Below are 243,793 nucleotides of genomic sequence, written 5' to 3'. Positions count from 1 at the left end.
GAGTTGGAGGGTGCCTGAGGGGCTCAGTCAGTTGAGCGTAAGAGACTTGATTTTAACTCCAGTCATGATCTTGGGGTGCTGGGATTGAACCCTACATTCAGCTCCACACTCAATGGGGAGTCTGCTTGTCTCTCTCCCTCTGCTCCTCCCCCTGATCGCTCTCTGTCTCATATTAATCAATCAATCAAGAAAACCTTAAAAAAATAAAATTGAGTTAAAATACATTTCATGGTGCAAAGGTAAAAGCATTTTAAGATCAGAAGTAAGAATGCTTTTTATTGGGGCACCTGGGGGCTCAGTGAAGCGTCTGCCTTCAGCTCAGGTCATGATCCCGGAGTCTTGGGATCGAGTCCCGCATCCGGCTCCCTGCTCAGTGGGAAGCCTTCTTCTCCCTTTCCTCCTTGCGTGTGCTTTCTCTCTCTCACTCTCTCTCTCAAATAAGTAAATAAAATATTGAAAAAAATGCTTTTCATTACCACCTCCATTCAGCTTTGTATTGGAGATATTAAAGAAGAGAAAAAAAAATTACAATCTATAAAGATTATAAAGGAAGGAGCTCTTACCCTTTTGAGTTTATTCATTGTCTATGTAGAAAACCTCAGACCTTGAAGTGGCGGGGTGGTGGGAGGTTGGGGAACCAGGTGGTGGGTATTATAGAGGGCACAGATTGCATGGAGCACTGGATGTGGTGAAAAAACAATGAATACTGTTCTTCTGAAAATAAATAAATTAATTAAAAGAAAAGAAAAGAAAACCTCAGACCTGAAAGTATACTTAGATGAACTGTTCAAACCCATGAGGTTTTATCACCGTTTCTGGATACAACATAAATATTCACAGTCACTGGTGTATTGGTATGTTGACCACAATTAGAACACACATGTTTAGAAAAGACCATTCACAAAGGCACACAAATATAATGAATTAGTAATGAATAGAGCAGAATTGGTGAAAAGACTTTATGAGGAAATTATAAACCTATATTGAAAAATAATAAAGAAGATAAAAATACATGGAGCATTTAACATGGCAGTGATACCTATGTTAGAGCGTGCCTTTTACCTGGAAACCACTGGTCAGGACCAGCCAAAACTCGGGGACCCTTTACTTGGTCCTGGTCTGTCTGTAACTCCTGGTTTGCAGCAGGGACCAGGAAATGCCCTAATCTGTCTCTGAGAAAGGCTACCAAAGCAGCAGACCTGATACTGTGTTTCATCTTTCAATAAAGTAGTTGTTGGAACATACACATTTTGAAACATCTATTAAGGGCACCTGGGTGGCTCAGTCGGTTGGGCAACTGCTTTCAGTTCAGGTCATGATCCTGGAGTCCCAAGATCGAGTCCCACCTTGGGCTCCCTGGTCAGCGGGGAGTCTGCTTCTCCCTCTGACCCTCCCCCATCTCATGCTCTCTCTCAATCTCAAATAAATAAATAAACAATCTTTTAAAAAATTTAAAAAAACGCCACATGTTAAACAATTATATGTAGGCACCACATGTAGAATCATAGTTCCCCAATCAGTTTTTTAAGCCAAAAAGTACCTTACCCATGATTACTTTGGTGACCCTATTTCTTTTTATTACTATTTCCCCCTTTATTCCATTTCTTACATATGCCTTCTGTGCCTATAAAGTGACACCATTAAAAGTGTATGCTTCTTTTTGTCCTAAATGGTAGTAGCTTGGTTTTCCTTTTTATTTTTTATCTCCAGGGATTTGGTGGACCAACCTTACCAAGGATCTAACACCCTTATAATTTGCGATTGCATTCTATTCTCCTCACTAATATGTCTAGGAAAAGCTGAAGAGAGCATCTTTTTTTGCCAAGTGTTATCTAGATGTCTGTATGGGAGGGGTGGTAACCAACTTTGATTAAAGAACGAAGCAAAATAAAAGACGTTACTTCCTAAAGATCCTGCATTGTATTTCTTCTGAAATATTTTAATTATGCCGTGTTAATTCTTCCTATCAAATGCCTGCTGACTTAGCTGCCAGGAGACATAATGTAGAAGATAACATACACATCGTATGCTGTCAGGGTACATGACATACATTTATTGTAACATTATATTTTGTACCTTATAACATTATAAAATTAAAGGACACTAAATTTTCAAGGATGTAATGTGACTCTAGAAGTAAATCACAGCCACGAGTCTTGAGGCTTTATTTCTTGTCTCCTGATGCTTGTCCCCCACCTGTTCCTTGGTATGGGTTCATGGAGGAGGTGTCTGCTTTGAGCTTCTTCAGATCTTTAACAAGCCATTCTATTTAGCAGTTGTTCTGAGGTCCAAGCTTGGACATCTGAAGTTCAGAGGTCATGAGGTCGGTGAATGGACTTGGTAAGGGAAAATGCACTCAGCTTTATCAAGATAAAGGAAAGCTAAGTTGTGGAATACAATTCACATTTTCGGCTATATCAGAAGTCCTAGATTTTTGCTCATGGTGACTTCTTAGCTTGGTCATGACTGATCATTCCAACCTGTAAAAATATTCCTTGGCTAAGATGGCCCAGGACTGAGTCTTGAAAGGTTTTTTACTTTCTTTTGTTTTGTTATATCTTCTTTGCTTTCCTTTTATTGTCACTGTTGCTTTTAATCTGAGAAGATCATTACCCATTCATTTCTTGGTTACGTAATCTTTGTTTAGACATCATTACCAACATCTGACCTAAATTGAGCCAATTATTGCTACCTTCTCATTCCTTAGTGGTGACTTAAATCTGGGCAGTACTACAAGTTTATTAAAAATTAATGAAGAGTAAAATTAAACCACTGGCTCCCTTTTTTTGTTCCCAACTGGTAATGACACAGAAAAAAAAAAAAAAAATCCATGTTTCCATTGTTGACTCATGATTCTTCTCTCTTTTCTTTTATAAAGAACTCTACATGATATTGCCAGCCAAACATGGAATTCAACATAGAAACTATCTTGGGCTCCAACAAAGAGATCACTGAAGTGCCAAAGGCCTCCAGCGTGAGCATCTCATGATATACAGGGGACTACAGCATATTCTATAGAATTGGTTTGAACAGTGAAGAAGGTGGATGGTGGTTAGAGTAAATATTTATCCTCCTCAAAGTTTCTTGAACCCATGGCCATCAGCCCACTCATTGAATGCTGCATGTCCTTGAAGCACCATTGACCTGACCCTTGCTGCATGAGGACTCACCAGGGAAATACCCCTCATGACAGCCTGAGACTCTGGCCCCCAAGTTTCAGTGTCTAAGCTTGTGGGACTGGACCACATAGAGAATGCATTTTGCTAGAACCTGAGGTTGCCAGGACCTGGAATCCAAACAAGTTCCCAGAAGTACTTTGATTTCTCCATACCAAATCCATGGTCACCATATTGCAAAATGATGGTGGTCACATTCATATTCTCACTACGGATCCTGCACTTTTTTCATTGTGTTGACTTCCTTTGTCATGGCGGAGCTTTGCATGGTCTGGGACGATAAGGACCTCGGGATTTCAGCATCAATTAGTAGAGACTCTCCCTCCTTGCTTTCAGTTCTCAAATCAGTAACCAACGAGCAGCATCACATGGAGAACCCCAAGCAAAGGTCTCCGGTGGCAGTCCCTGGGATGTTCTAGCTTTGGTGTTCCTCAGAGTTTGTAATTAGGTTTATATCCCTTGCCTTAATAATCAAAGGGTCCAAAATCATAACTTCAAAGTGCAATGGAAGAAAATAATATTTTATCCAACAACTGCAATGAACACAGGCTGATGTCTCAAATTTATTCCATTCATGATTCTTCAAACCAGAAAAGATGTGTCAACATAGATATGGTCTTTATTGCAGGGAACCAATGCCATGACTGTGTGTACTGTTGATTCCCAGTCACTGAAGCCAGTTTCCTATTTGTGGAGCAAGGACATTTTGCACAAAGCTCTTCTGTTAGATAATGGCAAGTAATACCTTATCTATAGCTGAAAGTCTTAATATGAAAGTTTCTACCTCTTACAAGAGAGGCAGCCTTGGTCCCCCACCAGTGGGATCCAGTTGTCTCTGCCCATTTGTGGAGTAACTTGGAGGACAGGAATCTGGTTTGCTGAAAGACCATGGGGTGGAGAGGTAAGAAACTCCTCATTGGTTTAAATGCAAGCTCAACTATGGCAAATGCAGAAAGGCACGTGGGAAGACTCCTTCGACAGAGCACATTTCTGTTGCCTAGGCTATGAATCCTTAAAGTCTTCCTAAGTAGTGACTGGAATTTACACACAGAATCTTTCCTGTTTTGCATGGTTACGTGTGAGCTAGTGTTTGAAATGCTTTTCGAGTCTCTAATTATCTTGTTTGTATTCTGTGCTCAAACGATGAGAGGGAAGGGTTTTCACCTTGATTATGTTGGCTCCTAGATTGGTAGGTACATGAGAAGCTATAATTTCCATCCAAGGGGTGTAAGGTGGGTTGAAATCTCTAAATAAATGGTAGTGAGATGTCTCTTTATTGCTGTATTGTTCTTTTCATGGAACCTTCATTCAGAATTCTCCAAGGAAGTAGCTGAGAGAACGATGTTTAACCTTACTTCAAAAGGGCCCTTCTCCCGTCTCCTTGAGTGAGTGCGTGCCCACAATTACACCAGGAGCTGCTGTACACAGCTGCAGGGGCACCATCGATTGTAGCCCATGTGAATGGATCCACTAACCCGTGCCATTAGCTTGGACCACCATCTTGTCAAGTAGTGTGACTTTGATTGACCCTTGCAGGGGCCAAATCTGGGAATTTCTCTGACATCTATTGCCCCCATGCACCCTCCAAGTTTTTCTCTCTTGTAGGATGTAGGACTATATGAATAGTCTATGGAAGGTTGGCTTGTTAAGTTAATGTCCAAATTAGATCCTGGACGTCTGAGTTTGGAGCCACATGGAGAGCACTGGTTATTCCCTTCTTTGAAAAGATGAATAATTATTCTCTTGGGCAATTTCATTTTAGAAGATAAATTCAAAGAGGCCAAAATGCATAGATGGCCAAATAAATGCATAGATGGCCAAAGAGAAGCCTAGCCTATTCTGCACACCATCATATCTCACCCCAGTTATATTCTTTTTACTCTGAACTTCGCTGGAGCCCAGGGTCCATCTGTGTACTGGCATACTTCCTACCAATAGGAGTGCCCAAAATTATTTTTCCTGCCAAAATGAAATATATACTTCAAGAGGCCATTTGCACATACCTTCAAGGATTCTACAATGTTACATAACACAGTAATTATTGTGTAAACTTTTAGTTTTAAATAATGGCACACCTTCCAAAACCTGATTTTACAAAACAGCTACATGATTCATGAAAGGCAGCTCCCTTTTTATGTAGTGGTAAGTCAAAAATCTATTGATAAGAGCTACAATGAAGGATCTATTGATAGAAGAAAACTTAAAAAAATTTTTTTTAATTAACATATAATGTATTATTTGCCCCAGGGGTACAGGTCTGTGAATCTTCAGGCTTACACATCACAACAATCACCATAGCACATACCCTCCCCAATGTCCATAACCCAACCACCCTCTCGCTTCTCCCCTCCCCCTGGCAACCCTCAGTTTGTTTTGTGAGATTGAGAGTCTCTTATGGTTTGTCTCCCTCCTGATCCAATCTTGTTTCATTTTTTCCATCCCTACCCAATTCCTACCCAATTTTCCATCCCTACTCAAATTCCTTGTATCAGGGAGATCATATGATAATTGTCTTTCTCTGTTGGACTTATTTTGCTCAGTATAATACCCTTTAGTTCCATCCATGTTGTGGTAAATGCCAAGATTTCATTTCTTTTAATGGCTGCATAGTATTCCATTATATGTATATACCACGTCTTCTTTGTCCATTCATCAGTTGATGGACATCTAGGTTCTTTCTGTAGTTTGGCTATTGAGGAATTGCTGCTATAAGCATTCAGGTGTATGTGTCCCTTCAGATCACTGCGTTTGTATCTTTAGGGTAAATACCCAGTAGTGCAATTGATGGGTCATAGTGTAGCTCTATTTTCAACTTTTTGAGGAACTTCCATGCTGTTTTCCAGAGTGGCTGCACCAGCTTGCATTCCCACCAACAGTGTAGGAGGGTTCCCCTTTCTCCGCATCCTCGCCAGCATCTGTCGTTTCCTGACTTGTTAATTTTAGCCATTCTGACTGGCGTGAAGTGGTATCTCACTGTGGTTTTGATTTGTATTTTCCTCATGCTGAGAGATGTGGAGCACTTTTTCATGTGTCTGTTGGCCATCTGGATGTCTTCTTTGCAGAAATGTCTGTTCATGTCCTCTGCCCATTTCTTGATGGATTATTTGTTCTTTGGTTGTTGAGTTAGCTAAGTTCTTTATAGATTTTGGATACCAGCCCTTTTTCTGATATGTTGTTTGCAAATATCTTCTCCCATTCTGTCAGTTGTCTTTTGGTTTAGTTGACTGTTTCCTTTGCTGTGCAAAAGCTTTTGATCTTGAGAAGTCCAGTAGTTCATTGTTGCCCTGGCTTCCCTTACCTTTGGCGATGTTTCTAGGAAGAGGTTGCTGTAGCTGAGGTCAAAGAGGTTGCTGCCTGTGTTCTCCTCAAGGATTTTGATGGATTCCTGTCTCACATTGAGGTCTTTCATCCATTTTTAGTCTATTTTTGTGTGTGGTGTACGGAAATGGTCCTGTTTCATTTTTCTGCACATTACTGTCCAATTTTCCCAACACCATTTGTTGGATAATTACCTGTATGAATGTCTTTTTTCCGTTGGACATTCTTTCCTGCTTTGTCAAAGATTAGTTGACCATAGAGTTGAGGGTCTATTTCTGGGCTCTCTATTCTGTTCCATTGATCTATGTGTCTGTTTTCATGCCAGTACCATACTGTCTTGATGATGACAGCTTTGTAATAGAGCTTGAAGTCTGGAATTGTGATGCCACCAACTTTGGCTTTCCTTTTCAACATTCTTCTTGCTATTCAGGGTCTTTCTGGTTCCACGTACATTTTAGGATTATTTGTTCCATTTCTTTGAAAAAAAATTGATGATATTTTGATAGGGCTTGCATTAAACTTGTAGATTGCTTTAGGTAGCATAGACATTTTCACGATATTTGTTCTTCCAGTCCATGAGCATGGCACTTTTTCCTATTTCTTTGTGCCTTCCTCAATTTCTTTCATGAGTACTTTGTACTTTTCTGAGTATAGATTCTGTGCCTCTTTTAGGTTTATTCCTAGGTATCTTATGGTTTTGGGCGCAATTGTAAATGGGATCGACTCTTTAATTTCTCTTTCTTCTCTCTTGTTGGTGTATAGAAATGCAACTGATTTCTGTGCATTGATTTTATATCCTGACACTTTACTGAATTCCTGTATGAGTTCTAGCAGTTTGGAGTGGAGTCTTGGGTTTTCCACATAAAATATCATATCACTCGCAAAGAGTGATAGTTTGATTCCTTTGCCGATTTGGATGACTTTAATTTCTTTTTGTTGTCTGATTGCCGAGGCTAGGACCTCTAGTACTATGTTGAATAGCGGTGGTGATAGTGGACATCCCTACTGTGTTCCTGATCTTAGGGGAAAAGCTCTCAGTTTTTCCATATTGGGAATGATATTCACTGTGGGTTTTTCATAGATGGTTTTGATGATATTGAGGTATGTGCCCTCTATCCTTACACTTTGAAGAGTTTTGATCAGGAAGGGATACTGTACTTTGTCAAATGCTTTTTCAGCATCTATTGAGAGTATCATATGGTTCTTGTTCTTTCTTTTATTGATGTATTGTATCACATTGATTGATTTACAGATGTTGAACCAACCTTGCAGCCCTGGAATAAATCTCACTGGGTCGTGATGAATAATCTTTTTAATGTACTGTTGGATCCTATTGGTTAGTAGTTCGGTGCGAATTTTCACATCTGTGTTCATCAAGGATATTGGTCTGTAATTCTCTTTTTTGATGGGATCTTTGTCTGGTTTCAGGATCAAGGTAATGCTGGCCTCATAAAATGAGTTCGGAAGTTTTCCTTCCATTTCTATTTTTTGAAACAGTTTCAGGATAATAGGTATTAATTCTTCTTTAAATGTTTGGTAGAAATCCCCTGGGAAGCCATCTGGCCCTGGGTATTTGTTTGTTGGGAGGTTTTTGATGACTGCTTTAATCTCCTGACTAGTTATGGGTCTGTCCAGGTTTTCTATTTCTTTCTGGTTCTTTTTGGTAGCATACGTCTCTAGGAATCCATCCATTTCTTCCAGATTGTCAAATTTGCTGGTGTATAGTTGCTCACAATATGTTCTTAAAATTGTTTGTATTTCTTTGGTGTTGGTTGTGATCTCTCCTCTGTCATTCATTATTTGATTTATTTGGGTCATTTGTGTTTTCTTTTTGTAAGTCTGGCCAGGGGTTTATCAATCTTACTAATTCTTTCAAAGAACTGGCTCCTAGTTTCATTGATCTGTTCTACTTTTCTTTTGGCTTTTATTTCATTGGTTTCTGCTCTGATCTTTATTACTTCTCTGCTCCTGCTGGGTTTTGGGCTTTCTTTGCTGTTTTTTCCCCCAGCTCCTTTAGATATAGGGTTAGGTTGTGTACTTGAGACCTTTCTTGTTTCTTGAGAAAGGCTTCTATCACTGTGTACTTCCCTCTGAGGACCACCTTTGCTGTGTCCCACAGATTTTAAACAGTTGTATTTTCATTTTCATTTATTTCCATGATTATTTTTAATTCTTCTTTAATTTCCTGGTTGACCCATTCATTCTTTAGAAGGATGCTCTTTAGCCTCTATGTATTTGAGTTCTTTCCAACTTTCCTCCTGTGATTGACTTCTAGCTTCAGAGCACTGTGGTCTGAAAATATGCAGGGAATGATCCCACTCTTTTTGTACCGGTTGAGATCTGATTTGTGACCCAGGATGGGATCTATTCTGGAGAATGTTCCATGTGCACTAGAGAAGAATGTGTATTCTGTTGCTTTGGGATGGAATGTTCTAAGTATATCTGTGATGTCCATCTGGTCCAGTGTGTCATTTAAGGCCTTTATTTCCTTGTCGATCTTCTGATTGGATGATCTGCCCATTTCAGTGAGGGGAGTGTTAAAGTCCCCTACTATTATTGTATTATTGTTGATGTGTTTCTTTGATTTTGTTATTAATTGGTTTATATCATTGGCTGCTCCCTTGTCAGGAGCACAGATATTTAAAATTGTTAGATCTTCTTGTTGGCTGGACCCTTTGAGTATGATATAGTGTTCTTCTTCATCTCTTATTATAGTCTTTGGCTTAAAATCGAATTGATCTGCTATAAGGATTGCCACCCCAGTTTTCTTTTGATGTCCCTTAGCATGGTAAATTGTTTTCCACCCCCTCACTTTAAATCTGGAGGTGTCTTTGTGTCTAAAATGAGTTTCTTGTAGATAGCATATTGATGGGTTTTGTTTCTTTATACATTTGGATAACCTATGTCTTTTGATTGGGACATCTACCCCATTTACATTCAGGGTAACTACTGAAAGATATGAATTTAGTGCATTTCATTGTCTGTTACTGTATATTGTCTCTATTCCTTTCTGGTTTACCAGTTTTAGGCTGTCTCTTTACTTGGAGGACCTGTTCCAATATTTCCTGTAGGACTGATTTGGTGTTTACAAATTCTTTTAGTTTTTGTTTGTCCTGAAAGTTTTTTATCTCTCCTTCTATTTTCAATGATAGCCTATAGCTGGACATAGTATTCTTGGCTGCATGTTTTTCTCATTTATTGCTCTGAATATATCATTTCAGTCCTTTCTGGACTGCCAAGTCTCTGTGAATAAGTCTGCTGCCAATCTAATATTTTTACCATTGTATGTAACAGAGTTCTTATCCCGAGCTGCTTTCAGGATTTTCTCTTTGTCACTAAGACAATGTAAGTTTTACTATTAGATGACAAGGTGTGGACCTACTTTTATTGATTTTGAGGGGGGATCTCTGTGCCTCCTGGATTTTGATGCTTGTTCCCTTTGCCATATTAGGATAATTCTTTACTATAATTTGCTCAAATATACCTCCTGCCTCCACTTCTTCTTCTTCTGGAATCCCAATTATTCTAATATTGCTTCATCTTATGGTGTCACTTATCTCTCAAATTCTCGCCTCGTGGTCCAGTAGTTCTTTTTTTTTTTTTTTTTTTTTTCTTCTCTCTCTGTTGCTCAGCTTCTTTATTCTCCATTATTTGGTCTTCTATATCACTAATTTTCTCTTCTGCCTCATTTAACCTAGCAGTAAGAGCCTCCATTTTTGATTGCACCTCATTAGTAGCTTTTTTGATTTCAGCTTGTTGGGATTTTAGTTCTTTTATTTCTCTAGAAAGGGCTTTTATTTCTCCAGATAGTGTTTCTCTAATATCTTCCATGCCTTTTTTGAGCCCAGCTAGCGCCTTGAGAATCATCATTCTGAATTCTAGATCTGACATATTACCAATGTCCATTTTGATTAGGTCCTTAGTCTTGGGTACTGCCTCTTGTTCTTTTTTTTTTTTTTTTTTTTTTGTGATGAGTTTTTCCTCCTTGTCATTTTATACAGATAAGAATATGTGAACAAGAGAATAAAATACTAAAAGGGTTGCAATGACCCCATAAAATGCATGCTAACCAAATCAGAAGTGACCCAAATTGGGGGGAGAAGAAAGGAGGTAAGAAGAAATTTTTAAAAATTAAAAAAATATATATTTATATTATATTGGTGAATAGAACAGAGCTACCCACTTGATTTGGGGTGTATTTTGGTCTCTTAGAAGAAACTACCTTCCAAAATTTTAAAGAAAGAAAGAATATACAAAAATGAGGGTAATCATAGTGATGGGATGGAATATGATTGTAAAGATGAAAATTTAAAAAAAATTCTCAAAAAGGTATTTATAAGATAAGTTGGTTGGAAAAAGAAAGAAAAAGAAAGTGGAGAGGATTTGCTCAGGCTGGAAACTAGAACAAAGCCCTGTGCTAGATATAGGGTACATTTTGATCTATTAGAAGAAATTGTATCCCAAAATTTTTTACAAGAAAAAAACCCTAAATGCATACAAAAAATAAAGTTAGCTACAATGAAGGATAAAACATGACTATAATAATGACGGTTTTAAAAGTTTTTTTTTTTTTTTTTAAGAAATGTATTGTTAAGATAAACTAGTTTAAAATGTTAAAAGAGGAGAGAGGAAAAGTTAAGAAAATTAGAATAAGAAAAAAAAATAAAATTAAAAATATTTAATTCACTTTGCAAGACTAAAGGATTATAGGGGAGAAAACCATGAATTCTGTGCTTTGATTTCCAGTTCTCTGGAATTCCGCTGTTCTCCTTGATCCGTGATCTTGGTCTTGGCCGGATGTTCTTGCTGATCTTCTGCAGGAGGGGCCTGTCGCTGTGATTCTCAAGCGTCTTTGCCTGAGGCGGAACTGCACCGCCCCTGCCGGGGCCGGGCTAAGTCATCCGCTGCGGTTCACTCCGAGCTTTTGTTCCCCGAGCGCTCTCCGTAGAGCTGGGGAGGCCGGGAAGGAAGATGGCGGCCGCCAGTCTCTGCCGGGAGAGCTCAGGGCCCAGCTCCTCCATGCGCCCTCGGGGGAAAAGCGCTCAGTCACTCCCATCTCCCTGGTCTCCGGCTGCGACGAAGCTTTTCTGTCTCCGGCGCACGGCCCCATTGGGAGTCTCCAAACCCCGCAGATCCCTGCCTCAGAGAAGGAAGGTGAGCGTCCCGGATCTGCCGCCTTCCCCGCTCTGATACTTGCGAGCTCTGTGACACTCAGACACCCCTGATCCTTCTGTGACCCTGAGGGACCTGAGACCCCACTGTCCCCGCAAGGGCTGCAGCCCACTTAGCCTCTAGAGCAACGTCCCTCAGTGAGCCGACTTCTAGAAGTTCTAGAAGTTCTAGAAGTTCGGCTAACTCCGCGCACTCTCTTCCCGTGGCTTCCTACCGTCTCCGCGCGTCCTACCTTCCGGAAAGTGGTCGCTTTTCTGTTCCTAGAATTGCTGCTCTTCTTCTCTTCGAACCCCTGTTTCGTCTGTCGGTGTTCAGAACGGTTTGAAAACTATCTCACTGGACTCCCAGGGCATGACGATATTTCGGTCTCGTACTCCTCCGCCATCTGGCTTCCCCCTTCTGTACGTTTGTTTCTTCGTTTTTGGTCACAATATTGTATTTAAACTTCACCCCTGTTTTGGAGGCAGGTCGTTCTGCTTTCTCAGAGGTGGCTGAACTCCAAAAAAAAGCTGGATTTGTAAACCAAAGGGATCTAATCAATGAGACACCAGGCTGGGATTTGAATAGAGGTCTCTGGGCTTCTAACCTTACCCCTCAAATTCTAGCACCTTCCTCTCTTCTCCTTATTTATATCATTATTAGGTTATAATTGTGTGCTAAGATGTAAGGGAAATGTGTCTTTTCTGTGTCTCTTGAACTGTTTCTGTAAATGAGTATTTATGGACAATCTTTCTCCTCCCAAGTGTGTAAAAAAAAATTCCAAGGGTTGCATTAAGCCTGTTATAACCCAGAGCCTCTCTCTTGACCCTCAGCTGCCTCTTGTTTTAAAACAATGCTTGGAAGGAAATAAATTGTTAGCTCTCATGGCAAAGCCTTTATGCCGGGCTTTAGGGGATCATTACCATAATATTATGCGTCAGGAAGCAATTTTCCAAATGACACTTCAGTGACCCCAAAGAGCCTTAAATCAAAGCAGAGAGTCTTGGATTGTGACTATCTAGTGCAAAAATAGTCATCGACTTCTGTGTTTTTTTTTTTTTTTTTTTTTTAATAATCAAGCAGCTATCACACAGAGAACAAAGTTATTCAGCTTCCAATTCTTTGGATTGTTGTCTGAGCCCCAGTGGATATCACAGTGTTGGAGAAGGTGCTAAATTTGGATGGTATTGGGGTGGGTGGGGGATGGACACCAACCCAAACTTAGAAATGGGTCATCCTCTCATACGGTCGTCGGGAATTCTTGACTGGAATATTCATAAACTAGATTATAAATGTCTTGAGAGAAGGGATCATGTCTTATTCAATGTTTTATCCCTGCCTGCTGGATCAGTGCCTCATTCCAAACACAAAGGAGCCCAAGACCCACTTCTGGAACTGAGTTATCAAACCTTCCCAATGTGGAGAATCATGTCTTTCAATAACGACTCAGTTTTCCTCTTTATTCAATAGCTTAGTTCTCCCAAACGCACAGAGAATGGGCTTTTCTCCTGCCGTCCCCAGTACGTTTTCCAGAAAATAAGATGTATGCTAATGCCATTTCAATTGAAAGAGCTTTTGACTAGGAGTATTATGGCCATCTGAGAATAATCACTTGCTATTTGTATTATGCAAAAAACTTTGTCTAAAGCACTCTGTTTGTAAATAAAGGCCAGAAACTGCCTATAATACAGATGTAGGTCCACTATCACTTCCTAGAATATGGATCTTGATAAAGTACCAGAATAGACCCATTAATGTAAGCCACTTATTTCTGTGTGGTTAGAACAGTTGCGGTTTTAGGAGAACGGGGGCAGATGAGAAACCTGGCAAAGAGTTCCCAATCATTCAGTTCCTCTTTCACAGAGTGTCAGATTTTCAGGAGACTGAAGTGATGGCTGTCAAACCTGTTTCTGTCCTTAGATCAGCCCCCAGAATATAGAACAGGAAGGGATTAAAACCAACAACTCAAAGACTACCCTAGAGGAGCTTTCGCGTGTGTAGTGCGGAGGTCTAATGGTCGTCATCCCTGTCTCTAAGTGACAGGAACACCTGGCTAGAAATGCATGGATAAACACTCAGCACTTCAAGAAAATGCCAGATAGAAACTAACCCAGTAAAAAAAAAAAAGAAGCATTCTGGGCACAGATCAGCTGGGGAAGGAGAAGAAAGAACCAAGAGAAAATCCCAGCCACCTCAGATGGGACATGCTTCCCTCTACACCTTGCTCAAGCATTGCTCAGTGGGCACGTGAGAAGATGAGGCATATCCTTTGTAATCCACCGTGTTGCAGAAAGCCCCAGTTACCATTGTAGACCATCAGTGGCATCATCACCAAAAAAGCCCTTTTACTTTCTTCCAAAAGTTCCAAATCAAACAGCTTCTCCAAGGATTGTTGTGTTTTGAGAATCTGATTATCAGTGGTAATTCAACGTGTTACAAGAAAACAGGATGGAGGGAGCCCCACCGATGAAGCAAGGAGATGTATTGACAAATCAATTCCATCAGCATTGAGGAAAGTAGGCCAAGGTAGGAACTAATGATGGTCCTGGGAGGAACCACTTCTCAATCTAATTCTGAGACACCCCCCCCCCCCCATGTGCGTTTGGGTGTCAAAACACAAAACAAATAAAACAAACAGAAACCAAATCCAGACTTAGGAGAGAGTTTTATTCCAAAAGATTTTTGCAAGGGGAGAAAGCCAGGAGGGGCATGAGGTCTATGGAGTTTGGGAGGACACTCTGTCTATAAGGTCAGGAAGAACACTTTGGCAAAAGGGGATTTTCTTTTACAGAGAGGAGCAACCATGGCTGTCATGACCTACGAGTCTGGAAGGAACCAGGCTTGGAGAAGTGGGATGAAAGGCGGCACAATGAGATGGTAGACCAGAGCTTCCTTTCCCCTGAGCCAGCCTGTCCTCAGGAGGGGATGACCTTGTTCATGTTGAGGCTGCCAAAGAGAAACTAGCTCAGCAAAAAGTTCAGGGCCTTGTGGGAAGGAGAACAGCTGAAACAAAGTTCGGCTAACAGGCATTTTCTTCCAGTGGATCAGTGGGGACAAGCTGTCCAGTGAATCATTCACAGGGCCAAGAACGGGAATCTGGAGGGTGGGTGTCTGGCCTTCTAGGTAAACTATCAGGCATCCCTGAACATTATCTAACTCACAGGAGGAAGGGTGTTTCTCTGCAGTCAGTGGCTTCTCTGGACATTTCCTATAGATGGAGTCTACAGTATGTGACCTTTGTGTCTGGCTTCTTTGTGTATAATGTCTTTGAGGTTCATCCACATTGTAGCATGTGTCAGAATTCCATTGTTTTTTTATGGCCAAATAATATTCCATTATATGGATGGAACATATTTTTCTTATCCATTCATCAGTCGGTGAACATTTACGGTTTTTCCACATATTGGCTATTATGAAGAATGCTGCGATGAACATTCATATATGAGTTCTTTTGTGGGGACATGCATTTTTATTTCTCTTAAACAAATGGCTTCATTTCTACAAAATCTTGTGACCTAGAGAGGCCACCTACTCTTAGAGGGTAGGTCCCAGGACTACTTACAAGTACCTACAGAATCCAGGATCCTGGTGCTGCAAACCCTGCGCAGAACCACATAAGCAGTACCTATCCCCAAACCTTACACTCATGACATGGCTTGCTCAATCTACATGTCCTAAAGCTTAGATTTGCACTGAATGTCTTAGCCCTTGGGGATCAGTCATGTTCTCAAGAAATAAGAAGCCAGTTTCCTCCTGGAGGAAAGTGTTGTTGAGTAGAGTGTTGGCCTGAACACAGCGATTTCTGTATCTATGTCAAAAAATGTTTGCAGGTAGGAAGCAGTCCATTTCATCCAAGGATATGTTAATTAAGTACAGGCATTCAGGCAGTGATGGAGAGAGAAAAGATACTGGATTTGGGTTAGAAGACCTTAGTTCAGTCCTTCTTGGGCTCTTTCTTCACTGTGGGAGAGACTGTTTGCCTACACCTTCTTCCACATGCCCAGCCATGTCCATTCCCAGTCTTCCTCATACACATGCCCAGCTGACCAGGTCCTCCCCGAAGTGAGCAGAAGTGAATATGCTAGGCATAAATATGGAACTTGGTCACAAGATGTACCCCTGCTGTGCTTCCTTCCAGCTTACTACAGTGCTGATGCCCAGAGGAATGCTGGGAGGTGGGGGTTGAAGACACAGACATGTGACAGCTTGGGTCCCTGAATGGCGGTGTGGAGCAGAGACTTCCCCTCAGCACAAGCTCTACACTGTGCACGAGAGTGACCCCGTCTGTTTGTAGCTGCAGCTTCCTCTGCCCCTGGTAAGTGATATTTCTCCCTGAAACCCTGTCTGACAGAGATGACAGCACTTCCAGTATCTTCTGTTCTTCTGAGAATAGATTAAGCAACCCATGTAAAAAGCTCCATAGCTATACATTGTACCACAAACATCTATTGTTAGAATTACCACTGAAGTGAGAAGTCATGGTTTATCGCTCACAGCTGAAGCTCTAGGTTTATCCACACAGAGTAGAGCTAGAGATGTAGTTGTTAGAAAATGTGGAAGGAGACCCATGATCACCATATAAAGCTAATTTTCAAAACTCCAAATACTGGCTTGGTACAAAACTGAGAAACATTAAATGCAAAACCAGAACAATTCTTGGCAACAGACATGGGACAGTTGAAAGAAATTTCCCCCCTAGTTGAATTTCATGGCATGAAAGTTTTCATTTTTGAGGGGCTATAATTATTTAGACATTTGCTCAGGGACAAGTTTAACAAAATAAGAACTTTTCAAAGTGACTGTGTTCTGTTGAAGGGGAGCTCGTGTGGCAGAAGTAATACCCTCTAATCTAAACACAGGACCTTCTGGAATTGTCTTTGTCTTCTATTTTATAGCAAAGATTTGATTGAAAACTAGACAGAAGTGTGGGCCATTAATACCTGCATATTGTACGTGCCTGGAATTTATTGTATGTGAATGCTGTGGTCAAGTGATACATAGGGGTATGGTATTGCCATCAACCATATTATATGGAATTAGGGAGAGCGTGTGTGTTATTTTATTGGACTTATAAAAAAATCTCTCCACAAGCATACCCTACCAGATGAAAACAGTGGTCCAATAAAATGTAGACTGATGTCTCTACCGGTGGTTAAAACTATACCTTATAGCACGGGGAATGCATTTTGTGAGCCTGACAGTGGGAGTGTTATGGGTCCTCAATACATGCAAAATTATAATAATTGTTTCTACTTGCTCTCTGATTCAGAATCATTAATTGATTTTCCTTATTGTATTCGAATTAGAGTCCATTTGGAAATGTTTTATTAATTGCCAGCATACTCCAGGCTCCTTGGCAGTAGCTTTCCACTCTGTAGAAGCTGTTGCTTGTTTTTGTATTATTTATGAAGGGTATGTTTATTCTTTCTTAGCATAAAAAAGTACTTCTTCCAAACACTAGATTGCTCTCAGGAATAATGATGATGTGTTGATACAGAGAAGTGGAGTGATGTTTAGGCTCCTGGATCTGTCCTTGGGTCTTCCACATACTAATGGGGTCGGCTTGGAAACTTGGCTTAAATTCTCGGTGTGTCACTTTTCTTGTTTATAAAATGAGGATGGTAACCACAAGGTCTCCTTCCTAGGGGTGCTGTGAGGGTTTAGGAGATTATCAGAACCGTTCTTGGCCCCTTGTCAAGGTTCAATACTTGCGAGTTATTTTTATTGTTGACCTTTGGTTCTTATCTGGTTTATTTATTCATGAAGTGATGATTGAGTGCTTCCCAGGTGCTAGAAACAGTGCTGGTTTCTTGCAAACAGAGAGATAATTACCAGTAAGGTTTGGTGAGCTTCACACGTGACGGGGAGACACCACGACCTCCATTCGATGTTGTCATGCTTATGGCTGAAGTAAATTAGAGACATGCTAGTGTGAAAGTAAGGAGTTATTTTATTTTATTTTTGGACACTTTCTTTTCTAATTGTACCATTTCCTCCCATGGGAGTTTAATACCATGGTTCCATTGTACATTGCATGCATATTTGTCCTTTATACATAAAAACACTAAGATTTCATTCAACCCTGAGATTCAAGCTTGGTCTCTTAGGGGGCTCTGTTGTCTCCATTGACAGGGTATGCTGTAGCATTGAACAGGCAGAGAAGAAATTTGGATAAGACAAATAAGAGTGCATTCCCATGGTCATACTGGCTGAAGCACCTAACACATTCCTGAGTGACACAATCCACGTGTCTCCATATCCATGGCTGCATAGAGTCGTGTTCACATATACGTGTCTGTTGTGTGTGCTAATGCTGTTTAGGTGTGTAAGGCTACTTCATTTTTAAAACATACCTGGTTCTCATTAGCAAGTAGAGTTGACATTCTTCTTAACATATCCTTTTTAGTGACTCTTAGTGATTTTTTAAGTGATTTTCATGCATTGTTCAACAGGGTTAGTCCCATGACGTATGGGAGGAAAAATCGCATACCTCCAAAGTTTATTTTATATCAGTGACTTACTGAGTGGACAAATCTTGTAGTTCAGAGTGAACCAAACTGGATAGGGAATATGTTTTTAAAAAAGACTCATTAAGATCTGTTTCCCCATCCTAATGATCACAACAAAATTTTTATAGGATATCTGAGAAGCAAAACAGTCAAGCATGATCCTAGTGCTGGGGAAACATCATTGTAAATGTCCAAGTATCTGTGTACACACACATGTTCTGGTTGTGGTAAGAAACATTCTCAGAGCTAAGTGTCAGAAAAGAGGACAGAGGTCCCCAAGACAGTAAGAGATACCCAGCAGTGTAGTCTAGAACTTAATCTTGTTCAAAAAGAGGTCTGGCCTTCACCCCTTAGTTTCTGGAAGTGACCTCTAAGCCCTTGGAATGTCTTGCCCGAGTGGGGTATCTTTGTTTGCCCCAGGGACTTTGGGTCACTGGGTTGTGTGACACTATGATTTAGGGTGGGGTGCTGGCCATGCTAGAAAACTGAACAGAGTGACACAAAAGGTCGGGGCTTTGGATCATGCGGTGTCTTCCTGAGTGGCTGGAGACTGAGGTCATCCACTGGTCAGTCTGTCATTCTTCCATGATGGAACCCCCATACAGACTCTAGACACCAAGTCTCAGCTGTGTTGCTCCATGGCAGGACTCCCTGTGTAATGTCACACATCAGTGCTGGGAGTGGAATACTGCCCATGTCTCCACAGAGAGAGGACACCTGGAAGCTCTGCATTGGCAGGTTTCCCACATGCATCTCTGTACACCTTTTCCCTTTGCTGATTTCCATGTGTACCCTTTTGCTGTAGTAAACCATAACTGTAAACCATAAACCATAAACATAAGGAAGACATAAACCATAAGCCATAAACATAGGGAAAACAGCTTTCTGTAAGATCTGTGAATCCTTCTATAGAATTATTAAACCTGAAGGTGGTCTGGAAAAATCCGCCAGATCTTGCAATTAGCATCAAAAGGGTAATAGTCTGGAGCACCTGGGTGGCCCATTCAGTTGAGCGTCTGCCTTCAGCTCAGGTCATAATCTCAGGGTCCTGGGATGGAGCCCCACATCAGGCTCCCTGCTCAGCAGAGGGTTTGCGTCTTCCTCTGCCCCTCCCCCTGCTCATGCTTGCTCTCTCTCTCTTTCTCTAAAATCAATAAATAAAATCTAAAAAAAAAAAAAAAGTGGTGACAATCTTGAGGACTGTTCCCAAGGTAGACTTGGTAGTTGGCTAACGTTTGCATGGGCCTGTAGTCATAAGCAAGGGGAAGCCACAGGAGGGCGTCAGATTCAGGAGGTGGAGTGTGGTAAGAAGGACATCATGTGTGGCTCCAGCCAAGAAGCCAGACACCATTCCTGGGGGGTTCCCAGCATAAGCACTGTTAATCAGGGCTGGAACCGTGTGGGCTCCATGACATCGTGCATGGATGGACCAACCCTGTTGAACAAGCTGGGTGCAGGGGAGTGAAGACCATCATCTAGTGCTGGTGAATGCTAGAAACACCACACTCAGTACAAGGAAGAAGTTATGGTTGTAGACATCATAGTCAGGGGGAGCTTCCTGGAGGAGGTAGGCTTCAGCTTGAGTGATATTTGTGGATACCACTTGAAGAATAGGAGCTACAGGAGTGAATGTTCAAGGCACTGATGTTCAGGGAATTCTTGTAGGCCAGGGCATAGACCTTTCCTTTTTGAAGGGGTGGGTGGGAGTTGACTCATGTATAGAATGACAGAGTCAAATGTGAAAAGTTTGTGGGTGATCTTCAACCTCTGGGTAAAGAATCTGGGTTTTCTCATACCTCTTTTATTACTCACTGTCTTTAACTATGGCCTTGGGAAAATTAGTTTCTTCATTTGAAAAAAAAAATGTATGTTAATATTTAATTTAGAGAGCTCTTGTAAAATGTAAGTAAGAAATGTATATAAAATATTTATTACTTTCCCTCACACCTTGGAGATGTTCAAAATAGGGGTTTCCTTTTATCCCAACTAAGGATAGCCTAAAGGTTTAAACAGGAGAGTTCTATGAAAAATATGGTATTTAAGAATTTTTTTTTTTCTGGAAGAAAGCAACCAAGATGAAATAAAATTAGAAATAAATTGAAAACAGAGAGAAGAACTCAATTAAAAAAGAAATAAATACAACTTTAGGTATTTTGAAAATTGATACTTTTTTTTTTTAAGAATCCCCTTGTCACACAACACAAGAAACGATTAACAGTGGAGAAACTCAACAGATGGTGCCTTTACCAAGTGACCCTGGATAGCATCATTAGTGATGAGTCATATGGAAATCATGGACTCCTAATAGGACATGAAGAGAAGGGCACCTCACCTCTGAGGACTTCTTCCCCAAAACCCATCTCGGCAATTTAATCATTAGAAAGCATCAGACAAATCCAGGTTGAGGGACATTCTAAAAAATATCTAACTGTAAAGGTCAGAAAAAGCAAAGAAATTCTGAGAAATTGTCATGGTGCTGGGGAGACTAGGAGGCATAACAACGAAATGCTACGTAGTATCCTGGATGGGATCTTGGAACAGAAAAAAATCTCATTATTGGAAAAACTGGGAAAATCCTCATAAAGTCTATAAATACAGTTAATAATAATGTCCCAAAGTGGATTGCATAGCTTGGACAAGCAGGCCAGGGTCATGTAAGGTGTTAACACGAAGAGAAACTGGGTAAAGTTTGTATCAGAAATCTCCATACTATCTTTACAACTTTTCTGTAAATCTACAACTTTTCTGTAAATAGAAAACTTTACTAAGAATGCCAAACAAAACCAAAAGTGCTAAGTAAAGAAAAATTGCTCCTGATGTACTAGACAGTCTGTACAAATAAATTTACTGCCAAGTTGACCACTCTAATCAAGAGTTCCAGTATCTGAGGGCAGGAGAAGATGGACATGCCAGCTCAAAGAGAAAGAAACAGAATTTTCCTTCCTTCTGCCTTTTTGTTCCATTCATGCCCCCAGTGCATTGAATGAGACCCACCCATATTGGTGAAGGTGAATTTTCTTTCCTCAGGCTGCTGATTCAGATGTTACTGTCTTGCAGAAACACCCTCACAGACACACCAAGAAGTAACATTTTAATAGCTATCTGGGCATCCCTTAGACTGGTCAAGTCGACACATAGAATTAACCATTGTGTCAACATCGAAAGGAAACAATACATTGTTTCTAAATAGCCACCTTAAGGGAGCAGCACCCTTTGGTTTTGTGGAGCATGGAGTTTGGTAGGGCATATGGGTTTAATGCCATGTGGCCTTGCTTCATTGAGGGGATGATGATCTTCAAAGGAGAAAAAAGACAAGGAGGGAGAATAAGAAATGGACATTTTTAAAAAGCATTCAAGGTAACAGATATTCTGGAGGATTAAAGGCTGTGAAATGTGTGAAGGTTGTCCCCTTTTATCTCACTTAGGATATCTTTAATAAGGTCTACAAAACAAATTCACAAAAAATACTTTGAGTGGCTGATTATCCCATGGAGGTTTGTGAGGGAGAAAAATGGTGCATGCCATTCATATTGCGTGTCGGTTGACTCAGATAAGGGGGTGTGTTCTGGGTTGTTGATATAGTGCGACTGTCTAGAATGAATGCTCCTTGGTTTATACCTACCTGTTATTTCATGGCATCATGAGTGGACTGAACGTGCCACAGTGTATTACTTCTATGCAAGGGAGAGGGTTGACCTAGGAAACACCAATTTTACCCGCTTCCATCACTACCACAAAGTTGGCTAGTGTGCCTCTCTTCTTAAAATGTGTTTTTTGTCCTGCCTCCTAGCGGGGCGTGATGACATGTAGTTGGTTCAGTTTCTGTGAAAGTAGACAGTGCCCTCAGGTTCCAGACTTACTAGATTCTAACACACTGAAACATCTCTTTCTTTACTGTTTGACCCATTTCAGGGACATCTCATTCTATTGTAATTACCCAATCTACATTCTGGGATAAAAAATGAGTGTATACCCAGAACCACTGCACAAGTTGACCATATGATATGCAAACTATGGAAAATTGTCATAGGCAAGAAAATATCCTTTCCTCTGGCACTGTTGAAACTTTCAAATTCAGGAGTGGTTCAGGCAGCACTGGTTCACCTGAGAGCTTGTAGGAAATGTAGAATCTCGGGTCCCTTCCCCACCAAGATCTATGGAATCAGGATTTCTAATTTTAACAAGACCCCTAGTGGATTGGTGTGCACATGAATGTTTGAGAAGCTCTGCTCCACCGTACAAAATGTGAACGCTGAGCCGTCCCCTCAATGCAGGGAGAAGGAAGCACAGGAGACCACAGTTGGTCGTTGAGATTCTGACCCTGGGGTTGAAAAGGCAGATTTCTAACTCCTGGCTTCTTTGTTCTCTGAGAGCCTCAGAGACGTTTCACCCTAAGACCAAGATGTCAGTTTAACACAAGGACCCTTATTCAAACCCTGAGTGAGAACAGCGCTCCTTTCCTCCCCTTTTCTAAAGCCTGCAAAGAGCTGTCAGAACCGAAGGATCATTTTCTTTTTTTTTGCAGTTGAGTTCTCTCCTGAATATATAAAAACACTCCATTTGTATGCTAGGAGAAAGGGCTTTGCTTTATCTGGGACCTCTTCATTGGTTCTATCTGCAGTCTCCAGTCATAGAAGCTTCGAGGGCTACAAATCGTGTTTGGTACTCAATTTTCCTCCTGTTCCTTTTCCTTTTAAAAGGCTGGATGTGAAAACTAGTATCATTGGAAAACCCAGAGGAGAATGCTGTGGAAAGAGGCTTGATCTTCGTAAAGGACAAATAGAATTGTCCACATCTCAGCATTTCTCTGTAACTTTCAACCACGGTCATAGTAAGAATGATATATGGCCCACGATCTTCACATTCAATTTAAATGACCTAATATATTTTTTTAAAGCCCATTATATGTGGTTACTGCTTGAACTGATAGCCTCAGTGATAAGATATGCTAACAGGGGCGCCTGGGTGGCTTGGTCTGGTTAAGTGTCTCCCTTCAGCTCAGGTCATGATCCCAGGGTCCCGGGATTGAGCCTCAAGTTGGGCTCCCTGCTCGTCAGGGGTCTGCTTCTCCCCGGCTTCCTCCTCCTGCCCTCTCTTGCTATCTCTGTCACGTTCTCTGTCTATGTCTCTCAAATAAATAAATAAACACACAAATAAATAAACTTAAAAAAAAAAGATAAAGCAATCCGTGTACATGTCAGTCCCCATCTGGAGCCACAAACTCTTACAGGTACCATCTGTGTTTGCTGACTTTAGATCAAGACTCTACCTGCAACTCAATATATCTCTTCTTTGTCAAATATCAGATTTGTCCCTATTCACTCTAAACCTAGAAAGTGTCTATAAACAAAAAGAATGCAGCGACAGTCTACAGTGGTCCTACCACTGGAATGACTGATGTTTCCATTTTATAGTACAACCTTCCATACTGCCTTCATTATAGCAAGTCTAGGAACATGTTCTTCCACGATATGGGATCCTTAACTAAAACATCTTTGTGAATTAATAAAAAGTTTGTATATTCATATTTTTCTGTATAAATTCATACTATCCTTTTATATCATTATTACCAGCCAGACATGATTTTTTTTGTGAATTTTACACATTTTGTCCCATCTGTCTGACATTATTGGGCACTTAACTTGTCAAGGAATCCTCATAGATTTTAATTTTTTTAATTGTCATCTTTGTTAATATGGTTTTCTTGCATTTTTTATTTTTTTGATCATTCAGATTCCCTCCCTCCATCTTTTTTTCCTACTTTCAAAATTAAAGTTTCATCATTATTATAGCTTGAAAACTGGTAAAATGCAGGTACATTGTATCTTAAAGCCCATAAAGAAAAACACAAAATATTTATGAAGGCCAAAAAAAAAAAGGGAAACATCCAGAAGTGTAAATGTAAATTGGAAAACCCTGTCTCCTTATTCCCAGCTTTTTTGCAAGCTTTTTCAAATTTCTACTTTGCTGGGGTAATGACCCCTTGGGTCTATGTTCTACCAGACTTTTTAGTAAGCACAATATAGTGTCAACACATACAGTGTATTTTTCAAATAATAAGGAATCACCTCCAAACATTCTGCCCCCAAACATTCTACATCTTAGATATCCTTCTTTTCAGTGCACTAAGATGGGGTTACTCTATGGTAATCACAGTTACATGCCCCTGGACACACATGCACACCTGTATGCATCTCAGTCTTGGACATACCCAAACAGCTCTTGGGAAGTACTGGAAGTCCCCCCACGATCCATCACTTTGTGTGCACAAAGGAGAGGACCAGCTGAATAGGAGATGTGTGTCCCTGGGCCATACTTCTCCTCTGAACAACAGAAGCCCTCTTTCTGACCTAGACCCAGAAGGTGAGCACCGCCGTCTGCTTTCCTCTTTCAACAGAGCATGTCTCACGTTTGAGTGGGCACTGTGTGAATCATCTCTTCCTAATTCTAGAGGCAGTGGCTACTTTCCCAAGACTCTTCCGATCGCCTAATGCCACATATTTGGGACGGCAAGAACGGGGCACCAGCAGACCTGGCATGGGGCACTAGTCAATGGTGGTTTAAAAAAAAAAAGAAAGAAACCCAAAAAACCCAATGGAGATGTGTTTCTGAACACTTGCAGAAGGGTCACACCTGTCAGAGAATCCAAACCCAGAATTCTCTGTGACCACTCTTTGCCCAAGATGTGGTAGGTTCTACGACTCTGTTAAATCAACAAAATCAACCGCGAGAAGTAAAACTTTCTGGATAGCACCGGGAGCTCTGGACATCTTTCTTTCTTCTTCTTTTTTCTCACCTGTGTTCCTTTTGAATTGTGCAATCGTGGCCTTAGGTCATAAAACCTTGAATGGCAGAGAATGGATGTGTTTAACTGTTTTATTGAGGGAGAATAAAATATTCATGTTTGCCTCAAGTGTCAGCGTGTTTGATGCTTTGTGAAGTGTTGAAAATGTGGTACCATTTAAGAGAGTTTAAGACCCCTGTGGAAAGGCACTTTATCTTCACTGGTGAAATGCCAACATCCTACATTGCAGTCTTAGATCTTGTGAGTAGAGATAACAAGTTCCCATTGAATATTTCTGGCACTAATAAAAACATGGCTTTCCAGAATGCCAAGGTTTTATTCCCCACGCATCTTTCTGAATGCATAATATTTAGGGTGAACGTTGCCTGCTTTCTCAGCTCCTTACGCTAGAAGAAGTCTTCACCTAAAATTTCCACTGAATCCCAAGTCTGTGAACCACAGCAAGGAAAACCCAAATCACAGAAATCTGAGATAATAAATGGAACATTTTCGCCTCAGGCTGAAGTACATCTTTGACTCACAGCTCCCTGGGTGGAAAGACTTTCTGTTGAGATGAAAGCTACCTTTAAAATATTTTAGATATTCAAGTAATTGCAGATATGATAATTGGTAAAAGAAAAAAATGTTCTTTTATTCTATTAAATATTTTAGAATGCTGGCATTTATGACTCTGGAGATGTGTCGGTAGTAGCACAGTTTGGAAATATATATATGAAAGCCTTGAAATGTATGTGCAGTCAAAAGGCACGCATCGCGCCCAACATATATTAAGAGTTCAATTATTCAATAAAAGTGCATTATAGATAGTGAGTCACTTGTTGGGACTTTCTGGTAGGTGGAGGTAAATCTGAGCCTGTCGTCACTGATCAATGTTGACGAAGTGTCGGTTTATGTGTATTATAGTCAAACTTCGAACGGGGGAGTTTCAGGGAAGCACCCTGCCCCACAGAGTTGAAAATCGACATCTTTGTTTCTCCTAAACTTAACCACCGATAGCCTACCGTTGGCCCGAAGCCTCGCGAACCACATGCACAGTCAATTAACATATTTTTATATTTATCATATCCTATAATCCCACAATAAAGGAAACTCGAGTAAAAAATGTGATTTTTAAGAAAATCTTCAGGAAGGGGAAGAAGGAAAATCACAGGGAAGACAAAATAGATTTGCAGGGCTGTACCGTAATTTTTTTTTTTAATTACATGTAAGGGGACCCGCGACGTTCAAACATGTGTTGTTCCAAGGGCGGCTGTAGTTTTCTTTGGCTGGTGGAACGAAGTGCTACAAACTGGTGGGTTACAATGACAGAAACGTGTTCTCTCCTAAGTCAGGAAGCCAGAAGTCCCAGAGCCAAGGCGTCAGCAGGGACATGTTCCCTCTGGAAACCCTAACACATCCTCGTTACTGGCTTCTTCTAGCTTCTAGAGGCACTGCCCTTTGCTCGTTGGCTCATGAGAGCATCACTCCCTGCTCTGCGTCCCTCTCCACATGGCCTTCTTCCCTGCGAGTCTCTCTGTGTCCTCTCTTATAAGGATTGGGTGCCCACCCTAAATTCAGGACGGTTTCATCTCCAGATCTCTAACTACTTACATCTGCAAAGACCTTTCTTGCAAATAAGGTCGCATTCTGAGATTCTGGGTGGACATCCGTTTTTAGGGAGCACGAATCATCTATACGCTATCTGGAGGGGGGTTGGTGATAAGAATATGCCATCCCCAAATAGGCCCCTTTGGCATAAAGTTATTTTGAGCTGAAGTTAATTAAGAAGCACCAAATGCAGCTCTCCCACTGTCTGCCCCAAAGCAGGGCATAATTTTGCCTTCATGAAAGTATTGTCCTTCCCGTCGCCAGTACCCAGAGAACCTCCTTATCTCTAGAGACAGAAGATCAACAAACAAATCTTACTAAAATAATCCTCATCTTCCATAAGTTCCCCCTCCATATGTACCTTCCCACAATTCCTAGAAGCCCGAACCCCTTTGCCTTTTCCTGTCACTTGTATACAATTCATTGTCCTTTGCTAAAATGTCCTATAAACTCCTTAGTCTAACTCTTTCTTTAGGCTCTTCTTTGGTATGAAAGACTCCGTATGCACAAATAAAACCTTTCTATTATTCTTTTACCAGTTTAATTCACAGGCCTCATGACTATCACTTAAGAGTGTAGAAAGAAACTTTTCCCTCCCCTGCATATCCAAGGGTCTGACCTGTCTCCTCGATTTCTCCCCACAAAATGTAGGCACAGAACACAGTGTCTGGAATGTGAGGGTTTTGTATTACTGTTCATCCCAAACTCCAACAGGGAACTCTAGCAGACCACACCAAAGTCATGCATGCCACTCTTTAGTTCAGCTCACAGCGGACCTTGAAGAGGGACTAAAGCAACTGACAAGGGTTTTCTTTCCTACAATCCCAGCCTTAGACTTGGATAGTTCCCCTTCACGGGAAAAGAAAGATCTTCTTCCACGGAGAGAACTGGCCTCAGATTCTAGGATTGTAAGGCCCACAGCTTCTTCACTGGAGGCTGGTACAGGCAACTTATGGTGGAGTGGGCACAGGCCACAGGGACAAATAAGCTTTCTTTACCAGGGCAGTCAAGTGAGAGAGAAAGAATCCAAAAGAGTAAGACCTCTTGCCGCCCTAGCTTTGTAGAAGGAGAAATTGAGGGAGGCATGCATTTACTGTAAGAAAACTCCCAACAACCAAAGAAAAGATTGTTCTTCTATGATATCACACTGAATGTCAGACACTAGAGAAAAAAAAAATAATAACACAAGGATTGATCATTTCAAATAGACTTCTTCAAGTTTGCTTACTTAAAACTAGCAGACCATTTCTTCCAACCCTCACTTACCCACAAAATCATTCTCTGACGGGTGTTAGACTGTGTAAAAGAGAGTTTGCAATTTTCAGGGTTTAGGAAACTAGAGCCTATGGCTGTCCCCAGCTTCTGGGTGATAAAAAAAATTTCTTCCTTGTGGCCTGTAATTCAGTTATTAGAAATGGGGCACTTTGGCCTGACCTAGCTAATTGTCACCAACACGTATAATTGGCATGAAAACAGCCATAGACAATAAATGCCAATGGGTGTGGCTGTGTGCCCATAAAACTTTATTTACAAAAGGTAAAGATTTGATAGTTACTTAGTTGTGTTCACGGGACGAGAGGTGCGTAGGGGCTTCCTCCTTGTCAGATTGGCCCATGGGCCATTATGTGCCACCCCCCCAGCAATAAATCATAAGTGAACCCTGTGACTTTTATCTTAGAGGGAAGGACAAGCTAAAGGTTAGAGGTCCAAGATTCCAGCTCTGTGTTCTTACGTTATTGCAGAATGGCTTTTAATCCCTTGATTTCGGTGAACACAACCTTACAGAAGGAAGATCCAGTCCAATGTCAATGAGGCGGAATATAGAAATAGTGTTATACACATCTTTGTGTTTCGAAGCGATCCTCCCGTGACTGCTTCTCGAACAGCTATCTAGAATTCTTGAGTTCTTTTTATGGAACGGCGTCTCTAAGTTGGAACAGTGAATATATCTTCGAGTGTTGGGAAATCCAGAGGACAATATAAGGTGATTCTCTGTAACGCTGTGGCTTCCGGGACACCTCTATGGTCACCTCCAACTGTAACGTACTTCCGCCCCACACTTTGGAAGACTGTCCTAAGGATAAATATCTATCTTGGCTCAGCCACAGAAGCAAGATGGCGGCCAAGTAGGAAGACCCTAGGCTCCTCGCGTCCTCTGAGCACAGCCAAGTAACTATCAAATCCTGCTAAATACCCCAGGAGTCGATCTGAGGACTGACAGGACAGACTCCGCAAGGGGAGGAAGTGAAAAGAATACACCAAAGAAGCCATGAGTCTTGAGGGGGAGAAAAAAAAACAATCTCCTTTGGGAATTTTTGCCAGTTCAAAATTTCATAAGGGAGAAAGGCCATAAAATCATACGCGGCGACATCCATGACAAATCCTGTTCAATCCAGATCGGATAAAGATTAGACACAAGCCAGGCACCTTTTGTTCTCACTACCAAACTTGAAAAAGACAGATTCCTAAGAACACTTGAGGAAGACCATTTTTTAATAGATTTAAGGCTATGGAGGCTAAAAAAAAGTTAGTTTCTCAAAATAATTGCCCTATCTGGCTATTTTCCGTCATTTCCAAGTACTGAAGGATTTTTAAAAATCTGCCCAACTTATGACCCCCCGGTGCAAAGTTCCTTGTACAAAACAGGCTCCTGGAAGCCTTTCTCTTGCATTATACTTTGCGATGCACCAGTTAGTGATATGAAAAGACCCTTATTTTATGTATATCTGGACATAGAGAAGCGAATACAAGTTGTCTTCAAGTTCAACACTATAATAAATTAATGATGAATTAAAAAAAAAAAAAAGCCTCTTGTCTTGGGAGAAAAGAAATTGGCTTCTCTCCCTTTCCTTAAGTGCAGAAAATTTCTCCAGATCTCTTAAAATGAGGGATGGAATGTACAGGTAAAAAGTCACGGTTGTCATAAATCAAAAGAGCCAAGAAGCTGAGAGCAAGTTTGCAAAAAGGTAATTTTAAGCTTATGTTACAATTGGTCTGCCACAGTACATACCCATTATCTGCATTATCTGATATTCTTTTCTGTTCTTTCTTTCTTTTCTTTTTTTCTTTTTTTTTAGTTATTACCAATTTTCTGAGACGTAATGAATAATTGTGCTGAGGAATTTGAACGTAAAATATGACATTTGCATAAAGGTTTCCTGTTCACCTTTGCACTTCTTCGTTTGGGTGAGATCGGTATTGCAAAAAAAAAAAAAAAAGAGAGAGAGAGAAGAAGTGGCTTTTGTGAAGGTGGTTCTTAAATTGACATAATTCGTGTGAACTTTGACCTGAAACGGTAGCTTTGCTCCGCTTTGTAAGGTTTTGATCTGTGCTCTGATCCCTCCCTGGGAACCGATGCTGAAGTCTGCCGGGATGAAAGCAGCAGGGTTACCACGGACAACGGATGAGATCCACATCTCCAGGAAGGTGGCAGGAAAGAGAAAAAACGGAGCCTGTCTCCCTGCGCGGTTTGGAACCGCAGAAACGCATGCGTCCCATGTGTAATCACGGGGGAAAGGTCCTCGTGGCAAGCGCCGTCTATCGTCCAACGGCCGCCGGATTGCAAGAGATGAGGGAGCCCAGGTGAGCAGGCCTTGACCCGTCCACGATGAAGTCATCTTCCTGCTTGCAAAGCTCCACTCTGTGACTACAAAACTGAGCGAATAATCAATTTCCAGGCCAAGGAGCAAAGACCGGCATGTTTTTGGAAGGTTGCTCTAACCGGTTCTTGTGTGTGACGTGCCCCCCCCCCCCCACACACACACACACCCACCCCTTCATGGATAAACATCTCTTTAATTAAAGAAGAGGTTGCTCGTGTAAGATATTCATAGAGATAAGTGATGAGCTAATTCTGACTAATTTAAAAGCTTCGGGGCATGAACCTGCGTAAGCATTGAATATCTCGAAACCAGCATTTTAAATGTGAAAGATTTTTTTTTAAAGATTTTATTTATTTGACAGATGGAGATCACAAGTAGACAGAGAGGCAGGCAGAGAGAGAGAGGAGGAAGCAAGCTCCCCATTGAGCAGAGAGTCCGATGCGGGGACTCGATCCCAGGACCCTGGGATCATGACCTGAGCCGAAGGTAGAGGCCTTAACCCACTGAACCCCCCAGGAGCCCTGAAAGATGATTTTGATCGCACAAGCGATGGTTTACCTACTGGCCACGGCAGAGGCTCCGGGAAGGGTAGGAGACAACTGTGGAGGAAAATGATTTATCTTGTTTATGTTGGGGTGAGCCCTCGGAGGACAGGCTGGGTCCCGTCCACTGCCCCAGAGCTCCACGGACAGAATCCTTTGTCTCCAGCAGGGCTTCCTGCCATGTCCAGGTCCCCGCACGGAAGAGCTCCCGCTCTTAAATTTTCCGATTGACACCGATGCGCTCCGTCGCCATTAGGAACAGACACAGAAATAGCAAAGCCGTCCCTTTATGGCTACACACGTCCATGCTGTGGTGTCTCACAAATCTACCTAATTATTCCCTTCGTGTTAGACATTTGTGCTCTTAAATAGAACAGGAGCTCCAACGTTCATGTCCTTAGTCTCTCTCTCCTTTCAGGAGCTTCTCACGACACCCGTCCACACTTCTGCTTCCGTGGGCAAACTCCCATTCCCACCTGGGCGGGTTTCAGCGTGGCTTCTGGCCCTATCATCTCTGGCCCGCAGACAGTTGTCACAAGGACTCCAAAAATTCCCTATTAATCGTTGATTGCCACAGACCTTTTTTTTTTTTTTTTTAAACTCTGTTTTTATGGGACTTCTTACCAACGTGGCCCCTTGGCCACTTCCCCATGCCACGTCACTAGCCTGTCTCATTCTTCCTTTCTTTCCCTGTAACCTTTTCCAGACTCTTCCTCCTCTGCCAGAGGGTTATGTTAGAGGCAAGCAGGTCTCTGTCCTCAGCCCTGTCTTGCTCTACATCTGGAAGTGTCTCCCCAAGCTACCATACTCAATCCAGCAGCTTTGTGGAGAAGTACCTGTCCATGATTCGCATGAGAGAGTAACAAGAAGGAACACTTATGAAGTGTTTGCACCATTATAATCCTCATAATATCCCTACGACATAGGTCTTTATACTCTTACGCCCGTTCAACAGATGAGAAAACAAAGGCATGCCCAAGGCCATTATGGAGGGTGTAGCAGAGACAGCCTGTCATCCAGTCTCTTTGTGCTCTTAAACATTACACTCATGTTACGTTACAGTGTCTCCTGAGCCCCAGATCTCTTTACCCAACTTGTGTGGCTTCAAGCTCACCACGTCAGAAACTACACAAATGAAGTCGGAACCTTGCTCCTTGTCAAGCAATGTCTACGCCTTGCACAGGACCACCATCCATGAGAGATCTCAGAGTCACGGTCATCATTCCACAGGGATTAAAACATCCAGTCCAGGCAGGAGGAGAGGCTGAACCAATCCACAGGTCGTGACTTTCTACAGGAGCATCTGGGGAGCTGCCGTTGAGTTTAGAACACGGCTCCCATCCTGTGGGTCACAAAATGGCGCTAGGGCTGACAATCACAGTGAAGTTCCAGGAGAAAACAGGCCAAGAGAAAAGCAAGGTCAAGCAAGGTATAGACCTGAGAACTTGCCTCAAAGGAAACTTCGAGAGACCAGCCCCCTGTGTCCCAGTTTCCACTTCTCCTGGTGACGTGGACCCACCCTCCTTGCCTCTGTCTCATTTGGAGTTAGAGGTATCCTGTGACCATCTTTGTCCTGCGGTAGACCTGGAAGTTTCTTTTCTCCACCCCATACCTCTCACACCACCTTCATTCACTCCTTTGTACATCCAAACATTGCCAAGTTCTGTTCCTAACAAGGGCCTGGGGCAGAAGGAAATGATCAAGAACCAAGGCGTTCTGGACCACACAACTCCATCATAAGAAACGACATATAGAGACATCCTAGAAAGGAAGATTGGTGTAGGACATAGGACTAGAAGATCTCAAGGAGAAGTGCATTTTGGGAAAGTGTGTGCTTTTTTTTTTTTTTTTTGGTACAGCATTGCTAAAATACAAGACACCCATTTAAATTTGAATTTCACATCAATATGGATGGAACGTACACTGAAGAAAAATGATCTATTGCTCCTCTGACATTCAAATTTAACTGAGTATCCCGTGTTCTTCTTTGCTCAATATGGCAACCTTATTACAACAAAAAATTTTTATTAAAAAAATTATTTCATAATTCCTGTGCAATATATTGGCCTCCAACATCTGGACTGTGTAGTGCATGATTGGTACCAGCAGACAGGAAGAAATATTTAAGTCATGGTAATGTTTCTCTGGGACCATGCTTTTCACACTGGGATCCACATATCTTCAGGCTATCAGAGAGTGCTCTGGAGTTTACGAAGTTACAGGATAGCTCTTGTTCAGTTCCTTGAGGTGTCAAATATGGGAAGTGGCAATTAATTTATAGCGCATATCTGGGGAGGCATAATTTCATTGACTAAGTTGGAAGTAATTTTTAACGCATCATTTGGGATGTGCCCATTTTCTGGTCATTTATAGTTTTAATTTTATATTCCTAATATGGGGATATTCTTATGGGATTTACATGTCGTCATTACACACCCCAAGAATTGCTGGGTGCTATGGTCACGGCAGTTTTAAAGGTTGAAGAGGACGGTTCCCGCCTGGAGAGATCCACAAAGTGAGACCAGTGGAGTTGACTTGGATTAGATCAGTGGTCCCATAAGATTCCAAGCACTGGAACAAACTCACGGTCCCAGGTCCAAGGTTCAGCCCTCACTATGGGAGTTTTATTTGGGAAGGAACATGGGAGCATTCTTTTCTCAAAGGAGACGAAGTGACTTGCCGGCATCATCACTGGCACTTACTCAGCACCACATAAAAAGATAGGGTAGCCCTCGCTGGTCGTATCATCCCACGGACCCCAGGAGAGTAATTTTTAGTTACTTTCAGAGTTAGAGGCTCTATAGAGAACCATTTTCCTCATAGTCATTGGTGATTCTTGCAAAGACCATTGTTGGGGAAGAACAAACCCAACGTGGTACCAGTTACTAAAAGAAATGGAATGGTTTTTAGGGATGTTGGTGAGATTTTATTCCACCTGCCCCAGGCAAGCCAAGCCAATGGGCAGACTTTCCTGCCTTCCTCAAGAACCGGTGGCAAAACGGGGTCATTCTCCTACGAAGTACAGAAGTGCTGTCAGAATAATTGAGAGTTTCATTCTTGGTAGCAACAAATGGGCGATAATATGGTTTTGTTACAACAAAGAAAGCAGTTAAGGAAGGGCAGATATAGCTATCTTGCATTTGCAATAATTGTTTGTAGCCTAAAGAACAGGATGGCATTAATTAAACTAAATTAGTGTTGAGCTGCCTCCTTGTTCCCTTTCAAAGACTCTGTGTTACATGCCGTTTTCTTGGAATTAGAATTTTTTTTTTTTTAATATAAAGGAGAACAGAGTCTTCCAAGAAAAGATTTTGCTTTTCCGACCTGCAATTTAAGTTTTGCTTTTCCCATTTGAGTGTGCCCATAATTCTTGCTTCCTTTCTGTTTTCTATTGTGTGTTTATTCAGCTATATTTTTAGACACTAATTCCATAGCGCACTCCTGTCTGTTAGCAGAAGGCTGAGAGGCAGGCACAGGTGCAGAATCGGTTTGAAGGATTCGTCCGGCCAGGCTCTCCAACGAGCATTTCCTCCATCATCAAACATAACACGGTCTTGGTAAAGATCATGATGTACCAGGACAGGCTCTGCCCAGAAACTTCAGACGTTTCCTTGTCGTCATAGGCAGAAGTGTGTCCCTTAAAAGCAGAACGCAAAGAAACTTAAAATAGTAGGTAGAAGAGAGCCTTTTCTTTGTTTATTCATTTTCATTTTTCAAGACATGTTGTGCTTTCTCTTTTTACGGGGGCATCATAATATTTACCAGTTGTTCCCAAGCCCTGGCATATCACAACTCCTCCTTCCTTGGAACATTCTGTCCCCTAAGAAGTACATAACCAAATCCCGATCCCAGCAACAAATGCTTATAGTGCCCAAATGCTTGCAAGAGGAACAAACTTATGAGGCAACATTTACTAGCTATAGTTTATTTTGATAATGCAATTTTTTTTTTAAAGAAAAATGCAAGTAGCTCCAAAAAGCCAGTAATTCAGACAGTGCCCTCTGGAAATGCCCGTTCTGTTCTGGCCCTCAACACGTCCAGTCCTTTGCGCTGGTAGTCAGCATTCACCCAGCAAATGGTTATCACACAATTCCCCGGCATGAGGATTGACTCCTCCATGAAAGAGAAACCCATGCCATCGTGAGACTTACGGGCTGATGTGGGAGACACATGACACAACGTCATCCATACGTTGATAAGCACATAAGACATGCAGCATGTTGGATGGAGACGCCACTTCCAAGATTGCAAATAAAGAGGGAATAGTAAGCATCCAGGCTCCGGTTGACGTGTTGGCCAAGGCATTGGTGTGGAATTCCTGAGGTGTGGAATTTGCAGGGGTGTGAAGGAAATGAGAGAAGTCACAAGGTTGAGGGGCTGGAGGCAGCAGGATAGATAGAGCGAGTTTCGGGACCTAGAAGGGGGAGCGTGTGGATGGCAGAATGCACATCTAGGAAGCCATGAGGGACAAGAGGGTCCATGGCGTGGGGTGTCACCGTAAAACCTGTGAGCTTGAGTAGAGGTGGAGGTAGGTGATGTGCAGCTTGTTTGCGAGATGGTTGATGATGTGTCCTGACGTCTTAGTAGGTCGATGGGACGGTGGGGGCTGTTCACACAAAGCAGACAGCAGAGAGACCAGATGACGGTACCAGGGCATGGGTGACAAGTCCTGCAATCACGGATGAATCTTGGTGGATTCCTTAGCAGGCCAGATGAGGGCTGCAGGAGAAAGCTAGCGACTGAGGGTAATACGCATGATTGTGGCTGAGCAACCAGAGGTCGTGAACCGTGTGGACATTAGCAGAAGGCTGGGGGCATGGCTGATTGGGAGGTAGCAACAAGATCTTGCTTTTGGGTGTGCATTGACTTAGCTATCCGATGTCTAAGTGAAGAGGTCATATAGGGATGATCATATATTCCTAGAATTCGGGGGAAGCATCTACAGATGTGGGAGCCATCAGTGCACAGGGGGTATTTAAAACCACGAGGCTCAATGAATCACTTAGGTGTATGTGTAGACAGAGAGAGAAAGGATGCACAGGGATTGAGTACTGGGCATTCCCACCAAGAAGGGCAGAGGATGGGGGTTTGGTTCCAAGAAAGCAGACACAGAAGGACCAGGAGGCAAATAGGGAGAGAACAAAACACTGTTTGAAGTGTTAAAGTACAGTCAACAGCATCAATTGCCCTTGAGGGGTCAAGTTAGAGGAAGTGTAGGGGTGCTGAGTACACAGACTCCACCTTGGGCCCCTTTATCTGACTCACGCCCATGCAATGACCCCCCTTGGGGCTTCATGCTCTGGCTCCCGTCCTATTAATGCATCCCAACCTGAGTGCAAGAAGACCTATTCTGATCTTCCCCAAAGTGGCCCACAGAAGGGCCCCACTTTAGGTCGCTGGTAGAGGTGACCAGTGCACAGATGGTGCCACTTTATTTATTTTTTAATTTTTTTAAAGTGGTAAAAACAGATTTTATTCAGGACTATTGCAATAGGGAAACAGGACACTCACAGTAGAATGGGCCTCAGTTCTTTTTAAAAATTTTTATTTAAATTCAATTAACATATTATTGGTTTCAGAGGTAGAGGTCAGTGACCCCCTTAGTCTCACATGATACCCAGTGCTTATTACATCACTAGCCCTCCTTAATGCCCATCACCCCAATAGTCAACCCCCCACACCTCCCTTCTAGGAACCCTCAGTTTGTTTCCTATGATTCACAACCTCTTATGGCTTCTCTCCCTCTCTGGTTTTGCCTTGTTTTGTTTTTTTCCTCTCTTCCCCTATGATCCTCTGTTGTGTTTCTTAAATCCCACAGATCAGTGAGATCGTATGATAATTATCTTTCTCTGACTGGCTTATCTCACACAGCATAACACCCTCCAGTTCCATCCACGCCGTTGCAAATGCAAGATTTCATCTTTTTGATGGCTGAGTAATATTCCCTGGTGTGTATCTATACCACATCTTCTTTTTCTATCCATCAGTGGACATCTGGGCTCCTTCCATTGCTTGGCTATTGTGGACATTGCTGCCATTTTTAGAAAAAGTTTTTATTTATTTGTTTGAGAGACTGAGAACGAGAGAGGGGGGGGAAGCAGACTGCCTGCTGGGCAGAGAGCCTGACACAGGGCTTGATCCCAGGATCCTGAGATCATGACCTGAGCCAAAGGCTACTGAACGTCCTCCATCTTCTAACAAAAGGTGTGACAAATAACCATTGGCTTCATAGCATGGAGATCACTGGTGGTTTTGGATGGTGGTGGCGAAGTGACTAGGAAGGATCCAGGGCAAAATAGTAGAAAAGAAGCTGGAAACATGATTCTGGGCCCTTCTTCCAAGGAATTGGGTGATTAGGAATGCAGAACAATGGGGTGGTAGCCTGAGGTAGAAGGAAGGTCCAGAGTGGGTCTGTTGATTTTGTTTAAGACGAGAGAAGTGATAGCCCATTGGTTTGCTGATGAGAATGGGGTATGGGTCCAGTGGAGAGAACGGGATTCCGAAGTAGGCAGGGGGCACTTTGCGGGAGCAGGGGCCAGGAGAAGTGCTGGGAACCCGTGCATGTTCTCTTTTTGGTCTTTCCACTTGCCTCAGCCAAGGAGGGAGCCATATTGTGAACTCAGAGCACGGCTGGGGAGGGAGATGGAAATTTGAGCAGCCGGGAAGACAGAGTCATGGAGGAGAGCGGTGCATGACCCAGCTGTCTAGACCCATAATGTGCTTACGCGCCTGCGTGGGTAGACTTCTTTGGGATTTCCCATTGCCATTGAAATGAAACATGCTGCATGGTCAGTAGTCATTTTCCTATGCCATATTCAGCTGGGTGTCTTCCAACATGGCGTAGGTCAAGAGTGGGACTTAAGTGTCTGCTTTGATGGAGAAGCTCAAGGGAGTGAGGAGGAGGAGGAGGAGAGGGAATTCAGGGCACATGCAAAGGACATTATAATGTTTGACCACAAAATCAGAGTATAGGACAGGAGAAAAAATAAGTTCAAGAAGGCTATGAGGAATTATGAAAGCTGGTAGGATCGATGGAGGGAAGCTTCTGTTTGGGTTCATAATTGTAAGCTTTGGGTAAGAGGGAGACTAAGGGAATACAGGAGAAAGTGGTCTAGAGTGGGTTGGGTGACATTTAGAAAGCAGAGGCATGATTCATATTTGCAGAATAAACAGGTATGACCACAGAGGGGATGGCTGAGTTGTGTGTAGGACAAGACCACTGGGGGACCTACTGAGAAGCCCAGACTTGGTAGAAGATGAGTTTAAGCCAAAGAGGTTTCAGATTCAACAGACCCAAGGAGCAAGGTCCATTTTTCTGATTCCTGTCTTCTAGATTTCCCCTTGGATCTGAAAGTTCTTCTTTTGTCATTCTAGGCAGCAGAATTCATGAAGGCACCAAGTGAGAGCCAAATGGGTAGCAATGCAAGAGAATTCAGGAAAAGCATGCCTCGGCTTTTAAATTTCGATGAGGAATGTATCCTTGTATCAGGATTTTCTACTTGCGCTGGTAGGAGAGGGTGCAGGGGAAGGAGACCTTATGAAGGTCAGCATGGCATCAGTCGTGTCCGATTTTAAAGAAAAGCTCGAGATAAAAGGTTTGCCCTTCTTTTCGAAGTGCCATGCCTCTCAACCTCCACGCAGTAGGAGCGTCCGCGGACTTGGAGGGAATTAGAATTGGTCTCTGTGACCCTGGCTCATGAACTCCAATGTCACCGGAGGCTCGTCGCTTTTACTGCAGAGGAGGGAATCGCAATATTGCTAGTGCCGTTCGATGTGAGCTGCTGAGATGTCCTGATTCAGTATGCGTTCGCGGCCTGCCCGTCTGCAAGGAGCTGTGGGAGGGAGGCGGGCTCATCAAGGTCAGGAGCAGAGTGATAAGGGCGGGTATCTCGCAATCTCGCATCATGCACAGTTCATGTCATTTTTTTTTTTTTTTTTTTAGATTTGTTAAAAAGCAAGAGAATGTTATGGGGGGAAGGTTTAGCTCTGATGCTGCTTAGAGAGATGCGTGACTGCAGTGTCAGCCAGAGGGCTGCGGTTGTTGTCTTAGGGGACAAGTCCTTCTGAATGCGTGTGCTGACCTGCGTGGTTGGATTTCCATGTGGCTTCTGTCTCTTTCCCCCCACGGCAGCCACACTGCCCAGCGCCGCCCTGTTCTTCGCCTGATGTGGTTTTGGCCATATGTACTCCAGCCACACAGCCAAGGGTCAGGTGACGGTTTATAACCACCACCCTAACACCGTCAAGGTGCCTTGAGCCAGGTCAAGTTCTATTTCCTGGGAATTCAGACTGAAGGACCCCGTTGCATGATAATCACCATGTCTTACACACTGAAGTCTGGAGCAATAGCAGGTTCGTTTCGAATGAATACAGAGATCACGAGTCAGAAATCCGCAGGCTTCTTGCACGGTTTACCGTCCCTACTTTACTTTGTGAGAATTTCTTTTTTCAGTGATTTCCACTGGGTTTTTTATTTTAGTTTTGTTTTGCTTTGGGGTGGCTCTTGGTTTACTAACTTGGTTGTTTTCAAACTTGCTAATATGTCTGGGAGATGTAGGAAGTTTTTAATTTAAAATGAAAGTCAAGGAGCGCCTGGATGGCTCAGTCGGCGAAGGGTCTGTCTCTTGATCTCAGCTCAGGTCTTGACCTTGGGCTCATGAGTTCAAGCCCCGCTTTGGGCTCCATACTGGGTGTGGAACCTACCTTAAAATGAAGAAATAAATAAATAAAAGTGAAATCAAAGTGCTGTGTAGAAGAAAAAGATGAGGAGCCTGTGTGGCTTGGTAGGTTAAGCCTCTTCCTTCGGCTCAGGTCATGGTCCCAGGGTCCTGAGATTGAGCCCCACATAGGGCTCTCTGCCCAGGGGCGAGCCTGCTTCTCCCTCTCCTTCTGCCTTCTGCTCCCCCTGCTTGTGCTCTCTCCCTGTGTCCAATAAATAAATAAAATCTTTTTTAAGAAATAAAGAAGAAAAAACTGTGGCACTTATGTTTGCCCCCTGCATGTTTTTGAAGTATTTTAATGCATGTTTTCCAGAAACATAAAAAGAACAAAACATTAAAAAAAAAAAGTTTTGTGGATCCCGAATACGTTTTCTTTCATTTACCTGACAAAACTCCATACAAACATAGAAATAATACTTTTATCAATTGTAACATTGTTTTTCAAAATTTTTTTGGTGAGCATCAAATGAAAGCAATGCGTATTATGGATGTTAAGCACGGAAGTGCCACCAAACTTTACATTTTCTTCAAGAAGTCATGCTGTTGACTAAAAGATGTCAGAATCAAATGAAAATGCCAGTTGCGTCAGTGAACAAAGTTATGTATTTGCCAGGTTAGTTTGGCAGCCCCCAAATGGTATCAGTAGCCAAAGCTTTGTCCACTTTCCTTTTCTGCCTTCTGTATCATGGGAACATTGGCTTTACGCTCACATAATGGCTGCTGGACTTCCAGGCATCACATCTGCATCCCAGTAGTAGGGAAGGGGCAAAAGAACAAATGGAAAAGAGCTCAGGGAAACCTGCGGAGTCTGACCCTTTTAGTAAAGTTAATGAGCTGAAGAATCAAGCCAGTATTTAATTAAAAAAAAATTTATTATGTTTTTTACATCTTGTTTTATAGACGGATTCTTTTGACTAGTCTTAGTTGCAAAGGAATCTGGGGAGGGGCGAGAAGAAGGAAAGGAGAAAGGAGGAATGAAGCCAGGCATGTGAACGGTCATATTGGTGACCGGCTGGAAAAGTAAATTCATGGGTGTGCTGGTTTATTGCACCATCAACTTAACTGGATCGTGGAGTGTAGCCAGGTACTTGGCTGAACGTTATTTCTGGGTCCACCTGTGAGGGTGTTGTCCGACGAGTTTAGCCTTTGGCAGAGTGCACTGAGTAAAGCACATGGCCTTCTCCAACCTGGGTGGGCCTCACTCAATCTGTTGACGGTCTGAATAGAACAAAAGAGTGGAGGGCAGGAGAACTGACCCTTTTTCGTCAGACTGGTTGGACCGGGACCTGCCCTCAGACGGCAGCTCATACCACTGGTTCTCCCCGTTCTCAGGCCTCCACACTGGTTCTGAAAGAGACCAGTCTTCTCCTGGGTCTTGAGTTTGCAGGGGGCAGGTGGTGGGACTTCTCAGCCTGCATGATGGAGACTGAGTCTTGCTAATAAATCTTTCTTATGTATGTATATCCAGGAGACATGGAAACATAGAGAGTAAATATCCCTACAGGAGACCTGGAAACAGGGAAGGTGAATATGTATGCAGGAGATTTGGAGACAGAGAGAGTGAGTGTCCGTAAAGGATACATCTATGTATATATACCCCAAAGTTACAGATACATGTGACGAACATATATAAAGGATACATAGAAATATGAAGGCTATATATGTATACATAAATAATACATGTAGGAAGGAAACATATCACTATAAATTGTATATATAAAAACAAAGAATGTGTACAAAGGGTATCTATATTGATGTATCCTGATGGTTCTCTTTCCTGGGACAAATATAATGGGGGAGTCTAGCAGGAAGTGTGTTTGTATGAGAACCTGGAGGAAACATCCGTCGGCTGATCCAGAGGCATGAATGTCCTTGAGGGACACAGCAGTGGTTTGGTTTCGAGTCAAGATGGCTTCAAATTCTTGCTCTGACAGCGACCTTGGGCAGGCTCCTAAAAGTCTCCTCAAAGGACCTGCAGTGTCGTTTTCAGTAAAAATGACAATAATCATCCCTGCCCCAGAGACGAAGACTATTAAGAAGAATCCCACGTTAAAAGCTGGGGCAGTCATCATTTCACAAAAGGATGAGATTATGGACAGAGTATCAGAGAGTCAGAATTATCCGCAGGAGAAGATTTTGAATGGTTTCCATTTGAATAGGCCCGTTTAATTAAACAGTTGATTGACTGGGTCTTTTGTTGTCAGGTAGGCCTCTCAAAATATGCAGAAGACAGCCTCTGCTTTCAGGGCTCTTGAGCTGTGTGTATCCAGGAGGCCAGACAGGAAGCATGGGGACAAGAACATGGGGCACAGAATATCATCAGGGGTCAGACGTGTGTCCAGATCTTATTGTCTTAGAGTTCTCCATCCCTCCCGTCCATTTCTCTTTCTGTCCTTTCTCTACAAGTTACACGCATGTCACCAGAGCTCACTGGACCACCTCTTTAAGCAGGTTGAGGGACACAAAGTTGGAGGAAGCCGTGCATTCATTAACCCATTCAAAAGAACTCACCCCTGAATATTTCTGCCAACGGCAAAACAGAATAGAGCTCACGGAGGAGACATACACACTCATGCCTTTAAAATGCAAGAAAAAAAAATAAATGGAAGCAAAATGATTGCAAAAATGTGTAATTGTTATTTTTTTTTTTAAATGAACACGAAAGCATGTATTTACGAGGTGGTCACAGATACGCAGGTTTTAGAAAAACATCTATGGGACAATGAGGAGCCATTCCAAACAGCCCGTTGGACCAGGCTGTCCAGGAATGGCTGATTCTTGGAAACAAACAAACAAACAAACAAACAAAAACAACACTGCTGGGAGCTGACGTTACTGTAGATAGTAACTGAACACTAATGTGACTCATGGCATTTGGTCCCCTGTATTTCTTTCTATGTTTCCCATCCTTGACTATATAATGACATTTTATTCCCGTGAGCAAAAAATTACTGTTAAATTGTGAACAAATTGTGGGCAGGCATTTCCCTTCCCATCCAGATGAGATCCCAGCAGAGGACCAAACCCTATCTGGTTTAGGTGTTTGGACAGCGTGGACCCCGAGAGCATCGTGACGCTGTTGACCTGACATGTTCGTGCTGCACTTAGTCTCTGGAAATCAGGCTTGGACCGGGAAACGAAAGGGGCGCATGTTCCCAGGCTTTTCTGCCCTACTTTTGTCATAACTTGGCAAGCCTTGTGGATCCCACAGGCAGTACATATTAAATATACACTGTAAGCAATTAGGAGACACACAAACAGATAATTGGGTCTAAGCCGGCTCCCGGTCCAGCATCTTCATGGACACGGTGACCACTGTGCCTTCTGGAACGTTCTGGGCACCTTGAATACATTGAAAGATGCACCAAAACACACTTGATGGTGCTAAAAATAAAACATGCAGGACGCTCCACGGGGCTGGAGAGACACAATTGAGAGTCAAAACACAGTATTCCTCCTCCCACTGCATCCCAGAAAGGAAATGCGGTATTCCCCTGAGCGAACCCATTTTGTCACTCTCACAAGGATTTTTATCACTAACACAGGTAGATGAAGACCGCGTGTCCCTTTCTTTTCAGCCAACTTTGCTTTATGTACCTTACCCGTCCTGGGCTCTGTATGGATCAAAATTTACTTTTGTCCCCATTTACAGCTACATGTGACCCTTGAACCAGGTGAGGGTTAGGGGCATGGACCCCCCCCCCCCCAACAGTCAAAGTTCTGCAAAACTTCACTATTAATAGCCTGCTGTTAAGGAGAACCCTTTCTGATACTATGTATTACACACTATAGTCTTACAGTAGAGTGAGTCAGAGGAAACAATGTGATTAAATTGTATCAAAATTGCCTTGGCAGCCCTGCTCTGTATTATGGAAACAGATCTGCATGTCACTGGGACCCCCACGATTCAAACCCAAGTTGGTCAGAGGTCCGTTATGTATATACAACCCTGGAGGAAACATTTTGACAAATATCTTAAAACCCTTCAGTCGTGTAACTTCTTTCTATATATGATTTGATGTCAGTGTTAGGATTTAAAACCAATACCATGAGGAACATTTGTAGACTGCCAGGTGAGGAAATTGGGAGCGAGAGACAGCCATGGCTGTTTGAAAAAAAAGTTTTTTTCCTTATAATTTTATTTATTTATTTTAGAGGGAGAGTATGAGCTGGGGGAGGGGGTGATTGGGCAGGGGGTGCAGAGGAAGAGGGAGACGCCCAAGACCCTGGGATCATGACCCGAGCTGAAGGCAGAGGCTTAACAGACCCAGCCACCCAGGAGCCATGAAATGTTCTTTCTGCCCATATAGAATCTCATCATTTATGAAAAGATTCCAAACTTGACATAATTTTACGATGACGTTGGTACCCAGAGATAGCCAGTTATTTCCTAGACCAGCAATTTGCAAGAAAGTTTTAGACGGGGCTGGGAGGCGGGCATTGGACTCTGTCAGATGGAAAAGAATGCTCTTGCAAATTAGAAAATCAATGTTTTGTGCAAGGGAATTATTATATAATCGTCTCAATAAGTTATGAATCCATCTGTAAAAAGAATACTATTAACTTGCCTAAATTATGGTAAAATTTAGACTGGGAAGGTCTTTTCCTAAAAAAAAAAAAAAAAAAAAAAAAAAGCTCTTGAAAATTTTCAGTACTTTAAACAATGTTTCCTTCATGAAAATTTCCACAATTTTTACCAGTGCTTTTTTTTTTTCTTTTTTTATAACCTGGTAAGCTTTGTAGATGTGAAATGTAGTACACATTAAATGTGTAGTATCTAAAACAAACAAACGCTTGTTTCCTCAATTCGAATCATATGCGTACAGCGTGTGCATTATTCCAGGAGTAAAAGGAGTGAGTAATTCCGTTTCTAGAAATGCAACTTGAAGAAATGATTCAGTCTGTGTAAAACAGAGAGGCCTCCGAATATTGCCTGAAGTCGCTTCCAGAAAACAGACAGAAGAAACCATTTCTATGCCCGACTGTGCCAATTTCTATGCCCAACCGTGCCAGTTTTGCCATTTTAGCAAAATGCAGTTTATAAATCCGTGTCGTCAATGATGATACAGAAACGGTGTATGGACATGGAAAGATACTATGATATTAGGAGGAAGAGAGAGTGTTTGAAACAAAATTGGTAAAGTCTGTTTGCAAATGCATACAGAGGAAATGATTTGGAGGGATTTAAATAAAATCACTGTTTATTTGAATGGTTATTTCACGGTGGTTTTGATTTGAACTCTCCCTGAAGCTCAGTGATGTTGAGCATCTTTTCATGTGTCTGTTGGCCATCTGCATGTCATCTGGGGAAAAATGTCAATTTAGGCCCATTTTTCAATCAGGTCTTTGTTTGTTTCTATTCCGTTGTATAAGCTCTGTGCATATTTTGGATGGTAACCCCCTTACCAGATACAGGATTGGCAGATACTTTCTCCCATTCTGACAGTTCCGTTTTTATTATGGATTGCTTCTTGTGCCGTGCAGTAACTTTTTAGTTGCATGTCGTCCCGCTTACTTATTTTTGCTTGCTGCTTGTGGTTTTGGCGTCCTGTCCCGGAAAATGACTGCTGAGACCCCTGTCAAAGGGATTTCCCCTTGTTTTCAGTCTTTAATGCATTTCGAGTTCATTTTGGTGAGTGCTGAATGGAGTCCGGTGTCATTCACACCCCTCATTTCCCAACAGATTGGTCTTCTGCAACTTGCAACGGGGTTACGTCCCAGCGGAACCCATCATAAGCTGAAAATACCGTTACGTTGAAAATGCATTTAATACGCTTACCGTACGGAACGTCGTAGGCCTGCCTTAAACACGCGGAGAACCCTTGTGTCAGCCCACGGTTGGGCAAAATCATCTCACACGCAGACCATTTCATACGAGAGTGCTGACTATCTCCTGTAATTTCTCGACTAGTGTACAGAAGGAGACTAACACGATCGGGTGGGAACAGACGGGATGTCATTGTGTCTGTCGTTGACTTTCACGATTGCGTGGCTCATGGGGAAGGATTGTACCACTGTTGCCAGGCTGAGGAAAAGATCCAAATCCCCCAAATCCGAGGTGTGGTTTCTGCTGAAAGCACACCGTTTTCGCACTGTGGTAAACGTGAAACGTGGTTAAGTCCAACCACCATAAGTCAGAGGCCATCTGTCTGAAGGTTTCAAATCGAAACATTGTTGTGTTAAATGTACACAATGTTACGTGTCAATTATATACCAATTACATTTCAATAAGCCTGGGAAAAGATACATTTCATGCCCAATACCAAAAAATTCTGGTGGGCTGCGGAGGTGGAGACGCACAAAAGGGTTGGACCACCTGCTGCCTTGCCTTCCTTATTAGAGTTTTGGACTTTCACTGTGATGGAGGCCACCACAAATGTTGGTGTGAGTGGGCACCTGAACTTTGCACCCGTCCTAATAGCAGGGATCTAACTCTTCGGGAACTGGAGGTCTGTTTTTCTCCCATGCGGAATTGGATGGGGACCATCCTAGCCTGCTCTGCCATTGGTTTACGCTGTCAGACCCTCTGCACAGCGGGTCCCCAGCCCTCACCAACTCTTTCTCACCCTTCGTGGCTAGCTTCAGTTTCACGTTTCAGTCCAGTGGGTCCATTTCCTCCGTACATCTGACACTCAGTCCAAATTCTTCTGGGAGCTAGCGCCGACCAGAACCATCCTCCCTGGGGACCTGTGCCGGGAATGCATTTAGAATTCACTGTGTCTCTAAACTCAGAGCGATTTTCAGTGCGTTTGGGGTTGGGAGTGATTCATAATTACGTCTTCATCTCTTTTCTTCGTCTTCCCATAGCATCTGTGTTCCACAACTCACCTTTCCTAGAAGCCGTGTTTCAAGTTTTTCGCTAAGTTATTGGGAAGTCACGCCAGCCAGTGTGAGTTACCTCCTGTCTTACGGGAGGGAGCTGAGCACTGTCCCAATGCGTTCTGTATATGCAGCTGAAATCCTAAACATAGGATTATTGTAACGGTAAACAGCCGGCGTTTGCAAACCCCGGTGGACTTATCTTTACGGAAGAAACCTCTCACCCCCCAGAGCCATTGTCTGGTAAAATGTCTCATCATGGTAAAATGTGTCTTTGAACAGCATCCCGGGGAACGGGGCCAGCAGACGGTAATGGAAAGCTTATGATTAGCCGCCTTCAGGGGTAAAATGCATCAAGTGGAGAGCACGAGGATTGCTTCCTAAGGATTGTTGGGAAGGAAACAGTTCAATATCATCAGCGGAAACAATTGCCCATTCAGTCCAATCAGAGGGAAAAACTGTCAGCTCCGTGTAATCGGAGGGAAGGTTGCCAGGACTATCAGTGAAAATGGTTTCCGATGATGCCATTGAGTCTGAGACGTTGGGTCATGGTCCACTCAAAATAACTATCATGACCGTGCTTTGGTCTTTAAGAAAATTCAAAGACCTCCTTCCCTCGTCCTAACCCTGAACACAGGAATCGGCGTGTGCTGTTTGCAGTTAGTCTCGGAGCCGACAGTAGCACAAAGGTTGCCGCATGATCTTTGCCGTCGGTATTTATTCTCCCGAGTGTACTGCTGAGCAGACGGCAAGAGGGGGCAGCCCCTGCTCCCTGGAGGCTGGACACGGCCGAGATTCTGGTGCCGACAGACGTCAGACCTCAGACTCCCACGCATGCTTTCTCTGTGCAAGCCTGTTTCTCTTTCCAAGAGCGACCTGTTGCTGCTCTGTTGCACATGCGTCTGGAGGTTATCACCTTGAGGACAGACAGATCTGGCTCCTGCCTGGGCGTCAGGCACAGCTTTCAGGAGAACACTGGCCGCTACTAGAAGGAGCACTACACCAAGGAGGCAGGTGAGGAAGGACTGGGGATGGAGTCATGCCAGGAGTCTGGGACATGTGTTGGCCAGGAGGACCCCAAAGGCGTGAGTGCAGTAGGCAGGCATCCAACAGTCCGAAGCAGAGGAGACTCAAGGATTCAGGAGGGGACTGAGTGTCGAGGAATCTCAGTGTCAGGAGGCCTTGCACGTGCCTGTCCCCCTGCGCGTGTCCTGGTCACTGCCGTGCTCTCTGCCCCTGGGGGGCTGATTGGTATCAATGCCATCATCTAGCTGGTGCACCTCTGGCTTCCTCTTGGGTTTGACCAGTGGGGAGCTCCAGCTGCATGGGGAGTCACGGAGAAGAGGAACGTTAGTCTACCTCGTCCCTTGGTTGACTTCCTTCCAGGCATCTCGTGCCGGTGGAGCTCTCCATGAATCACCACTGATCCTTCCTTGATGGCTGAGTCTACACCATCTCTACCATGATGGTGCCAGCCAAGACTCCTTCCTTTTGCCCACCTGTGCTAGGGGCTCAAGCAGTGCAGATGCTCCTAGCCCCAGGTGATGTCAGACTACCTGCCGTTACCCTCGGCCATGGTTTCTCAACCTCAGCCCTACTGAGCAATTAAGGACAGATTGTTCCTTTCACATACATTCAGAGTTGTGCTGTGTGTTGTAGGATGTTTAGCCTGACCTCTGCACACCCCTGCCACCCACATGCCCTTCGATTTGGCAACCAACGACGTCTCCAGACATCTCCAGCGTCCCCCCGGGAGGCACGCTAGCTCCCTGCCGAGAACCCCTGCTCTACACCCACAGTGTTATAAATAAGCCCGTTACAAGGAGCTCCTTCTCTAATTACTGTCTGAGTTGAGCTCCTGACTGATTCAGTGAGGAGAGAGGAAGGAACGTGAGACTGTTTATTCTTGAGGAAGCAAAAGGCCGTTGGGAAAGCTTTATATCCGTACAGAAGGACTGTTTTTTTCAAAAGAAGCTAAAATGGCATTACTCAGCTCTAAGAAGACAAGGCTCCTTTGCTAAAGCCTTTGGTTTCCAGAAGCTGAACAGCATGGAAAGATGTGTCATCTAACGTAGGAATATTTTTAACTATTACAATCAAGGAAAGATGGGTCTATCTTTTTGTGATTCTGAACCACTGACAACATTGCATGTTTGGGGACACGGGCGATGTCCTGAGGAGTTCTTCATTGTCACAACTGGAAGGACAGGGGGAAGCCGCTGGCCTTGGAGAGTAGATCAAGAACAGTGCCCAACATCCAATAGTGTACAGGATCCCCCACCGCAGACTCATGGGGCCCCAGATGTCATCAGTGCCAAGATCAAAGACTCTGGTCTAGGGCACCTGGGTGGCTCAGTTGGTTAAGCAACTGCTTTCGGCTCAGGTCATGATCCCAGAGTCCTGGGATCGAGTCCCATGTCAGGCTCCCTGCTCCATGGGGAGTCTGCTTCTCCCTCTGACCTTCTCCCCTCTCATGCTCTCTCTCACTGTCTCTCTCTCTTAAATAAATACTAAAATCTTAAAAAAAAAAAAAAGAAAAAGAAAAACCAGTCTAAGGAAGGAGAACTGAACTGGGGACACAAAAACCAACATCCAGTATCACTCACCTCACAAAAGCTGTGTCACTTCAGGCGTTGAGATTAGCTCTAGAAATTTTAGCTGACCAACTAGGAAAGCCAATGGATCAGAAGAGACTATTTCCTAGCCTCTGTCTACCTCTCAGTTCCCAACATGCCAGCTCCCTTTTCCTACCAGTGTTTAAAGTTCTATCACCAAGGGTTTGTGCATGGCACACCCTCCCTCCCCACCCAGGGCCGCGTCTCTGTGGCTATCTGGTTACTTATGGTCATGGAGACTTCCTTGGGAAGAGTGACACCTTAGATCCAGTCATGTTGCAGTTTTAATTCTGGTGTGACTCTCTGAGGATGGTCATTGCTGATCTTCAGATGATTGAGTAGAAGATCATTATCACCAAGCACATTGCTCAACATATTGAACCATAAGGGCACCTCATGGGACCTGGAGCATGCAAAGAAGTACAAGGCTTACGATTTTCCTTCAGTTAGCTTTTAATTGAGGGAGAGAGGAAAGACGGGCACATGAAACCTTGGGCAGCAGCCCTGTTTCTAAATACCCACACAAACAAGATGGCGGCATGAGGATGTGACAGAGCCAACATTCATCAACTCAACTGCAAGTGGCCTCCTTGGATGGGGATCTGCTTTTCATCCTGGGCTTCAAGACGTTCCTTTGCTCACAGTAAGGTAACATGGATTTTACTATCTTCATGTTCCCATGGAAGCCTGCAGCAGCAGTCCAGGAGGGAACCGTGTGTTGGGACTCCCAATACTTAATCTGGAAGGGGCGTGTACATTGGACATGAGCACAGTAAGAGTTACCATGGAAGGGTCGGGGTGGTTGATGTTCACAAAGCTCACTAACCCACCTATGTCATTGTGTTTGGTACCACGTGACATGACCATTGTCTTCCTTTCTGTCATAGTCCCACTTTGTGAGTTTCTCTTCTGTGCTAACACTATGCTGAGCATTCTAAATGTATGGTCTGTTTCCCTTGGTCAACAGCGGTCTTACTGGATGTGCACATGTTATGATGACGACTTTACAAACAAGGTCAACGTGCCTGGTTCTCCAACCATGACTGGTTCCCCAACCATGACTGGTCCATCTCTACTTGTCCTTGCAATGGAGCAGCCCATCACTCACTGCATGACTGACGGATGTTCATAAATGTGTTTTGGAGGAGCTGGACAGGCTTTATACACAGGCTTTATTCAGACAGCCCTTGAAAGACAGGGCTTGGCTAAGTGAAGATGAAAGAGCAGGGGACACTTTTTCTTGGGAAGATGTGGTCAGATTCTAGAGGCCTTAGGACCTCAAGTTAGAGGCCTTGGATTCTATCACATAGAAAACCACGACCCCCAAGATCAATCCAGCCTGTCTCCTGTTTTTGACATCTTTGCCCACAAGCTAAGGATGGCTGTTATACATATTTAAATGCTTGGGGAAAAAAATCAAAAGAATATTTCATGACACATAAAAATGATATGAAATGAAAATGTTGGTGTCCATAAATAAAGTTTTATTGGCACTCTGCCACCTGTAGTCCTCTACTCTATATATGGTACAAAAGGAGAACCGGATTGTAGTGACATGGACCATATGGCCCCTACAGCCAAAAATAATCTTTATCTGGCCCCATACAGGAAGCATTTGCCGACCTCACCTTTAGCTACCCAGAAAACAGCCAGTATTGTTTCATGTCATAAGCAAGAAGATGAATCCTTTTTCACATTTGTTAACACAATGTAGCCTTTTGAGCAATAATGGTGGTTGTTTAAGGTGAGGCCAGGAAACCAAGAAGTGGGTTTGGCTCTGACATGTGTGTGGAACCTTCCACTGTTGAAAAAAGTGGGTGAACTTGATCAAACTTGTCATGCCTTTTCGTAGACTCAGAAGACAGGTGTTACTTCTAGATTCATGTAGCTGTTTCCCAAAGGGCACGCTTCCCTGTTGACTACCCAAAGATGCTCAGAACACATGGGATCACTGCACAGTTGTGAACTCATGTGCCCCATGGGTTGCCTTAGGCTCAGTCTTCCCTCTTGGGCTCTTTTGTCTTCTGGATCCAATCCCACAGCATCCAGTCCTATAGGTGGCCATACAGAGGAATGTTTCTCAAAGTCTCCTACCGTACATCCTTGATAATAACATTAAGTAGTGAAGAGCAGACACCTGCTATGTATGGAGGGGTTTTCCAGGGGCACAATTAGCCTATCTCATCTTACACATAAACTGATTTCTATAAAACTTGCAATCCCCAGGTAGATATGTGACTCTGCCTTACAATGAAGGAAACAGAGGCATGGGGTGGTTAAAGGACCCGCTCATGATCATGGGCTCCAGTGAAGTCCATAGTGAACCTCAGATTCTGTCCAAGCAAGACACTCTAAAGGAAAGTCCAAGAGTGCAAGTGGAAGCCATCTGAGATGCATGGTTTCTCCTCCTCCTCCCTTGTCTGCTCTACTGCAGAAGGTCCAAGAGGGCCCTCATCTGAGGTTGAGTGCAAGGTCTGGACCGTTCATTCTGCCTGTGTGGACAGCAGCCACAGTAGATCTATAGCATAAATACAGACTTTGTACACCTGGTGAACGACGGGATTTCAGCCTGGCTTTAGGAACCACCTCATGACCCATCAAGCAGCAATTTCTAAATTAAAGGGACGTTAATTGTACTTTTCAGAATTCCACAAAAAACAGCATCCATTAACCATCCCATGTCCTGCCAAGTCTTCTGTCCCTATAATTCTGTCAAAACACAGGAGCTAGAAAAGTCTACATCTGTATGTACCAGGGTTACATAAAAATTGAACGCCAAGTCCTAGACCCCCGGGGCATCTCCTGTGCAGCACGAACCACAAGACCCGCTTTATTGTACTGCTGGAGGGGGAAGACTGGCATAGAGCGGAGGGAGCCCTCAGCGACATCACACAGGGACAAAGCCAATTAAACACATGGAATCCTGTGGAATTACACACCCATCTTCCATGGTGGCTCGATAACGTGATTCCAGATCCCGGAAAGAAAGCTCAGCCATCAGCGAGTTCTAAGGTTCGGCGTGTAGATGCATTTACGGTGTTTGATCTGCCCTGTGGCTGCATTAAGATGCATGGGTGAAAACATCCAGCGTGCCGGATGAAACATTTGTTTCTCAGACGGCACGATGCTCGACACAGAACTTACCACAACACTGTCTTAGGACATCCCACGTTGGAACCAACCAATCCTGCTTCAAGATGGAAGAGTCTGAGACTCTGAAAAAACACCGGTGTGTCCTCCCTGCTTGACGACTGACTGCTGGAGAGCCGGGGATAGAAGTGTGAACCAGCGATAACAACTCAACACGTAAAAACCTGTGCGAGCATCGACCTCTAAAGAAAACAACCACCACCACAACAAAAACCAAGCCTCGCTCTGTAACACAATCAGGCATGAGCTTCTGACCATGTGCGTTTTTTTGCGGTGGGTAGAGACCATTTCACAAATACAGCCCTGAAAGGGTCCTCCCAGGAAAGAATATTGGATGTCTTATAAGAAGAACCCTACACCAGCATTATTCCTGGCATGGCGAGTTCCATGAGTTGATTAGTTGCGTGATTTTATTCACTCCATGGGGACCCACAGTGGGTGTTGTTCCATGGGAGATGTCCGTGTCAAGGCAGCAGGGAATCTGGAATTTTAAAATGAGTTTTAAACTGGGCATTCGCTGGCTTTACCTCTCTAGAGAAATCCTCTGTACCAGATATATAAAATCTGCCCTGATACGTAATATTGGGTAATTGTAAGGAATAAAGCATCGTATGATTTTGTTTTCTGTAATCTCTGCAAACATGGAATACTTTTTTCCACTACCAACAGAGCTCAAATCCTGAAGACCAACAAACTTCCTATTCTAGAATTCTTGCACTGTTTGGTTTCATCTTGTCAGATGCACTTTTCTGGTGGCCAGTTTTGAAACAATGCCCTCGCAGAATCACCCGTGTCCTTAAAAAAATAAAACAAAAACACCAACAATAACAACAACAACAAAACCACGCACATTCCCTTTGCCACATCGATCTTTGGAACATGAGCTTCTGAAACTCTTTTCGTTTTTTAAGGCTATGTCCACTCTTCTTCCATAAGTACATTTAGAAACAAATACACCATTCAAATCCCAATATAGGGACTATTTTCTATAAAAGCATGTCTGATTTAAAAAAAAAAAAAAAAGAAAGAAACAAATACACCAGCACATTCGTGCTTTGCAGGAAGGAATGACCCATGGTTTCGGTTGGGGAAGATTCAGCTTGGCCAGGCATCTTCAAGAGAGCAAAAAAACCCCACTCCATTCTTGGCTTGACAGTCCTAGTCACGTACCTTTATCAGCCTGGGAACCGGGGGGAGATCGACTTTACACGGATGGTCGCAAGCTGTGCTGGTGAGGAATCGTTTTCATCTGCGTGTTTTCAGAAAATGAAGCTCATCCTAATCTTGTATAAATAAAACTCTGTTGGGGGCGCCTGGGTGGCTCAGTGGGTTAAGCTGCTGCCTTTGGCTCAGGTCATGATCTCAGGGTCCTGGGATCAAGCCCCGCATCGGGCTCTCTGCTCGGCGGGGAGCCTGCTTCCTCCTCTCTCTCTCTGCCTGCCTCTCTGCCTGCTTGTGATCTCTCTCTGTCAAATAAATAAATAAAATCTTTAAAAAAAATAAATAAAACTCTGTTCTCCAAACCCTTGCTCTGAGGAGGAATGAGGTTGGTAAACTTTGCAAGTCTTCACTACAGAAATGTTCCTAAATTGAGTTGTAAGCTTTTGAAGCTCTTGTTGTAGGATACAGCATTAGAACGGTGTCCATGCCCTACTTGGGGCATGGACACCATAATTGTTCTTGTAACTTTACCCAAATCAACCAGTATCCCAAGTATGTGACAATCTATGTTCCTTTTCTGGGGACTGAGATGAATCTTGTGGTTCCAAAGCATTTATGTTTGTGTTCCTGACTTTATACTGATTTCGTAGAATCATTACCAATAGGATTTATCATCAGAACCTACATGAATACTGCCTTCTCCTGATTGAGTACCTCCTTTTCACTTCCCCTGCACTTGGAGAAGGGGTTGTCATAGTTCTTTATGACATACAAGGTCAGGCTTTGTCATTGACAATCCAGGAATAAGATTCTTGTTATTTTGAAAAAAAAAAAATGGTAAAAACAAACACACGAAACCACATTGGGGACGCCAGACTCAAAAAACAAAGATAGAGAAACTCTATGGTCATTCTACAGCATCTGCTTTTCTAGCTGCATTTTCCTGGTGTTATGGTCTGGTTTGTGTCCCCTTCCCTCCAATTCACATATTAAAGCCCTAACCTCCAAGGGGGTTATATTTGCACGTGGGGCCTTATAGAAGTGATTCAGGTAAGATAAGGTCATTGCGATGACCCTAATCCAACACGACTCATGTCTTTCTAAGAAGAGGACATGATGATGTGGACACAAGCAGGGGGATGACCATGCAAGGACATAGGGAGAACACGGCATCTTCATGCCAAGGAGAGAGGCCTCAGGAGGAACCAGCCTCAGCCCCGTCTGGAGCTCAGACTCCCAGCTCCCAGCCTGGAAGAGAATAAATGTCCATTGTTGAAGGAGCTTGGCCTCTGGCATTCTACTTTGACAGCCCTACTTGACTCACCCACTTGGTTTCCCCCATCTGGAGACCCGTGTCTTTTTGTCCTCAGAAATCGACTTTGAGGACTTGTCCTGGAAACCTGAACCAGTTCATCAGCCCTGCCTTGAATCATACTTTGTGCCTCCTGAGCCTGTATCTGAATTGAGTACATCGTCCTCCCTGTGGCTTAAATCTTTTCATGCCTTACGCCCTCTCTTCGCAGCTAGAAGGCAAGGCATCTGCTACTTTTGTATTTCCTTAGAAAGCAGTTCATTCCCATAACGTATCGGGAATACCAAAGCTGCTCGTGGTGGGGCTACCGGATTTGGCGAATAGAAATACAGCGTGAGCCCAGTATAGCCGGAGATTTAAATAAACAGCGTATCTTTTGAAGTCCAAGCCTCTCTCTGAAATCTGCGGGACAGACTTCTAGCAAAAGAGCATCCGTCATTCATCTGAAATTCAAATCGAACCCTACTTGTTGGAAGTCTTGATGTGCCGGAAACAGGAGACGAGTTTAAGCAGCAATGGTACAAAGGGCTATGGACAATCTTGAGAAGCACAAAGAGGTCACCCGTCCTTCTCTTAGGAAGCATTTGGCTGTGTCATCTGTGCACGTTAACAAGGAAGTTTACTGCACTATTTCATCAGCCCACTGCCTCGGGCTACAAGTGCTCTTTGGAGTGTGGGGACAGGGATGTCCCTGCAAAATGTAAGCAACACAGAGGCCTTCTTGGAGGATGTGGTCCTTTAGCTGGACTTTGGAGAAGGAGGTGCTCCTCCCTGGGGGGGGAAATAAAAGGTGAGGCCATAAAGGAAATAGGCAGTAGCTTTTCCAAGCTACAAAGAGGTCATGAGTAATTAGGAATCGGAGAGAACAGCTCACTAATGGTCATGATTATTTGATTATTTGGCCTTGATGGAAGCACCTGGAAGTGTGGCTTGGATGGATGATGGAAAGAGAAGGGAAGGGAGAAACACCATGAAGAGAGGCTGGGGTGCCTACCATGGCATGTGGGTTTTGCCCAAGTCATGGAAGTTGGGAGAGAAAGGACATTGGCCCACGTCAGTTGAGAGAAGGAACTGCGATTGGTTTTTCTTATCCGCTGAAGCCATGTGCACAGTCAAGTCACAGTGGCCGAGTCAGCAAATTCCAAATACTTGCCCCTAGGGGAAAGAGGGTTAGGATCCTGCGAGCCTCTGCTCACAACATTTTCCTCGCCCCATCAATACATGACCTTGTTTTATGTGAATTTCTTTTGAAGGAAAGACGCCTTATGGGATCTATAGTTGACTCATTTGCCTTCAACTTGGGGCCAACAGCACAGGGACTCATCCCCGTACAAGCAAGCCTGTCTAACTCATATATCTTTCTTTGTAAGCCATGGTGAACATCTCTTGAGCTTACTCTTGCCAGACAACACTGTAGCACTACACTCAGTTTAAACAGGGAAACCACCACCAAAAATCACAAAAGTGCAAAAAGCATGGCCCTAAGTCTACTAGAAGGGACGCCGTTCTCATGGTATGAGCACTGAAACAAGACAACGTTGTCTTGTTGGATGCCACTAGGAAGGCGCACGGGAGCTGACGCAAGTTTTTTGTTGCTCTACACATGAGTGTAACTGAGTGTAAAGGTTTCACAAGTCTTGAGGAGAAGGTTTAAATAAATGTTACCAAGGAAGAGAGTATGAAAACGCAGACCCTACAAGCGAGGGGTCAGCTGTGTTTGGTTTTAGACACGAGTTACGGGAGAAAGTGGAAGATGATGGAACACCACATTCCCAGGGTTTTTGAAGGATCGCAACCACGGCATACATGAATAGAATCATGGTCATATATGCATAGTCAGTGTTCCCAGATTTGTCTTCTGTGTTTCTTCATACAGTATGCATCCCTCATCTACACCAGGGGGCTACTAGGTCAACAATCAGGCAGAACAAGCCCTGTGGAATCTGGCACATGGTGACCGTACTCCTGATTCAGACACCATGCTTTGTCTTCTCATCTGTTTCTAGCCTTGGTTGGCCTGACCTCAGTGTTGGTTGTATTTCCAGATGACAATCACTTATGGTTCAAAGCAGCCTTCCTATGCTGCTAAGAAATGACCTCTCAACTCAACAGAATCACGTCTCTGGTCTCCCTGCCCACATTTCTTCAGGATTACCTGTTTGCTCACACCTCCATGCAGATGGTTCCTTCCCTCCTTCTTTCTGCCCTGCCTTTGGTGGGTTTTTGCCACCCACACATTCTGCTGGTACTTACGCCATTGGTCAGGACTAAGGAGGTCTCTACAGATGGGAAAACGGCTGAGCCATGAGCCTTGAGTAAATTCCAGTCATAACGCAAAGGACAAGGTCATTAAATCCATAAACATAACACAAATCGTCCGTCCACCCAACAAATGTCCATGGGCACATAACGAACCAAACACATCCCATGCCTGAGAAAAGAGAAGCTTAGACGTAATGACCAATCACACCCAACCCATTGGAAAATCAAAGGAAAATGTTAATCCAGAAAGTTGGAGAGAGAGAGAGAGCCAGACAACATCCCAAATATACAAGAACGAAGAACACGCTTGTACCCCTCGTCACATTCATGAAGCGCAGAAAAAGCTCACTGTGCTCTATCTTTGCCTCTGAAGAAAACAATAGAGAGAGTTGGACTCACATTTTTATTTGGCAGCATCTTGGTCTTTTTATTCGACCGAGACTCCATCTTGCGTAATGATTCACAGTGTGTGTCCTGGGTAATCAGCTCAGTGAGTCAGACCTAATTTCTTCTTCTAGTTCCAAAGCTCCTTTCAGAGAACGGTGCCCAAAACAGCCTTTTTCCGTGCCAGAATAAAATGTGAACGCCCAGATCCGTCTTTTTGTCCGGGGTCTGTCCCGCGGCATTGCCCCGCTGGAGGTGCGGGCTCTCGTTGGGCTGTACTCTGGCCGGAAAATGGTAGGGCATCTTCACATGGTGTTTGGAAGCCTCCTTTTTGGAAGGTCTTTCTTGCTTCTCATTCAGCCAAATACACGAGACTTCAGTGTCCTTGTCACGTTCAGGCTCTGGCAGCTCTCCCAAAGCCATTAATGAGGACGCCAGATACTGTCGACCATGATACGTCTTGTTGTGGGTTCTGTGCCTGTGAAATGAATTTCCTCTTGATAATAAAATGTTCACCCACATGTGGTAAATTGCCTTTTCTGGGGCCATTTAAATCAGAGTTAATGCAGTCCTCCTTCCCACATGGAACTGAAGAAACACGGTTCCGTGGTTGTCACCCAGCGGTCCGCATTAGCTGGATGGTTGGTTCCCGAAATTATTCCTTCAGAAATGAATTTTTACATTTCGTACCAGCTGACTCCAGGCTCCTGACTTCCAAAGTTTTGTCACATAACCACGATGGATATTTTGAGAATGATGGAGCTCTTTCTCAAAAGGAGTACATGTGGGGTTCCATGTCACCGAAGCTGTGTGTTCTATAGACCTGACTGGAAGAAACATCGTCCACCCCACATGTTCTTAGGATGCAAACAAGACCAAGCGCGGGCTCTGGCCTCCGTGTTTTTGACTCTTGAGAACCTGGGACTATAAAACCCTACAGCCTCTAGCCCCAAAGACAAGCCTATTCCGATTCTACTGTTTTGCGATTCCCAAATTCGACAGCACGTTGCCATGTGGCGGAGTCTGGCTCTTTGTCAAGCCATCCAAAGTCTTTGCCATGGCAGATGTCAAGTAAAGGTGAAGACGGGGATATCGAATAACGCCTTCGGAAGACGTACCTTAGTAAACCTCTCTTGTTTCTCACAGGTCTGTGCATCCTTCCCTGCCTTATTCCTCACTTCACATTGGTTTCATGTGTGGTTTTGCTTTTGAAACATTGTTATTATTGGGACGGCCGGGTGGCTCAGTGGGTTAGGCGTCTGCCTTCGGCTCAGGTCAGGATCTCAGGGTCCTAGGATCGAGTCCCGCATCGGGCTCTCTGCTCAGCGGGGAGCCTCGGTCCCTCTGCTTGCTGCTCCCCCTGCTTGTACTCTTGCTCTACCTCTCTCTCTCTCTGATGAATAAATAAATTAAATTATAAGCTATTGTTATTATTGTAGGATGGATGACATACAATGTTACATTAGATTCAGGTGCATGACATAATGATTGAAACTTTGTATAGATTCCCCAATGCTCGCTACTAAGTATAATCACCGTCTCTCACCATACAACGTTCTTACAGTACGACTGACCATATTCCCTAGGCTGTACTTTTTACTCCGATGACTTATTTTATGACTGGAAGTTTGTACCTCTTCATTTTCTACACTTTTCACCCCATCTTTCCTCCCACCTTCCCTCTGGAAGCCAGAAGTTCACTCTTTATATTTAAGAGTCTGTTTTTGCTTTTTGCTTGTCCGTACGATTTTAGATTTTACATGTACGTGATGTCACCTGGTATTTGTTTTTCTCAGTCTCACTTGTTTTACCAAACGTAATACCCTTTAGGTCCACCCATGTTGCCACAAACGGCAAGCTCTTGTTATTTTTTTTTTAAAGATTTTTATTTATTTATTTGACAGAGATCACAAGCAGGCAGAGAAGCAGGCAGAGAGAGAGGGGAAACAGGCTCCCCACTGAGCAGAGAGCCCGATGCGGGACTCGATCCCAGGACCCTGAGATCATGACCTGAGCCGAAGGCAGAGGCTTTACCCACTGAGCCACCCAGGAACCCTGCTCTCCTTCTTTTTATGGACGAGTAATATTCCAGTGTGTGTGTGTGTGTGTGTGTGTGTGTGTGCACATGTGCGTGTGTAAGTGATGTCTTCCTCATCCATTTGTCTATCATGAACACTTGGGTTGCTTCCCTATCTTGCCTATAATGAATAATACCACAGTAAACATAAGAGTATAATATATCTTTTCAACTTAGTATTTTCATTTGTTTTGGGCCAATATCCACTAGTGCAATTGCTGCATGATACAGTCATTTTATTTGTAACGTCTTGAGGAAACTCCACAGTGTTTTCCAGAATGGCTGCACCACTTTGCATTCCCACTAGCAGTGCACGAGGTTTCCTGTTCCCCCACATCGTTGCCAATGCTGGTCCACGACCTTGAATTTCTATGGTGGGATCAACTCTCCTGTGAACTTGACGGCCCGTTGAAATCACCTGGGTAACTGACAGGGGCAACAGGATTGCACAGACTTCCCAAGAGGTGACTATGTGTGGCCAAGGCCATGAACTCCAATTTTCTTAAGACCTTCTGTCATGTTTCTTGGTTGTCCATAGAGCCACCAAGTCTTCTCTGCTGTTAAAAGAACAACAAGGAATGTTTCTTTCAAGAAAATCCAAATCATCTTTAAAACAGAACAGGGGCTAAAGGCAATTAAAAAAAATTGGAGCTGCTTTGCCTTCTGTCCCTTGTCACTTTGAAGGAGGTAAGGTCCTCCTCAGAGGAGAAGCAACCTTACTGCCGAAACTGTCTGCTGCTAACGCCATCTCCTCCTTCAGTTTCTGCAAGGTAAAGCTGTGTCATCAAACGCTTCCCTTTTCATTAGGCAGTACTTTAGTGAAATGATAGGATTATTGATGCACAGCGTTTTGGTGAGTTTCAGAGAGACCTAGGGATTTGCTGCTCCTTGTTCAACTGTTTGTGTCTTGGATTTATTAATTCTGTTGCCCTTGCATTGCAAATGCTCACACACTAGAAAAAAAAAAAAAAAAAAAAAAAACTTCTCAATGAGCTCAGAAACCAGAATCCCACCCAACCCAAAATAAAAGGAACAGATAAACCTTACTCACAAAAGATGTCTGTGGGATTACAAGAGTGCCTTAGATCATGAGCGCCTATTATAGCCTAGAGGGAAATGGTTTATGTCTGTGCTTTCATCATGCCTTTGAAATTTTCTTTTGAAAGAAAATTAGCATTTTGGGGTAACCATTACTTTCAAAATAAACAGTTCATGTGTTCTCAAGGCAGGGAAACTCCAGTTATCAGCCTCGTGAAAAATTTCGTTATCAATTAATAGAGGACCTGCCTCTTTTATGTTTAGACCTGCTTCTACAACAAGGGCAATTGTGGGGGGTTTAAAGCGAAATACGTTGACATTTATTCTGGGAAATGACTTAGCCTGATGCAGATTGTATCAGAAGAGTGAGTTCCCATGTGCATAGGTGTTTTACAATTAGATGTTGGTTGCCAGAGAGCTGTGAAAACAATATCGTAGGGACCAAAATTCTGTTTCTCTACTTCTTGGGAAGGCCAAGATATGATAGTTATTTTTTTTTCTTTTGTTTAAAGTTATTTTTTTGTTTTTGTTTTTGTGCTCTTCCAATTAAACCAGCCAAGTGCCCCCTGTTTTTTTGTTTTTGTTTTTATTTTTCTACAACAGAAGAACATTTGGAACTTCAAATCCTGAAAAGGTTGTTTTTTAAAAGATTTTATTTGTTATGCTCCACAAATAAGTGAAACCATATGATAATTGACTCTCTCTGCTTGACTTATTTCACTCAGCATCATCTCTTCTAGTCCCGTCCATGTTGATAAAAAGTTGGGTATTCATCCTTTCTGATGGAGGCATCATACTCCATCGTGTATATGGACCACATTTTCCTTATCCATTTGTCTGTTGAAGGGCATCTTGGTTCTTTCCACAGTTTGGTGACCGTGACCATTGCTGCTATGAACATCGGGGTAGAGATGGCCCTTCTTTTCACTACATCTGAATCTTTGGGGTAAATACCCAGGAGTGCAATGGCAGGGTCATAGGGAAGCTCTATTTTTAATTTCTTGAGGAATCTCCACACTGTTCTCCAAAGAGGCTGCACCAACCTGCATGGATTGCATGGAGCACTGGGTGTGGTGAAAAAATAATGAATACTGTTATGCTGAAAAGAAATAAATTTAATTTTTAAAAAGATTTTTATTTATTTATTTGAAAGAGAGATAGATCACCAGTAGGCAGAGAGGCAGGCAGAGAGAGAGGAGGAAGCAGGCTCCCCGCTGAGCAGAGAGCCTGACGCGGGGCTCGATCCCAGAACCCTGGGATCATGACCCGAGCCGAAGGCAGAGGCTTAACCCACTGAGCCACCCAGGCACCCTAAAATCCTGGAAAGGTTTAAATGACCATTAATACATGATCAAAACGAATTCCATACATTTCTAGAAAGAACAGTGACCGCAAACATCAAGATGAGTGTACACTTATCTTTTTTAATTGAATTCCATTTTTTTTTCTATTTCAGAATATTCCCTTTTCCATAGTGTATCTGACACACAGTTATGTGCCTTTTGTGTTTTTCTGCAACGTGTGATGCTCTGATTGAATCTGGAGCCGGCAAACATTGGCTGTCAAGGGCCAAACAGTAGGTATTTTTGGTTTTTACAGCCTTTGAGACCACTCTGTTTTAAGTACTTGCTACTGACGTAGCTTGGAAAAAGACGAGCTGTAAACTGCATGGGATCAGAACATGCCAAACCAAAATATGCCACTTTGGCAAATGGGTTATTTTGAGCTAAAAGCAATTGAAAAACAGCAGACGCAAAGTGTTTGCTGCCCCTACCCACCTTCCATCTGTCAAAAAGCAGAGTACATATTTCTTGTGAGAAAGGTGCCCTCCTTTTTTTTTTTTTTTTCTTTTTACCAGAACAGGGCGAGGGACTGTCATCATCGCAGAGGGGGCATTAATGACTAGATGAGTCCACATAACCCATCCTTACTAAAATGACCCTGATCCCTTTCGTTTTCTTCTTGCATTTCCCAGTCGGTGTGTGTAACCCACCCTTTGTTAAAATGATACAGAAGCCCCTGAGTCGAACAACTTGTTTCAGTTTTCATTCTTTATCTGTGAACCTCTGTTACATCAATAAACATTGTTGCCATTTCTATTAATACATCTTTCGTCAGTGTAATTGCAGACCTCAGGCACTGAACCTAAGAGTATAGAGGAAAGATCATTCTTTTCCTGCTATACAAACTAGTACAGCCATATACCAACAAAACTTAGGTCGTGGGCTGAAACATTGACCACTCGGATGATTCCTTTTGGGTATATATAGGGTAGGAGGAGAGAAATCCTGGTGACTGGACTTAATTTATTGTGATGACACCCCTTTAAAGATATCCTTGAAAGTAGTTCTGTGCTAGCAGGCTTTGAGCGTAAAGTTTGCACCTGCCTCAAACTCTTGTTTGGAAGATCTGAAACTTACTGCCACTACAGTAGACATTTTTGACCTACTTCCTTCTTGTGCATTGTCATAAAATCTTTTATTGTGTATCTTCCTAAGAAGACTTGGGTTCTATAATGAGTGGGGCAGTGAATATGTTGTTAGCCATTGAATGCCCAGCAGTGAGCACAGGAACTAGTATAAAGAAGACCCTCAGATACTCATTGACTGTGGGTTTTGTATTTACCGAGTTCAACCACACAAAATTGTCATGTTTGTTGGCTGAAAATCATTGTGTTGCATCAGTATCTTGAAGTTCAACCTACCATGAAAGACTGCTGTGAAATTCAAAGGTTACCACTCACCATGACAGCTCCTAATAAAGATAATGGGGAGTGTTTATAACCATGTTCTCCACACTCTTATGGTCACCACCCCTGACCATGGATAAAACAATAAAATCCAAATGAATGCATCTATCTTTTCTAAGTGATCCATCCTTCAGACCATTATGTAACATCTCATGGCACAACGTCCGTTCCCAAGAAGAATCCTCATTCCCAAGAGGGGATGCAGATACTCTTTGGTGGCCTTCTTAAAAACGTAGAATTTCATTTGGACTGCAAGGGGACATTGTGTCAGCCTTTGTTAGAGATTCCTTGCCTTTAATCTGAGAATGTGCTGACAAGAGTCAGGTGCTGTTTTCCAAAGTTTGCTTGATTGTAGTCAGCTTTGGTGTCATGGTTGAAGCCTTTCCGTTGCTCATCCATTTCCTGGGAGCTACCTTAGGGAAAACTGGATGACGTCATCACTTGTACACGGTACGTGGTGACAATTGGCTGAAAATAAAAATGAATGGAAACCAGCAAATCAACACCGTTTTCATCATACAAACCCACCTGTAACGTCTTAGAGAAGGACCTTGTGGGGCGGGAAGCATCAATCAAGAGTGGAACTACTACTGAACTCCACCTTGAGCTCATCACTCGATATGAAACCTAAATCTGAACCTTTCCCTTCTCACTCATGGAGGGCTATCTTTGCAATCCGCCCCAGTTGGGTACCTCCAGTATAAGAGCCCCTAGATCATGGAATATTTTTAATGCAGGAGATGGCATTATAGAATTCTGAACAGACTCTTGAGGGAGCAAGGTGTGAAGACTGAACTGAGCACACGCCCATCGACTGAGCAGATGACTCTCCCAGTTTCCTGAGGAGCAGAGCTGAACCTTCGTTAGGGAGTGCTTTGTTCTAGGAAGGTGCTTTGTAGGCTGTCTGGCAGTTTCAAATCCAGACAGAATGTGTAGTGTCAGCCTTCTTTGATAAGTTCTGAGTGGTGAGCTTATTAATGTTCTCCCTTGCTAAGATGTAAGGTTCTGGAGAGGACAGACCGGCCACAGCCACGTGTAGAACAACATAGCCGCGTCCAGGTCCTGGTAGTTAATTTATAGCTGTTCACCGAACAGACACATAAATGAAAACATACAGTAAGTGACAGAAACAAGATTGCAATTCTGGTCTGAGAGTAGATGAAATCCTGTGTGTTTTCCCCCTTCTCTCTGTATGCTCCTTATTTAGAATAGGCTTCCATTTTAAAATTACTTTTTAGGGACCCCTGGGTGGCTCACTTGGTTAAGCATCTGCCTTCAGCTCAGGTCATGATCCCGGGGTCCTGGAATGGAGTCCTGAATGGGGCTCCTTGCTCAGTGAGAAGCCTGCTTCTCCCTCTTCCGTTACCCATGCTAGTGCACGTTCTCTTTGTCTCTGACAAATAAATAAAAAAAAAAATCTTAAAAAAAATAAAATTACTTCTTAAAGTTTCATGTTAATATAAACATCTCTCATTTAAAAAAAGTTACAGACTTGCAGAATGCTCTATCCTGACGTAGGATGAGACACGTGACTTAGTGCACAGCTGGCCGGTCAGTGAAACACAAACAAGAATTCGTCATAAGGTTGGAAGGGAAGCCAATGGGACCATCTGAAATCTGGGGGCTGGATGACATTTTGAGGGATGGAGACATTGATACAAAACCGCTTTGAGGATTGTCTTATTATTTGCATTGAATTCTAATCCATCTCTTTCTCATGGGAAAACAGGGACCCAGAGCTGGTCCCAGTGTGAAGCAGACTTAACCCAAACCCAGGTAGTAGCTCCTGCCCTGAGATGTGACACGCATTTGGACATGTGCAGGTTACATTTTCCAGCCCATAGGCAGCTGCAGAACATGGGCTGAATGCCAGTGAGAGGAACCTCGGTAACACAACTCAGTGCCACCCTGTCAACCCAATGAACAGGCCCATAGGTTCATGCACCATCATCTAGTATTGGCACAGCGAGGGGGCTCACAGGTGTCTTTCCCCAAACACTGCAAATGCGAGTTCCCTTTGAGCTGTATCCTCTCGGGACACCACACAACGGTGACCTCAGGACTTGCATGAGGAATGGATGTAGACCTTCATCTGTCAGAGGTAAACGGGACATGCCCTCCAGTTTTCATGTAGAAAAGCCCTTTTCCACGGAGCAGGATATTCCATAAACACTTTGCATTTTGAAAAGATCTTGAAAAACATTTTCAAGACCTTCATTCTCATTGATCCCACCCCGAAAGACATCCCGACAAGACAGAAGGATGTGAGTAGGCAAACGATGTGATTGCTGAATGATAACTGTGGACATTCGTACATAACCATGAGTGATGATATGCAAGGGGTCTCTTGAACTTTAATAGGAGACATACAGATTTTGTGAAGCCATGCTCCCTTGGATGGAAAATACCTTTCATCTGAACCCAACCAGCTGTTGCCCCAGATCTATGTTGCTACGTGTGATAGCTGATGCCAATTATATCTGATGGAATCTTGACTAAAAACTGGGAAGTCCATCCCACTGAAGGGTTTGCACCATATAGCATCAACAGAACTCAGTGAGGGTTGGGTGAATGTCGTCTATGAGATGGCCCTTGATGGACTTTCTTCTTCACTTAACCGAAGATGGGCAAAATCACAGACAAACCTAATTTGGTCTGTCATTTAAATAACACAACATAATACTTCTCTTTTTTTTAAATTTGTTTTTTATTTTTTTATAAAAATATAATGTATTATTAGCCCCAGGGATACAGGTACCCTCCCCAAAGTCCATAATCCCACCACCTTCTTCCTCCCCCCACAACCCTTAGTTTGTTTTGCGAGATTAAGAGTCACTTATGGTTTGTCTCCCTCCCAATCCCATCTTGTTTCATTGATTCTTCTCCTACCCACTTAACCCTCCATGTTGCATCACCACTTCCTCATATCAGGGAGATCATATGATAGTTGTCTTTCTCCGCTTGACTTATTTCGCTAAGCATGATACGCTCTAGTTCCATCCATGTTGTCGCAAATGGCAAGATTTCATTTCTTTTGATGGCTGCATAGTATTCCATTGTGTATATATACCACATCTTCTTGATCCATTCATCTGTTGATGGACATCTAGGCTCTTTCCATAGTTTGGCTATTGTGGACGTTGCTGCTATAAACATTCGGGTGCACGTGCCCCTTTGGATCACTACGTTCGTATCTTTAGGGTAAATACCCAGTAGTTAACATTTCTCTTTTATTTAAACTTAAACTTTGCAGAGCACACCACCCCCACCCCTGCCGCCATCTTCAGAATAATACCTGAAAGTCACGTGTGCTTACAGCTTATGAGAGAAGACGTTGTAGGTTTTCAAACAGGCCATACCAGTAGCTGAAAGACGATTCTTAGACTCTAAGCCAGTTACTGAAAAGGCCCTTTTCATTGGGGTCGGGTCAGCTCCAAAATTAGAGAAAAGTTGAATTAAAATTAAATTAGAGAAAAAGGACAAACTGAACAGGGTTGTGTTCCATCCTTTTCAATAACCTCAATGACATGCTCCCCACCCCCTGGTCCACCATGAGTTCCCCTTGCTTTTAACCCATTTCCAGCAACGTTCATCAGCATCACTTGGGGAATGGGGGGTGCGTTTCGGAGCCCAAGCCTAGCAATATGGGAGGTGCGGACTTGAGAACCCGTCTTTTAACAAGCTTTATCCATCCAAGAGTTTCAGATGCACCCTGAAGACTTTGCTGAGTAATTACTTAACAAGCTTAGTCACTGCTTTTCAGACATTGGGAAGTGCTGTCTATTCAAGATTTTGTGAGCTCCCTGATAAATGCATGTGGATATTGCTTACTGGATGGGCCAAATCAATGACACACATCTGCTTGCTGCTGTGTTTTCACCCCCCCTACTGTGGGGCGCTTGTAGGGATATGTCACCCTTCCTCACTAACCCCATCGGAAAGCTTTTTTATGCTGTGGGTTCCCTCCTCCAGCCTCGTGCTGTTTAATCCCCTGCCATATTGAAATCCCCTAAGTGTAAGAGGTGTGGTTCAGAAACACTTTTGGGTGCTGTAGACTTTCTAAATTTCTAAAATTGCCTCATATTCTTTCCTATGTTAAGGGTGATCATTTAGACCATTGCCCTATGAAAGAGGACCCAAAGGGACAGGAGTTCAAATAAATACACAGTTTTGTTAGGACTTAAGTTTACAGCTCTGCCTGCCTCATGGAAGTACAGTGTGAAGGGTAAAGAGATTAGAATGATTCCCGATTCCAGAACACATGGCTAAGTTAGGCACCGTTGCCTTTGAGAAGAGGCAAACCTGTTTGTAGCTAAGAAGCTTGCATATAGAGTGACACAGGCTGGAAGGTGAATATGGCATCTCCCAGAAGCCCTTGCAGCTAGAAAAAAAACTACACCTCCCAGGTATCCTTGCAGCCAGGAAAAAACTACATCTCCCAGAGGTCCTTGCAGCTGGGTTTCGCGGTGTGACTTAGGTTCAACCTGTCAGATGCATTGCCTCAATCCTTGCTTCACAAATGGAGTCAGGTGCCCAGAAAAGGGCAGATCCAGCAGGTGAAGTGGGATCCGGGGTTACGTCGTAGAGGCAGCTCCCGTGAGCCCCCAGCTGGGGCAAAACCAGCATCCCCCCTCATTTAGTCCTCTTGATCTAGGGGTCCTTCCGAGAGACCCGGCCAGTGATTTGTAAACACATTTCCCATGTCCGTTCCTTTCTGCAGAAAATACCTAGAGCAGTGCTTGTTCTGTGCAGCTGAATTCCAACAGACAGTTATTAGACCTCAAAATCATATGCCGTCAAATGCTCTACCGCTGAGCTCTACCCCCTAGACCTCAAAATCATAGGAATGTGTGCTCACGGGGGAGGGGATAGAGGTAGAAAGGTACAACGGATGAAAATCATTGCTTGCCACATTTCAGTTTGGAAACAACCATCGGAATTGGCAGTGCTCACACACTAGTTAAATTGAAGGCAATTGCGGGGAAACTTAAGAAAGCTCAACTAGGACACCATGGGTGGTTCATTCAGTGAAGCATCTGCCTTCAGCTCAGATCATAGTCCCAGGGTCCTGGGATCGAGTGCTGCTCAGCGGGGAGTCTGCTTCTCCCTCTGTCCTTCCCAGCGCCACCACCCCCCCGCCGCTTGTGATCACTCTCTCTTTCTCGCAAATAAATAAATAAAATATTTTTTTAAAACCCAAAACTTAACCATATTGGAATAAAAATTAAAAAGAAAAACATTTCCTCCAAGTCATTGTTATAGGTATGAAAAGAGAGGGGATTCCTGGATTTTGAAACATAGTTTCAAACATAGTTTCGAACATAGTTTCAAACATAGTTTCAAACATATTTCAAACATAGTTTCAAAATGTAGTTTTGAAAACTTAGTATTGAAATTCCGTTTCAATATCCACATAAGTGTCATCTCTCAAAGGAAAGGATACTACAGAATCTTCTGGAGACAAACAGGGTTATTGTTTTAGTGTCCCGGAAGGGACTTTAGTTAATGGTCCCGGCACACTTATTGAATCCTCGAGGGAGGAGGCACAGTGGGGAACTCAGCTATGGGAAAGGCAATATACCTGCTCAGAAGAAAGGATGCCCTTCTTTTTTCTAACGGAATATCTGATGGGCATCTAGAAGGGTCTAATTCACCAGAAGGGTACAACTTCACACTTCATTTGGTGCGTGTAAACACAGCCGATGGTTTCCCACTTTGTGTTCACTCCTGAGCTCCTCGATGCTACACCGTACCTTAATTTGACTGACATCTGTACCAATAACCAAACTATCTTCAGACCTCCCCTTATCTTCTGGAAACATTTACATCTCTGTTGGTGGTCTGATTGCTCTGTTCTTGGTCTGAAACGATTTACGGGGGAATTTAACAAACAAAGATCCCGTGAACCCTATTAATAAAATCAGACGGGGTCTTTGATTTCTGTGTGTCGAATGATGTTTACTGCTGGGTGCACATGAGTTAGTTAATAAAAACGCGTGCACACAAAATAGACCAGAGATTTTTGAAACCTGTAACAGAATGAGACCAAAGAAAGGTTGGAGGGGGGTGGAGGCGAGATGGGATGTATGGTCAGCATTTCTGATTCAGTAAATGCTTACTTTAGGGTTGGGGGTGGGCACAGAAATCCTATCCATAGCATTGAGTTGAATCCTGCTGGAGGTGTTTCAGCTTTAGTCTTCCTGATTAGTGTTTTGCTTAATGAAAAAAAAAAATGGCTGCGTATTCTTAGGTCATGTCAGGATATAATGCAATTTGATGTAATGGACCCGTACGAGAATACATCGGTTGCTCCATCAGTCGGAATGACAAGTAGTTTTTGCAGTGGCCAGTTAAAAGCAGGTAATTACCTATTGCCCATGGGTGTTGACAGATATCGAATACATGGTGAAAATAATATATGGTTGAGTTTTCTGCTCCTAGCACACTTTTAACATACATAGGCTATGACCTAATGTAATTGCCGACTCATTATTCAATCTTAGTGCTGATTCCTTTAATAGGTTTTCTTTGTTAAAAAAAAAAAAAAAAAAAAGAAATCTATGAGCTGTTTGAACATTGACATAATCCATGGAGTCCTGTTCATGAATTGGGGGTGAACTCCTCATTGTTTGATGATGGATGTATGGTTTTAGGCTACTAGAATATCAACATAGAATGGGACAAATGTTTATCAGTGGGAATCTACTAAGCCAGAAGTGTTGTTTTTTAAGAAATATCTAGGCATCTCTCTACCCATCCATCCATTTCTCTATCTCTGCCTATCTAGCCATCCTTTATTTATTTATTTATTTTTAGCCATCATATCTCTCTATCCCCACATCTACTTATCATCTCTCTCTTTATGTTTATTTTTACCTGCTATCTATCTATCTATGTATCTATCTATCTATTATTGGCACTCACCTTTATCTCACAGAACCATTAGGGCTACATCAAAATAAAAAGCTTCTAGGCAGTGAAGGAAACAATCCTTGGAACTAAAAGACAACTACTGAAACCGAAGAAGATATTTGCAAATGGAACCGAAGAAGATATTTGCAAATGACCTGATAAAGGGTTAGCATCCAAAATATATAAGGAACTTATCAATCTCAACACCCAAAAACCAAATAATGCAGTGAAAAATGGGCAGGAGACACGAACAGACATTTCTCAGAAGAAGACATCCAGTTTGCCAACAGACGCATGGAAAAAATGCTCATCATCACTTTACCATCATGGAAATACAAATCAAAACCACAATGAGCTATCACACCTGTCAGAATGAGTAAAATAAAATAAAAAAAATGCAAGAAATAACTGATGCTGGTGAGGATGTGGAGAAAAGGGAACCCTCTTGCACTGTTGGTGGGAATGCAAACTGGTCAGCCACCCTGGAGGACAGTATGGAGGTCCCTCAAAAAGTTAAAAATAGAGCTACCCTACAACCCAGTGATTGAATACTAGGTATTTATGGAAAGGATACAAAAATACAGATTTGAAGGGGTATGTGCATCCTCGATAGCACCCTTTATAACGGCATTATCAACAATAGCCAGACTGTGGAGGGAACTCAACTGTCCATCCACTGAGGAATGGATAGAGAAGATGAGGCAAACCAAGAAGCAGACTTTGAACTCTGGAGAACAAATTGATGGTTACCAAAGGGAAGGTGGGTGTGAGGATGGGCAAAATAGTTGATGGGAATGATGGAGCGCACATGGGATGAACGCTGGGTGATTAAAATAAAAGCTTTTTAATTTAAGTTTCTTTAATCTATTTAATGGGGAAAACTCAAGTACAAGGAAGAAGATGAAACAGTTAAAGCTCTTTAATAATACATATCAAAGTCCAGAATGACTCCAAGATCTCCTAGATTATAATTCAGAGTACCTCTACACAAAAAAGCTGATAACCAAAGGGCGACACTGTTGGATGTCTCCCTCTAACTCTATGTGTAGTTTTCTTTGCACTCTGGGGCTCATAAAGATTGCCTTTCCAGCAAACTTAAGATCTCTGTTCCCATCAGATGCAACCAAGCCTGCTTCAATGAAGACACCTCAGGAAGTGCTTCCATTCATTGATGGGGTTGAGTTGACTTTTAACGTAGGCATGTGTCCCAGAGTCCAAGGACTTCCGAGGCGAACTTAGGGCTGCCACGTCTTCCTCTGAATTCTTACAACCCGATTTAGCTGACGTGCTAAGTAGACTGCTCTCTGTGATGTTGGGCAGGCGTTCCCAAATGGAGTTTGCTCCAAGCACTGGTGTAAATGGTGCAGTAGGATGCACTTTTTATCTTCCCGTTTTGTCAGAAGGGATCACTGAAGCTTGTGTGTGTGTGTGTGGGGGGGGGCAAATGTGAGCTTATTGATTTTGTGCATGCTGATTCAAAGCTTTCTGCGTCTTTATGGGTTGAATGATATTCTCATTCCCCCTGCCTTCTACTCTATGTTGAAGTAGAACCTCGGAGTGTCTCCTTATTTGGAGATAGGGTCTTTACAGACATAATCAAGCTAAAATGAGGTCATTAGGGTAGACCGTCACCCAATGTGACTGGCATCCTTATAAAAAAGGGGAATTTGGACACATTCATGGGCAAAGGGCAGACTTGTGAAGGCACAGGGGGAGGAGGAACGTCTACAAGCCAAAGAGAGCTGCGTGGAACAGATCCCTTCCTCACAGCCCTCAGAAGGAAGCAATGTTGCTGACACTGTGATTTCAGACTTCTAGCCCCAGCACAGTGACACAACAGACACGTTTTCTCAAGCCATCACATTATAGTCCGTTGTTATGGCAGCTGGAGGTCACTAACATATGCATGCAGAGTCATGTTAACATGAGGGTTACCAAATCGTAGACATTCAAGACTGATGAAGGCAAGCTCTCTGAGGGTGGCCCAGCCCTTCCCGGTTTGTGTGGGAGTTTCCTGGTGGGGACATTGCAATACCCGTAGCAGGGAGACCTCTTATTCCAGAGCAAAAAAGGATGACTGGTTGCTCTCCGTGGGCGTGTAAACATCCAACTGTACCTCCCTCTGGTGTTCACCAGGCTGTCTCCCTGAGCTAGTTTCCTCATTCTCAAGAATCAGCTGTCAAAATGAAGAGCAGCAGATGTGGCCTTGGGAGGAATATGGCTCAGTGATTAGGACAGGTCTTGTGAGTGCCTGGCATCCTTCAGGGCTTACTCAAAAGTGCTGATGAAAAGACTTCCTGTTTCAAAATAGATTCCCCATAGCCCTGCCATCATCTACCATCCCACAGCCCTTTTGACTTGCGATAGATTTTTCAGTCTCAGAGACTCTTCTGGGTCAGATTTCCTGGAATTGGAGCCTGAGCTGAGAAGTCATGGGCAAGTGATTTATTGATGGAGGGCTCTCAGGGGCAATGCCCCAGGAGGTGTGGGAAGCAGAAGAAGCAGGGAAAGAACACAGAGCGGGGTCTCACTGCAGATGAGTTTGTCTGAACTCAATCCCGTGAGTGGTTCTGGAGTGCCAGTAGCACTGTGGATGTGCTCCACCTAGTTCCAAGGCAGTTGGCCACTTGGACATCGCCGTGGTTGTACAACACAGCAGCAAAGTTGTGATACTTTTATGGAAAGGCAGGTTTGCATCCCCTCCCTTGACTATCAGCAACACCATGATCGCTTCAACTGACAGAGTACGGTGATGCTGACCTTATGTGACTTTTTCAACATTTTGTGGTCAACTACACATAACCTAAATTTAACCACTTTAAAGTGTCCAGTTCAGTGGTATTAAATATCTTCATAGTTTTGTGTGACCGTTGCCACCATGCATGTCCAAAGCACCTTTCTTCTTGCAGACCTGAAACTTTGTCCCCATCAAACAACAACTCCCTATGTCCCCTTTCCCCTGGGTTCCTTCCAACTACTCTTCTACTTTTTGTATCTGTGAGTTTGACCATTCAAGCTCCCTCCTAAAAGTGGAATCATGCACTATTTGTCATTTTGTAACTAGCTGATTTCACTTAGGAGAATGGCCTCAAGTTTCACCCATCTTGTAGCAGGTGTCAGAATGTCCTTCCTTCTCAAAGCGGACTTAGTGCGTTGTAGTGTATACCACATTTTGGTGCATACTGGGCGTGCTTCTACCTTTTGGCCGTAGTGATTAATGCTGCTATAGGAACATGGATGTGCACACAATCATTTGCGATCCTGCCTGTATTTGAGACATACTCAGAAGTGGGATTGCTGGATCACATGGGAGTTCCATTCTTCATTTCTTGAGGAACAGCCATATTGTTTTACAAAGAAGCTGTATCACTGTCCATTGCCCCCAAGAGTACTCAGGGGTCCCTTTTGCCTCTATCTCCTCACCAATATTTGCTATTTTCTGTTTGTTCATTTGTCTTAATGATTGGTTTGCTTATTTGAGAGAGAGGGAGAGAGAGAAGGCAGAGGGAGAAGGAAAGGGAGAGAGGGGAGGTAGAGGGAGAGAAGCAGACTCCCCACTGATCATGGAGCCCGGTGTCGGGCCCCATCCCATGACCCTGAGATCAAGATCGGAGCCAGAATCAACAGGTGGAAGCCCAAAAGACTGAGCCACCCAGGTGTCCCAGTTCCTTTGTTTTTGTCATCTTGATGGTGTGTTAGGTGGTATCTCATTGGGGGTTTGATGTGCATTTGCCCGATGATCAGTGATGCTGAGCTTCTCTTTACATTTTTGTTGGATCTTATGTGAATTTTGAGGTCAGATCATAAAAGGTCAACCTACCCCTGGTTTGCTGATATACTCACTTTTGGAGCCGTAATTCACCATGCATGATTCCAATCACCGTTCTTTAGGTCACTTGAAGCCATTTGAGTCTTCCAACTGAGACTCCAATCATCATGGAACAGGACAAGCTATGCTTACTCTACTGAGTCCAAATTCCTGAACCACACAGGCATTATGACCCTAATAAAATGATTATTGGTTTTTTGTCCCTGAATCTGGTGGGGGAGGGGGCTCCTCTATACATCCACGGATAATGGGACCATGCTCCTATTAGTCAACCACTTCTGGGGAGGAATGTCACCTCCCAGATATTTTCCATTTGGCTGAGAGCAGTTGGGGTAGCTCTGAACTTCTAGTAGCCAGTATTCTTTTTCTCAACAAATGCGTGTGTACCCCAAACGGTAAAGTGTCAGAAATTGAACTGAATGGGCCACCAACAGTATCTGTTATGCACCAACCAGTATCTACTAATATCTTTAGTAATCCCTCTTCCCTGGGCTAGGGATTAATAATTTTGCCAGGCAATTAGCAGTGCCAAGTTAAAAAGAGGTTGGAAACATGGGTGAGGACCAAGACAAAAGCCAAACAGGAAAGATGTGTGATGGGCTAAGCCCATGAGGACCCCTTTTCACAATTCTTCCCAGGACTTGGCTGCAGGTTCCTCATTTAAAGATATACAAGGACAGCTAAATCTGTAGTGAGAAAATCACTAGAAAAAACTTTTTTTTTTTTTTTTTTTTGCAGCTGATACAGACATTTGCAAAGATGTTCTTAGTACTTTAAAAATGGCAGAAGAAATGAAGTAGGTTTCCCATTTAGAGCAAGGTAATAGGAACAGAGACACTTTCTAGCAGCCTAAGAAAAGATACCCGAGTAGAGAAACACAAAGCAAACTTTAAAACAGTTGCTAAATGCTCATCTGAATCTTTCTCCCACCACACAGCTCAGGGGATGTGATGGAAAATTTGTCACAAGAAGTCCTCAAATGCTTGGACAGTCTCAGCATGTGATTATAGGACAGTCAGCCCATTCATATTCCTATCATAAACGTTAGTCTATGCTCTATTGCGAATCTCCTTGAACCTTGAGACCTGGTCAATAGAATCTTAATCATGAATATGGAACACAGGGTGCCCTTCGTGAAGCCACTCAGCTTTGAGATCTCTATAAATAACTCTGCTTCTGAGAGCTCTTTCCTGACCATCCTTCCAAAGGCTCCTCCCAGGGCCATTGCATGAACTTATACATATTCTACTTAATGCTTAGCACTTCATGCTGTCTGTTACTTCTCTTACCCATTAATTTGTTGTCTACCTGTACCTTCTCTACAAATACCACCTCCACCTAAACCAACACCACTTCTCCGTTGGCTTCATGAAAACTAAAGGGCAGCAAGGGCACTCTTTTCCTTTATCACTGCCGAATCTACAATGCGGGTGTCCTACCCCACTCAAACAAGGGAGTAAATATGTGTTTGTGGTTGAACCAGGAGACAGTGGGGATCCTGCAGTGTTGACAATACCTTTGAAGAGTCGGGCAGTGTGTTTTCTGGGCAGATTCTGGTGCACTGGCTTAGATCTCATTTCCAGAGGATTTTTAGGGCTCTCAGCCCTCAGAAAAGGTAGACCCTCGTAGCAACATTCAGTACAGGAGAGATTCTCAGAACATTACCAGGGCCTTCCCCAAAGCAATGAAAAGAATCTGGAAACACTGAGTATGACTTTCCACTCCTTCCCTTGCCTGAAATCAATGGCCATCTTCGGATGGGACCTCAGACCCACCCACTGGGGCCCAGTGAGCTTCTTTTCATTATCCAAGTCAAGTTTCATTTATAGAGCAAGTCTTCGGACGTCTCTCTTTCTCTGCGTTTTATGGCACTTTGTCATCATGTGACTTCCATGTAGCTGAGCCTCTCATGTATATAGATAATTTCTGTGTGCCGCACCCCCCACCCAAGTCCCAGAATGGTGCCTCCTGCAGAGAACGGTGTCACATACACTTGTCAAAAGAATTGAATGGATCTGTGATATGTTCTTCTCCTTGGACTGGGACTTCCTCTTCTTGGTCATGGTCTTTGTGAGATGCCCAAGGAGATACAACTGGCATACGCAGTCCTCTGTGAGAGTAACAGGTAGGCACCATCCTCCAAAGACAAATCACCAAATGGCACCTGTTTCTTGCAACACGGCACGTCACCTTGGACTCTGTTTCCTCTTGCCCTCCACTCCTTGTCAGTCAGCACACATTGGATTGAAAACAACAACTTTTAAGAATATTTGAATGTTGGGGCACCTGGGTGGCTCAGAGGGTTAAGTCTCTGCCTTTGGCTCAGGTCATGATCCCAGGGTCCTTGGATCGAGCCCCGTATCAGGCTCTCTGTTCAGCAGGGAGCCTGCTTCTTCCTCTCTCTTTGCCTACTTGTGATCTCTGCCTGTCAAATAAATAAATAAAATTAAACAAAAATAAAAGAATATTTGAATGTAGTTTCTATTTGTTAATTTGAAATATGTTATTAACCATGAGATATTTCACATTCTGTGGTACAGTGGAGCTCGCACAAAAAAGCAAACACATAAATGCTAATGAAAACAAACTTTTCTTCCCATCACTTTTGGTAGTTCTTTTGAAAGCAGATTTGATTTCGTATTTGACTTCTCATATAATTCTAACTACCCCCCTTCTCCAGTAAGACAAATATATGTGTTTTGGAATCTAAGTCAAGTTAGTGTGCTTGGATGTGTATCTGTTTGTGAAGTTTGTGTAAATTTTTTCCATTTTTAAAAAAGATCATTTATTTATTTATTTGACAGAGAGAGATCACAAGTAGGCAGAGAGGCAGTCAGTGGGGGGAGGGTGGAGTAGGCCCCCTGCTGAGCAGAGAGCCCAATGTGGGACTCCATCCCAGGACCCTGAGATCATGACCTGAGCCAAAGGCAGAGGCTTAACCCACTGAGCCACCCAGGCGCCTCAATTTCTTCCATTTTTGGCATATCTGCCATGGCAGGCATATATGAGCGAATGCCCAATCAAATAACAATTAATTCCTTTGTCTGGGAAAAAAAAATGTCACATTCTTATTTAAAACTCAGTGACCCGTTCACATATTTTTAAAAGGAAATGTGCCTTTCTGAAAGTGGAAACTGTGGAGAATGTTGCTAGCGGTAAGAACATTTAGTGCTGAATACGCCTTCTGCTCCCAAAATTGACCCATTTACCAAGTGACTGAAAGTGTTACAATGTTTCTTGGCTTCTCTTTTCCCACAAGTCTTATGGGAAAAATCATCTTGTGCTTTGTGCACCATTTGCAAGTCTCTGAATGAGACAGCATTTATACACATATGGTAGAAAGTATTTCTTTCTTTTTTTTTAAATTTATTTTTAAAAAATTTTTTCAATTTATTTATTTTCAGAAAAACAGTATTCATTGTTTTTTCACCACACCCAGTGCTCCATGCAATCCGTGCCCTCTATAATACCCACCACCTGGTACCCCAACCTCCCACTCCCCGCCACTTCAACCCCTCAGATTGTTTTTCAGAGTCCATAGTCTCTCGTGATTCACCTCCCCTTCCAATTTACCTCAACTCCCTTCTCCTCTCTAACACCATAACAAATAGCATGGAGGACAAGGGGTGGTAGAAAGTATTTCTAATGCAGAAGTTGAAGATGGTCGCTTGAAGATGCTTGTCTTAGAGCTGTGCTTGGGAAGAAAACATTTGCTTCTTTAGTTGGGTGTCTTTTCCTTAGAACTTAGGGTTTCATCAAACCCAATGACATTAACAGCAAAATAGAATTACAGCCAAAGGAGACAAAATAATGCCCATTCCCCAAACGTCAATGTCTCCATCCCCAGCGCCTGTGACCATGTTGTCTTGCTTTGATGGCAAAGAAGGAAGTAAGGTTGCACACAGAATTAAGGTCTCTAGTCATCTGACGTTAAGACAGGGGGATTGTCTTGGATGATCCATTTGGGCCACATGGAATCAGAAGAGTTCCCACACATGAAGAGAAGAAAAAAAAAATACAGCAGAAGAATCATAGGGATGTGATTCGAGAAAGACTTGACCAATTGTTGATGGCTTTGAAGACAGAAGGGAGCCGTGCCCCCAAGGAATGCGGGAGACTCTAGATGCTGCAAAAGACTAGGAAATAGATTCCCTTAAAGTCTGCAGAATAAACGAATCCTTACCGACCCTTAGATTTGAGCCCAGCAAAACCTCTTTCAAACTTCTGTTCTCCAGAACCGTAAAGTGGTAAATTTGTGTTGTTTTAAGCCACTAGCTCTGTGCTGATTTGTTACAGCAAGCTTCGGAAGTCAATTCAGGCTCCTCCTTCAATTAGAGGAATAAAGGACAAAGACATCATGAGTGGGAAACAGGAGCATTTCCTGGAAAGTAGTGTATTTCGTTGGGGATAGGGGGCTCCAGATAGGCAGGGCTGGACATAGACCAGCTCATCATCTTGCAGGACATGAACTATCATCTACTTCCAAAGTACTTCTTCTCTTATCATTTTGATTTCATCTATGCCCAGTTTTCCGGAATGTTCCTCCGCCACATCAGTGAGAAGTAAGGACACCAGTCGAGAAGATCTGGGGGGTGGGTTTTGAGGACGGGGACAGATGTAGTACACAACAAAAAAAAAGAATTCATGATCTCAGAACCATTGATGGAAGATAATCCCTTCACGGTTGACACATTGAACTGCTTTGGGCATATTGGTTTGCATGGACTCTGCTATTAAATTTTGCTGTTCCCTTTAAATTTTTTTTTTTTAGATGGAGCTACTGAAAAATTAAAATTACGTCCCTGGTGTGTATGGGTGTCTCTCCTTGTACTTCTCTTGAGCGGTGATAGTCTTGAACAAAATTGCAAGTGACCACAACCCCAGCCTATTTCCTCTAGAAATTAATTATCGCTAGACACTGGCAGTGTTGATTATAACTATTTGAAATTTCCAACTGTAAATCTGATGATGGGAAGAACCCTCTGAAAATCATGTCATTGGGTCTAAAATATATACAGGCTGTGAGTCATGCCTATGTGCCATCTACATGGACCCCCAACGCCCCCCATCCAGGGAAATGCAGATGCCTGGTCCTCTTCCTGTAGAGAATGTACAGCCACTCCTTAAAAATGAATTAAGAAGATATCAAAGGAGATACCGTAGGAGATAAGAGTATCTTTCAGTGGTTCTTTTTATAATTTTCAACCAAACGACTCATTTGGTGTGCTGTCTAACCTTAAGATGACGGGGAAAAGATCGTTCTAGAATTCCATTTCTTCTTTCAGATTTTCGAATGAAAAGTCAGTATCTTTTGGGATTTCTGTTCACATGAGCTAAATGTTTAGGAGACTGGTATCTATCTGTATTTACCTTCATCTACATTGCTAAACACAAGTATTTAACAAAATAATGACTGAGTGCCTTCTGCAGATGAGGCATGTTGCCAACAAAGGAAACCTAGAGCTTACCTCTGTGGCCTTCCAGCTCTAGTAGGGGACATGATCAGGAAGAATCATCCAGAAGCACAGACCTGGGCAGCTTTTGCTTCTGCCATTGGGATGGTACTGTGGAAGCCCAAGTAGAGTGGAGAGAAATTTCCTTAGCATTCCAAGCACCTGAAAATAGGAACTCAAAATAAATGTGTCGGGGGGCACGTTCAGTATGGTGTCCTAAGCGTCTCTTGCAGGTTGTACATGCCCATCCTCATCCGATTGGCCTGCCTGAGTTCCCCAGCAGATGTCGTGGACAAGGGCTCTCAGCAGGTGGACAGCTTCTCCGTCAAGTTCTGTCTCCCTACTTCTCAGCAGGGGCCTGGGTCGATGGGTCAAGTGCATTAGCCTCCTGTCCTGGGGCAGGGGTGGTATTTCCAAGACCATGCCTTCCCTCTGAAGGACTTTCCCCAGAATGACTTGGTGCCCCAATCACTGGCCGAATTAGCCTCTTACTAAGACCTTTTTGGCTTATCTCCTTCTGTCACTTTCTCTGCTTCCATATTCATGCTTCCTGTAATCATCTTGTGAATAAACTCTCTGCACCCAACTTCTCGTATCAGGGTCTGCTCCTGGGGAAACTCAAAGACATCCATAAAACATGATGCTACATCAAGACTTCTGAGCCAGTATCCGCAGAATTTCAAAACATGCCTCTGTTCTTGAGATTCTGGGACATGCACACTCCAAAAATCACAATATTTGATGAATAGTAGGTAACAGTAATGGCTATGGAATCATGCCACGTTAAATACTGCTATATAATGTTTCAACTTTATTAAGAAGACATTGGGAGATTGTGTTGACAGACCAAGAGTCTCATACACAGTTAAGAATCCCACTTCAATAAATTAGTTAGAAACTCTTCTCTGGACACCTGGGGGCCTCAGCTGATTAGGTGGCCGACTCTTGGTTTCCACTCAGGTCATGAACGCCGGGTCATGAGATCAAGCCCCTTATCAAGCTCCCCGTTCAGCCAAGAGTCTGCTTGAGACTCTCTCTCTCTCCCTGTCCCTCTGCCCCTCCCCACCGCCATGGCTTACTCTTGCTCTCTCTTTCTAAAATAAATAGATTGAAAAAAAAATAAATTACATCTAGAAGCCCTCTCTATTCTTACAGCATTTCAAAGTTGGGGTCACAGATCTTGCTTTTTATGGTGTGGGATGGTCTGAGGGATGAGCAAAGTCTTGAAAGCCATGGGCAGTGTGGAGGACTTCACCTTGAAATCCCATGGAGGCAGATCAGAGACTTGTCTCCATGCAAACAGAAGTCATGTACCATCTGCGAAAGAAGTCAGAGGTATTACCTGATGAAACTTTCATCAGATCTCTCTATACTTAAGTCAATACAGATGGGATTTTCTAGGCTTTTATCACGTCGGATGATATCTGCATATGCAAATATGGCCCCAGGGTTCAGATCAGCTGTATTTCTCTCTCCATAAAATCCCAGGAAAATTACTCAGATTTAGAGCAATAAAGCTATCTGCATGGTGTTGCCCATTCCTTTTCTCACAGTGTAATGCTACGCTTATCTGCCTGTCTCTCTCTCTCGAGGGTTGAACACTCTGTGGCAGTAGACACTGCTGACATAATAATAGTGTTTTGGGAAGTGCAGTGGTAACCTCACTAATGTATCTTCCAAAAACAGAAGCGTTTATTAAGAGGCAGAGTAACTAGGAGAGTTTCTCGACTTGAAAGCCAACTGCTGGGTTCCATTCCCAGTTCAACCCTGAGCAGATCACTCTGTGCCGTCATCTGTTCAGCTGGAAAATGGGATTCGTGGGACTGTCTACCTCCAAGTGCGCTAATAGGTTTATTCTGTCTCAACGCCAAGTATGTCTACTGCAAGGCAACTCTGGCGCTAAACACCTGCACTTATTAGCACCGACCCCACAAATTAAGACCCTCAAGAAGACTGTCCTAACTTCAGATGCCAGCCTGTAGGTGCCCAGGCCACCCATATTTTGGACCAACTGGCTATGAATTTAAGGGGAGATTCTCACGAACCTCTCAGGTTGTCAAATTCACTAGAATGACTCACAGAACTCAGGAAAGGACCATACTTACAATGGCATTTTTATTATAAAGGACACACGTAGGCTGAGGTCTGGGAAGGAATGCAATGCTTCTGAGCCCTCTTCCCATGGCATCTGCCCTCACCACCCCATAACACCACAGTGTTCACAAGCTAGGAGGCTCCTCTAAGCTTCACTCTCTACCGTTCTTATGAGGGTTCCACTGGGTTGGAAAGACTGAATGATTGCATCGTTGGACACATGTAGGAGGAGTTCAGTGTAAAGCTTCCCCTTCTCCCCAGAAGTTGGGCAGTTGAAAGCCCCAAGACTCTGATCATGTGTTTGGTCTTTCTGGTGACCAGCTTCCCTCCCTGAAGCTATCCAAGGGTCCCACCATGAGTCACCTCATACAAATACCAAAGATACTCCCATTACTCAAGACATTCCAAGGATTTTAGACAGCTGTGCCAAGCACCTTGGCCCTAAGACCCCACAAATGACTTATTATCCCGTATGTGTCAAGGATGTACACTTAAAGCTGGCATATAGTGAGTGGCCAATATATGACAGCCAAAGTTGGAGTAGGAAGGGGACAGGGTATCAAAGGACATATTTCATCTCATCTTAAAATCTTCTTAATTTGAAACATGTTCAGGTGCATTTAAGTTTCTGCATGTCCACTATTCTGTCCACTCAGAAGAAATTCTAGGAGAACAAATTTATCAACTCTTTCTGTGTTCCTCCAAATATTTGCTCCGTTTGGTTCCCCTAGTTTATCACATTATTTTCTGTTTGTTCTATTCCTCATTTCTTTGGGGAACATTTTTATTCTTCATTCTGTCGGCTCAAGAATTTTTCCTGTGCCCCACAGTAAATGCTCAGTGATTTTCTTTTCTGAACAACTGAATCAATATTTGCTGAATATCCTCAGATTTTAACCTTTTGCTTTCATTCTTAGCAGATATGTATGGAATGAACATGGGTCTTCTTTCATTTAATACATCTTTATCCATCATAGCAGCCAGATGAAAAACCATCTCAATTTCCTCTTGACTGGCCATGGTTTCCTAATTAAAACTATTTGATACAAGGTATAAACAAATTTTAATTTAATTTGAATATATGTGTCTGCGCTGAAGCATCTGACTTCTTAATTGGCTCGTTTAAATCAAAATGTCAGGGACCAGGTAGAAAATCAAAACTAAAACACGAAAATGGGGCCCATGGTGGATATAAATCAGTTGTAATCTGTTTCATTAAACTGCTGACCCATCCTGGCTGAGTTATTGCATTTTTCATAATCTGCAGATTCCAGGAGAGTTGCTACGTTCTACATTTAGACATAGTGTGATTTATTCAAAGGGTCCTTCCCACAATCAGATTTGAAGTATGAGATTTCACATATTCTTGGGAGACATTGCCAACACCTACCGATGACTAATTTATGAAGGCAAATGGAGAGGGGGTTGGTCAGTTGCGATATTACTTCAAGGGCAGCCCTGTATAATAGGTCAATGAACAGTCTTGTATGAAGGGCATGTCCACTGAGCATGATTTTTTGGATGTGTGTTTGCTTAGCGTCTCTATTCCAGAGCTGAAAATGGTCAGTAATCATCAGTGATGGCTAGAGAGCCTTCAGGGGAGCCTCCTCAGGGAGATAGAGAAGGAGGTGTCGTAAGAGAAAAGGTGGCATATTTGACAAGGTTCTCTAGAGAAATGGAACCAATAGGAGATATGTAAAAGAGATTTGCTATAAAGAATTGGCTCTTGGGATTGTGGAGGCTGAGAAGTTCCATGATCTGTCATCTGCAAGGTGGAGATCCACGAAAACCAATGGTGTAGTTCTAGTCCAAGTCTTAAGGACTGAGACTCAAGAGGATCGATGAAACAAGTTCCAGTCTGAGCTTGAAGATCTTGAGAACTAGGCGAACCAATGGTCTGCTTTACTCAGTCTACTGATTCAAATATTGCTCTCATCCCGAAAGAGCATCACAGACACACCCAGAATAATGTTTGACCAAATGTCTAGGCACTCCTGGTTCAAATGGTTACATAAAATTAGACGTCACAGTTCTCCAAAGTGTCCAGGTACCCCCAACCCCTCTTTAAACAGAGCGGATTTCTCTTTTCTAGTGCACCTCTTCAGTTCCTACAGAGTCTGAACACACATAAAAGACATCACCCTACAATATTAGGAAGTAGGTCAACTGTGTGCTCTATTATTCTGACCCCAAAACCACAGGGCTCCCCAAGAGCTCTTGTTAATGTCTGTTCTCCCTCTTTTCTGTTAGTCCTTCCCCTCCCTTATTGCGAGCCATACTTGCTCCTAAATTTATTTTTCATTCTGAGGCATAAATATTTGAAAAAAGGTCAAGAGCAACATTTTCCATGACTTGTACTGAGGAGCATGAGCCCTGATTGATAGAGGCTTCTTGAAGGAAGGTTGTGAGATCAAATAAAACTGAGAAATGTTCTGTCTACTCTCATGATGTGGTATTACCATATTAAAGATAAACAAATTGAGAAGTCAGAGATAAGAAACTGATTAAAACGTTAAACTTAATTTTTTTCCCCACCAACCAGATGACAATGCCTTTCTTTCCCTCTTTCCTATCATCTATTAGTATAATTTAGGAGATGCTGGTCAAAAGTGATCTGGCAATCTTGAGTGATATTTGTATGAAATATGGAGCAAGACTTTATTTTTTAAAAGATTTTTAAAATTTATTTGAGAGAGAGAGAGAGAGCGTACAAACAGTCAGAGCAACAGACAGAGGGAAAGGGAGAAGCAGGCTCCCCACCGAGCAGGGAGCCCAGTGTGGAGCTCAATCCCTGGACCCCAGAAGCATGGCCCAGGCCACAGGCAGACACTCAACTGACTGAGCCACCCAGGGACCTAGGAGCAGGACTTTAACTCAAAAGTCAGTGTCTACTGTGGTGGTGTGTAGGACACAGTGTGGCTACACATCTTGGAAAGTGGAGCGAACAATTTCTCCAACTGCACTGGGTGAAATCCAGCTAAAAATAAGGTGAAAGAGGATGAGCAAAGGTTCAACACTGATTCAAATTCAACTCTACCTTATAGTAGTACAATTGGTGCCTTGGTATTATTTCGTAAGAACTAGTCATTGACGTGAATTATTTAGAAACGGCTCCACCCTGTATTGGAAAATGGGATTTCCATTTTCAAAACCTAAAAGAAAAAGAAAACCCACAGAACAACTTTTGACCATCTGAGATGGCTATTGATATGTAGTTCTTTATTTCTGGCAGATTTTTTTTTCTCTTTTTCTCGGATTCTGAATGTTTTGAGATTTGGGAGCCTACTTCCTTTAAATTATATGTATATTCCCGTTGCTCTGGGCTGAAGTCATCAATGAGTCAGAACGTTAAAAAAGAAAAAATGGAACTCGATGTGCATGTAGGATGGTCTTTAATATAAACATGATGGAAGATTAGATACTGAAGGAAGGAAACTATGATTTGCTCATAAAAAGGAATGAAGTCCTGACCTGTGGTATGAGGTGAAGGAACCTTAAAAGCCATATGCTGAGTGAAAGGAGCCAGTCACAAAAGGCGATGTAGCTCATGATTCTATTTATAGGAAATGTCCAGAATGAACAAATGCGTGGAGATAGACAGCAGATCAGTGGTTTCCAGGGGTTGTAGGCAGTGGGGGGAGATGGGGACAGGTTACTCATGAGGTCAGCATTTCCTTTTGTGGGGGTGAGCAGGTCTGCCACGAGACTCCATGATACTTTGCACTATATGCCACGGAGATATATGTATATATTGAAATGCTTTATTTTACACTGTGTAAATTTAACCTTAGTTTGAAAAGAAACTACTAAGGTGCAAAAAATATTAAGACTTGCCAAGAGGGGCGCCTGGGTGGCTCAGTGGGTTAAAGCCTCTGCCTTTGGCTCTGGTCATGATCTCAGGGTCCTGGGATCGAGCCCCACATCGGGCTCTCTGCTTAGCGGGGAGCCTGCTTCCCTCTCTCTCTCTGCCTGCCTCTCTGCCTACTTGTGATTTCTGTCTGTCAAATAAATAAATAAATAACCTTTTTAAAAAAATACTTTTTAAAAAAGAAAAGACTTGCCAAGACCACTTATTTTTTGCTAATACCGATGACTCTGGACATAGGATCTAGGGGAGAAATTTTTACTGTGAGCCAAAGAATCTCCTTCAGTTGCCATAATGAATATGTCACACACACCATGAATTTAAAACATTTATCTCTTTATTTTTTTTTTTTTAAAAGGAATCCTATTTTTGTTTTCTCTCTCTGCATGAGATGGTGTGAGCTTAACCAATGGTTTTTGCAGTTGTGGTTTTGAGAGGGACTTGGGGAGAACAGAGATCGTTGAGCTGGATGGTCTGTCCTATTGCTGGTGGGTCCTATGCCCCCTGGCTGTGCCGTGTCTGCTGGGGAATCCATTCCTCTTCCAGCCTGGAAATCACTTCACAAGCTCCAGCTGCTGTAGCCCAGCAAAGGGACACAGAGAGCCACCAGGCAGCTGGAGCTGTACTCCCTTCCTCTTCCTCATAGGAGTGTGTGACATTCTAATTTGTGGGATGAGCCCGGTGATTTCTGTTCCTCTGCCAGATGCCAGGATGTTCACTGGGACACCTCACAGGACTGCTGCACCCACGACAGACCGTGCCTTATCTCTTACCTCTCCTGCACCCACACAGGGAAGGGCCTCCCACAATTATCCAAGCCCCCTGTTTGGAGGCAGCCTCCTAGCCCACATGGCCAACCTCTTGTACGGGATATCCTCAGCACTGCCTGGGAAAAATCTGCATGTCCCTTAACAGAGGTCTCGACTTTGTTCTTCCACACAAAATGGCGCACAAACACCCACTTTGCCACTGGGAACAGTCAAGATTGCTTAGAATCAGGGCATCATAAAGAGAAGGGATTCCTGAGGGAGGTTGGCTGTTTCTCTGTTGTTTCAGGGAGAAGGGACTGGTGGCTTGGAAACGGAGTTTTGGTGTTTCAGAGGAGGGCAAGTGTAGAAATGATGTCCCTGCCTCCAAGTTTGGGTTTCCCAATGTCTGGGTGAAGGCGATGCCTGGGTCACCTTACAGTCCCCACGGCCAGTGGAACGGCTGGCGTTCTTGTGGTGGTGTTACTTGTGGCCACTCCATAGAAGGTCAACACAGTAGACTTTATCCCTGTGTATTACCTGTCACAGGTTTAAAAAACACTCTGTAATTATAAAGTCTATGAAATAACATTTCCAAACGATATAATTCATGGGGCTTCTTTTATGAGTTTCGCGTTGTCTTCCCGCCCAGCTCCTACGACTCCCTCTCACTCCCCATCTCTCCGTCCCTCTCCGCTGCGAGGAAGCTCATAGTAGAATTCTGTCCACGCTTTATATTTTTCCAACGACAAAGTGCCACCTGCAATACGTACATCATCGTGGCACGTCGGCAATCTTTGGTAATGAGATTCCGAACAGAAGGATAGCGCCTAATTGCTTTCGCTTCTCTGGAGATCCTCCGAGAAATGTTAACATCTGGCATTGTATCATGGCTTGAAAGGTGATTGGGTTTTCTGAGAGGAGCTCTTTCCTGATTTTGCAAATTCTCCTCCCTCTTCAGAGATGCTTCAGAATTCAAGAAAGGAAATGAGCTTCTTCTCATGTGAATATGATTTTGGGGTGGGACGGAGCGGAGCCCAGGTTCTCGGAGGTCTCTTTCCTTAACGAGTGACAGTTCTCGAGGAAGAAAAGATTTTTAAACGATATATACATGTCTGCGTGATTACAATGCCTATATAGAGTGAGATGCCTGGAAGATTTGATTAAAAATTAATTTTTCAAAATACTCCATTGATTTTTTTCAGTTCATCTTTGTCCCTAAAGAGGCTGCACTATTGTCATCAGATGAATAATCATGCAGCTGGATATTTTATTTTTCTGTAGAATACATCGCGGATGCTTTTGGTTGTATGCATTGGTTGTTAGCCTCAGATTATTTTTTTTTTTTAAAAAATACATCTCCTGAGGGTGACTGTGGTGTCAGCTCCTTTTATTTTAATGGGTGTATTTGGTAATAGCAAATATACATGGCAATGCATCTTTGGAGAGACCCTACAGAATGCTCCTAATTTTTCTCTTCTTCAGAGACCATAAGCAAATACATTATGAGGCTCCAAAGTATTAGACTGTAAAATTTAGAATAATGTTGTTTATAAGGTGAATTCCTAGACCAGACTTCCCCTTTATTATTCTTTCTCACGTGGGCGTTCTGCTCAGAGGGGCTGCCCGCCTGGCTTGAGATGCACAGGTAATTCATCATTTAGATTAATTAAATACTCCAATTCTGTGGTTTTCTTTACGATCTGTGACAAATTGGCATTGGCTGGAATCTCAGTTTTCAGCTTAAAGACAGTAATCCTTTTCCCTCCGACAGTGTGTGTTACAAGCACCACCACCGTCTCCAGCCTTGCCCTATCAATCCCGTTTTTAAAAACGGATGGAGTGATAGCAAGGTCCTTTGCCAACCGGGTATTAAGTTCGAAACAGCGGACACGTGCCCCATTTTTCTGTCCAAAGACACCGAGCAGAGCCTCATTCATGTCCATAGAGTGCGTTGAAAATTCTCATTGAAACATGCACAGTCATGTAAATGGAAGTGGCATGTGCTCAATGACATTGGGGGCTTTGAAATACTTGCTTCTCAGAATTGCAGCCTTCACCTATTTTTACCCATGTTTGCCCTCTTCTAGAAATGCACTGAGTGTACCTATAGTATGGAATGTTGTGTTTTGCCCCAAAGCAGGAAGTAGAGAAAGTCATTACGTCGTAAGAAAGGCAAATGAAAAGCTATTCTAAACCTCCCAGAAATTCCCAACTTGATTTGTGATGTTAGTAATATGATGTCCTATGTGTTTCAGAGGTCCAGGAATATAGAATCCTATGTGGTGAATTTTACCAGAGCGCTATTGTTTGGGTTACACAAGAGGAGACAGACAGTTTGAGTGACTTTCCCAAGATCACACAGCTCAAGAGTGAAGAATCCAATGTGTTCCTATAGAGCTCTTCCTACTCCTTGTGCTGGGTGAGATGTTCATGACTTGACATTTTCCTAGGATGGTCCAAGCTGGATCTAAAAACCAACCTGTAGGAAGATAGTAATGAAGGGGTGTGCATTTATTAGAGAACATTCAAGCCAAGACACAGTTGCCAGTAGGTGGTGAATGTTGGGGGACCCTGAGAAACTTTGCATTTGCCAAAGGGAGATCAAGGAGCCAAAAGTTGTTTGCAAGGATGCCCAAGACCATCTGTGCAATTTTCTGACAAAATATATGAGAAATCATGTGGGATCATGGATGACACCCAAGACATATGGTGCTCATCTGAGGCCAGAGTTTAGCAATCTGTGGTTATTAATGCTCTAGTAAGTAAATGGATAAGTGAATTCTAAGGAGAGTGGGGAAAACCCAAGACATGGGAAACTTCAGAGGTACGTTTGATGGGCTTTAAGCAGATCAATATACTATAGATTTATACAGATGTGGAGAAAGGGGAGCTGTCCTTCTTTTCTGTAGAAGAAGTTCAGATAGTTCCATCAAGAGAACACAGGTGGAAAGATTGTTAGGATATTGCTGGGTGAAGGTGTAAAAGATGTGGCAAAAGTTGGTAATGAAGTGTATATCTGGGGCAAGAAAACCCCATGATTGAGTCCAACCATTGGTGACGTGAGTTGATGTCGAGGCAGGAGTAGGGGCAAGCTTGGGTCTAGAGAGAGATACATGGGGAAGATGTAGGAGAATCTCTGCATCTTTGGGTTTCTGTTTCCTCGTGGGTAGAATGGACACAAGGACCACCTCCTAGTGGAACTATGGGATCTCAGCAGATGTTCTATGCAAAACACACAGCACACCCTGACTGTTGCTTCTTTTCCCCTTGCCTCGATTTGTTAAGGAGAGAGATGCGGAATAATCTTCAAGGTGCCAGGAGGGGATGAAAAAGCTTATGTGAGTCATTTATTTGCTTCCAGTTTTCACATTTAGCCCATCAGTTCAACCAGAACAGCAGTTATGATGGAAGCAAATGAAAATTTACGGCTTCCATGTTTCCTCTGTAGCTGTTGTTTAATGGGAAACTATTGCCACTGTGCACCATGCTTTGTGGAAACTCCCAAGTATCAAGTAGATTACAGGTAATTTATGTGAAAAAAAAAATGCAGTTTCGAATTATATATGAGAAGGTCCAGTCCGTTTCAATTTCACTAAAAATGAAGACATCTTCTGTGCCTCTGCAGCTGAGGACTGTGGTAAATAGACTGACTGTCTTTTGGGAAGAGGTAGTGGGTAGACTTCTCCTTCCCCCGTTACTATCTGGATGTTTCAGAACCCACCAGGATCTGCCATGGACGCTGGGAATAGGAAGAAGTTTGAGTAGTTCAGACTTGCTGGGCCACTGAAACGCTCTCTGTGGGTATGAGTTTCCTTTTGCTGCTACCACAGACGTAAGGCAACACAGATTTATTATCTCATAGTTATGGAGGTTATACCTGTAAAGTCAGTCTCGTGGGGCTAAAGCAAGGTGTTTGCAAGGCTACACTGCTTCCAGAGAGTCTACAGGGGAGCCCCATGTTCTTGGATATTAGCCTCCCTATTCCAGTCCCCCGGTTGGTCTTCATATCACCTCCCACCCACTCTGATTTCCTGATTCTCTCTTATAAGGATTCTGTGGCTACACTAGATCATCTCACCGCCTCATAATTCTTGGCTTCATTCCATCTTCGAAGTCCCGGTTGCCTCCCAGGGTAACATATTCACAGGATCTGGGGATAAGGGCATGGACACGGTTGGGAGCATGTGTCATCCTGCCATACCGGCCATAGTATCATGAGGTTAGTGGGCTCCTAGGAGACCCTCTTGAGTGAGTCTCTTGTGCAGCAGCCTGGAGGCACAGACACAGAAGAGTACACACCAGCCATGATACAGTCACCTGCTCCCATACCTCTTCCTCTTCTCTGGTGTGAGTCAGGCACCTGAGGCAGTTCTCAGTGCATCTCACCTCCAGGCAACTACATCAAGCTCTCTCAGGGCTTCTGATGAAACTCATGCTCTTTACTCTCTTGAAAGCTTCCCCCAAGGAAATGTTGCTTCTGCATTCTGATCCACACTTATATGTTTGCTGTGGAGATGGGACCTCAGAGCCGAGGAATAGATCCTTTCTCAATTCTGCATCTTTGTCTCTCACCTCCTTTTGGTATGTTGCATCAATTACCTCCTGATCCCCCACATCCTTCACATGTTTAATGTGTACAGAATTGTCGACAAGTGGACCACATGAGGTCTGTCCTGTTAGGGCCATACAACAGAGGCAAAATGGCTTTATGGAACCAAATACAGATTTTGGAGTTCCACAGGCCTGCTTTCAAATGCCTATTTGCCCAACCACGGACAACCTCTCCCATTTCCCAAGTCTCGCTGTAGTGGATTGAGTGCATAAATTGCCCTATGTAACACCGTCTCCACATTCATGTCCTTTGTAATTATCTACTTACAGCTCAGAGCTTGAAAGTACTTTGCTGAAAGCCTTGCTTTGTTCCCGGAAATGTGTTTTCAGAAAACAGGTCAGCATGGTTGGATGTTAGTTTCCTTGTGACTGTGAACTAGGTAAGGATTAATTATAATGATCTAGTGAAAATGCCCATAATCTCATGGTATGAATTAAGTGTGGCAAAATAAAAGAATATGCACTGGGCTCAGACCTGACCCACAGACCCATTCAGAACTCATGTTGTAGGGTGCCTGGGTGGCTCAGTAGGTTAAGAGTCTGCCTTTGGCTCAGGTCATGATCCCCCCCAGGGTCCTGAGATCAAGTCCCACATCAAGCTCCCTGCTCATCAGGAGTCAGCTTCTCCCTCTGCTCCTCCTCGCACTCATTCTCTCCATCACTCTCTCTGATGAATAAATAAATAAGATCTTGAAGGAGGAGAAGAAGAAAAGAACAAGGAGGGGGAGGAGATGAGGTAGTAGTAGTAGGAGGACTCACCTTGTAGTCCTCTCTTTCTCTGGACTATGGACCTCGTCTTGTGACTTGCTTTGGCCAACGTGACATAAGCCAACATTTGAGAAATCCCTTCTGCTTCCTACCTTTGACCCCAGTCCCTGCCATAAGAACAAGCAGAGAGGCTAGCCCATGAGAGGATCCCAACTGAAGTCATTCTACACTAGCTAGCCCACAGGCTAGACTGCCATCTGACCACAAACCCAGGAAGGAGCCCCCCTCAAGATCAAACAGCTCATTCTAGATCGGAAATACTTCCTTGCTGACTCAGATCTGGGACAAATAATAAATGACCGTTGTTTTCAGCCACCAAGTGATGGGAGTGGTTCGTTATCAGCAACAGCTAACTGGTATACTCAGTTCCCTCGTTTGTGAAATGAGGGTTATAATACCTATTGCACATGCATATTGGGAGAAACACATGTACAAAGAAAGCTTTACGATCTGGGACACTCAAGATATCCAAGTGGCAATGGATTTGAGGATGATAATGTAGGACTGGGATCTTTCTGTGTCATGTAGATGTGAGATTCTGATTAATACAGAACAGATTTTTTAATGTAAGAATTCTTGTTTTCTCCTTGGTCATACTGTATTTGAATTTTAGATATTATGGTAATTCTTTCAAGAGTTTGGATTTAGGCAAAAATATTTTTTTGCCTTTTTTCTTTTTGCAGGGGGTGGGTACAGGGAGCGGCTTTAAAATCACCTGTTTCATACCTTTCCACTATAATTACTTGGTCTTAAAAAATAGATTGGCATCATCAAATGTCCATGTCTGACAATCTGCCTTTGAGAAAGTAAAGGCATATAAGTGACACTGTCACGATTTCTGCAGGAGACATTGCGCTTTTATCAAAATTTATATCCTATTTAAATGATGCCTCTGAAATCATTAATTTTACTATTTAGCCAAGAACCTTTGCAATTAGCTATTTAGAATTCTGATCTTTAAAACCCTTCGTGAAATGTGACCACCGAACTTCCTGCATAGCATTTTTATAGTTTTAGGTCAGCATGACAAGACTCAGATTGTTTATGACCCTGAACTAGGAAAAGATGAAATTAAAATTATTGGGTGAAAGCAGACATGCTCCCTCAGCATAAATTAAGTGTGGCGGAACAGAAAGAATGTACACTGGTCTCCAAACCAGCTCAGGTGGTTCTTCTCACTGGACTCCCATTTCCTCATCTATCAGGTGACTCACTCCCTTGATGGTTTTATTAAAAGTGTAAAAAATAATGCATATAAGGTGCTCAGTAGTGCTTTGGGACGTGGTAGACATTCAATAGGTGGTACCATTTTGTTAATACAAATTAGAATTTTGATTACGTGGTTTTGTTTATATCTGAAGACATCATTGAAGATGCCAAAATGAAGGTCAAGGCATGAAGACAATAGAATTAGAAGGTAGGGTGGCATTTGGTGGAGGGTTAGCTGGAAGGGAGGGAGAGTGAGCACAGATAGTAGAGGGATCTAGGGGCACTTGAGTGGCTCAGTTGGTCAAGTGTCCAACTCTTGATGTCGGCTCAGGCCATGATCCCAGAGGTGTGAGATGGAGGTCCATGTTGAGCCCTATACTGAATGTGGAGCCTGCTTAGAGTTCTCGCTCTCCCTCTCTCTCTGCCCCTCCCTCCCACTCACTCCCACTCAAGGGGAAAAAAAAAGAGAGAGTAGAGAGATTTTACAGCCATCGATCCCAGGCTCAGGAAGTGGAAAAGATCCTTCAACAATAGTTTCAAGAAGAGAATCTCTGATGTTTCATGGACCAGGACTTTTGTAAACCAAAATGAAGAGTGAGAAAGATGAAGTAAAAAGTCCTACAAAATACAAGCTCACGGTCTCATGATTAGAGTCCACAGACAGACATCAACTGTATCAAATCAATACATACATTTCAACATGCTGACTCTCCATTTCTGTACGTAGCTGGCTGGGAATGGCAGCCATCCATAGGCCACATGTCAGGTTGCACTGTCCTAATGCCATCTGACTGAACTCTCTTCACGATGCAGTGCTTCCTTGTATAGTAGCTTTCACGGGTCTTTGAGCCACCATTATTCTTTCCAGGGAGAGATCACCTGTGGTTTCATGAGCTGGTTTCTTCTATTTTCAGAAAGCTTCAATTTTTTGTTCCAAGACCTCAATGAGTGCTTGGAAAATGATAGGAGCCACTGGCTAGGTAGAGAGAATACAATCCTGTCTTCCTGCGGGGATGCTCAAAAGCATTTTGCTTAGGCAAATCTGAGTAGGTGGATCATGATGGTTTTGCCAGATACCAATGGAACATTGGTTTGCAAATTAGAGCATGCGGTTAGGGAGAGAAAGGGCCCCAGTTTTGGACTGTAAATGTAAGAAAGGCTGTCACCAGAAAACAAAGTTAGAACTTTTTGTGGAAGTCAGGGTGCAGAGTAACCAGTGTCCTTGCCTCCAAACGTTTCTTCCTGTGGTCCATTCTCCAGGCTGTTGTTAGAGCGATTGTCCCAGTGTGCAAGTCTGATCAGATCAATCCTCAGCTTCACACTTTTTGATATCGCTGCTCATTTATATATGAGTATTCTGTCAAACTCTGCTTGTATATCTAATGTTCCATACACTTTTCACTCGTGAAGGAGTAGGGATGCTTGATGGGGTGAAAATCTGCCTTATTATTACTATCACTCTTCCATTTCTCTGCCCAGACAGAGACTTTATTATATTTAAAGGTTCCCCATTAGACCATGCTTAGAAGAAATAGATTCCCTTGCTAACTTAATCTTATAGGACAAAACCTAGAGGTTTTAGCATGGCAAATCCTTAATTTTACCCATTTTTCAGGAGGAATACACCAATAAAACCCATTTGTATGTTAGCTCATCATCATTTCTGGCCTTCATGCCTTGTCCACGCTATTCACTTTACTTGGAGTTCAATATAGCATCCCATCAATATCCCAATATCATTTGGTCTTTAAGACTACTTGTTCTTTTAGACTTAGCTCAAAAGTTACCCACTTGAGGGGTCTATTCTGGCCCCGCAATAACATACCTCCTCTTCTGTGTTCTTATAGGATCATGTGTTTGAACTGCTTTTCCCCATGTCTTCTTCTCTCTTTAGACCGGGAAACCTTAGATGGCAGGGTCTGTGGTGTAACTCTGGGAAAAGTAAGGTATCTGTAGTAGTATGATAGTTATCCAAAGATATCCACACCCTGATTTCCAAAACCCTGTGACTATCTCCTACTATATCTAAGGAGGGATTAAGGTAGAAGATGAAATTGAGGTTGCTAATATACTGACCTTAAAACAGGGAGGTTATTCTAGACTCTCTGGGTGGACCCAAGATAACCACAGTAGTCTCTATATGGGGAGAAAGCAGAGGCAGAAGAGGGACCTACAGTCATGGTGGTATGAGGAAAACAACTCCCCATTTCTGCTAGTGAAGTTGGAAAGGTGGCCGTGAGCACAGGAAGGCAGACTGCCTCTAGCATCTGGAAGTGACAATCAGTGGATTCGCCCCTGGGCTTGTAGAAAGGAACAGTCTGCAACACCTCCATGAGAGTCTAGTAAGATCCCTTGTAAACATCTGACCTCCAGAACCATAAGATTAAAAATGTATCGTGTTGTGTGGTCAATGTTATGGCCACAATGGGAAACTAACACAGTCACTTACAAATATGGGATACTTATTAAATATTGGTTTGGACAAATGAATGCAGAGCTCACCCAGAGGGGAGGAGTGCGACTCCTTTGATATGGAGTAAGTGAAATTCTCATCCAGAGTCCCCTTCATGGACAGTATTGAGCTTAGGACGGTGTTGAATCTGCATGGGAGACATTCCCATCAAGTGGAAATTTATGGGGTCAAGCAAACGTATCTTAATCTTTGACAGCGTTTTTCCATACATCTTCAACTTTCTGTTACTGAGACTATGCCTTCTTCGACATGATCATGACTTTTTTGGATATAGACAAAACCCTGATTATGGGGTTTTTTTGTTTGTTTTTCCCCAAGTTCCTCTTACTCTTAACCCTAATAATTTGACAACAGGACCTGGGGTAACATTCATGGCACTCCCCCAACCCCCGCTTTTTAATGGGGTGTTCAAGTCTTGTTTCCCATTAAATGCCTCCACTGGGGACTGAACCCATTTAAGAGTCTATTGATAGACCTGAGGTGGACTGTATATGTAGTCATGGCTACTGTGCATAAAGGCACATTGAATTCATGGAAACATTCCCATTACAAGGTCATGGGGCTTGCAAGACAAATTTCCAACCTCCTTACTTTCCTAAGGGATCTAGGAGGATACAGTCCTTTCATTAGAGTCATGGTCCCTGTGATTGATGGAATGTTTAATCACACTGTGTTCCATATTTGGTCTCTTGGAGCTTCTGGACGCCACAGATACAAGATGACTGTGTTTGTGGTCTACTGCAAATCATCTCAAAACTCAGAGGTCTAGAATGACTAATCCAACCTTTCTGTTTTTGCATCATGATTTCTATAGGGCCAGAAATTCGGGAACAGCTTAACGGAGTGATACTTTTCTTCTTTTTCTTCTTTCTTTCCTTTTTTTTAGATTTTATTTACTTGAGAGAGAGAGACTGAGCATGAGCTGGAGGAGAGGAAGAGGCAGAATCCCCATTGATCAAGAAGCCTGATGTGGGGCTCAATCCCAGGACCCCTGGAATCATGACCCAAGCCAAAGGCAGACACTTAACCCACTGAGTCACCCAGGCATCCCTTAACTCAGTGATTCTAATTTGGGGTCTCTCGGGATGTCTTAAATCACTGAACACATAAATGAGGGTTGAGGACATTTTGAAGAGCTTAGACTCACTGTCATAGTCCTCCTATAATTGGGCAAAAATGATGGGATTTTTAATGAATGGTCCAAACCCAACAACAGTAAAAGCTGTTGGAAGAGAGGCTCTTACTTATGCCGCAGGCAACATGTACAGAAGTCATTTCATGTTGTTTAGATAAGTGCTATCTATTTAAAAATGCCAGTCTTGGGACACCTGGGTGGCTCAGACAATTAAGCCTCTGCCTTTGGCTCAGATCATGATCCAGAGTCCTGGGATGGAGCCCCATGTTGGGACTCTGAACTCAGTGGGGAGCCTGCTTCTCTCTCCCTCTGCTGCTCCCTTTGTTTATGCTCTCTCTCTGTCAAATAAATAAAATCTTTAAAAAAATGGCAGTGTTTGGTCATCTTATTCCATTTTCAATATCATTTGTGACAGACCTGAATGGATATATTTTCACAATAAATATATATTTATATTTATTTAATTTTAATTTTAATTTATTTATATTTATATTTATATTTATTTATACATAACTTCTGAATCCACCTGTTCCTACCTATGCTCATGGCTGGGAGGCAGTGCCACTGACGGGAGTATTTCGATTGTCAACATGTATCTATTTAACATGGTTCTTGTTTTAATATCTTTGTGGTTATAGGAGTTATCTCAAACACCACTAAGACACAGAAACACCTTATGTGTCCTGAGTTGTGTTTTTAATGATCCGAGTACATGGAAATTGATAGTATAAGGTGACCACATTAAGCTTAGCACTGCAGGTAAAGTGCCAACAGGAGACTCACAATTGGTATTTGCCTCAAGTGAAATGCAAACGTTTTTGAGGATTTTAAAATAGACCGAGGAAGGGACAAAAATTGACAATAAGCTATTTTATATTTAAATTTACATGAGAAAATGAATATAAGTATATACATACATGTCTGTATGAAATTTTTCACAGTACTACTCTACATATATGGAAAGTATTTCTTCTCCCCAAATGAAAATTTATCCTTTCATATTCCTTTTAGCAATAGAACCACATGAGGATTTGAGAGATCTTCTGAGCTATCTGCGTTAAAACCAATGGTCCATCATGTCTGTTTTAAGCTTCTTCCATTGAAGAAATTTGCCAGGTGCACACTTACACACACAGCTCACACACACAGCTACAGCACACACACACATCTTGGTGTATTCTGGGCCTTTTTCTTCTTTGAACAGCTATGGTTGTGTAATACTTTTCAGTTATCTCAAATAGCATACTTAAATGCACAGATGTATTTACATGTTGGGACTGGATTTTAGTGTGCTCTGAAATGGGGTCCGGGATTTCATTCTGCTTACTTTTTTTTACAGAAAGTCTTAATGGGTACATGCACTCCCATATTATGGGCAAGAAACTACCCTTTGTTGAATACCTCTAATGGGTCAGACATGTGACAGACAATATTCCACTGTTCTCTGCAAGAACTAGACTGAATATACATTAAGATCTCTGCTTTACAGATAGGGAAGCTAAGGCTGCAGGAGTTACATTGTTTGTATCGTTTTCCTAGGTCACAGAGCATAGGGTGATGAATAATTCCAAACACAGTCCAAAGAGAAGTAGATAATACCTGAATATCTGGCTATCTTTCTGTCCATCTATTCCTGCGAGCTTTCTCTCTCCCTCTATCTCTATCTATCTATCCATCCATTCATTCATCATACCTATCTATCCATGTATCATCCATCTATCATCAGTCTATCTGTCATCTATGTATCCATCCACTCATCATACCTATCTATCCATCTATCATCTATCTATCCATCCATCATACCTATCCATGCATCCATCTATCTATCCATTTGCCCATCTACCCACCCATCCATCCACACATCCATCCATCCATCCATCCATCATCCATCCATCCATCCACCCATTCATCCAACCATCCATCCATCCATCCAACCATCCATCCACACATCCATCCATCCATCCATCCATCTATCATCCATCCATTCATCCATCCAACCATCCATCCATCCATCATCCATCCATCCATCCAACCATCATCCATCCATCCATCCAACCATCCATCCATCCAACCATCCATCCATCCATCATATCTATCTATCCATCCATCATCCATGCATTATGTATCTATCCATCCATACCTAATTCCATCCATCCATCCATCCATCCTTCATAGCTATCCATCCACCCATCATTATCCATGCATAATTTATCCATCCATCCATCCAACCATCCATTCTTCCACCCATTATATCTATCTATCATCTATCGAACTATCACCCTATCTATTTATCCATCTATCATATCTATTCATCCATCATCTATCTATCTATTGATCCATCCATCTATCCATCCATCCATCCATTCAAACAACAATGTATCATCTGTCTATCATCTGTCTATCCATCCGTCCATCCATCCATCCATCATATCTATGTATCTGTCATCTATCTCTCCATCTATCAATCATCTTTCTATCCATCCATCCTATCTACCTACCTATCAATCACCTATCTATCCATTCATCCATCTATCCATCCATCTTCGTATCTACCTATCATCCATCTATACATCTATCATATATCTATCCATCATATCTATCTATTCATCTATCATCTATCTATCTATCTATCTATCTATCCATCTATTACCTATCTCTGTATCTGTGCCTACTCATCCATCTGTGCACCGTCTACTTTACAATTTTTTATTTGAGAGACAGTGAGAGAAACAGAGACAGAGACTCCAAGCAGGGGAGTAACTGAGGGAGAGGGAGAAGCAGACTCCCCTCAGAGCAGGGAGCCCAATGCAGGGTTCAATCCCAGGACCCTGAGATCATGACCTGAACCGAAGGCAAACCCTCTACCAACCAAGCCACCCAGGCATCCCGATAATTTTTAATATATATGCATGTTATAGAGATGCCTTTTATACAAAACTGGTGCGGTAAAAACCTAGTTTTGCCCTCCTCTTCATCCTAACTTCCTATCCATACCGTTTTTACAAGGTCATAAATGGCCACGTTTCGTAGTTACCTGAATACACGTGTGAATGTGTGTGACCATATAGGAGTGTGTGTGTGAATGTGTATGTATCCATCAGGATGTCCAGGACAAGTGCAGATCTCGTCGAAGGCAGTTCTGGCCTCAACCATGGTTTGTACTCAGTCCCCAGTGAGAGATGAGTTGCAGGGACCCTTGGCGGAGGTAGGGAGGTGCCGCCCTCCACAGCAGGTTCACCATGAGGCATCCCATTCCAACCCCACAAGGGGCTTCGCTTCTCCACCACCTTGTCAGTCTGCGACTCTGCAAATGCTCTAAATATCGTGGTCAGCCTCTCTTGCATGGTGAGCTCCTGCCTCAACATCCAAGGCTTCCAGATTCGTCACCCTCTTCTTTTACTCTTAACGGGCGAGTCTGAGGTTGCTGTCCACAGCCAGTGTAGACAACCACTGCAGGCGGTGACTGATCTCCCCACTCTGTAGGTCACACACGGCCTCAGCCTCCCAGGGATGATGGGAGCTGGCCTCTACCCTGCCCTCTGTAGATCCAGTGTGGACGGTTGGAATTTTCTGGAATATCTTCCATCTCTTTCCTACAGAATTACACTTGTCTCCCAGGAGGAGGAGTGCTGCGCTGCTCCGAGGCCTCTGGAATTTAGGCCAGTTTCTTCTACACACGGCAGAATTTCCTTAGGGTCCGCACCTCTCATGGTGCTGTCTGCTAGTCTGAACGCCACACCTGTTTTTCTCTTCCCGTCCGTGTTTCTGTCGGTAATTTTTATTGAATTCTCTAGGCCTCGTTAACTAGAAGCACGGGGCTAAGGGGCCTGGACTTGAGCTCTTATTTTCCCCCAAATGTTTGGCTTTAGGTTTATTTCGCCCAATCTGAGAGATGTTGTCTGCTTCTGTGAGAATTTAACCTTTTCTCTGTTCCAGCCACGTGTAACAATACAGGCGTGATTGGCTCCACGCGGCTCCTTGCTGGGAGGGATTTTAAGGCTTCCTCGCCATTTCCTTTGTTTTCCGTCTTTTGTCCTGTGATTACGTCCTGTTTGTTCACATCCCTTCCAAAGATTCGGAGGGCACACTCTGTTTTGGAAAACAGGCTCTCCTGGTTCCCGTTCCGTGTTTCAAGAACCCGAGTGCTGGCGCCTGAATGTTCCCCCGAATTCATATAGAAACCGGAACCCTTGTGGGATGGTATTTGGGGCGGTGCATCTCTGGGAGGTGATCCGCTCATGGGACGGAAGCCCCATGAAGGGGACTAGTGTCCTTCTAAGTGAGACCCCAGAGGGATATGAGGACACAACAAGAAGACGGCCATCTGTGAACCAGGCGGCCGGCTCGCCCTAGATGCTGAATCTGCGGACCTTGTTCCTGCACGTTGGGCCTGGACAGCTTTGACAGATAAGTGTCTTATCTGGAAGCCACCCGGTCTGTGCCGTTTTGTTACAGTTGCCAAACAGACTGAGACACTTATTGAACCATATTATGAATCTACGCGAAAAATGCCGGGAAGAATACTTTCACCCACCAGGTGTCTCAGAGCTACGAGTTACTTTCATTATTCCTGATACATTGTTTCACATCATGCACGAAATGGTTATCTTCACACTCCCACCATATCCCACGAGGGCAACTTAAGGTTTTATGGACTCGTGTTTTCACATTCTTTCCCAAGAGAAAATTGGCTTTTAAACCCAAATTATTTTTGTGAGGCACGTTACAACGAACATATCCCTTTCGACGGCTTCTTGACCTTTAATTCATGTGGATAGCCGTATTTGCAGGTTTGTTTATGTACGAAACACTGTGCATATCTGCTGTTACTATTTACTGTCAGACCCTCATTAGAATTAATTTAAAATCAAACCCATAATTTCTCCATTCTTTTTAAAAAAAATTTTATTGATTTGTCAGAGAGAGAGCCAGCATGAGCAGGGGGAGCTGCAGGCAGAGGGAGAGGGACAAACAGGCTCCCCACTGAACAGGGAGGCTGATACGGGGCTCGATCCCAGGAGCCTGGAATCATGACCTGAGCTGAAGGCAGATGCTTTAACCCACTGAGCTGCCTAGGTGCCCGCTAACTTCTCCATGCTTCTCTTTGTGAGTTGAAGTCCATTTTATTTTTGAGAAAAATATTTAGGCTGTAAACAAACGGAATTCTTGAATATTTGAAAATATTTGCTTTTACAGTATGACACATTTCTTGGTCCTATATAAAACTCTTTGGATACCCATTTTTCTACTATCAGAAGAAAAAGACATTTCTAATTCAGGCTTCTATAGGAAATGTCTGAGCATCGCATGATTTTCACTTCTTGCGGGTCGCCCATTTTTATTTTAGGCTTTATTTTATTTTACTTTACTTTACTTTATTTTTTATTTTTCCTTCCTGATTGCTTGAAGACTGCTTTTCCTTTAACGACAAAGTTCAGGAAAAGAAAGATTCTACACCACATTTTCTGTGGGAGTGACTCTGCCTTAGTCTTCGGGTTGATACTGTGTTTCCCTGTATTACTCCCCACCTCCCCAAGAGATCCACGTCAATTTTAACCCCTTTTCTTAAACCTCCGAATGATGAGAGCTGAGTTATGGCAACAGGCTGCGCCTGTGGCTTCTCTTCTGTTCGTCCGTCTGCCCCCCTTATGTGGGGGAGGTTTGCTACTGTTTCGGGGTCACATCGCAGGTGTGTGTTTCCCGCTAACACCAGGCCTTCTGTCCTGCTGTGAAAACTCCTCTTGTTCCCTGTCCTAGATCATGTGTTCTTTCCCATTCTGGATACATGTGGCTTGTAGCCCCTTCCCAGGGGCACTGAAGGATGGCCTCTCTGGACACACTCAGCATGCTTTCTGGGTTCTCTGTATGGCTGACAGCCTGCCTGTGCTTTAGTTCTGTGGTTTTCCTGAGAGCAGCTGGCTCTGGGGGCAGAAGGGCCGAGAGAGAGAGAAGGATGAGTTTTCCTCCTTAAAAAGAAACAGTGTCCTGGGGTGCATCTCTGGGGGGGTTTTCCCCTTTGTGCCCCCTCTGGAGGCCTGGACCAGTGGACGCACAGCCAAGGTGGGGTTCTGTGGTCATTGATCTGACGTAGTCTACCTGCTCTGTTTGGTCCAGCATGGGAGATAAAGTAAGTGGTATAAAATAGAAGTTGATTGCAGAGGTTAGGAAAAGGTATTCTAGGGACGCCTGGTAGCTCAGTGGGTTAAACATCTGTCTTCAGCTCAGGTCATCATTTCGGGGTTCCAGGATCGAGTCCCGCATCAGGCTCCCTGCTCAGAGATGAGTCTGCTTCTTCCGCTTCCTCTGCCCCTCCCCTGCTGTGTTCTCTGTCAAATAAGTAAATAAAACCTTTATAAAAAATTGCATGAATCCACAACGTCTTTTTTTCGATTCTGATCTTGGGTGAATCTCCATTCTTCCTCTGCTCTGTTCATTCTATGGAATCAAGAAGCAGAAAGGACAAATGTCACTTATTAATGCAAATCTCTGTACCTACGTGCATCTGCGTACCCTGTACATGGACCACCCTTGTATTTAAGAACAACAAATGTGTTTTGAATGTATACAGTAGTACATGTGAAATAGTACCATGTGTTCTTGGGGAAATAACTTTGAAATTCAGGAGAAATGCAGAATAGTAGTATTCAGAATCCTATTCTCCTCCTGGATAGAAAACCCTGTTATTGTCTTATCTCAGAATTTCACCCAGTGCTTTCGTTTTCCACTCATACGGAAGTAATGTCCCTCGAATGTTAAACTATTCCGGGTCTAAGTACATTTTACCAAGTATTGCCAGTAACAGATATGTCTTTCCCAAAGAAATATGTTAGCAAGCTCTAGAAAGAACAGAGACAAAGAATGAACAACTCTTATGTACATTTTGTTCTTTTTCTTTTTTTTTTTTTTTAAGATTTTATTTATTTATTTGACAGAGAGAGATCACAAGTAGACAGAGAGGCAGGCAGAGAGAGAAGGAAGCTCCCTGCTGAGCAGAGAGCCCGATGCGGGACTCGATCCCAGGACCCTGAGATCATGACCTGAGCCGAAGGCAGCGGCTTAACCCACTGAGCCACCCAGGCGCCCCTGTACGTTTTGTTCTTCCCTATTTCATTAAACGTTCTGAACTATCACCACGACCATCACCGTAAATGTGATGATTCACATTTCTTAATTAAAGAAAAAAAAATTAGGATCAAAGAGCATCAATGATGTGTACATATTTCCCAAGCATTTTAACAAAACTCCATTGTATGCCCAAATCTGTGACCCTGAAAAGCACATGATTTTTCCTATTCCCACCGCGGGACATGGATATTATCTTTTACCTGTGGCAGGGGACACAAGCCAGAGGAAAGAATGCAGTCAGGTACAGCCCCAATTCTAGATGCTTGCTCTGTGCTTGGCTTGTTCCCAAGGTTCATTCATGTACAGACACCCAACCTCACGTAGACCCAACTCTGCATATCCTGATGATTATTTCGAAGGTGGGGATGGAGTTGGGCTGCTCCCATGGCATTGCACATCTTGAAAACACAAAATCAAATATGCAGAAAATGGAAACACGGAGGATTTGGTCCTTGTGTGCTAGGAGCGCCGCATATTCAAGACTCATCTGCGTTCAGTCGGGATGCTATGGCTGACAAACCGATGTATGGAATCTTACATGGAATGTTTAGCTGGGTTCTTTCAAAGGTAGTCACGGAGCAAAGCAGAGCTCAGTCTTTCTCAGTTTTGCTGAAAACTTCTCAGCATGCGCATTTCAAACTGCTGAGCTTTGGAACAGTTCAAAATAACCTAAAGGAGGCCACTCGGTGGGGGAGGAGGGTGGCTCGACAGAGTTTCTGCATGCGTCTCAGCGCCAGTGCTATCAGAGAACAAAGATTTCCCAGCTTGAGAGATGAGGCTTCTTCTCTAACACCAGTGTGGAGACATCAGGCAGACAAAAGAAAAGAACCATAGTGGGATAGTGGGTGTCACAACACACGTTCGCACATCCAGACTTCTAAGTTGTTGCTCATGGACTCGTGCCAAAAATATCTGGGGTACTGTGACCAGATTGAAATGAAATGTCCTAAAATAAATCTAACTAAAATCTGGGAAGAAGAAGAGACCACGAGACATCCTTCTGGCCTTCGTTTTTCAATGAGATGGTTGTGGACCATGGCCATGGATCTGAGAGTGACATAGTTGGAGAACAATAGCCAAGGATCCATGTGGTCCAGAGGATGAAGAAATGAAGATGTGGGTTTCATGAGAGATGAGCAAGTGAGATGGGGATGTGGAGAAGAGAGAACTCAGAACCACATGTGTGGTAGGTGGCCTTCTCAAATGGTTCCCAAAGATCCTGACCTCCTATTCACAGCCGTGTGTGTGTATGTGCAGGATGCCCAGTGACTCCTCTACAATGAATAAAGACAAAGTGGTCTGAGATTAGGATATTGTCTCATCAGCTCAGGCTGCCATCGCAAAGTACCACAAACTCTGGGCCTCAAAAACTAGACATCTATTTCTCCCAGTCCTGGAGGCTGGAAGTCTGGGATCAGGGTGCTGCTATGTCTGGTTCTGGTGAGGAGTCTCCACCCGGTGTGCAGATGTGGGCTTTCTCCCTGTGTCCTCCAGCTGTGATGTCTCTACTTCCACCACGGGGCCTCACACTCATGACCTCTTCAGACAGCAGCATGAGACAAAAGGACCTTCTTCCCTCATCATGAGGAGCTGAATCCTATCAGCAACCACATCCATGAGTTTGGGAACAGGTCTTGTCCAGGTGCATTCTGGAGACGAGGTCATAGCCCATAGCTCTGACTGGTGGTTGGATTTGTACTTTGTGAGAGATCTTCCCGACTGGAGACCCAGCAAAGCAGCACAGAGCCTTGCTCTGCAGAAATTGCAATCAATGTTGCTGTTTCCTGTGACTAAATTTGAGATAATTTGATCACTGGATACACAGCCATCATCAATACAATATGGTAGCCCTTTTCATTTATTTTATTTTATTTTATTTATTTATTTTTAATTTTTTAATTTATTTTCAGCATAACAGTATTCATTATTTTTGCACCACACCCAGTGCTCCATGCAATCCGTGCCCTCTATAATACCCATCACCTTGTACCCCAACCTCCCACTCCCAACCCCTTCAAAACCCTCAGATTGTTTTTCAGAGTCCATAGTCTCTCATGATTCACCTCCCCTTCCAATTTCCCCCAACTCCCTTCTCCTCTCTAACTCACCTTGTCCTCCATGCTATTTATTATGCTCCACAAATAAGTGAAACCTAATGATCATTGACTCTCTCTGCTTGACTTATTTCACTCAGCATCATCTCTTCCAGTCCCATCCATGTTGCTACAAAAGTTGGGTATTCATCCTTTCTGATGGAGGCATCATACTCCATAGTGTACATGGACCACATCTTCCTTATCCATTCGTCTGTTGAAGGGCATCTTGGTTCTTTCCACAGTTTGGCGACCGTGGCCATTGCTGCTATAAACATTGGGGTACAGGTGGCCCTTCTTTTCACTACATCTGTATCTTTGAGGTAAATACCCAGTAGTGCAATTGCAGGGTGATAGGGAAGTTCTATTTTTAATTTCTAAGGAATCTCCACATTTTTCCCCAAAGAGGCTGCACCAACTTGCATTTCCACCAACAGTGGAAGAGGGTTCCCCTTTCTCCACATCCTCTCCAACACATGTTGTTTCCTGTCTTGCTAATTCTGGCCATTCTAACTGGTGTAAGGTGACATCTCAATGTGTGAGTGTTTTTTTTTTTTTTAATATTTTATTTATTTATTTGACAGAGAGAGAGAGATCACAAGTAGGCAGAGAGGCAGGCAGAGAGAGAGAGGGGAGGAAGCAGGCTCCCTGCTGAGCAGAGAGCCTGTTGCGGTGCTCGATCCCAGGACCCTGAGTTCATGACCTGAGCTGAAGGCAGCGGCTTAATCCACTGAGCCACCCAGGTGCCCCCTCAATGTGCTTTTAATTTGAATCTCCCTGATGGCTAGTGATGATGAACATTTTTTCATGTGTCTGATAGCCATTTGTATGTCTTCATTGGAGATGTCTCTGTTCAAATATTGGAAGGGCTTTAAAAGATGAGAAAGGTTTAGATTTCTTCTGTTGGGTCTCTAAGAGCAAGTCATTGGGAATGAATGAAAGAGAAAAGGAGGAGTAAGTGTAGTTAATTTAAAATGAAGACTTTCTAGCCATTTGAGATTTCTGGAAATGGAATAAGTTTCTATGGTAAATACCCATATGGGTATTACCCTATGGAAAGTAGTTAAGTCTAATGAGTTTCAGTTGTAGTCCAAATGACCATATCTCAGAAATGCCATAAGGCCATTAAACCATTGTATCAGGGATGGTCTAGATCTCCGGTTCTCAAACCTGGACAACCTATCAGAATTACATGGAGGAATTTTAGGAAATGCCAAGTTCTGAGGTTCAGCATCAGGGATTCTGATCTAGCCAGTTGGCAGTGATTCTGCAAGTTGCATATTCTTGGACAAATTCCTCACTTCTGTTTGATGCAGGAAGGCCAAGGACTATTGTTGGGAAGTCACTTGCCTAGAAGACATCTGGATACCCAATCTTTGGATGTTAGCTTTGCAACTTAAGACATCCATAACTAATATAGTGAATATTCTGTGTCCAGATTCTTTCCAGGCTGACATTTTCTCCACCACATAGAGCTTCCCCACCCTTTAGAACAAAGTGGACATGGGGAAATGTTGGAATGAGCATCTCTTCCCTGAGAGGAATGCAGTGATGCACGAGGCATATACCGGGCATGTCATTTTCATCACCTTCGCAAATACACCGAGTGCTTTCCATTTTCAGTAAACCTTCATTGATGTGGCTTTCCTGGCAACTTGAACATTTTGCCAAAGATTGGTCAGGGACATAAGACAAGACTGTGTGTTCATAAATACATACCAATACCATAAATATATGATATTGGCCGTGAAACAGCCATGAACAAAAAAGTAAGTCTCCATCCTCAAGGAACCTGGAGCCCAGAGGATGCAGGGAAACATGATGATGTGAATGGAGTCCCAAGAGCCACGAAACAGGGAGAGAAGCACCCAACGTAGATATGACAGCAGGAAAGGGAGAGGAGATATGGATTCAACCCTTAGGATGTATTATAACATTACTACGGTATTCTAGGTGCATATTCTGTTTTGCCAAAGAGTGTCGAGTAGGAGAGTAACCACCTTGTTTCAGAAGATCACCGTTAGCTTTGGAACAGAAAGGACTGGAGTGGGATGGGGTGCCTTTAATTGCATCTGAGGAATTATTCACAAATACAGTCAACCCTTAAACAATATGGCTCTGAACTGCACAGGTCCACATAGACACGAATATTTTCAATAAATACAGTCAGCCCTGTTAATGTATTTCCCCTTCCTTGTGATCTTCTTAATCACATTTTGTTTTCTCTGGTTTACTTTATTGCAAGAACATGGGTTATAATAGAACATACGTACGTATGTATGTATTAAAGGACTATTTATGTTGTTGGTAAGATTTCTGGTCAACAGTGGGCTGTTGTGAAGTTTTGGGGGAGTCAAAGTTATACACATATTTTTTATTGTATCTGTGTGTTGGGAGATGGTTGGTGTCCCATTCCACCCCCCCCCCCCCCGCCATGTTGTTCAAGGGTCAACTGTAATTTTAAAAGTCGGTAATCTTTAAAGAAGGCTTGCAACCAAGCCTTGTCCCACCTCCCCATCTCTCCTGTTGAAAGGACTTCCCTAGAGGCTATCAACTCTTTCACTGTTTCTTCTACAATTTAGAAGAAAACATTTGTTCATTTGTCTGCTTAGAGATATCTCTTCTCTATTAGCATGAAAATGATTTTTAAAGCAATCAGCAAAAGAAAGAAAAGCACCAACCTCTCTCAACCCATTTCCTTCACCTATCTGAAGATGTTTGGTATTGGTCTAAAGAGGGAGATTAAGCTGATGGAAAGGCTTTCTGAAAACTCTAGAAATTACCTTTCATGACTGAAACTCTATACCCACTGGACAGCCTCCACACTTCCCCTTCCTCCAGCCCCTGGCAAGCATAGTTCTGCTTTCCATCCCCTTTCCAGGCAAGACTCGCTTTCCCATTTGTTCTGGACCAAGCTTGCTTTCTCCAAGAGCCAAGAGAAGAGCTGTTTCCATGCATGGGGATTGATCAATCTTTGAAATCTGAAGTAGCTCAGTGTCCAGCTGGACAAAGCATGGGCTATTGTTTTATTGACCCTTATTCAGACCTTGATATGCTCCCATACTTTCATGATGCCCACACAGAAGGAGAGGCAAATTGCCTCCTAAATAAAATACTACATAAAACTCCTGTCTTTGACCCATTCCCGCTGAAGAAATCCTTCCCAAGTTATGCACCAGTCGTGGTCTGTGCCCTCACCCCAGGCTCCTGGAGCAGCTGCCCAAAACCCTAACAAGTGCAAACAGACCTCTTGGGGATGGTAATTTGCATGACAATGAAACCGTACAATTGCACAGGTTTCTAAAAGAAGGGATTACTGGAACTTTCATTTAAGACTTGAAGGGTTTGACAGAATTGTTAAAACTCCCACTCACCACTCTTGCAAGATGAGTGTTTCAACGTTCCCCATGTGACATCACTCCCCACTCCTCATGGCGCTGCTGTCTCGCCTTGAGCCTCCGGATGGTAGACGAAAGGGTGTATGTGCACGCCTTTCTCACCATAATTTACAGCAGCCATTCCCGCCTGGAGATGCAAATCCTTCTCCTCAGAGGACGCACCCATAAGTCACACGGCCACTGTGCTGCTCTGCCCCTGGCGTGATTCCAACCCCGGGAACATCTCCGTGTCAGCTGCTCACGCTCTGTTAGTCACTGTTCTCGCTCCCCCTTGCATGTTCTATTTTCTCCTTTTTCTCTCTCGGGGTGACCTCTTTTCCTGGAGGCCTCTCCCTCCATCTTTTTCACTTCTGAATTGTCCGTAAAGGCAGTCAGGGATGCCTGGCCTTTTCGCCCGCCATGTTTTCCCACCGAATGTTGAGGAACCCTCTGATTTATACCATCCTTCTCACATGCGTGAGCTTGCAGTGTTAACCGTGAAAATGACATGAATGGAGGAGGGAGGTTGGAACCCATGAGACAACACACCTATTCTCTAGGCATCCCCAAGTATTGGAGACATTGAGACAAAGGAACACTTCATTCATGCAAAGGACATCTTAACGATACCCAAGGCTGAGGCTTCATTTTTGAGAATCACAGCTTGATAGCTGGTGGGGAAGAACAAGGAGTGGTTGAATTTGCTGGGTTCCGCGTCAGCACAAAGCAATGCCTTCCACTTTGGGATGGGCCTCCCCGAGAAGGCCTAAATGACATGCAGGCTCCCGCCAGAAAGCGGTTGTGTAATGAACCAAGAGGATGAACGTTGTCCAGCAATCCATTCTCCGTGTGGAGCACCAGAAGGACGTGGAGTCTGCAGACAGACTAGGGGGACAGTTTGTAGCTCAGTTTCTGTACAGATTTTAGCCCCAAATCTAAATCCTGACCCTTAGCTGGTATTCATGATTTGCCTCTCTTTTTCCTACCATGCCTCTACGTAAGGTACCCCATCCTTTATCCTCTCACAGATCAATGGCTGCTCACTCAATAATTAGCTAATCTCAGGGACTTCTGGGAGTTCTAATAATTGTGAATGGGGATGGTGCTGCCCCGTTAGGGAACACCTGGGAAATTTGGGGCGGGCATTTTTAGCAGTTGCAACCAATGTCGGCACTTAGGCATTGTGGGTTGGGTCTGTTCTGTGTGACATGGTGGAATCCACTGGCAGCCCCACAATGAAGACCGACCCCCATATCCTGCATGGTTTTCAAAAACTTGCCTAGATTAAAAAAAAAAAAAAAAAACAACCTTTTCATGATTATTGCACCTACAGTGGAACTGTATTTTCTCTGTAAACTCCACTCCTTTTTTCCTCACAATGTGAAAACAATGATTTTCTCGAGTCAAAGAGTCAAGTGTCATTAGATTACACAGGCGACCCTTGAACAACGCGGGTTTGAACTACACTGATCCACTTAGATGCACATTGTTTTCAATAAATATAGCACGATACCATAGATTCATTTTCTCTTTCTTAGGATCTTCTTTTCTCTGGCTCACTCTGTTGTAACAATACAGTATATCAGACGTAGAGCATACTGAATGTGTATGACTCAACTGTGTTACCAGTGGGGCTTCTCGCCTTTTTGCCCGCCATGTTTTCCCACCAAACGTTGATCAACAGTCAACAGATCAACAGTCAACGGTCAACAGTAGGCTGTTAGTTACATTTTTGGGGGAGTCAAAATTATACATGGATTTTTGACTGTGCAAGCAAACATGAGGGTTGATGCCCATCGCCCCCCATATGGTGCAAAGGTCAACTATGCTCGGTTTTGTTTAGGATTTGGCCAAAGCTTCAGCACCATTATGGAAAACCATTTCACTTCCACTCCCCATATTGGGATCATTTTCACATTCAGAGGTGTTTCCCCATAGGGCTCTGTTTTCTGACATGGTTTGCCAAGGTTTATTTCATCACTATTCTGAGAAGTATATTCTGTACTATGCTTACAAGTAAGACCCACCCAAGGTCGTGTGAGCAAATACTAGCTGTCTCACTTTCTACCCTTGAACGGCCTAGAATTTGTCTCAACACATTCACCTAAGTTTACTTGTCATTGCCTCTGTATTTTTCTCCTCTTACCACCGTCCAGGAAATCTTGTCTGTGGTCCTTATCATAAGGCTGTGGTTACTAGCCTTTTGGGTTCTACTCTTCTCACTCCTGTATACATTTTCCCTTAAAATGTCTTCTCATCTCCTCCCAAACTCAGGCTTATGCACCCTGAGGAGGCACCAGCGTCTTTACTTCCTTACGTATGCATGTTTAATCATGCCTAATTGTTATTCCGTGGGGATACATAATATTATGTAGGAGTTATTTTCTTTGCTTTCCTCCTCTATAGTATGGCAAGGGTGTCATATTGCTTTATTTTCAAATGCTGATTGTGGTGGCTTACACATGAGTGTTATGTCAAGAGAAAGAAGGTATTATATGTTTTATAAAGAAGGCACCTGGATGCAGATAATGTTGAGGAACTCCAGGATAGAGGCAGTAAAGTAATGTGGGAGGGACACCCCCACCATGGCCTGCCTTTTCCAAGACACATGGCCCTTCACAGTGGCACTTGAAGGCATGCAAGACCACGGGCACATGACTGAGAAAAGACATGAGCTCATGAGCAGAGCAAGAGCAGGGGGACAGCGTTTTGGTGAGGCTTTCATAGGTTTTGAGACCATGTACAGATCTTGTAGGCTCCATTATATTTATGTCCCAAATGCCACACACACGTGTCCAGCAACTGGGATGTCTCATGTTCTTACATTGCCATCTCTGTGAAAGTTAGCTCTTTTCACACTTTTTTGCATTGATTTGTTTTGAGCTATGGCTCTGTGACCCAATTGTTTTGTCTCTGAGGATAGGGGATGTTCCTTGTCCACCTTTGTGTCCTTGGACTTGAGTACTGAAACTATAAGGTATTTCAAATGTATGGGTAGACTCAATGCATGACTTCAATAGTACGTTTATTCCAAGCCAAGGTAAGTTTACATTTATAGATTTAAAAACACCTCTAACTTGACTAATTTTGGGTAGCCAGAATCGTCTTTGTGCCTACAGACAATAATGAACAGAAACTTGCTTCACAGCCACTGTGGTTATTATAATTCTCCCTTATTTTGGTAATTTGCAGTGAAAGAGAAAAGGTGGCTTTATTTCCACTCTCCACTATCCAGGCATCAGAATCAGAGCATAAATGTGATACTGCTTTATGCATATCAAGGGTCATCTCCTGGAGGCACACATCATAACCACAGAATAAAATTTACATTTCTGCAGGCTTTAATTTCATATTTATGAAATTTTTATAGGTTTTCTAATAGAGAGGCTGCCCAGAGTTTGGCCAAGGTGTGAAAAATATTATATAGTAAATGGCTGTATCCACCACTATTCTCAAGATGTGAGAGTAAAAATATAAGTAGTTAAAACACTTGCAGAGGAAAGACCAAAATATCCTGGATATTAATCCCATGTCATGCCTCACCATTAAGTAGTTGGATATAGATTATCCTAGTTGATGCTTAACGAAACTTGCTAAACTAGAACTTGGTCGTTTCCTTTGCTACATGAGGGGGCTGGGGCCCCCATAAATGGTCCCACGGCCAGTCAATGATGGATATGTTGGCGCCAGATTTCCCTCACTCTGAAAACATTGCTCTGCTGGACTCTGTTCCTCATTTAGGCGACGTCTTTCTTTTCTCTTGACTTTTTTTTTTCTTTTTTTCAAACTTCCTTTCTCTAAATGGAGCCGGTACCATGGTTTTGGCTATTTCCCTTCATGAACATATTTTCTCATAGTCAAATTTAGCCACGTGTCTCTATCTCTCCTCATTAACAAATGCTTTCCAGCGTCTATCATAGAGACGCATACATTTCCATCTCTCTGCATATGGCAAAGGGACATTTCAGCGAGTTGGAGTATTGCTTTGTGTATCCGTCCTTTGATGTGGGCGTGAGGGCAAGCTCATATGGCCAACAGCCACCACGGGGAGATGGCTTTGATCTCTGGCTGGCAAGCTGGTCTTTTTGAGGATGGCGCTGGCCTGATTTTGCCCTCCTGAAAAGACATGTCCTGTCTTGTCTTCTCCCACAACAAGCCTACTCTGGTCCTCACACACCACGCCTTCTCTCCCGACAGCACACATACTACAAATGCACAGTGCCAAAGCTCCTCGTGTCCCCATGTCAAAACCCCAAAGCAGGAATGCAATCTTCCCTCCCACATGCACGTGACAAAACCCTGACACGAGGCATGAAGGCTGAGCTACCGAAAACTAAATTTTCACTCACCTGTATGTAAGCAGTAGCTTACATAGTAATATATAGTATTATATATAAATACATAAATTACTATTATATATAAATACATAAAGATGTGCTACCCAGGAGCCGACCTTCACGCCTTCTCTTTCCCACCATCCTCCTATCCCAAGCTCACGTCTGTCCCCAAGTCTTGTCTTGCTTACTCTCAACATGGCCCCAGTTTGAGGATGAGGTTGTGGCTGGAATGAGAGACACGGGAGAGAAAAGCAGCAGCAGATAAATCGCACATGATCCATGATAAGTGCCTTGAGGAAGAAAGGGAAGGTGTGAGGGTCCTGGAGAAGTCATCCACACCTTTGGGGAGCTGGTGGCCCCATGTTCTTCCCTCTGACCTGCCGTTAATTCTGAAGCCTTTCCGATCACACTGGGTCAAGCAATTTTCGAAACTTTTATGCTACATCTTCTGCATAAAACATCAAAATCATCCACGAAAAAGTATTAATTTTAATACTGAGACAACAGGAGCATTCCCCCAGATTTCATTTCCATATGTTGGCCCGCAAATAGAATTCTCACGAATATAATTAAAATATCCCAGAAGAAAAGCATCAATATTATTTACCTTGAAGCCATGGCTGTAGGAAGTGACACGAACGGTTGTGCAATTATCTGGCGAGTTGATCGATGCAGACTGTTAATCTGTGTGTTTCAGACACTCCGGCCTATTTTTCTTATCTCCTACCATTATAAATTTCTCAGCAGTGTAAAATAGGATTGTACCGTTTCCTTCACCAGAGGAGAAATGCATCAAACTCGGAGATATGTAAATCTCTTATCAAAATTTTAGGAATTATCCTGTTCATAAGAGAGAAATTTGAGATAAGGCTGAATTCCCATAAGGCAGCCTTTCAAAAGGGGCCACACCTTCCTTCTGCACTCACTAGCCCGTCTTCCTCTTCTGCTTGACGTGGCGTACTTGCAAAGCATGTGTTTCAGAAGTGATGAGGTTGGTGGGTAGGATAGATTTTATTGCCTAAAAACTGAAAAGTGTATTCTGTCATTGCTTTGTCTTGGTCTGGATTCTCTGCTTCTTTTCTGTAAAGATTCCCACCCTAAGGAGATGTGAATGGCTCAGTGACCTGTCGCCTTTTCTGATCTATGACCCTTAATTGATGACTTGTTGCCCCATCTTGATGGCCCTTAATTGATGGCTTGTTGCTCCTTGGTTAAGATGTAGATTCTTACCCAGATCAAGAATGTTGCATGGGTTTTGTTTGACAGATAGATGACAAGCAAAGGTCTCATCCCCACCTTTGATGCCATTTCATGGCTCCAAGGTCAGCCTGAGGCTCGCCCCTCTTCTGGTACCACTATTGGCCACAGACTGGACCGTCCTCACATCATCCCTCATCTGTGAGCTGCTGTCACTGAGTCTGGCGTGAAAACTAAGGGCATGGACTCTGGGGCTGCACTGCCCCCACTACACCCTTACGTGACCTTTAGTAATTCTCCATGAGTCAGTTTCCCCACCTGTGAAATGAGATGATAGTCCTTCCACCATTGGCCAGCATTATGCTTCTGTTATGGAAGTAGGTTATGAAACCCTATAGGGTCAAGAAGGTGTTATCTTGGACCGCGTGGTGGTTGGTGGAGCTTGGGGGCTCCCACGGAGCCTCAGTCTCCCATGTGTCATATAGGTTCCATAGTTTGTCTTCCTCATAGGATCCCTGTAGGGGCTTGAGTTGAGAATACGGAAGCCAAGGTCCTCTGTAAGCTGAAACGTGTGAAGCAAAAACTCATTTCCATTCTTACCCAGGACACTATTGTTATTGAAGCCACTACACACATCCAGACCATAGTTTCCAGAGCCCACTTTGGTCTTCTGCTCATTGTAAGAGTCTGAGTAAAAGCCGAGGACTGTATCAGTAAGACCCCATGGTACCTCCACTCTCCTCAAATGTTGCCATCACTCCTGCATTTTCCCTCTCCCACCACATCCTTTTCAGAAGACCACATTTTTGCACATCTTTCACCTTAGAAGCCAATTCATTGCCTAGAAACATGCATGGCCACCTCCTCACAGGGTTTAATTCATCGTGGTCGCAGGAAGAGGGTCTCTGCATGTTTGAAAGTAAGGATGAAGAGACGCCTTTTAACCTACAACGGGTGGTTATTCAGAGCACAGTTTCTTGCTTTTCGGAAAAGACGTCCACTGGGGACATGAAGGCTGCCCATGTCCAGAAGAGAAGTTAGACCCTAAAGAGGAAATCACCTGTCCTCACATGCCAGCATCCGCGACAGACCACCACGTCTCTTTGTCCTTTTGCAAAAGCCACCTCAACACATGATAGCTTCAGCCTGTCAGCATTGGCCCTTCTCCCTCTCACCGCACCATTCCTAAATATGATCCTCGTCCTATCCGACAGTAATTTGTTTTGTGTCATGGAAACACATTTCCTCTTCTTCACAGTGTTTCCATTCAGAAATGTCAGCCATGACAGCCTGGCAGAGTCTTCAAGGAGATCGGGTGTCTGACACCTCACAGAAGCTGGACTGCGTAAATAAACCCCTTGGCCTGCGTGGTGTCTCGCCCCAAAGACACAGGCGAGGGGCTCTTTGCAGGAGAAGGGCCGCCAGGAAGAAAACACTAGTGTGTGGGCTTTTAATGCCCTTTCCCTTTTAAGTAGCCGCAGAATGGGATTACATGAAATTAGGCTGCATGTCCGTACTGTCCCGCGGCCTCATCAAACAAGGCTCGCGTCACTGGGATCAAACAGCAGATCCTTGGTGGCTGGGTCAGTAGCTTCCCGTCCCCATCCATCAAGCTCGAGGCTGGAAGGCATGAGCCGGACCCTGTTTGCAATGGTGGTGGGGAGCACGCATCGCTCCTCCACCCCCGGCAGACATGGAGAGGAAGAGGGAGAGATGCTATCTGTACGCAGCGGTGGCCTCAGTGGGCCGGGCACTGGCGAACTGTGATGGTGGGAGAGCGTAGGTTGCTCCCAGGAACAGGACCCTCTTTCTTACCCAGAAGCCCAAGTATTTGACCACCAGAGCTGCTTGAGTTGTGAGTATTGATCAGTGACAGTTGGAGGCTCTCTTGCCATCACTCGTCCTGGGAGGCCTCATTAACAGAGGCTTGCTTGCTGAATTAGATAAAAGTTAGTGTCCGCTGAAATGAATGTGCTGTGTTCTGAGTGTCCTGCCCCTAATACTGGAAAATGAACCTTATGTGCTGGGGCGGGGTTTGGGGGGGTCCTATTGAGAGCTGGAACATTTCACAGGAGCAAAGAAGTCGCTTTTTCAGACTTTGCTTGGGCCAGCCAGAAGAGCAATGACTGTATTTGTCCTCACACTGGAGAGCCAGTGTGTAAACCCAATAACTAATTGATATGCCGAACGACGTCTCTGAAGAATTGTTTGTTGTGGTGCCTGTTGTCATTTCCTTTGGCTCTGCTGAGAATTGAGACATTTCTTCCATGAAAGATAAGAAGGAATACAGATTTACCACGATTTGGAACGATTGGGGAAATAATAAAGGAGTTGGAAGTTTATGATTTAATACTTTGAAAGGCAGAGGGGGGAGAGAGGACTATTTCTAAGTCTAGACTTACAGCCAAATCTGAAAGAAGAAAATGTAATCAACTCTGACTATTTGGGATGTCAGGCCTGTTTCTGTATCTGCGATTTTGTAAAATGTAATTCTTCCCATGTACTCTGATGAATCGCTGGTGCAACTTTTTAAGTAGCTCTATTCACCACATCACAGATTGCTGCCAAGATAACCCAAGTCTTCCATATAGCACTCTCTGAATGGATATCCATTTTGTCTTTCTTGAGAAACAAATGAGAAGAAAGAAAAGTTAGGACAAAACCCATATCAGTTGATGCTCTGTAGATAATTAGGGGATCACAGCTTTACAGCCAAATGCTTAACAGTCCTGAACTTTGAAGGAATAAGGATTCATTTTTAAAAAAATCAATGTGTATTTCTAGGTCTCTCTTCCCTAGGCTTTAAAAAAAACAGAGAATGAGAGCAAGAGAGTCTTGCCCTGTTTATCTCGACTGCTTTGATAGCCAAATATGCTATTGATCTTGGGGTTTAGTATTATATTTGAATACATAGACATGAAGGCCTTATGGAAATCTTCAGAACACATTTCAAATATCTACAGGCCATTATGTCTGAAGATACTGTTTTTATTTATTTTGCACATTGAGCCACATTCATTTTGAATTCTTCCAGAAAGAGTTTGGTCTAATTCAACACGTGAAACAATCACCGTGCAAGCCGACATGTCTGCTAAGTCCTTCTGGTCACTTTAGATTCAAATGCCATAGGAAAGATGTGTCTTTATGAAACTCAGGAGTCTTTTTGTAGGAACAAGGGTAAAGAGTAGCAGCGAATCCTATGTCACCTCTCTAGGTCACCTGATTTTCCATCTTATTTTAGCCATGTAAGGGATCACTGGAAGACGGATCCATAATTCTACAGAGATGATTCATCCTTTTATATGCTTACATGTATTTTACTGAGAAGGTATACCATAATTCACTTAACCATTACTCTGTCTGCAGACCTTTAATTATATCCAAATTTAATTGCTATAAACTCTCATTTCCTAAGTACTTTTGTCATATCCTAGGAGCCAGGACCAAACTACAGTTGACCCTTGAACAATATTGGGGGACTAGGGGAGCAAACCTCCCAATCAAAAATACACCTATGACCTTTGACTTCCCAAAAATGTAAATTAAGAGCCCACTTTTGACTAGATGGCTTACCAGTAATAATATATAAAGTCAATCAACACATAATTTGCATGTTATATTACTATAGACTGTGTTCTTACAATAAAATAAGCCAGAAAAAAGAAAACACGATTAAGAAAATCATATAAGAAAATACATTTATTAATCAATATGTATATATATACAATTATATATTGTAAATATGTATATATTGTAAATATTGTAAAAATACTGTAAATATTTATTATGTATTTATTGATATATTCAATATATGTTACATTGTATACAAATACTGTATACAAATAGACTGGTATGCTACATATTGTATACAAATGCTCTTTATTGAAAAAAATCTTGTACAAGTGAGACCCGTGAAGTTCAAACCCATATTGTTCACAAGTCAATTTTATTATAAGTACTATTGCTTCAAATATGATTTAATACCTGTGAGGCATCATTTCCCTGCTTAATTACCTGAAATTCTCTCCATGAATTTTACTGCTTGTGTGTTTGTGGGTTTTTTTCTTTTTGCAATTCTCCCCCTCGTGAATCTTAGAATAAGCTTATCTAGTTCAAGCATAAATTTGATTAATTATATCTTTATGTCAAATGTGAACACGGAAGTGTAAGAATGAAAACATAAAACTCTCTGCACTTTGAGAGAATCATATAAAAGAGTGTGTATTTTAATATATTGACCATAAGATCTGCCAGAATGAGATTATGACACCTGGTGAGTTGATGGTGTGAATGGGATTTATCATAGTTGTTTCCTATCAATGTCATTGATGCCAGTTTCATTGAACACCGGTGTCAGCCCACGTCGACCTTTTTGTACTGAGTACCTACCCTCTCAGCCATTGTCTGCATATATTCATTTTGCTCCCCCAGTGGAAGAGGGTGCTGGTGTGGGTATTAGTCAGCCCTCTCATGCCGTGTAACAAAGACACACACATAACACACATTCATGTTCTCACAGCTTCCATGGCTTGGAAATCCTGCCATGGCTGAGCTGGGTGTCTGTGGCCCAGGGCACCTCATCGTGTCCGCGAGACTACAGTCCTTGGAAGTCTTGCCTGGAGAGGGAAGCTGTGTGTGCAGGACGGCTTGCTCAGATGGTTGTTAGCGCCAAGTCTCTGTGCCTTAGTTCCTGTAGGAAGAATCTCTGCTCCATGCCATGCAGCCTACCTCTCTGGGCTGTGTGTACATGCTCACAAGACTGCCCCTGGCTTTCTGCAGGATGTGTGAGCCCAGACACAGAGCGAGCTAGAAACCAGAGTGTGTTTTATGAGCTGGCTCTGCGGGGCACACACCAACATGGCTCAGAGAGTAGAGTGCTATTGGCCACAAACAATCCTGGTAAAAGGCAGTTCAGAATGACATAGGGGTGTAAGCAGCACAGGTCACGGAGCCTCACAGCCCACGTGAGTGCAGCTACGGCAGGGAGCAAGAGCTCATACTTTCAGTTCTCTCTCTGGAGCCAGAGATGCGTCATTCTTCCTCACATTTTCAGTTGTGAATGGTCTAGTGATTTCCCTTGAAATTTGGCACCACCACCGGCATGTGCAATGTCGTGTGTTACCATAACCATGGTTACAAATGTGGCCACTGAAATGACCTTTGCAGGCAATGGGGATGTGTAGTTGGCTCAGTTGGTTGAGCATCTGCCTTCAGCACAGGTCATGATCGCAGGGTCCTGAGATTGAGTCCTGCATTGGGTTTCCTCCTCAGCAGGGAGTCTGCTTCTCCCTCTCCCTCTGCCTGCTGCTCCCCGTGCTCACATGTGCTCACTCTGTCTCTCTCTGTCAAATAAATCTTTAAAAAAATAAAACAAATAAAATAAAATTACCCTTAGGGGAGATCTCTTAAGTTATGGAGTTCTTCGTTTTAGCATCATTCTTTTAAAAATTTAATGGTTTTTCCTTCCCCATAGTTCATTCTTTCTTTAGGCTGAACATTATTTCTCTGAACCAAAAGAGTGAACATTGTTGTCAAAGGCACCAGAGAGAAAACTCAGATGAAGTCCATGTTAAGAAGGACTGAGTCCTGTAGCTTCCTGTCCTTCCTCAGAGTCTGTCTTCCCCTCTCTCTTTCTATTCCCACATCTCTCATTTCCCATCTCTCCATCTTACTCTGTTTTAGATGACAAACACACATGTTGGAGTCCACAATCCAGAGAGAGTTCAATGCTCCACGGATTCACGCAGACATAAACTACAAACTATTACTTGTTTTACAGTGAATTCTTTTTAAAAAATTATTTATTTGTCAGAGAGAGAGAGAGTGTGCAAGCCCAAACAGCAGGGAAGGGTAGAGATAGAGGGAGAAGCAGGCTCCTCGCTGAGCAGGGAGCCCGATGTGGGACTCGATCCCAGGACCCAGGATCATGACCTGAACTGAGGGCAGATGCTTTAACCCACTGAGTCACCCAGGAGCCCCTATATTGAATTCTTTACTTGATTCTGTGACCATAAGGAAGGATGTTGAGATAATTTGTGGAAACCCCCTGAATAGAAAAATTAAAGGCAGAGTAAGATATTTTACCATTTTGGAGAGAAAACCTTTAATCTTTCCTTTTCTTTATTCTTCCTGATCCACCAATGGACTGTCCTTACGTAATAATATAAATCCAAAATATCAGTCATAATGAAGGGACTTGCTGCTAAACATTTGCCTAAGCATACATGTATATACACACACACATGTGTATACACACACACACACACACACACACACACACATTCTGAACTTAATTTAAACAAAACTATTTCTAATTTCTACCCCTCGGGCATCTCTAATGGTGTAAAATGTGTCACATTTGATGGAATAATGGTCTTCCATTCAGGGACTCCGTATGGTCCAGGAGACTGGCACTCTTGCAATGAATATGACCTTGGTTACAGGTCCTAACGGGTTTCCTTCTGGACCATCTTTCAAAAAGGTTTCTGTTGCTAACAGACTTGGAAGACAGAGATAATGTCCTCTTCTCAAGCAAGTAGCCAGTTTGCTTACTTACCATGATTTTGTTAATAAAGACAATGTGTTCCATGAGAGGAAAGATCAGACAGACTGACCACCCATTATTAGTATTCAGGTCGGGTTCCCTAAGTGCAGGATCCTCTCCTACAACACTATGATGCTTGCATGTGCCCTGGGGAGGACACCACCCGCCATGTTGTGAGGAAATCCTATGGAGAGAGAGAGGCCCAGGAAACAAGAGACCAAGGGTTACCTAACCACAGACAGAATGGCAGCCCTGACCAACAGATGGTCTGCAAGCCCATCAGATACCTTGAGGAGGAGGAATCCAGAGGAGCCACACCTGGGAAGTCGACCCACAGAAGCTGTGAGATAATCAATGTGTGATGTTTGGGTTGCTATGTTAGGGGATGATTTGTCACACAGCAGTAACTAAATAATACAAACCAAGAAGAGTGTCTAGAACATGAGAGGGGTTCATTAATGAAGACTTAAAGAAGATACATGTCTCTAGGTTTATGGATGTGGTCCTCCTGACAACCAGTGGGGCTCTCTGAATCCCAGAGATGGCATTATGGTTCTCAGATGGCCTGGATAGTGGAGATGCAGCTCTTCTCTGTCCATCCATCCATCCATCCATCCATCCATCCATCCATCCATTCTTCATATCTATCTGTCTATTTATCCATCCATTCATCCATCATCAATCTACACATCAAAGAAATAAAGGGACAGGCCAGAGGAACCCTCTCTACATGAGCCTATAGCCAATCCTAGAGATAAAGCTGGGATGGAGGACATGGGATTCACCAGAGATCCTCTCAAACAGGATTGGCTGTTTGAGAATTACCATCTTGTAAGCCTCATGTGGATGACTAACTCCACCTGCTCAGGAATAAATGAGCAACTTTCTCAGGAATAAATTATCCTTACTTTGGAGGGAGATGCTGATTCACTTTCAGGTTTCATATTTCTGAGTGGGGTATGCAAACCTGGGTAAGTTGAGATTTTCTTTTAAACACATGTTTCAGCGAAAGTCCAGGTAGCCTGCCTGAAGCCCATCCCTCCCACCTTGTATGACCCCTCTGCAGTGTCCACAGTCCACTCTTTGATTCTGAAACCAGGTACTTCTCTTCCCACAGAAGGGAATCCAAACAGTGCTATGGTGACCCACCTTCTTCTTATTATTTTTAATAATTTGTTTTTTACCCAACGAAAATATCCCCCAATGAAAATTTTCCAAACATACAAAAAAACTTGAAGGAATTTTCGCTGGAACAGCTATGTCCCTGCCACACAAATTCTCTCATTAACTAATTACCATTCACTAAAATTAACATTTTACTAGATGTATTAACTTCCTATCACTGCTTTCACAAACCACAGTCTTAGTGGCTAAATGACATCAATTTCATACCTTTCTGTCCTGGAGGTCAGAAGTCTGATCCAGGTGTCCCCTGCACAGTGTCGGCAAGGCTGCATTTTTTTTGAGAGGTGTGAGGAACCATCTGTGTCCTTGCCTTTACAGCATCTAGAAGCAACCTATATTCCCTGCTTTTATCTTCTCTCTGTCCGCAGTCCTGCTTGTGTCCCTTCCTTTCCACAGGTGTTGATCCTGATAGACCTCGTGCTTCTTAATTACCCTCTTAGTTGGCTTCCTGCAGAACCCAACCCCAGACGCCACACTCTTCCTGCAGAACCCAACCCCAGACGCCACACTCTGTCCAATAGTGCGAGGAGCACCGTGTCTCACAGCCGACTCGTGAACATCTAAAATTGGGTACTGGAGGAATTAGAAGATATTTATAGTTTCAAAAGAAAGCAAGAAAAAAGGTGGAGAAGGAGAAAGAGCAGGGGAGGGAGGGAAATAGGGAGGGAGGAAGGAAGGAGAGAAGGGAAGGTAAGAGAAGGGAAGGGTAGAGAAGGAAGAGAAGACAAGAGAAAGAAGAGAAGCAAAGGGAAGGGAAAGGAAGAGAAGGGAGGAGAAGAGAGAAGAGGAAGGAAGGAAAGCAGAGGGAAAGGAGAAGAAGGAGGGACAGAGAACGAAGTAAGGGAGAGATCAACCTCTCACTCAGTAGAATGTTGGGACAAGTCTCTTTTCTACACGATGGGTCAGTGTGACTGAAAGTCTCCTCTACGGTGATATCCTTTTCTAAGGCCTTAAGTTTCAGTCCACTGACACACATTCAGGCATTAGCTGTCACTTTGTCTTTTGACGGTGGATAGGGGGATCCCATTGGCATGAACTCTCAGTTGAACTGAGTTTTTATTTCTTTCTTTGAGCAACCACAGAGTTTCTCAGGGGGTGGTTTGCTATTTAGCTGAAACTAGTTTCATCTGGACCAAGTCAAAATGACTAAAACCGAGAATTATCTCCAGTCACTTTTTTGGTAAATGGAGTGAACCATTGAAATTTTCTATTCATATATCAGAAAGAAAAAATAAATTACGTGCAGAAACCCCTATCTATCTATCCATCTACTATCCATCCATCCATCCATCCATCTATCTTTCCATCCATCCAACCATCCATCCAACTATCCATCCATCCATCCATCCAACCAACCATCCATCCAACCATCCATCCATCCATCCATCCAATCATCCATCCAACCATCCATCCATCCATCTACTCATCTACTCATCCACCCAACCTATCCATCTACTATCCATCCATCCATCCACCCATCCATTGTATCTATCTTTCTATCTATCTACCAATCTACCATCTCTCTGTCCATCTATCATCTATCCATCCATCCACCCACCATCCTTCATATCTATATATTCATCCATCCATCATCAATCTATACATCAAATATTTATTACCTATCATCTATCGACCTACCTACCAAATAAATACTTATTTATCATCTATCTACTCATCATACACTTATCTGTGTATCATCTCTCTATCTACTCATCTTCGTTAAAACACAAAAAGCCTACCCAAACTCCTGATGCTTCTCCTTCCCTCACATCCCATATGCGATCTATTATGAGGTCACACTGGCCCTCTCTGTGTTCTGTCTGGTTGCCATTGCCATGGTAGCCCACATGGCCTTGAGCTCTCCTTCCTACCCCACTGCGCTAGTCTGTCGCTTGATGCTTCCCCTCGTGCTTCCCTCACTGCTATATGTTCACACTGCAGATGGAATGATTTTTGGCAAAAACACATGTCAGCTGAACACCCTCCAAAGCCTTCCCATGAAGCCCAGGAAAACACCACAAACTCATTCTCAAGACCCCAGGGTTCCAAGTGTCCCTGCTTCCTACTTACCTCTTGAACCCCTTTTCTTCCTACTCTCCTCTTTGCTCACTAATCTCTGACTGACCCTCCTCTCGTCTGTGCTATGAAGTGACCAGCCCACTTCCCCAGGCTCTGCATCTTCCTGGCCCCAGTCATCACAAGGAGAGTCCAAGTGTCATCTCTGTTGGGGAGACTTCCCCAACAACTTGTCAAGAACATCACCTCTACCCATCAACTCAGAATCACTCTTAATCTTCCAGGACTTTGTGATGATCACATCTTTTTGTTTCAAATTCTCCAACACATGAAACAGCAGGGTGGCATAAATTATTTTGCTCACATATCTTTGTGGTATGACCAGGCTTCATGAGAGTGACATTCCCAGTCCTTATCACTGCCCCTGTGCCTGCCCTAAGAACATTTATCAATACAGGAAAATAATAGTTGGTGCTCACCCACCAAATAGTTATTGCATGTATCTTTAATTCTTTCATTTAGAAAAAAAATGAGAATAATGAGAATATATTTAAAAAAAAAACCCTGAGGTTATATACAAAGTAGGTCTTATTTCTGTAACAAGCACAGGCTTTAGGATCAAAAGCGTAATAGTCAAAGTGTTAAGAAAACATTGATCTGCTTCAAGATTCACAAATATATCTTTGCCCAAGCTTTTGGTGGTAACTATAAAGATAGTCCTTGAATCTAATGATTAAAATAAGTGTAAACAACTTAATAAATGAATATTAAATTCAAGTATCAAAGACCATTCATGGGTTGTCTAGGTGGCTCAGTGGGTTAGGCTTCTGCCTTTGGCTTGGGTCACGGTCTCAGGGTCCTGGGATGGAGCCCTGCATTGGGCTCTCTGCTCAGCAGGGAGCCAGCTTTCCCCTCTCCCTCTGCCTGCCTCTCTGCCTACTTGTGATCTCTGTCAAATAAATAAATAAAATCTTAAAAAAAAAAAAAAAGACCACTGATATCAAGTATCAGAGACAACTTAAAAGAAAGTCATTAATGGCCATACTGTTCCATCTTCAGCAAGTAAGAAATTATGTTTTCATTTTTGGACTGAGGTTGTTATGTTACAAACACTAGGAAACTGTGTAAAAGAGTTCCATGGAAAAATAATTACCTACAGTTACATAAAGGATTGTGTGGTGGAAGAAAAACAATTTTCCTTCTACCCTTCTCTTCTGAGAACCCAGTCATAAATGACAGGTTAACAAGAGAAAAACAGACAACGTTTGTGAACATGTCTACCTCCTGTATGCATGGGGGATATGCAGGAAAAATGGAGAACTCAAAGACCTGGCTTTAGGGTTTAGAATCTGAAGAAGGGAAGTGGGATGTAGGCAGAGAGAATGAATGATTTGAGGAAAGAAATATCTCATGTCTCCTGTGACAGGAAACCATCTTTGTGGTTGATGACACTTCTGTGGAGGGTGCTGACGGCTGTTGAGTGCCTTCTGGAGGATGTGTGTTTAAGCACATGGAGGAGGTTCAAGGAAAGCCCATCCCTCCCTCTGGTGGTTTTCAACTGGCCAGAGCTCACCATCGTCAACATACTCAAGTGCCGTATTTTCGGGTGGTGTCTTCTGCTACTGTCCAGTTATATCCATTGGATTGGTTTTAGCAGTAATGCTACAGAATTAAAAAAAAAAACAACAGTATTCCACAGCACAAAAGGCAAAACACAATAGGATAATAAGAGACCACGCAACAGGGAAATTCTCTCTAACGATGACACAGACTTTCTCTTTCTTCCCCAGGTGTCTGCCTCAATAAAGAGGTCAAAACGCCATGATCTGTACCAGCACTCACAGCTACAAAAATCAGACACACAGGCCTCTCATGTTCATATGCAACAACCGGTCCAAGGTTGGAGGCCAGAGCAAGCGGTTTTCTGTTCTCTCATCATGACTGACATTCTGTTTTATTTTAGGTATTCCCAATGCTGACTCCGTGTTGCTTGATTCTCGAATGGATGTTTGAGCAGCCATCAAATCATGTCTGAGGTCTGTCACCGAGGTGAAGTCACATAAATCAGGTAAGCCCAGTGAAATTTGGCCGGAGCCATGCAGACCAGCTGCTGTTATCATCTTCTGGCGTAAATCAACCTTCTGGGGGTGGGTCGCGTGTGGAGAGGATGCTTAAGACAGAAGTGGGGAATCTGCTGGAGATGTTCTCCATCATGGGCCGGAGGAGAACGTTGAAAAAAAACAAAAGACCTGCATTTTTAAAGGAATATAATGAGTATCTTTCTACCTAATAAGATCGAGGAGGTGGTGAGGATATTTTATGAGATCCTGAGGAACAAGACCCAGGTATTAGATGGATATATTGAGTGTGTCCTGCAGATAAGGGGACGCCAAGGACGCCCAGATGGGCCAGAGAGAAATGCCTAATTTTGAGAATACATTGGATGCTTTACTCTGGTGTGCAGAAAAGTGCAGCGTAGTCTCCGTCCACTCAGAGCTCCGTATGTAGAGAAACTCAAAGCATCAGGAATGTTTGGAGGACCTCAGATCTCCACTATGACTTTTGTGAACAGAAGGGGAGATGCTATTGCCAAGACCCTATGCACAGTGATAGAAATGATTCATCCAAAGGATGTCTTGGTCTAGCCTTTTTAGTTTTTCCTCTCTCTCTGTGTTTTGTTGTCTTCCTTCTTTCGAGACACTGCTTGGAATTTCACCCAGAGAAGTTGAGATCTCCAGAACACTGTTACCCTATCTTATACAGATGTTCCTCTTCTTGAAGTGGAACTCATGATCTGGACAAATGAATACCTTGTGTGTGTCTCTGCCTGAGGTCCATTTATGCATTAACATTTTGCACTCTAAGGGCTGGGCAGCTACTATGTCTCTGTCCCTGTTGCTGTGTGCCTGGGTGGAGCCTTCGGTTGGGCACATGGTAGAAGGTTGATGCACAGGTATTGAGGAAGTGAGTGGAACGTGATATGGCATTGAGTTGACACTGGTGTGAGCCAACAAGGAACAATACCATAACTGATATGGGGTCTTAGGGGGAGAGCAGTGGACTGAGTGTTTGTGGTTATGATTCTGTCATGGTTCAGACATTAAATAGAAGAGATTTAGAGGACCTTGAACATTGCCTGAAGGACTTGAGCAAGGCACGTTGTGTTTACATCACCAGAATGTGCATGGAGGGAGAAAAGAAAGAGGCTCTCTCGCTTGAAAGATAGACACATATGGTGGGCAGGGAGCCTTGCAAATCTACAAGTGCCTGGCATGCATTTATCAGAGGTGCTGCCCGGTTTGTCCTTCTGTACTACATATCATCCTTATGAACTTATTAGGGTTTTTAATTGGTGTGTGTGGAGGGGGCAGCTGTGATGAAAGTACGGTTCAAGCGTTTGGTATGTTGGTATGTTGCTCATTTCTTACGTCAAGCTAAGACAAAGTTAAACCACACGTTTATAACATTAAGAAATGAAAGGGAAATGTTCCAGACAGAAAAGTTACCCAGGGGTTACTGGTTACATGGGAAGGAGTCTCAAACCTACCAGATCCATGTGAGGTCAGGACGCCCTCCTGGGAGATAATGCAGTGAAGGTGGAGGAAGTATCAGTTTCCATGAAAACGGAGAACATCAACAAGAGAAATATAATTGGTAGAGGAATGCTCAAATATTGCAACGGCGAATGTCTCGCAAACACGTTCCTGGGTTATAGGAAATCCGCTAATGGATTTTCTCACCCATAGGTAAAGCTATCTACTGGGTAGAGGAATTTTAAAAGAAAAGCAAAATAAAACCACAGGGAATACAACCAAATGATTTAGTAACTTACTTTAGTGACTTAACATCTCAACGGGTACCTGTAGAGAAAGGACCGTGTCTAAAATTAGCCAATATGGAGTCTAAGGAGAAAACCCATTTTGGGTCAGCACTGATGAAATCTAATCAAATGAGTAACATTTCCAGTCCATCCCGTCATTTCAGAATAACGAATTACTCTTTGGTAAAACGTTCAGGTTGGTGGAAGAGAGGACGGCAGCCAGTGGGATGGCAGACATCTCTGAGAAGGGGTTCAGTTGAGTTTTTCATGGCATATGTGGGAAGTACAGGGTGGTGGGGAGACGCCGGGGTTGTGGCTAGTGGTTGTGGGAGACACTGGAGCCAGCACTCAGGTTTTGAGCCCTGCGTTCAATGCAGCGTCTGATTCTTGGTGGGCATCTGTTTCCATGTCTCCTGCCCGCCCTGGCATGGATCTCCTGGCAGGTGTCTCACAGACACGTTCTCCAACGTGGTCAGAAATGACAGGCATGCCTACACAGATGGCACATTCATGCTCATGTGTGCGGAGATTAGGCACTGGCTTGACAAAAACAAGGTTCTGAGATGTCGGGGTAATGAGGGCAGTGTATGCACAGGAAATGCAGAAGCCAACCTGTGCACCCCTCTTCTTAGTATCTGGGTCATCTCAGACCAAATCAGTCCATTCCCTGCAGCGTCCCAGGAATGCAGTCTGATTCTAGGAGGAGAAGGAGGCCAGCCCTGACCTCTGGGACCCTGTCCAGTACTGACCACCTTGCTCATACGCAGCATCAAACCCAAATGACATAAGAACCTCTTCCCACGACCGCCCATGAGTGACATGCCATGGGCAGAGTGGAACAGAGTCTACACCATCCACTTGCTCGAGGATGATTACGGGGATGTTTTTGTAAAGTCTAACCCTCAGGGCACCTACACTATGTGAAAACCCAGACCCTCCATTCCTGACTCCTCAACAGAAACGTGCAGCCATCTCCAATGCTCCGTATCTCAGAAACCCATTCATTGCTTCCTCGCTCACCGCCGACATGCCCTGCCCGATGATTGCCTGCTGAGTGTGAAGCTTGCACCAATTCCCGGAGCTCACACAAGGTCCCACTCGCAAACTCCCTCTTCTCCTGATTTTCTGAGGGACGGCATGGGGCCCATTCTTTGTGCAGAGGCATCCTCCAGAAATTTCCTGATTTGATATGGGAAACTCAGATTTCCCAGTGAAACTACCAGACCTGGTCTTCTCACAACACAGAGCAGGGAGGACATTTTTGCCTTTTTCTTTCCAGCAACACTCTTATCGATGACCAGGCTGTAGACTTTAGACTCTGATATGCCTGGAAATGGCTAGACCCAAGGTGGACGCCATTACCATGGTTTCTCATTCTTGTTGGGAATGTCAGACAGGTTTTAAAATGGCTCAGGGATCAGACGTACTGTCCTACTATCTCAGGTGGGGTTTTCCCTCAGAAGGGAAAATGGAGAAGGAGCTCCAGGCTCTTGGATTTCCCTGCTGGGCAGGGACCCAGCCACTTCCATCCAGGAATGACCTGCACATGACTGACACCCAGGAGAGCCTGTGTTTCGTCTTGGGTGGTTCTGACGGTCTGTGGTTTTATGGGATCCAAGAGCCTGTGTGATACATTCAGAAGAACCAACATTTGGGGTCAAGTGATTCTTTGAGTGGGAGGATTGTCTGTGCATTGCAAGACGTTTGGAGACATTCTGGCTTCTACCCCCAAGATAGCAGCCATTCAGAAAACCAGAGATATTCCCCATCATGACCAAATATCCCCCACTTGAGACCACTTCCCTAGGATAATTTCCCCTGGAACTTTCTGAAGGAGGCAATGACGTGTTGAGATGAGAATTAATGTCTCTCAGGCCCCAGAGAGAGACTCAAGGCCCATCTGTGACAGGTAGTGTCTGTTCCTCCCACAAAATGAAGGCGGCACAGAGACCAACCCTTTAAGCTCAAGGGGGATTCAGAGAGAAAGGAACTTTTTCCTCTCTGCGTATCAATGCCTTCCTCTCTCGAACTTGCAGAACAATAGCATCTGGGGGAAATTCTCCAGGCAGGGGCATCCCAAGGAACGCAACACATCCCAAAGTCGGTGACCCACAGCCTCTTGGAGGGATACACATCTCTCGAGCAAACAACCAACCTGTATTCCCCAGACACCATGCGATGGCAGGCCCATAAAAGTTGGATGATGAAGGATACCTTCTCCAGTGGGTCACGCCCATGTGCTTCCTTCCCTCCTAGCGGGATATGGTGTGTGTGTGCGTGCGTGCACCGAGAGGCTGACCGATGGCTATTTCCTCCCACGGGTGATGTGATAAGCTTTCCCTCCCTCCTACTTGGACTTTCGCTGTTGCTGTTGTCTCGGCTCTGCACACCTTTGGCAGGTAGGCACAACCTCCTGAGATGAGACACTTGAGAAGGGGGAGGGGGTTGCATTTGTTCATCCATCAAAGGAGCTGCCCCCGTACAAGAACACGCTACAGAGCACGAAGACGGGGCCTTTTCTTTCCCCTGATCTCACGGCACTGCCATGGCGAGAGTCAGAAGCTACAAAGCCTTGAAGTTGAGTAGGGGAGGCTGCAGGTCAGCCACGGGCACTAGGTCTGGTCCGAGGGCAGCTCAAAGGCTGGAGATCTGAGCTTTGTATTCTGGCGGGAAGTGCGAGAACGTGGAAGTGAGCCAACGGAACAATGGACCATGATGAAAGCCCCCTGGCTGACAGACTCCGTGGGTGTCCACCAGAAAAGGACCAGAGGTGTGCCCCCATGCTCCTCTTTGTGCCCTAAATAGCCCTTTGGAGAGCTGACTGATTCGCACACCAGATTCTCAGCCGCGGGCTCCTTGCCGGCGTTGTCCTCACCTGAGTCTTCTCGGCTGACACCAAGGGCAGGGAGGAACTGTCCCCGAGCTCTTTGCCTTTCTCTCTGGTGGCGCTGAAGCTTTGCTTCCATTCCCTCTGCCGAGCACCTGCTCAGCATAGCTGAGATGCCCAACATTCATGCGGACGGTAAATACTAAATTACTGAGTGACACAGAAGGGCCGTTCTAGAGCCTGGGAAACGGGCTTGGAGAGAGCCCGGCGTCCTCAATGAGCCCCGTTGTTGGGCGCACCGCCGTCCCCTCTTCCTGATCTTTCCGTTCTCAGCACCGCCGCCGGTCCTAAAATTAGCCCATAATGCGCGGCGGCCACAAAGCCCGGTCTCATGGCTGCTTGGGAGACCTGAACCCCGGTGGAGTCCGTGTGCCACGCTCTGGCTTGAAGTGGTTTTCCAGCGTGGTATTGAGAGAGCGAATTCATTCCGTGGCAGGCACCCCACCCCCCACCCCGCATTCCTGACCGGCCCCTCACAATGAACCCTGTCTGTAGTACAAATACGTCTTTCTCAGGCTGCAGCAAACAGAAAGTGGGGGAACAGGAAAGAAAGAAAGGCTTCGGCGTTCCAACCAACACCTCGGTTCCTATTTAACCCTGCATTTGTCGGCTCTGCCGGAAAGCCCCTTGATTTTTTTTTTTTTTCCCTTCTCCCTCACTCCAAGTCTAGAACCCAGGAGAGGCAGCATTGGGTCGGGGGCGGCGGGGTTGTCCCCTGCCACCTTGGAAAGCCCTCCGGCTGCTGGGCTGGGCTGCTCACCCTTGAAGAGCTTCCTTCAGCTCTCCACCTGCAAAGGACGCTCTGCTCCCGGCTTCTGACATTTACCGATGCAGACGCATCCCAAGGGGGCTGAATCATACCTCCTGTCCCTTGCAGCAAGCCCGGAGTCTGCATGTTTCTTTCAGGAGGAGGGACATGCTCAGGTGGACAGGGAGAGCTTTTCAACTCCGGAAAACAAGTCTCTTTGCAGTGACAGGCTGAGGGAGGAAGGGTTGTCCAGAGACCTGCTGGAACTCAAAGCTACGGGGGCCTCCCCTTGGGCTCAGCTGCCCCACCGGGAAATACAGAGATGATGCTCTTTGCCCCGGGAGCCTGGGTCCTGCTGCAGGTTCAAGCTGTCTTCAGGTTTTGCACTGCCCCTTTAGCAAATCCTCCCTTGGGAACTTTGGGGACGGCGCCCATTTCAGCGAGAAGCAGAAAAAGGAAACAAGCAGACGGGCGCCCCGGTCTGCTTCCCTAAGTGGTCCAAAGCGCTCTGTTTCTCGCAGATCCCAGGCCTTCTGGTCTGGGCTCATGAAAACATGCCAAGACCCGCTCTGATCTGCTCCAGAATCCGTCTTTTCAAAATGCATCTCTTTTTTTTTTTTTTCTTCTGCAAGAAGTGGCATTAATGCTGCAGGGGCTGGGGAGGAGGGGTCAGGCATCTTTAAAGCTGTTAAAGCTTCCCTATAGGCTGCTTGTGCTGCTCCTACCTCTCCAGGTCGAAGAATGTCCTCATTTAGAGATGCAGCCGAGGCTGGTTCGAGGCAGCGCGTGGAAATGGACAGTGTTACTTATTTTGGCTTTGCTGTCATAGTTTCCAGTGAAACAGGAACCATGCTAGGGAGGCTTGGACGAGACAAAGCAGACTGTATCCCCTTGGCTTGCTCCTTTCTGCTCTTCTGTCTCTCTGTTGCCTCTTCTGTAAAAAGGATTTTAGGTGACCTCTGGAAAGACGAATATTAGAGAAAAAGCACAGCATAGACACTGCAACGTCTTGGAAGTAAATATGCGGACCAAAAATACCAAGATTTCCCCTTAATGCTGCATCCGGGACCAAAATAAAAGCGGGGGGGAGGAGAAATCATTCATATTTTTTGTTATCAAGGAACATGTGGCAGGGCTGTATTCCTCCTCATTCCGGGGATGTCCTCCAACCCTATGTCTTATGCTAAGCCGGGAACTGGATTTGGGTTCTTGCTTCTTATCATCTGACACGAGGAAGGTTGCTTGGTTTTATGACATCTGTGTACTTGAGGTCACACCACGGTCGAGACAAGAAGGGCTTTCCACGTCCACTAGACTTGATTGAGTTCAACTGTTCTGTGTTTGTGGGGCTGCTTCTTCCCACATTTTTCTTTGTTTGCGCTTTCTGACTGTTCAAACCAATGCCAGACCGACATGGCCGTGTATAGAAACCAGCACAGAAGGGACTCCTGGGGGGCTCATTCGGTGAAGCCTCCGACTCTTGATTTTGGCTCAGGTCATCATCTCAGGGTTGTGGGATCGAGCCCCGTGTTGGACGCCACGCTCTGCACAGAGTCTTGCTTGAGGTTCTCTCCCTCTACCTCTCCCCTCCATCATGCCCACACTCTCTCTCTCAATAAATAACTTAAAAAAAAAAAAAAAGAACAAGGGGCGCCTGGGTGGGTCAGTGGGTTAAACCTCTGCCTTCAGCTCAGGTCATGATCCCAGGGTCCTGGGATCGAGCCCCGCATCGGGCTCTCTGCTCGGCAGGGAATCTGCTTCCTCCTCTCTCTCTGCCTGCTTCTCTGCCTACTTGGGATCTCTGTCTGTCAAATAAATAAATAAAATCTTAAAAAAAAAAAAGATGAAGAATCATATAAGCAATGATAAATATTCCCAAACCCGGTCACAGAAGGGTCCTGCATGTCCCTCATCCCTGCCTTTTATTGTTAGCAAGCAGAATATAATCTAGGAATAATTTAACAATAGTAATAACTTAGTAATAGTAATCATAATAATATAATAATAAACATAGTAATAATAAATAAATAATAATAAAATAAAATAAATAGTATTCGTTTACAAATCCTGCACGAGGGGAACAGACACCCAGGAATTGGAGTCGTGGGTTCAAACGGGCACAGAACTGTGCACATGCAAAGAATAAGGATTTTTTTGGCCCCTTGAGAATTCAGAGCCAAAAAACCCGCTTCGGGCAGGCTTCCGAAGGCCTCAGCTCGAATCCAATGAGGATATTTCCTGGGCGGCGCAACCTCTGGGAGTGAACTTCTCCAAGCAGTGGACAGTGTAGGGAAAATACGTGATGATTCTGAACAGCTCTGCGAGCTCTCTTAGTTGTAGAAGGAGAAGCCACGGGGACTGAGAAATTCAACAGTTGGCCAGAGCATCTTAAATACTGGGGGGGGGGGGGGACAGAGGGAAACTGGAAAATTAGAGCATAAATATGGCTGTATGTTTATTTCCCCCTGATTTGGGAAATAAATCAACACTTCATTGGCGACCCAGCAGTGATATCCTAGACATCACCCATATTCCGTATCATCTTCCTCATTCGGGACGTATGAAAGTATCCGTTGTCCAGGCACAGAGAGAACGTGGACCCAGTGAATTAACCAACCCCTCTAAAGTAGGAAAGGGTCCGGTCTGTCATCTGCGAATTATAATTCAAAACGGAACCAATGGAAATATTCAGACGTGTTGGAAAATATTTATTGTCAAGAATATTCACTGAATACTATTTATATTAGGAAAAAAGAAAATGGGAAGGGCCAAATGTTGTCCCCTCAGCTAAAAGGAGCAGTCAGATGCAAAACGGGCTTGTTTTGTTTTCATACCATATGCGCAGGCATTTTGTTGTACTTTCAAACAATGATTCGTGACGTGGGAACATGGACATGACGTAGAAGTCAGTGAACCCATCGCAAGTGATAAAATTACATGGACGGCATCGGTCCTCAGGCTGTAAAGTCCTCCAGAGCACTTGCTTAACATGGGGACATCCCCTCACCACCTTAAGTAGGTCTCCGATGGGGAGCAAGATGTGACACTTCTATCAAGTTCCCAGCTAATGCTGATACGACCCAGGGACCCCGCTAAATTAAAAGAAATATGTAGCAGGACTCTTAACGGAGGCACCCTTCCTTGTAGGACCGTCTTTGTCCCCACTGGGTGGGGACAGAACTCAGTAGGGAACTTTGAAAAAGATAGTGTCCAGGGACAATAGGACGTGGTACAGGCAGTGTCAAAAACAGCTGGTCATTTCTTCAATAAATTAAAAAATGCACTTAGCCGATGGTCCCCTAGTTCCCCACCTCAGTATCCATCTAAAAAAAAAATGTCAACAGGTGTTCAGACAGCGCTATTCCCGCCAACGTTCATAGCCACGCTAGTCACGGTCGACAAAAGGCAAAGACAGCCTGTACGTCCATCCACAGATTCACGGATCCAGAAGACGTGGTCCAGCTCTACCATACAGCCGTCCTGGGTCCTAAAAAGCGGTGGCCTCGGGACACCTGCTACAGTGTGGCTGACCCTTGAGAGCGTCAGGCTGAGTGAACAGAGCCAGACGCAAAAGACCACACGTTGCATGACTCTGTGCATATCCGATGTCCAGAATAGGAAGATGCCAAGAGACGGAAAGTGGTTTCATTGGTTGCTGGGAGGGAGGTGAGGTCAGGGGGCCACAGGGCAGTGACCACCGCATGGGTACAGAGTTTCTTTGGGAGACATGAAATGTGCAGAAATGACATCAAGCTCATGCTTGGGAATGTGCTAGAAGCTACTAGGTTCTGTATTTTTAAACGGTTAATAATTTTAGGTTCTGTGAGTGTTACTCCTGATTTAGAAAAAAAAAAAAAAAAAAATTGTCCAGACACTGCCCTAGAGATTCTGAGTTCATTGTTCTGGGGTCTTTTATCGACTTTTTTAACAACAGTAATTAAGGATGGGCAACACCGTTTGGTGCAAACGGAGGAGGAAGGAAGCCGGGGAAGACAGAGCTGCAACTTTCGTGGGTGGTCCCCATTCCTTTGCTTCTCAGTGTCCACGGATCAGCTGCATCAGCCCCTCCGGGAGCTTGTCAGAAATGGGGACTCTCCAGCCCCAACCCTGGGCCTCCAGAATGTAATGTGGCTTTTCCCAAAATCATACAGCTCTTCTAACATCATAGCTCATGCACTGCAATGTGTGTAGGGTCGGTATGACTTTTCCCGGGACGGAGGGTATCTGCTGCCCAGTGCATTCGGGAAAATGCTAGTTGGAGGGATGCGACCCTCATTCACAGGCTTCTCCACCTCTGAGCCTTTGAGGAGCTCCCGGATGGGACAGCCTTCCATGGGCATTGTAATCCTGTCTGAAACCGTTTGGAAAACGGAGTTCCTTTTAAAGGAACCCTTGACCGTTCTGAGGGGCACTCGTCTTCCACAAGGATAACGATGCTCTAGGACCGTTTTTGAAATCTTCTGCACTTGCTCCATGCAAAGTAAAGCTTCAGAAACCACCTCAAATTTGGTAAAAACGTCAAGAGGGACCCTCAGGGTCCATACCCAGAGACGCCGAGTGAGAAACCATACACAGAACACAGACAGGAACCGCAGACTGCACTAAAGCGTGAGTCTTAAAACAAGGGAAAGTGTGGGCAAAGGGGCAGGATATCTTCACCACATGGCTTTGGAAGACCCTTGGAAGACCCTTGGAAGACCCAGAGGTTTCAGCCCTACCATCAAGGTAAGCTGGGAATATGAGCTAGCACCCCACTACCGTCCACGTTCCTGAGAAATTCTCAACTTTCCACTTACCTCCGATCACTGCGGGCTTTTCTACCAAATCTGTGCCCAATGAACCCCCAAGGAAAAAAGTTTAATATGTGTTTTTGAAATCCCTCTTGCGATGACTCAATTTCTATAAATAATAAAACTACCCAAACAGGAAAGAAAGTTCATGAACTCGCGCAGAGAAAGTCAACAGCGCTCTTTGTCCCATCAATGAACTTTTCTTTTCTTTCTTTCTTCTTCTTTTTTTTTTTTTTCTCTGTATTTCACTGAAAGTCTCACAAGCCACACTCAAATTTGTTTTGCTGGAAATGGCTGGAAATACCAATGTCATTTGTAACCCGGTGTGAACTAGTCAAGAAGTAGGATGCGCGCGCGCTTCCGAGGTCAAACACGAAGTGGGTCCCGATATTGAACGGATGAAAAATGGCTTTTGCTGTTGTGTTTCCAGTCTGTTCAAACGAGGTCATAGAAGGGATGCTGGCTGTCTGGAACCCTTAACCCAGAGGTGCCGTACGCTTTCACGTCTCTGCGAGATTCATGAATTCATTAAAAGAACCATTTTCAGAAAAATGAGGACAGATTGTTTTTCCCCCACTTAATAGAGTCAAAAGAAGAATTCCCACCCAAGCCCACACATTTTCTGAGCTCAGTTAAACTGATTTCTATAGACGTAAGCCGTAGAGAACACTGGGGATTCAGGACCTGTACACAGGGAAATGACGTTGCTGTCGGTCCGTAAGCCGTTGAGAAGAACGTGTTTTAAGAAATGCCATTGGGCCATCGGGGTGGCTCAGTAGGTTAAGCATCTGCCTTTGTCTCAGGTCATGATCTCGGGGTCCTGGGATCCACCCCTGTGTCACGGTCCAGGCTCTGTGGGGTCCGTGCTCTGCTTTTCTCCCTGCTCATTCTCTCGCTCTCCAATAAATAAACAAAATCATTTTTTTAAAAATGTCTTATTGTGAGAAAACTAGCATCTGCTTCTTTCTTTCTTTCCTGGGTAGAAAACAAACGGCGAGGTATCTCGAGCTCGACGTGCATTTCTTTCTCTCTTGTAGGGACTGTGTAGGATTTCTTTGTGGTGAGCATTCTCAGGCACCTGGCAACCGCAATCTAGAGGCCAAGTGCATCCCAGTAACCTGGTTTTGTAAACGTGCTTTTGGATCACAGCCTTGCTCCTCTATTCTCAGATTATCTGTGGCTGCTTTCACTTTGCAATGAGACAGTAGTTGCAAGAAGGACCAACAAAGCCTGAAACGTCTACTATTTGGCCTTTTCAAGAACAGTCTGCCAACCCCTACCCCAAGAACACTTCTGTACATCAGGTCATTTTCATATGCATTGTATGATAGGGAGAATTTAAAGACTATATATATATATATGTATATATGTATATAATTTGTGTCTACCTGTGATGAATATGCTAGGGCATCCAGATATTTGGCTGTAGGACATGAAATTAGCACTGAATCAGTAGACAGAGTAAAGCAGACAGCCCTCCCCAGCATGGGTGGGCCTCATCCAATCAGTTGAAGGCAAGCATAGCTCAAAGGTGGGTCCCTGGGTGGCTCAGTCGGTTAAGTGTCTGCCTTCAGCTCAGGTCATGATCTCAGGGTCCTGGGATCAAGCCCTCTGTCTCCTGTTGAGCAGGGAGCCTACGTCTCTCCCTCTGCCCCCTCCCCTTGCTCGGGCTCTCTCTCCTACTCTCTGTCAACTAAAATCTTTTTTTTTTTTTTTTAAAAAAAGAGGGATACATCAAAGAGGAGGAAGAAAAGTTAAATTCTGTCTGTCTCTGAATAATAGTTTGAGCTGGGCATTGGCCTCCTGCCCTTGGACTCACAGTTGGAGCATCAGCTTCCCCGGTTCTCAAGCCTTCACATTTAGAATGAACTACACTACACCACTGTCCCTCCTGGGCCTCCAGCTTGTAGATGTGATTGCTTGTAGGACTCTCAGACTCTCTAATTGTGTCAGCCAATTCCTTATAATTGATCAATCTCTCTCCCACTTCCTCCCTCCTTCTTTTTTCCCTCTATCCTCACCCTGTACATTTCCCATCAGGTTAGTTTCTCTGGAGAACCCTGACTAACGCAAACAAACACTATCTATTAAGTTTCTTAAAATCTTATGGCCCAATTCTACAAAAATTTTTTGAATACCAATTCTAACAAGGTAAGGGAAAGTTGATTTAGGAAGGTGAAGAAAACAGTTCTCACCCTGAAGATGGCCTCATGGGTGAGAGCCAATGACTATTCATTGAAGTAGAGAGTCAGACATGGCTTGAGAGAGATTTTCACAAAGTTTTACTTTATTCCCAAGAGGACTCAAACCCCTTACAGTCCAGAGGGTGCACAAGGTTTCTAAGAAAGATGGTATTTTAAGGACTCTTCAAAAACACCATGTGTGAGAAAGGGGGGGGGGCATCCCAGAGTATAAAGAATGGGAGGTAGTCAACACAGTGGGTTTGAAGGAGCACAAGCAGATGTTTTTCTGGAGTAGAGCAAGACCTCTTTCCTTTTTTTAAAATATTTTTTTAATAAACATATAATGTATATTTGTGAATCACCAGGTTTACACACTTCACAGCACTCACCAAAGCACATACCCTCCCCAATGTCCATAACCCAACCACTCTCTCCTTCCCCACTCCCCCCAGCCACCCTCCATTTGTTTTGTGAGATTAAGAGTCTCTTATGGTTTGTCTCCCTCCCAATCCCATCTTGTTTCATTGATTCTTTTCCTACTCCCCAAACCCATGTTGCCTCTCAACTTCCTTATATCAGAGAGATCATATGGTAGTTGTCTTTCTCTGATTGAATTATTTCACTCAGCATAATACCCTCTAGATCCATCCATGGCGTCGCAAATGGCAAGATTTCATTTCTTTTGATGGCTTCATAGTATTCCATTGTGTATATGAACCACATCTTCTTTATCCATTCATCTGTTGATGGACATCTAGGTTCTTTCCATAGTTTGGCTATTGTGGACATTGCTGCTATAAACATTTGGGTATATGTGCCCCTTTGGATCACTATGTTTGTATCTTTAGAGTAAATACCCAGTAGTGTGATTGCTGGGTTGTAGGTTAGCTCTATTTTCAACTTTTTGAGGAACCACCATGCCGTTTTCCAGAGTGGCTGCCCCAGCTTGCATTCTCACCAACAGTGTAGGAAGGTTCCCCGTTCTCCACATCCTCGCCAGCATCTGTCATTTCCTGACTTGTTAATTTTAGCCATTCTGACTGGTGTGAGGTGATATCTCATTGTAGTTTTGATTTGTATTTCCCTGATGCTGAATGATGTGGAGCACGTTTTCATGTGTCTGTTGGCCATCTGGATGTCTTCTTTGCAGAAATGTCTGTTCATGTTCTCTGCCCATTTACAAGACCTCTTTCTAAGGGGGAAGAGGGTTTCCAAGGGGACCCCTGCTGTCCATTATCTGTGATGGCACAATGCATGAGAATTCTAAGCCTTGTGCTCATGTAGACAAGACTGGGAAATAAAGCAGATGGGACTGAGATTGAACGTGAGTGGGCTCTGCATCCCAGACAGTAGAGTCTGCATGTAACTCAAAGGAAGACTTTTGGATAATGAAGCAACAAGGTATTTAGATGACTTCACTTTTGCATATATTAGGGGAGTGGGTTGCATGGGAAAGGGGGGGAAAGCCTTACTCTTCTGTCAGAGAAATTTCTCAACTTCTGATGATATTTTGCCAGGATTTGATAGGGTATCATCTGCTTTTTTTTGTTATCATTGAACATCTACTGAGAAGTATTTGCTCTCAGTTGGGTCTTCTGTTCAAATTCACTAGCAGCCTGCCATTGCACATCCATTGGTCAGATGATGAATGATTTAGAAAGTGACGTTCCATCCTCAGTGCAGGTGGGCATAGTGCAAGTGAAGCGTAGCCCCAGATATCATTTGGGAGGAAATAGTCCCCACCTAAAAGCCAGCAATCCATCCACCTGTGCTCTTTTGTGATAGAGAATGTACCACCACCTGATGACCATTAACCTTTTTGGTCAATGTTAGAGATGAACCCATGACTCTGTGAGGAAGCCGTAAAAACAAACATGGCGCCTTCGTCCAACCTTACCTGCCTCTGTGGTCTTGAAAAACTGTCTCCATACTCTGGGTCTCTGGTTCCTTACCACGTGATGACTGTTAACCTTTTTGGTCAATGTTAGAGATGAACTCATGACTCTATGAGGAAGCTGTAACAACAAACATGGCGCCTGCGTCCAACCTTACCTGCCTCTGTGGTCTTGAAAAACTGTCTTCGTACTCTGGGTCTCTGGTTCCTTACCTTCAAGCAAGGGGTTAGCAAACTTTTCCTGTAAAGTACAGTCAGTAAATGCGTTCAGCTTTTTGGGCTGTGTGGTCTCTATCACCTAGACTCTGTTGTGCCATTGTAGAGCAAAACCCACCACAATACATAATGACAGTACATGAATGAGTACAGCTGGATTTGCCTAGCATGTCATAATGTACCCATCTTTGGACTCACTCTCCCAGGTCATCTTAATACCCTGTGATGGGAAGCAGGGGTAGAAATTCAGAATTTGCTTGAGATTTTTCATCTCCCTTCATAGGAGACAGCTCCATTTTGCCAAGATCAAGACCCAGAAAGGGGGAAACTCACCATAAAAATAGAACCCATACCATGGGAAAGAATGTATCTCCATCCCTCAGTCACATGTCCTTTAAGTTTGTCATGCCCAAGGCAGACTGTAGGGCTTTGGAAACCAACTGTAGAACACAAGGTGCCTCTAATTTATCTTCCTTTTTGATCGCTTGGGCTCTGCAGGTGAAAGGGACCCCAGCGAATGCTGGAAAACTGTTTCCTCATCTTGGTACTCTCCGGCCATCACAATCACCATTTATTTAACTCTGGCCGGGAGCCCAGCTGCCAGGCTCACCCGGCATCCTGCCCAACAGACTCAATGAGCTTGTGATGGTTCTATAAAGCAGCCCTCCAAGCCGCCAGAAGATGCGGCCATGATCACAAACCTTTGCAGTTTTCTCAAATACAGTAAGACTCAGACAATGAAAGAGACAAACACATAACAACAGGTGATCACGAGAAAGCCTTCCTGACAACATCAGCAAGAAGCTAACGAGAGAGGAGAAAAATCATCCTGGTTTCTGTTTTTGAGTCGTGGAATTGAAATGGAGACTCCTGACAGTCTGCCTTGTTTTCGTCGGTGTTTCGGGGATAAAGAGTCACGGGTTCCCTCACGCCTGCCCCTGTGGATTAATGAAGGGCGAGACAGGTGTTGCAGACCTGCCATGCGGAATGACCTTACCTGATAAGATTGTTCAGCCTTCCCTGCTGAAGGTGAGCAGGGCATTCAGGGTGCAGCCGACTGTTTTCCCCACACCTTAATGAGAAAAATTGACCTGCTTATTTACCAGCTGTCTCCTTTGTTTCTAATCCAAATAATTTCTGCAGAATCTTTGCCTTTTTACATGTACAAATCAAGCTGGAGCTCCTCAAGGATGGCTTATCTTCGACAAACTACAGGCATCAGGTTGGAGGAGTAACCCAGACATTCTGGGACACTCACGAAATAGGAGCATGCATTTATACCCTGTTCAAGACCCATTCTTAGGATTATGGGGATGAGACTATGACAGCTCAAGCTCTGTGCTAGTCTAAGTAGATCCTTTTCTCTAGTAGAAAAATGTGGTACTGTACTTCAGTATTTGATGTTTCATGAAGTGTAGCTGTCCTGATTTCAAGAGGGTGGCCACTTCTCTGGGATGAAAACAAACAATACAGAAAAAAAAAAAACCCACCCAACCCACAAAAAGTCATTGCTTAGCTGTGATGAGTTAGCTTTCTACTGGTAGAATTTGTGCCTGTAGGTACAATGATGTTCTGCCATCGTCAACGTCCTGTTCAGAATTATTCCATTAAGTCAACGTGAGTGCATATTGGTTAAAAGGGAATGATCTCTACTGGGGATGGAAAAAAAAGAAAAAAAAAAAAAGAAGCAAAAACCAGAATCTCAAATTAATTCCAGCAATCTAGATGCTTTTGATGAATTTTCTGCCAATGATTAGATCTTGCAATTTTTACCTCAAAGAGAATTCTAAAGGTAATAATAGCCAACATCAATGTACCCAGCACCATTCAAAGGAAATAACCTGTAATTATGTACTCAATCCTTTCTAAAAACCTGAGGCAGAAATCAACATTATCATCATTTTAACAAATCTACTCAAGCAGACACAACAAGTGAGTGCTAAAGCCATTAGAACCAGGGAGTGTGGTTTTGGGTACGTGTTTTTTTTTTTTTTTTTTTTTTTTTTTTATAATAGTTCTTTTTCTTTTTTTTTTTTTTTTTTTAAAGATTTTATTTATTTATTCAACAGAGAGAGATCACAAGTAGGCAGAGAGGCAGGCAGAGAGAGAGGAGGAAGCAGGCTCCCTGCTGAGCAGAGAGCCCGATGCGGGACTCGATCCCAGGATCCTGAGATCATGACCTGAGCCGAAGGCAGCGGCTTAACCCACTGAGCCACCCAGGCGGTACGTGTTCTTAAATCCTACATCATATTGCTGGAAACAGAGTTTCTCCACGTTGGTGCCATTGACATTTGCAGTAGACTTTTTTGTTGGGGATGCCCTATGCATTACAGGATGAGGATCAGTGTCCTTGGTCTCTACACACAAGATCACAATAGCATCCCCGACCACCACCATGCATTTCTCCAGTTGTGACAACCAAGACTGTCTTCAGACATTGCCAAGTGTGTCTAGGACAGGGAAGAGGAAATGGGAATGCAGAATCACTACTGTTTGAGAATCATGGATTTAATATATGGTTCTTCAACCCCAGAGGGTTACAAAGTCAGATGTGCCCATGAGACAGGCAGGTGGTGTAAAGAGGTGAGTAGGTTCACTGTAACAATGGAGGTTCAGCCGATGGTACTATCCATCAAACTACCATTTAGTTTAGGACAATGCAGAGAACACACAAAACGATTTGGAAGGGTTCCCTTTGACCCATGATTGCCATTTGGCCCATGAGTGATTCTATGGACTATAGCAGGATGTCTCCACCGTGACCCTTTGAAATTTGGGGCTGGGTGAGTCTTTGTTGTGGAGGGATGGTGCAGGGCTTGACTATTATCTGCATTGTGAGATATTTAGCAGTATCCTTGACCTCAGTCTGACCAATTCTAGTACCATGTCTTCCCATTAGTGACAACTCAAGAGGGGTCCAAACGCTGCCAGGCATCCCCAGGGAGGGCAAAATTGCCCCAGGTGAAGAGCCTCTGGTGATGAAGCCCATGAATTTGCCAACACTTAGTTATTCTTGACTTGTACAAATGACAATTTCAAGTGATCAAATCTAACAGTCTCTCAGAGGTCTCTCAGATGCAGCTTGGCTGATGGGTAAGTTTTTCAGACGGAGGATAGGGGTGGGATGTAGTGTAAAATGGGAAGTGCAGTCCAGTGAGGCCCATTCACACCTGACAACTCCTAGGTTGAAGAGTCTCCAAGGCACCGATGGAGAGAGGCTCAAAGCAAAGTTGCTTAGAAACTTAAGCCCAAAGGGTGCACATCACCTTTGCCATTGCTCAAAAAGTCCACTCCAGGGACTCCTGGGTAGCTCAGTTGGTTAGGCACCTGCCTTTGGCTTAGGTCATGATCCTCGAGTCCTGGGCTCAAGTCCCACACTGGGCTCCCTGCTCGGTGGGGAGTCTCCTTCTCCCTCTGACCTCTCCCTTCTCATGCTTTCTCTCTCATTCTCTCTCTCTTTCAAATAAATAAATAAAATCTTTAAAAATAAAAGTGCACGACACAATTAAAGAGAGCTTTTAAGATATTTGGGTGATTTCTAATGCACTCCAGAGCTGTGCCATGGAAGATTGTTCTGAGCCTATTTGTGCTTCGTGGCTCTACATGAAATGACTATAACCCTATACTCCAAGGTGGGAAAACGGCAGCTGCTATTAAGGGAGAAGTGGCTTCATTCCCATCTTCATTAGGAGCAAGGTGAGCCCATTAAAATGGGCTGTTACTTCCGCCCGCCTGTGTATTCCACATTCACCACCAACTCATGAGAAAAGTAAAACAGAAAGTCGCTCCCCTCCTGTGATGTCTTCATTCAGGACAATGCAGGGCCTCATCAATGAACTAGTTCTGTAATAAAGCAAGAATTTAGACATGTGGCAGGACCAATACCAATCAGCCCTTTCTCTGGCAGGTGCATGGTAAGGTGTCATGGTATTTAGTTTTGAGTTTGTTATCAATGGACCCAGCACACATCATTGCTGACCAGATCCAGGTTCACTAAATACCTATTCCACAACCTTCCAGTGCTGGGCCATTGGAGTATATTTTTTCTAGTTTCAAATGTAACATTTCTATGGAAAAGACAAAGTTAAGTGAAGAAAAATCTCACAAATTCTTGATGAAATGTTTATATATTCTGACTATTTTTTAAAGTTTTTTTTTAAGATTTTATTTTTTAAATGGCGTATGCTGTTTTATATTTTTAAGATCTATTTATATTTATTTGAGAGAGAAGAAGTGTGTGGGGTGCATTGGAGGAGGGACACAGGGTAGAAGGAGACAGAGACTCTCAAGTAGAGTTTCCACTGAGTATAGAGGCACACACAGGACTCAATCTCACAGCCCCAAGATCATGACCTGGGCCAAAATCAAGAGTGGGACACCCAACTGATTAAGCCACCTAAGTGCCCCAAGGCATATATTATTTTAACGAACATATCATGCATGTGCCTCCATCCAGTTAAAGGCTCTTCTTTGTTGCTATTTTTGAAAACAGATTTATTCCTTTTTATTCTGATTAAACATGTTATTTTTAGATAATTATAGACCTAGAGTTTTGAGAAATAATAGAGATGTCACATGTACCATGTATCCAGAGTCCTACAAGGGCAATATTTTGCAAAAGTGTAGTACATCACAACCAGGATATGGACATTGATCCAGTCAAGATATATTGTATTTCTATCACTGCCAAGACGTCTCATGTGAGCCACATCCATTCCTCACCTGCCCCCTCCCTTTCCTTAACCTCTGGAAACCACTAATGTATTCTCCCATTTCTTCATTACTATCATTTCCAGAAAATTATCTAGGTAGAATCATAAACTTTGGGATTGGTGTCTTTCATTCAGAATCATTCTCTGGAGATGCATAAGGTTGTTGCTTGGATTCCTAGTTTGTTTTGTTTGTATTTCTGAGTAGAGTTCCAAGGTATAAACATTCTATAGTTTCTTAGCCATTCACCCACTAAAGGAAATATGGGTTGTTTCTAGCTTTTGCCTTTTAAAATTTAAAAAAAAAATTTTTTTTAAGTAATAGCTATACCCAGTGTAAATCTCAAACTCACAACTCTGAGATCAAGGGTCACATGCTGTACTCTGAGCACACCAGGTATCCTTCCAGTTTTTAACTATTACTAATAAAGCTTCTATAAATATTTACATACAACTGTTTATACGTCTTTACATTTCTCTGCAATAAATGTCCAGAAGTGCCATTTCTGGTTGTACGTTAGTTGTATGTTCAGTTACTTGAGAAGCTGACTGACTGTTTCCCAGAGTAGTTGAACTATTTTCAATCCCCCACTAGCAATATAGGAGTGATTCAATTTCTCTGCATCTTTGCCAGCATTTGACATTGTTGGTATTTTTTATTTTAGCCATTTGACAGCTGTGTAGTGATATTTCCTTGTGGCTTTTGTTTTGTGCTTGTTTCTTTTTTTTTTTTTTTTAATCAAACTAATATCCTTTTGCTTATTTATTTTTTTAAGTAAGCTCTATGCCCCATGTGCAGTGTGATTAAGGTTGCATGAGATATCATCTGGGCCAGCGAGGCCCCCCTCATTATGGTTTTAATTTGCATTTCTGGAATAGCTAATAAAGTTGAGCATTTTTTTCATGTTCTTATTTGCCATAGGTATCCCTTTTTCAGTGAAATGTCCTTGTGTATCTCCTGAACTTAGTTTCACTGGATTGTGTGCTTTTCACTGTTGTGTTTGGGGTTCTTTATATCTTCTAGATACAAGGGTTTTGTCAGATATAAAGTTTACAAATATTTTCTCCCACTCTATAGCTTGTCTTTTTACCCTTTAGCAAGATCTTTCACAAAACCAAAGTTTTATAGTTTGGCCAAGACTCATTTATCAATGATTTCTTTTATGGCTCTTGCTTTTGGTGTCACACCTAAGAATAGTTTTATTTCTTCCTTTCTGATCTATCTGCCTTTTACTTTCTTATTGCACTAACTAGAACTTCCAGGAGTAATTTGGGTAAGATGATGAGAGTGTGCATTTTTGCCTTTTTCTCTATTTTAGGGAAAAACATTCAGGTTTGCACCATTAAGTATCCTGTTAGCAAGTATATAGCTGTCCTTTATGCAGTTGAGAAAGTTTCCCTCTATTTGTACTTTTCTGAGATATTTATCATGGATGGATGCCAGTTTGTCCTAAATTGATGTATTTAGCCCATTTACATCTAATATAATTTTTGATATGTTATTGCTTAATTAGGCCACTTTTTTCTTATCTGTTTTTTGTTTCTCTGTTTTCTATTCCTGCCTTCCTGTGGGATACTTGGGCTTTATTTTAGAAACTCATTTTTATTTTAGTATGTCTCTCTGTATAATTTTTGGTGGTTTCTCCAGATATTATATATTCATAACTATCACAGTGTACTGATGTCCCCATTTTATCAGTTTTAGTGAAGTATACAAACTTTGTTTCCCTTGTCTTCCCTTTTATAATTATCTCAAGTATTTTTTCAGCAGATGCTAAGAATGACATCAGACAATATTCTGGTTTTTGCTTCTACTCTCAAATATAATTAAAAAACTCAAGGAGGGAAAAAAACCACACACACTTACCCACATTTTTGCATATTGTATTATTTCCTTCCTGATATCGTAAGATGTCTTCTTTTACAATTTCCCGTTTACTTAGAGAATTTCTTTTAGCAGTATTTTGTTGTAGGCCTGCTATTGACAAATTATTTTAGATTTCCTTCATCTGAGAATGTCTCAATTACCCTTTTATTCCTGATGGATATTTTCACTGAATATAGAATTCTGCATTGACAGGTTTTTGATTGTTTTTGTTTTTTGTTTTTTCCCTTTAATCATCTGAAAAATATTATGCCACTTTCAAGTTGAGGCCTCTATGGTTTCTGGTGAGAGATTTGCTGTCATTTGATTTTTTTTTTTTCACCCCATGGATAAGCATATTTTTGTTTTTGGGGGGGTGTTTTTAAATTTTTTAGCGTGTGTGTGTGTGTATATGGCTGCTTTCAGGGTTTTTCTTCCGCCATGTTTAGCTTACTTTCAGAAGTTTAATTAAGATATCTTGGTATGGATTTAATGGAGTTGCATCCTCTTTCATGTTCATGCAGCTTCTTGAATCAGTAGGTTTATGTCTCTTTTCAAACTGGAGAAATTTTCAGCCATTTTTTCTTTTTGGATTTGTTTAGCCCCTTGTATCTTATCCTGTGGAGACTTTGCCATTTTTGATCTCTCACATAGTATGGACAAAGAAAGAGTCTGGTATCTCTTGTTGGCTGCATCTGTGTGAATCTTATATGGTCCTCATACATAAAATATTTTGCTATGTCTCCTTAGTCTTGTCTTGCTAATTTTTGAAGGCCTTAACGAATAAGATTGCTCATTAATTTCAGATGAATTTCAGGAAAAAAAAAATTACTTGTTCCTGAAAATATCCATTGAAGGTTTTTACTGTCATTAGATAAATCTACAACATATTTGGAATTTTTTTCCAAATGGATATAAATAAAATATTCATACTTTGAATCCTGAAACATGATTTTTTTTTTTTTTTGTTTATACAGGCCTTATTTTATATTGTTTAGTGAAGTTTTTAAAATTATTCTAGATAGGTTTTATATGTTTCCTTTTAAGGTTAGGTCTAGATTTTTGTTTGTTTGTTTGTTTTAATTTCTACTGGGATAGGCCCTTTTTAGATAATATTTTAAAACGAGTTGTTTCTTGTACGTAGGAAAAATGTTGTTATTATATTTATTTTGTATTCATCCATTTTATTAATATTTCTAAGGAATGTTTTTTGTTTTTCAGTAGAATTCAATATTTTTTGGAATATTCTGTATACTTCCTACTACAGATTCCCAAAATTTAGCTACAAAAAAGGTTAACACATATACTGAAAGATGCCTAGTAAACATCATTACCCATTGTCAATAATTTTAGCAAATGCCACCTTTTACTTTCCCACCTGTTGATTCAAAGTTCATCTTATCATATTAAAGGCTTAGAGAAATCTTCCATTAAACAGCCTTGCTTAACCTCCCTTAATTCAATGTTCTCCACTTATGAGTCATACATATCAAAAACTCCTAAGAAATGCATAGAAGTCTTGCATGAATTGTACTTAGGAGACACAACATTTATCTTCTTAAAGTATAAAGAGATCTTACAAAGTAATATAAAGGTGAACCCCCAGTAACACAAGGGGAAACTCACAGAAATAATGCAAATGACCACCGCACTGTTTTCACCTGTCAAATTAACGAACCAAACCATGGTGGTATCTAGTTCCCTTTGTCTCTGACATTGCATTAGATGGAGTGCAAAGCGTTGACTTGCACTGAAATTTGAATTCTTTATAATTGCTTATAATTCTGGTTGCCCAGTCTAGGATGAGGAACCATCTGCCTTGCATTCTGCTCTATGAGCAGTTTGCCTCGTCAATCTGTCAGCCCCGTTGCCTTAGCGGGGATCTCTCTGTTGTTACAATTCTATTTTCTGATGCCTGCCTGGATTGATTGCCTTCCAGAGGTCAAACAAACATATGGGTTATTTTACGGGTTAAAATGCCCACTGGGTGTTAAGATGGAAGTTTTGCAGCCCTCTGGGTGCACAGAACAGGTAGATGTAGATCATTTTCTAGCTATCAATATCATGAAAAAGGATTGTAAGAATTATAGAGAGATAAAGACAGCTTATAATTTCCTATTTGTGGTTGGAAATGATAGAGCTTTCTGGAGGAAACATCATGGTGCCAATTCAGAACCCCCATTTTTTTTCTGAGCACCATTGGCCATGAACAGGATATACCCTTTCTGCCTTTCTGGAGGACAGTACATAAAGAGGTATAAAAATAGCCATGACCCTTGGCTCATAATTAATTACCCAGAAAAATATTCAGAGACATCAACCATAATTTAGGTCAAGACAATTCATAACCAAATTACCTAAAATAGCAAGGAGAATCTCCATGATGGTCAGTAGTAGGGAAATGATTATAAAATGTATAAACATGATAAAATATATAAATTATCATATAGGCAGAGGTTATATAATTATGTAGATCAGGGATCAGCAAACTCTTTCATAAGTAGCCAATTAATGAACATTTTATACTTTGAGGACCATATAGTTTCCATTACAATTACCTAACTACCGTTGTGGGGTATAAAAGACCATAGTCAATACATAAGTGAATGTCATGGCTCTGTTCCAATAAGACTTTATTTATGGACACTGAAAGGTTAATTTCATGTGTCATGAACAGTTATTCTGACTTTTCAAGACATTCTATTTCAGTATGAAAACTACTTTTAACATGTGGGCTATGTGTAAACAGGTGGTGGTCAATATTTGGCCCGTGAGTTCTCCTTTATGGACTCCCAATATAACTAATAAAATCATGTTTTCAAATACTATTTTACATGAGAAAATGCTCACAACATAATACTAAATTTCGAAAAGAAAGGAGAATCTAAAACCGTTATTGTGTATGCCCCCATTTTGTTAAAAATAAGGAATATAAAAAGGACTGGAAAGAAATACCCCAAAGCATTAAAACGTTTTTCTCTGTAGGGTGGCCTTTGAGTGATTTTTATTCCCTTTGTGTCCTTTTCTTTGTTTGATGAGTGTTTTGTAATGAGTGAGCATTATTTTTATAATAAGAAACACTACTTTGGAAAATGGTATTCTAAAAAAATTATTCTCAGGCTGGTTCTTTCTTCTGCTGTTTTAAGGATGCATTTTACGTATTTTGAACTTTATTTCCTTTTGATGTCATTTATTTCCTTCTTTCAAGGATGTTTGTCTTCTATTTTGAGAACATCCCTCATTCTTTCCATTTCTCTAGCTCCCTCCCCATGATCTTTCTCATGTATGGCATTTTTCAAAGTTCTATTTTGAGCCCAAAGGGAGAAAATATTAAACATATTCATTATATTGGAAATGAAGGTGGAACCATATACAGTGCTTTCAAGCCCCACTGGTTTAATTTTAATGTTTTCTGAATCAAGAGATTTCTCAATGGTGTGACCATGACATTTTCAGTGGAAAATTTAATTGTACGAAAAATGGTTAAAAATAGAACTTTTTATAATGGACATTGAGTCATACTTAGACCACTGGACCAAGCTTTCCTTATCCTAGGGGCAGGAAGAATGGCTTTCTGCAGTTTTATAGGCTTTATGCCCGTTTCTCATTTTGCTCGTAAGGCACACCAGGACTACTCATCCATCCTGAGAAGATGGGTATTAAAAAGATCCCATCTTTTTAATGTGATCATCACTGACCTTCTGCAGAAGTTCTGTTATCACCTCTGCCAGGAAAAGGAAGCAACATGGGCACCAGGCTATGTGGCTCGCTTTATTCCAGACCCATCGGCGTCTCAATCCCACTCCTCTAGGGGAAGTCCCAGGAGAGTGTCTTTCACAGTCAGTCTGAGGATAGACTCATGGGTCAGACAGGTGTAACTGTCTTGAGGATCTTGAAGTGGTCTGTGGAATAACACAGCTCGTTAGTCCCCTCACAGATCTTTATGAGTACCTGTCTGGCAACACATTCTCTTCTAAGGATTAGAAATTCAGGAGTGGAGAAGGTAGATAATACACCTACCTGCCCTAGGCAAGCAGGCTCTCCAGAGTGGCCTGGAATGAACTGTAATCGATGAGGGAAGCCTGGGCTCAAAGCCAGAGAAAGAGGAGTCCGATTGGCATTGAGAGTTTGGGAACTCACATGAGTAGAAGAAATGGGCCACGGGTCCATGACTATGCCAGAAAAACTGTTGAGAGGATTGCAAATGAGGAAGGATGTCGGGAGTCCATTCTTGGTGGGAACCATAATGACCAGACACTTGGTATGGTGCTTGTTGGGAAAACCATGCATGTAGGTCCCCTACAGAATGGCCTAGTCCTGGGTCTTTTACGCCATTATAGAGGGAAGGTAGGAAGGAGGAAACAATAGGGCTCTGCAGGGATAATGTTCATTCCACAGGGTTTATACCACGTCACCCCGTACTGTGTGCTAAGCCTTCCTTAGCACTTTGTATGGACTTTCTTATTGAGTTGTCCAGACAACCATATGGGCTTAGTACTGGCTTTACCCCTTCTGTATAAGTCAGGGTTGGCCAGAGAAGTAGAACAAATAGGAGAGATGGAGGTGTGCGTGCATGGAGGAGTGGGTGGGTGGGTGGACAGATGAATGGATAGATAGATTTATTATAGGAATTGGCCCACATAGTGATGGAGGCAGGGAAGTCCCATGATCTGCTGTCCACAAGCTGGAGAACCAGGCGCTATGGTCTCAATGTAGGAAATTCATATATTGAAATCCTAACCACCAATGTGTTAGATTAAGAGGTGTGATCTTTGGGAGGTGATTAGGTCCTGAGGACAGAGCCCTCATGCGTGGGATTTGTGTCCTTATCAAGGAAAAATTACAGAGCCCCCTCACCCCTCTGCCACATGAGAATACAGCAAGAAGGCTCAAACCATGCACTACAAAGAGGGCTCTCAGCAGAACTCCGTCATGCTTGGACTTGGAACTCCCACAACTGAGAAATAAAAATTTTGTTACTTATACCCAGTTTGCACTATTTTGTTAGAGCAGCCTGAAGGACTAAGACCCTAGGCAGTGTACTTCAGTCTGAGTCCTAAGGCCTGAGAACTCCGAGCACTGGTACCCAAGGGCAGGAGCACATGGGTGTCTCAGCTCAACAGAGGGAATGAATTTCGTCTCCTTTGCCTTTGTGTCCTACCCAGGGCCTCAGTGCAGTGGGTGGTGACCAGTCCCATTGGTGTGGGGCACATGTTTCCTTCAGTCTATGGATTCGAATCCTAATCTCTTCCAGAAACACCCTTGCGCAGATACCCAGAAGTAGTGTCACCAGCTCTCTGAGCATCCCTTAGTTCAGTCATGTTGACACAGGATGTCAGACCATCCTGGACCTGAAGGAGCCAAGTCCTGGACCTGAAAAACAAACACTTAGTCTTGTTCACACAACTGGTTAACACTGGACCCAGAACCCATGTCTACTATGGCCACTCCGACCCATGCAAAGTAAGAACAAGATAGCCCATGACTTTGGGATGTGAATCAAACACTCTCTCAATCCCATTTCTCCATCAACATATATTTTGGTCCAATCTATTGATCTTAAATTGTTACCACATGACAAGTGTGAATGGTAGTGATGCTATTTATTTAATGCTGAAATGTCCATTAAGAAAAGCCTGTCCCAGGGGCATAACGACCTCTACATTAAAAATAAGGGAGAACAACTGTAAGAAGGAAGGCAGAGAAGAATATACTTTTGCCCATGAAGCTTGCCTACCTTAATGGAGAAGCTTACTGGAATTGTAAAATGAGCAATGATTTCCAATTGCAGCTTTGCAGAGAGGGTCTTTCCTGACCTTGGTAATTTTGCCTTGATAGAAGTTTAAATTGATGTAGGAATTGACATGAACCATGGTCATGAATATAAAGCTTCCACCGGAGTGCAACTGGGATGAATTTTATCCCTGCCAAGAGTAGCCTCTCGTGACTCCCGTCCTGAAGAACGTTTGCAGGGTCTTTCATTTAATAGGAGAGATGTGTTCCGCTGGAGTCTTAGCAAACCGATCATGTCCAAATCTACTGCGTCCAAGGGCTGAGGCTTGGCCATGAAATCATCATCAACCCACAGGGGTCACCTTTCTTCCCTTCAGTCTCAGTGCTTATGAGCATTCAGGACAATGAAAACCTTAGTGGGCTGCAGTTGCCCAGAACCTCCAGGACTCAGAAGAAAGAAAATCAAATCTCCACGCCCAACCCGGAAACTGGCTGACAGCTGGGAGTGGAATGTATTCACTCCCACTGGGTGACAAAAAGGACAGCTACATAAGTGCAAGTGTTCTCTCCCCTTACATAATATAGTAAGTTCCTTGATGTGGAATCCGGCTTGACGGTGCTCCCTAAAATACTTTCCATTGCCTTGCAGTTGGATCTGCCAATTTCCTGTAAGTCACCTAAAAAACCTAGATGAATCCTCCATCAATAAAGAAAATGCAGCCACACAAAAGGGACAAGGAGAGGAAACCTTTTGTCAGCCTCACATTGAGCTTTTGGCTACTTCCTTCTGAACTGATGCCCGGGCTGCTTTGTGGACATCCAGGGTTTGCAGATTGTTCAACAAGAAGGGCCTTGGGTTGCCATGGCAAAACGGGAAGCATCCACAATGTCACAGAACTCGTTGGCAGTTCTCTGGTAAACAAAGCCGTTAAGGCCAGCGTTTTTGCCAACAGAAGTCGCGTGTGTGTTATGGAGTCAAACCTCTTAAAGCTGAGGACAGCGTCCTAATGCAAATGAAAGAAACTGACCAAGAAAGAAAGAAAGAAAAGAGAAGAGAAGAGAAGAAAAGAAAGGAAGGAGAGAGGGAAGGAAGGAGAATGAGAAAGAGAAAGAAAAGAGAGAAAGAAGCAGGAGAGAAAGTTAAAGACAAAGAGAAAGAAAGAGAGCAAAAGGAAAAACAAGAGAGAGAAAGTGAGAAAGAGAAAGAAAAAGAAAGAAAAGGAAGAAAGGAAGAAAAGAAAGAAAGAAAGAAAGAAAGAAAGAAAGAAAGAAAGAAAAAAAGAAAAGAGAATTAAGTCCAAAGAGAAAAATTACCTATGCATTTAGGGGTCAACATATTCCATGCGATAGGTTCTCAACAGGGGTCATTTTCTCCCCCCATGGACATTGGACAAAGTCAGGAGTCATTTTTGGTTGTCGCAGATGAAAGGCATCACAGGGAGAAGGTGATGGTGGTACTAGTTGGTAACAGTATAATGCATTAGACCACTCCCTACCAAAAAAAAAAAAAAAAACCACCCCACTACTCAGCCTCAAACATCAGTAGCACTGAGACTGGAAAACCCTGCTGTCTGCAAAGAAGAGCTTTTCATGAGACTGTCCGTAAGAAGTCTGATCTGTGAAAATCTCTTCCCTGGGAATCCATGCCACAGGGGCCAAAAAGACTTTCGGCTGGGAAAAAAAAAAAAAAAAAAAAAAAAAAGAGAGAGAGAGAGAGAGAGAGAACAAATTAAAAGAAAAGAAAAGAAAAGAAAATGTTGCCGTGATGTCAACTCCCAGTATAGTACAAAGGCTCCTGAAAGATTTCGCTAGACTGAAGACACACAAAACCTGCCAAGATACAGAGTCAACTGAATGGCCCACCTTACAAGGACACAGGCCAATCTTTTTTTTTTTTTTAATTTTTAAGATTTTTAAAAATTTATTTTCAGTGTACCAGAATTCTTTGTTTATGCACCACACCCAGTGCTCCATGCAATACGTGCCCTCCATAATACCTACCACCAGGCTCATCCAACCTCCCACCCGTAAGAAGTTTGGTGGTGTCTGATAGCCATTTGTATGTCTTCATTGGAGAAGATATACAAATGGCTATCGGACACCTTCAAAACCTTCAGATTGTTTTTCAGAGTCCATAGTCTCTCATGGTTCATCTCCCCCTCCAAGTATGATGCCTCCATCAGAAAAGATGAATATCCAACTTTTGCATCAACATGGACGGGACTGGAGGAGATTATGCTGAGTGAAATAATTCAGGCAGAGAGAGTCAATTATCATATGGTTTCACTTATCTGTGGAGCATAAGAAATAACACAGAAGACATGGGGTGATGGAGAGGACACAGGCCAATCTTTGGGCTCCAATCAGTTGATAAGATATGTCTATCTCTGAAGGTCCCTTGTGGGATCCGAGAAGAAACACGTGGGTGTTGAGCTTGTGTTTGAGGAGGGAAGCTTCCAGACAAGAGCCAGGCTGAGACTGCAGGTAATTGGTCTGATAAGCCCTGTGAACCTCTTCTGATGGGCTTATCTCGGTACTCACCATCAGTGTGGGACACGTCTGGGTGACAGCAGCCACTTAGCCTGGGATCACAGCCCTGCAGGATGGTCATCTCCAGTGATTTCTGCACGATGACTCATGTCTGTGTCATGTGGCTCGATGCTGCGTTTCCTGATGCCCTTGTCACACTTCCCATGCACACCGTGATGGGACATCTTCTCTTCAACCTTGCACAGACCCACGGTCATCATCTGGCCACTGTCTCAACCCTTTGACTGAGAGCCTGTTGGTTCATGAGGGCTCCGCTGTAATAAAGGCAGATGAATGCTCCTCCAGAATTTGATCTGCAAATCTCCTTTTCTCTGTGAGAATTGAGTAGAAACGTGGTAGAAAATCAATGGTGGGTTTTGTCTCCCTCTCGTATGGCACATCGTTTCATATCACCTTGGTTGGATGAAGAATGCTGTGCTAAATTTCTCCTTTGGCTGCTAGCCAAGCAAAGGATGAGCTTGTTTTTGGTGTTTACGCTCACCTTATTACTATTTAACCAAGATGGCTTGACACTGTGATTTTTTTTTTTTTTTTTGGTAAATTGATTGATATGTCTATTTTTATTTTATCTATTTTTAAAATTTTTTATTTTTTCAGCGTAAAAGTATTCATTATTTTTGCACCACACCCAGTGCTCCATGCAATCTGTGCCCTCTCCAATACCCACCACCTGGTACCCCAACCTCCCACACCCCCACCCCTTCAAAACCCTCAGATTGTTTTTCAGAGTCCATAGTCTCTCATGGTTCACCTCCCCTTCCAATTTCCCTCAACTCCCTTCTCCTCTCCATCTCCCCTTGTCCTCCATGCTATTTGTTATGCTCCACAAATAAGTGAAACCATATGATAATGGACTCTCTCTGCTTGACTTATTTCACTCAGCATCATCTCTTCCAGTCCCATCCATGTTGCTACAATAGTTGGATATTTGTCCTTTCTGATGGAGGTATAATACTCCATAGTGTATATGGACCACATCTTCCTTATCCATTCGTCTGTTGAAGGGCATCTTGGTTCTTTCCACAGTTTGGTGACCGTGGCCATTGCTCCTATAAACATTGGGGTACAGATGGCCCTTCTTTTCTCTATATCTGTATCTTTGGGGTAAATACCCAGTAGTGCAATGGCAGGGTCATAGGGAAGCTCTATTCTTAATTTCTTGAGGAATCTCCACACTGTTCTCCAAAGTGGCTGCACCAACTTGCATTCCCACCAACAGTGGAAGAGGGTTCCCCTTTCTCCACATCTTCTCCAACACATATTTCTCTGAGAAGTCAGTGTATGGCATCTGCCATCTTTAAGGTGACACAATCATTTATGAAACCATTTCATGGGAAATTGTGCCTCTCAGTAAATCCCTCTCAGGAACAGAGAAAATAGCCCTTGATTATGCTCAAAGTGACTGTCCTAGAACTCACAAGTGGTTTCCATCTTGGGAATCGACTACATCTTACTGGAAGGCTACAAGTCGTTGGTGGAAGGATGGGTTGTCATTGGAGAGCCATCACATCGAGTGGGATGCTAGTCCATAGAACTCAGAAAGATGGTTGTACAGCCTTACTGGTTCAAAACCGGTCCCACCTGGTATCATTTCAGAAGTTGCTGCTTATTGTCACCAGAATTTCTACTTTAGGGACTAACAGACATATTTAAATCACTTCACATTGTTTTCCTGAGGAGTGACGGGGAGCCCTGTCATTCATGTTCTAATGTAATGTATGTGACTTGGAGAAGCTACCATCTCCTTGTTCAGATTTTAGAATTTGCATAACCTTGTTCAGATTTTAGAATTTGTAGATCAAGGCAGAAGCTGTAACCCCTTGTGTCTCTTGCAACGATGGTTATGATACTTATCCTTTCTCCTTGAGTTTTGGTCCAGTCAATACGGTTCATGTCTGTTGTTGATGAAAGTTGGCTTCCCCAGTCTACTCTCTGACTGGTCCCTTCATCCAGACTGATCTCAATGCACATGTCAATGCATATTTCTACCTCATAGTTCATTTTAGCAGCTTTCTCCTTAACCTATGGACTCCTGTAAGGCTTGCTTTTTTGTTCTGCTGCTCCATCATTTCTTGAACCTTGGCTAGACATCCAACTTTTTCCCCCAACACTAACTTCTGAGTATTTTGAGGAGATTGGTCTCTACCACTTCATAGCTTACATGTACCCTAATGCCATCTGCAATCCTGACCGATCTGTGGCCCTTCTGTGCTCTGGTGCCCAATTCTCATCTCCCTTTGTTCAGGGCACTCTCTGCCGCCCTGTTTTTATTCCAGCAGAAGGGATCCACGACGTCAGAGAGAAGAGAGAAGCTGTGGGGATGAGTTGCTTCATGCTCCACCACTATAGTTGTCCTTGTAGAATCTGCTGGGATGATCCTCTTAATGCTTTGCCACTGTGCCTGTCCGTGTAGACTCCATTCCTCAGCGCTTTGCTGCTATGCATTATCCTTTCCATGACCGTGGCTATACCCCCCTTCCGCCCTCCCCTCTGATCCCATGCATGAATGATCTGTCCTTTGGTGAAATAACTTGAGTAGAGAGAGAGAGAGAGAGAGAGGAAACCTGCACGCCAGGTCTGCGGAAGGAGAGGGCCGGAAACGGGAAGGCAAAGTATGGACCACCCTCCTAGGAATATCGATGGGAGAAAAAGACTGAAAAACTGAACCAGGTAGAGAAGAAGTGGGACGGAGAGAGGGTGTAAGTCGCACAGCTGATAATCATAATTCTTTTCCACACCTCTAGTGAGGCTGCAAAAGCACCCATCGCTCTTCTGCCTAAGTGCTCAGCTAAATTCCTCCTGCCGTAAAAATATCTTGCATAATTTATAGGTTTTCACACTTAAAATATCATTCATACAAACATAGAGATTTCTGAGGTAAAGTGCAAGAAGAAAGACTCACCGAAGCATGGCTGATAATGAGTTTTATATTTCTGACATCTCTCTGAGTGTGATGAAAGCTTGTATTTATATCTTGAAAAATGATGGCAAAGCCCTCAAAGAGCTTCTCCCTAACGAATTTGGGCTCCATGCTATTTTATTTCTTTTCCTTCCTTTTCCCTTTTGCTTTTAAAGAAAGCATTCAATGTTTCCATTGCTCAAGTATTGATGAGCAGGCTGTTTACTAAATAAACTCGTAGAATGTGCGGCTGAGGAGGTAATTATGAAAACATGACTGGGGACCAAAATATTCCTCTCTCGCAAGCGGCTGTGATGTCTTCACTGGAGACCAGAGACTTTGCACGGGGATTTGCCAAGTGAGTTACATAAGGGACTCCACGTACAGACCTGATGGAGAAAGGCAGAAGTGGCTTCTGATGGTTCCCTTTTCTCTCCGTGGGTGAAGGACGGGGTCTTCTTTGCTGCGCGTTTTCAGCAGTCGTGGCACCCTTACGGTTTTGTCAGTCAACTGAAACATTCCCAGGGTGTTGTTGACTCTGGCAAGCGATCAGACTCTAACTCCCCTTTAGGTCTCCCAGCTGAAGTAGTTACTGAGTTAATTACCAAACCACAATTGATTTAAGCAGGTGCCCCTGTGCTGCCTACAGCGCATCTTATCGTTGGGATGGAAACCTCCAGTGGTTTCCTTGACATTTTAATTTAATTGTTTCTTTGAGCAAAATGCAAGACCCCACCATCCTGATGGAAGGAACCAGTCGTCAGAGATGCCAGCAGATAAATGCATCTGCCCGAACACAGCCAGTCAGCCACACTCATGGGGCACTTAGCATGTGGAAAATACTGTGTCTGTGTGTTGGGGGTCTTTAGGGAAACATTGAATGGGGACCTCAGATGTTGGCCATCCTTGGGAACATCACACACACACACACACACACACACACACACACACACACACCTTTCAGCCAAAGCACTGTTTCCAAAGGGTACAACTCAACCACCTCAAACCTTCTGGTAAAGAACAAAGTACCTATGTGCTGACAGGCATAGCAGGGGACAGCCCAAGCCCCCCGTGAGATTCAGTTGCTGAGACCGTCTTCCGTCTGATGAAACCATTCTCTGCAGCGTGACTCCTTCACACCTTTGACATCTGGGAAGCACAGACCGAGCCTTTACAGAGCTCAAGCATGGGGAGAGGCAGAAGGAAAGGAAGAAGGAGAAGCAGACTGCCCAGTGAGCATGGAACTTGATGCAGGGCTTGACCCTGGGACCCTGAGATCATGACGTGAACCAAAGTCAGAGGCTTAACCAACAGAGCCACCACCCAGGCGCCTCCAATCCGAGCCTTTCACATGCAAATGACTCAGCATTCTGACAGGACACCTGTGCCCCTTTTCCATGAACAGCCTTGAACTTGTCCGGCCCCTCAAGGGCAGGAACCCAAGCTGCAAACATCACCCAAGGACTCTGCTCTTGCCTTTGCATACAGTCACGGTGCTGAGTACATCCCATTGAACGGGACTTACTTTAGACTCGGTTCAGGTTACTATCGATGGCCACCACTTCATAATCAAACCTCATGCCTTGGGGCAAACATCATCCCTGGAAGGGAAGGAAAAAAAAAAAATGAATGAACTTCCTCACTGTGGGCCATGACCAGATTTTGAAGGCAACATTCACTGTACAGTGAGAGGTTACCCACGTGAGAGACGAACCTAGGAGCTCAACCTACTCATTTCCTCCCAGGTCACGGGAATTTGATTTTTCAGTGGCTTGTTAAAGAAAGCAGATGTGTGGCTGCACAGTTATCTTACAAAAAGGACCACTTCCCATATCGTAAGCAAAGGCATCAAGGAAGCAAAATATTTGGCAGCTGTCCCGTGAAACTCATGAAGGTCCGTTGGCTCTTTCAGAAACCTCCGCTGTCCAGTATTTATTAAGTGTCCACCACTAGGTTCTTTGCATCTGGAGAATGTCCTCCACGAGTCCACTTTCCACGTGCCCCGTAACACAACGTCACATCCTGTTCTCTCCTAGCAAGAGCGTCACGGTTCCTGCCTCCACACCCATCTCTCTGGGCTCCCTGGTCCTTCCCTCAGATCAGCTCTGCCCGCCTCCACCCCCCACCAAAGTCCCTATTCCTGGGTCAACATCCCTTTCCAACGCAAAGACAGAGTTGTCATTTTTAGGAATGACTCTCCCTGCTTTCTGACATCTCCTGGAAGACGATCTTTACGTGCAGGCTTTCTTTCCTCCCGTCTCTGGGGAACACAGGACCAGAGACGAGAATCTCCCCATGTGCTCTGCAAACTCCGTCAGATCTCATGGTGGCCTGCGTCTTTCCCCTCCTCTCCCTTACCACCAACCTTTCCAAGAACAGAGCACGTATAAATGAATGAGTTCTCTGTGCGTCTCCACATGCTTGCCAAAGATCATCAATCAGTATCGTTCCAAATTTAGCATATCCACTGCTGGGCAAACATTCGCAAGACTGTCTTCGCTCCCGCTTAGGATTTCGCCTCCTGCAAATCCCTTAAAGCCACTGGCATCTGCTTTCCGAATTCACTCCTTTTTCAGTTCGAGGTGCCTTCAAGGTCGGTCCTCAGTGACCTTATAAACACACCTTCATAACATCTTTGAGGTCCTATCTCTACTTGGTCTCCGTGAATGCATTATTACAGAATGCACACGTTAAAAAACAAGCAAACAAAAATTAAAAAAAAAAAAAATCCAAGTTGTTTTCTCTTTTTTCTTTCCATTTTATTTTATTTCTTTTCAGTGTCCCCAAATTCTTTGCTGAAGCACCACACCCAATGTCTTCTTTCCTTTTTTTTTTTTTTTTTTTTTTTTTTAAGGAGTGGATAGTTTCAAACGAACCTCAGTTGTTTAAACAACACACTCTTCTAGGACTTTTGTATATGTGGAAGGTCTGGCTACAGAGGCAAATTCAGGCCTCTAAGAGAGAGTGAACAATGAGTCTGTTCAGTGCTGTCTGGCACAATCTCACCTTGCTCTGTATTTCAGGAGTGGGTGCCTAGAAGATGACTGATTGTGCTCAAAGAAGTTATTTTGTCAGCCATAAGATAGTTGTATAATAAGGCTCTGTGTCAAACCTTTATGGTTGAACATAAAAAAAAAAAAAAAGAAAAGAAAAAGAAAACTTGCAGGAAACCCAAGAATCATTCAGATCCACAACCAAAAACAAATGTGGTGAAGGTAGGGTCATTCACACCTTCACAGAGTTCCTACTGGGTCCTGACCCTTGAAAGGGGGACCCAAGGGAAATGATCACGTTCCCATAAACCTGCAGACTGTTATCGATGAGGTCCCCACGCTGTCAAAGAGATAAATCCCAACATCGAGAGGTAACCTTCCAACAACAGAGGAGACAGTTATTTTTCCCTACAAGGTTTCTTCCACCTTTGTCAGTATGCTGAACCGAAGGACACGTAATAACTTAAAATGATTTCCATAGACCATCTTCACACACATTTTTCTCTTATGTTCTCGGCGGCACGTTCTGCAGACTTCAAGACGTGAGTCTAAAAATAAAGACGCACAGAGATTCAATCACTACTATTCTTTTATTTAAAGCTCTGGACAATTACCGAGGGGAAAAAAAAAACCCCAGGGGATGAAAAATAGAGATTAGAAAAATCGAATAAGAAAGTCATTATGTACAATACATCATTTGGTATATGGTGCTTCATGATCTTGAATTTTAATAATGAGTCAGAGAATAGTTAGGATTTTTACTGAGTATTATGATCCCGTAAAATTATTCCCATCAGGGCATTTTCATAAGTACCTCAAAGATTAAATTGATATTTAAATATACCTTTCTAAAGCAGATATTATTTCCTGTATTTCCAGAAACGATTATGGTTGTCTAATTAACATTAGCCAATGATCAATATGGTCATCATTAATTAGAAAATTTTCTAAAATAATGCATGCAGATAATTGGGCAACAACAGAGTAATGTCTACTCGTACCTAAAGAGTATTTAAATATTGACAAGAGTCTCATGCATATGTATGCAACTGAAAAGGTCAAGATAGTGTGGCACTGTACTTCTGGAGAATAAGGTTGAAAAAAATACATGTGATGTCCTTCTCCAGCCCGTGGGTCTAGCACATAAACTCCAGCAAAATGCTGCCTATGTACTGAACCCAGGGCAAAACGTACTGTCCTACTCTGGGCATCATTAATTCATTTATTTTTTTTTCATGCATGCATTCAAAAAAAGTGTATGTTGACTAAGGTACTGTGCTAAAGAATGATCCATGAAATACCCAGCCCCTTGCCCCAAAACCACTTATCGTCCCAAAGAGGAAATAGAGAAATAAGTGTGTGGCACCAAGAAAAATTAGATAAATTTTTAAAGAGAGTCCGAAGCAGGAGCTCCTCATGTCCCCCTGGTACAACAGTGGGTTGTGATTGGAGAAGGCTAGGAGAAGTCAGACTTGGGGATGACTTGAGACATCAAGTTGGATTAGAAAGACAGTGTGGGCACTGCCAAGTCCAATGGGAAATAGCGTGTCTGATGAGCCAGAAACTTCTGAAGTCACAGCCCCAGGGGTCTGTCCTGAGTGAGGATCCTGCCCCTCTCTGTGGAAATGTGCAGAGGAGTCATTGTTGGCTCAGCAAAAAGGCCATGAGGGACCACCCCCCAACCCTCTTCTTTGGAATATTCAAGTTCAATATGGAATCTCTTGTCTGCATTCATGATAGAGTTGAAACTGTTGTAGCATAACCGTGTTCTTCTGAGACCCTTGAGAGCTATTTACATCCAACGTGCTGAATGTCTGAGCTGATTCTCAAACAACGAGCAGTAAACCACCTAATGAACGAGGCTTGGAAAGGTTGTGCCAGGCAGACGGGCCAGCGATGCCAAGGCATGGGATCCTGAAGGAGTAACTTCATATCGTTTCTTTGGCTGGGTGGGAGTCATCAAATTATGGACCAGGGAGCTAAGAATGGTGTTCACATCTTTAAATGGCTGGAAAAAAAAGTAAAAAAGAGGATAATATTTTGTAACACATGAAAATTACATAAACTTCAAGTCTCAGTATCCATAATGACATTTTATTAGAACACAGCCCTGCCCAGCACGTAGGCAGTATTCCTTACATCTGTGGCTACATTCACGCTCCGGTGGCAGAGCTGTCGTGATAATGACCCTAGGGCCCACAAAGCTGAAAATGTTTTACAGAAAACATTAGCAGACCCCCGCACTACATCTGAGAAGGAGGTGGGCGGGCGGAGGATGTGCTGAGCTAGAAAGGCGGGATCCAGAGGACAAAGAATCTTGCATGTCATACCAAGAATTTGGATTTTATTCTCTGCCAGTTGGAAACCATTGAAAAATTCTCAGCAGGGAAATGAGTGCATTGGAGAAAGTGTGCATGTTAGGAGGCTCACTTGGGTGGCCATGCAAATCAGGAACTAAAGAGCCACAGCAGATGGAATTAGGAGGCTGTTGCAGTCATCCCGGTGAGAGCAAAGGAGGGTTAGAACGTGGGCAGGGACAGCATGGAAGGAAACAACACATTGAGAAAAGAGAATGTTGCATAGTCCCAGAATAATTTCGTGTATTGGCAGATGGTATCATCATCTTCCAATTACCTGGACCATCTTGAATACTTGTCTGATTGTTGCAGCTTCGAGAATTTTCCCTTCTAAGATTGGGTTGGAGACCCACAATGGGTCAGAGACCCATTCACGTCGCTTTGGGACTCACTTCCGCATGCCGAAGGTGCTCACCGCTAACACCCCCGATGACCAGCTTGGAGTGGCTTTCTTGCCGTCGCAACTCATGTGGGCCAAGGACAGGATAAGCCAAAAGTGCTAAGGAGTTGTTGACCTTCTAAGCACCCTTCAGACAATGACAAATGGGCAGTAGCTGCTTCAAGACTCAAGCTGCCTCACCTATCAGGTGGGATCATTCTGAAGGGTGGCTCTCAATGTTCCCAAACAGCACTTGACCTTTTTGCCCACTGGGGTGACTCACCACTTACTGGTTTCCTTTCCTGCTCTGTCCAACTTCCCACTCTTCCTCTGATCCTCTTAAGCACAATAAACTATCTGTATGTACTCCGATTCCTGTCTCAGACACTGTTTCTCCTAGAACCCAACCTAAGATATATTATCAATGTGTCTCTTCATTCATGACGTACGATAACCTTGGAAAAAATTTTAACACAGTTATCATGTCCTGCCGACATGATAGTCTTTCCATGCCTATGAATAATTTTACCAACTTCAGCAAGATAGCATGATGAAGTTAATGACATACCCAGAGTCTCTCTTTCCATACACTCCCCACCACTTATGCCAGCCTACAAATCCAAGTTCTCTAACCTGGTTTTAGACTAAAAATAGTCAAGTTTTAAATTGACCCTCACTTCCAGAACCATAGCCTTGAAGATGACGGGTCAGTGGAGGCCTCACAATGGTCTCACACACAGAATCCATGAAGGTACTTGGGGGTCAGGGTCAGGGTGATGTCAAACAACTGAGTTTTGCCAGGGTTAGAGGTGGGCTGGCTGTGGTTGGCAAGCATGTGTGCTCAGATGGTGGCCTGATCTCCACACCCCCGAACCAAGGTTTGGGCACAGATCTATCTCATCTCGTAGTCCACTAGATAGTTGAGAACATGTATCTGGAGCAAAAAGAAGGACTTCTGTTTCAGATGTAGATTGGAAGTCCTCATTTTTCTGAGTCTGATGGACCCAGGAACATAGAGACACATCACTGTGAAAGAATGGAGATATTCCATGAGTCTGTGTTGATGAAGACCCAAGAGTCACCCTTACACAGGTAGGACCAGCCCCATTTACCAGAGCTGGCATCGTATGTTGCCCTCCTACATCATTCTAGACTTGAGTAGAGTAGAGTATTCTACTCTACCTGTCTGCTACTCTTATGAGAGTAACTCACAGAGTTGAGTAACTCTACCTGTCTGCTCCTTTCTAAGGAAGGCTTTTCCTGGAGGCTTTTCTTCTGTAAAAAGTTGCTTAAGAAGTTTGGTTCAAGTAAACCTAGCCCTGCTTTCCAAGCATGAGATAATTATATGTGTTAGGGAGAAGAGTCATGGAAGTGCAAAGCAGCCCCCAACAGAGAGCCAGGAGCTGGCCTAACACTCACAGCTGGCTGTGCTACTCTCCTGCTAGACATGATGATTTCACACAACATCGGCATCAATTCTGTCCTTGGTAGACTGTCACCAAAACAAAACCCCTCTGTAATCCTATATGTGTGCCCGCAAAATAGGAACCTTGTCCAAACCAGGAGATATGAAGCGTTGTCAGGATCTGGGAGTGACTGCTTCATTTTGCCAAACACAGCTTTAGCTTACCTTCTCTGTAGATAGGACTTACTGAGATACTTATTGATCAAGTTGACTTCAGTGCACTCAAGGCAGAATGAACCCCTCCTTGACTGTCACTTTGTCCCTCCCCAAATCACCCAACCAAAGTCCAAATCCTGCCATAATTTTTTTTCTTATTGAGGTTCCTCATGGAATACAGGCTTTCTCTTTGCAACAAATAATAAGTCCACCCTGCCCAATGGCTGGTCTATCCCTGGTGGCCCTTGGCCAAAGGCCATTGACAGGCATGAGGAATTCCAAGAGTTGATGCAAGGAGTTGGCTTGGTGTATTCAGATAGACCCCTATCAGATAGTTCATGTTTACCAGTAATAAAGCTGATTCAGTCTAAATCTTCACTTGTAGTGTCTTTCACACCATCCTAAGAAAGGGTGCTCATCTCTATAGGGTGTCTACAGTGGTGCATTCCAGTCTTGTTAGCAGGAGAGCCTACAGCATGAAGCCATGGAGCCTAGAGCAGTATGTAATGGAGCCTAGAGGCATAAGCAGTAGAATCTAGAGAACTCTATGCAGCAAAGGTAACCAGTCTTAGGGCCTGCTGCCTTTTATATTCTCTCCTGCTGAACTTATGGAGGTGAGCTAGTTAACATTGAGTGACATTTTATCAGCAAGAATCAATACATCCCTAAGGTGTACAAAGTCTAAACAATGAGAATCATATTTCCATGTCATGTAAAAAGGAAGGGTCTGGACACTGCTCCAAGAGTAACAGAACACACACACACACACACACACACACACACGGGAAATGGTCACATGAAAACTAAACCATCATAGTAACCAGTCATTGATTTCTTTCTTGTCAGAGGTAATGCCTAAAATATCATTATTCAGGCACCTGAGTGGCTCAGTCAGTTAAGTGTCTGCCTTTGGCTCACATCATGATCCATGGGTCCTGGGATCATGTCCCATGTCGGGTGCCCAGCTCAGCAGGGAGTCTGCTTCTCCTTCATCGTCTGCCCTTCTCTCCTGATTGTGCTTTCTCCCTCTCTCCCAAATAAATAAATACCATCTTTTAAAAAATAAAAAAACAAATGCATGAAATGTCATTATTCAACCTTAGTTTGAATTCAACTATTCAATTATTCAACCTTAGCTCCTTAAAGAAGGAGCACATGACACCCAAGAAACCACATCCAACTTATCCAGGAGAAGCCCACTGGCCATTTTTACAGAGGACCCTCGACCTGACTTCCATAGAGGTGCAATACCAGTCTTAAAAATTGCCTGAAGATGAGTTCCCACGCGGAGACTTTCCTCAGCCTCCTCAGCTCCCCGCTGGCCCTTCTCTTTGTGCTGTGAAGCATTGCCATCGAGAGGGACGGCGGTGGCCGTGACCGAGATGCCTCTTCAGCTTACCTCAAGGAACAAGATGCTGGAGAGGCACCATCATCAGATGGATTCAGGGTTTCCTGCGTGCATCCAGCAGGCAGAAGACCCCGAATGTGAAGAAAAGGACTTGGTTCATTCATGGAAATCTCTGTCATCAGCTGTGAGGGCGAGGGAAGGAAGCCCCACCAGAGAGAGAATTTGGGGCTCAGCTGCGTGGTGGCGATTTCATTTCACCCAAGCACAGCCACATCGTCCTTATTGCTTTGTTCAACACGTCCTCTCTGCAAGCCGACTGCAGGGACAATCACACGTTCTGTTTTTCAGCAGAACTGTTCAAACAGGGGGAAAGGAGAAGGGATAGTGTCTTAGTCCGTTTGGGCTGCCCTAACAAGAACATCGCACAGGCTGGGTGGCCCAGACAACACGTATTTGTTTCTCACAGCTCTGGAGGCTGGACACCCTAGATCAGGTGCTACCATAGTGGGTGTCTGGAGAGCCCTCTTCTGGGATCACCGACTGACGTCTCCTCACTATGTCCTCAAATGACGGGAGGGACAAGGGAGTTCTCTGGAGTCTCCTTGCTAAGGATGCTAATTCCATCAAAAGGGGTTCACTTTACCTAATCCCCTCCCAAAGGCATCGCCTCCAAATACTGTCACAGGGGGGAAGATTTCAACATACGAATTTTGGGGGTAGAGAGAGACAAACATGCGGTCCATAGCAGAGGGCTGTGTAACAAGGCAGAAATAGATGAACCAAGGAATGACACAGTAGCTGCTTGCTTCCTGTGAACAAAACGTCTTTTTTTTTTTTTTTTTTCCTAGAGTGTTTTGGCAAATCAGTTCACATAACCGTATTGTCTTTTTACTGTTGGTTTATTAATATTGCTATTTACTAAAGTATTTTTTTGATATTCAGATTGTTTTCACTGTCATCATTTCAATCGATCTGGGCTTTAAAATATGGCCGCAGGGATATGGTATTCTTTAAAAAAAGTATTAGAACTTCACTCTCTTTAGTCTCGCCTCAGGCAAAAGTTTTCTGTGAAGGGCCAAGTTGTAAATATTTGGTCTTTATGGGCTGTACAGTCTCTGTCACAGACACACAACTCTTCTCCTGTAGAACAAAATGCGTCCCCATGTGGTACCCTGATAATGGAGATGACTGTGTACCAATAAATCTTTATTTATAAAAAACAAGCAGAGGGCCGGATTTGGCCTGGGGCTCTAGTGTGCTGACCGTGTCCTGTATTAGCCGAGTATGTGAATTTAGAAAATAATTTTGAGTTAATTCAGTAAATCCAGCTTCATCCCTTATCATTTATACAGAATCTTCCAAACATAAACATTGGTGTGTGTGTGTGCGGGGAAATCTTTCTATCAGCATGCATTTATTTTATTTTATTTTTTATTATTTAAGATTTTATTTATTTATTTGACAGACAGAGATCACAAGTAGGCAGAGAGGCAGGCAGAGAGAGAGGAGAAAGCAGGCTCTTCGCCAACCAGAGAGCCTGATGTGGGACTTGATCCCAGGACCCCAAGATCATGACCTAAGCCGAAGGCAGAGGCCCAACCCACTGAGCCACCCAGACACCCAGCATGCATTTATTTTAAATATTTATTTGTTTTGAGAGAAAGGGCGAGGGGAGAGGGATAGAGAATCTTGAGCAGACTCCCAGCTGAGCACAGAGCCTGATGCAGGGCTCGATCCCACAATCCTGAGGTCCTGTCCTGAGTCAAAATCAAGAGTCAGTTGCTTAACAGACTGAGCCACCCAGGCGCCCCAGCATGCATTTTTTTTTTTAATAGTATGAAACAAGCTGATACCAGGGATTTACTTGGTTATAAAAATACGAGGATGGATCATGGAATCTATGTCTCTATATTGACATGTATCTTACGTGTTCATTGATGATCTATTTTCATGTATATGTATGTATCTAATCTATTCATGGTTACACGTGTCTATGTGTGCATATACCTACACACACACACACACACACACACTCACATCTGTATAGATGCATGCACGTTTGCACCCACATATGGAATTCTTACTGAATTCATATATACACATTTATTTTCATATGCGACTATTTCCCTAGAGATGCACATTGGAGGACGTTTTGGGTGGATAGTATCGCCCATTGGATAATTCTCAAAGGGTACCTTGGGACTGATCTGGATTTTCATTGTCTCCGAGCTCCCAGGGGCCAACAGGTAGTAGGACGTACCAATGACTGAGGTTTTTGAAAAGGAACGCTGCTGAGTTTTTTAAATTAAAACATAGACCCCTCTACCAAGTGCTTAAGGACACTGAATTAGAATGCTTTGAGATGTTTTATAAGTGTGAGAGATGGGGTACTGCAGCCTGATGGTGATCAGCCACCTTGGTATCACAGAGGTGACATTTCACTGGAAGAACTCATTTGGGGCCAATATGGGGGCTGGAGAACTTCTCAGGGATTTCTGCGGTGGGTTTCTGTTATTAACAGGAGGGCTAGCATTTAGATGTGGTACACGACCTTGAATTTGCAGAGGAAAGAGTGAATTACCATAGTAATAGGCATGCACAAGAGATTCTCTACATTGTTAGAAGTCTTACCCTTAGGGACATCTTTCATGGTCCTTGTGCTTTATTGAATTGGGTACAAATAAAATTTAATCTTGGAACGAGGAAGCTGGAATCATTTACAAACAATTCTCTAAAACAAGTATCTTTAACTGTTAGGGAGACGATCCCTTCTCTCCCTAGTGAAAAGACAAACTGTAAAGAAGAAGTGTCTGTCCCATGACCAGAGCGATTTAATCATTTATTTTCCAGGTGGAAGAATGCTAATCACTGATTTAGGCTTTGGGAGGATATGCCAATGCGGCATTTTGCGAAAAGGACCTTACTTGAGATACCAAGTATCTATGGTGTGTAGGTGACCACAACCAGCCCCAGATTGGGAATTCCCAGGACATAGGACTTTTAGTTCTAAAATTGGGGCAGGAGTTGGCAAACCTGGGTGAATTGACCACAGTAGTGGAATTGGGAATAGGGGAATGACCCTACCAAGGTTTCAGTGGTGAGACCCATCAGAGACATTGTGGCATAGACGGAGACCAGCCTTTTTTTCTCCCAGTAGTCACAGTAGGCTAACTACGAAACAAGATACATGTCATCTGGGGTGCTCCATTACTATCAAATACTAGAAACTAAAATCCTTCTCAGAGCTTGGTGAGGTTATCAATGCTAGCCATACTTCTGTCCATCTTGGAACATTGAGACGGATGCAACATGTTATTGTAAAACCTGCTTGATGACCAACACTTTAAAGACAACAGATGAAGGAGCAAGTATTTGGAGAGAGAAGAGAGGAGGTATCAGTATGTCTAACGAAGCCATAGTAAGATTATTCGTACGGACATGCATCTTTTTCTTGACTGTTCTCTTCCCAAGGCTTGACGTTCCTGCTGGGTCATTCTTGACAGCCCGGCGGGGGTGGGGGTGGCCTATGCACTGGGGTGTTTTTAGCAGCCTTCCTGGACACTTCTCACTAGATGTCAGTATCATCCCCCTCCCCAGTTTGTTACAACCAAAAAATGTCCCTCCAAGCAGCACACTCACTATCAATGATAATTGATCATCCCCATGGGTCCATCTAAAAAAATGAGATCCCCTCAAATTGAAAAAGCAAAGTCAGGAAATGCGCCATCAGTAAACCAAACCCACACGAGGACCTCGTCCTGGGTCCCCACCCAGTCGCTGGCAGCTTCCGAAGGAGGCAGTGCCATCTCTGAAGAAGGGGAGGCTGTCCCATCTCCCAGGTGCTCTTCTGCAAGGAAAACCAGACCCCTTGGCTGTGACACTGTGCCAAACATTGAAGGCACAGACGCAGACGCTCAACGCAACACCTGCCGTGCTGATGTGACTCTATCAGGTCATTAACTCAGCTCTCACAGACGCAATTCAGGAAGGAAAAGAACATGCAAATACGTGTTCTGTTTGCTCTTGAAAATGGCTAAATGTCACCCTCACTCGCTCCTTGAGGCACTTAGGTGTCTGTGAGACGATGTTCAACCCAGGTGTTCACACCCTCGATCCTTCTCTTCCCCGGCTCCCCTGTTGCCCTTCCGCAATTTCAATTTGCCCATTAAAACCAAAAAGCAGCTCATGCACATACATACAAAGACATTCAAAAATCGGGCGGTTGCTTTTGGACTCGTTAATGCAATGATAAAATTCCCTGGATTTGGGATGGGGTCTGTCAGCCTCAACACTACTGATATTTGCGGTTGGATAATCCTGTGTACTGGGGACGGTCCTGTCCCTTGTGGAATAGTTAGAGCAGCCCTAGATCCTATGCAGTAGATGCTGATTGGGTTGCTGCTGCTCCAAATGTCTCCTGACATTACCAAGTGTCCCTGGGAAGCCGAATCGTTCCGGTAGAGAGCCACTGAGTAAGGGAGGAAGATGAGCAGAAAATGAAGAGCAGTGATGTGAGATGCATTTACGAAGGACTCTAAAGTAACGTGAAAAATACTTATGCCAGGCCCCACGCTTGCAGGTTGGGAACTAATTGGTATGGGGTTCAGCTTGGGCATGGGGTTTTCATAAAAGGGTCCCACGTGATTCTAAGGGCCAGACAAAGTTGAACGTTACTAATCCAGAAAGACAGTCAGGACCCGAGTTCAAACGAAGCGTCAGAAAATTCGTCAGCCATCAAGACACACCGTGTCAATACACAGTACCTCCCACTGGGCAGGTATCCGTTCTAGAAACTGTGCACATTTCTAGAACGGATATGCAAGTACAGACAAAATAGGTCTGGGACCCATTTTGCGTACTGCCTAACGGGCAGGATGCATACTGGGCAGTCAGAAAGCAAGACTCATCAGCCATTCTCTGCACCTTCCCTTTCTAGAATTTTCCAAGATTTTCTAGGGTCATGTGGGAATCCTCCCCTGCTCTCCAACCCCATGTCCAACCTAAAGAACCTTCAAAATATGTCCAGTATATGGCCCCTTCCCAGAACCCCCACCACTGCCCTTCTGGAAACTTCTACCATTGTCTCTTTCAGGATAATAATAGTTATTATGATATAATAATAATGTAACATAATAACAGTGTCATTATATATAATGTAACATAATAACATATTAGTGTCTATTATGGTGTGACTCAGCACTAGTATCACTATCCCAACTCCCCCCTCCAAGGCTGTCCTAAACCTAGCTTCCAGAATCTTCTTTTTAAAATACAGGATAAATTGTGGGGCACCAGGGTGGCTCGGTGAGTTGAGAAAAGGGAAAATATTCTCAAAAACGTTCCAAACATGTTACGAAGCACGTGTGGAGTCGGGTAACATATAACTTGATCAAAAGATGCAATGAAGACAACCACCTTTCTGGTGCATGCTTCAGCATGGATATAATAAATAGATTTTAAGAATCCACAAAAAGGTGTGCCTGGGTGGCTCAGTGGGTGGAGCCTCTGCCTTCGGCTCAGGTCATGACCTCAGGGTCCTGGGATCGAGTCCCACGTCAGGCTCTCCGTTCGGTGAAGGGTCCACTTCTCACTTTCCTTCTGTCCCTCTCGCCCTGCTCATGCTCTCTCTCTCTCAAATAAATAAATAAAATGTTAAAAAAAATAAATAAAATACAGGATAAAGTGTGTCAATCTCTCTTGATCTTCTCTAAGCATAAAATCTGAGAACCTCCCAGAAGGTCCCATAGGATGGGTCCCCACCTCAACCACCCTAGTCCCATCTCCTTCTATACGTGCTTCCTCACTCTGGGTTTCTTGTTGTTTCTAGAGTCTTCCAGGCAAGCTCCTCTGTTCCCTGCTGCTTGCTCTGCCTGGAAAGCTCACCTAGCTAATTGTATGTAATGTTCTCCCCCTCCTCCTGGAGGCCTTTCCTTAAAATGTTACCTTCCCAGAGAGGTCTTCCCTCACCATTTTAAGGAAAATGGCAACCCTCCAGCAATCCTTATGTCCCCTCTAATTTTCTTCATTGTATTTCTTCCCACCGGTATTTGTGTCTTGTGCCCTCAGTAACGAGTCGAGTCGTCATCATCGCAAGCGGGGCTAGTGGTGGGGGCGTGTTAAAACCAACAGAAACTTATTCTCTTACTCTTCAGAAGGCTGGAAGTCTGAGATCCAGGTCGGGCCTGGCCAAGCTCCCTCTGGAGGCTCTAGGGGGTGGGTCCTCCCCGCTGCTGGAGCTCCAGGCATCCCTAGGGGGACTGGCCCCGTCCCTCCAGTTTTCAAGATCGCTATCTTCAAACCTCTCTCCTCTGGATTCATGTTATCTTTTTTCCTGCATGTATAAATCTCCCTCTGCCTTCCTCTTTTAAGAATCCATGTAAGACATTTGGGGCAAACATGCACAATCTAGAACAGTCTGTCCGATTCGATTTAACCCTTACTTTACTCACAATTTAAAAAACCCTGTTTCCATATAAAGCAGTGATTGCAGGATCCAGGAACGAGACCCGGGTTTCTTGAGGGAATGGGTATTATTCAAGCCATTCTACCTCCTCTTTTTACTTTTCATGATATTTCTTTATTCTGTCTTCCACCCCCACACACTGTGATATCAAATTTTGGAGGAAAGAAATCAGAATATGGGATGAAAGAGATAACAGCTGAGAATTTTAGAGAATTTAGGTAAGAACACAGCTACGACTCCCACGCAGATTAATGGAAAGAAATCGTCTCCAGACCTATGCCTCCAAGCTGCGACACACCAAAGCCAAAGATGAAGAAAAGACCAAAAAATAGAGATGTCCAGTGTATCATTCCCAACCAATGCAGGGAAACATCCAAAGGGAGGAATGTCTGTCCATGCAAAGAGCAAGCAAGATGGTGGGAAAACCAGTCCTTTCTTATTAAAAGAAGATCAAGTGTCGGTGAGTGTGTAAAGCAAGGAAACTCAGAATCTGCTGGCTGGCTGTAATTACTGTTGAAGACACACTAGGGATACCCAGGAGAGCTCCCTCACTGTTTTACTTCTCACCTGTTTGCACAGGGATATGTGTACAAGGATGCTGACTGCAAATTAAGGTAAAGATTCGACCCAAAGTGTGGAAATTAACTGTGGGAGACTCGTGCATGAATGGTAACGCAGCGGCGAGGAGTGCGTGAAGAGGAATGACCCAATCTGCATGAGGACCTTCCCAGATGCAGGGCTGACGGAAGCCTTCTGGAAGCCAGCAGCACCCTGTTTAAGAACAAGAGGAAGACTCTACATGGGAGCACATTGAGGCAGCAGGCATCAGAACTGTAAGGACAGTGTGAATGATCCTCGATCGTAAACACACACAACAATGCCTGGAACGGAGGAAGAAACAAAGTCAAGAGAGAGGCTAATGACATATGGAAGACCATGGAGAGCCCACAGAGGCATCCCTGGAGGGCCCTGCCCTTGTATTTGTTACATTGTATCAATCATTGTGTTTCTGTATTACAATTTCTGTATACAATGTATCAACCATTGTGTTTCTGTATTATAATTTCTGTATACAATGTATCAGTCATTGTGTTTCTGTATTCCAATTTCTGTATACAATGTATCAGTCATGGTATTTCTGTAATAGATCATGCTATCAAACACTGTGTTTTTTATTTTTTATTTATTTATTTTTAAAGATTTTATTTATTTATTTGAGAGAGAGAGAGAGCATGACAGGGGAGAAGGTCAGATAGAAAAGCAGACTCCCCATGGAACTGGGAGCCCGATGCGGGACTTGATCCTGGGAGTTTGGGATCATGACGTGAGCCAAAGGCAGTCGCTTAACTAACAGAGCCACCCAGACGCCCCAACACTGTGGTTTTTACATCTGAATTTATTTAGACACAATAACTGTGCCAAATAACTAAATAGACAAAGAACACGAGAAACTATGCAACAATATTTTTCATTTTGATGGAGGTTTTACCTTCTCTACTTTCAACATTTTTAAGTGACCCCTGTATCATTTAAAAAAAAAAATAACCTGAAACAAACCTGTTCCCTTCACATTGCAACATCTGGGGACCACTGACCAACAGAAAGCGTCTGGACAGCCGTGCCAGATGGACAGACTTATGCCCGAGGGTGGATGGGCTCCACGAAGGCTGAGTGAACCAGAAAGATACTGTTTTTTTTAGCCGATTGCAACCTTCAGTTCTTTGAAAAGAAGCCAGCCAGCTCTGAATGTAATTGGCAGTCTGAGAACCATCAAATGCCGTCAAGCGCACGGGGAGAGTGCATAAAACTGGACATCACCGGCAGAACAAAGAAGATCAGGAGTGAGAGCTTAAATAAATGTTTTGATGCACAACAGGTGCAGGTCCCAGCCCTTGAATGCCATGCGGCAAGTTTTCTCCACCCGGCCTTCTGTATTAATATGATGAATTCCTTTGTCACGGGCTCGCCATGCACATTTCCGCTTGCTATATAGAAACCCCTGGCACTGAGTCTCCGACTTCTATTTCCTCTCCGTGCACCTGATGGTCATCAACTAGGGGAAGTCAAGCAGCTCTGGAGTGGCGCCCAGACACATGGTGTTGGCTAGCTGCGGCAAGACCCCAGGCCGCATCCTCGAGGCAAGGTTTTTAAGCTCAGCTGGACAAAGATGGAAGCAGATCCAATACCAGCAGAGGGAGAAGTAGCTTTGAAGAGATGCTTGGGGTGGAAAAAGTTACGTGGATTATGAAAGCAATATGAAAATGCTCCCAGGGTTGGAGACATGCCCCAGGGCTATGCTGTGGGTCAGATCCCTGCCTTAGCCACCACCTGTCTGGAGCCAAAGCCGGAGGCTATGAACCTTCACCCTGTTCTCATTTCCCAGCGTTTTCCTCCATCATCCCCACCGAATCCTGCCTCCTGGTGCCTGCTTCCCCCACACCCAGCATTCCCAGTCCCCTTTCTCTGCTGTTAGGAGCCCCCAAGTGGACCAGCCTCATCCAAGTGTGGGTTGAGATGCTTCAGTTGCACGTTGTATCCCTCAACGGTTGGTTCCGTCTGTATTATTTGTTATTCTCCTGCAACCTCTCTCCTGGCTCCTGCTCTTTACACCACCCTCGGGGATACGGTCTGACGGCGGCTGAGGCCGTCACCCTCTTGTGAAATGAGCATTTATGGTCCGTGCCAGCTGCTGATAGTAGCAACCTTTTCTGGCGCTGGACCACTGATGCACGTTTCCCAAAGTGTGTGTTTTATGACCATCTCCATGCGAATAGAAGGAAGCGTAAATCACACTACGGCTTACATTAGGCTGTTATCTGTTAACATAGGTACCGGAGATAATGTTGTGACACGTGGTCATAAATATCCGAATTCCTACGTGGGGTTAGAATCTGTCATCTTAAGCGCGATGTTCACAGGTCCTACTTCTCTGGTGAAGGAGGTGGAAACCGAGCCAGTGGGAGATGAACACTCATTTGCAACGCGCCGAGCAAGTCCCCTGCTAGCATGGTTTGGAGCCGTCTGGGCTTCATCGGGCGTTGGGACAAATCCCATCGGTCAGCCATCACCGCATGGCACCCTTGCTGGGAGAACGCACGTGTGCCGTGATTCACAGCAATCCATGGCCACGTCACGGGGGACCCACCACAGTGGCCCCAAGAAACATCTGCAGACCATGGGTGTGCCATGAAAATTAGTTATCCCGTTGTCTTCCACCGTCCATTTCTTTTATTGAAAAATAAAACTTTTCCCTTTTTCTTTTTTTCTTAAGATACTTTATGGATTCATTTGAGAAAGCAAGACGGCAGGAGCAGGGGGAGAGGGAGAAGCAGACTTCATGCTGTGCAGGGAGGCCGACGAGGGGCTTGGGGCTCTCCGACAGAGCCACCCAGGCGCTCCAAAACTTTTCCCTTTTTTAGGCACCTGGTGGTGAGAATGGCCCCTTTTGGCCCTTTTGCCAGAGTTATGTCAATTAAAATAGACTTTTTGAAGTCCCTTTCACAGCTGTGATCCACGTAGATGAACTCTACTGGCGGTGGTCGGTGGTAGGGATCTTTCATGTTACAGACATTGTCCCAAGATTTCACCGAGGGCGATCTAGAAACCCCCCAGTGAGGCAACTCTGCATAAAAGGGTGATTCTTACATTTAGTGTTTTAGAACACCGTTTAATGAATGAATCATTAAAATATAGCAACTGCAAGATCAAATTGAGTTTATGAAAAGTAAGCCCTGAAGTCACAAAATTACTTCATCCCAGCAGGATTTCCTTCTCTAAAACTTCAGTAATTTTATTTCACTTTTTTTCCCCTTTTTTTTTTAGGGGGGGCATGGGGGAGCTGGATGGTTTCTTATGCATGCTTTTGTGCCTCATTTTTCCCCCTCAAATATCATGAAAATGTCATGAAAACTCTAAAGGGGAGATGAAAACAATACAGCTTAGGTTTGCAAACAGCAAATATTCGTAAGTTTTGTGCAGTGTACGTTTATTCATTTTCGCAAGTGCATAATGAGATGGTTTCATTATTCCTTGACCTTTCCAGGTTTCAATGTATCCATTTTGTTCTCTGAGATATTGTAACTCAGGAAATGTCTTTTTGGAGAGAATGCTCAAAGGATGCCTTTTTAGTCTTCACCACGGGGAGTAACTTCTGACATTTTTGCACATTAAATTACATTATATGTGAAGCTGCTTTTATTTGAGGTTGTTATGTTTAGATAGGGTGGCTTAATGGAAGTAAAAATGTAAGGGAAACGATTAAAATACAAAAAAAAAAAAAAGCTATCCCAGGGTGCGGCGTGGGGGGTGGGAAAGCAACAGATTTCCTTCCTTTTTCAATTAAATAAATCTACCTTCCCTGTGTTTTGTTAAACCTAATCAACCTGGATTCTTAAATGAAGACAAAAAACATGAAGTATTGTCTTGATGTTTGTTAAAACGATCTAATTGCTATCAAATGGTAGCCCTCTATTATTGGAAGGTGCGCTTTCTTGATTTTTAGGGTTTGAGCACAGTTTCTTAACATTTTTAGTTTTTCAGTCTCCTGCACCATACTTTCCCTCTTCATGCTAATTAGATCACTGTGTTCTTAAGTGTTCCGTTTCCTTCTTGATGTGTAGGACTTCTCCACGCAGCTGGGAACTAACCCACTTCGGGATTTATCCCCGATATCCTTATCTTTCAAAGGGGTTCATAGTGTCTCGTCTCTCGTGCCCGAACTTTGGGCATTCATGGGATTTGGCATTCCAATATGCATCCCAACGAGGGTGTGCGTGTTTGGGGTCCCTTGGACCACGTTGCATAACCCCAAGCTCTCAAACCTATTTCCGTACACTTTCTTCTAGTTGTTCAGACATTTTGAAGTTTTTTTTTTTTTTTTTTCATTTGCCATATTTTTAAAAATAGTGTGATGGAGGGGTCTGTGGTCCCTCTCCACCTGAGCCGTACACAGAATGTGCTGGTCCCATGTAGGGAGTAGCCTGTCCATCTGCCTGTCTCCTAAAAATAGTGCATGTGTGCTCAGACACGGTGGGGACAGATCCTGGAGCAGGCTGGGAGCTCCTCGGTGACTGTCCCCTAAAATAGTGCACGTGTGCTCAGACACAGTGGGGACGGCTCCTAGGGCAGGCAAGGATCATGGGTGACTGTCCCCTAATATAGTGCACATGTGGTCAGACACAGTGGGGACGGCTCCTGGGGCAGCCTGGGAGCTCCTGGGTGACGAGCAGAGAGACCCAGAAATTTGATCACTTTGGGTGTGTGGTCCTTGTTTCATTCCTTGGGTTTCTTAAAGACGCCCATCAGCAGACGCTGGCACCCCTGGCCTCCCCAGAGTCCTCTGTCACGGTAGCTCAGCCTGCCTGGGCCCCCATTCTTGTTTGGAATCTGGTCTTAGGCACAAAGAGACAAGTGCCAGGTGCCGTGTACTTCCCCACAGCAGCATGGGTCAGCCTGTCTACCTGCGGGGTCCAGTCCTCGACACCCTGGTGATCTGCACTGATGTGATTTCGGTGATCCAGCAAGCATTTATGGAAGGCATTTTAGGAGCACGGCAGTTTGCAGGAATTTCTACTCAGCCATGACTCAGACATGGATAGGCAGAGTCTACGTGGTGAACATTGCAAACCTTCCATTTCCCTGTCCCTCTATAGTGGAGAAAACCATTGCGTGTTCCTTGGGGAACATGTTTTGGGGGGAAAGCCAGAGTCAAAATTTTACTAAATTAAGGCCACTTGGCACAACTGAGAAATATATAGAATATAATGTCTGCGTACCTCAAGGTATGTGAAAGAGCTCAGGATAGGTCACCCCAAATATGCTGCTCTAACAGATTATTTTCAGCAGAAAGCACTTGAGAAAAGGCAAAAACAGCGCTAGGACCTCCCCCTTTCTGTGCCAACCAAAGCAGAGCCTTCCCAGGAGACAAGTGTCCTCTTTGTATCAGGAAGAAAAGAATATTCTTATCACTGAGCTTGGGAGTCCGTGCCAGAGTGGACCCCTAGAAAGAAACCCACAAAACCCCATATTGCCCCTTTGGGTACCCCGGCTTTCCTAGTTCTTTTCCACCAACCCACTGCCCGTACCTTCTCTTCTTGGTTCTTCACAAATTTATCATGCCTTGTTAAGAAAGACATAAATCACCTCTCACTACTAACCCCTTCTTTGGCTCTTCCTTTTTCTTTCGAAATCCTCTGCGTGCCTGCAAAAAATACTCCCTAAAATCTGTTTGCTTTTGTCCTGGTCGTGGATCTCGTGTCAGCTTAATTCTCAGGACCCGTCACAAAACCCAAGAGGACATAGGGAATGTTTTTCCTCCCTTGTAACAGCCAGACGGTCAAATGCTTCTGTGGTTTATTGGGATAGGAAAATGACTCTGATCTATTATTAAATTCCAAAAAATACCGGCATGAACCCAGACGTCTGTACTGCTGATGAATATATATATATATATATATATATATATATATATATATATATATATATATATTCATGTATAGGCATACATATATATATGAGTTATATATGTGTGTATGTAAATGGAACAGGCTGGCAGCCAGTTCACAACATCTAGGATCTGAGTAGCAACAATGACATGTCGAAAGAAAAATGAATGAAGCTTGCTTTGAAGACTCTCGTATTTTATTCTTAGAGGTCCCCTTTTTAGCTTTAGTTTTATAGGGTTTGCAATGCATGCCGAGCGATGTATCTGGAAGAGAGAGGTTCTCATTACTTCTCAATCCCCCGCTCTCTCTCTCTCCCTACCTGCCTGTCTCTGTGTGTCTCTCTCTGGGTCTCCTTCTGTCTACCGTCTCCCGATCTGCCCATCGACACATGCACATTTTTTGATGGTTAGCACTGAAGCGTTGAGCTGTTGACAGTCTAGATCTTTGCACGCTCTGGAATACACAAAGTTTCCGCCACGATCATCAACCCTTTGAGACTCTGCAACTGGCCTTATTAGCTCCAAGTGATGGCTTGTTCCCTGTGGAGGCTTCTTCTTCTCTTTGTCATCTGGAAGACGTCTTTGCTGCACATTTCCCTGGATCCGGAGGGTGCGGCAGTCTGCCCCATGTATCTTTAGTGCACACCTGCCCTCCCTCCGCAACAGGTGCACAGAGAAAAGGTATATATATCCTGATGACAGACACTTTCATACTGATGTCTCCTGGGAGGTAACATGAAACGTAAGCTCTTTGAAACGGGATCTTGATTCCAACACTGCTTCCAGGGGCACCGGCAGAGCTAAACAAGTAATATTAGCTCTCCACGGGGTTGTGAATCCCCAAGGGCCCGCCATTGTGCAGAAATCAGGGATGTGAGGATGGACAGACCCAGTTCCTGGCTTCCCAGAGCTTGCATTCCTGCTCAGGCCAGCCTTTCCTTGGCGCTTCTTTCACAGCATTGCAAAGACCCACCAAAGACCCCCCAGTTTGGAGCATCTGCCTCTGTAAGGCTTGGGGGGTCCTGTCCCTCTGGGGCGGCTTCCGTTTCTGAAGACCTCTTGAGATGCCCTCAGTGGGGACAGAGATCTTCTAGAAGAAGCCATTCAGCTTGTCCCTCTTCCTGCCTATTGCAGAGAGAGGGGAGCTCCATATCCCGGCTCAGATTGAAACCCTAATGATTTATATATTCCAAACAATGGCCCCATGATATTACCCCTAAGCCTGGGTTTGCCAACTCTCTGGCATGTGGAGTCTGGACCAGCAGGCAGGGGCACAGTTACTCTGCGTCTAGGGGGCTGTTTAGACAGGAGCCCCCGCCAGCCAGAGAGGCAGAGTGCGGACTCTCAGGGCTGCGGGCACTCTAGGTGAATGGTCTGGGGCTGAAACAAAGGGGAATCTGATGGGAAAGCAGGATATTTGCTCTGTGCGAGTCACCCAAGCCCCGAGAGCAAGGCGTGCATCAGAGAAGCAATACTTCCCAGCTTTGGGAGTCCAGTGGGGAGGCGCTGATCAGCTGTAGTGACTTGGCCAGAGGAATAGCCTTGTGCATCCCAAATGGACCTGGTACATGATATGGAAAGCATCGGTACAGCCTTCCTCAGTCCTCTAGCTGACCTCTCCTCCCTGCAGTGGTGTTCCCCCCAAAAGGGGATACGTAGGAGCAGCAGTGTCCTGTGTGGGTCAAAGTCGGCGGCTCTGGTTCTTGGATTTTATGTGCCTCTGGCTGGAGCAGACTTAGATCCAGTGGTGGTGATGATTCTATCATCCGTGTGGACAGAGGATAAAGTTTCTTAGCTAGGTTCTGTGTATACTGTGGGCCAGGACTTCAAGTACTTAAAAAAAAAACTGTTCATGGGGGACCTGGGTGGCTCAGTTGGTTAAGCATCTACCTTAACCTTACCTAATCTCAAATAAATAAAATCTTTTAAAAAAAAAAGTTCAATTTCTCTGCTTGTGCCTTGGGTTTTAAAAAAGATCAGGAAACTTTACCAGTGAAATGTATCTAAGAAGCCACTGTCAAAGCCAATCGTCCAACAGGTGATAGGATATGGTGGCTCGTGATCTGAGCCTAGGGTCCCCCAACTTTAAGGACCTCTCAGGGATGTCCAGCTCTGCTCAAGCAACATTTGTTCAGCTGTGCCCAGGGGGCATAACACTTCTGAATAATGCCATTTAGGACTGGAAGTCTAGGACTGGCCCTTCTTCTGAGCCAGAGAGAAGAGCTGCCCATCATGGTCTGGGCAATCAAGCACAGCTGAGCTAACGATGCCTTTGGTCTGGGGAATCTGGAAGGACTTTCCAAAGGAGACAGCCCATGAGCTGGGTCTTGATGGACAAGTAGGACTGGGAGACACAGAGAGAAAGGAAGGGAAGGGACACTTGAATTTGGAGCCTAATTGTGTGCTATGTCCAGGGCTTCACAAATGGATAGCATGTGGGGTAGGGCATGGGCACAGTCAAGCAATATGCTGGCAGGTAAGCTGGGGAGGCAGGCAGAGCAGATCCTGCAAGATGCCGTGTGCCGTGACAAGCCACGTGGGTTTTGTTTTGCGGGAAGTTCGAGGTCACTTGGTGATTTGAGTAGAGAAGTGATGTTCCCTAGTCCTACTCTTTTAAGAGGATGCTTCTAGTGGGGTTGGCAAAAGGCTTTGGAGGGATGTGCTCCTTTTCAGAACTTCAGGTCCCTTGAGCTGTGCTCATCTCCAGGATGTCCAGAGTCATAGCTACAAGAACAAAGACACCTATACTAAGAGACTAAGCGTATAGATATCTATGCAGAGGGTAGAGGGCAGAGAGCTGGCTGCACTGTGTGCAGCTTTGCCTCTGGATCTGTAGTGGACTTCAGATTGAGTTCATTGGCCCTGACCGTTCCCTCCTGCACAGTTTTGAGGATGTGGCAGGAAGATAGCATGGACAGGTAAAGCCTTTAGACAGATGAGGGACCCCTGGGACCCTGACCCCAGCTAGCTCCTTGCAAATGCGATCTATCTTCCCAGGATCTTATGGGATCCTGATCATAGTCACATTGGCTCTAAGCTGACCATCACCGCAGAAGAACTGATAAACTCTTTATTTGCAAAGGTCATTTGAGGTAACGATAAAGACTCACGAGAAGGCCTGTTTCCTGCCATGGTTAAGAATCTAGTGATTCTATACAGAATTTGATAATGATGTGTGGACACCTAAACGCAGCTCATTTATGTGTGCATTCCATTCCCTTGGAACACCCCCCTCCCCCCATGGCACCAGAGACGTCATCTCCTTGGCACTGTTAGGAGCTACATGGCAGCCTTGGGACCACAGCTCACAAGCTAGGGATATAAGAGGGAGACAGGGAGTGTCTGACCTCAGGCTACACAGTCTATTTCTACCCTGGCAGAGAGACCACTCTTCTTCTGGAACGTTCTCCCCACACAGTCCTCGTTGTCACACCATGTGGGGGATAGAGGTTTCCGGAATGATACCATAGTCAGTTGGCATGTTGCAAGAATTCTTTCCAAGGCAATGACCAAAAGAGATGACTCTCCATTCAGGAATGTGGAAACAGACCAGCCATTGTTTCCATTCGGCATCTGTCCATGGTTGGCCGTGGTTCGAGTTATGAAACGATGCTAGGAATTCAACTTGTTTTGATGGGTGGGAAGTGCATTTCATGATTGAAGGACATCCCACTGGAGTTGTTTTTTATTTTTAAAGCTAGAGCTTTTCTCCTCTTCCCAAGCTGAAACTCGGTACTTGTTACCCAAAAGCTCCCCGCTCCTCCCTCCCCACTACCCCACAACTCCCGGAAACCCCGAGTCTATGTTGTCCCTATGATTTTGGCTGTGCTGGGTACCAAGCGGTATTTGTCCTTTTGTGTCTGTCTTATTGCACTTAGGATAATGTTAAAAGATAGCAGAAAATGCCACCCCCAAGTATGCCCCTTTTGCACAGGGATTATTTTGAGCCGGAGTCCACTGAGAAGAAGCAGACATATGCAAAACTCCCTGGGCTTCCCTATGTGCCTGAAAGCAGGACATAAACGTGCAAAGGTGTCCCTCCACCTCCACCCTCTGCCTAGAAGGACAAGTGTAAGCCTCCAGAAACAACTTTAGACCTGACCATCCTGGAGGACACACCAGACGAATCTATATAATGCACCTTACTGACTACCCTTCATGTCCCATTGGTTTATCTTCTCACAGTTCATGGTTGAGAAGCCCCAGACCATGTTCTTTTTCCTATTATTTCTCCATGAGTTTATTCTTCTTTGCTAAAGTTGCCGGAACAGCCAGAGTTCTGAGCCCCTGCTTTTAGTTACTCACTTTCCCCACATATCTCCCATATGTAGCAAAGGTAAATGTGTTAATGAGCTTCTGTTTCCTTTTCCTTTATTAATCTGTCTTTCACTACAGGGATTTCCACCAAGAACTCAGAAGGGTACAGAGAACCTTATTTTTCATCCCCACGATGTCCCCACGATACATCCACATTGTGTGACATGTGAGGATTTCATTCCTCTTCAAAGCTGAGTAATATTCCATTGTGCATATGAGCCACATTTGTTGATGATTTAAGTCCTCTTGAATTTTTTTTTTTTTTTTTTGGCTTTAAACGTTCCATGCCAACGTGCTAGTCATCCAGCAATTAAAGAGATGAGATTGCAAAAGCTCTCATTCTTTTTTACCAATATCTTATGCATGGAGATGCAGTTAGCCTGGAAATAGTATAAAATTGGTGATTTCTAATTTAAATGGTTTATTCTTCTGCAGAGAGAGCTGTCTATTTAATTGAATTTAAGGCAATTGCAGAAAAAGAAAAGGCCCATCCATTTTTACCTTCAGATTCTTATAACTTACAATTTTATAACAATAATCTCATAGTGTTACAACTCAGATGTTGCACATGTGTCTGGTCTGAAAAAGCGTCACACGTCAGGTGGTAATGCAGGTGCTACTGTATGTACATTGTGGAATCCAGTGAAGCCTACGTGCCCACACCATTTCCCCTTTCCAAGATCCAGTAAGGGTTTTTGCTCCTCCCCATGTGTTCTCTGTCCATAATTTTCCAAGATTCAGTGCACACCGTTTAATGAAGTATCCTTCAGAAAAATGAAGCAGAAAATGAAATGATCGGATGGCTACAAGAGCCATCTCCTCATCATGAGGGACAAAACACTGGCAAAACTAAGGAGAAGCTTGTCTGTGCTGAATGAGTGAGCAGACCACCAAGTGCAGTTTTGGGGTGAACATCTAAGTGATTGGGGAGGATTTATCATTGAAAATGAACACACCATATGGTAGCATCATTGATAACATAAAACGGTGGGTATGACCCACGCCTCCATTTTAGAAGTCCCTGGCTGATTCTGTTGTGCTCTAGGTTGAGAATCCAAGATTAAACAAAGGATATAAACACAGGTGTTCTCAAGTCTCCTTGTAGAAAAAAATGAAAAGCCATTTATTAGCCTCAGTATCCACCAAGAGACCCACTAATGCTAGTGAAAACAAAGGAAAATTTGTAAATCCAAGTGAAATAGAGTATGTTTGCATATGTGACCAATCCTGAAGCAATTATAGAAATGTCTTTAGTGATTTATAAAGGGTCAGCTTTATAAAGTATTTATTAAAGGGAAAATCAGGCTGGCAACAATAGCTCCCAGCTCCTGACCCAAATCAATCAATTATGGAATTGGCTTTATTTTGGCATGCTTTCTCTAGAAATGTTCTCAAATGAAATTAGTGATAAAATTATATTTATCTATAAAAATGACCTACCTCTCTTGTCTAATCTGTCTTATTGGCTGTGTGGAACTTGGTAAATCTATAGATTTGAGACATGGTAATCAGACCTATGCAGTCGGTACCTTTCTAATGAAGTCTTATGTTTTTATTCTTGATTGTAGAGAATATCTAAGAGACTGATGAGTGAAAAAAATAAATACACAGTGTAGGAGAGAATGATGCCACTGTAGTTTATTTCCAGTTATGATGGAGAAGCACAGAGGCAATGATTCTCTAAAACAGTGGAGAATATAAAAAAATCTCTAGGGCCCATTACTTTGGTGAATCATATTTACCCAGTGAATGCTTTGTTTGCCCAATAAAAAGTAAGTATATGATTTCATTTTAAACATCTTTTGGATACAACCTAAGAATTTGGGGGAACAACTTAAAATGCTCTATACACTTCTGTGCGACACAAAGTGAAATGATACATGTTTGCTTAAAGCCCCCAATTTAATTGCCACGTAATTCTGCAACCTATGTGTTTCCGTGTAGGCTACAGCAAGTGGAAACCTGTACAACTGTATATTTATATACATGCATGTAACAAATGTATCTTTCTGTGTGTGATACTTGTGTTACAAAGATAGGCTCATGCTATACTTATTTCAATTTGTTTCATTAGGAGTGTAGCATAGGTATTTATTCATGTTGACACTCGGGTCTTATTCTTTCTGGGTTCATCTTGAGATGAAAGAAAAAAATAAACATATGAGTGACAAGAAAACTTTTTAAAAAAGATACTCAGGAAACTAACTTGAATCGTTGAAAGTTAGCTCCTTTGGACATGAAGTGACACGTACATTTTTATTTTATTTTTTAAGATTTTATTTATTTATTTGACAGAGACAGAGGTCACAAGTAGGCAGAGAGGCAGGCAGAGAGAGAGGAGGAAGCAGGCTCCCTGCTGAGCAGAGAGCCCAATGCGGGGCTCGATCCCAGGACCCTGAGATCATGACCTGAGCCAAAGACAGAGGCTTAACCCACTGGGCCACCCAGGCACCCCTACATTTTAATTTTAATTAAGGAGTAACATACTCTGCCTCTTTGAGAAGTTGTTTAAATTGTTAAGGATGGGGTGCCTGGGTGGCTCAGTCAGTTAAGCTGTCAACTCTTTGTTTTGGCTCAGGTCATGATCTCAAGGTCCTGGAATCAAGCCCTGCATTGGGGTCCACAGTCACCATGGAGACCGTTTGTCCCTAACCCTCCCCCTCTGCTCTCCCCTCCCCTCAAATAAGTAAATACAATAATTTTTAAAATTGTAAAAAAAAGAAAGAAAGAAAGAAAGAAAAGATTAGCTTTTCTAATGAACCATGTGCAGTTGCAACAGACAAGCATTGGAAGAAGAATATTGAAAGGTCTTAGAAAGGAGAGACTGTCTTGTACATCTTCTGACCTCAGCTCCAGCCAGAAAGGAAATGGTCTGGGAGTTTGATAAATGAAGATGGTTTCATAATGAATATCCATGGGGAAATATAGGCTGCAACGGGCAGGTAGACCTAGCTCAAACTGGTTTAAACACCAAGGGCCAATAGTGCATCTAATGGAGTGGACCTCAGAAGAGATAGCTCGCTTCATCAGTTTCATTGTGCCATCAAGGTCTCTCTATCCCCAGCTCTCCCATTAAAGCAACAGCTTCATCATGGCTGTGGGTGGTGGCCAGTAGCAACCAAAGTGTCTTATCCGCATCCTGATGTATGGACCATGATTGGCCTCTGTTCCCCAACAGCCCCATCCAACAAATCTTGTTTTGTGACTCATCGGTCCAATGTGGCATGGTGGACCCATCCTGGGAACAAGGGGTTTGGAATGACCAGTGTGGGTCTATGGCAAGATCTCATTCTTTGCAATGCCTGAATAATATTCCACTATATATATACACCACATCTTCTGTATCCATCCATCTATCATTGGACACTTGGGCTGCTTCTATAATTTGTCTATCGAAAATAAGGCTGCACTAAACATCAGGTTCGCATATCTTTTTGAATTAATGTTTTCCTATACTTTGGGTAAATACCCAGTAGTGGAATTACTGGATTGTATCATATTTCTGTTTTTAATTTTTTGAGGACTCTCAAAAAATGACCACAGTGCTGTTTACCACAGTCACTGCACCAGGTTGCATTCCGAACAACAGGGCACAAATGTTCCTTTTTCTCCACATCCTCGTCGACACTTGTGGTTTCTTGTGGTTTTGATACTACGCATTCTGAGAGGTGTGAGGTGATACAGCTCATTGTTGTTTTGATTTGTATTTTCCCAAAGATGAGTGATGATGAACATCTTTTCATGTGTCCGTTGGCCATCTGTATTTCATCTTTGGAAAAATATCTATTTATGTCTTCTGCCCATTTCTAATTGCATTATTTGTGTGAGGTTTTTTGGTGTTGAGTTGTAAGTTCTATAGATATTTTGGATTCTAACCCCTTTATCAGATATTTCATTTGCAAATATCTTCTCCCGTTCAGTACATCATCTTTTAGTTTTCTTGATTATTTCCTTTGATCTGCAGAAGCTTTTTTATTTTGCTGTAGTCCCAGAAGCTTATTTTTGCTTCTGTTTCCCTTCCCTCAGGAGACATATCTAGAAAAATGTTGCCACGGCCAATGTTAGAGCAATTACTGCCTGTATTTTCTTCTAGGAGTTCTGTGGTCTGGGTTGCACATTTATGTCTTTAATCCACTTATCCACTTTGAGTTTATCTTCGTGTGTGGTGTAAGAAAGTGGTCCAGTGTCATTCTTCTGCATGTAGCTGTCCACTTTTTCCAACACTATTTGCTGGAGATAGCATCTTTTCTGATTGCGTATTGTTTCCTGCTTTGTTGAAGAATAATTAACCATATAGTTGTGGGTTTATTTCTGGATCTTTCTAGATGGTGTGTCAATTTTTGTGTCTGTACCATACTGTTTTGATGACTACAGCTGTGTAGTATATCTCAAAATCTGAGATGGGGATACCTCTGGTTTGATCTTCTTTTTCAAGATTGCTGTGGCTATTCAGGGTCTTTTATGATTCCATACAAATTTTGGGATTTTTGGTTCTAGTTCTGTGAACGACCCTGTTGATCTGATAGGGATAGATTCATAGGGATGGCATTAATTCTGTAGATTGCTTAGGGCATATAGCTATTTTAATAATATTGGTTCTCCCAATCTATGAGCCAGATAAGGTTTAATGTCTAGTTCAATGACTCACCTTTTGGGATTTTATTTTGATATCAGTCATGCAGATAAACTCTGTGCCTGTTCTTACCCCTGCAGTGCTTGCACTGAGCATTCTTGGAGATGCTGAGTTGTTGAACAGAGACTATTCTTAAAGGTGACAAGTGTTAGCATCTACCCCATATAAGAAGCAGAATTCAGGACTGAAGTTCCAAAAGGGAAGCCTCATTTATAACAGTGAACAGGAATCCAAAGTTTCTCCTCTAGTTACATCTCTCGCTGAGTATTAAAAACAATAGAAAACTTCCCAGGGCCTTTTCATTGTACTCACTATAAAAAACATTTTGCCTAAAAAGGAAAAAGTTTCATTGAATGAATATCTTCAGAAATAATAATGTATACAACATTAAAGTCGTAGCAAAATGTAGATGATAGATAATACTGGATGTTGAAATAGATGATCTTATTTAGTCATGAAAATAGCCCTTTGCAGAAGACACAATTTGGAATCTTTCTCTTTATTATATCTACTTATATCTGTGTGCTTATTTAATGATCTTTCCATCCATCCATCATCTGTCCATCCATCCATCCATCCGTCATCCATTCATCCAATCCATCCATCCATAGTCCATTCAACCACCCAACCATCCATCCATCCATCCATCCATCCATCCAACGATATTTCTCTCTCTCTGAAGTGTATGGGAAGGGGAACAAAAACCCAAATCTTTTTTCCCTCTACCCTCTTAGGATCTGTATCTGGGAGGTGTGAATTAAACTAACAGAATACAGGTCAACAGAATAAAAGGCATATGCTCATTTATTGATACTAATATTTTTGTATGCATGGGGACATCACAGAAAATAAGCGAAAAACCCAGAGAGGCAGTTACACTCAGAAGCTTTATATACCATTTTAACAAAAGGCAATAAATTATGGATATGTGACCCAAGGAAAAGGGAGTTGGCTCCTAGGAACACCTTCACAAAGGGAAATTTATGTCCTACTTTTAGCCAGGAAGGAGTAGAGCAGAGAGTCCTTCTTCTATCTACTGCTTCTCACTTGTTTTCAACTCAAAATAATCCTTATGGCAAAGTGGCATATTTTGTGCTGGTATACTCTAATCGTCTGTGTATCTATCTATCCCCCATCTGTCTGTCTGTCTGTCTATCTATCTATCTATCATTGCAAAATTCAGGCTCCCCACCATATAGTTGCATGTATAAATAAGTAAAATTATTATGGGAATGCTCTAGACATGATCTCAATGCATGTACTAAAACTTAGTCCAATCATGAGTGTCTACAGAGTGAACTCACCCCATAGTGAACAGGTAAAAGAACTAGACCAACAACTTTTGTTTCCTAACTTTCAAGGCAGTGCATGTTCACTCCATCTGTTTTCTTTACTCTTCTGAATTTTTAGAATTAAAAAAAAAATGACTTGGTTTCTCAGGCTCCCATGAATGTTAAAGAATCAATTTAGATTCCTCATCTTTAATTCATTATTAGGCCAGAATCTCCCATCTCCCAATGAGAGGAACAGAGGGATACTGAGAAACCGAAAGCACATAATACTTTCTACAACTTTGTAGACCCAAAAGCGAAAGACTTTGTTAACCAATCACACATAGCTCAAGGAAGACCTGTGAAAGTCTTGATTCCTGGAAACCTACTTTTACCAACTTTGCTTGCTCTCACTTTCTCTGCCTCCTGCCGAGTTCCCTTTTGGCAGATTATGTAAGTCAGGAGGGCACGGTGGCTCATTATTCCAGCTTTTTCTTCTTAGCCGTGGTCCTCTTGACCCATTCCTTCCTACTGAAGTTGAAAATAGCTACGCCTCTTTGATGCAGGAGACAGAAGTTGTAGGTAGTCCTGAAGAGGAACATGCTTTGCTATCAGGGAGATTTTTGACTTCTTTCTCTGCCAACCCCGCAGTGCCATCCTGGGTAATTCGAGCAAAGTGACGACTTCATATTCTACATCTGTAGCATACGGCTGCTCTGTGAAGGGATTCTGAGGCTTTCTCTCTGCTCTGTGTGACTTCCCGATGTCCTCAAACAAAAGTAATAATCACTCTTCATTGGAAACACTGCTTTTGTCCCCCATGAGGGAAATTTTTACCTACACCTGTATTCTTGGTTTTGCATTAACAAGTAAGTGGGCTTCATCTGTGTCAATGATGTTTATTTTGAAGATTTAATAGATGGAGGAGAATTTTGACTGGATTTATGGCGACAAAAAACCATTTAAGGCATCTACATATTTTTGAAAAATCTGAAAATTAAAGACTAAAGTGCAGGGGATACTAATTGTAATACTATTTTTCTCTATTTACTTAACCTGTCTTTGAGTTTTCATTTTGGGTTTTTTGTTATTGTTGGTTTTTGTTTTTGTTTTGTTTGTTTTGTTTTTAAAAAGAACTAGGGAGAGGGACAGGCAGAATCTAAAGCAGGCTCTATGCTCCGTGCAGAGCCCAATAGGGGGTTCAATCCCACGACCCTGAGATCACAACTTGAGCAAAATCAAGAGTCAGATGCTTAACTGAGTCACCAGGTGCTCCCTTTCTAAGGTATTTTTAAAAATAGGCCTCAGAGGAAATAATGTGTATTTTCTTAAAAAGATTTTATTTATTACGGAGTGAACACAAGCAGGGGGCGTTGGAGAGGGAGAAGCAGTCTTCCCACTGGGCAGGGAGCCTGACTCGTAGCTCAATCCCAAGACTCCAGGATAAAGACCCGAGCCAAAGGCAGACACTTAACCACCCAAGCCACCCGGGTGCCCCTCATGTCTGTCTTAATTTCCCAAAGACATTTTGAGCTTAAAATAAGGCTTTTACAATAATTCACAGCCACATTCACACATATGGTAGCACTCAATACTGGACACATTGAAAGCCCTCAGGCTTCTTGGACCTTGGATTTCACTCTATTTACATATCCCTCCAGACTTAAGAATTTTGGACAATTTAGGACCATCAGGCTACACAAACTAGCCCAAACATCCACAGTATCGGCATCACCGGAGACCCTCTGAGAGGGCAGAAGGTCAGGCTCTGACCACACAAGATCTGAATCTGGGCATTCACTGTGGCAAGAGCTCCCAGAGAGTCAATGCATGTGACGGTGTGAGAAGCACCACTTTTCACATTCCCACTTGACACATTCCTCAATTTGTTGGGTGTGGTGATGGACTGGAGAGTATTCCTCCAAAGATGCATTGCCTCTGGGTGTTGGGAGGATTCGATGCATGCTTAATGCTTTTGGGAATCTTGCCTAGTCCCCTGGCTAGGCTGTGTCCAGGAGCAGATCTCAGAGTGCATGTTCCCATCTTACCTTGCTAGGGTCTCGTGGGACCCATGTGGGGAGTTCCCTGATGGTTCATCCCCTGTGGATATCAGAGCAGAGCAAGGAGCAGTCAAAGGAGTGTTAAGAAGGACACCATTAAAAGTGAGGGGGGAAAATGCATGTCTACAGCAGTCTGTGCACATTGCTTATCTCTGCAAAGTGAAATAATGGAGCTCTTCAGGAAACTGTGGGTTTTTCTTGTACGTCAGGCGAACGTTCTTTTGGGGACTATTAAATCAGCCCATGAGGGACAGAGCTTGAGGGTCATCCCCAAAGCGGTATAGTGTGATTTGAGGAGGGAGCAAGACATTATGATGATGATCAGCATCTTTCTAACTGGCATTAAGAATACCTGAGCTCCCCTTTGGCAATGGTAGATGTCCTGAATTCAAATATGGACAGAATGGTCCACGTCCGGGGAACCCCCGTGTGAGTTGTGCTTATAAAGACAGCAACGTACAGAGGAATGGGAAATGTCAGTGATTGTTATCAGCTCTTGTGTTTTAGGATGCTGCGTGTGCAGTGTGTGCTTGGTCTATGGTGAAGAAGGTCATGGGACAATCATGGCACCGTGTCCTTTTCATATGGTTCTGTGAAGAGCAAATATACGGATATTTATAAAGGTGCTTCCAATACTGTTTGCCAGACAGTAATCAGGCATAGATTTGGTGCTTTCCTCGTAATCATATCTAAAATTGCAATGACTTCCCACCCTGTTCCATATTTCCTGTATATCACGATGTAATATACAATATATTTTTCTTGGTCGCTTTGGAAAATTGGTCTTCTTTTTACTTTTTATTTATTTATCTATTTTGTCTTCACTTTAACTAAAATGCAAGCTCCATTTAGGGCAAGGAATTTTGCATTTTTTATTTCTCAGCTGTATCCCTTACAGCTAACACCGTGATTGACCCAAAATGCTACTCCATTGGTTAGCCACTCACTGGTCAACTAGGGGAGAGAATGAGTAAATGAATTCTGAAGTGAATTAATAAATGACTGTGAAATGTCTCATGCTATATTTGAGCCTTGTGTCACCAACGAACTGGGGCAAAGTTTATCTCTTAGATTATGAAGAAAGACTTTTATGGCTTGGGGTCAAAGCATTGAGAAAGGTTGCAAGTGGCAGAGACGTTAGGGAGAAATCATTTTGTGTAGCCTCTTTCGATGTAGACTTATGACTTCCCATGCAGAGAGTCAAGTGAATTATGGTGATATTTCACAAATGATACTGATTCGGAAGGATTTTTTTTTTATAATAGTAAAAGGAATCTGGCATGCAAATGCGATTCTGAAGTTTCTCTTGAGGGTTGAAATTCAAGATTGTTCTGTGAATTAGTGGATTTCATTCACTGTTATTGTTGTTTGTTGCTTTTTTTTTTTTTTTTTTTTTTTTTTTTTTTTTGGTTATTTGTTGGAGCCAAACATGCATTTGCATGCTTAGTAAGAAGAAGGTCTGCTTTAAGGGACTTTAGAAGATTATGGGGATGACAATTGGTGGAAGGTGGGTTTTCCAAATATCCTGATGTTGTGCATTATTGGTAACCTGATGGCTGTCATCTGTGCCTTGGAAAAGAGTGTTAATGTTAGCATTCTGGTTGGAGAGTTCATCCCGTGTCCTCTTCTTCCCCTTCCCCTTCTCCTTCTTCTCCTCCTTCTCATCCTTCTTCTCCTTCTACTTTTACTTCTCCTTCTCCTCCTCGTCCTCCTCTCTCTCGTCTTTCTCCTTGTCTTCCTGCTGCTGCTTCTGCTTCTTCTTCTTCCACTTCCTCCTCCTCCTCCTCCTCCTCTTCTTCTTCTTCTTCTTCTTCTTCTTCTTCTTCTTCTTCTTCTCCTTCTTCTCCCTTTTTAAATCAAGCTATATAAGAGTTTACAAGTTTTCAGCTCTGGGAATTTCGGAAATTGTCCTACGCTGTGTAACCACAAGTGAAATCAAGGTATAGTGTATTCTTATTATCCCATTTTCTTTTTTATGCCAGGACCATGCTGTCTTGGTGATCACAGCTTTGTAATAAAGCTTGAAATCGGGTAACGTGATGCCTCCAGCTTTATTTTTGTTTTTCAACATTTCCTTAGCGATTCGGGGTCTCTCCTGGTTCCATACAAATTTTTGGATTATTTGCTGCAGCTCTTTGAAGAATACCGGAGGAATTTTGATCGGAATGGCATTAAAAGTATAGATTGCTCTAGGCAGTATAGACATTTTAACAATGTTTATTCTTCCGATCCAAGAGCATGGAATGGTCTTCCATTGTTTTGTGTCTTCTTCAATTTCTTTCATGAGTGTTCTGTAGTTCCGAGAGTACAGATCCTTTACCTCTTTGGTTAGGTTTATTCCCAGGTATCTTATGGTTCTTGGTGCTATAGTAAATGGAATCGATTCTCTAATTTCCTTTTCTGTATTTTCATTGTTAGTGTATAAGAAAGCCACTGATTTATGCACATTGACTTTGTATCCTGCCATGTTGCTGAATTGCTGTATGAGTTCTAGTAATTTCCGGGTAGAGTCTTTTGGGTTTTCCATATAAAGAATCATGTCATCTGCAAAGTGAGAGAGTTTGACTTCTTCATTGTCAATTTGGATACCTTTTATTTCTCTTTGTTGTCTGATTGCTGTTGCTAGACTTCTAATACTATGTTGAACAAGAGTGGTGAGAGTGGGCATCCTTGTCTTGTTCCTGATCTCAACAGGAAGGCTGCAAGCTTTTTCCCATTGAGGATGATATTTGCTGTGTGTCTTTCATAGATAGATTTGATGAGGTTCAGGAATGTTCCCTCTATCCCTATACTTTGAAGCGTTTTAATCAGGAACGGATGCTGGATTTTGTCAAATGCTTTTTCTGCATCAATTGAGAGGACCATGTGGTTCTTCTCTCTTCTCATATTAATTTGTTCTATCACATTGATTGATTTGCAAATGTTGAACCTTCCTTGTAGCCCAGGGATGAATCCCACCTGATCATGGTGGATAATCTTTTTAATGTGCTATTGGATCCTGTTGGCTAGGATCTTGTTGAGAATCTTAGCATCCATATTCATCAGTGATATTGGTCTGCAATTCTTTTTGGTAGGGTCTTTGCCTGGTTTGGGGATCAGGGTAATGCTGGCTTCATAGAAAGAGTCTGGAAGTTTTCCTTCTGTTTCAATTTTTTTAAACTTCTTCAGGAGAATAGGTTTTATTTCTTCTTTGAAAGTTTTGTAGAATTCCCCAGGGAATCCGTCAGATCCTGGGCTCTTGTTTTTGGGAGGTTTTTGATCACTGCTTCAATCTCATTATTAGATACCGGTCTGCTCAGGTTGTCGATTTCTTCCTGGTTCAATTTTGGTAGTTTATAGTTTTCCAGGAATGCATCCATTTTCAGTGAGTCCTCATGCCCTATCTGCAGTGTCTGTTTTCTCCATTGATTAATTTTGCCCGTTCTTGAAAATCACATAAGTGGAAATCTAGGGTATATTTGCTTATGGCTCTTTGTTTAATGTCATGATTTTGAGATTCAGACATGTTGTTTAGTGTATCAGCAGTTGTCTGATTCCCTCGCACTGCCATAACAAAACAACAACAAAAAAAAAACACACAGACTGGGGAGCCTAATAATACACACTGATTTCTCACAGTGCGAGAGGCTGGGAGTTCAAGGCATCGGAAGGGCTGGTTTCTCTTGAGGCCTCTCTCCCTGGTGTGTAGACCCCATGTTCTCCCTGTGTCCTCACATGGTCATCCCTCTGTGCATGTCTGTGTCCTCACCACTTCTTCCTACAAAAACCCCAGTCTCATGGGATCAGGATCCACCCAAGTGATCTCATTTTACCTTATTTACATCTTTAAAAACCTTATCTCCTAATACAGAGTACTGAGGTTCTTTGGACTTGAGTGTATGGATTTGGGAGTTGGAGGGACACAGTTGATCCCATAGCAATGTCTACTGTTTAAAAAAAATCCAAGTTTCCATCTTGCGTCACTTCTGTTCAGCTTGATGAATGTCCAGTGAATATTTTTTCTTATACAGAAACAGTGGTGAAAATTTTTCAGCTTTCTTTTATTTAAAAATCTCTTTTATTTTTGAAGGATATTTTCACTAGACATAGAATTAAGGGAGACCACTTCTTTTCTTTCTGCACCCAGAAAGCAGTGTCATTGTTTGCCTGCATGTTGAAAATTCAGTAAACATTCTTGTCATTGTGGTCCAAGATAAAAGGTCTTTCTAATTTGCCTTCTCTCAAGATTTTCTTTTTTTTTTTTCTTTTGTTTTTGTGTTTTGTTTTCAGCATTTTGATTCTTTCTGTCTAACCATATTTTTCATTGTGAATATCCCACTTAGGCTAAGTGTGTTAACCATAAACAGGATAAATTCAAACAAAACTATATTCAAGCATAAGGTACATTTGATATTCTTAAATAATTTTATGAATTTTTTTTTAACCATCATTCCTTCAAAGAAGTTCCTTTTCCTAGGGGTGCCTGGGTGGTTCAGTTGGTTAAGTACCTGCCTTCAGCTCGGGTCATGGTCCCAGGGTCCCAGGATCGAGTCCCACATCGGGCTCCCTGCTCAAGGGAAGCCTGATTCTCCCTCTCCCTCTGCTCCCCGCTCCCACACTTGTACTCTCCCTCTTGCTCACTCTCTGTCAAATAAAAAATAAATTCTTTTTAAAAAAAACCCCAAAACTTTGTTTTCCTCCACCATTATTTTCACCTCTCTTCCTCTGATTCCAAATCTACATATGTGGGACTTTCTCTCAGGTCAGAGAGACTCTACTATTTTCTATTAATAGTATTAAAGTACTATTAAACTAATAATCTATTACTTCCATTCTTCTTCCCTCTCCGTTCTTAAGATTAGGTAATTTCTTTTTTTTTTTTTTAAGATTTTATTTATTTATTTGACAGAGAGAGATCACAAGCAGGCAGAGAGGCAGGCAGAGAGAGAGAGAGAGAGGAGGAAGCAGGCTCCCTGCTGAGCAGAGAGCCCAATGCGGGACTCGATCCCAGGACCCTGGGATCATGACCTGAGCCGAAGGCAGCGGCTTAACCCACTGAGCCACCCAGGTGCCCCGAAGATTGGGTAATTTCTAATTATCTCTGTTAAGTTCTTCAGCCATAACTGGTCTTTCCTTAACTCAGCAAGGAAAATTTACTTTCATAGATGCTGTAGTCTATTCCTTAAATTTCTATTAGGCTCTTTTTAAATAATTTCTATTTCTCTGATGGGAATTCACAACTGTTCACTCTTTGCAACCATCTTTTTCCTTTATATCCTTGAACATAGGGGAGACTGGTTGGCTCAGCCCATTAAGAGTCTGCCTTTGGGTCCAGTCAGGATCTCAGGGTCCTGGGATTGAGCCCTGAGTCTGGCTCCCTGCTCAGTAGGGAGCCTGCTTCTCCCTCTCCCTCTGCTCCTACCTGCAGCTTGTGCCTCTCTCTCTTGCTCTCTCTCTCACTCTCAAATAAATAAATAAGATTTTTTAAAGAAAAATTAAAAACAAATAAATAAATCCTTGAACATAATTGTATAAGCTGTTTTAAAGTCCTTGCCTGACATTTGTAATATGTGGCTTCACTCAGTGTCTGTTTCTATTGACTGTTTTTTCTTATGGTTTCAAAGTGGATTTTACTGTTTCTCCTGAACCATCAAATTTTTGTTTTTGTTAACTTTATAATGGACATTGTGGATCATGGATGATAGAGTTTAGAGTCTGTAATTTTCTTCTGAAGAATAGCAATTTGTGTGCTAGCAGGCAAAGTATATATATATATATATATATATATATATATATATATATATATGAGATTATTGCATGATAAATAGCTTGAATAACATCCTGGGTTCTGGTAGAACAAGTTATATTTTGCACTTGGTTTCCTTGCAGCATGAGAAGAGGCCTACTTGTAATTATTTTGGAATTGTTAACCAATTATTCCAGCATATTTAACTGAAATATCTGTTCTTCTGTGAATTTAAATTGCTAACATGATGCATAAGAAATGTTATGTACTAAACAGACAAGTCTGTTTCTGTGTTCTTACCCATCATTGTTGACATAATCTATTCCTGAGCCAGTAACATTTCATCTTAATGTGGCTGTGGCTTGGTAAGAAGTTTTCACTTCCTCTAAATTCTAAATTAGAATTATCTTCTAAAAAAGAAAATTTTGGTCAAGTTTTCTTCTCTATAAACTTAAAATAATTTTGTCAGATTTGTATAAAATGAGATATTTGGTTAGAACTGAATTAAATTAATACATTGCTTTGAGACATACCTGACATATTTCCTTCTTTAGTATTCAGTAAGATTTTGGGGGCACCTGGGTGGCTCAGTCAGTTGAGCAATCTGACTCTTGATTTGTGCTTGGGTCATGATCTCAGGGTCTGCACGTAGGGCTCTGTGCTCCATGTGGGGTCTGCTTGTCTCTCTCCCTCTGTTTGTCCCCCTACTCAGACTCCTTTTCGCACTCTTTCAAATAAATAAATAAAATCTTTAAAAAAATATTAAGTAAGGTTTTCTATTTTTACTTTCACATGTAATTGTAGTCTGCTGAGTTTATTTTAAACTATTTTCTGGCTTTGCTGCTATAGACAAAATACTGTTTTCATCATATTTTAAAGCTACTTATTTATAGAAAGCTTTTAAAAAATTATTTTTCTTCTAATTGACCATTTACTGAACTCTTCTTTACTGCTGACATTTTTTTGTCTTCTTCTAAGTGGATAATCCTTTTACTTATATGTAACATCAATGAATGTCATATCTGATAATAATGTGTACTACTTCCTTTTCTTGTTTCATTGTTTTATGATAAAATGTACAAAATGATGTCAAAAATAATGGTGATAATGAAGATCTTGTCTTGTTCTTATCCCTCCAGGCTTTTAATTACCTAAGAGAGTTTGACATGGAATACAATTACATCTTGTTCTTTATTCTTATAATAGATCTCTAATAACTTGAGTGAAGTGGTGTGCTTTCATGCATTTCAGAAATCAGTTTATTTTCTGCAAATAGTCTTCTATATGCAACCCCTACATTGTATATTTTTAAATATCTAAGAATATTTAAATTACATATGGTGAAATGTACAGATCTTAACTGTGTAATGAGCCATGATAAATATATATACTCATGTAATCAACTTCCTAATTGAGATAGAGGACATTTTCAGTGCCCTAAGCAAGCTGTGTTTCTGCCAGTCAGCCTCTGCCATCTGTTACAACCAGTTTTCTCATTTCAATCAAAGATTAGTTGTTTCCCCTTTTCTTGAACTTCATGTACAACCAATGATATGGTATCTAGCCTCCCATGTTATTTCAGATGTCTGTGGTTTGCAATTTTTCAGTGCTGAGTAATATTCTACCATATGAATAGACTTGTTTGCTATTTTTCAGTGCTGAGTAATATTCCACTAAATGAATACACTGCCAATCACTCCTTCTACTGATGGGCATTTGTATTATTTATAAACTTTGTTTATTATAAATAAAGTTTCTATGAATAGTCTTGCCCACATCTTTTTATGGACCCAAAGAGAGATCATTTCTCTTTGGAAAAAGTATATAAATACAAATCAGTATGATTTTTATAAGAAATCACCAGTTTCCCAAAGTAGATGAACCATTTCATATTTTCACCATAATATATGAAGTACCAAGAAGTGATTGTCATTCTTTTTAATTTCAGGGTTTCCAGTCAGTGGGATGGTTTATCTTTTGGGGGTTTTAGTTTGCATATCCATATGACTAATATTGTTAAGTCCGTCTTCGTGTAATCATTGGCTGTCTGTGTAGTTTCTGTACTGAAGTGTCTAAGACTTTTGCCCCTTCTTAATGGGTTGCTTTTCATTTTTCTTTTTAAAAACTTTTTTTAAGATTTTTTATTCTGGATCCAAGCTTTTCATTATGTATATGTATTGCAAAAATATCCTTGCTGCCTGTAGCTTTCTTTAGCTTATGAACTCTATCCCTTGATAAGCAAGAGATTGTTACTTTACAGAGTAGGACTTCTCTGTTTTGTTTGTTTCTTTACTGTTTGTCTGATTCTTTTTACACCCTTTCTAAGAAATATTTGCTTTGGAATAACAACTTCAGTGTCAGTCTATATAGAATTTCAATTGCATAATTTACAATAAAGGGATGAAAGAAGATGCTATATTCTAGGTTAAAAACATAATAATAACAGAATAAGAAGGTTTGTCCATTATAACAACATAAGCAGCCCAATGTAGGGCCAAAATGTACTAAACAACTGGTGGACTCAAGGGAGAAATTTGTATATCAGCAATTTTAGCTGGACATTGAAGAGCTCAAAGTGTTTAATGGTAAGAAGGAAAAGAAGTAGACACTAAATTTTGAGTGATACAATTAATCAGGATGTGTCATGACATGTCGACTGAATTTGCTAGCCACAAGGAATCTGTTTGTTTCAGAAACACAGGATACATTTGTTTCAGGAACACAGGATACAACAATTAACCATGCCCTAGGTTATAAAAGAAGTGTCAATATTCTCCAAAACTTCCATGTCCTACTCTGGTCTGCTTCTCTGGTCTCCGTTCTTGGCAAAAGAAAATTAAAAGCTAAGACAATATAATAAGTGTAAATGTAATAAATTCTGCCAAGCCACTGGCTTTGTTCTTGTTGTCTCCGGGTCAAGTAAGCAAGGGGACGATTTGTGTGCCCTATGGTACGTTTTGCTTACTTTCATGTAGTAGTCATGGAAACTGGCAACATTCAGGGAGCTGGTAGAAGTCTTACGAGGAGATCTGCAAATAAAGTGAAAACTGTCCAGCATGTTTCAATGCACCAAGAAAGAAAACAGCAGCACAGCATTGCCTCTGAGGTTCTTGGGCTTACGATATGGATTCTGCCTCCGGAGGTTTGCCTGACAGCCAGCGTGCTTAGATCAGTATTCATGTGTCTAAAGCAAAAGTTTAAAGTTCCTTCTTCAAGACAGTGCTTTTGTCCTCAAAAAAGACAGCATCCTTCTATATTACTTAGTGTGACTTTAAGTGTGATTTTCTCCAACTCAACCTATTTGAATTTTCTAAAATTTTTGTTTTCATCACTTCTGAACTGTCAGTATAATAATACGTTACCTACAAAGAATTCATCTGTAATAATTTGCGTTTGTACCCTACAAAACATCGACTACCCTAAAAACCAAAGGGACAATTTGTAGTCTCCACACATAGACAAACAGAAATTCCTCCAAAGATGAGATGATCCAGAAATTACCTTAAATCGTGGAAATGCGGTAGGTCGTGTTCTTAGCAAAACCTGCAGAAAGTAATCAAATAATCATCTCTATCCTTCACTGTCTGCCTTCTATCCCCTTTATTTTATATAAAATAGAAACATATTTTATTTTCTTTATTTACTTCATTTTATTTAATTTCATTCTATTTAATTTCATTTTACTTTGGTTTAATTCCCTTTATTTCAAACGTCAACCCTATCCATCCCATACACCTTCTTTGGCATCTTGTCAGAGCAGTTTCCTGTTCTTTCAAGGACCATGACAAGCTGGAGTATGTCTTTTGATCTGTCAACTCCATCAAGAGAGGAACCTCCAAGAATTCGGTCCACATCAGTGCTCTACTTGAAATGGGAAAGAGCTGCTCAAGCATAAAAAAAGTCGGGACAAATTAAAATGTTCATATGAAAGAGACATATAAATTACGCTAGAAAATTTACATTTTGGTTCCCATCTTCAATTTTCTTCTAGATGATGATCTTCAGTTTAAAGATTCAGGATGTGCAGATAGATGATTTTTTTTTTTTTTTTGCCTTTTTGTTTTGATCAAAGTGACACATAGGATTCGCAGGGTTTGTTGCAAGTTTGATTTCTTGGTTGCACATGGTGCCTGGGTCTCTTTGAGTTCTGCGTCTTCTGTAACTCTGGGGGTCCTCCACTAAGTTCTCAGCACCTCCTAACTGCTGGGAGCTGTCAGATTCTGAGGGCGGAGAGGTGACCACCCCACTGTCGCTTCTTGAAAACAATGCTCCTGGTTCCAGAGAAACAGTGCACCGTACATGCACACACACTGGCGCAGAATGGCATTAGGAAGAGGAAAAATACAGCTTGGCATAACTTGCTGCATACCTCTGAATTTGAAGTAGCTTCCTAAGGATTCTGTGGTTGGTTTTTTTTTTTTTTTTTTTTGAATTTGGAGTGATCTTTAATATCATTTATTGCATGAATCAAGTCACTTTCTATAAAACATTCTTACTCAAAGCCCAGTTAGCAAGAACAGCAGCAACAACAAATGTAGGAAAGAAGCATGGCATTGTGGCCAAGATACGTTTTTACTTCCTCTTCCTCTCAGTCCTTGGAAAAAGAGGTAAGAAGGGGAAGTAGGAAGCAGAGAGGAAAGGTTGCGGGTTTTGCTGCTTACTATTTGGTGAGAAAGTCTCCTGCAGGTGACTGGTCTGCTGTCCCAGACCCTTGGGATTCTGTGTTTTTACGTTTTTTATCATCTAGATAAATCCTGATAGGCATACTTTTTATTTAAGATTTTATTTATTTATTTGAGACAGAGAGAGAGCATGAGTGGCGTGAGGGGCAGAGGGAGAAACAGACTCCCCGCTGTGCAGGGAGCCCGACATGGGACTCGATCTCAGGGTCCTGAGGATCACAGACCTCAGTCTGGCGTCCCCTTGAAAGGCATGTTTTATATAGGGATGTGTGTGATGTGTATACCTGTGCATGTGTGTGTATATGTGTCTGTGTGTGTATATATCGATATGCATTTTTTAGAAATATCAGCATGATTAGCTATTGTTTTAATTCATAGGAGGTCATAAAAGTGCACCTAACACCTACTACGTTGTACCATATCCGAACACTATATATTAGTGTACATTTTCTGTGTGTGTATATATTTATATTTATGTATATTACATGTATACTTATACATGTATATACATGTATATACATGTATATATATATATACACCTATATACAGCTTGCTATATATTCATATATATTACAAAGAATATATATATCTTTTAAATACAATTTTTTTTTTGAGGAGGCTTCATGCCCAGTGTGGGACTTGAACTCATGACCCTGAGGTCAAGAGTCACATGCTCCGCTAACTGATCCAGCCCAGTGTCCCACAAAAAGTATATTTTAGATGCCCTTTCATGACATTACATGGATTAAAGCAAATTAATTTTATATATAAAATGTTAATGGATACATAATATCTACTACATATATAACATATATACTATGTATCACAGTTTCCATCTCAGTAAGTTAAGTGCATTTAAAATAGACTGTAATATATAAGTATATATATAAAATAAAGAATAAAACTACATATATGAATAAAAATGTAACTATATGATAGCTGTAGTTTTTGTGGCACCTATTGTATAATATATAATATATAGTCTGTGTAATGTGTATAAATAGATGACAGGCTATAGCTGTGCCATGTAGAGAATGTGTCTACTAGATAGAAATATATATTACGAAGAGAATATTTTAGTGTACTTTTATAACATTATGTGGATTAAGATAATTGTCATATATATTATATTACCTATACACACTACATGTATGTATTTTATATATGCATTAACTATATATTATTTATGTATATACTGATATATATTAGTTATGTTTGATATATTGATATATATCCATTATTTTATCTTATTTTTTAAGATTTATTTATTTATTTATTTGACAGAGATCACAAGCAGGCAGAGAGGCAGGCGGGGCGGGGGGGAAGCAGGCTTCCTGCTGAGCAGAGAGCCCAATATGGGGCTCGATCCCAGGTCCCTGGGACCATGACCTGAGCTGAAGGCAGAGGCTTAACCCACTGAGCCACCCAGACGTCCCATATGTCCATTATTTTAATGCACATATTCATAAAAGCAAATAAAAAATATATTTTTTGTTATATATACACATAGGTTAACAGAGTATAACTCTTACATGTGACTATGTATGTGAAAGTATATATAGGGATTTGTCTTTTCCATACATTGTGTGCGTTACACATCCACAAAGCCACTGTACCTAATGGATACCGCTTCGAAATCTCTGTGTATTATAGAACACAATATGCTGGGGGCACTTTTATAACATCATATAGGCTAAAATCATCGTGGACCATGCTGATTTTCTAGACCCTTGTACTAGCATTTAAACACCTGATTTCTGCCACGTCGTTTCTCCCAGCAGCACTGAAACTAATGCATCTCTCGAGTGGCTTTGACATCTACCATTTGAACCTGTCTCCAGTGGCAATCGAAAATAGCACGGCTGATCTTCATCAAAAGCAGCAATTTTGATTCTCCTATTCAACGCACTGCTTGTTCTCTGAAGAACCAAATCAGAGATATTTTAAACAAATATTGCCTGTTGAAGAACAGAGAATCAAAATTGATTGGTATGCAATTATACGTTAGGGAATAAAACACGTTATGGTAGATCTGCAAAGGAAAGCGGGTTTTAGAAAAGCTATTGCTGCATTTTCAAAAAAAAAAAAAAAAAACAACCCGTGAGACTGTCAGTGATGCAACATTTATAAAATTTGATATTTCTTTCTAGAAAATAATGTGCCGCTGTATGTCTCATTGAGCCCACATAGGAGGAGGGAGGGAACGTTTTTATATGTGTATATGGAAGTTACTGTTGAAAATATGTGTTTTGCTTGCTGCGAGGAGAGAGGTTGCACATATTCAAGGAGGGAAGGAGAGAGCTTGGATCTACAGACACGAGGCCGTGGAGTTTAGGGTCAGACAGGTCTAGTGTTTACTCGCTGACGGTATAATCTCAGGCATCAAGGGGACCTTAGCAATGCCCTCTCTGTATCTAGATAATAAGCAACCGTGCGTATGTGAATGGTCATTGTATAAATTAAGAAAATCGCATATAAATTTTTATATATATTAATCATACCTAATTTATACATATATATTTATCTATATTAATCATACCTAATCATTAATTTTAAATATATGAATCATACCTAAATTTTTATATGTATTCATCATCCTTAATATTTCATATATATTAATCATAATTTATATATATATGAATCCTACCTATATATATTAATCATATTAAGCATGTGTGTGTTCATGCATATGTACTTTATCCCTCGTATTTGAATATACAGCAGCATATAGCTCAGCGCCTCTTACAAGCTTGGTGTTTTTTAAATACAAGTTCTCTGACATAAGGTACATATTCTCCATCAGGGTAGCTGCCTTCCGCAGTGTTGAAGAACACTCAACAGCTTTCGGTTCCTTTTTTTCCGCAAATAATGACGATTTTCAAACGTTGGCAACTCCTTCCATCGAAGGCAAGCTTCTAGGAAGATAACCACGGAAGCAACAGCCCCCCTCTGACCCAGACTTGGAGCCCATGCTCCTCACTGGTGACTTGATGTCCATCGAGCATCTAGAGGACTGTTTATCCAAGTGCAGAGCCCAGGGCAGAACTCGTTGGACCTCCAGTTCTGAGTTTGCCTCTGCCTCCCTCAGACGGAGAAACCAGCTTCTGGAGACCCCTCATCTGCCTTGTTCACTGCAACCAATTAAGATTCCTCTTCACAGTTTTTAAAAAGGTTAGGAAAGGAACAAAGACGCCACAGAAGCATGGTCTTTGCAACCCCTGGGAGCTGTGGGAACTCCAGTGTCCATGAATATGGTTTTATGGGGATGCAGCCATGTGCATTCCATGACCTGGGGCTCTCCACGCCTTCGCTGGAACTTGACAGACTTTGAATCATTTGGAATCCTCTGCCCAGAATCCTCTGTCAGCAGGCCGCTTCCTCTGACAAATAAATACATTTTAAAACAGAACTAGGGGAAAATGACATTTCAGACCACTGAGTTGTAACTGACACTCTGCGAACCCATCAGCTTTTCATGGGCTTTCCTCCCCATGGCCTGAGCTTGGCCTCATTCCCTCCCACGTGTCCGAGGCACAACGGCAAATGCTGCCGTTCCCGTTCCCGATGCCTCCCCTAAACCCGTAGGCCTCTGGACCTCTTTATTTCCAAGAATGTGCCTTACTGGGTCCAGGCGGTTTGAAATTCCCAAAGCGAGCAGAAATAAATGAAAAGGGCGGGAATTTCCAGGGAGAGGCCTTGGATCACGCACACGACGGGGACTCAACAGAGTCCCAGGATCTATGTCCCCGTCCTTCAGACGAAAGTGGGAAAACACCAGCGGATCGCCTGGAAAATTGCCTTTATCTGCTAGCTCCCTTGAAAGAGACTTCAAATGAGGGGATGCACCAAAAAAACCCTTTGAAACTTAACTCTGTACGATGCTTTTGAAGCCAAACATATTGATAACAAAGGAATTTCTCAACCCTGGGACGCGATGGGTAAGATACGTTCCTCTAACCTCAAGGTTTTCTCCTCTGCCAATATTCCTCTTCTCTCTCTATTTTATTTTATTTTATTTATTTTTAAAGATTTTATTTATTTATTTGACAGGGATCACAAGGAGGCAGAGAGGCAGGCAGAGAGAGAGAGAGGAGGAAGCAGACTCCCCACTGAACAGAGAGCCCAATGCGGGGCTCGATCCCAGGACCCTGAGATCATGACCTGAGCCGAAGACATCGGCTTAACCCACTGAGCCACCCAGGCGCCCCGATTTTATTTTTTTTTTTAAATAACATCCTCTGGTGAGTTCCATTTCACTAAAGTCCATCTTAAGCATAACTTTAAGAGTAAAGTCTGCAGGTATAAATACAAGTTTTAAGTGGGAAATTCTTCTCAAGCATGTATAATCCATACACATCGTCTTCTCTATAAACGTAACGCTTTGCACCTTATTAAACTCTCCCCTACAGCGTACGTTTGAATACAGAGGCGGAAAGAAAAGTGTCTTGTCCTGTCTCTGTGTTCGTTTCATCTAATAATCACCGCGAATCCTTGTACAGATTTGATGCTTCACCAGAACAGACATTCACCACTTTTTACCAGTCCTAATATATTATTTCCAAGAACCTAAGTGGTTTTGCAGCACAATTATATTTAAGAAAATAAAAGGCATTTTGAAAGACTTCATGCTTGGCGCTGTCAGGATGAGGGTTGAAAAGTGGGTGTGACCCGGAATTCATAATTTATAAATTTATAAATTTCTTCGTTTTTGGTAAAGGGAGGAAGGTAATACTTGTCCTCTTGTTTCCTTCAGCAAAGAATCACATGTTATTGGGAGACTTCGAATTTTCACATGTTATTTGAATGAACATCTGTGAAAATCGGAAGATGAAGAAAAAAGTGTTAATCGTGGGAATATGTACCGAAACTGGGTATAACACGTTGATGTACGCAGGGTCCCGATTCCTTTTCCATAAGGGTGGTAGGAACCAGTACAGACGTATTTCCAATCCAACATAAACCCAGCCAGTTACCTTTATTTTTTTTTAAGATTTTATTTATTTATTTGACAGACAGAGATCACAAGCAGGCAGAGAGGCAGGCAGAGAGAGAGAGGAGGAAGCAGGCTCCCTGCTGAGCAGAGAGCCCGATGCGGGACTCGATCCCAGGACCCTGGGACCATGACCTGAGCTTAAGGCAGAAGCTTTAACCCACGGAGCCACCCAGGTGCCCCTCCAATTCCTTTTATACACGTCCCTTTGTAAAACTACTCTGATTTTACGGAAGAACCATCCATTGCAGCGTCAAAGTCTGGGGACACAAGGTTACTAAGCTATAGTCAGGCGGGTTCTGGAGACAAGCCGTACACCCACACGCCCCTCCGTCACGCTGTAGACGATGCATGAGCTTGTTCCTACAAGAGGTCCCTCTAGTAATTCCCACTCATCGTCCTCAGACCACTGGAGAATGAACGATTGTCTTCTTTCATGGCCAGGCCTGGCCATTTGCCCATCACTGAAGTAGGCTCAAAGGATCTTTCATTTCCCCCAATTTCTCCTTTTGTTCCCCTGGTCCCGCCTTGGAGCCCCATGGCGAACTCGTCTCGCATTGCATTTAGGTTCCTAATAGACTGAAAATGGAGATGCGTGTCCTGTCTCAAGTGTACCAAATTATAAGTGATGGGCATTGGTTCCATCTGTCGACCTCACTTCTGGCTTCCAGGAAGGCAACGGCTTAAGGGAAAGGAATTCAGCTCAGCTCGTTCGCCTGAGAGCAGAAGGAAGCCACGATTCGTGGAACCCAAGAAGGGACCATGGCCGTTTCATCAACATACTATTGGACGGAACCCTTCGCGGCGGGTTGTCTGAGACGATCCATCCTTCTGACGACAGACGGAAATGAACCGGGGAGATGGAGGGTGTACGACAGCGGTCGAGGAAGTCAGGACTTCCCAAGCTGCATTTCAGTGGACGCACACGGAAAAACACTCATTGTAAACGACCGTACTGGTCTCTTGGTAAAGCGTTCTGATCGCAAAAGGCACCCGTAAAAAGGAGATATTTACAGCATGTTATTTTATTTTATTTTAAAGATTTTATTTATTTATTTGACAGACAGAGATCACAAGGAGGCCGAGAGGCAGGCAGAGAGAGAGGAGGAAGCAGGCTCCTCGCCGAGCAGGGAACCCGATGCAGGGCTCGATCCCAGGACCCTGAGATCATGACCTGAGCCGAAGGCAGAGGCGTGAACCCACGGAGCCACCCAGGTGCCCCATGTACAGCATTTTCAAGTAGCGAAAGTTTCCTATCGTGATTACAGAACATAGTCTTACAAATCAATAGGTAAAATATTAACCATGTAGTTGAAACATGGGGTGACGGTGTGCGCCGGCCCTGCAGACTCTGGACCTCCCAGTGCCCGGTGCACACGGGACAAGAATACTCAACCGGAGAGATTAACACAGAAGCCACCCCAGGGAGCCCTGCACCCACCCAGCTGCAAGACTGACATCCCTAAGGGTTTGTCACTCAAGGAGGAGATCGAGGGCTTCTCCCTTTCATGCCTGGGGCAGGTACAAACGGGGCACAACACGTTGGAAAATGGTTTGCCAATGTCCTATTCCATTTCTATCTATAAAAGCTGTCCAGAAGCACACATAGTTCCTTTTTATCTTTAAAATTTTATTTATTTACAGGCGCCTGGGTGGCTCCGTGGGTTAAGCCTCTGCCTTCGGCTCAGGTCATGATCTCAGGGTCCTGGGATCGAGTCCCGCATCGAGCTCTCTGCTCAGCAGGGAGCCTGCTTCCTCCTCTCTCTCTCTGCCTGCCTCTCTGCCTGCTTGTGATCTGTCTGTCAAATAAATAAATAAATCTTTTTTTTTAAAAAATTAACCCTTCATTTCACAATGGATGAGAAAGCACATCGGACCCAAGACGGAAATACAGTCCATATAAATAAGTTAAAAACAAAATAAAACAAAACAAAAAAAAACCCAGAAACTCTTAAAAAAGCAATCAATAACCTGTCTTCTGCATTCTATAATTTGAATTCTTGTTCCCTGCTCTCCCCTTGACATATTCAAGCCTCGCATGGGACCCGTATGACGCCATTTCTCAATAAGGTGACCCGAATGCCCGTAACATGACCATTTCTAGTTTCCGGCATTGCGGGGGGAAATGATGAGAAACCGTTTGGTCAGACACAATGTGAGACGATCCCTAAAAGAGCCACTGGACCCCAGAGTGCCAGCACGGACTTCAGGAGAGGAAGCGTTTTTCTTTAAAACTCGTGGAGACCCCCGTGTCGACAGGGTCGCGTCTGCTAGCATGACCCCGTGCACGTTCCCAGACGCGTGCATGATTCGATTTTCCAAAAGCTTTGGCTCGCGTTTCACGGGTGAAGGTATTTGTCAAAGGCAGGTGCTAAGAATCAAGGGGGGTTCGCAGTTCCCACCAGCAGCCCTCAGCCGCGTGTAGGAGAGATCACCTCTCTTCTGACTTGAGTCGCCGATCAAAGCAGGCACAGGTCCTGCAGGGCCGCGAAACCTTTGAGGCACCATGTGCCTGTCTGGGAAGCAGAGGGACCATCTCTCCAGGCATGGCCTCTCCTCTCCAACACCTTGTCTCTCTGAGATTGCTCGAGGAAGCTGGGGTGTCTCTTCTGTCTACCACTGTCCAGGCCATCCTGCCATGGTCCTCTCAAGAGGGATCTTGTCCCCCTCTTTGGGCTCGGGTCTGTGTCTCTGATGCATTCCCTGGGGCTAATCCTTCCCCGGAGCTCCCGGTTCCCTGGACCCCTGCAAAGATGTGTTCCCTGTGCATGACCGACAGACACGGGTGGGCTTCGGAAGGTCCCCACCAACGCTGCAGGCACCCTCTCCTACCCTGCGCTGCACAGGCAGACCTGGTACTCGCCGAGAATTATGGTGGCAAGTCGCACGACGGTGGGGCTCCGCGGTCACGTCGCGACAATCCACAGGACACACTGAGTTGTGGCTCTGTGCGCCATGCTGCGACTTCTTGCCACTAATTTGTAGGCTGCTATGTACACTGGGAACTATACAGCGACAGGGAAATGGTGCAAGGGAACATTTTAAAACTGGAAGCTTCCTGGGCATTTTGGGTAAACGTCTGTCTTTGGCTTAGGTCATGATCGCAGGGTCCTGGGATCGAGTTCTGTGCCGGAGAGCTGGAAGCCAAGCCTGCTTCTCCCTCTGCCGGCTGTTGGCACGCTCCCTCTGGAATAAATGCCTAAAATCTTTAAAACAAAACAAAAAAAACCCTCACAATCTTCCTCGTATGCGCGTTAAATTCCAAGGGAAAAAAAAAAAAAAACACTGTTCAGGTCTATCCTGTCTTTAGATCTAACCCTTTGCATCTTTCACAGGAAAATGCCCTCCTCTTCTCAGAGAACCCAACGCGCGAGTGGTGGGTCCGGTTCTAGGATCATCCGTCTCTGTTCTCTTCCCTCTGCCAGTGTCCCCAGGCCACGGCAGAAGAGGGGATTTGGTGAGAGAGTCTGAGCAGGCTTCTCAGTTACGATTCCCTGCGAGTCTGCAAAGGACAACTTGGCTTTCTCTTCCGTCGGGACCGTTCAGTGGGTGACTGTGGACCCTCAGCACCGTGCACTCTACATCCACTGACACAGAGAGACAGACAGCAATGATTTTCTCAGCACCCCCTTGCAGCCAACGCCTCGGGGATGACGGGTCTCCACCACCTGCCAGGCCACCGTTGGCTCGGAGAGCTGGCGTACCTTTCCGTATGTGCTCTGCACAGCCCAGAATGGCAGCTGTGCCCCAGCTGCGTGACTCCTTTCCCCGACCCAACAGAGCAACATCCTGTTGCCGCCGGCGAGCCCCTTTCCTGCACCGCCGGACGGTCTGGGGAAACGCTGTGGGGAGCAGATTCAATCAGTGCATTTCAGAAATAGGATGCGTGAGGTGTGGGACTTAGGGCGTTGCAACAGAGGAGAAGAGTCCTGCTGTAGGACGCAAGGCTCCCTGACCCCAATACAAAACACGTGTGTGCTTGGGCCACAGGTGTCTCCCAGCCCCAGAGCATGTCCGTCCCTAACAGCGGTGCCTTTCCTGCCCGCAGTGAACAGACACCATGTGTCCAGACACCATGACGCTCTTCCCAGTCTCCCATCCTCACGTAACTATGCCCAGGTCTAGCTCAAAACTCATTTTCAGTCCCTCGGGGTTGCTCTCTGTGACCCGTTTCTTCCCCGTCCTTCTTGAAGTTCCTTTGGTGCTTCCGTCCGCTGGCTCTTCCTACACAATCCCATGGTCCGTGGACGGCTTTGCGCACGCGTTTCCATGCGGATACGCTGTTGACATTAGGCGGATGCCTTCCTAAGACTCTGTGGACTCTGCTAGAAAGTGGAAGCTGAGATTCAGGGAAGAGAAGAAAGAGAGATTTCTCCGGAAGGCAACTTTGCAAGAACGAACCCACCGTGCCCCGGTGCCTCTCCTTCCTTGGGTCTCCTGGGCTCCGTCATACGCACGACTCATACCCCACGCGGTCTGCAGGCTTCACAGAGCCCTGCCACCCCCCATGCTGTGTGGGTGACCCCTGGAGAGACCTGAGCCCTCGCTGGGTCGGGGAGAAGGGAGTTAATGGAAAACAATGCTGGAGTAACAGAGAGCAGGTAGGAGTTTCCATCTCTCCTGGGAAACGGCGCGCTCCTTTGGCACTCCCCATTTCGAGAGGCAGTTGGGGGCCACGCTTTCCCAGTTGCCCGTTGGAGCTGACGTCCCCCTCTTCCCAAAGCCCATCCGGACTCACTGCTGTGACCAAAGAGGACCGACAGTGGTTTACACCTGTGACCCTCCTAGAACAGACGGGCAATGTTCGAGCGCCAAAGGCAGGAGAGGAAGTTGTTCGTGCATTTGATAGATGAAAAGACAAAGTGTTCTCTGCCGTATGAGTGAACTCCCTTGATGAAGGGCCGGTCCTTCCCTTTGCTGATGGGAACACGTCATCAGCACGAGAAAGGTCTTGACAAGGCCGTGCAGCCCACCCCCACCATGGCAGGCAAATGGAGAGAAGAGGAGTAGCCTCTCCCTGCGTATCTGTTTGCCGGACATTGGAAGATGCGCAGGAGGGGAATTTGTGAAACGTTTGCTGGAGGGCTCGGTACTCGAACATATGTCTCCACAAATGGTCCACATGTTACGGTCTTTACACGGGCAAAATTCCCCAGGAATCATGGGGTTTCCCTGAGTAAAGATTAAAGTTCAGCACATGCTTCCAAAGCTGCTGCACGGACTTTTTGCAGCTGGCCAGCCCTCGAGGAAATCAAGCAATTAGCTTCCAATAACCGAGTTTCGCTCCTTTTCTCCTTTCTACTGGGTTTTCCCGGGGGTATGTGTTCGTGGGATCGCTGTTACTATACTTGATGCAAAGAGCTGTTTGGACACATTCCGTGTCCAAGAGATCACACTGAATAAAGTCATGGTTATGTGACTCACGGACACGGCAGCTCTGAGTGCTTTCCGGCTACCAGAAATCTGTGTATCTGCCCCGATTTCTTGGTTATAGGACTCTCCAGGATCCTGGACATCCCAGGCACAACAGTCAAATAAAAGACGCTAAGAAAAAGTATTTGGTTGGCAAAGTCTTAGGTGGCTTTGTTCAATGCAGGGGGTTCACTATGCCATGAGAAACGGGCACTGTCCTCCTTGAGATGCAAAGAGAGAGGGAACATTTTGGAAATCTTACATAGATGCAAGAGAAATATCTCAGCTTCCTCTGGCCAGACACTGTCTCCTTTAAGAGTGCAATGGCTCCAGTGTTTCTAATAGTCGATTGTTGAGATCTGGAAAGCAAGTTCAAAGCTTGCTGTTCCTATCAACAGACCTTGATGCCCTCGTGGACTTTCGGAGAAATAATAGTAACACCCAAGACCAGTTGTTTGGAGCCCTTGAGGACAGTCAAAGGCATTCTTTGTGGAGTATCTTTGGTCTACAGTTGAAGAGGGAAGTCATATTTGCAAATGTTCTGTGTCCTCAGAACTTCTTAGAAGGAATCCTCACAGGACTCCTCTTGACGATCAATAGACTTTTTCAGCCCATGCTGGGACAGGTGTCGTGCATCCAAAGTGAGGTATCCGTCTTTTTCCTGCACACACAGATCAGATATACTCGGGCAGAAGGGCCGACACATCTGAGACCAGAGAGCCTGCTCGCCAAGAACCCCCACCACCTGGGATCCAGTCTCCACGATTCAAATTTGTTGAATTGCGTGGTCTGCCGTTCTGCACCTCAACGTCCTCATCTCTCAGCTGGGTATAAAAATACCTATTCTGCCCTCACAGACCTTTTTTTTTTTTTCCTGCATGATTGGAGATAAGCTGATGAAAGTGCTCTGTGGTTCAGTGCCCAACACTGAGCCCTGAATAAAGGAAGACACCTCAGATCTTTGTGCCCGAGTGAATTTTCATGAATGAAACAGCTCTTCAGGCTTGGCATTGTCTGATATTAATTACGATGAATGTTGGGTTGCTCTGCGTTAGATGGTAAGTTCCATAATGGCAGGAGGAAACCCCCTGTTTACAACTCCAGTGTGTCTCACCGGGTTTCTGGGAACATGGAATTGGGGGAGAAAAGGCACACAATCTGTCAACCAAACAGAAGACACTTTGGGGAGTGAAAGGAAGCGTGGCTAATCATTCCACGGGGAGAACAGGTGTCTATCAAGACTTCCCTAGACAAACCAGGATGTGTGGCCACCTGATCTAGAACGATAGAACTTGGAAACTCACCATGTGATGACAGTGATCTCTAGACTGAGGGATATCACACCTTCACTCTCCCACCATTTCTAGCCTCGTGCTTCTCATCTCCTCAGGGACCCCATGAGTGTTTGTGGGGGTGAAGGCCTTCTTCCTCTGTTGAGTCTATGTCCACACTTGATCATCTCACTCCTTCCCGATTCATCGTACCCCCTGGAATCTGTTTGACACACTTAGATTTTAACACATCCCATCACTAGGGGGCCGCCGTAATCAAGGATCTGAATCTTTTCCCTTTTATAAGATTTTATTTATTTATTTGAGATATATGTCTCTCTCTCTATATATATAGATAGATAGATAGATATAGATAGATATATAGAGAGAGAGAGAAAGAGAGAGAGAGTGCAAAAGCAAGGGGACAGAGGGAGAGGGAGAAGCAGGCATCCCACTGAGCAGGGAGCCCAATGCAGGGCTCAATCCCAGGACCCTGGGATCATGAGCAGAGCAGAAGGCAGAGGCTTAAGCAGCTGAGCTCCCCAGGTGCCCCTGAATTTTTTCCTTTTAAAAAGATACAACAAGTTTGATACTTTTGTAAAGATCACAGAAGAGTGGAGGGGAGAGAATGACTCCCATCAGTTCAGGTTACACTTGGGTGCATCAGAGGAGGGAACATTTGAACTGGGTCGTCACAGGTAAGAGTTTTCTAGGATCAGATATCTGACTCCATTAAAAAAAAAAAAAACATTTTTGTTAACTTGAGTGTAGTGGCACACAATGTTACATTTGCTTCAGGTGTACAACTGAGTGGTTTGAGTTCTGTATATGTTATGCTATGCTCACCACACCTGTCGTCCCCACCCGTCACCAGACAACACTATGATAATACCATTGATATATTCCCTATACTGTGCCTTTCATCCCGGCCCTTATTCACTCCACAACTGAAAGTCTGTATTTCCCACGCCCCTTCCCCATTTTACTCAACCTCCCACTCCACTGCCCTCTGGAAACCATCCGTTTGTTCTATGCGTCTGTAGGTCTCAATCTGCTTTTTGTTTATTTGTGTTTTAGGTCCCACATTTGAGTGAAATTGTATTTGCTTTATTTGCCTTTCTCAGTCGATTTACTGCATTTAACCTAATACCCCCTAGGTCCATCCATGCTGCCACAGATGGCAAGATCTCATCCTTTTTTATGGCTGAGTAATATTCTGATATCTCTATCTGTTTATCTACCTTCCTCTGTATCTTTATATACCCATCTCTATAGATAGATCTATGTCTATAGATATGTATCTCTGTATATCATCTCTATATCTACAGATCTCTATCTATCTACCTATCTATAGACCTAGATAGACAGAGATCTATAGATATAGGTCTATAGATACAGATATAGATCTACAGCCATAGGTCTTATATATAGATATAGATCTATAGATACAGGTCTACAGATGTATAAACCCGTACCCCTTACCACTTCTCTATCCATTTCTCTATGGATGGACACTTGGGCTGCTTCCACATCCTGGCTCATACTGCTACAGTAAACATAAGGGGGCATATTGTCTTTTCAAATTAATGTTTTTGATCTCTCTGGGTAAATTCCCAGTGGTGAAATTACTGGGCCTCTGGTCGTTCCATTTTTAACCTTTCAAGACCCTCCCTTCTCTCTTCCGCAGCAGCTGCACAAGTTTGCATTCCCACCAACAGTGCACGAGGTTTCCTTTTTCTCCACATCCTGGCCAACACCTATGACTTCCTGTGTTGTAAATATAGCCGTTCTCAAGGGTTGAGGTGATATCTCACTGCGGTGTTCATTTGCATTTCTCTGACGACAAGTGGTATTCAGCATCTTTTTATCTGTGCGTTTGCCCTCTGTACATCTTCTTTGGAAAAATGTCTATTCAGCCCCCCAGCCCATTTTTTTAAGTAAATTGTTCCTTTTTCTGTTGTCGAGTTGTATAAGTTCTTTGTGTATTTTGCATGTTAACCCCTTATTGGATATATCACTGCAAATATCTTCTCCCATGTAATGGGTTACCTTTTCATTTTGTTGATTGTTTCCTTTGCTGTGCAAAAGCTTTTTATGTTGATGGAGTCGCAGTAGTTTATTTTTGCTTTTGTTTCCTTTGCCTCAGGAGACATATCTAGATAGAAGTTACTACAGCCAATGCCAGAAAGATTACTGCTAAAAAAAAAAATTAAAGAAAAAAAGAAAGAAAGAAAGATTACTGCCTGTGCTCTCTTCTAGGATTTTTATGGTTTCGGGTCTCACATTTAGGTCTTTAACCCATTTTGATTTTACTTTTGTGTGTGGTGTAAAAACTGGTCTTGTTTGCTGTTTTGCATGTGACCACTTTTCCCACCACCATTTGTCGAAGAGACTGTCTTCTTCTCATTGACTATTCTTGCCTCCTTGGTCATAGATTAACTGACCGTGTAATCAGGGGTGCATTTCTGGCCTCTCTATACTCTCTCATGGATCTATTGTTTTTGTGTGTGTCGGCACCATACTGCTTTGATGACTACAGCACTGCAGTGTAGCTTGAAATCTGGGACTGTGATACCTCCAGCTCTGTTCTCGTGTCTCATGATTGCTTTGGCTATTTGGAGATCCAGATCCATTTGGGATGTTTCACAACGGACAGTTTTTTGACTCCCCCTTCTTCCCCTCTGTCCCTTTTGTCCCAAAGCTCGACAAACTGACTTAAAAAAAAAAAAAAAAAAAAAGACCCCGAGCTACTTTCCTTGAAGGTAGTGAGTGAAGTTCAAGCCACAAAAATCCTAACTTGTACAAAAAAAACCCTCACCCTATTCCTATCCCCTAACCACAATACAACCTACTCTCTATCCTCAACCTCCTCCACCTCCCATCTCTCATTTTATACCAGACTGAACCTGAGCCCTTCTTCTTGGGAAATTCTTTCTTTATTACCTGTGTGTGTGTAACAAACCATTTTAAATCCATGAGTGACTATGCATCATATGTCCTTATCCATAAATCCCTGGGCAGAGGGATGACTAGCATCCAACCTAGACTACCGGTCACCCAAATATGACACTATTTCATCTAGCCGACTAATCATCATTAAGTAAATAAACCTCTCATGGAGTCGCAAGTCTATCTCGTGCACACCCAGCAACTCAACCCGTCTTCCGGGGGATGATTCTGAAATGCTGCACCCCAGCTTTGCAACAAGCCAACTTTGCAGTCACCCCACACTTTTAAGTCAAGTTATGTGCAAACATAATTTTCAAGTCTGATGCAAATCCATGGATCTGTTGTCACGTGATACGAAAACAAACAGAATTTGCTTTTAACTTACGTAAGATGTCTTGGGGCTAACTTTCTTATGGTTCCAAGCCAAATATTTAGTTTATTTTTTAAATTAATTTACTTTTTTCAGTGTAACAGTATTCATTATTTTTGCACCACACCCAGTGCTCCATGCAATCCGTGCCCTCTCTAATACCCACCACCTGGTTTCTTTAACCTCCCACCCCCCCGCCCCTTCAAACCCCTCAGATTGTTTTTCAGAGCCCATAGTCTCTCATGGTTCACCTCCCCTTCCAATTTCCCTCAACTCCCTTCTCCTCTCCATCTTCCCTTGTCCTCCATGATATTTGTTATGCTCCATAAATAAGTGAAACCATATAATTGACCCTCTCTGCTTGACTTATTTCACTCAGTATATTTTTTTGAAGATTTTTCGCACATCTCAGTTAATACACAGCGTAATCTTAGTTTCGGGTGCACAATATAGTAATTCAACACTTCCATGTGTCCCTCACTGCTTATCACAAGTACCCTCCTTCTTCCCCATCACCTATTTTACCCCCCCCCCCAATTCCCTTCTGATAACCATCACGTGTCCTCTATAGTTAAGAGCCTGTTTTCTTGGTTTGTCCCTCTATCTCCCTTTTCCCCCACCCCAAACCAAGGATTTTAAACTCATGCCAGTTACCTATTGCGGTGTAACCCATTGCCACAAAATAATCCACTTCAAACCACACACATTGATCATCACACGGGTCCCAGAAGTCAGGACTCCAGGGGTGGCTCAGCTGGGTTTTCTGCTTCAAGGTCTCACAAGTTTCCAATCAGCACATCAGCCTGGACTAGTGTTTCACCCCGAGGCTTGACTGGAGAACAATTTGCTCCCAAACTCATGTGATTGTGAACAGGATTCAGTTCTGTGCAGATTCTTGGAGAGAAAATTTGGGTTATTTCATCCAAAGCCCATAAAAGCTTATTTCATCCAAAGCCCACAAAAGAGAGTCTTCTAGGAAGACACAAGTTAGAGTCTCAGGTAACCTAATCATGGACATGACCTCCCACTATCTTTGCTTCATTCCATTGGTTACAATCAAGTCACCAGGGCAGTCCACACTCAAAGGAAGGGATGATACAGGAGCATCGACTAGGAGGTGGGCGTCATGTGAGACCACCTGAGTTTGCTCACCATGCTCCTTAAGAAGAGCAACAAATTCCTGAAGTTGTATTCCCTTGTGCATGCACTTACCCATTTCCTCATACTCTAATAAGAGGCCATGAGCTACAGCTGTTGGAAGTAGCGTGCTGTTTCTCAATTCTGTTCATTATTGCTCACTAAGGCGCTTTTCCACACATTGTGTCTTAATCCATCCCCCTGTGAGAGTTTAACAAATATACGGCTTATCTGCACTCTATTTCTGGACTCTTTTCACAGAATGAGTAGGATTATTTTCATCTCCCAAGAACCAATTTTCGCCCCACTTGGGATGGTGTTGACCCCAGGAAGAATGCGTGCTGTAGAGTCAGACAGTCAGAGTGTATATCTCTCCTACCACTTAATAGCATTGCAATCTTAGGCAAGTCACCAAATCCCTCTGAACCTTAGCTTTCTTAACTACAAAATTGGAACCACAATGAGACCTCCCATTTATAATTGTTTGGGGGATTAAATGACACAGGACATATGAAATACATAGAGATTTAGTAGATGGGGGGAACTCAGTAAATGCCAATACTCTATTATTGCAATGTATAGAACACCATATCTGGTGTTCACTGGAAATGCCAAAATAAGACGAAACAAAGAGCCTGTGCTGTTTGTTAAAGAAGACAGATCACCAAGAGTATGCTACATGCTGTAAAACACTTATATTCATGGTGATTTGGCCATAGAAAAAAAGGGCATGTCTCGATTCTGGGAAGAGAAAGGAGGGCATGAGAAAGAAGAGTTTCTCAGAGAAAGGACAGTTGAGGAATGAGAAATGATTCAAGAGCTGAGGAATAAAGAGCCAAAGTAATATAATGTTAATGGTGAGGGAGAGGAAAAAACGACCAGACAAATGATCATGCAGTAGAACACAACACTTAATCAAAAGGTTTGCTGACATAAGGGTGTGTTCTTTCAGGTTTTTTCATTCATGCATCCAGACATTTTTCCACCCACTTACCCATCCATTCACATGTGCATCCCATGCATCTATTTATTTTTTTGCATCTATATATTCATCCACTCATCTCTCCCATCCATCCATCCATCCATCCATCCATCCATCCATCCAAACATCCATCCATCCATCCATCCATCCATCCATCCATCCAACCGTCCATCCATCCAACCATCTATCCAACCATCCATCCATCCATCCATCCATCCAACCATCCATCCAACCATCCATCCAACCATCCATTCATCTTTCCATCCTCTGTCTTTTTCCACAAAGTTTTTAAGATGGCTTAGAAATACACACATAAAATACATATAGATGAGAGATCAGTAAACCAACAGAAAAATGAACAAACCAAACAAAAATTGAGTGAGAATGTAAAGGAGAGAAATCCATAATGGACATGGATTACAGCCAGGGTTTCAATGGATGCAAGTGTGCATTGCATATGGCCCCATATACCAGCTATTCATGAGGGTCATCCCTTTGGTCTGTTAAGATGTTCCATTGCCTTGGCTTCCAATGTGGCCTCTGTTTGTACAGAAATTTCTACTGCCTGAAGTGTAAATGGAGAATCCTCTAAGATATTTACCGTACTCCACATCAAATATTTGACAGCATTTGAATAGACATAACAAATACAGTCCATCTCTCAATTCATCCTTCATCTGCATCTAAAGTACTACTACATGCTGTAAAACACACCAATGGAGATGAGCAGACACTGGTTAAAATCAAGTCAGGTTTTAAATATTTTCTCCAGAAAACTCATTTTAGTCCTTCACTGTTAGCAGCATTTACTACCGGAAAATGTATACTTAACATTTAGCCAAAAATAAAAACCTCTGCAAAATACCTAAATATAGATTGCTTCATTACCTTCAAATCAGCCCGAAAAGAATGCATAGGCTTGCACTCAGGAGGAATCAAGTGCCTGGGTAACGGCAGTGCCATCTGCAATCAGAAGGAATTACAATTATGGCGCTGAACGCTAATCCTGGAAAATCAAAACACAGTTAGGCAGCCACTAAATCCCATTATAAAATATAATAATCATTATTAAGCCTCTTTTTCCCAGAAAATGAAGAGTTGGAGACATTATGCCATCCCTTAACCATTTTCCGTAGCAGGGTCATTATTCTTTATGGCACTACTAAATATACTCATCATTTCACAAATCCCAAGTTCACCTTCCAAATACATGATCTCGTCCTTCTGTGTAAAGTTAATCAAAGTTGTAAAAGTGCTTTATTCCATATCTTTATTTTCCCCCACGGGGATGGGGAGGGAGAATGAGATGCATTGGAGGAGAATCACGGAACTCAAGAAAAAAAACCTTGAGATGTTATTGTCTCTGTCTTTGCTTGGAAATGATCCATACAGAGATTAACCCTCTCCTGGGACATAGGCATTTTGTGTGTTTTCAGAGAAGAGCGTGCATTTTTTGTTAGGAAGTTCTTTACATCCTACCCTGACTTCTTACGTGCTATACTAACCTTTGCATCCCTAGTGAAAATGAAAAACAAACTAGTTACTCTCTTCTAGGAGCTCTTAAAATACTGAGACCATAATCAAAACTTTCCAATGCCGGTGCCAAAGAGGTCAAGAATGGAGCCAGTTTTCCTGAGATAACCCCCTCTTCTAGAACATGCCAGAATCGGACCACACTGTTTGATTTTTGTTCTGTGTTCACACTATACAGGGCATTTATGGACACACAATGAATATTCATAAATCTTCATTGAAAGAATGAGTAAATCAACGAATCAGTACTTCCCGAATTCAATACAAAGCATTTCACACAATGAAACCCAAATACCCATTATTCATCTCGCTCAGTTCAGAACCTTGTATTCTCACATAAACAGCAAGTTCTCGGTCAATGAATTATTTCTAGGTTGAACTGTATGAAATTGCTGGATTTTTTGTTTTTTGTTTTTTGTTTTTTTTAGGTCGGAAAATGGTTGGCTATCAAGAGCATGGTAATATCTGCATTCTTCTGCTGATGTTGGAGACTTTTTCCTTTTCTTTAGCGACTTCAGGAAAAGCACTTTAAGATGAGTAGGGAATATATAAATAGCATCTCACCTTAGGAAAATAGTTAGGTGAACATCAGATGGAAAGCTAAAATATTCAGTTTGGATACAGACTCTTTCGATTCGAGGGAAAACTTGGGTGACTGGTACGTTCTCCTTTTAGCAAGATGAGGCATTTAGACCAATCAAGCAATGGGTCTCATCTTCTGTTGTCTTGTCCTGAAGAGCTAATGAGTCAATTAAGAATGAGCGTCCAAAGATCTGAATGACGTGTTTCCAGAGAAGACATCCAGATGGCCAACAGACACATGAAAAGAGGCACAGCATCCCTCATCATCAGGGAAATGCAAATGAACACCATGATGACATACCACCTCACACCTGTCAGAACGTCTAAAACCAACACAAGAAACAACAGGTGTTGGCGAGGATGCAGAGAAAGGGGACCCCTCTCACTCTGCTGGTGGGAATGCAAGCTGGTGCAGCCACTCTGGAAAAAACAGTATGGAGGTTCCTCAAACAATTAAAAATAGAATTATCTTATAATCTAGCCGTTCCACTCTGAATATCTATTCAAAGGACCTGGAAACACTATCTTAGGAGGTATCTGCACACCCCTGTTCATTGCAGCATTATTTATAAGAGCCAGCCGTGCAAACAAGCTAACTGTCTGTCGATGGATAAAGGGACGGATACAGAAAATATATACATACATACGGAAATCTTATTAAGCCATTAAAAAAAGAAGGAAAGCCTGCTGTTTCTGACCTCATGGATAGGTCTTGAGCTCAGTAGGCTAGGAGAAATAAGTCAGACAGAGAAAGACAAATACTATATGAGGTCCCTTATAGGTCGAACCTTAAAGAAAAGCCAGAGTCATAGTATCGGAGAAAAGAGTGGTGGAGCCAGAGGTGTGGTCAGGGAGAGGTAAAATCGATGAAGGGATTCAAAGGGTTAAAACTTAAAGTCATAAGATAGTAAGTCCCGGAGGTGAATGTTCAGTACCATGACCACCGTTAGCCAAGCTGTGTTGGACATTTGAAAGTCACTATGAGAGTAGAACTTAAAAGTTCTCATGCAGAAGAAAACAGAATCAAGACTGTGTATGGGGAGGGTGTTCACTCAATTTATTCTAGTCATTTGTTTGCAGGACAGACATGCATCAAATCATTAGGTCATACACCTGCAACTAACACAATGTGGCATGTCAATTATATCTGTTTTTTTTTTTTTTTTTTTAAAGGAGTGTCCACTTTGGCACCAAGCTGGAGGAAAGGAGCCTGTGACAAAACTGGGAGCTAAACCCTGATCGAGAATTAGGTCTTTTGTGTTGGTTCAGATGATGCTCTCAGACCTGACATGATCCTGGCTTCTCTGGTGCCCAAAACACTGACCAAAGACCAATGGATCTGAATAATCATGCCTCAGCCCAAAGATGTCTGTGCCCTAATTCCCAAGCCTGTGACTCTGTCACTTTATAAGGGCAAAGAGACTTTGCAGATATGATTAAGTGATGGACTCTGAGCTGGGGAGAGATCCCAGCTTATCTGGGTCACGTGGGTGCACTCACAGTGCGTTTGTAACAGGAGTATTGAGGCTCAAAGAAGGAGACAAGACAGTGGTCCCATGTGAGGGTGTCACAATGCTTGCTTTGAAGTTTCCATGCACCAAAGAACACAGGAAGCTTCCAGAAGCTGGAAAAAGCAAAGGCACAGATTCTACCCGACAGCCTGCAGTTGGGAGTGTACCCTAACGAGACAGACCTGTTTGGGACCTCTGACTTCTACAACGGTGTGATAACATTAGAGCATTGTCTTAGCCACTGAGTCTGTGGCAGTTGGTTCTAGCGGCAGGAGGAAAGTCATGCAGAACCTTCCCCCGGATTTCCATCTCCAGGCACATATGTCTCTGGGGGACGATGGTGGACACTGGTAGACACTTAGGACGATGGAAACCCCTACCTTATTTGTCATCAGCAAACCCAATAAATGTGCATCTGTTTCGTACTCTGTATCTGTGAGTTAGGATTGAGACTGTATTCTCCCCCTCTCCCTCTAATGGACACACTTTCTCTAGAGGACACAATAAACTTATGGTAGATGCCTCCACCACAGGTGGTGGCTCTGGGTTGGTGAGAGAAAACACAGGGCTCGTTTCTGCAGCTAGCACAAGGTAGACCCGCAGAAACATGGACAGAGAAGGTTATAAGGTAAGGACTAGCAAGCCAGCAAGAATTTAGGAAAAGGAACGTGGAATGGGAGAAAGCATAATCTTTCCAGATAGTGTGAACAACCACCCAGGTCTCCCGAAACAGTCCCCTGGACGTGGAACTTTGCACGCTGAACCTCGAAAGTCCTCGGCAAACCAGAATACATGGGTCACCCTATTTCCAGATAAAGATACATGGGTCCATGGGAGGCGGGGAAAAGACTCACATTAACCATCCAATATGGCGATAAAATCATTCCTTTGCTCAACAGATTATGTTAAATGATCGTAATGGTTTAATCAAAGTGGTTAGGTTAAAACATTTCGACATACACGTATTGCGTGGAGCACTGGGTGTGGTGCATAAACAATGAATTCTGTTACACCAAAAAGACATTTTAAAAAAATGTACTTTTAAATATATGTGTGCATTTAAAATAAATATACACAATATAAAAAGAAAACATTTTGACATAGACTACCCTCAAGAAATACATTAGCTGTTGGAAAGATAGAGATTGTAAAGCTGTACATTGTATAATATCTATTTAAAGGGAGAGACCGCAGCCATGACAAACCTCAAAAAATAGAACTCTGAAGTTTATTTTTTTTCATGCAAGATCGTCGGGTAACATTTTTATTTGTCTTAGATACCTCAGTGCTCTCTTGTGACACAATGAGGGTACTACGAAAATAGATCAAAAGTAGGAAATTGAAACAGATGTGCTCCCATACTTAAATAGGACATTTTGCTCTGACAACTTATTGGGTTCATTCAGGGGAAAAAAAAAAAAAAAGAAAACCCACAGCGGGGCATCGGGAAACGGCAAAGTGTTCCATTTTGCTGAACCGGGGTGGGACGTGGTTTGTGTGGACTTTAACTGCGCAGTCCATTTTCTGGAGGGATACAATTAGGTCACAAAGGAGTGTTCTTAATCTCACTCCTGTTGTCATTTGTGGAGACCCGGCCAGTCTGAATGTCTTTGTGTTTTGGGTGGACATAGGGGTCAGACAGTAGTAGCTGCCCCACACCATGCATTCCCTAATTCATAGAGCGCCCCGGAGTGCCTTTCCCATGAGGGACACATAGCTCCTTCCTATCCTGTCCTCTCCTAAAGATGGTGTGGCTTTATGTGCCTACACAGGGCACTCCTGTGACTGAACGGTCGCTGACCTAATTAACTTGAGATTGGGCACCTGTTGCATTTCTGTAAGTAAATATATTTACCAGAGTCCACAGTAAGTGCATGGGGGTTCGTTTTCACAGAGGATGATAATGAGTTTAAGAGTCACCCAGAAAATGTCAATTATGGCTTCAATAGAGGACGACTGGCGGGCCATCACAGCGCGAGGCTGCCGATTACTCACCCCACGTTGCTAATTTCAACAGCGAGGCCAACCGGAGATTTTAGGAGAGCTAATTAACCTCTGGGTAACTCCATTTGCCAATCAGGGAAAGCTGCGAAATTGGATTCTCCTCTCCACTGTGCTTCTTCAGCTCACAAGGGCAGACACTGGCTCACGTCCGGAAAGACAGACTTTGAGCCACACTGGACAGGTGAATGAGGAACACGTGGCCAGAAAGACCCAGCTGTGTCTGCAGGATAAGGAGAATCTGAACGCTGTGCTTTCCAGATTGCTGTTCCTGTTCCTCAGTCATGGTGGACCACCTATGAGCCAGTGCTCTTGAGGGCATCAGAGAGAGACAGAAGGAGCAAAACGGAGTAACATTTGTCAGAAGCTGGGTTCAGAGAAAAGAGTTAACCTTAGGCATAGCAGTATGGAGAGAAATCAGAAGATGAGGAAGAGAGAGACAGGAGGGGTCGAAGTGAAATCCTCATTTGGCCGTTGCTAAGCTGTGTGCAAAGAGCACAATCTTACACAGATCCGAGCTCCGTTTCCTCATTGATAAAAGGCAAATGATGTCTGTATTACAGCACTGGGAGGGAAGGCGTATGGTTCTCAGCCCAGACCACGTGAAGAAGTTTGGCTCCATAGGTCAATATTGGCAAAGTGGTTGAAACCGGGGAGAACAGGCAGCAGAAATCATGTCCTGGTACCATGTTGTGGTTTAGCCTTGTGGCTCTCGGTGTGTGGTCTAGGACCATCTGGTTGAGCATCTGCCAAGATCCTCTTAGAAAGGCCTCACACTGTATTGGGTCATCATGGTTATCATGCATGAGCAACAGTGGACACCTGGGAAGCACAAGTGGTTGAGCATCTGGCTCTTGGTTTCCGCTTAGGTCATGATGTCAGCGTCAGGAGATCAAGCTATGCCTTGAGCTCCACACTCAGCCTAGAGTCTGCACCAGATTCTCTCTCCCTCTGCCCCTCCCACTCATGCTCTATCTCTCTAAAAGAAATGAATCTTTGTTTAAAAAAAATAAGGAAAGAAGGGCAAATTCTCAGCTCCAAGCCAGAGCTCCGCAGTCAGGTACTGTGGGGCTGGGGCTGTTGGGGTGGAGGGATTGCATTCAGCAATGAATGTTCTAATAAGCACTCCACGGGATTCCAATGCATGTGCAGGTTTGACCACCATCACTGAAGAAGGAGGACCTTGGCAGGAAAAGAAAAAACAAATCAAGAAGAAAGCAAAGCCCCCATCTTGGAGAAGCTGTAGGACTTGGCAAGGTAGCCAAGCAAAGATTCGAGGTGTGAGGAAGGACGGGGCTTTCGCTGTCCACCTGTGTGAGGCCAAGTACAACAGAGCCAGGGATCGAGTTTGCAGCAGAATTCTCATCTCCGGCACCGAAACAGAAGTCTGGCAGAATCAGGTGGAAGGCTGAGCTGAAGCTGAATTCCAGTGGAGGACTAGAGGAACCTAGAACCATACCCTGGTTGATCCTGAATTTATTGATGCGGTTCTAGTTGCTCGGAGGCCACTGCAACATGTTCTTCATCCCCCCTCATCTTAACAAAGAGATCTCACCTTCTTTAGTCTGACCTTATAGAATACCACCCATGCACCTTCCTTCTGCTTGAAGTCTTCTGCATCTTTTCATGAGTTGTTCTTGTTGTCCATTTGGTGGACCAGAAGCTGATTTTCTCTTGCTTTCCTCTCTTTTTTGAGGTTCAAAGGCTACAGTTGTGGTCAGGAAGTCCCAAACTCAGGCATGCTCTAGCTTCATGCAACCATTGATTACATCTCCTCTTCAGAAGAAGAATGAAGAGTTAGATTACATCTTCTCTTTAGAGGAAGAAGAATCTGACATTGATGTTTGGCACTTCTTCATCTAGACCCCACACTGTATTGGGTCATCACAGTCATCATGCATGAGCAACAGCAGACAGGAGGAGAATGGAGTAAGAAATGGGCTGAGTCTCTGAGGCCTGGGGTCTTATTCCATCCCAGAACCCAGTGCCTCTTGATTTGTGGGAAGCCCCATGATATCTGGACTTTGAGTCCTCCATCTTACGGTAAAGTGATTTGAGTAGAAATGCTGACAGTCCTTTTCAAATCTCGAGTTCCACAATCTATACTATGGGTTGCCATTGATGAGCCAGACTTAGTGGGAGCTTCACCCAACATCCTAAATGCATGGCTAAGACTCTGCAAGCAATGAATCCAAATGGTACATGATGTTCTATTTTGCTATTTTGGACACATACCATATCCCAACTCCCAAGACATATGAGGTAGCTCTCTCCTGCATCTCTGTGTCTTCATTTAGACTGTTCTACAAAAGATCAAAAGCCTGGGTAGCTTATCTGTGACAGAAGTTTATTTCTCACAGTTCTGGAGTCTGGAAGTCTAACATCAAGACACCAGCAGATTCACTTGCTTGCTGGTTCCTAGATGGCATCTTTTTACTGGTCCTCACCTTGGGAAGAGGAGAGGGAGCTCTCTGGGGTCTCTTTTATAAGGGTACTAATCCCGCTCTGAGGCTCTACCCTTGTCACCTAAGCATTTGCCAAAGAGCCCACCTCCTAAGATCATCACCTGCGGGGTCAGGATTCAACATGTGAATTGGGGGAGGACACAAACATTCACCGTATTTCACTGAATGAGACAACTCTGCTGAGAATAAAGGAAATCAGCTGCCAGCAGAGGTTTAAAAAAAAAAAAATGGAGAGAGTAAAACAGTTCTTCCATGGGCCTCATTTCTCAATCACCAGCAAGCTCTCTCATTAGAGGTATCTGCAGCTTAATTAAGTCTTTTGGGTGAAGGTGAAAAAGAAAGATGACCTTTAAAATCAAATTGGCATTGCTCAACTCAGACAAAACTGATTTTCTCCGTCATATTACAACTTGGCTCTGAATCTATGAGAGAATGTCTCGTAAGTGTGAGATAAGTAAGTTCTAGCAAGTGTGAGAGGAGGAATTATAAGAAAGCCCCCAAGACTCCCACCCTAGTCTGTACATTCTTTGTAATCCTTGCCGTTGAGTGTAAGCACTGTCTTTGGATGTGATGGATGTCATCTAGGGGTTAGGTTATGTCACCTTGGTGTCTACGGCCTACCTTGCTGAACATGCTCTATCTCGTCAGATCTGAGAAAGTAAACAGAGTGGGGCCTAGTTAGTCCTTGGATGGGAGGTTATGTCACCTTGCAGGGGAGAAGGGTTTTTTTGTAGATACAGTGAAGGCCCCTCACCCACAGACTTTAAGTTAATCAAGGAGGCATTCTCCTGGATTGACCTCAACAAATTCACTGAGGTGGGAGACTTGAAACAATAGAGTCTCTCTTGCCAGCCCTGCAGGAGCAAGCTGTTAGTAGATCTACCAACAATCAGAGAACTTGCAAGAGAACCCAGAGCTCCAGATAGGAACACAGCCCCTACTGTCATGTTCACCATAGACTCGTGAAACCAGAAGAAGATTCACCTAAGCCAAGGACTGGACCTCCAAGCTATGGACACTATTGATGAAGCAGAAAGCTAGCTGAAGACAAAGCAGAAGCTGACCCTCCTCTCATCCTCCAGTGTGGGATATGTGTGACCTTCCTCCAGGGATCTCCCAACTATCTTGATGATAATGCCCTGCTGGTGGGAAAAACAACCATTAACTTGACAATGGCAAGGCCTCCATTATTTTTTTTTCATTTTTTTAAATTAACATATAATGTATTATTAGCCCCAGGGGTACAGCTCTGTGAATCGCCAGGTTTACACACTTCACAGCACTCACCATAGCACATACCCTCCCCAATGCCCATAATCCCACCCCCTTCTCTCTACCCCCCTCCCCAGGGAACCCTCAGTTTTTTGTGAGAGATTGAGAGTCTCTTATAGTTTGTCTCCCTCCTGATCCCATCTTGTTTCATTTATTCTTTTCCTACCTGCCAAACCCCCATGTTGCCTCTCAACTTCCTCATATCAGGGAGATCATATGATAATTGTCTTTCTCTGACTGACTGATTTCACTAAGCATGATACGCTCTAGTTCCATCCATGTTGTTGCAAATGGCAAGATTTCATTTCTTTTGATGGCTGCATAGTATTCCATTGGATATATATACACCATGTCTTCTTTATCTATTCATCTGTGGATGGACATCTAGGTTCTTTTCATAGTTTGGCTACTGTGGACATTGCTGCCATAAATGTTCGGGTGCACGTGCCCCTTCGGATCACTACATTTGTATCTTTAGTGGAAATACCCAGTAGTGCAATTGCTGGGTCATAAGGCAGCTCTATTTTCAACATTTTGAGGAACCTCCATGCTATTTTCCAGAGTGGTTGCACCAGCTTGCATTCCCACCAACAGTGTAGGAGGGTCCCCCTTTCTCCGCATCCTCGCCAGCATCTGTTGATTCTTGACTTGTTAATTTTAAGGGCCTCCATTATCTTGTAGGTCCTCTTTAGCATATGAAAGTTCTTTTGAAACCTCCCTTTTCCTTACTTCCCCAACTCCCTAGCATAGAATGGGCCACTCCTCACTCCCCCCACCCCCCGAGGAAGCAGCTCTTTCTGCCCTCCATAAACCACCATTTTGCACCAGAGACCTCTCAAGAATTCTTTCTTGGTCCTCTGCTCTGGATCTTACCCCACTGAACCTCACCTATATACCAAAACCCCATCCCTATGACATACTGAGCATATGTCATTTTAAGCTCGTAAACGTGGAGTGACTTGTTACAAAGAATGAGCAGACTAATCCAGGTAGCTTGGGGTTACAGACTGGGAGAAAATTATTTACGTGTAGAGAAGACACCACTTTTTCAGTCTTAGAAAAGTGGCTTTCCGTGCACACCATGATGAAGAACATAATGTGTTTAGTATTCTGTTACTAATCTTAATGATGGTCATTGTCAACAGACTGATATTCAAAGGTAGCCTATAAGGAACTCTTCCAGTAAAAAGACGAGACTCATCTGGAGTAAGGGGCACAAAGAGTAGAAAGGAAGGAAAGAGAAAAAGAGAGTCATCAGTTACTAGTGTCTTCTCCAGTAGATTTTAGGAATCCAAACCATTGGCTCCCAAACACCATGAAACAGATTGGGGCCACCTGCCGAGATGTTCCCTCTAGGGTTTGACATCTCCTTCAGATCAGTTTCCAACTAGACCCTGTTAAATGATCTAAGTCTCTATCTGGAAACTCTTCCCTATGGCCCCAGACTGACCATAGCCAAATGTCTTATTGAGTCCTTGAAGGAAAGAAGCACACACCTCTCATTCAATTTCCACATGTGTACGGAAGCCTTCACAGGAGAATGAACACCAATAGGTTATTTTTATGCCTTTGTGACAAGGAAGCAATACATTTGTGAAGAATTGACAGGACCAATGGATTGGGGCTTCGGGTACAGAATGGTCAAGAAGTAACCAGGGCGTCGTGGGTTGGTTTAACAAGATTTGTGTGTATCTATTTCTTGATTCCCAATTCCCCCTCTCTGGTGATAAGATAGCCTTCCCTTCTCCTGATACAGGGAGAGTATCTTTCACAGGTTGGTTTGATGACCCATTTCTGGGAACAAGGACAAGGCAAGGGAGAAGATCAACATGACCTTCCTGCCTCTGCCATTTTCTCAAACTCCTTGAGCTCCAAATACTTCACATGTCAAGGAGCCATGTTCTGGACTAGCGTGTCTTGACCCCCATCAATGGTGAGGCAGGATGAAGGGCCTGAAACAAACAAAAACGGCTTTGTTGACGAGCATTATCCATGTTTTGAAAAGATTTAGAGCGAGGTTGACATCCAAGCTCCATTTGCAGTTCGCACTGGAAGCAGGTAGGAAAGGTCAGGAAACTTGTAGCAAAACAAGACTGAAATATCATAAAATTGAGTTTTATCTGGTGATTGTTCTCTCACGGAAAATGTGAAATACATCTCGAGAGGGAACTAGGTAGATACAAGTTTGTCAATAAATCTTCCTTGGGAAGGTCTCTTTTTTCCCCCCTAAACATAAGCCCATTCTATGAAAAGTATCTTTTAAAGGATAATTTTCAAATAAATGGTAAGATCATGACTCTCGGACCGATGTAAAATGAACCAGTGTTTTAGAATGGCATTTAACTCAGTATTGGTGAGTCAACCACTGGGAAGGTGTTCCTCCACCATCAAGGAACAGCCCCCCACCCCCAAAAAAAATCCTATTTCTAGGTTAAACTTGTAGAAATCTGTAAGCAAATGGAGACAGAACAGACTTCTGTTTTTGTGGGGGAGGGCAGCCCACTGAGTTTTCAAGACACAAAACTTGCATGCCTACGGGCAAGAATTATTTTGCATTATTCTTCATCTTCTGCTACCTACAGAGTCATAAAATCACACAAAGGTAATGCAAGGTGCACAGCGGCAGCCACCAAATAAGCAGGGAGGCCATGATGTAAACCATGCATAGCTTCCTCAAGAAGCTCATATGTTGCCCTATACATATTTTACTTTATGAATTACAATCATCATATTTGATAGTATTTGATTTTTTTTTTTTTTAATTTTACTGTTAGCTCTGCACAAGCCTCCGATTTCTGAAGGAATGTTACCGGTGGAATGTAGGTTAGAGAGGTAGACAGCCCAATCTAGACTACACTGATGGTTCTCCTTGCTATTTATTTTTTTAAAAAGATTTTATTTTTTTATCTGACAGAGAGAGAGAGACAATGAGAGAGGGAACACAAGCAGGGGGAGTGGGAGAGGGAGAAGCAGGCTTCCCACAGAACAGGGAGCCCGAAGTGGGGCTCGATCCCAGGACCCCAGGATCAGAACCTGAGCCTAAGGCTGATGCTTACCCACTGAACCACCCAGGCGCCCCTCTCCTTGCTTTTAAATTTGGAATGTTATCTGTCAGCTTGGGGTCCTGTATATTCTAAACTTGCCCACTGATGGCTTTCGGTTGCTCGTAAAACCTGACCTAAAACAGCAAGAAAAGAATTTGCCACTGATGAGGTTTTTGAAATAATTTGCGGCAGTCTTTCAGAGTAATCCCGAGTGAAGACTTTGAAACGTGTTTTGAGCATTTACAGGAACCTTCAAAGGATGATCATTTTTTGAAGGGGGTCATGCAATTCTGTGTGTTAATGTTCAGGGCTGTTCACCAAAAATAAAGCAAGTTTATAAACCTTAGAGTCACATGTCATTCAGAGTGGACACAATGTGGGATTGACCACAAACCCAGTGTGAAACAGGGTTCCTTCCAAGCTGGGTTTCAGGGTACAGAATTGTGGAAAAAGTGTGCTTCAAGGAAAAAGTATAGAGTGCATTTCCCTAAATGATCCCAATGATCTCACGACTCCATACATTGTAGTTAAGAGATCGTGTTGCAAAGCAGTTCTTCAAGATACGCAAAGTCTTAAAGACTTATTAAGTCTTGTAGACTTATTAATTAGCTTGAATGACCCCTTTCCCGTTGTCCCGTAGAAAACCTAGTTGACCTTCCTTTAACACATCCATTGAAACATTCCCAACGTATAACTTGTGATTTAAAATTTTTTCCCTCAGTTAATGAACAAGATTACTAAAGTGTGTTCACTTTTATATCTTATAATGAGTGTAATGATTTTACCCTTTTGTGAGCTTTGTGGTTTCAAGTGCAATTATGTTATTAGTCATAGATAAGGAGGCAGCGTGAATGCTTATTACGATCATACTTCTTGTTGGTCATGAGATGGATTTGCAGCTGTTGGTGCACAACATCTAAAGGGACTTTTTCTAGCACCATCTCTGCCTCCCCAAGCAAGCCAAGCACCCACACACAAAATCACCCCACATCAAGGCATTCTGAAATATGTTGAGGACAGAAGTGGGGACGTACTCTTCCTGGACTGACGGCGAATTGTTCAGAGGACTCTCCCTTCCTGTTTCGTGTGAACCTCCAGTTCCTCTTTGAACTGCTTCTCTCTCAGATCCCACTTCTCTTTCAATTAATTTCCCTGCTTAAAAAGTTTCTCTACCTCCATTGATGTTTTGGGATCCACTCAGTGTCTTCCCTGTAGAAGAAGTGCACACCCTCCCTGTTAGTTTATGGGGGAGAGATGATCCAAGCTTGTGACTGGCAAGAAATTCTGCCCAAGATTCTTAAGGATCGTGGGACCCAATTCCCATGTATGATGGGATTCCCCCCCACCAACCCGCAAATCTGAGACACCAGCCTGATGTCCTTTGGCTCGACTTAGTGATGACACATCTATCCGAAGATACGGTCATATCCCACAGATGAAGGACACAGTCCTCTCAGCCTGCCCCCTGCCCTTCAGACCCCACTCAGAGGCCCATCTTGTCCCCCATGCTTCTGATCCACATGTGGCTGGTCAGAGGTTCCCACAACCCCTCCTGGAATTCCATTAATCAGCTCATAGAACTCAGAAGGTGGTACCTTCTAGACCACCAGTTTATGATACCAGGATCTCAGGGAGGATGAGCCAGATGAAGAGATACCCAAGGCCAGGGACGAGAGAAGGGACACAGAGCTTCTACACCCTCTCCAGGGGCTCTCTCCACACCTTTGTCTACTTACCTATCCAGAAGCTCTCCAAACCCTGTCTTTTGGGGGTTTATGGAGGATTTAGTACATAGGCATGATTGACTAAACCATGATTGTGGACTTTGAACCTAACCTCCAGTGCCACTCCCCTCCCTAGAAATGGGAAGAAGGAAGGTCTAAAAGTTTCAAACATCCAGTCATGAGGTTATCTCCAGTGGCCACACATCCCCATCCCTAGGGACTTCCCAAAAGTCACCTCATTCATGTAACAAGAGATATCTATATGGGTCCCATCCTGGGAAGCCCAAGGGTTTGTGGAGCTCTGTGCCCAAAACAACCAAATGATTTTTCTTACCCTAAATCAGAGTATCAGTTCCTTAGTGAGAAACTTTAACCACATTGGTGAAGACGGCTGTCTCCTTCCACTCTGACTTTTCTCTCCTTCCTCCTGGACCATGTACCAGGTGAGCTTGGATTGGACAGAGCCATTTGAGGGGAAGGCAGTTGGGAACACATTCAGTCTGGATGTGTGTGTCCACTGTCACTTCCACATAATGTCAGACTGGGCTAGCTGTCCCGATGTACAATGGTTTGCCTTCCCAAAATACTCCTGCTGCCGTGGGTCCTAATTCACCTGACACTGTGACAGAAAGAGGCTGGACCACAGGTCCCGTCTGGATGTGAAAATATCCTCAATGCCCAGCACCGGAAACAGCTGAGTGAGGGAGAAAGAAACCAGCCTTCAAATGTATAGAGATAGAACCAATCGTATGGATTTTCACCCTAACTATGAGGCGTGTGATATTGTAGGAAAGCATTCCATTGTCTTCGATGCCTGGGACAAATTGGAAGTCCTATCCTGTCGGGAATAGACTATATAATGTAGTATATGAAAATAGAAACCCAGAAGGCTTGTTTTCTTCTTTTTGTTCTTAAGAAAAATGGAATTGGGTGAATTCCTGTGTTTGTAAATCAAAAGCACACCATACAAAGCCAGAAGATGGGGAATGCATCAGTCACAGGCTATATATATATATATGAGAAACTTTTTTTTAAAGGATTTATTTATTTGAGGGAGAGAGATCACAAGTAGGCAGAGAGGCAGGCTGAGAGAGAGAGGGAGAATCAGGCTCCCCAATGAGCAGAGAGCCCAATGCAGGGCTCGATCCCAGGACCCTGAGATCATGACCTGAGCCAAAGGCAGAGGCTTAACCCCCTGAGCCACCCAGGCGCCCCTATATATGAGAAACTTGATAGCGGTTTCCACATTTAGTCTTGTCTTTAAAATCTTGATGAGAACTCCAGAATATCAGTTGGGACTATGAGATTGGGACAAGTTTTTCCTATGGTATTTAACTTAAAAATTCAATCAACCCCCCTAACCCCAAAATAAAGAGTTTGTGAAACTCTGTGAACAGCACGGGCTTCTCCCCCAGTGACTGGTGGTTTTCTCGGCAGAACACCTGTGCATCTCTCTCTCAATCTCTCTCTCTCTCTCTTTCTCTCTCTCTGAACTTGAAGGATGAGATTACCCATCCCCTAGCAGGTAGCTAGCCAGGTGTCAACGTTCAACTTTATCTGAACCCTGGGTGCTCAAAAAAATAGGCATCACCATCCTCTTGAATGTCCCCAGGGAAGACCCACCTCCCGCCTTCCTTAGCACTGGTAGAGGACAAGGATGGTTCCCTTGTCAATTTGCCTCCAATCCTTGTCTTCTGGCTCTTCTCACTAATGAACATTCCCCCGACTGCAATGGCCTGAATCAAACCACCTCATTCATCTCTCAGCCCATTTTTTTTTTAAGATTTTATTTATTTATTTGACAGAGAGAGATCACAGCAGGCAGAGAGGCAGGCAGAGAGAGGGGAAGGGAAGGAAGCAGGCCCCCGCTGAGCAGAGAGCCCGATGCGGGACTTGATCCCAGGACCCTGAGATCATGACCTGAGCCGAAGGCAGCGGCTTAACCCACTGAGCCACCCAGGCACCCTCTCAGCCCATTTTTGTGTGTTTATTTGTTTATTTTCCTCAAAGGGAACCAAACATTCCACCACTGTCCATAGACTGACGAGAGTTATAGGAACCAAAAGAGGAGTGTCTGCAATGTGGGAAAATCTTGAAGGGGTCGTGAGGGATGGAAAACACATGTACTGAATTTGGAGATACTAGCAGAGTAATGAGGCTGCAGGAGAATGCACATTAGCCTGGCCATTCCAACATTCAAGTAGACTCACCTTGATAATACTCAGATGACTTCTGGGCTTCTGCACTGGAAATCCAAATTCCATAAATCATTGCACATTCAGCATCATCTCTACATGTATCTAGGGACTCAGCCAAATGCCAACAATTTGTAGAAGTAGTCCCACCTTGGCATGCAAGCCTTCCCTCTGGTTCAAACCCTTCCCCTTAGCCTACCTTTGGATGCTGTTCACTGTCCCTGATCTGACAGCTCTGTCCAAATCCATGACCGTGGCTTTCCTTGTCCATTTCCCCCTGAATGCCTTTCCATAAAAGAGGCACAGTGTTTTCACATCGTGGCTAGGATGAAGTCACACTGGGACAGAGGCCACCGGTAAATGCAAAGGTTTAATTGCTGAGCCAGAGACTTTTGATTCTCACGAGGGAGACTTTGTAAGTGAAAAGGTCCAGATATGCTATTGTGGCATTAAAAAAAATAAAAAAAAATTTTTGAGTTGAAGGCATTTGACAATGAGCTTCTCCAGTCTCCCAGAACTCCCTTACTTGCCTAAACACAGAACCTCCAAAAAGAACTCAAAACCACTTCGTAAATCCACTTTCTAATAAGGACAACCACAGAACATGGACTCATCATTGGAGACTAGAAGTCAGCATGACAGGGAAACAGACATTGTCACTACACTGCCTTACCTCCCATCTGTTCTAAAGGCCAGTTCCTCTTCCCTAAGAGTCATTTGTTTTCCCTATGAGCCAATCTCCCCCGCCACCTTCCCCTATTAAGGTGGTACCTAAGCCCCAAATTCTAACTGCCTCCTTAAGTCACATTTTTTGTGTGTGAACGCCCACATGTAAAAATGTGTCTTTTCTTTTGCTAGTTTCTCTTTTCTTAGTTTAATTCACAGACCCCCAAACAAGAACTTAAGAGGGTATATGAAAAGTATTTCCTTTTTGATATAGCCACATGACAGATAATGGATATTCTTTTTTTTTTTTTCCCCTAAATTGACACGGCAATTCAAAGTATTCCTATTAATTCCTTCTTTTTATTTGTGGTAAAACACAAGACATAAATCTACCATCGAAACCATTTTGGAGTGCATAGTTCAGTAGTGTTAAGTAGATTCACATTGCTGTGCCACAGATCTCTGGACCATTCTTTTTTGCTAATAGTGAAGCTGCTAAATATGTATTTATTCTTAAGACTCAATTTTTTAAATAATTTTTTATTTTTTATAAACATATATTTTTATCCCCAGGGGTACAGGTCTGTGAATCACCAGGTTTACAATCTTTAAGTGCAGTTTTAGGTTTCCAGTACAAGGGAGAGGAAGGTGCAGAGACACCCCGTGTACCTCCCTACCCCTCACAAGCACAGTGCTCCCCTCATTACCAGAACCCCTGCCAGGAAGGAACACATTTTTGTCAGGGATGAACCTTCATTGACAATCATGATTCTCCAGAGTCCATAGTTTACATTAGGGCTTCGCCTTGACCGTGTTTAGTCTACGGGTTTGGACAAATGTGTGATGACATGTATCCACCATGATAATTTCATACAGAAGAGTTTCACTGCCCAGAATACCCTCTGTGCTCTGCCTGTTTACCCCACCATCCTCCTCGTCCCCTTGGCAACCATTGATCTCATTACTGTCTTCATGGTTTTGCCTTTTCCAGAACGTCCCCGAGTTGGAATCATGCAGTATGTAATCTTTCCAGATTAGCTTTTCTCATTTAGTCATGTGCATTGAAGCTTCCTCCATGTCTTTTCATGACTTGATAGCTCAGTTACTGTACACACTCAATCATATTTCATTGTGAGCTTGGACTCTGGTTTACCCATTCCCCTACTGAACGGTATCTTGGCTGCTTCCACATTTTGTCAGTTAGGAGTAAACCTGCTACAAACACCCATGTGCAGATTTTTGTGTAGACCTACATTTCCTTTTGGTAAATACCAAAGAGCATGACTGTTGGATTGTGCACTCAGAGTGTGTTTAGTTAAGAAGAACCCACTAAACTCTCTTCCAAAATAGCTGCACCATTTTGCATTCCCATTGGCAATGCATGAGAATTCCGGCTGTCTCTGGAAGATTTTCATCTTATAAAACTTAAAATCCATAGCCATTGAACATTATGCTTCCCCAAACCCCATCATAACTGCCATTCTACATTCTGTTTGTCTGAGCTTGGCCACTGAACAAAACCATCCCATATTAGTCCTTGCATGAGTGGCTTATGTCGTTGAGCATCATGTCCTTAAGGTTCACCCATGTTGTAGCAGGTGACAGGATTTTCTTCCTTGTAAGGATGAATAATACTGTTTTCCATATATAGCTAATTTTATTTATCCATCCATCCATCCATCTATCGATGGATAATTAGGTTGGTCCCCCTCTTGGTGTGAATGGTACTGGAATTAACTTGGGAGCACTAGCATCTCTCTGAGATCCTGCTTTGAGTCCCTCCGGATATATACCCAGAAGTGGGACTGTTGCATATTTTCTTTTCTTGAGGAAAATGGGCAACACATAGTTAAAACCAGTTTCAAGAAATAAAGTTGCTGACACTTAGATACATTTGGATGAAGATAAGATAATGATCCCTGGGGGAAAAAAAAAAGTGCTTCCCCTACATTTATTTCCCTAGAGCTTTGTAAATGGAAAGAAAATCTGAGGATTGATTACAGTTATTGGAGTAGACAGAGCCCTCGGAAGCCATGCAAATTCGGTATGTACCATTCAGGCATGTCTCTGAGATCTGGCCCGTTCGGTTCCAGACCACCGAAATAAAGCAAGTCAGATGAAGCGTTGGGTGTCCCAACGTGTAACAGTAATGTTGACACCAGACTGTAGCCCCTTAAATAGGCAAGAGCATCCTATCTAAGAAGATGCACAAACCGTAATGGAAAAATACTTTTTTGCCAACCTAACCATGACCTGGACTTTCTGTGCGTGACCATCACTGATCACAGATCACCATAGCAAATAGAACGAGGAAAAAGCTTGATATATTGTCACCGTCCTCGAAATGCAACTGAGAGGCACCACGTGACCAAATCCTGTTGGGGGAAAAATGAGGCCGGAAAGCTTGCTTGACGTAGGGTTGCCATGAAACGTCAGTTTGTGCAAAACCCAGTATCTGCAAAGTGTGGTAAACGCAAGGCATGCCCATGTCCTCAAGAAGTTCACCTACACACAGTTTCCATCGGAACAGGGTTTCTACAGAATCCTGGGGGGTGGGGGCTGGTTGGTTGGTTTGTCTGTAGTTCTGTAATTTTCCATGAAAAATGTATCTCCGTTCTATGGTGTGTTGTAATAATAATGCGCCCAAGGAGGAGTCTTATCATAATCCTTTGCAACCAGCCTCTGTGATAAGGAAGGGAGGGTGGGGGAAGGCAGAGCTAAATGACTCAGTGTGTTCTGTAATTAAAGCCTGCGAGCCTGGATATAATTGTCCAAAGAACTCCAGTCCTCTTCCAAAGGCTAGGATTCATTGTTATTCGAAAGGAGCCCGGTGATAAATTTATAGGACGATGCCCACGGAAGGCGGAGAAGCCATGGGTTGGGGGTGTTAGGACTAACACACCAGGAGTTTCAGGCTTCCTCTAGCTTGGTAGGAGGAACTGCCATTAACAGATGGAGATGCTGTTCGTCTTCTGGTGGTTTTTTTAGGCTGGGTCCACAAGCGGTGACTGCCTCGGTCTCTTGTTTCTGTCACTGCGGTGTAATAAAAAATATATATATATTTACTCTTTGCCTGCTAGCACAGAGCCCCAGAAGCTCTCAGATTTCCCCAGGGTTAGACCTGCCTTTTGTTCTTTATAAGGAGACCCTCCAGACCGCAGGAGAGTTTATGCTAATGAGGTGCCTCCGGGTGGGACCCCTTGGGGGCTCCAGGATGGAGGTGGGTCACCAGAAACACTGTGTGATTAGTCTTTCAGCTCCATCCTGGCCTCCAGGAGAGGAGGGACGCTGCAGGCTGAGATCTTTAACAACTGTTCCACAGTGAGACTCCAAGACCTTCCAAGATGGAGAACGCCTTGAAGGACTGCAAGCAGGGCACCCAGAGAGGGCACGAACCCCTCTGCCCCCCCCCCACATGCCTCGTCTTCCGCACCTCACCCGTGGGGCTGTTCCCGAGTTGCCTCCTTCATGGCGAACCTGTTTACAGCACCTACACTCTCTTCCTCCGTTCTGTGAGCCGCCGAAGCAAGTTTTCCAACCTGAGAGGGAAGATGTGGAACCCCCCGAATTTCTCATTGACCGGGGCCTGGCCGTCCTGTAGAGGCCTACTTAGCCAGAGCGACTCCGTCTCGGTTAAACAGCCATTTTGGGGTTCCTGCAGTAAAACGTAAACTGACGCCGCCCCCCACCCCCACCAGGGGAACTTACTTAAAAGCAACTCTGGAAAACGAGTAAAATTTGGTCGACCAGTTCCTGATAACAGAGGCCAAATACAAGAAGAGATAACAGAGCCCAGAATGCAAGGATGTGTCAGGCCAGGTGGAGACATCCAATCAGTAAAGCACACATATTATTTCCCTAACCACCAAAGAATGTAAACCCCGCCTTTTTGGCGCCAAACTAGGGCATCAGTTCTGACCAGAGTGATAGGCTAATTCAAACAGCTACTATAGGGTCAACTGTAACTCATGTGGCCACCTGCGTGTTACCTAGCATGACTATGCAACTTTCTCCCTCTGTGGTACCGTCTCATTGGCCAGGCTCAACCACATGGTCTTTGCTCTATAAAAGGTAGTCTGTGAGGCTGGGGGTGGTCACTCTCTCCATAAGAGATAGCCCGGGCTGGTTGGTTTGATTCTCGGTGCTGGCGTGAAATAAAGCTTTGCTTGACCTTGGCTTTGTATCAGTCTCGCTCCTTTAATCACTGCATTGTTGGAGCACCTGGATGCTGTGAGAAAACGCAAACATTGGTGCAGGGATGCCACACGTTTTTGGCATCAGAGGTGGTGTTGAGGAACAGCACATCATGGCAAATCTTGTTAAGTGATAGTCTTGCTAAATCCACTCCCAGTGCAATACTGGGAGAGGAACAAGAAAAAGCAAAGGATTTCCAGAGGGGGTGTGTGCCTCGGGGGCTCTGTCAGCTGATCATCTGCCTTCAGCTTAGGTCGTGATCTCCGGGTCCTGGGATTGAGTCCTGCATCAGGCTCTCTGCTCATCAGGGCACCTGCTTCTCCCTCTCCTTCTGCCCTCACCCCTGCTCATTTTCTCTCTCTCAAATAAATAAATCCTAAAAAAAAAAAAAAGAAAAAAGAAAAAAGAAAAGAAAAGAAAGAATAATCCAGTCGGTTTTCCTTGAGAAAGTGGAAATTAGAGTTTTTCTGCTGAAGAAGTTAAATCAAACATTCCTTCCCAGTATGCCTTCTGCAAGTCTCAAAACTGTAAAGTCAACAAAGTACACCTTTTTGAGTCAAATGTACAGTGTGTGCAAATCACAAGAACTTTTCCTAAAGCATTACAATAGGAAACGTTTTCTATCAAAGGGAGCATTTTGATACAGCTATGCCAATAATAACAGTCGTTATATATTCTCTGTGTATGTCTATTTTATGTGTCATCATAAGCTTCCCAACCAGTCTTGATTTTTTTCTACAATTTTGCTGGCTCCAAATGTCAGTAATTCTCAGGTTGAGACTCTCAGCATGGGCGACTCTTGAAAATGAGCCCCTTCTGTGTTGTGTTGTATGTGTGTGTGTGGGTGGGTGGGTGGGTTTAATATTTATATATTTCTTTCTTGGAGAGAGGGAGAGAGAAAGAGCACTGGGGGGGACGGTGGAGAAGCAGGGGAAGAGGGAGAAGCAGGCTCCCCACTGAGCAGGGAGCCCGATGCAGGACTGGATTCCAGGACCCCAGAATCATGACCTGAGCTGAAGGCAGATGCTTCACCAACTGAGCCACCCATGAACCCTGAAAAGTAGCCACTGTTAAGATTCTAGTTTCGGGGGCACCTGGGTGGCTCAGTCCGTGGCTCAGCTGACCAGAGTCAGCACTGGTCTTGGTCTCAGGATTGTGACTTTAAGCCCTGAGTTTAGCTCCACGCTGGGCATGGAGCCTATAAGAAAGAAGGAAAGAAAGAAAGAAAGAAAGCAAGCAAGCAAGCAAGCAAGCAAGCTCCCCTGCTCAGCAGGGAGCCTGCTTCCCCCTCTCTCTCTGCCTGGTTCTCTGCCTACTTGTGATCTCTCAGTCAAATAAATAAATAATATCTTTTTTTAAAAAAAAGATTTTGCTATGCTGTTTCTTATAGGAAGAAGAGTAGAAAGCGTAAGTGGTCTTTATGAAAAGAGCGAATACATATTTGCGATGCCTTGTTACGAATTCTTTAAGCTGAAACACTTATTCTTGCATACCACGTATTAAACAGGGCCATACAATATCAGAAATTGTGCAGAGAAGCCCAGTGTAGATAGTCTGTGCAACACATCTTTGGGGAGAAATAGAAAAAAGAAAAATAGCAGTAAGACTGTACGTTCATTCTTAGTTGTCCAAGTTGAAGGTCTTCTTTCTGAATAACCATCAGTAGGACAATAAACAGAAGCTAGGTAGTCGGGTAGGGAACTGAAATGTTCCTTTGAAAGCAAGTAACAGTGAGTTGTAGGATACCCATGATGAAATCCCTCCTGTCATTGGTAATAACAGAACAAAGAAAACCCTCTTTGAAATGAGCATTTCCTGACTAGGAGGCATGTTAGTTTATAAGAGGAAAAAAAAAAAAGTCAAGTTGGGGAAGCATCCTGTAGATTTCCCCGGGTGTGGCATTCAGCATCTCGTTACTACATGGCTTTATGACTGACAGCGGGCAGAGTTGTATTTTTATACACACGTCTTTCATTCTCTCCAGAAGAGTCGTTTCGGTTCACAGTGTGACATGTCTGAGGACAATGTCATCAGTTCTAACTAAGGATTAGGTCATCACATTTTGGATCAAGATGCACAGAAAAACGCAAGAAATAGAGCTGTCCAGGAAAATGTTGTACAGAAGAGTGGAAAGGAGCAGGAAAATGGAGATGGTTGAAAATGTTTATTCTAAGGGCACCCGGGTGGCTCAGTGGGTTAAGCATCTGCCTTCAGCTCAGGTCATGATCTCAGGGTCGTGGGATCAAGTCTCACAGCCGGCTCCCTGCTCAGCCAGGAGCCTGCTTCTCCCTCTGCCCCTCCCCCTGCTCGTGCTTTCTCTTTCCCTCTCTAATGGATAAAATCTTAAACAAACAAACAAAAAAAACATTTATTCTTGTGCCAACTGTGGTCATTCTCAGACACACCCTTGATGACCCAGTCAGCTGGTTCAGTTCTGATTAGTTCACTTTTCTCAGCAACCAAATAGCATTGGCTATTGGCAGCCAATCCACGATATCTTACTACAAGTATTTCAGTGGTTCGAAACAGTAGTTCCACTAGTCGTGCCTACATTTGGGGTGGGGGGGGGTGCGGCATTTAGCCAAGTACATTCTGGTTGAGCAAAATTGAGATTCAGACATTTCTGAAGGGTGTGTGCATGTCATGGGGGTGGCACCTTCCCTGATAGGATTACGCAGCAGCATAGGTACAATGGAGAAGGACCTTCCAGAGTATTGTTGAATCAGCATTCTTACCAGGTCAGAAGGCTAGAGTAATGCATGTGTTCTCATCTGAAAGATGGAGTAGTGACAATACTGAATGACGGCTTCCCTTCCTTAATAACAGTGATTCCCTTCCTGTTTTTGTTTTTTTTCAAATCAATTTATAGGCTATGGGCAGTAATGCCACTAAATAAGAATTCCACTTGGGTAGATAATGGCAGATAATGCATCAGCAGTTTGCTATAGAATGTATGTGTGTC

At 43.3% G+C, this 243,793-nt stretch overlaps 1 long non-coding RNA gene across 1 annotated transcript; it reads left to right on the top strand.

Annotated features, from left to right (window-relative positions):
- Nucleotides 1–2,881: 2,881 nt before the first annotated feature.
- LOC131821895 (uncharacterized) lies at nucleotides 2,882–126,018 on the top strand. The gene is made up of 3 exons (XR_009350011.1): nucleotides 2,882–4,077; nucleotides 15,784–15,960; nucleotides 125,913–126,018. It is a non-coding gene; the product is annotated as an uncharacterized LOC131821895 (long non-coding RNA).
- The last annotated feature ends 117,775 nt before the right edge of the window (nucleotides 126,019–243,793 follow it).

Source organism: Mustela lutreola, chromosome X (genome assembly GCF_030435805.1).
Source record: "Mustela lutreola isolate mMusLut2 chromosome X, mMusLut2.pri, whole genome shotgun sequence".
Taxonomy (NCBI): Eukaryota; Metazoa; Chordata; class Mammalia; order Carnivora; family Mustelidae; genus Mustela; species Mustela lutreola.
Note: the sequence above shows the minus strand (reverse complement) of the source record. Positions and strands in the feature narration are given on the sequence as shown.